General features: G+C 44.4%; 3 protein-coding genes and 1 long non-coding RNA gene across 5 annotated transcripts; all 4 read right to left on the bottom strand.

Annotated features, from left to right (window-relative positions):
* Positions 1–58070: 58070 nt before the first annotated feature.
* C3H11orf96 (chromosome 3 C11orf96 homolog) lies at positions 58071–58981 on the bottom strand. The gene has a single exon (XM_052781924.1). It carries the CDS (start codon positions 58819–58821, stop codon positions 58456–58458), a length of 366 nt encoding a protein of 121 aa, XP_052637884.1. The 5' UTR covers positions 58822–58981; the 3' UTR covers positions 58071–58455.
* A 9565-nt stretch (positions 58982–68546) lies between these two features.
* ALKBH3 (alkB homolog 3, alpha-ketoglutarate dependent dioxygenase) lies at positions 68547–93220 on the bottom strand. 2 transcript variants are annotated; one of them, XM_052781922.1, is made up of 9 exons: positions 93105–93220; positions 92151–92263; positions 90885–90919; positions 89878–89925; positions 88119–88222; positions 86810–86898; positions 83440–83649; positions 74722–74820; positions 68547–74180 (listed from the first exon to the last, which is right to left on the bottom strand). In XM_052781922.1, exons 1-9 carry the CDS (start codon positions 93172–93174, stop codon positions 74088–74090), a joined length of 861 nt encoding a protein of 286 aa, XP_052637882.1. In that variant the 5' UTR covers positions 93175–93220; the 3' UTR covers positions 68547–74087. The 2 variants fall into 2 exon arrangements, with proteins under 2 accessions (XP_052637882.1, XP_052637883.1); XM_052781923.1 differs by lacking the exon at positions 89878–89925.
* A 1235-nt stretch (positions 93221–94455) lies between these two features.
* On the bottom strand, positions 94456–186815 carry HSD17B12 (hydroxysteroid 17-beta dehydrogenase 12). Its single transcript, XM_052781919.1, has 11 exons — positions 186585–186815; positions 153454–153500; positions 148700–148775; positions 131747–131857; positions 127029–127093; positions 125929–125973; positions 114441–114475; positions 108879–108960; positions 103867–103932; positions 96363–96512; positions 94456–96145 (listed from the first exon to the last, which is right to left on the bottom strand). The coding sequence occupies exons 1-11, from the start codon at positions 186760–186762 to the stop codon at positions 96041–96043; spliced, it is 960 nt and encodes a 319-aa protein (XP_052637879.1). The 5' UTR covers positions 186763–186815; the 3' UTR covers positions 94456–96040.
* Positions 186816–188333: 1518 nt separating this feature from the next.
* Positions 188334–254119, bottom strand: LOC128139475 (uncharacterized). The gene is made up of 5 exons (XR_008234402.1): positions 253809–254119; positions 249447–249505; positions 204524–204592; positions 190312–190476; positions 188334–189391 (listed from the first exon to the last, which is right to left on the bottom strand). It is a non-coding gene; the product is annotated as an uncharacterized LOC128139475 (long non-coding RNA).
* Positions 254120–288358: the final 34239 nt, after the last annotated feature.

Raw genomic sequence — 288358 nt, 5'->3', positions numbered from 1 at the left:
TGGCCATTGCTGCTTCTTGGGCTGGCTCTGGTCTGTACTGCGAGTTCTTTGCAAGGAGACATGCAAATGTTTTCTCCCTCTCTGCTGCCAGAAAATGACATGGGTCATTTCAGAACCCACAGACACCGAGCCAAGAATCCCTCAGCCCCTTTTGTGGCCTCCAAACTCACATCTGCAGATCACAAAAATCTCAGCTTGATAAGATAAGGTTACTGTTTTTATCACAGAAAGTTATGCGTTTTGATGATTACCCTTTATCCTGAATGAGATATTAAAACAATAGCTAATACGCTCAGGAACACAGCAACAACCTGCAGGGATATACGTGTTGCTATATTGCTCTACAAAATCAGGACACGTGAACACCAAAATTGCACCATTGGGATAAATACAAGAGATAAAATTCCCCAAGTAATGACACAACAAAACTAGGTATCAACCCATTTCCCTCTCCATGGCTGGCTGGACTGTGCCCTTCAGTTGCCATAAGGTTTTTTGTCCCTCTAGTTTTAACCAAAGTGTATTCAGGATCTGTCACCGTTTGCCTTTGTCCTGGTTTCAGCTGGGATAGAGTTAACTGTCTTCCTAGTAGCTGGTGCAGTGCTATGTTTTGAGTTCAGTATGCAAAGAATGTTGATAACACTGATGTTTTCAGTTGTTGCTCAGTAGTGTTTAGACTAAAGTCAAGGATTTTTCAGCTTCTCATGCCCAGCCAGTGAGAAAGCTGGAGGGGCACAAGAAGTTGGCACAGGACACAGCCAGGGCACCTGACACAAACTGGCCAACGGTGTATTCCATACCATGGGACGTCCCATCTAGTATAGGAACGGGGAAGTGGGGGCGGGGAATCGCTGCTCGGGGACTGGCTGGGTGTCAGTTGGCGGGCGGTGAGCAATTGCACTGCGCATCATTTGTACATTCCAATCCTTTCAGTATTGCTGTTGTCATTTTATTAGTGTTATCATTATCATAATTAGTTTCTTCTTTTCTGTTCTATTAAATCGTTCTTATCTCAACCCGCGGGTTTTGCTTCTTTTTCCGATTTTCTCCCGCATCCCACTGGGTGGGGGGGAGTGAGTGAGCGGCTGCGTGGTGTTTAGTTGCTGGCTGGGGTTAAACCACGACAGCCTTAAAAGAGAAAAGCCAAAGGCAAGGAAAAGAGCAGGCTAACTGTCCCTTATCTGATGCTAAAGATAGACACAGAGACCTCCATGTTTGGCCTGAAACACAAAACAGTCGGGATTCAATTTCTAGATAAAACCATGGGTAAGGATTCTTCTGTATTTTCATTTATAATAGTAAGGAGTTTACACTGCTTCTGCCTGAAATAACTACATGAGCTGAAATTGCAATCTTGTTTCCTGTAGCATGACTAAAAGCCAAGCAAGATACTTCTAATATGCCCCCAGCAAGACCTGTTCATTCACACGGAGTCTTTTCTAACCGGGTGAGCAGGGGGGTGTCAGTGTAGTTTTTTTGCAATTACAGGAGAAATTAAGTATTTACATACGGTGGGAAACCACGTATGCAAAGAAGACTTTCCCACAGAGCTGTAGGGCTGGCTTGCAGCACCCACTGCTACGGCTGTCCTTGGTTTTCACAGGGCTCTGCCAGTGCAACTCAATCCTAACGTGCCAGAGCCCCGCAGGTATTCTGCTCCAGCCTCGCTGCACTGACAGCAGATCGTTGTCCTCATCCTGACCTTCTTTTCTGCTCTGCCAGGCCTGAGAAAAACAAATGATGCTAACATTTACTGGTAGTCTTGTGTCTGAGGCTGAGGCCACAAAACTTATAGCACTGCTTGCCTAGAACAGAGCGCTACAAAGGCAGCATCAGTGTACCTATCTGGCTCAGCTGTGCTCAGCTTCTACTTAGCTGAACCAAGTATAATCTTCAAAAGGGAATGTTACCGTCGCATATTGTCAGTGCTGTCTATCCTTTCTTAGTAACTGCTAATAATTTTTTTTTTTTTTAAGCTTTCCTTTGCAGTCAGTTCATGAGAGCTGGAGACCTTTCTGTTCTCCTTCCTTCATTCTCCCCACCTTGTGCAAGAGCTTGAGCGATACTGCCCTTAAAAAGTCAGTAATTGCTCCCAGGAACACTGATTGTCCTTGTGGAACTACCAGCACACTCAGGAAACAGCCTGAGACTCTGTGGGACAACATCGGTCCGGCTGAACTGCGTAACGCCAGCTGCCTTAGCTGTACAACTCTTTGGTGCCTCATCCAGCTATGCTATGTTTATCTGAACTTGATGTGGCCCGGAGAAGAAATTCCAATTTTTAAATACTATTTTAACGCAAACTTCCTGAGAACAGGCTGGGGAAATCATTGCTGTTTGGCTGTGCAAGGGAGTGAATGACAGGGAGGTTTCTGAGCTGCCTGAAATAAATTTTTAAGTAAGGCTAGCAGAAATTTTATGCTAACATTAAAATTCAAACCACCACATTGGATTGATTGCTGTCTGGAAAGGAGACATAACCAGAAGTTAGAATAGCACAAGGATCTGATACCTTTAAGGAGATATTTGTCAATGCTGCTAAGGGTCTATCTTCTCTTCAGAGTAGTGTATGGATGAAAAACCATTGGTCAGGGAAAGAAACATGGAAGTGGCCGGGATGGAAGTCAGTTCTCCCAAGACTGGAAATCCTTCCAATTTCCCACATGGACCTAGAACCTGAAATCCCTTTAAAGCCAGTGGTCCCCAGATGCTTAAATTGAAGCCAGGGAGAGGATCCTCGTGTCCTGACAGTTGTGCAACCTGTCATTAGTATTTGGAGAATAAAATGAGGCAGAAACAGTCAACAACAGTGTGCAGGTGCTGCTGCTACCTTTGTTTCTAAAAGGGCTGCCAAGCACCTCTTTTCTTCTTTTCTTATTGAGCGATTTCTCCTGCCCCTGCCACTTGTCTGGCACAGACTGGCAGTGACAGTCTCAGGTCTGTCCCACAGCAAGATTACCAACAGCTTGAGACTGGAAGAGAAACTTATTTGCCCAAAGGTTTGTCTAGTTTTCACAGCTATACTGTCTGGGTTCTCTGTTGTTCTCTTCTATTATTTCCATCTCTACCTGTGGCAGCACTATGACGACATAATTCTTGGAAGATGCAAGGTTTTTGAAATCTCCTATAAGACTCCCAGCCTCCCTCAGTAACCTATTCAGTGCTTCACTACATTTGGCATGAGAAGGGCTTCCTAATGCCCAACCCTTATCTCCCCTGCTACAATAAAAGTTGTAAGGGAGATATCTTGTCCTATCTACCACTGACACAGAAAACTGTCTTCTTTCTTTTGCAGCAAGCTGAGAGATTAGCATACAGCTGTCTCTTCTTAAACTCAAAAAAATGTTGAGAATGTCTTCCCTAGACTTCTGATTATTTTTGTTTTTCTTCTCTCAACTCTCTTAAACCAATCTACAGCTTTTGGGAAATCTGGCATCCACAATTAGGCATAACACTTGAGCCAAAACCCCACCAGTGCTAAGCAGAGAACAGAGACTGTTTCAGAGAGAACACTTACGTCTGTTCATCCTAGGATAATGTTGGTCTCTTAACAGTAGCAAAGCATTTGAAACACATTCATTTTGTCATCCCTTATAACTGCTAAAACCTTCCCTACCTGCTGTCCTGCAAGCCATTGCCTACCTTGTATTTGTGCAGCAGATTATTCATTCCTATTTTGTGCCTGTCCGTATTGAATATTTTTCCATTTGGTCCTCCAGCGCCTGAAGACCCCTTTGAATTCTGACCCCATTCTCCCATGTGCTTGCATGCCCCCCGGCATGACATTGCCATCATGTTTGATAAACATTATCTCTGTTGCACCTACGAAGCCATTAACAACAAGACTGACTGGGGAGAGACCCTGCAGCCCCCTCATTGCTCCCTCCCCGTTTGATGCAAAGCTCCAAGGGCTGTTCAGTGAATAAGCTTTTCCATGGGGCTGTGCACCCATATTCCACAAGTTTCGCCTAGGGTGTGTATCCATGGCTGGCTTATGAGTATGATGTGAAGGAGCACGGAAAACCTTACCCAACTTGGAATATAGGACAACTCCTTTTTCTTCCCTGGCTGGTTACTCTGTCAGAAAAAAAGAGAGCAGACTGCTCTGATAGGATTTCCTCTTGACAGGCCTGCATGCCTGCGACTTATCACCTTGTTATCTTCTATGTGCTTACGCACGGCTCACTTGTTCCACTTTTTCCAGGAATTGGAACTGGGGTGACTACTACCCAGTTCTTTTCACCTCTTTCTCTCCTTTCTTCAAAGACCATCATTATCTGCATCTTGTTCCTACATTTTGGGATGTCATCCATTTCACATGATATCTCAGAAATAATTCCTAACACTTCTGCAGCTGTCTTAGCCAGTTCCCTCAACCCTGGACTTCATCAAGTGAACATGAAGACACGTATTTAAGCACAGCCTGAGCAATCCTAGGATTGCACCGTGTGCTGAGCGGTGCTACGCAAAGCCAGCTCCAATCTGTCAGAGGTCCGCTCCCTCTGACACCGGTCCTGAGCCAACCCAGTCCTCAAAGCAGAACAACCACATCCATGCAATGCCAGGTCTGACCTCATTATCTCTGCCAGACCCCACTGTTTCTTCCCACTCCCTGCATCGTGGGGCATTACAGTGGTGCAGACCCATCCAGGAGGCTGCCCCAGAGCCGATTAGATCTGCTGGTCCTGAGCTGGTTTGGTCCAACATGCAGCTCCGCCATCCCAATATCCAGCATATTCTCCCCTACCAGCCAAATAGTGGTGAGCTGACTAACAGTCATCCCACTACGCTGGTCCAGTTCCAAAAAAGTTGGCAGAGGGAAAAAAAACTACTCTTAAAAATATAGCTGTTTGTCATTCCAATCTTGTTTCCTACTGTAGAATAGGCAAATGCCTCACATATGTTTTTGACTGTAACCCTATGACACAGTCATACAGCTTGCTCCCACTTTACATCTGAGAAAGAGAAGCACAGAGCAATTCAGTGACTTGTCACAGGTCAAAAAACCACATGTGTGGAGAAGTACCAAAAAGAGATGCTGTCTGTCCTCTCCAAGTTCAGTGCCCCACAACGACAGCAGCATCATTTATCCAGAACTAGGACACCCAAGAAACAAACTATACCCATTGTCTAAAGCAAACAAAAGTATTTCCCCATACCTTACAGCTGAAACAAAACACAGTTGGAATAAGATACTAATATTTTTTTCTTACCTGTGGACTTTGCTAGCAGAAAAAGAAATGGGCTGGCAGACAGTCAGTCAGATTTTTACCTTATGAGCCTGGACACAGCTGCAGTTATAACTCTGGCAAAAAGGCTGAGGAAGTGCTCTCCTTTGTGTTTGTTTACTTTGTCAGGTGTGTTCATTAGACTCAGATTGCATCAAGGAGCTCCCAGAAAAGCATGTGTGAGAATCACACCCCCCCTTGCAAGGTTTTCCCAATCAGAGGCCGTGTCCTTGTGCCCTTGGCCAGGGTCACGTACCTTCCTTGCAGTATTTAAAGAGCAGCATGTACACTGGTTATCAATCATTGGGTGTGAGCCTTCTGGGGTGGAAGAGAACATTCAGAAATCACAGCTATTGCTAGAAATTTCTGAAAATCCAATTCCTCGGAGGCTGACAGGGGGCTTATTGCATTAAGGAAAAGAACAGAGCCTGTTTTGCAGTTTTTGGCAAACCTTTTCTTTGACAACTCAATCTCAGTTCAGACTGTACTGTGTTCAGTCATTTTAACTGTATGATATTTACTGAGCTGTTGTTAAACAGTGATTCATTCTAGGGAACTTCACAAAAGAAGTGAACATTTAAGACATTAACACTTCAGAACATTTAAGAAAATACTTCTAGATCTTCAGGTGACAGGCTGTTCAGCTACTCACTGGTCCAGATGAAAATAACAATCAGATATGGGTGCCTTGAAGAATGCCAATGCTAACTACATTTTCCAACTCCTAACGTCAGATTTGCAAAGACTAGAGGGTTTCTGCAGAGATCACCTCCTAACCTGAGACTGTCACAGCAAATTTCCATCCCAGAGCCTGAGGGAATACTTGAGACCCCTCTTTCCAAAGCTAATAAATCTCTGGCAAGTTGAGGCCCAGCACCCTTTGCAGGGTCTCTCAAGCCTGCCGAAAGCCAGCCTCTGCTGCTGACGCGTTGACATCATTTTCCAAATATGATACATGGTGGGAGCAAAAGAATCTGCTCTGGTTTTGTAAGTAATTTTTAAAAACAGTAGGTAAGTGTAGTGCCAGTGAACTGAGTCAGGGTACTCATGCCCTGAATACAGCCAGAAGGGGCACATCATGCTCAGTTGACAAAGGAGACTTTCCCCATGTTGCCCTGCTATGGTTGCACAGCTTGAAACTGGTGGGTGACTGCAAGAGATGAAAGAAATTTTTTCAGTTTCTATTTCAGTCTTCAATGCATCTGGCAAGACTACAGAAAGGGAACTGCTTTTGTGCCATGGGAGTTGTGCAGCAGAAACTGCGCGGAGGCCAGTTCCACCCAAACCTCCCACCCAGACTACTGGAACGTGTCCAGGACCATCACCACCCTAGCTGACACAGGAAAGGAAATGGAGATCACTGCTATGAAAGATGGGAGCTGCTTGGCTTGAGCTTGAATCAGGTGTCTATAACCAAGACTGTAGTAGCAGCCTCCATCCTTTGTAAATCAAGGCCAGGTGGGAGAGAGGAAACATGATCCCCCCTGCAGTACTATCAAAGACTTACAAACAAGAGCCTTCACATCACATTCCCAACTTCTCAGCCTTTCCGTCTGTCCCATCATCATCTGACTGTACACTCCGGGAGTATCTTCCCCACCCTTAAGAGACTTTGCTTTAACTAAACCCCAATTTGAGTCTACCCTTAAAAAGTTATCTTACTGGCCAGATTTAGTTCATGTCCCTTCACCCCTTCTCCTCTGCAGTTTTGGATCCATTGCAACCGAACAGGGTAATTATCAAGGAAGACACACATAAACCTCCCCTTTGAAATGTGTGCATTATCACCATCTTTCTGCCCTCTGCTTTCTTGTTTTTCAATTTGACTGAAACTGCTTTGGTTCAGAAGCGACCAAAATTACAGTAACTTTTATGGAGGAAACACATTCAAGCCCCTTATTTAGAAATTATGAATACCTCACAGAAAAAAACATTAAGTCTGTAACTGGCCCAGAGGTCATGGCTGAAGCAGGCTGTTTGTCCCACAAGGAAACCTGCCTCTTTCCAATTGGAAGCAAGAAATATTTTGGCAAGCAGAGGCAGCATACATGGAAGCGTGTTCTGCTTGTGCCCAGGCTGCTTCAGTCTGATGGATAGGATTTCATTCCCTCTACCTCCATGAACTCCTTAAACTTCACTAAATTCAAATATGCAAAAAGAGAGAAATCAGAATATAGTTAGGTTCAGAGAGACAGCACAGCTTTCCAAACCAGCTCTCCTCATTAGCGTACTTCGAACCTCTTTGTCTGCAGACAGAAGGATACCCCTTTCAGAAAGCACCAGAGTCTGTTTAAGCTCATATTAATCTGCTTTAATAATAGTAGCTAGTTTTAAACCACTCCAAATCCCATCTGCATTACCAACCTTTGAGGCAGGGGCTTTGCTAAATAGCAGTGGTTGCTCGGTACCCAGGAGGCAGCGTCGTCTATCACTTACATGTCTCCAGGAGCGGAAGGCGCTGGTGTGGAAGACCTCCTGTGCCAAAGCAGGAGTCACCTCTTAGCCGTGTTGTCTCACCAGGCACCCTCTTGTGCTCCAAAGCATTGGAGGAAGAGTGAGAGATCGTTGCCGTCTCCCTTCCAAACCCAGGTACAAGCCACGTGCCTGTCCCACGTGGAGAACTCGCCAGATGCTCCCAAGTGATGCTGGGGAAAAAGCACAGGTGATCCACTGATTAAGTGGTCAAGGTCTGGCCTCTGGTCCAAAACCAATCGTAGTTATTTACAGAACAATTTGCAAGAAGGGAGGAAGAAAAGAAGTTTTATTTACAGCTTTCATAGCTTTTTCTCTGTCAGCTGCTCAGTTAAACAAAAAATGTGTACATTAATATACACAAATATATGTAATTCCCTGAGGTCTGTGTATCTCCCATTCCAGTTAATAAAACCAGAAATTAAAACCAGCATCTGTTTTCCACCAAAGCTTTTATTTTCAGTATATTGAATTAGATGATAACATTCAAAACCAGTCATCCTGACTTCCCCTTTTCCAGGAGACTTGCCTTAAAGCTCTGATTTTTGAGAAATAATAAGAAATTTCGTGGGTTTTCAGGATGTTTAGACTCACTCCACTTCTAGCTTCATCCTACAAACACAAGAGTTAGGAATGCGTTATTTAAATATGAATAAATAAACACTGATTTCCATGGAGCTGGGGCATTAAGAAAAGTGAAAACAGTCACAAGGTTGATAGAAAAATCCAGACTTTGGCAATGCAGAGCTGGTTCACTTTCTCTCCCATTTGCATTCAGTCAAGCTGTTGGCTTAGCTCTCCTTTCCCTTTCCCTCCCTCTCATCCACTGGGAATATTTATTCGCCTATGACCAGGCTTCAGATGTTTCCCATAAGACCAATGAGCTAACGAGTAAAATGTTGGGACTAGGCTGGTGCAAAGACGTTGTATGCCTGTGTAACTAGTAGCCCTGTTTTAATACTCACTCGTAACCCAGAAACAAACAGAACAGGAGCGCTTGATGTTGCTGAGTGTGTCTTGGGCAGAGGCTGGAAGCAGGCATGCAGTGTTTGTCCTCCCTCTCCCAAACCACTCCAAGGGCTTGTGCCAGCTGACAGGCCACTGATTAAATATGGTGTTGTCCTTACTTGATCAGAGAAGTGTTAAAAACCTTTATGATGGGCAGGAGGCAACTGGAAGATGCAGCATGGTTTAGCCACTAGCAGGCAGGGCAGGTGTATACAAGCAGCCAGCCGGTCTTTGTCTTGTCTCGCTCATCTGGACACGAAGGAGCTTCCATGTGGAGTTACTCCAGCATCACTGAGGATAAATTGGACCTCTTTCTCCAGAATCCCATTTGCTCTCCATTTCCTCTACTGCCATGACATCCAGGGCACGTGGCAATGGAGGAGAAAGAGCCGCTTCCATGGACACGTCCAATCTGAAGGCTTGGAGCTTGATTCATACAAGCGCTAATGTCCAGAAGCTACTCCAAACCTCTGGTACTCTTTTCAGACTTTGCACTCTGGTTCACAGCCTCTGTCGAAGTTAGCTGCAACAGTCTAAGCAAGGCAGACAGTCCTAGCTGTCTGCTTTACTCCTCCGCTGAAGATCATCACTCCTACAGGTTGTGGTAACCTCTGGCAAACTTCTGCATCAAATTCTAAGAGAGGTTTAGAAATCTCTGAAACCTTTGCAGACGGAGTCACCGGTGCCAGATTCAGAACGCATAGCAGTAGGTGACGTTTATCTCAACAAAGATGAGCAGTACGGTGCCTGTGCTCCAAGTGAAGCGTGCTTTGCCATAATTTCTCTCCATGTTCGTAGGAAGTAGTTAAAGATTAAAAGAGGAACAAGAGGAAGAAACACAAAGATGCTGATGTTTGGTGAAAGAAGTTGATCTGTACTAGGAGGGGTCTGGGAAACTACTGGATTGAGAAGTCACCACCACACTGTGATCTTTTGGTGGTCTGGGGTTAGAAGTGAGTCAAGTATGGTGGTACCTTACCACTGATACGAGACTCAAGTGAGGTGCTATGTTGATCACAGTGGCTGATAGTTTAAGGATAGGCCTTTCCCAGTCTGCTCCAAGACTTTGCGTAGAAAAGGTGTGATACATCTTTTTTTGCACATACTAAATAATCTCATTTTATCCTGAGGGCTATTCAGAGCTTTTTGGTGACACAGCTTCATTGCTTTCTCCTAAATATTTAGCTGTGCAAGCTCATGCTGTTCAGGCCTGGAATGTCTCAAGATGGAAGAGGGAAATGAGACTGCCTGGAGCTCGGCCCAGCATTTTGCTGGCAAATGTACATCAAATAAAACAAAACATTTACAGACATAAATAAGAGATGAGAGTTCAGAGGGGAAGAGGAGGGGGGAACCCAAATCTCTTTCCCGCTGTGTCCAGCTTTAACTCAAACACAAATATTAGAGATGGGGAGAAGGGGGTGGAGGAAGAGGAGAAAACGATACACAGAAAAGAATGCGAAAAGGCTGTATGCTCCAGCACGGTCTCAGACCTGCTAGGGAGACAAATGGGAATAAGCAGGTAACAGTGTGCAGCCTTTTATGGGAAATATTCCATTCACAGGAATTCTCTTCATTTCTGCATGACTACATCTCACTGGTCTTTTTTCCCACTGTTGGCTGATTCTGGATTCACAAGTCCTCTCTGCAGTTAACCACAGCAAATGTTTTGAGTAAAAGTCACTTTGCATCTCACACAATATTGGAGAAGAAACCTAACAGAGACCTACCAAGAAAAGTCCCAGAGCTAATAGATTTACTTCAATAATAAAATGATCTCTTTTAAACCAGCATGTTTAAGGCAAGTGGAAAAGGTTGCAATCTTTCATCTACAGATCAGAAGGCAATGAACTCCATGTCTCTTTCAAACTTCACTTTTCTTTCTGATGGGGTCAATGAGATGGAAGCTGTGGTGGTGATTTCTGGGTGGAACAGAACTGCCCCCTGAGACCATGATTAAGATCTGCCACTAAGCACCAGGTGAGAACTTGATTGCTGTGGCCTCAAGAAAGAGTCAAGGAGATGACAGAAGCAAAAGGATCTGCTTTCATTCCAGAGGTGTCCTAAGATAACAGTGTTTTCATGGACTTTGAGTCAATGCGTTACGTTCTTTCAGGGAATTATAGCTCTAACTTACTTTCCATGAAACCAAAATATCACTGTAGCCGTATTCCTTCCAGAAAGCAGAAATGTCTATGAGTTGTGCTCAGAGATGCACAAATAGGTGCTGATTATTTCTTTCAGTTTCCCCATAATTAGGTGATATCGGGATAGGAATGCTCATCCAGATAAATTAAAAATAGCCATTTCAGCAAAAATGCAGCAGGTGGAAATCTGGCATAAGCAGTCATTTTCGGCATAGAAGTATCTGAACTAGGGTTTGCATCATTTACCCCTGACATCAAGAAAAGGCAACTATAAAAGTCTCAGAAGGTCCTAACTTGCAGAGAGAACCAGGCAATGGGAGACTAGGCAAACTGCCTTTACTGGTATTTTAAAAACAAAATTAAACCACTTACTAATGATTCAGTAAAAATATTGCTCAAGTTTCAACAGTGGTCAAAACCAACCAATCTTAAGGCATGCTGAAAAGATCACAAATACTGAAAATATAATAGAATTATAGGAATGATAGTAGACCATCCTCTGAAATAACTGTGTTCAGTTTTCTTTTTCAAAAGAAACAGCCAAAAGAAAATAGAAAATGACAAAGGAGGCACTAGGAGGATTGGAAAATTATCCATATAAAAACAGAGAGAGGGATCCAAAGAAATGGTTCATTTAGAAGAGGAAGAAAGCAGGTGAGCAGGAGTACAAGAGGGCAGACATAGGCATAACTGTGGAAGACATCATTTAGGCACACCTAATGACCTCACTTTAAAATGTAAGGCCCAGAGAGCACCCAGTTAAAGAAGCTCCAAGTGTAAAAATGTCCCACCCACCCACAGAGCTTGCCACTCACTGGTGAAACACATAGAGCTGAAGCAAAGTATTCTGAGTTACGATGTGCAGAGCACAGCTGCACAGATGGCTCCGCAGGAATTTGAAAGACACGGCCCTTGTCTTGAGAACTTGCTTGAGACAAAGTGCTTGCGGGAATGCAAAAAATCCAGCAGAGATTTACGCAAACAGCAGCAGTACTCTCCGTAGTTAAACGTGGTTACTAACACGGTGCTACCCAGTGTCCATTTTAATAGTATTTTATGCCATCCTCTGAAGCAACGAAGGCTGGGCACAGTGATGAGCCCTTGGTCTAAGCCAGAGTGGCAATTCCTGTGCTTGAGTCCTGCTAGACTGACACTGCACTGAGAAGGTGCTGTAGACATTTCGTTTCCTAAACCACTCCCACTAAGCGAAATCCGGTTTTCCTTCCTAGGTCCCAGTGGTTTTCCTTCATCTTTCCCACTGGAAAGTCTCTCAAGAATTCACTGGTATTTTGCTCAGGAAAGTGCCTGCAAGCGGTACCTGCTGCAGCACTGGACAACAGGGCAGCCTCCCGCCCGACTTCCCTGAAGTGGCCGAATTTCTGCTGCTGCAGCCTCATGTTTTTGGGAGAGACAGCCTCACGTGCCAGCTCCATCAGAGGGGCTGCCACTATTCACTGCTGAATTTGAATTAACAAAAGGCTTTTTCTATTCATTGTTATTCAACGACTTTGGAATTTTCAAGAATAGAACAAATTGTAATGACCAAATTTCTGCATTCACAACAAACTAGCACCAACGAAGGGGATAATTAGTCAGATGAATTAGTCTGGGGAGAGGGAGCCAATCTGGGAAGTGTGTGTTTAACAGAGCAATCACAGAGCTCTAGAGATGGGCTCGCGGGTGGGTTTTCCAGGGACCGGGGGAATTATTGAAGCATCCAGACCAGCAAACAGCTGCAGTTACAAAAGCACAAACCAGATGCCAGGCCGTATGAGCTTAGGAGAAAATACAAATGAGGATCCGACGCCGAATGAGGCACGGGGCGCTGACGTCAACAGCGTTGCGCCAGGAATGCTCTTGGCCCCCATGCAAACCCAGCTCCGCCAAAATTCCCTCTGCAACTTCCCCGTGACTCCCATCCAAACCCTCTGCCCTTTGGAGACACCGGGCCCGTCTTGTTGTTTGTCTGTCGACATCACGAGGGGGCAAAAGCCTGTTTTCCACTTTGCATCCCACTGCACGGACTACGGCGTCTGTAGCAATTAAACCCAACTGGTTTAGGCTGCTTTGAACCCAGTAGCTGAGCGAAACCCAGCCTGGAACCAGGCGAGGCACTGCTGCTTTGGGGTTTCATTACGAACTGCAGTGAAGGCCAGGTCTGCTCGAGTTCACAAATGCTTCGTCAAACTGTGTTATGCTTTGATCGAGTCTGACTGGTTTGAGAGGAAAAAAATGTACGGAGCGAAGAGATCCGGAGCCAGGTTTTTTTCTCAGAGGACTTTGTGTGGGAGAACTCAGTGAAAATCCAGGCAGCCAGAGGTGTCGGGAATTTCGCTCCCATTTCCATGGGTGGGCTGGGTCGCGAGGCAGGCTCTGACCTGGAATTTCAGGTCACAGTTCAGACAGGCACCTGAAAGTCCTGATCTCGATAAGAACGAGCAAGGAGGACCTGCCCAAAGCCCCCTTCCAGATACAACTGTGTCAGAGCGATAACAAAGCCAAACAAAGCCCCGGACAAGGGTTTGAGCTTGGCAAGCTCAGCCCCATCTCTGGGACCTGCCTGACCTAAGGCACTCGCTCTGTGAGGGTGTCTCTAAGACTTTAAGCTTTCTATAGCCTGGTAAATATTGTAGAAGGTGGTGCACCATGTACGGTTTCACAGCTCTGTGTCAGACCCCCAAAGATACCAGACACTGAGAAGAACAAACGTTTTTCAGACCTACGGCAACAACAAACCCCTGACCTGAGCTTTTTGCATTTTCAGGGGATGTCTGAGCCCGCGGAGGTTCTGGCAGGAGGCAGCAGCTTTGTGCCCATCCTGTGTAGCCGAGTCACGAGGGACGTTTGCTCTGCGGAGACTCTGTGTTTCGATGGGCGCATTGCACGTATGGCCCCGCGGAGCGTATCACAGTATAAACAGAGAGCAGATGGAGCCCGAGTAGCCCATGGGACTTTTCCAGCTGCGAGTGAGCCTACAGAGAGCCGAAGAGGAGGCAGTGAGAGGTGCTGTCCCCAGGGGACCTGCCAAAGTCCCAGGTACCACCCATAGAGCTGGGAAGGGGAGCTCAGCCGCCTGCGCTCACCCCCCTCGTCATCCCTCGTTCGCTTTGTGCTAAACAGGGTGGGAAAAGTTTTCACTTTTCTAGTCTATTCTTCAGGACCCAGCCTGTCCTCTGTTCAACTCCTGCTCTCCTTCCCTTCTCTGCTCTGGATTTCACTTCTGCGTTGCTACTGCCTCACAGAAAATACCAATCGGTGCTTGTAAGTAGCTGGGGTGATGTGCAAGGGCAATTCTTATTCATCACCCATGTGCCTCAGCTTAACAACCAGGACTCCTTCGAGCTGAAACACAACTCAACAAATAACAATCTGAGAGGTCCTATGGGTTACACAGGCTGCCAGAGAGACTACACACTCAGATTATGCAGTTAGGTAAAGCTAGTGCTTGCAAAGGGAAAAGCTCCTCCAGGCCTTCCAAGTACGCTAGTTTCAGGGGATTCATCCTTACTCCCAAAGGATTAGCTATTATGAGGATTAAAAGCTACAGAAATAGGACATAAGGGAAGTAGAAAGTGAAAAAGTGGGGCAGGCATATTCTTGACCTACTCTATTACCTAATTGCTTTGAAAATTAGAACTTGAAGCCTCTGGTAATCATGTGTTAGGTTTTTTATTATCATATGCTTTCTCAAAATATTTGAATATATGCTATAGTTGTTACCCACACTTTCAGGGGTTACAGGAAAAGAAAGGTCTCCATAGAGAGCGATATCACAGCCAGCATGGAAAAAAATCTCTGCAGCGTGGGAAGATTGAACTGAATTTAAAAAAAAAAAAAAAAGTTACCAACTCAAGAAAAAGGGGCTGAACTGCTTTTGCCGTGAGAAAAGGAACAGAGAAAAAGGGATAAAGGAAGGAAAGGAAGTAGGACAGAGCTCACTGGGGAGCACAGTAGCCAACCTGACTTGCCAGTACTCTGGCGCGAGTGCAGTGGGGGTCCGGGACCCGATTTGCTGTCCCTGGGGGTCTCTTGCCCTAGATCTGGCAGGGTCAAAGCCCTCCTCAACTAATCCTGAAAAAGTCAATTCTGCGGTAGTGGGGGAAGGGATGCTATGCTGCAAAAGATTTTTTAGACAGAATCTGAGAAAATATATCATGTCTTGAAGGAGAGAAGGGACAATCCTTTTGGTTAACATCTGTGGGTGATGTCCTCTGGGATACTCTCACTCAGTTATGGGTAGCACGTTACCAGTAAGACATTGTCGAAGTGGGAATTCAGAGAAGGAAAACAAACGGGAGAGAGAGGACTGAGCTAGGCTGTCAGAGCTGAGCTGTCTCTGCCATTTGGCTGAGAGACAAAACAGATATGCTATTAAGTCTGCAAATACGGCAAAAATAAGCAGAAGATTTTTTTATGCATGCGAGGAGGACTTAACTAGAAAGAAAAAAAAAGACAGACATGACTGAAGAAAAATCATGTAATACAGTAGGTCTGAAAGCTTCAGTACAAGAGTATTTTTCAAGTTAGACTGGCCAAGATACTAAGAAATCCTGCAGAGGGATGGGGTTTGTTTTAGCAGAAGGGACAGGAGGGAAAAGGAATGATTCGTGATTCTGGGAAACATCAGAGATCTGTTTCATGGTGTGTGAGGAAAGGACGTCAGGTCCTTGGGTAATTTCAAAGACCTAAATGCTTTTTCTGGAGTACTCAGCTCTGATGGTCTGCAGAAGTTATTCCTTTTCTTGAGCAAGGATTTTGGGGGAAAGAAAATGTAAAGAACAGCACTGCATCCAACTCCCTGCTCTTCAAAAACCTGCATGTCTCCACAAAAGACTAAGAGACTAAGAATTTCTTAGTTGCCCCCTGAATCCCACCTCTCCACCTCGCTCCATGCCAGCCCGTCTGCTCCAGCCTGGAGCTCACAGAAGTTACTAAACAGCTCAAGTGCTTAACTAACATAAAAGTAAACATGGCAGAGGAAAGGTTGCGTGAAGGCATCTTTCATCACCAACCCTGTTTACCTGCCCACCACTTGTCCTGTACTTCACTCCCCTAATTGAATCCTGACCTAAAACAACCTGTGTTTTTTACAAAAATCTTCCACCCAAGCGACACAAGTAATCCTGCTGATTTCAGCACGCAGGAAGAAACCACTCAGTGTAAGCAACAATAATGAAATCAGGCTCTAAAAGTTTAGATTAAACTATGGAAAATTGCACTAGTGACTCATTCTGCCTGGTGACTCCTCGTTTAGGACACCGAGAAATACAGCTCTGCTCAGAGATGATCTTCGTATGCGAGTGCACTAGGAAGGACGTACAACACCATCTCTCAGGTAAGAAGAGAGAAAACCTGTAATACATGTCCGTGTAATGGGACAGTGAAGCGCAGCACATCTGACTTCTTGCCAGGATCTGTCCAGAATTCTTTCTCTGTGAAATCTTTGAATCGCACCAGACCAGTAACATCCCGAAAGCAGCCTATGTGCATACCCAAACAGCTGAGCGGTTCAGTCCATCTGCTCAGAGTTTAGCACTGGCAGCACAGCATTAGGTGGAAGCGGAGAGCTGGGCAGGCAATTGATTACAGCGTGGGACCTGCAGCTGAGTACTTTAAGTCACAGACATCGAAAGAGAGGATTCATCCAAAAAAAAATTTAAAAAATAACAAAAAGCACGGAAAGGCCTGGGCAGCCCTTCCGAACCCACGAAGCAAACGAACACACTTAAGCCTTTGCAGCACGCCTCAGAGCAGGGCTGCACGCAGGGGTCTCCCAGTGGCAGGGTCCTGTGCCGAGCAGCAGCGATTAGGAAAGCAAGAGGTGCATCATTCATCCGAAGGCAGGCAGGGTGGCAGGTCACCCAGCCCTGCTAGAGCGGCCGGGGACAGGGGGACGCAGTGGGAGCCGCTCCGCAGAGGGGGACAGAGTGCCATAAAGCACTGCAGTAGGGCTGGGAGATGGGAAGAAGCAAAGAGCTTTGCCGGCTTCCACAAGAAGGGAATAAAAATGACAAAATGAGAGCCTTAATTGCAGAGTAGAGACGTATCATCCCCTCTGCTCTACACCCCTGTAGGGATGTGCCATGCAGATGTCTCTGGCTGGGGCGGTTGCCAGCAGGGCTTTGCAGAGGCTTTGTCTCTGGATGGGGACTGTGCACGGGCAAATAAATTACGGCTTTTATGCGCTTGGTAACTGCAATTGCGGCTGCAGCTTTATGTTCCTACGTTGCTAGAAGACAGCTTGTTCCTTCTTCCCCCCAACTAGCCTTCGTGAGGAGGATAGGGGCATTATCACGGGCTGAATAACAGACGAGGAGAGAAAAGACCAACGAGTAAAAGCACAGATTTGACATTGGAGGCGGAGGTGAAGGTATCCCCATAACGCGCAGGCATCATGCCTGCAGGCAGAGTTGCTGGGAGACAAGAGAGCCAGAGGCAGCGGCTGCAGGGGGAGGAAAGTAACCGAGGCCACGGCATCACCGCGTCCCTTAGCAGGACCTGTGATCCTCGATACTGTTCGAGCAAGACAGATAACTCACAAGAAGCAGCACCTCAGCGGCCCCAGGGTGGGTGAACTGAGGCGTTCGGCTGTCAGTGGGTAGAGAGGAAGGTGCCCGAAGGACAGATGGTATTGTGAAATTCACCCCTTTGCCTGAGGACAGCCCTGAACCCATGAACCGCTCACCTCTTGTTTTGCCGGGTGACTTTTTCACTGGGAAGGGGTGACTCACCCTCTCAAACATGAGCGAGCCCTTGGGGTCGGTGGGTGCACTCATATTGCTCCCCCCCAGACACAGTGCTTCCCTCAGCCTGAGCGTATTTCGCATGGCTGGCTGTGCCGAGAAGGGGAGATAGTGCTGATAGTGCTGCCACACTTTCTCCGCCTTGCCTGTAGCATGAGAGGAGGTGGGCTGGGGCACTAATTAATTAATTTTGTTCTGTCATGGAACAGGGAAAAAAAAAAAAAAGTAAAAAGGAAGCATTGTTGCAGGTCCCCCCGAGACTGACATATTTTGGAATATCTGGCAAATTGAAAACATTTGGCTTCAGATTAAGTGAAATGTTTTATTAGGTGGAAAACAAATAATTTCCCTTGGGGGGCATTTTCTACAAAAGCCAAAGGAATCAGACAAAATGGCTGGATTCCCAAGGGAGCAGAGACTGTTCCCTGAGCTGCAGAAGAGAGGTGGTACTGCATGGGCTGCACTAAGCAGCTGGTCATGGAACCACACTTACTCTGACCTCAGGAGTTACTGGAAATGAAGTAGAGCAGCTTCAGCAGAGAGCGTTAGAGGGCCCTACTAATTGGGGCAGAGTAGCCCTGGTACTGGTTGTTCATCATGTAGAAGGAATTCACAAGTTCAAACCTCATGTATGTGAGCCAGAACATGTACTTTTTTTCTGCTTACACCCCTGTTGCCCTTCCCATTAGAGAGTCCCAATCACCAAACCATTGGATATGCTACGTAGGTCTTTCAGGCTTCTCTTTTGAAGCCATCCTGCCATATCTGTCACAACACGTAATGGAGACGGCGTAGTGCAACGGCCCGGTGACTGAAGCAACTGGGCATCAGTCTTTGCACAAGGAGGCTTGAACGTGGGTCTCGCACACCAGAGGGTCTCCTGCGCTAGCAAGTGGGCAGGAAAGCCCGATAGTAACTGGTAGCCAGCACCTCTTAGGATCCCAGCCTGAACAATCTGAAACATCTTGTTACAGACACATCAAAAAATAGGTCAGACTACATTTCAGCCATAGATACCTGAAACAATCTGCTTATTTTTACCTAAACTAATCAGTCATTTTGAGCAATCAGGTACTGCAGTCTTTGGCAAAAAAAGAAAACAAAATCTGCCAAGATGGAGGAAAAAATGCACATATTTCCGGTTTTGCACAGCTTTGCATTAGTTATTCTTTCCTTTGGCCAGTGACCAAGGTGGACATGCATTTTGTTGACCACATGCAACTTTGTCAGTAACCTTTGAACATGGCAAATCAACTGTGTGGCAGAACCCTAAGTTGCACGGTACCAGGCACATGTGCAATGCTCCCAAAGAGATGGGAGCAAAACCTCCTCTGTTCCACCGATATGTGGGATCAGTGAGGGTGCTGCAAATACTAGAGGGAAGGCCAACCAGATCTTGCATAAACAGCATCAAGGTCCTTTTGTGTCAGCAGTCAGCACCTCAGAAAATCATGTCATGACAAGGCTTTCGGGGAGAGAACAGTTCTGCACAGCTTTCTAGCTTCCTTGACGTAAGCGCTTGCAACACACGCTTACTGAACATGCTCTCCTTCAGGGCCAGTTTATGCTTGTTTTAATAGTCTTTCCAAAATATCTTACTGGGGTCATGGGAAGTGCTATGCAGCCAAGTCAAGTGACAAGCATCAGCGTGTTGTCAGTATATGAAAGCAAAAACAAACCTTTTTTGAAGGAATTAAAGAGTCTAATGACTGAGCTAATCTGAAACACTTCCAGAAAAAACTGCAGCTGGTAAAAGGAGAGAAACTAGAGGTTTTTACCTCCAGTTACTCCCCTAGGTGGAACTCCTCAGCACCCCAGATGCAAAGCCAAGCATAGCAAAGACAGCAACACGATGGCCAAAGCAGAGATCTGGCATAAAAACATGTTATTCCCAGACTAGACTGACTAGTCCATCATTTCTAGTACAGCCTCAGACAAAGCCGACTCCCTGTGTTGCCTTTGCCATCTCTATAATCAGGAGAACAGGTGGATTTATTGTACTTCCAAACCAGTAATGACCAAGTGCGTCACAAGCTGTACTGTATTCCCACCCCTGTGAGACAGAAAGGTACTACCGCTTTGAAAATGAGGATCCAAGAATAGGTGAAATAAAACTGTTTGCCCAAATGTGCATGTAAAACTGATGGCAGAGCAGCTGACTCAAACCCAGTTGGCCTGTCCCTAGTCAGGACTTTAATCCTTCACACCTTTCTCCCAGCTTGACCTGAGATTTCATCTAGAAGGTAAATACTGATGGATGTGGGTGAGTTTTGTATTTATCTTGCAGGATTGCAGTTCTTGGAATTCACCTCATTAAGATCTCAGTCTCTGTTTACTTATGGGCAGCAGAATTGCTGCACAGAGAAACGAAGCATCCCATAGCTAGTATAATTTCAATATCCTGTGAAGCCACTTGGAAGTGAAGGTGGTAGGCATGCCATGGCTTTAGACTTGTAATATCTCAGCTTTGATTTCAGGCTGTAATAGGATAAAACTGCACAGAATTGGTCATAGGATCTCTTTAGGCAATAGTCAAACTTTCTTAGAGGTTTCAGTTCTCCGGGCTGGGGTTTTTTTTTAAGCACTAAATGTACCTGTGACCAAATTCCCAAGAAAGCAACACCTCCTGAATACAGAAAATGCTAACATTTCTTTTGTTGCTGTTGAGCTTCAAACTCATTCTATAGAGATAGAACACAGCAATATCTTATCAGAGCCTGTAAAACAATTTTCTTTCTTGCAAAGAGTTTTAGAAATGGCCAAACGTGTTCTGCGCTTAGTCTCCACTGAATGAGCCTCTAGAGCCTGTGTGGAAGTAAACCTCAGTATACATTGTATTTTACACAGCAATAAAAGCAACTGCTATCTAGGAGTACAGTGGTTGTCACAACGTCTCCAGCCACATCCGCTCAAAATCTCAGTAACAGTAAGGTGGAAGTCAGATCTCAGGCTAGCTGAATAATAGGATTCCCCTTCTGTAGAAATTTTCAATAGCTTGAAATGTAATTTCAAACAGGCATAAAAAAGGTTTACAAGTTTCCTATGAAACAGAAATCCTGTATAATTTAATTTCAGGAACAGTGATACATGGTGTTTCCAAAATATTAGACATAGCCCAGGACTTCAGTAGCTGTTGAGTAAAATTACCCCATAGTTGGGTTTTTTTGCAGTATCACTGCTGCTCAACGCTGAACAGGGACAGCAAATTTATTTGGGAGCGAGCAACAACGAAACTGAAGAGTCACATCAGCTTCGCTCAAGAGCCAAGTTTCCAGGTGCTACAGGACAAGAGAAGTCCCATCTCGGCCAGCCAGAGGATGCCAGGACTGTGACTACAGGGCAGTAATTCATAGGCAAACCTTGGAAGCTGTGTTTCTGTGCAGCGCCGAGATCAAACATATGATACAACAGGCGAGTTATCCAACAAAAGACTGACAATTAAAGTTTGTCAAACCACATATGTTTCCATGAAACATTTCTGCTTCAGCACACGCACATTTTCTAACTGCATCGTCTTTGTTGAAACATTCCTAACAAGCTCTGTTCAGTTCCGCTTGCTCCCAAAATTACAATTTCTCTTCATACACCCATACAGGCTACATCAGAGCTGTCATTAAGACCTTATCAACGCAGATCCTTTGAGCATGCAGATGGACAGTCAAATTCTGTCACCAGTAGCATCAGCTGGAGCAAATCGCACACACGTGCTCCCTTAACCAATTTGTTGTGGTACTTAGAAACACACTGGGCCACGCTAAATAGACAACGTTGGCCAGCTCTGCAACTCTTCATTAATTACTGCGGGATCAGAACCTAGCATAGGTAGATGCTTTTCAGAGGGGAGCCACAGAGATCAGCTTTGTTTTGGAAACAGGCACTTGGACTGTCCATAAAAGCACAGGACAGCTAAGAAAGAAAAACACGTTCCAATTAACCACTAATGACTGACTTTCCTTTGTGTTGAACAGACTGTGCTGAACAAAGCAAACCTAGAGCCCCGAGTATTTAAACAAAAACACGAAGCAGTGCGTTGAGAGACTATAAAAGGAAGCCATATATAAGAAATCTCATTTCTGCGTCTTTTTACAGTACCATCTAGGAATGCACAGGACTTGGTACAGCCACAGCATTGGAGCCATTGAGCTCTCACACTGCAGCAGACATCCTGAGAGGCATAAGATGGTCTGCAAATGACTGAATTCTCTATTAACTTATAACAGAGAAAAATGTCACTTTGGTTCCCACAATCAAAGAGGTCACATCAGTGCATGAAGACCATCAGGTCCCCACTGGCACAATAGTCATTGTCAAGTCATTACTGGCAATCAGGGATGCTGGTACCCAGAGTAAAGGCAGAAACAGCAGGACAAAGTGATAGGGCCTCCTAGATACATGGCTACATCTTCACATGTAGTATGAGAGCAGCTACCAGCACGGCCTGCTTGATGACCTGCCCCCTCACAGACAGCCCCCAGCCTGACTGCAGAGTAGCCTGAAAAAACGTGCCCAAGCACGTGACATCCCCAGAGGTGGCCTCCAGACCCACTTTGAGATCACATCAGGGTGCTCGTGAAAGAGTCCTCCAGATGTGGTGGCACTTATGCCTCTGAGTACTCTTTGGAGCAGGGGTTGTTTCTTGCTATTGGCTTCTATCAGGCTTGAAGCCTCTGGATGTTATTGTCACGGAGGTGACTCCTGGACCAAGAAGGCCTCAGTTAGCTGTATTAGATGCATTTAAGGAGATGATGTGTAAATGCACTGAAGCCATTACCATGGCTTATTACTGACCAGGGAACAGCAGACTTTACTGACCTGTGCTTGTCTGTACAATCCCTGTATCAGGCACCACATTTCATCCAGCAGAAGGAAGACAACTGCCATGAGAGATTCTCTCTTCAACAAGCTCAAACTTTGAAGAGTTAAAAGACAAAGGGCCTCTGCCCCAGCTGCATAAATAAGAATATTTCCACGTGGAACAGGACTGAAATGGAGGTTAGATAAGCAAGGCCTTGGCAGCAGGAAAAACAAACAAAGCCAGTCCCTGCTATGCCCACTGAGAAGCAGCTTGTTTTGCCATCAGCAGTTTGTTACCCAAGACCTGCAAAGACTCACGGGCAGGCAAGACCAACGCGACAAGGTTTCTGTGAGCCCAGCTAGGAGAAGAAATGGCTCCTGGCTAGGATTATCTCAAGCTGGATGTTCCCAGTGTTGTGGCAGGAGGGCTGCAGCCGGTCCAGGCAGCTCAGCAGCACAAGAGCAAGGAGATGTTCCTGGCACTGGGCAGAAGGTTCACCTGAAGGTTCCTATACAGCACGTCAGTGGAGAAGAGGGAGCTAGTTTAATCAGACCATGCAAGTTCATGGCAATCCTCGCTCCCCTCAAAGAGGCTTTCCTCTAATAACAGCCCATCTTGGGCTCAGGCAGTGGTGTGAAGCTTAGGGGGGTTCTTCTGCTGAGATGTCAATACTAAGCTGAAAGCAAGAGGTATATGGGACCTAGATGTCAGAGCACTCACCTCCCCATACCTCTGCAAGGGATCCCAAAGGTCTAGGACAGAGGTCTGGGCTCTCCCCAGCACCCTTGCAGAAATGACACTGTTCGCAGCCACGCACGGAGAAGAGGCAGCCGGGCAGCCTTGCGCTGCTGAGAGCGGTAGCGTGGCTGCGCTGAGCCCAGCTGCACCCACCAGCCACCTCTCCTCCCGGGACATGTTGGCCTTTACGCTGTGGGGAGGCTGGCTGATAAATGGCCTCCTGACTGAAGGGATGATTCAGATACAGCTCTGGCAAGAGGAAACTCTCGTGCTACGACAGCGGCACAGAACACAGCGTCGCTGTTTGCTGCTCAAGTCTCCTTTCCCCTCCCGCACCCCCCTCAGCTCTCTCCCTCTAATTTTATTCCCAGAGCCCAAAGATTGCTTTTAACAAAGACAGTTGAGTCATTTCCCAGCCCTGATGTGCCATCTACCAAATGCTTCAGATGACTGATGTCTTAAGAAAGAATCCAGCCTGTTCCCTTGCTGCACTTCTTAGAGCCGCTGAAATGGAGCAATTATACCCAATTTCTGTGACAAAGAACGAGAAGTCCTGTCATTATCACAGCTTCCCCTTGGAAAGGCAGTGGGTGAGAAGAGGAAATACATGAGCAGTGTCACAACAATAACAGGCTGATGCATGCCATGAGCTGCAACCGGCTGTGAGTCTGCACCAGGAAGGTGTCTCTTCGCGCGTGGAAAGAATAAAGCCCGTGAGAGATTCACCTGGGCGTTACAGGAAAGCAGTGCTGCTTGACGGTGGGCCCAAGGGAGCAGGGGTGCCCCTTTAAAGGCCCCCCTACCAGATAGCTGCCACCACCCCCGGGGTCCAACACTGGGCTCTCTGGACAAGACACACTGGATTCCGCACACCATGGAGCCTGGGCTCAGCACAGCATAGCATACCCAGGACCTCCCAGAAAGGCAAGGCAGCTCCATGGGGTGCTGCTTAACAGAGCACTACTCTGCCTTTGGAGTTTCAACCCAACACCTGCCTCTACAGGGACAAAAGGCTATCAGACAGCTGCCAGGTAATGTTCGTATGAGGCTACAGAACAGGCTTCACGTCCACTGCAGGAGAACACACGTGCCTTTGGCTTTTATTCCCTCCCATACACAGTCCCATAAGGGATGCTGAAGGTCGGCAGAGGAATGGCCATGCCTGTGATCCCCAGGCAGCGCTGGCATCTGTGTGGATGTTGGCAAGGCAGTGTAGATAGCAATTTTCTGAGCACTTCCCTGGCTACCTCAAGCAACCAAAGCCACCCAGTGCACCCCTCCATCCCCCCACTCCCGATAACCATCCCCACAACTCTCCCACCCTTTCTTAGTCACCAGCTTCCCATGCACATAACCGATCAGCCGCTGCCTGGATCAGAGGATGCCTGGCGTGCTCCAGCGTGCCTGCGTTCTCAGTGTGCCTCATGGCAACGATGGGTCCTTTCATGGGAACAAGGAGGGGAGGCAGCAGGTAAAGTGGCTGCCAAGCAGCACAGCTCTCCCCCTGCTCTCTACTCTACACGGGACTCATGTACAGCAGTTTGGAAACCTCCAGCTTTGTTCAGCCGTAGCGTGAGGCTGACAGACGACGGAAGGACAAGTAGAAGAGACGAGGGAAGTGGACAAGTGGAAATTCTCAAACCTGAGCTTCCTCGCACGTCCCCTTGCGTCTGAATGCACAACTAATATTTAGAAGAACTTGGATGTTGTCAGAAGTTTCAACAAGTGACACGGGAAATCTTTCACTGACCTGACCTCGCCCTCTGCAGGGGGGCCGTACCACTCCAGCTTTTCCCATCCTACTTTCCCACCCCATTTTCACTGTCCTCATATTCTGCTACTCCGCACCCTCCTCGTCTCTTTTCACAGCCTGTATCTCTTCCAACTCACCACACGGACTTTTGAAATGTAGGGACCCGTTACGCCCGAGTCAAGCACTCTCCATCTCACGGCTAAGGCTCTCCCTGCTCCTCTCTCGTGAATCCAGCAAAGCCCCCTTCCCTGCTGACTGGTGTCTCCAGCCCCCACTCCAGCCAGCGCAGGCATGTTACACACCAGTACAACCACCACCAGTCACTGCTCCTCACCCTTTGCTGTTTTAAGCTCACACTAACACAATATAACCACACAAGTCCCAGGCGTACCCTTCTGCTCCCTTCTCGTTAGCTGCTGTGATTTGCTAAGGCCTGATCCTGTAAGTCAAAGACCAGACAGATCCCAGCTCTCCCAATCGTCTTCCCGCACCCAGCCTTCAAACTGCTGACTGGGTCCAAACGAAACAAACTGATGAGCAACCTCGGGCTTGAGCCTGCCCTTTTACTGACTCCACACTTTACAGCGCTGAAATGAAAGTGTAAACGAGATCAGGATAAAGGTACGGACCCACGCTTGGGTGTCTGGAAAGCTATATGCTATTTGTGCTGTTGATGGGAGACTGACTTTATAAATAAATCAGCACATGCTTATGTTTACGGGTTTGAGCATAGCCTATATCCCTTGGATAAAACCCATGCACACCTTCCCAGCCACAAAGGACAGTCCCAGAGAGCAGCTATTTCAGGCATTTTGTGTCTTTTAGCAATACGAATACCCTTAGACGAAAGCCACCATCGCTCTGTGGCGGAGTCACTGAGCCAGCCTTGCCAAAACCACAGCAAAGTTTTCTTTAAAGATGAGTCCTTCTCTCCCCAGAGCAACTCCCTGCCTCAGACACCAGTGCCTGTCAACTCATTTCTGTGTTGTCATCCGAAAGAAGGAATAACAAGTGAAAACCACAAACCGGGGTGGCCTGGGAAAATTTTGACAGTCTGACAAAGGAAAGCAGAGGAAGTATCTACTTGTTTATACATTTTCAGATCTTCAAATAAAGATTTCCCTGAAAAAATATCGTGACTTCCTCTAACCAGCTGAAGAAAAGGAGATGTCAGCTTGTATCTCATCAGATTTTCTGGTGTAAAAGCTAAACCAGGTATTTAGATGGATTATGCCATTCAATGACAGTAACGTCCCTTTTGCGAAGCACAACCTGCATTGAAACACACAGACTAAACTAACCCCCCCCCAAAAGAACAGAGCGTACAGAAACTACAAGCCACCCACTCAACCTCACAGATGCAAAACAACCGAACCCACAAGTAGGAAAACGAACGGGGAAGGCAGCCAGAGCATGGAGGTGGGTGAAGGGCTGCACAAGCACAGCCGGGGGTGTGCGGTCCCCCGTGCCACCTCAGAGCCCCCTCTGGGAGATGCCAGGGGTCCCAGCTGCCTCCTGCCTCCACCGTGCTTCTCTTCTCTTTAGCAGCAGGGCACATTTCTAAACATGAAGCACGCTTGCGGAGCTGCAGTGCCCTTGCACTCCCCCGAGTCCAGCGAGTACACGCGTGGCCCCTGTTAATTTAGGTAATTCAGGAAGGGCAGCCAGACTGATCTGGGAAATGGAAGGGAAAGCTCGGACAGGAATAGGATAGAAGATCCAAGTAAAGGGTACAGCAACAGGATTACATGCAATGCAGACAGGACAGAGCAAGGGAATTTCCCTTAGGTATTAAACAAAAAAAAAAAACCAACTTATGAGGGTGGTCAAGCGGTGAAACAGGCACCTGGAGAGGCTGTGAAATTGCCATTCATGGAGATATTCAGTAATCGACCAGATGTGGTCCCGAGCGACCCAATATAGCTTTGAAGTTGGTCCTGCTTCGAGCAGATGGAAGGACCAGGTGATCTTCAGAGATCTCTTCCAACCTAAATTAGATTCTGTGTTTGATCGCAAGTTGTCATTAAGCGTTGGAAAAAAACGGGAGCTCGAGAATGGCTATTTACAGTATTTTGGAAGGGAACTGTGATCAGGGTGAAGAAATCAAAAGCAGGAAGATTTGGAAAGATTCCATTATTAAAATAAACATGATCAAAAAGGTTTTATTGAAATCACAGGCCAGACGTATGCCTGACATTCCTAATATTGCTGGATGCATCCAGGATGAGAAAGGCAGACTGGGGAGAAACGGAGCAGCACCTTCTCCACCTTCAAGAGATAACTTTCCTTCCTACCGTCCTGCCGCAGGTCGCAGAGGCGAGGGTAAGGACCAGCTCTGGAAGGAGGCAGCTCCCTGGCTGGTGCTGGCGGGTTTTGGCAGACGGGAGTGACCTCTCCTGGAGATTGCCAGCCCGGTAGTCCTGCTCCAGGGATGGCAGGAGCCCAGCCACAGGCTCCGGTTGCCTCCGTTTGGCCAAAGCAAGAGAGGGGCTCCCAGCAAATCTCTGCAGGCACCCCAGTGCCAGCCGTATCCCCCAAGAAACACACCTCACAGCAGACACCCTCCGTAATGTTGTCAGTGGAGAAAGACGTCTTTTGCAAGCACGCTTGTTTTGTGTTTGGCACGAGTGGGATTACCTGATAGTGAAGTGCTCTCTATTTCATCCAGAGATACAGAGTTCTTTAAGCAGATGTTGGTATAAAAGATATTTAAATCTCTGGGGCCTATTCCAATTAACCCATTATTGGAGCAGGGTAAAATGGAGAAAAGCGACTGTAGAGAGCAGTGATGATTATTAAAAATAGTAGCCTAATTAATCACATAATCATATACTTACAGAAAAATTGGGGTTGGAAGGGACCTCTGGAAATCATCTCATCGAAGCTCCTGCCCAAAACAGGTGTGATTAGGTGGTCAGGTTGCTCAGGGACTTGTCTGGTTCGGTTTTTAGTATCTCCAGAGACGGAGATTCCCCTTTCTCTCTGGGAAGTGTGGATATCTTTTTATGGGAACAGGCCTTATTAAAACATACTTGGTCCCATATTTCATGAGATCACTAGTTTATTTAATGTTGATAACTGTATCATTAAGTTTACATCAGGAGGCATTTTACAGCCTCACTCGGCATTCTCATATAAAAACAGCAACCTGCAAAATGAGTATTGCTCATAGGAAGCAGGTAGCATTAAGAATGATACAAAAACGGTGGGCTTGGAAAGACAAGGAGCATGCTCAGCTGTACAGGCCCACCTAGAAGACTGTCCAGCATGACAAATTAATTTGTGCAATATGGTGGATCATTCATACAATAGCAAAGGATGGTGATAATTACATGTGTACAGTGGAAGACAGTGTCTTGCAAAGTAGCATCTCCATAAAGGATGATTACAAATCTGACTCTACCCAAGAGTCATGGTACCTAGTTGGTTAAACACGATCCCTTAACACGATACTGTTGCTAGGAGAAATGTGGTTCTTGGACATACAAGCAGGAGGGTGTCACGTAATAGCAGAGAGGTGGCATTACCTCAGTACACAGTGCTGTTGAAACAGCAACAGAAACTACTACACTACATCGAAAGAGAAATGTGTGGTTGTATGTCAGTGTTCACAGTTTAAAAACAACACAGAAATTGTCAAGAGTTTGGGAAAGAGCTTCAAGAAAGATTCAGCATCTGGAAAACATACTTCTAGCAAGAAACTTAAGAAGGTCAATCCAAGTTTATCCAACAGAAGGTCAAAAGATGACTTGAGCACTGTCTCTAAATACCAGAACAAGAAGCAATGATTAGTATTAGGGCTCTTTAATCAGGCGGAGAGGAAAAAAAAAAAACCAACAGGAATATGATTTGATGTGGTGGTTGGAAACAGAAACCAAGCAGATTCAGATGAACTATAGGGAGCACTGTTTAACAAAAGCCATTAACCATTAGAACAATTTACATAGGGATGGGGTAAAGCTTCCACAATTTGAGGTCTTGAACTGAAGACTAAACAGCCTTTTTTCAAAGATCCAATGTATCTCAAGAAATGTTGAAGCAGAAATTATTGGGTGAGATTCGTTGTCAGAACAGATAATCGTAAAGTTCCCTCTGGTCTTAAAAATATGAGAAGTGCCCAGGAAGAATGGCAAAGACTGCTGAAAGCACTGAAAGACATCAGAGCAAATTGTGCTGTGTTACGAAAGAGATTTTAATTACTATTAGAAGTTACAAAAGAAAGTGAAATCTTATTTTTAAAAGCCACAATTTCTTTAATAAAGATGAAAAACCCACTGAGAAAATCCTTCACGTAGCTGCCAACAACTGAAGGAAAGGGAAAGGACATTTGTAGAAAACAAAAAAGAGGACACGGAGCGCTATTCCTTTTCTGCACAACTCAAGCCTAAATCCAAAATGAAGCAAATCCAGATTAATATTGTTGCAACTCAGAGCAGCACCTGGCCTCTCCTTTTAAACAAATAAGGCAGAGTTTTGTACTCTCATAAAGTCAAACACAGAAAACAAAGAAAGGTGTAAAAATTACAATCTAGAGATTGCTAAATGTCTTTGGGTATGCTCCACCCAGTTTTTTGAGAGCTGGCCTTGTGTTTTTGCATCCTTGCAGAGGCTTCGTGGGTGCAGAATACCACCAAACCAGCCCCTTTGTGCTGGTGCCAGTGATAACTCACAGTTGCAGGCTGCAAGGGAGAGTCAAGTGGGCTGGCAGAGAAATGGCTGGGAAGCGTGCTGTTTTGATGTGAAACCAGATGGTGTTTCAGTGGTGTTTTGCTTTGAGATTTCTGGGTTTGCACAAATCCAGGAAACTCAGGAGGAGGGAAACCATAAGCAGATGAAAACATACCCAACTAACAAAGGGTTTGCACAAGCCTCCCTGCGCACGGTCTGGAAAGAACCGTACCCTCGCGCTTGCCCGCTGGAGCCGCATTGGGACCTGGAGCGGAGGAGCCATGCCATGAGCGAGGACATGCAGACAGTGGGAGATTTACAAACCCAGCTCCTCAGACAGATGGGAAAGGAAACAGGAACTCAAAACAGAATAATGCTTTACAGAAGATGTTTTTCTCTCAAATAAATCCCAAACAACCACCAGCTGGTTCTCATTTCAGCCTGCAGATGAATAGATTTCGAGCAGAAAAGCAGCAACAGATGCCTCGATGCTGCTCTGCAGGAAGCAGAGAGGCAACTCTCCGCACTGGACTCGTCCCTGGGACTTCTGACCCAGAAGGTTGCACCCTGTCAAGCTGCCCTGGGGCAGGGGAGCTGCACCCTGCCAATGCCTGTCGCTGCTTCTTTCCCAGCCTCTGGGTGCATCCCTCCAAGGAGGCACAGGACATGGGCTGTGGGAGCTGAAAGAAACGGCTGTCCTCTCCTTTGACACCCTCGGAGATGCTCACAAGCCCGGCAAGGGCAGGGGGAGGCACAAGAAGAGAGCTGGCTTGGGACGACCACGGCAGGCAAGCCTTTTGCAGGTCCCCTGCAGAAGGGAAGACAGGGCCGGCGCTGGGCTCTCAGCAGTCTTTCAGCGACAGAAAGCAAAGCTGGTCTGCCAGTTACAGGTTTTACCTACTTGACTCCACGTAGTTTTTCACAACTTACATGTAAGGGAAAACGGCTGAGGGCCCGTAGGCTCTCAGGAAGCACGTTACCTTCCTCCATGTGCTAAAACCTCCCTATTTCAGCAAAGGGAGGGAGTGCCCCCCGACACCAGCCCTGCTATACTCACTCGGAGAGCCTCTCCGCTTGGGCTTCAAAACTTTTTGGACCACGAGGGTTCGAGTTACATCAAGCCACAGTGACATGCAGGAGCCCCCGGACGCGGTCCAGCCAGCCAAAGCCGAGCATCCCTGCCCAGGACTTACCACCTCTCGAGCCACCATCCTCAGCCACGGGGGTCTGCCCAGCAGAGCAGCAGCAGCCTGGGCAGCTTCAGCTGCGAAACCAAGCAAGTAGTGAACCGGCTTTGCCAAATGGCTGCACTTTTCCTGCATATCCAAGGACTGTCCCTGCACCAAAAAGGGGGGCTGGAGCTGCTTTCACAGTTTTTGCAGAGCCTACAAAATCCTCTTTCCAAGGGGGTGTATATAAGGAAGCTGGACCTGGCAATTAGTTGCAGCAGGGCCTTTGTTTCCTTCAGCCCTTGAGGTGGAGGCAACAGGTGGGTTGAAGTTGGGATTGGGCACATGTGTGCGCGCTACAGAGGTAAACTCATCCTTTCTGAAGTCTAGCCCACCATTCCTGCTTCATGGGACTCTTCCCCGGGGGCAGCCGGCTCTAGGGGTGCTGCAGGCTTGTTTGATACCTGCTGGAGCTGGGGTCAAACGAGGAGAGGCAACGCAGGTAGGGATGAGCACAGCGGGTTCATGGCGATCACCGTCTCTCATGACGGCGGGCCCCTGTGTGCTTTCCAGCCATTCCCACCTCTGCCACAGCCAGCATCCTTTAGCGCTAAGCTTAGGTCGCAAGCTTCCTGGGGTGGACATCACGTGAATTTGTATATAAAACAGAGGGAGAGCACATACGTGCTTTATATAAACAGATATCAGAGTGAGGAACTCTACCACGGTTAACATATCCACAGGTCAAGTAGAGTCCTTGTTATAATTGCAAATAGTTTCTCAAGTACAGCTCTTCTCATCAAGGAACATGCATTTTAAATACCTGTAACATATTGTGCACAAATACATCACTATGTAAACAGTACACACACACACACACACGCCTCCATATTCCTGTATGATATGGTTAGATTTACTTCGTGCTCTCTCCTGGTCAACAATCTTCTAAAAGCCTGCATGCTTTTCAGCCATCCTGTTCCAGAGCAGCCTGGACTTGCTAGTTAATGGCACATCAGCTTGTTGTGGCAAATCAAGAGGATTGATTAGCTTTTTATGATTCTCGAAAAGCAAGTTATGGTTTCTTTGAGACTAAACAGTCCCATTTGTCTGACTGTTCCTGCCACCACAAGCTACCTGGCACAGAAAGCTGACAGCCCTGGTGAGGGAGAGGACCATGGAGGACCATGGGAGGAGCAGGCAGTAATCTTTGCACTTGTTTAGAGCTGGACTAAAAATAGAGGTTCTTGAACCTGTTTCACTGTAAAAAGCCTGCATAATTCAGACAAGTTTTACTAGTAAATTGCAGCTATAAAGGAAAAACCCCACAGCCTTAAAAGGTCTCTTGAAGCCCATCCAAACCAGTGTTGTGTCCAAGTGCCCTGTACGAGAGGGCGGAGGAGGAAAGGGTGGGAAAGCAGATGCTAAAGGCAGCTCTGGCCTGGCGGGGAAAGAGCAAAGTTTGCCTCCTGCCTCCGAGCTGTGCCTACTGCTGGGACAGCTTGTTCAAGTGCTCTGGGCTCGGGGCAAAAGGCAGTCCTTTGCTTACTCATTTCTGTACTGCTACCCCAGTACACGCGCACACCGTGTCCTGCCTCTGCCTTGGGAATTGACTTCTACCAAGGGAACTGCCGGAAAGGACAATGAGGAATCTTTGCTTGCCAGACTGCAATGCAAGCCTCTTAAGAGAAGTTCTGCCCCTGGTTTTATGCAAGTGTCCAAAGACAAAACCAAACCTTAAGTGCATTTGCAAAAAACACCAAAACAAATACAACCCCCAGATGCACAGGCATCGCTCCTCTGGTTGCTCAGGTAAGACCTCCCCTTTGTTTCTGCAGCCCTGTGGGTGTAAGGAGTTGACATTTTCCATCAATCTCCTGTCTTCAAGCCTCATTTCTGGTTTTCTCTGCCTTTATTTCTTAAGCCCCTGCTTACCTCCTCCTTCCTTCTCACAGTCTGCTCTCAGCATTTCCTCAACACAACAACAGAGGCAGTGACCTGCAGAAGATGAGGTAGTCAAGGGTGAACTCTGGCAAAGTTCATCCCCTTCTCATTTGGCCTAAAAAGAGTTTCCCCACAAGTACTCAGTTTTAATACATCAACTACCACTTTTAGGCATGCAGGGATGCAAACCTCCTTTAACTCCAAATGTTAGATACACTACATAAATTCAATGTCCTAAATGCCCCCATCACAAGGTGAGGAGCAGCACCTATCCCTGCAAATACAGGTGAGAGAATACAGCTGAGCCAAGAAGAAAAAGATGGGTTTATTCTCCCGTTGAAAGCGCTGCAGTGGTTTTAGTAGTCATGAGGGCACCCCAGCTTTGCTACATAATGCACATATCAAAACTGACCTCCACGGCAAACCTGCATCAGAGTAAATCCATCTCTGCAGTGAGGAGGAATGGCTGTGAGAAGGCAGTTGGCGCTTCAGGCTGTGAATGCAGGAGTGCACGCGTGGAAGGGCATCTCTGTGACCCAAACCTATTGCTAGGACATTAAATGACCCTCCCAGCTTTCCCCGCAACCATTTGGACCGCTCTCTGGCACTCTTGGCACCGGCCCTACCCGAGACGGACACGCTTTCACCTCCATTCGCACTGGGGATATTTATTGAACTAGTAAATCAGCAGCAGCTTCCCCAAAGCTCCAGCTGGCACAACAGGCAAGGCACCGAGGCGGGAAGCAGCCAAGACAGCGGGGCAGTGAGCCAGGAGCGGCCGCCCCCTCCGTGGGACCGCAGGTACCAGCCCCGTTACCCCGCTTGCCCTTGGCAGCCCTGGGCGTGCTGCCATGGTGCAGAGCCTGGAGGGAAGGTGCTGCCAGGGCTTCCCACCCGGGGACCGCAGCATCGTCACGGAGCCACGCGCATTTACGGGAGGCAGATTGGGTTTTTCCATTAAAGATCCACCTAGAAATAATGGGGGAAGCCCCGGCAGGGAAAACAAGTGTGGTTGATGTTCAGCAGACCAAAACTCTTCCACCTTCATGATAAATGACTTAGTCCGGAGGCGGTGAGCAGAAGCATCCCAGCTCCCTGCAGCAGAGTGAGTCATCCTATACTCTTCCCACAGCAACGTTTAAAGACTTCCCCACTCGACAGCCAAACATGTCTGTGGAAGCAGAGAGTGTGAAGGAATTGACAGGAGCTGGTAGGCAAGGGCTGCCTTTTGGTGTTTGCTGGGACCCTTACGCAAACAAGTTAAAGGAGCTGTATTTCATTGGAAAAGCATAACTGCCCTACCGGTGTTGAGAGGATGTCACACAACTGGTAAGTCACGTTTATTGGCATTTTTCAGGCAACAAATGCACAGATCACAAGACCCTGATGGTGCACTGGTGGAGGGCAACAAAAGCAACAAAAGGTCTAGTCAGCCTTTAAATTTGTAATAATTAGAAATGTGTGCTACCTGCTTGCCTCCAGCTGAGTCTCCTTTCTTCTTGCAGAGCCAGTGAAATTATATAGGGAGAATAAGATTGGCTAATATTCCCTAAAGGCTTGTTTCCATCTACATGTTAACATATCCGATCAGTTGTGTTACTACTGGGCTTTACCCTTTTTACAGAAACCAGAACTTAGCAGCTTTATGTCATTTCCCATATCACCCTGAAATGTTTACTGTGACTGGCAAAACACATTAATTTTGCACATCAGAAAATATATAATTGGGTCTCAGGTGGCAGGAGAGAGAGAAAAATGAACGGATACCACTGTATTCTTGGTGAAGTGCAACAATTTCCCTCAGCTTAGCAAAGAATTTATCGTTATTATGCTGTTGTTTGGCCAGGATCATGGGTCCAAAACTGCCTCGGGTATCACACGCTCAACAGGCCTTCTGCATAGTACTTGCTCATGAACTCCTTCTGATCTGCGTTTCAGATGCCTGTTTTTGAAGACAAGAGATATCAATAGATCAAGACCGGATCAAGTGGTCTTCAAAGTCACTCTGACAAATGCTGGAGGAGAGCAAGACATCACGAATGTAGCAGTATTTTCCTCAATTTCTCCTATGCCAACCTCTATCAGGCCCCAAGATCTCTTGTGCTACCCTCCATCCTTCTGTTGGATCTTTCTCCCTTGACTGTCACCCCTTGCCCAGGGAGATCAGGCAGTAGGCCACCACACATATTATTCCTAAGATATTTTAAAATTGATTTACAACTGGTGAAAGATGACAGCCCCAGAGCCCAAGACAGATCACTGAGACAGTGCAGAAGGGCAAGCTGCCCAGATACTGCCCGTTACCAAAATGCCTTCAGGGAAAGGGGGAATTTAATCTTCATGGCCTGCTCCATGTTTGCTTCCCTGGGAATGCCAATTAGCGCTCAACGTGGCATGTTCTAAAATATAACTTTGAACAGACTATGAACTCGATGAAGATCGTGAACTCACCAGAGACCACCGAGTGGCCACGAGATGACTGTCAGCAAGGATTTTTGGACACAATTAGCTGGGGTCACATTCTAAGCAGTGACTCAGAAACAAGCGGTTCTCTAACCTTTTCGCCAACCTTGCTTCTTGCCTCCTAATGACTGCTAAATTGAATCAGAAAACATCCACACTGATGACAGGAACAAGAGCTCTGATTCCTGGGAACAAGTGTTGATGACAGGGGAATTGCTGGTTTTAGCAAAGCACTGCTTCCTGGGCTCTGCTCCATCAGATGAATGTTTCCTTATTATGTTCCCAAAACCCCCTGGGCAGGGGACATGCAGTAGAAGCACACTCAGTTATTTTTCAGAGACTTTCCCCTCTGGGCTGTCAAAGATCTGAAGGAGCTGGCGACCAGCCCACTCTTATTCTGATAAATGCTATTTGCAACTAAAAATGGATTAAAATAGCCTCTGAAAGCTTGTCTGAAGGGGAACAAGCAGTCTTCTTCAGAGATGCCATTAGCAGGAAGATGTGGAGAGGGCTATTCTGAGGGCTGCTTATTTTTGGGTTTCACCCCACTTTGTCATTTGCCTTGACCAAAGCAGAATAAGGAGATTATAATTAGCACTTGGGACACTGTCGATGGGAGCAGCAAAGAGGCCCTGGCCAAAATTCAAACTCAAGGTTCCTCTGGTTCTTCATCCATTCCCCTCCCCATGATACAGACCCAGGGAATCTGGGCTTTGGCCACCGTGTCCATCAGAGAGCATGGATTCTCCGCTGACCACAAAAAGGCAATACATCAGGAGCTAGGCGCTGGCCATCTTTTTGCTCACGTGATCCTGCTCTCAGTCTTTTGGAAATCCAAATCTTCCCTTCACAGCTAGCTGGAAGTGAGGGAGGTGCCAGATTTTTAAGGGTTAACAGAGGGAAAGTGCCAATTTCCCACTACCATCTTTAATCACTGAATAGCCATATGCAATTAAATGGTCGAACCGGGAGGGAGAGGTGAGCTGAGGCTGCTAAGAGCCAGGTGCAGAGTGAAAAAAACCCGGAGCCTGTGGTCTTAGAAGACAAGCTGGGTGGCAGTGGTAGGGCAGGATTTCCAAAAGCTCATCCTGCTGCTGTAAGACAGCAGCTGACAACAGCAGTGGGAGTTTTGCCATGCATTGCACTGGGAGCAGAGAGAGTTTCTGGCCCCAATGTCCATCCCAAATGCAGGAGCTTTCGCTGTCACCGGGGTTAACTGTCACAGCTCAGCTCTCTGAATTAATGCTTCTCATATGGGACAACCCCAATAGATGCCAGATAGGCCTAAAAAGAGGAAGATGGGGATCCTGCCTTCATCTGCTGAGATGGTTGGTCTGTGCCCCTGCCTTGTCACCACCACGAGTCTCCCCAGCCCATAGACCAGGCACTCGTTACAATCTCAACAAACTGCTCATTAACTCTTCCCGACCTCCTGGGGCTTAGGTTAGTGTACCTTGTCAGAGGTCACAGCGTTGTTGCACAGAGCAATATTCGGGCTTCACAGTGAGGTGGGTTACAGTCTGTTTCTTAGAATGATCTCAGAGTTTTGTACTAAGAAATTCCCCACTGCAGCAGGGACCTAGGGCACCAGGGATGCTCTTAATCTCTCACGTCCTGTTCCTGTGGCACCTCAAAGTTTTTGCAGCTTTTGGTCCTCTGTGCTATAGGTCTGAAGCTCGTTTGAAATAAAAGCACTGTGGGCAGAAGGTGCTCTGTGGTCCTTGGTGGGAAGGATGCAGGGTGCAGGTGGGAAATTCTCATGTGCCGTTCAGACGTTAGAGTACCCTACTCAATGGCAAGCCTTCTTTAAGGTGCACCATGACTCAAGAGCTTTGCTGTCTTTCCCAGTTCTTCCACAGTTTCCAGTCTCTTTCTAGGCTACATGGGACTGTTACAAGCCTACATGACAAGCCTTTTCTTCTCCTAGTTGATACTCTGATAATCAGCAAGCCATGAACAGAAATTTCCGTTATTGCTGATACTAATACTGCACCTAAGGTGGCAAGCTTACTACTGCTTCATAGCAGCAGCCTCCTGCCTCCACGTAAACATATTTTTGCATTGTAAGACTTCTGCTTTACACATTCATTGGTTAAAAAGAGATTCATATTACAAATAAGGAATTAACAAATTATACCTGTGTGTGCAATGAATCATAAATGAATGTACAATATTTTCCCTTGAAAGCATAATGAGTTACTGTAAGGAACTTGTAATACATTAGATTTTCATTTCGCACATCATCATAATCCTTACCTTCCTCCTCCAGATATTTGCTGAAGTGATCCTGTGCACAGTCCTCCTTTTGATACAGATTTGCAGCTTGTGGATCTCTGCACCGGAGTTCACGCTCCTCTGCTCCACTGACTGATCTACTAGGATCTTTCCAAACAGGTTTCTGAATTGAAATCTCCTTTCTTTTTTTTTTTTTCTCACAGGCAGGTGAGCAGTAAAATGATATATTGACGTGCATGTATTCAAAGTCCAGGGGATCATGGCCCAGATGAAAAGCAGTTGTAACATCCAGTTTCCCTGCTTAGAAATCCACGTAAACCCCTGCATAAAGAATAAGAAATACAAAATGCCATTAGTTTCCCATTGCCTTTCAGTTAACTGGAATAAACTTACAAAGAGGCATGGTTCGTAGAATGGGTAAGTGTAAAGGGTTCTTTCAAAACCTGCTTGACACCCATTGTCATAAATATTGATGATATGCTGCAATGTGTCTTCCAAAGGGGCCATAATCAAAAGGTTTTCATCTGACAGAAGGTATTTCCTGCCTCAGATGTTTCAAAACCCTGGAGCCTGCTTCAGCATTGGCCTAGAGATTTCTCCCTTGGCACTATTATTGCTGTCATGCTCTTGTATTGCACTAGCATCCACAATTTTTCTGGCTGTGAACAAGCTGCAGCATTTTTAACATTTGCTCTGTGGTACATCATCCTCATTGACGTTTTTGTTGACTCCTAAAGCTGGTGTGTGACTGTGGACCTGGGCAGCTCTCAGAGCAGTCCACAAACTTACTTTCTTAAGGGATGCTGCCATGGCTGTTGCATCTACTGGGGCCGTGTGTTTTCCACATGCATTTTCTTCTGGGGGAGAACACTTGCTGCTGCTTCTCCTTACTGTTTAGCTGAAAAAAAAGTGACATTGAGGTTTCACATCACTGATAATAAACTTTGTTTTGAAGCTGGCACTAAAAATAGCTGAAGTCATGTAAATAAGAACAGCAGTAATAGGCAGACAAACTAAAATTATATTGTGGCACTTGATTTTCATGACGGAGCTTCTAGGAAAAGCTTCCCAAGGACAAGATTATCACGCAAACCCTACAACAAATAACTCTCCCAAGCTGCAACAGACACAGATTAGTTACCCCTCCAGCCTGCAGAATGTCAGCCACCGTGAGAAAAAAGCTATGGTGTTTCTCTTTCAGTGAGGCCTCCGTGTTCCCAAATCAACTCCTTCTGATCTGAAGCTGGTAGAAAGTCATGATTATTTTTTAATAGTTGTTGCATTTCCCCTCTCTTTTCCCAGCCTACCGAGAATACTGGAATCCCATTTTCAAGCTTTTTCTTTCCATAGACAGGAAGTGTGGAAAATGTTACAAAAGCAAAAGCAGAGATTTTTGCCAGACCAGAGGCTTCCAGGAGCCAAGACAGTAATAAAAAAATCCTCAAATAGCAGAAGATTTACAGTCGAATTGCAAGAGCTGGTACTCAGGGCTGAGTTACGGTGACATGAGTTACCATGAGTAACTGGCCACGCGCACAGGATGAGCCAGGGCTATTGCAAGGCAAATGAAATTAAGCTCAGCCTGTGATGAAAGAGGGTGAGATGATCAGCTCATCCCGGGCTGCAGCACGTACACGCAGACAGGTGCCCCAACTCAGCAGCGTCACCGTTAACTTGCAATGGCATGGCAAAGCGATGGAGCACGGGAGCCCTTCGCAACCTGGAGCCCTTCAAAAACAAACTGTCCCTTAGGGATGTCTTTGTCACCGAGGGCCAGAGCAAGCAACAGAAGCAGGAGAGGTGACCGCCTGGCACCGCCGTGCCTTCCCAGAGCAGGCTGGCTGTGCATCCCTCGAACCGGTGCCACGGGGAGCCAGGGGAAAGGGGCCGTGGCAGCAGGCAGGGCATGCAGCCAGGGGAAAGACCTGTGGCTGCAAGAGTGCTCACAGCCCCCAGGATCACTCCCTCTGCCCTCTCACAAGTCCCCTCCATCCCTTTCCCCATGGGACTCACAGCCAAGCCCTCCCTTTTATGCTTATCTACAAAAAGATTGCCTCTCCAGCTTTAGGTCAGCCACCTCCTGTCCCCACGCAGCCAGGTTAAACAGTGACACACCAGCTGTACTGCCAATGCCTCCAAAGGCAGCCTGGTTTCAGGAAGAGGGAAAGCCGATGCAGAAAGCAAATTTCCTGAAATCCCCCTGGTCCGCAGCCCAGAAGCAGCACTTCATTCGTTACTGCCGTGATGGCTCTCAGAAAATGTTTGAGGCATGACAGGAGCCATCATGCAGCACCAAACACATCACGTACTGACACGAGACAAATGAGCTGCTCTTTCCCTGTACTCCCCAACCCTACCAGCTATAAGAGAAAGCAAAGCTCAGCCCTAGAGAGGACAAAACTATATCTAACCGGTACTGCAGGAGAGGTTTAGGGTGGTGGGACAAGTGTCCCACAGTGCCCAACTCATCCCGACGCTCCTTGCCTGCACCCTCAGCTGGCTCCGATACAGGTGAGCTGCTGGGCTTTTATTTTACAGGGCGGTTGACTCTGAATGCTAAAAATTTTCCTGGAGACTTCCTCACCTGAAATGTCAAAGGGAGGTTTTAGCAGAAGTGGTTGTGGCAGGGCCTGGTGCTGGGGATGTCCCATAGCACTGTTTTCTCCCCAGTCCCCCCATTCTGATCCTGGGGCACACAGACCTCACTCACCTCACGGGGCTTTTTGCAGCAAGGAGACAGGACTGGAAAGCGGTGGCAAGAAATGCATAGCAAGGGAAATATTTTGAGATAGATAGGCTAAAAATAGAGCTCTGACCCTGCTCATTTATATATAGCGAGGTCTATACGTGCGCTTGCTGGCAGTAAAGTCAGCGTAGGGGCAAAGATGTCCCTGCGACGCGCGCAGAGAGGGGAAAGCTGAAAGAGCAAAATTTCTGGGTGCAGCTGCCAGGCAGCCTCGAAGCAGCGGCTCCCAAGGGCAGAGGGGCAGCAAGCACGGCCACCCCACAGGCAGAAGCGGCAACCCCTGGCACGGAGCACAAAGTCACGGCACACACAGCTCCCACCTCAACAGCCCTGCAAGTACCTTCTTCTCCAGGACATCAGATGGAGCCGCGTTAAGGTGCACGTCAGGATGAATCCACAATGCGGGGGAGCGATACCAGCTCAGGGCTGCAGCTGGAGGGGTGACTTCTGCCAGGACTTGGGGCATCCTCAGGGATCCCTTGGGAGCAGCTGCGGAGTGGGAAAGAAGGCATGGTGCTGCGCAGCAAAAAATGTGGAAGCTATAGGCCTTGCAACAGGGGTGTAAACTCATGGCTAACAGCTGGGCTGCACAAGAGCAAATACTTTCCTTTCACCCCACTGCCCCCAAACACTCACACTCCAGTCTGGCACTTCATCCAAGCCTCTGTTGCTTGGGATTTTATCATGATCACTCGAGACATATTTATCGCTATCTTTAAACCCCAGCCTTTGGCTTTGCACAAGATACTCGGTCTCTGCTCGGGAAATAAAACACATTTCTAGTCCTCTTGTGTACAGAAAAGCACTCTTGAGACTATTGACTTAGTTGTACCCAACAGGATACAAGCTGTATCTGGAAACAAGGAAAAGGAACCAAAATGCATCCTCTGTTTAGTCTCAAAACTTTTTCTGCACATAATTCATGTTTTTCACAGTCTGGAGTCATTGCTGAGCAGGCAGGGGTGAGTGGGGCAGATTGCCTCCAAGTCCTGTATACAGAAGTGAACCAGGTGTCTGATCCTGTTACATCAGGATACCGTCCTGCCAAGCCCATCTATAAAAAGAGTAATCCTCACTCTTGCCTTAGGCCTCTTGCGAGCTCCATGTGCCCACGGTATTAAACGCACCAGAATTCCTTTAAAAACCAACAGGATGACAAATCTCAATTGCCCATAAGGTGTGTGCCATAGACCTCTGTTGGCTGAGACCAGCCCTGGTCTCAGAAGCACCTCCTGAGATGCTTGTGAGCTCCGGGTTCTGGAGCTGGTTTTGAAATCGTCTCCGTCCTCTGCGATGCTTTGAGCAGCCATGAAAGGCTTAAATAGTTACAAACCGTGCTGCCTCACCACCAGCTCCCCACATGCTGCTGCTGCTGCGCTAAGACGCGGTTGCAGTTAGCAGCAAACAGAGCTACACTCACAAGCAGCCCAGTTGCATGGCAATGCCGAGCTCTTCGGTGTCTTCCCACCCACAGACAGGCATAGCCTAAAATTAGGTTCCCAGGGCTTACTTTACAAGATGGGGAGGTTGTTAAGGTTGCAGAAGAACAAGCTGGAAGTCAGCTAAAGGAGCTAGCAGGAGTAGCCAAGGAGAAGGGCTTAGGTGACAGCCTCCGGGCTAAGAGCTGCAAGTCTCTCTCCTCGGGACCATGAAGCTTGAGACCTAGCCTAGGGTGACAAAACCAGCCACAGAGCTTCAGGCAGGGGTTTCGCAGTCGCCTCTGGCTACGCTGCCCTCCGGGACGTGGGGGAATCAGGTTTCTTCCCCCAGAGCCACATCAGGCAGAGTAAGGACTAAACACAAATCTTCATTTCTGTCCCTCCAAAGGTTAATGCTCTACCTGGCAGATACAATAACATACGAATACCATTGTTTGTTGACGTTTATCTGAGGTCTATTCTAGGAGACCTGGTCTGAGGACAGTTATGGGTTCAGGCCAGTTCTCTCGGAGACCTCAGCCAGCGCTGTTGGGCAGACAACCAGAAACTTGATTGCCATGAATAGCTGAGCATCTCTAGGTTTAAGCTGCAGTGATTGTGACACTTATATGTTAGGTACAGATTCCTAAAGACATGGTGGGTCCTGCTTTGGATTTTGGCCTTCAGGACTAGGACGCGCTGACTTTGGGGTGGATGTTCAGCCTTAGCTTTGCCCTCTGAACTCTGGCAGTACAACAGATTCAATATCTGGTATTGACATGACTAACTAACTCCACTGGCCCCACTAAGCAGACACCTGAATGTAAAACGCATAAATAAAATAAAAAGGAAAATGTATTAAAAAAGAAATACATAAATAGAATTCATATACATCTATAATAAATAATGAATTAAATTACTAAATAAGAGCTCCTGGACCCAGCTGGTTCTGAGATCCTGTTTTCCGAGGCTATGCCCTAAATAATAAACCTGCCCAGAGCTGAGCAAGCTGGAGCTGAGCAGCGTGGCTCTGGCACATCCCTGCCAGTCAGTCCAGGAGAAGCAAGAGCCACTCTGCTTTGACCGCAGTAGCCCCAAGAGGTCTGTGGAGGCCCCAGGGCCACATTGAAAGCTTCTGCCACTCTGCACAGCTGTGCACGCAACTGCTGCACCCTCATGTACCACAGGTTCACGCATAGGGGAGCTTGCCAGGATAATACAGAATACATCCCTAATGCACAGTACAATTCCCCTTTGTTGGTTATACAGGCGAGGTCCACTGATCCAGACAGATGACTTTCTTACCTGAAGGTTGTACTGGTCCACGGATGGATCCGTCCTGTCTGGGCTTGGACGCCCTGTCACACCAGTCCAGAGCAAAGCTCTTCTGTTGCAAGCTGGTCTCCCATGGAAGGTGCGAGGTGCTTCAAACCACATCGCCTCCTTGCTAAATATCAGCACCTCCTGGGAGTTGCTTCCCATGATTGGCTTCCTACCCAGGAGAAAAGCCCTGGATCAGACTTTTGGAAGAAGAATTACGTCCAGCCCCAGCCTGCTCCCCCAGGTTCATGCCCTGCAGACAGGACACCGAGGTGCATCAAGCACGCACAGTGCTGCGGTCAGGCACGAGGCTCTTGGGAAAGAAAGCTTGCAGGCAGAGGCGGAGCTGCGCTTCCCACTCACGCAGAGACTCTGGCAGAATTAAGAAAAAAACATTAACCACATGCCTGATCTCATCACAAAATCCTCTCTGCTGACCCCTTGTTAGAAGCTGATGTCAGAAGCAAGTCCCTCATGAGAAGCAGCAGCAGCAGCCGCCTTAGGTCTGCCATGCAGTGCCCTGGCTGTACTTCGCACTTCAGAAGCCAGTATTTGGTTTTATTGCTAAAGATACAAAAAGATATGCGGGTTCCCACTGCATGAAGAGCATTTTGTTCTTTGCACCAGTCGATAATCGGTGAGTGAGCAGAAATCCCTCTTCTAAAAGCCTTTTTGGATCCCCGTCTGCTGGAACCTGATATGTGAGGAGCTGAGGGTTTATGCGTTTGGTCTCCAGGGAACATTGCACAGAGGGAGAGCTGCCAGCCGTTAAACAACAAAGCCAGGTCGCTGGGACACACAGAAAGGATTAACAGGCACCATTTATCTTTTGGATTTTATTTGCCGTCTCCTTGTCCCAGGACAGCTAACTGCAAAGGAAGCCTGACCTCAGCTCAGATATGGCCCTGCAGAAAGCGTGGGGAGCACAAAAGGGGGCTTGAAGCAGGCTCAGCGGTGTGACCGAGGGCGAAACAGATAACAGAGGACACTTTTGTATGTGTATTACCACCAAGTCTGCCAAGACTGTCTGCCACTCTCTGTATTACCACCAAGTACCGAGTCTGCACAGCAAGACTCCCAGGGCCCAGCCTGCCCTTCCTAGTTCTTCCACAGCCTGAGGCTATCAGGCATCACCTTTTTTCACAGTGTCACCTGTGGCTTCCCTAGGATCCAGAGCGGTACCAGCTTCCACAGCTTGTCACAGGCTCAGCATTGCTGGGTATCAAGCGTCAACAAATATTCCCACAGTGTCCAAGTCTTTGTAACGTTTCACCCCTGTTTTCCTCTAATCTTACACTATTTTTTCTGGCTCACTTAGCCTTCCTGATGGGAGACAGAAAGGAAAAGACAGCTCTGATGCCTTCATGTTGCCTCTGGCAAGAATCCTTCTCAAAGTGCTCACCTTTTGGGGGAACAAATAGCACTTACTTCACCTGATCCTTCCAACCTTAAATATTTGAGCACCAACAGTCAGTACCCCAAAATACCGTAAAGGTAATTCTGCTCTGGTTTTGTTTTATGGGAGAGGAGCAGAGCCGTTCCCCCGCTCCGGCGCGTACATGAAGTATGAGAAGCCAGGGGTGAAACCTTGGCTCGCAGGCGTGCTGTGACGGTGGCTCCGGGAGCCAAGAGGAGCCCTAATCTCCTGCATCAGCCTCGTTGGGCATAACCATGATAGCAGCTGAGCTAGCAGGAGCCCAGCCTGCTTGGGACCCTGCACCTCAGCAAAACCCACTTGAATCCCTCGGTTTCTTACATGCTCACTGCAAACTCCTGGGGCAAGAGGAGAGCCCAGAAACCCCCTTCTTCCTCAGCCTGGAGAGGTATTAAACCAAAGCCTTAGGTTAAGTCCTTGTGAGACTGCAGCTGAAACATGGTGAGCGCAATCCAAGAACAAGCAGTCACAATCTGAGGGCTATTTGTGCTCTTTTTATGGCTTTCAGTTTTAAGGACGACAAGCGCTTGTGTTGTGTGTTATTCATAAGCCCCTTCTCAGCAAGCCAAGGGCTGGTTTTGACTGGTCAGAAGTGCCACTGCCATTAATGGCAACCAGCTTTTCCCTCTGGTTGTCACTTCACCACTGCTGGCCAGCTAATATTCTATACCAATTTTCACTTAACTAGCGGATGCATACACAGTATTCAGATACCGAGAACCCAGAGGCTATTTTCCACACACTTGTTAGCCACCAAAGCATCATAAAGTCCCACCTCAAAAATCCTGGTGGCATTTCAGTTTGAGGGCTGCCTTCTATACACTGGCCATCCCTACTCGCCTTGCCCTCTCCCGCGTTTCAGCCACTGCCAGAGACCGCGGTTTCCTCTGCAGAGAAAGGTTTTCAATGTGATTTGTAGTGCGGGCACACGGGTGTGCGCGGCACATTGGAGTTCGCACGTGGCTTTATGTATGCTGCACGGGGCACGCGTGCTCTTACGGATTGACATACAGAAACGCATGGAAATCCGTGCGCGGGGCATACGCTAAGCGCACACGTTTCTGGACAGCATGTGGAGCTGTGCGTGTGGTTCGGGTAAATATTGACGCAACAGTTTTCTCCGCAGTTCAGGCTGGCCACAGCCGCCCCAGACTACAAGGAGTCTTTGTGTTCAGCTGGCAGCTCTCGCTGCGGCGGGGGCCAGCTGAATCGGCTCCAGCAGCACAACCACCCAGCAGCAAAGCTGGGCTGGAGGCAGCTCTCGGCCTCTGCGACTTCTCTCGTGGAGTCTCTTGTCCAGCTTGTCTTTTACTGCGCACACATAGGACAGTTGTGTTCTTTGAAAGACAAACCCCACGCCGTGAAGACGCATGTTGCGTTTGGGATACGCGTGTAGTGCCAGGGTAAGCAAAGCTGTGGGGTTTTGTGTTTGGCGCGCTCGAGCAGGAGGTGCGCTGGGTTCGTGTTGAGCGCACGCATCTGTAAAGCGTGGATAAACCGAGAGCACTTTGTGTAACCACGGGTAGGTTGTATCCCGTGTTTTACAAGGTGTGTGTTTGTGTGGGTGTTTGCAGGTGGCTGGAGGATCTCCAAGGAGCTGTAATGCAGCGAGAGCAGCTGGGGCTGGGACTGTATTAACCATGCTAGATGAGCAACACAAAAAGGTCAGAGCTCTTCCTGAGTTTTAATCAGGTTAAAGCGTCCCCAAAGGCAGACAGGGCTGAGGCACACCGGGCTGAGATGTCTGCGCTGGAAGACTTTAACCAGAGCTGTGGCCCCACAGCTCCGTGCTCGCACACAGCCTCCCACAAGAAGTCAGGTCCTCCTCCTGCCTTTTCCCAACAATGAGGGAGCCCTAACGCTTTCCTATTCTAGCAGCGTTAAATAAAAAGCCTTAATGCTTTTTTTTTTAAAGTCTGAAGACTCTGACAGAGGCGCTTGAACCGTTTTTACGGGAGCAATTGAAAAGGTTACCTCAGTCCGCTGCCTTGTGGGTGTGCGGCGGCACGTGTTTTCTTCCAGCCCTCAGCCTTTGCACCTGGCTCTGTTCGCTGGGCCTGAAATCAGCAGCAAAAGTCTTTGAGTTAGGCAGACAAAGAGGCAGAAGCAATCCCCTCGCGAAAGTGGCTCGCTCTCTGGTGAAAGAAACAAAAGCAGCACATTTCGAAAATTTGACTTGCTTGGGCATCTCCCACTGCCCTTCCACCCGGATCCCCCCAAAGTGGTCCGCTGCCCTCCCCGCCTCGCCAGCACCCTTCCCGGCAGCGTTGCCTCATAAGGATTGCACAGCCCCGGGGTGCCCTCAGCCCCAACCCCAGCCGAGAGAAGGGCAGCGTCGGGCTGCTGCGCTGTGCCTCCCACGAGGCATTGCTGCAGGACGGGCAAAATTAGATTTTTCCAGTTTTAATCAAAAGCAAGTAATTAAGCTAGGCAAAGAAAAATCAAAGCAGCAGAAAAAAAAAACCCAAGCAATTTCCTGGCCAAAAAAACCCAAACCCACAACATTTTGACAGGAAATATTTACTTATTAATATTTTTAATTAATCCTTCTATGTGTTGTGGCAGTCGGAGATAGAAGGAGAAATCTCCGTAATGCATCGAGCACGAGGCGGATGTTTTTGCAGGCACGCACAAGGCGAAGCACATGGAAGGCCTGATCCTGCGTCAGGGGAACCACGAAATGAGGCTGGGGATGGGAAGAGATGCCTCGCCCCTCTGCAGAGCACAGGCATCCCTCCCCCAGGCCGCCTACACGATGCTCCCACCTCGTTAGGTGCGATGGAAGATGTTGGCCAAAGCGCGTGGTGGCCGAGAAGGCAGCTGCGAGAGCTGCTTTCAGATGGGTGCCACCAACAAGCGGAGGGAGACGGTAAAAATAACACTCGGTTTGAGAACCGTGATGTACTTACAAGCTGCTAAGAAGGAGGCCGAGTCTGATGTGCTGTCCCACTTGAGCACGCGTCAGGCCGAGAGAGATAGCAAACTGGAAAATGTGAATCTGCTGGGGTTACAGAGACAAGCGGTTGCTGGGCTGTAAATCAGAGTTGCGAGCACAGGGAAGACTAGGGAGAAGCAGGCAGGCGGCGCAAACATTAAGTAGAGTTACGGCTTTCTGTCAGGTTTTTTCGCTTCAGGATGATGGCAAGAAAGAGCAGAACGTTCTGTGATGGATGGGGTGTGTGGCAGTGGGAAGAGCTGCTCTGCTCCGCGGGATCAGCGCTGCTTCCTCGGGGCAGGTTTTATTCGGCTGGGAACACTAACAAACCAGAGCTTTGCAAAACAAAATGTACTTGGGGAAGGCTGAGCTAAACATTATGTCAACCATATTTATATTTTGAGGAAAACGGCCGAAAGAGGTAGCTTTCTGTGGGCTGGACGGCATATACTCCTTTAATGACCCCAAACTGGTGTTTCACAGGGACACAACAGCAGGAGGTGTGAGAAAATAGTCCCCAAAGGTCCCGAGTCCTGCCCTCTTTTCCACATAGCCCTGCTGATGTGCAGGGAATGAAGCAGAGCAGCCCAGGAGGAGTTTGGCACGTAGCTCCCGGTCCGCAGCGAGCCCCGCAAAGCCCAGAGGAGCCAGCTCGCTGCAGTCTGGCCTGGTGGGTTTTCCTTATGCCCCTCAGGTCCAGCACGGTCTTAAGATGTTCACAGAGGACGTGGCAACATGTTGTGGGCTTCAGGGCACAGAAGCCTTAAGGATGGGCAGGATCCAGAAGGTTCCCGAGAGCCAGTGGATGGGCAAGGGAGCCCTGACACTTCCTTGCCTTAACAGCATTTGGGGTTTTTTTTAAACCTGAACGGTTTTGGTTTTTTTTTTTCAAAAAAAAAAAAAAAAAAGCAGCCTGTCAGAGGAGCACAAACAGTTCTTGCAGGAAAGCCAACGAGACCTCCCGGCCCCAGTGTTTTCCGTAGGAAATCCTGCCCCTGCCCGTGGTGTGCCGAGGACCACTGCAATTGCAGCAGCAGCCTTCCTCTTCGACCTGCCTCCTCCTCAGGTCTCCCGGAGGAGCCAAGCAAGGAGGGGACTTGGAAAGCTCCGAGAAAGAGGGTCCAATAGATTCAGCAACACCAGGACCCTCTCCCAAGTTTCACGGGCCTGGTCAAGCCCAGCAGATAAGCAGCAGGAAAAACGTCAAGCTGAGCTTACAAGGATCAGCCAAGATCTTGCACACGTGTGTGAGTTAGTTTGCGTGGGAAGCGGGGGGCATCGCACGGTGACGAGAGCTTTCAGCCCATCGTACGTGAGCTAGGAACGCGCTCGATAAAAATAGGCACTGCGCATTTGGTAACAGCAGGGAAAAGCACAATCCCGGCTTTTCACATACAATCCCAGTCTACCTGTTATTATTGTCTGGGCTCCAGCAACGAACCCTGAGCCAAATTCTGGGGTGATTTATTCCTCGCTCAGTATAATTCCATTTATTGAGTGGAGTTACTTAGTCATTGCAAAACTTGGCCCAATTTTTTTTATTTGGACATTTATTTTGTTTTTCTAATCATGCCCCCTGAAATGTTAACCCTACAGACTTCGAAAAATAACCATTTTCTCTAGCAGGACCAACACAGCATTTGGAAAGGAACCATATGCTGGCACTCGACTTCTGCTTTATTTAGATACGTTCTGGAGGTGGTGCTGATGCTCACTTTAGGATCAGTCTCCAAGTGACTACGCAGGAATTAAGCACGGGGTAGGAGATAAAGCTCACATCCACGGGGACACGGACATGGGAGGACAAGGACAGAAATCTTCGCCTTCTGCTTCTAAAGCTGAATTTCCAATCGCTTGAAAGCAACCAAACCAGTCAGCACACCCACAAACGCACGCACTGGTGCAGGGAAGCACCAGTACATCGCCTGGGAGCGTCTGCCCACCTTCTGGACACCAGTGGTTTGGGGACCCTCTGTACCCTGTCCCCATGCAATCGTCACTGGCTCTGCATAAACCTGTCTCCTAGGAATTTGCCTAATTGCATTTTGAGCGGGCCAGTCCTTTTGGCATCCACAACATCCTTTGACAGTGAATTGTGTGATTCTGTTATTCGTTGCGCAAGAAAAATATTTCCTTTTGCTTGTCCTAAACCTGCTGTCCAATAACTTAGACGCTGCTCCGGCTCTTGTATTGTCGGAAATAATGAAGAAGGTCCTCACTGATCTTCACAAGCTATTCATGAATTCCTGCATCTCCCTCCTATCCTCCTTTTTTTTTTTTTTTTCTCAAACTGAAAGGTCCTACTCTACTAAGTTTCTGTTCAACAGCAGGAAATATAGATACCTTTTTTGAACTTTTTTTTGTTTAAACAAATAGACCTAAACAGAATATTCAAGATGCCAGGGCACTGTCATTTTAGTTGCCAGATTAGGATTTTTGTTTGGCTCTTGATTTCTTTCCTAGTAATTGTCAACATTCTTATCACTTAATTGTTGCTGAGTAGCAAGTTGCCTTAAGACTATCACTGATAACTCCAGCATCTCTTTCACCATCAATAATTGCTGCTTTAGAGTACTTCATATTGAATACATAGTCAAGTGTATGTAGTTTACAGTGTTGCAGGGAATAGACTTAGCTTTTCTGGTATTGCCTGATGCTCCTTGAGTGTTCACTTTAGTCTCTGTTCAGCCAGAGGGCCAAAGACTTTCTAGCCAGCTTCCTTCTTTCAATGTGTTTGCAAAAGTTTATAGCAGAAGCTTCTAGCTTTTTACAAGCCATTCTTCAAAAATCTTTTTTTAAGCATGTCTTATTATGATTTCACATTTAACATCCCAGTATTTATGATCCTTTCTGTTTTTCCCCTTTGGACATGACTTATGCTTTTTGCAGGATATCTTTTTACTTCTAATAATATTCTTTAATCTACTATTTAACTCTGCTAGCTATTTTTATTCTTTTTGAAAAGTCTTTCTGGTAGTGAAATTTATCATGGACTCCTAATATCCAGAGCCTAGATATCTGCAAGCCTTTTTTACTCTTTTGACTTCTTTTAATTTTCATCCTTGAAGCTAAGGCTTTACTGTAGAGGATAGGGGGGGAAGAAGGTTTACCCTACAGAGCCATGAAATTTGAATGCTTGACTATCTCTACCGCAAAGTGCCTTGTCATTGCATCTGTATACTCCCTGAGCTAAATCAAGAGCTCCCCGAGGCTTGTAGGTGCTCAGACTTGTTGCTCTAGGAAGCACTGCTTATAGTACCAAAACACAGCGTCACCATCACGCCCTCTTGTAATATTTACCTGGTCTGTACGAGGTTAGGTGAAATTTCTTGTTATTGCTTTCTTGGCTACCTTTGTACACTCTCTTTCTCTCAGAATAGCTCATCCGTTGCAGCATCCCCTCCGGGTGCTGTTTCACCACCCTAGTCCCGTACCGATCTGATGGAGGCATGACAACTCTGCCCATAAGGACTCTGCGGTACTTGCTGGCACTGTTTACTTAGCTACGTTGTTTAGCTCAGGTTTTCTTTCACATAAAGCATTGCTCCTCTCCTCGTTGACCTACTCAGTCATCATGTACTTTGATGTCCTACTGGTCAGCTCCTTTCCGCTAAGCTCCTGAAGCGACCACGTTTCGGCTCCAACACGATGCCAGCCTCTTCTCTCAGATGCTCACATGAAGCCCTCCTTCCTCCCTGATCCAGACTCACATTCATGCTGACAAGATAAGCCCTTTTCTAATGTAGAAACACTGTGGGATCCCTGCATAGCAGCAGCAGAAAAGCCATCAGGCTCAGGTGCCCGAGCAAGGGGATGGGACACCTGAGAAGGCCACATACAAGCCCAGTAATGTGTAAATACCATTCATCACCTTTCTCAGCCTGAAATCCTACCACAGTTCACCAGCAAGCAGCAGGACACTTTTTTCTCCCCACTTCCCAAAAGTATCTGCTGAGCAGCAGAAAGTGTGAGTGTGTGTCCCCAAAGGGCAGGAGCCAGGGGCTGCACGCAGCCTCCGACAGGTGACACGGGGACTCTGGACCGGAGAGGTTTGGGCTCTGTGTGGGGCTCTCCAGCAAAGCAAAGCCTCCTTCTTTGGGACAGGTGATCTCACCACACAGCTGTGTGTTTTATAAACCATGACACTGCATTGCTGGGCATTTGCCCTCTGAATAAATCCGAGTCCTCTCCATTTGCCAACCAAATGCATCTCCCGTGGCTGCAAAGCAACAGACCTCCATCTGCAGGGATTAACGAACAAGCCTCATCAATTCCCAGCTCTCCTGCAGGGAAACTGAGGTCCAGAGAGAAGCAGCTTGCTCAGGGCCACGCCGTGCACCAACGGGAGGATGGGGACCAGCACTCTCTCCTCTAACTCTCCATCTCTCCCTGTGAGCACAAGACCATTTTCTGTCCCCGAACAAGCAGTAAACCCTGGGAGCCCCACCTGCCAGCACCCCTGCTCTGAGCCCCGGAGCACCTTTGTGTCTAAAGCTAAGTAGAAATCTCAGCGATCCTGCCACCTCCCCTGCTTTGCTTCCTTCATTGGTATGGTAAAAATACAGACGCTTTATCCAGGAGTAAACACACACATAGACACAATCATAAAATTAATAACTAAACTCTTAAAGCTAGTGGATTGATAATTTGGGGTTGATTTTCTGGGAAAAGGAGGAGTCGGTTGATAACTCTCACATTTATTTTGGGAAGCAAACAAAAATGTCACATAAAAATGCCAATATGCTTCAGAACTAAAAAAAGCAGGCAAAACTTAATTTCATTTTGTTGGATCCCAAGGGTGCGTAAACTCAGGGGTGCTACTAATGGAAGTTGATTAAAAACAGGCTCTCTTGTTTGCCTTCTTAGGCAGGCGGGCCACATCCAATTTCGTTCTGAGGTTGGGTATTTTTGTCTTCTTTCTTTCTTTCCTTCCTGCCTCTCCCCTCTCCTCGCACCATTTGGTTCTGCTCCAGCATCTCCATATCCAAACAACTCTGCTTTAGCTGCCTCTCTGCAAAGCGACAGAGCTGTGTCCTTCCAGGTTTCGACGCTTCTGCATCTTTTCAACCCTTCCAACCCTAACCATCCAGCCTGCCTCCAAAGCACAGAGTACCTTGGAGCTGTGCAGGTCACCACGATACCACATCCGTGCCTCCGTGAAAGCCCCTTGCATGTATTCCCAGCTGATAAATGCCAGCCACATACGCTTGAAATCCATCCAACTCAGCTTAACAGCAAATGTTTAACAGTAAGCATGAGCGATAACCTATGTTTCCGATGCTGCTTTCCTTCTGTTTGCTTTTACATAAGGAACAGTGGAAAAACCATGTTACTTTGCTGAATTTCCTCTGAAAGATTCAAGGCAGCAGAGTGCAGGCTCCCTCAGACATTAGAAGTTGTTGTGAAAAGAGACTAAAATGGATCTTTAATGATCACGGTCAGGACCTCCAAATACTTCTCAAAGGGAAAACACTGACTTGCCAGAACCCGAGATTAAAAGTAACAAGCACATAAACATCCTTCACATGGTTTTGTATTAGCCAAGAGCCGTTTCACAAGCGAGCTGTGTTCTCTCCCTCCCTCTCTCCCTTCTCGCCAGTCCCCTTCCCTCCTGCCCAAGAAAGGTCATTTTCTTCACAGGGAAGGAAAAAAAAAAAAAAAATCTTCCACAACAACAGGGTTTTAAATCAAGCCAAGGAAGAAAACTTCCCTTTCACCAGTTCCTAATAAATAACTTCAACCTCTTCAATGCAAATATTTCCAAACAAAGAATCTCTGTTCAAGACAGAGTCATAAATTATCATGGTACCTCTTGTTTTGTTTGAAATTGGACCCAGGCGAACCTCAGTTTGGTTTCAAAGAAAGTCTTCTGCAGTCTCATATCAGTGGAGACTCATGGAGGAGCCGAAGGAAAGTCCCCTCCCCTCTCGCTCCAGCTCCCCCAGCTTCTCCCCATCGCCGCCACCGGCTCCCGCTCCGTCTGGGAGCAGGGAACAGACATCCCACCCAGGCGGGCACGTATCATCCGTGCTGCTCCCAAAGCACAAGGACGATTAAACTTGTGTAAGGTTGTGTGATGCCTCAGAGTATCCCAGGTGTGACGGAGCAGAGGAGCAATGGCTCGGACATTTCAAGCCAGTTCATAAACGTGCTCAGCAACAGCGGCAAATAGCATGAATGCTCAAGAAGCAAATCCAGATCAACTCCAGAGTACAGCTGGACCAAAGCCAGCCTGACACCAGTGCAGCCAAAATCAGGATCTGACCCTATGCTATTTATAACATACCATGACATTTGCTAACACAGTAGTCATAAGTGCATAATTACCAAGTTTGCACATTTAATAGCGTTAAAGCTGATGCTCCAGGACGAGAAATGGTCACATGACTCTGACACCGCAGTTATTGGTTATGCAGGAAGTATTTCCTTCTCTCCTGGTACCAGTTAAACTAATTGTACTGTCAATTAAAAATCTGGAGGTGCTTTGCTCTACAGCCAAGAGCTGGGCTGCTCTGTTAGCAGCACTCACTCTAGACTAGACAGACCAGGCACCGGGACACGCACGCGCGTACGTGTGATGAGATGCTGTTTGGGAATTAAGTCATTCCCACAATTAATTAATTAATTCAGCTGCCTGACTTCAGGTAGCTACTCAAGTGGAAGTGAAAGACCACATACTACTTCTTGCTGAAGCCTGCAGGGTTGAGCTGGCAACCTCCCCATACTGTTCAACGGCCTCCTACTTCAGAAGGTGAGCTCCCCTTGCTCGTGTTATTACTGGACACCAGATTATTTTCTGCTCAGGGTATAATCTGGCATCTTTACACCTTAAAAAATACCCCTAAAGTTAGGAGCCAGGCTTGCTGAAGCACTGCGCACAGCTTGCACGCTCTATTTAAAGATGGCTGTGAGAAGCTAAACCGCAAATCCAGGGCGCCGGTGCATCCCTGCACAGGCAGCCTGAGCTCTGCTCAGGGATTTCGGGCTATCTCCACCTCCCCAAGGTTCCCCCCCCCCCCGCAGAAATGCAAGTCCCATGTACAAGAGACAGCTCAAACTGAGCCATGCCACGGGAGCTGAGGTTCAAACAAGGCTAGATGCGGCCTGGAGAACCGTGCTGATCTCTCTGGCGGTGGCTTCAAAAGCCCGCACCCGAGACGAGGGGCCGTGGAGGTTGAGGTCCACACATGCTGCCGGGGAGCTACAACCCCACGGAGGGCAGCCAGCAAACCGCCAGCACTGCTAACGTTTGAAAAACCAGATTTGCTAGAGCTCGCCTGTCGGCCCCTGTTACACGGCAATTTGTTTGCTGTCAGCCTGACAATTAAATGGACGCCTCCGTTTGTGTTTTGTCCTACGGCTTCGCTGTTACTTTGGAGGTTAGATAAGGACGGTCGTGTGGTGTTCTTACCCAGGGCAGCGTCCTGCAGTCTGTCCACCGCGCTTCTGCAGGATCAGACCCACAGCACTGGTAAGGGTCAGGAGATAGGTCATCGTTAACCAGCTCGTAAAGCAAACACATTCTCAGGATCCCGGCACAGAAACCTGCAGGAATTACAAGCACCTTCTCTTATTTGTTCCTGATAACAACAACTCCACTCTGAAGTGTCCCCGGTGAGTCACCAGAAACTCAGAGATGAGAGAAGTCATCCAACAGCAGAAATGGTGCACATCCAGCGAGGAGAGGAGACCATCCTCAGCCCCTTGGGGCGGACACTAAATTGCAATCAGAAATCCTCCATGAATTACTAAGTCAAATTTAATTAAAATATTTTGGAAAAAAAGCAGAAAAAGCTTGTCCATGAGATATACAGAGAGGGTTTGTTTTTTCTTCTGATGCCAGGAGAGTGATGATACTGCACCATTCAGATCCCTCTATGCTTGTCAGACGAGCATAAGGCACGGAGGTACAAATCCACCACACCAGCACGAGTAGCTTTACATTAACCCAGCGTTTCAACATGAGGACAGGCGAAAAATACTGACGAGCTTGAAGGGGACTGGACACAAAACAGGAATAGAATAAAAGAATTGCTTGCAAGTTCAAGCCTTTACTCACCTCACCGTGCGCTCCTCTCGCCACAGAGGACAGGACGATTTACACATGAAGTGATACGAGAATAAAACGCAGGTCCCATTGAAGACAAATTCTGCTGTGTGATTTCCTGTCATTTGAAGAAATAGGGCTGAAGGCACCCCTGGGGTGCTCAGTCTCCCCTTCGCCCCGAGACCCATCCTGCTGCACCGTGAGCGTTTGGCTCCCAGCTCCTTCCTGTGCAGACATGGAATGCTCGTGCCTACTCACTGCCATGCTGAGCATCACCGTAAGTGGCATCTGCTGGATGATTTTAAGCTGTGAATTGGTGAAGGGAAACGTACAACCCACATCTCAAGCCTGGGTAGTGGGTAACGGACTCAAAACCCTTTAATATAGTCATTACCCTCAGTAAAGTGAATTGAATAGGTCTTCCTGCAATCCTTACGGGACAGGTATCCATGATGCTAAAAGAGATCCACTGCAAGAGAAACCTTCAAAATTAGCAGCACAGGAAGACTGGAAGGGAGGTTTACTTTTCTAGCAGCATTCAGGAGGGCCTCTCCAGGACAGAGCTAAAACACCCTGGCTTTTCACCCTTCTGCCTCGATCATAACTGTTTGGAAGATAAATGCTAGCCTATCTTTAGCACTGGCATCTCCCACGTTATTCACTTTGAGATGGAGCAGAAAAATGTTAACAAAGAACAGTTGAAGGGAAACTTATTTATTCAGCCTAACCACTGGAATATGGCTTTTCCTCAAATATTATGCTACAACAGATTCTCAAACCCTCTTTGTCCTCTGTGTTAACATCCATATTTGTCTCTTGAAACAGAAAAGGGAACGTGGCTATTTTCCCCCTTCCAGGAAGCAAGGACCCGATGCTCTGCTGCTGGCTGGCTCAGCACAGCCTCCTGCGCGCCGACAGCACAGCTGCACACTAAAGCAGGGATGGGAAAGGCAACAGTAAATGGCCTGCTATTAATCCCAGCTGCTAAAGAGAAACGAGCGGGGAAGAAGATCATGCGCTCACAGCCTCTTGAAGCTGTCACACACTTTGTGTATCACAGGGATTTGTACCAGAGCTGAAAGCAAAGCAAGACTGAAAAGGAGTCTGAAACCTGCAGCATGGGGAGGATGCCGTGCAACCTCCGGAAATCCTACGGAGCTCAATTAGCCTGCTGTGTACATTACGTGACATTTAGGCACACGGCTATAGAGTTCCCATAGATGTTTCCAGCCCAAAACTCCCAGAATTGTAACAGCATTAGGAATTTGTTGAGGACAATTAGCCCAGCTGCTGATTATTTCTTAACCGAGTCTGGTTGGCCTGGCTGAAAGCTGTTCTGGAGGTTGAGTTGCTTTGCTTTGTACGTAGATCTTGTGTACGTATGTACTGTGTCTACCCAGAAAGCAGCCATCAGGGTCTAACAGCAAAGGGAGACAAGATGTTTCACAGACTGCATGCAGGGGGATAAGTGGGGGGTGTGGTTTAAATGTTGTTTTGGTTTTTGGTTGGGTTTTTGTTTGTTTGTTTGTTTTTTTTACAAGGAGGTCAGGTCAGAGCCCTGACCTGTTTCCTTACCTGCCGAATTGCGTGCACAACCCTCCCCTGGTGCTGGAGGTCAGCTGGCTCTCCTACCGCAAGGAAGTTTTTAAATCTCTTCACCAACTTTTGTAAGTACAGGAAGGACCTGTCCAAAAACAACCCCTCCCCTCCTGATTTTCCTCAGGTTTAAGCTAGAGAGAGACAGGCTTCAGCTGTGCCCAGAGTCAGGAGCCACCACTGGGCTCCTCACTCAGGTCATCTGCTGAACTTCAGTGCCCAGAGGGTACAAGTACCCTGTTCTCCATCTGCATCGTGTTCATCTTCTTCCTCTGCCCCAGCCCTTACCTCCCCCAAAAAAGCTCACAGCATGCTGTTTATCCCTATTGATCAGTACGATTGCACTTCAAGCCAGGACATCAGAAAAGCTGTAACTCCCCAGAAAAATCTTACCACAGAAATGTTAAGTTAGAGGCTACAGCTCGCTATCATCTAATACCTAATAACTGGGAAGTTTCAACTGCTGGAGGCTTGCCTTGAAGGAAGATGCTCCCATGGGATTACACTATTAGCACAGGAATATTTCAGGAGAATGGAGAAAATACAGAGAGAAGATTCCCGGTCCAGGAATTTGCTTTCCACTCCATGGAGAGCTTCGGGTGCTCCTCGGCACATACACCGTAGACAGAGAAAATCTTACACGCGCTTGCACACACACATACGCACAGAAGCCCCACATAACTTCACTCCTATACCACACCAAAATACCCTTGCTTTTCAACCCCAGGAAAAGCACGTCCACATAGTACCACTCACTCTAGTAAATAAAACTGCATTACATCCAATTACCAAACCCGTCTGCAGCACTAAACAATTTATGGGTCAGGAGGGGAAGGGGAGAAGAGACAAAACCGACTTGGACGAGAACAGAAAGTATACATGCACTTTTGTGAACGCATGAGGCTTGCCCAGTTGCATTAAGGTTCTGGGACACAACCAGTTACAAACGCTCCTTAAACACCAGTTCAGGTTAACACAAAGATCTCAAAGAAGCAAAAAAAAAAAGTTACGCAAGATGAGTCTAACTCGGCTCTCGTCTCATTAGCTCGTACCTGACAGTACAGACCGCAAAACCTCTGAGCGGCATCCCCGAGGAAAGCATTGCTGCTTCTGCACTGGCTACCGGCAGCCTTTAAATCCCTTTAGCTGGCCAAGGGGTAACGGAAGCTGGAAGAGGACGGTTAGATCCCTAAAATAAGGACAGTCCAATAGGTACTGTGCAAATATATCAGATTTTATTACTCTTTTATGGAAATAATAACAGACATTCAGGTAGAAACATATTAAATTAATGCAGTCAACAGTTTAAATGCAAAAATAAATATAAAGTCCAGCAGCTCGATGCATCTAAGCCAGCTCATTTCTCCTAACGAATAGAAAAGATTTTTTTTTTTTTTTTCGCGCGCGTTCGTCTTTTAAACGGGAGAGTTTCATACAATCAAATAGAAACGAAGGTACAAGCGCTTTCTTAGAAAACATCCCGACCCCGACCCGGCTGCCCGCCCCGGGGCGATCCCCGGCCGGCGGGCGGGGCCGGTTCCCTGCAGCGGAGCCCAGTCCGTGCCGCTGCCGCCGGGTCGGACCGGGTCCCGCCGCCCTCAGAGGGCCGAGTCCGAGTCGCTGGAGTCGAGGCTGTTGCGGAGCCGGCAGCTGCCGAGGCGGTCCCGCTGGAGGCTGAGGTTCTGGGTGCTCCGCCGCAGGCACTCCAGCGACTGCAGGAAGGATTTTTTGGCCTTCTCCTCCTCCATGGGGGACACCCCCTCCTCCTCCACCTCCTGGATCTCGTCGAAAGTCACCGGCTGCGTCTTGAAGCGCGACTGCCGCGGCCGCCGCAGCTTGCCTTTGGGGGTCTTGGCGGGGCGGGCGGGCGGCGGGGGGAACTCCTCAGCCACGCACACGAAGTGGGGCATCACCGCTTGGTAGCTGGAGCAGACGCCCAGCAGCTCGGCCGGTTTAGCGGCCATCCTACCGCCCGCGGGACCGCCCGCCGCGGGGGCCGGGGCCGGAGCCGGCGGAGCGGGTTGCGCTGCTTCGGCCGTGCCGGTCACCGAAGCTCCGACGGCTTACCGAGGCCGGGCGAGGACGGACGGCGCCGAGAAGTGCGGTACGGTCCCGTCCGGAGAGACGCGGTACTGGGCGCACAGCGGAGCCGCTGCTGCTGCTTCTGCCGCTGGCGGCTCCTCGCCGCCGTTATATAGGCCGGCCGTGCCCCCGCGGGAGCATGCTCAGACAGCAGCGGAGCCCACTCGCGGCGTGTCGGGCGCTTCCCTTCCGCCTGACGTCTACCCCGGTACCGCCGCCCCCGGTTCCCCGTCGTCCCCCCCCCCTCCCCGCCCCGGTCCCCTCTCCCCCGGGGCATCCCTGAGGGTTGCTGAGCCGCAGCGGCAGTTCGGCTTTCCACATCTCGCCTGGCAGCTTTTGGTTTGGTTGGTTGGTGTTGGTTTTGGGGGGTTATTTTTTACCAATACCATCGTTTCTGTGGCTGTAAAAGAATACTAACAGACCGGGCGGCTTTCAGCAGGGATGGGTACCGTCAGAATAACTTACACGCTGTTCAAGGAAACCCCGAGGCAAGCCCAAAGCGGAATACCCTAATGCTACAATGAATGACCCACGTTGAAAGTACCGACATCACGCAGGATGCTCCCAGGCAAGAAACCATCAGCAATAAGGGGTTAAGCAGGACTCAAGACACGGGGATCTCATTCCCAATTCTGCCACCTCTCATGTAGTTTAAACGCCTGCCTCAGCGTGACTCCTTTTTTTTTCCTTTTAGAAGGATTCCTAAAATTTTCCGTTCCCCTGTGGGCTCTGTAATACTTCTTTGACGCGATGCAGAATCGCATCCTCAGACAAAAAAAAAAAAACAAACCCGGCATACGACTATTACTGAGCTGAAACAAAAGCTTGCAAATTAATGACGGCTGGGACCACGCTTTAAAGCTGTGCGTGCCAAGGAGTCTCAGTGATGGAAAAACCCAACAGCGTAAGAAAAACATATGATAGGAATAGGAAAGGAGCTAGAAGGAAGCGGAGTAGAAGAGCACGAGGGAGGAAGAGCCTGAAATGGTTAGTCTGTCCCCTCTTCAGGGCTAATGTTAGACTATTCCCATAAAGACATTCTCTGGTATAGCTTCACCCACTCGAGGATATTTTTGAAGCTTGGTTAGGAACTGGGAAGGAAGCAGAGGCTTAGCAACGGCATCGGGAATCCCGGTCTGTGCCGGCAAGGGGACAGCGTGCTCAGGGCCCCGAGGTTTGCCAAGCAGTCGGTGCCCCCGTGCTTGGTGTGCACACCCGGCACAGCAGCGCGGTGTAGAGGTACCCGGGGCACCTCCAGCACCAGCCGGTAAATTAGCTCACAGAGAGATCTGCGCTTCTTTCCCCAGCAGCCCTGAGTCCTGCGCCCAAGCTAGCACGTCTGCAGCTAGCTTGAGTTTATTGCGTTTTGCCATAAACCATGTTCTTTCTGCAGAGGTAGACAAGTGCTCTGAAAAAAACCCCAGCTTACATCCAGCACACACGTCCTGTGCCGTAGTCCAGCACACAGAAAGGGACTTGATTTTGAGACCTCACCATCAGAAAGTCTCAGCTTTGTCTTTGGGTAAAACTCGGGACTAGTCCCTCCTCTGCCTTAGCAGTGGCGACGTTTCAGGACTTGCCCTGGAAACAAACCCTTGTAATGACAGCCCTCTCTCAAACGGGATAAAACAAAACAAGAATACAGCTTTGGGAGAGAGGGGACCGGTGGCACTCGCTAGCATGTTTCCAGAAGGCTGGCTGCTTTGCCTCTTGCCAGCGTAAAAGAAACATGAAGAGCCTTTGCTTTATGAAGCACCTGGCTGCAATCTCTCGGCTCCTTGGCTCCCCAAGGCAGCTTTAGGGCCAGGTTCAGTTTGAAGCCTTTTTACTGGGAGATACAATTAGCTTAATAAGGGAACAATTTTCTGTTTGGTCAAATTGAATCATTCCAGCTTGGAGAAGGCTGTGGTTTTTTACTGTTGATTTTAATGGCTAAATTTAGCCCATACAGCCCTTACTGCAGTACGACGACTTTCTCTCCAAGAGCCCTATTTACAACAGGTTTTATTCCCGAAGACTTGATTCTGCAGCGCGGCAAGAGCTGAACTGTGTTTCCTCGGCACGGTCCTCTAAGAAGACGAGCCTGCAGAACAGCGTGGAGGACTCCTGGGGCTGAGCTTGTCTATCCTGCAGAAAGAAGCTGTGGGATGACATAGGAGCCTTGTTCTGGTGATGGAGAAAAGCACCTCACATTCCTATGATGCAAGGTAAATTTAATCTGCTCTAGTGTAAGGGGATCCATGGTTCTGCCGAAAAAAGGCCAGCTGACCTGGTATCTGAAATTCAACACATGCATCCCCAGTCCAAACTGCCCGTCTGGTTTCATACAGAAAGTTCAGCACGAGGGCAAACCGGTTTCACTTCAGGTAGAACCAACATTTAATTCCCTCACAATTCTGATTATAAAGTGCTCTGGGGAATTTCAATGCTGAGTTGGAGGAACATCACCATGGTAATAACCAGAAGGCCTTAAGATTTTATTTGAGACAATTCAGAAAAAATATCCTGTGACATAATCCCCCAAGTTAGGTCTGCAATGCGCTAATGTAAAAACTATATTTACTCCAGTGGTTTAAATCATGACTTCAGTCTCGGTTGCTCCCGCTATTGAAATGTGACCTCATGGTATAGATTACAGAAACTCTCTGCCACATGGGTCATCAGAGCGGATTCAGTCCTGCATAGTACAGGGCTGAAGTCATGTTGTACAGAGGCTGGAGAGAACCTTTACCCAGGGTTAGGAACGTTTCAAATGCTGCCTGTTTTACAGAAAATACCCACTCGACAGCTGTGGGGCCCTGGGAAGTTAAAATGCCAGGAGAAATGACTAACGCTGCTGAAGCAGCACCACGGGCATTAGTTTATGGCATTGGGTCACTCGCTTAACAATCCGACTATAGGGAATACACATATAGCCCATTAATTATTATTCCTCTTGCTGGCTACCAGATTGAATGCCACAGAAGGGAAACGAAAGAGCAAGAAGAGGAGGGGGACAGAGAGAGAGATCCACCTCTTCCTGTAGAAAAAGAAACTTTTGAAAGGCCAGGGCTTTCACAGAAACCAACCGTAGTTAGGCAATCCCAGCGCGGATACCCTGAACACTGCGGTTCGTGCCCCCGAAACGGAGCAGTGCGGGATGAGCTGCTTCCCAGCAGGATGCCTTAACCCATCCCCAGCAGGTGGGTTTCAAATCTCCTCCAAGAACATACTTGAGAGCAAAACCTGCCTCTTGCTGTCCTGCCCGGCGGCATTTCCCATCACGCTTCTGTACGGACAGGCACCACGCAGCGCCTCGTGCTGCACATCTCGACTTGGCATTCTGCTCTATGAATTAATTTCCATGAGGAAACGGGACGGAGTTGCAGTTCCTTCTCCGCTCTAGTTCACACCCTGAAACAAGCCTTTCTAAAATAATAATAAAAAAATTCAGCTAAGTGCAACCTAACAGATACCAGCTTACGAGTAGGAAAGGACAAAATAAATGAACAGGCAGTCGATACGAACTACTTTTGAAAGCAGAAGGTAAGTCTTCTCATCTTTTTCTCTGCACGCACACATGCATGTTTGATTTAAACCTGAAATTGTACCTTTCTGGTGGGGGAACCCAAGTTACTCAACGAGGCCCAACCGAAACCCACTCCGAGTCTGCTGCCTGGAAAAAAGCAAACTGTTGTTTCTTTCTAGCTATCATAACAAAATGGCAGCACCACCAGGTGCCGCTTAACTCAGCAGCCAGGCCTCTCTCAAGCACACACGAATGCATTTACACCAGGGAACTGTTTGCCTAATTACTTGCAAGGGCTATGCACTCAAGGTTGCCATATCCCTTCCCTTATGTATTTGGTTGGACATCCTTTATCTTCCTTCGCAGTGTTTCTAGCTGGGACTTCAGCAGCCTTTGAACTTTTTTTCCTTTTAAAAAAAAAATAAAGAAAAGCAAAGCCAGCCCCAGGAGCTGACTGCCTGAGGGTGATCCTACAGCAAGGATCACACACCCGCACGCTCACAGTCGGGAAGCCGACAGAGCAACACGCAGCCAGCATTTTAAATGCTTGACGTGTCGCTTGAAATATTTTCCTAAAAGCAGATCCGTCACGTTCCCCAGGCCACGCCGAGGGGCATCCTAACCCGTCAGCACTTGGGGGCAGCCGCAGAGAGCCCGGCAGCCGGCGGCGCAGGTGAAGAAGAAGCACTTCTCCCCTCTGCAGCAGGCAGGTATTGAGAAGGATTTAGCCACAGGATTGGAAATCTCTGTAGGCAAGAGAAGATCAGGCTTGTTCTGCAGCACACCCTGACTCCAGCCTCCTGCAGGCCGGGGCTCTCCTTCACACCCCGAGCACCGGGATTTTTGTCTCCTGCAGCGCGAGACGAGGGAGAAGCCCTAGGCGATGAGGATGGAGGGAACTTCCCTACAGCACTTAGCGTGTCTCGGAGGGCAGATACGTTCAGCAAGGCACCCGTGAGCGGCACCGGGAGGCTCAGGTCCCTGCCGGGCTGTTTGCAGGCAGCCTAGGAAAAATTACTTCCACGAGGAAGCTATTGCTGACATACCAGGGAGTTGCTAAGATGGGCAAGTTCTCTGAGGGATGCTTCAAACTGGATGTGTTCAATGCATGAATTACGGGTGCATGGAAGAATTTTTTACATCTCCCCAGGCAGTCTGCCACAGAAATGGTGCCACCTTGCCACTTACCAAGGTTTTAAGAGACTTCTCTAGACAAAATAACTTTTTAAGAGAAAAAGGTTGTCTCATTTTTATACATAACTCGGCCATTTTAGCTGAAAAATTTACTTCCAAGCCAACCTAAAGTAGCAAGTATGGGAAATTCAGCTGAGTTGTTGACTCCCAATGTCTTCTTTTTACAGATGGCTTCTCCGCACAATCTTTCCTTCCTCAGCCCATCCCTGAAACCTGGCTCCTCGTCTTTCCCGTCCTCCAGCTGCGGCTCCTGCTCCCTCTTCCTCAGTCACAGCCACTAGAGTTTTAGCGAGACCCACGTGAGCCCAGGCCCACCAGCCCAGCGATGCTCGCTGGCACAGCGATGCCATCCCCGATGGCACCGCTCTCTGTGTGGGAACTGACCTGGAAGAGAAGGTATTCCGTAAGGCACTGTTAGCCATACAAAGTCCGAGCATTGCTGTTTCCATTAACTATATAATCTATACATATATTTATAAAATATAAATCAATGCAATGCTGAATCATTTCAGGGGTGAGGTCACAGGTCTAGGACACTGGAGATGTAAACCTGCCACGGATTTTTGCTGCGACGTTAACTCACCGAAACCCACATTTCAGCTTCCCAGCGAGGCGTGCGAGAAGAGTGCTGTTGTAACTTGGCCAAGGGTGGTCAGCTCAGGCTTGGGCTGCTTTGAAATGAAGACCACAAAGATCAAAGTCAGGTTTGGTAGGAAGGATGGGTAGAAATGAGGAACCCTCAGAAGCAGAGGAGCCAGCCAAAGGCAGGAGCGTGGTGAGGGCTGAGACAGGAGGGAGCAGGAGGAGCAGCGGGGCCATGTGGGGCCGGTCGAGAGCAGAACCAAGGCTGGAGTAACAAGAGCAAGGGACAGAATCTGGGGTCGATGGCGGGGATGGAAAACTCAGCCGTGGGCCGTACGGCACGCTGCCTACAGGGTACGTGGCATTCGCTCTCTTCAAATCTCACTTCTCCCTGCCAGCCCGTGACGAGATCCGGGAGCAGGACCGTTTCCTTCAAGCGCTCCAAGGCGAGGATGTACCCACTGCGTGACCGTAGGTCGTGACAAACTCTCGTTAATACTTGTCAGGAGCTCATGATACAACACGGTTAATGCAAAGTATTCAAAGCTCCTACCCCCTCAAATATCTCACTTTTCAGTCTCGCCTGACTTCTTATGAGCTGTGGTAAATCCCGTAAAGCTTCTGCCCACTGCCATTAGGACAAAGCACTGACTAAAATGTTTGAACGTATTAATGCTCCTCACAGAAATACATTATTTTATTCTCTATATTGCATTGTTTTAATCGTAAAGTGATAGCTGAAGTGAGAAGTCAGTGCTTCAGTAGCACATCACAAGATAACAGCATTTGGCTGTCATCAGACCACTAACAATAAATGTAGCAATAAACCTCTTTGTTTTCAAAAGAGCTGCAAAATGTTCCCTGACGAAAACTGCTACATTAAATTTTCCGTGTTTGGCCTGACGGGCGTCAGAAGGGATGGCAGCTTTTCCCGGCGCTGTTGCTGACGTATCAGGACACAGTGATACAAGGATACAAGATAAAAGTGTGGTTTAGACAGTTGGAAACCAGTGATTGCAGAAAACTCAGCTGTTTAAAGAATGAAACTGTACTTTCATCAAATTAAGAGACTGACTCCTTTGAATAATCCTGCTGGTACAAGTTGCTGTCACTTGGAGTAAAATCAACCTCTAACCTCCCACGGCTTTAACTGTCAAGGTATTACTATGTCTAGTTGTTACTGTGATCCTCTCAATTAAGCAGCACAGAAATTAGGATTTCTAGTTCAAGAATACCTTTTGCAATTAATAAAACACATCCTGTCCCAGGTTCAAAAGCTTGAAAAAATGTTTTGCCCCACAAAATAAATGAAAAAAAAAAAGTTTTGGGAAAAAAAAACCCAACTTTTGCATGTGCAGGGGAGAATTTTGCTATGAATCCCGGGAGCTTGTGTCCCTCCATGTGGTCCATGCCGAGCTGGTGGCTGGGATGGTGCTGATGCCCACGCGTGCTGCGTCCCAGGCAATGTGTCAGGTGCAAGAGCAGAAATGCTATCAGCAAGGGAACGAGGAGAGGAAGATTCCCCTGGTCCTTGTCCAGGAGGCTCAGCGTAACCCATAGCTATCTGAGCACAGGATGCTTGTCTTGGTTTCTCTTCTGTACCCAACTGCTGATTTTTGCAAGAGCTGAAGAAATTGAATTATTTTTGAGACTTTTCCTATCCTTTCTCAGATTTGGACAAAACTGACCATGAACCTCAAAACTAGCAAGGGAGGGCTGACCAGCAGACAGCACGGCCACAAAGGCTCTGGCTGCTTTGGAGGTCGGGCAAAAGGGAAACCTTTCCTATGTGAGTCAAGATTAAAAATCTTATGTTGGTGCCACAAATAGGATCTTAGCACCTCTGAAGGATTTTATCTTCTACTTCCTTCTGCAGCTAAAAACACTGCAGAGCATCCAGGCATTTCAGCAGAATAAATTTCATTTTTTCCTCTTTTTAAGCCTATTGGTAAGTAATCAAGAAAAAAATCAACAGTAGTCTAGCGATTAAACCAGAAGTTTCTTGACAATGAACCATCAGCCTTCAAGAACCCAAATCCTGCAGACTGCTTTTTACTCAGTCTCTAAAACTTTTTGGGCACTTTAGACAAAAATTACTACAACCACATCAGTAAATAGGTGAGTGACACCGGTTCCAACAGCTGAAGCCCTGCCTTGCAGAGGGCATCTAGTGTGGTGCTCATGCTGACAAGCAGAAAGAAAAAAAGCATAACCCCATCCCTGTTAGATCAAAGCCCGTAGCACCCAACGCTGAGGAATGATCTTTGTAACACTGGGAAGAAGCTTTCCTAAGATAAAACAGAGCCACTTTGGTCTCTGCAAGGGAAGTGAAGCCAGGAGTTAACTGATGAGGTGACCAAAGACTCATTGGTGCAAAATACAGGGATTTTACAGAGAAGCAGCCAATGCTCAGGCCGTTTTATTCTACCTGTGGCTGCTGCAGCACCAAGATGCTGCATCCTGCGTCCAGCCTGCAGTGCCTCGCTCCATCGCTCTCCTTGTCCTGAGGCCTGGGAGGATTTCTTCATGCCGGCTTATAAGCCTGTCCCAGGGAAGCAAGCTCTTCTCTGGCACGAGCCGTGACGGCTTCATCGCCGCTGGGGAAGCACAGGTATCGGCAAATTTTGCCTTACGCGCAGTTTGCCAGATACACCTTCCTACCGACGTGCCCCCTGCCTCCCCATCCCCGTGCAGGGGCGGGCACCAGTGCCACATCCCGGCCAGGTAACCCAGGGAGCCTGCAGCCACCCTCCGCTTCCCAACAGAAAACACCCCTGGGCAATTTTAAATCCCTCTTCCATCACTCCCACTTGCTTTTCCCGAAGAATTGAGGGGGCCTGCATCTTGTGGTCCTCCTCCTTTCCAAGCCCCCCCCCCCCCAGCTATTTCAAGCTAAAGGCATGCCATGCCAGTCGGGCAGGCTGTCTCCTCCTTGGCACAGTGCAGAAACCCAGCACGGAAGGACGTGGGGAGCAGGGGGATACTGGGAACCATGTAAATTCTGCAGCCTAACAAACCAGGCACCAAGCTGGGACTGCGGGTTGTATGTCTAGGCCAGTACAGCCTCTGGCAAGTCACGTCTCTGTTCACTCCCGCTTCATCTTTTGCTCTCTGCATCAAAAGCTCTTCAGGGCAGAAGTCCTCCCGCAGCCCTCCCTCATGATGACGAGGACCCGAAGGCCAGTGACAAGTCACAGCCACAACTCCCCTGTGCCACCCAACGCTGGGGCTCCTTCTAGCCTGTGGGTTTTTCCAAGTGGCCTGTTTTCTGCTCTTTATTGCTTTAAAGGATTGTGCTCGGCCAGCTTGCCTCCCAGGGTCAGCCACTGCAGGGTTGCGTGGCAGCCTGCTGGCACAAGGGCATTGCTGGAAACACATGCCCGGGGCAGAGGACTGACACCGGTAACTCGGAGATCAGCTGTAATGTCAACCCACCCTTCGGCGTGGATCTATGCGGTGTCTCCACCATGGGAGACAGAGTTAGTAACTGTATTGGGTTTGCGTGGCAAGGTTTTGGTAGCAGGGGCGCTACAGGGGTGGCTTCTGTGAGAAGCTGCTAGAAGCTTCCCCTATGTCCGACAGAGCCAATGCCAGCCGGCTCCAAGACGGACCCACCACCAGCCAAGGCTGAGCCCATCAGCGATAGTGGTAGTGCCTCTGATAACATATTTAAGAAGGGAAGAAAGTTGCAGCGGGTACAGAAACGGCAGCTGGAGACAGACGTGAGAATATGTGAGAGAAAGAACCCTGCAGACGCCCAGGTCAGTGCAGAAGGAGGGGGAGGAGATGCTCCAGGCACCGGAGCAGAGATTCCCCTGCAGCCCGTGGGGAAGACCACAGTGAGGCAGGCTGTCCCCCTGCAGCCCAGGGAGGTCCACGGTGGAGCAGATCTCCACCTGCAGCCCGGGGAGGACCCCACGCCGGAGCAGGTGGGTTCCCGAAGGAGGCTGTGACCCCGTGGGAACCCCGCGCTGGAGCAGGCTCCTGGCAGGACCTGCGGATCTGTGGAGAGAGGAGCCCACGCTGGAGCAGGTTTTCTGGCAGGACTTGTGACCCCGTGGGGGACCCACGCTGGAGCAGTGTGCTCCTGAAGGACTGCACGCCATGGAAAGGACCCACGCTGGAGCAGTTTGTGAAGAACTGCAGCCCGTGGGAAGGACCCACATTGGAGAAGTTCGTGGAGGACTGTCTCCCATGGGAGGGACCCCACGATGGAGCAGGGGAAGAGTGTGATGAGTCCTCCCCCTGTGCCGCTGGGAGGGGGTAGGTAGAGAATCCAGGTGTGAAGCTGTGCTCGGGAAGAAGGGAGAGGTGGAGGGAAGGTGTTTTGAGATTTGATTTTATTTCTCATTATGCTACTCTGGTTGATTGGCAATAAATTAAGTTAATTTTCCCCAAGTTGAGTCTGTTTTGCCCGTGACGGTAATTGGTGAGTGATCTCTCCCTGTCCTTATCTCGACCCACAAGCCCTTTGTTATATTTTCTCTCCCCTGTCCAGCTGAGGGGGGCAGCGAGTGACAGAACAGCTTTGGTGGGCACCTGGCATCCAGCCAGGGTCAACCCACCACAGTAGCACCCTCCTGTGAACAGCAAAGCAGCTGCACACGTAGCTATAGGCAGAAACAACTTTTCAGTTGAGCATCATTCTGGATCCAGTGAGCACTGTCTGTCTGGATGATCCCCTGTGGTGTGTAAGACTCTGCTCTAAGTCTTGCTCAGCCAGCAAAACCTCCTGAGTGAATAGAACAAAGTTTTTATTTCTGTCGGGAAACCTAAATCAAACAATGGGGGCCATGCAGCAGACCTCCTCGCTCCTTATTCTGATTAAAATTCTTCAATACAGTCCCTACTTTCTTTACTTAAAACAAGACCTCCTAGCTCTCCCAAGACGTGCCTTCCCAGCGTGAGCCACCAAAGACCAGCCAGCTAACCTGTTCTTCAAGGGAGCTTGTAGTAACTCCGCAAAGCCGTACTGAACATTACATGGAAGAAGAATGAGGTAAATCAAACAGGGCAACAGGGGAGAAAGCACCCATCTGTCATCTTGCTGAGTGACTGGCCCTCTAGGAAGGGCCAAGCACTGCTGAGCCCCTCTCTAACCCTTACCAGTCACTCTCGGACGTGCCAAGAAGAGGAGATACCACCTGCAAGATCTCAGCAGAAGTTAGGTGCAGGGAGGACAGGCCAGTGAGCTCCAATTTAAACAAACGGCCCAGGTTGCTATGGAAACCGCAAGGATGGAGGAGAAGCACTTTGAAAACAAAACACAGCGAGGCAGATTTCATATCCACTCTGAAAAGGTTTATGACCAGAAAAGGCAAAGTGGGTGTTAAATGCTTTTTAGCTAAGTCAATAGCAGCAGCACTTTTGAGAAGGAGGCATTATGGATTCGCAGCACCCATCATACGTCTTCTATCCCAAACCCCAGGAGAACAGTCTTCTGTAATTTGCCAATACTATGGCATGAAAATTCTGGTTTCTTAACCCCTTCCTGGCACCCTGTCTCCTTCTACATTATTATTGTAGCTATAAATTACTATATGTAACTATACTAAGCCCATCAGTCATGACAAATGGAAAATATATAGCTAGAAATAATCTGACACAGGAGGAATAGAATTATCTAAGGCTTTACATCTAATCAAAATTGAAAGTCCTAAAGAGGTTTGGGTTTTTTTTCCCTGGAAAAAAGAAAAAAAGAAATACAGCAGAGAAATGGCAGAACTTTGCTATTGATTTTAAATGGCGTGTGCTCAGATCAACCTGGTGTGGCCCAAAAGCATAGTATTCAATCAGATATACTCTAACCTCATCAAGAGTTTGTGCTTGAATATTCAAATATTCTGTCATTAAATGATTATTGCAAGTAGCATGGAGACAGAGAGATTCCTGACGCCAGTATGGTTAATTAATACTGTTACTGTTTATATAGGTGTTAAATAAATGAATGGTTACATACTGTTGATGGAACCAGTCACCCTTTTTTTCAGAACAGCTCCATCCTGCACGTTCCCTTGGGGTGACAGGTCACTATCCGTCCTTACCAAAGACAGCTTCCATTCGTCTGCTCCTTATCATCAAGCCTGAGGGCCACCATATTTCAGAAAAGGTGATGGCTATTTTGGAAAAGGGAACCTTAACTGGGGCAACTAGTAGACTCTATCTGTTTGAAAGCCACAGACAATGAACAGTTTTGAGGAATGCAATTTTTCAGCTTTTCTTGGAAGAGACACACATACTCTGCTGAAAAATAACATTTCAGCATGAAGAAACAGGGAAAAAGTAAACCCACAGTTTATATCTTCTGCATGAAGTAATATTGTCACACCTGCAGCAGGGAGCATACGAGACCTAACTAGAGATAAATATCAACAAATGACAATGGGAGTGAGAGGGGAGAGGAAAAGGCTAGCAGAGGCAGTTTGGGAGACACAGGAAGAATACAGGGAATATGGAAAATAAAATGCAGAGGTGCTCTGTAGGCAAAGCAGCTCTTAGCACCTGCTCCACTACCTCACAGGGACAGACTACTCCATGCTTAGATTAGTGTGTCTGGTGATAATGGCAAAATCAAAAAACCTCTGCAACCCCCTTGCCCCTGAATCCTCTGTGTACGTATATACCTTTGTTTTCAGATAAACAATAAATTTTACTTTAAATTAATGTAACGTATTCTGAGTTTAAATCTTTTTTCAAAAAGCTTTTGTCTGGCAATACTGTACTGTCAAACCAGTCCTGGGACAGAAGAGAGCCTTATAACTGGCAAGTAAATCTTTCCGGTAGCATTTTTAGAAATATTGTTTTCAAATCCATGTAACTAGGAAAAAGTTCCTCCAGCTATCTTTAAGTTAAAGAATGGAACCTAACTACATATTTACAATTCTAAATACATTATCCTCTGCACTTGACTCCAACAGCAGAAACAGCTGAATAGCAGCACTAGAAATTTTCAAGTTGCCCTGGTCTCTAGTGAAAAATCTTTAGGTGCCATGAGAACACCACCAGGCTCAAGACTTCTGAAATCTCAGTTTTGTGCACATCCGTTTTGAGAACTCTAAGAGCGCTTGCAGCATTCAGGAACAAATTTCGACCTACAGGAAAAATGTCCCTGCAGAAACATCTCCTGAGATGTGGGCTGGAATCTCCTCTGCTCTAAGCCATTTCCTGCTGTCCCAGCAGGCAGGAGGTTGCTATCCACTGCCACCTGGCTAGGTGACTTTTTTTGGGAGGAGGTGGGGGAGGAAGGAAGGACCCACAAGCTCCCAGCTGACAAAGAAACTTGACCTCTATGCCAACTGTTCCCCTCGCAGCCAGGGCACTCAGGACAGGGGGAGGAACAATGCCATGTGCCTTCTCCCCACTGTCAACCAGATTTGGATATAAGCAGCAGCCGTAGACACACGAGAGCAAGCAGAACATAGTAGACACCAGCAACAAAAGGGTACTGCCCCAAGAGAGCTCTGTGGGATACAGCATTTCTCTTATAAATAATTTTATTGCTGGGGAGGAAACCATGGTCTTCTCCCAGATCAAAGGAAGTAAAGAAACCAAACCACAATTTGCTAACATTATAAATTGAAACCAAGAAAGTAAGTGAAAAACTGTTCTTCAGGAACAGTATCAGCCTCCAGGGCCCTACCATCAGTTATGTGCCATAGCTTCATTGAATTCAAATGCGTTGCAATTTCCACAACAGGCTGAGGTTCGGGGGTTTAAAAGTTTCCATCTCGTCCCCATCTCCTACTCTCTCTTGCAGCATGACTGCTCTTAACACAGTGTAAACAAATGTAGCTTGTATGAACTGATAAAGGCTAAAGCGTTGCCTTGTCAGAATACCTGGAGAAATTTGCACTGCCCCTTGGTCATGGAAAACCACTCTCTGTCAGGACTGCCAAACCTGGGCACATACAGGGATGTGCACAGAGCTCTAGTTACCTAAAGAAAGTAAACATGAAAGTAAGCATCTGCCTCCTTCAACACTAATTCTCAGGAGATACATCACAGAGCCCAGATCTTAGATTCAAATGCAAGCAATTAACATTAAATATACTCCAAAAGTGTATTTCTATACAAACTGGGATGAAGGTGAAGATGTTATTAGATAACAAAGTAAGTTTTCCAATAACATTCATTCATTTTAGAAGAATAAGCCATTTCAAAAGCTATATGGTGCTTCAGGTAGAGAAGCTGCTTCTAGAGTTGTTTGATATACAAAGAAAATGATTCTAGCCAATTTCAGAGCACAGGGATTGAAATGGCTCAACAGTCTGTCCTTTAAGTTATCCATAATGTTAAAACATAGGCATAATTGAGTATTAATAACTTGACTGCTCTCATCAAACAAGAAAGTTAAACTACTACTGGCTAAGAAAAGATAGACATTTTCTACACGCCAACTTATTCTTGCACTGAAGAGGGATGCTAGCTTGCTTAACAATGTTAACATGTTACAAGGCAAAGAGTATTTATCCATGCTTAGATCCTACTTCAGGCAGAAAGTGAAGACATACCAAACCTATGTTTTGCTCCAGTACAGTAGATGCCATGTAGCTGCAGTGAGAACTTAACCACGTAAGCAGCATACCTGACCTAACATCCAGACAGCAGTCATCTGGTTCCTACCCACAGGTGAGATGTACCCAGGGCAGGCAAACTTGAAGAATTCCAGCAAGTCAACCTAGAATCAGGTCTGAGCTGCTGACTGCTCCTCTGTAACAGCAGAGGTTCAAGAGACAACCCTCCAAGTAATACTCTTGTAATGCAATATGCATTGACCTAGGAGCGGTAGCACCAGAGAAAGTGCTGCACCTGGTGCTACTACACTCCTCTTAGTGTAGCTTTGCAACTGACTTACGTTGTGATTATAATAATTTGGGTCCAAATCTTCTGGGTATGAAATATGGCAGCACAAGCCTAATTTTTAGAGATGCTGACATTTCCTGTCCCACCTGAAATCACTGGAAGCCACAATTTAGTTGTTCTAAAAAGAAAAACTAAAAAGAAACTAAGAATTTAGCAAATTCTGAAAGTAATGTTTTCCATCTCTTTGTGTCTATTTTCCTGCCTATGACACAGAGGCAACAGTTTTAAGCCAGCAGGGATGGAGGACTGTTAACACTCAAGCAATGGGAAGCTTCGACCTGGCTGATAAGGCTTGTGGCTACAGTGTCTCTGTTGCGTGCCTTTGTCTGTCTTGTCTACATGGATAAACGGTTAGGATAAAGCCTGACCACAGAGTGCAGAGCAGAAGGGAGCCTTGACCCTCTGTTCTACTAGACACTACTGTAATTCAAGTAGTTATATAAATAACGAAACTGATTGCTTCATTGGAAGAGACTTTGCAACCTACAAATGAAAAGCAACACACTACCCCTTGGTGAAATGAGCAATACTCAGAGATGATCACGAAGTGCAGCTTTCTCATTTCTGTACACACAGCACATCCAGCTGGCTTTACATAAAAGAATCCTGTCTTGTTGTTACTTAGAACATAGATCACTACCTGGGGGAGCAAAGGGGAGACGAAAAGGTGCAAAAATAACTGCCCACCGAATCTTTCTGCTCCAGTCAGTATCTCTCAGATCTTTGATGTGCTTTGTGTTCTTTTAAGAACGATAGTTTTTTCACAAACTTAAAGCCTGTGATTTAGTATCATCTAATAGCGTATCATTTCTGAAAACAAAACAGCACTGTCCACATAACACAGGCAGCTTCTGATTGTCAAAGATCTTCATAATACTGTTTCTTTTCCCCCACCAGGTATTTCATAGGACTCTGTTCCTGTACGGCTTCCTTTAAAACTGTAGCAATCTGAGGCTCTGGATCTGCTGTGGGTTTATATCCAACAATGCCCAAAGTGCCTCTTCACTTCCAAACTCCATCAGGTTCTGGATAAATGATCCTAAAGGTCAAGTTTATCCGTGCATCTCTAGAATGATATTCCTTAGGCACTCGATGCTGTAAGTGGCATTAGAAAAAAAAAAACAAAAACAAAAACAAACAAAACCCAAAAGCATGAGCTTGTGTATTTAAAATACAGGTTACCAAGCAATGTAAAAAAACTTATTTCCTATGCTGGCTTTTTATTAACATTTCTAAACATTTAGGTAAGGGAAAAAATTCATGTTCTGACTGCTCAGGGCCACTGAAAACAAAAGGTCTTTGTAGATTACTGTAGATGTGTTAATTTAAGTTGCGACTTATATTCCAAGCTCCTAAATTGATTTTGCTCTTTCAGCTGCAGGCTGCAAGCTTCATTGCTGAACTTTAATGCCGGCACATCTGAGCTGATTCTTATTACATCACTTAGCACTTGGGAAGAAAACCCATTGTTTCTGCGTGTGCTTTGAAACTCTGAGGCAGAAAGCAATATTAATGCGCTGGGAAACAACTGTGTCACTGGAAGAAGAATGTCCCATACCTTTATGGGAGTGCCTCGTGCATATTTAGAAAACTGCACTGCAAGTAAAGCACACAAACAGTGTGGAGGAGTTCTTACCTGCCAATCCTCCTGGGTAGCTCCTTCCATCATCAGCAGAGTCCCGTGATCAAGTGGGATTCTTAGTCTTTCTACGTAAGTATAGTCTCCATTCTCTTCCTAAAAAGAAACATTAGACACTGAAGAAGCAGGCATGTGCATTTGGTAGAAAGCCAGTTCCTAATAGCAGAGCTTAAAAGGCTGTGAGGGGAGAGGAGGAAAGGAAGCTCTTACAAGATCAAGAAGTCTGACTAAACCTCTCTGTTACCATATTTCATAAAGAGTTCAGGAGCTGAGCATTTTAAGGATGAAAGAAGCCACTGCGTCTCACTGCCTGTACAACACAGGTAAAGTTCAACAACAAATTCCTCCATCTAGTGCAAAATTCTGGAGCAAGGCTGCAAACCTTTTGGAAACATCCACTCTTGAAATAAACAGTTCTGCGTGGAGACATTCTGCAACAGCCACTCCGATTCCAACAGTTAACTACTTCATCAAAAATACACATCTTCTTTCTATTCTGAATTTGTCCTGTTTTGGACATTACATGTTGGTATAGTATTATCTGCTAGATGAAGAACCTTTCCTATCCAAAAAAAAATCTCCTTTTCCTATAGTACCTTGTAAAACACGTTGTCTTAAACTTTATCATCACTAAGCAAAACAGACTGCTAAACTAGAAGACAAATAATTTGCAAACTTTTGTTAAGCCTTCAGATTATGTACAACTTTTTTAAGCACAAATACAACAACCGGACATAGTAACACTGCAGAGTTAGTCTCACACGTGCCACATCAGTGGGAACAGCAACTCTCTATTGCTTTGCAGTATCCCTTCCAATTTTAAATCAGACTAATACACTGCTAAGTCAAGTTGCTCAGGGAAGTCCATTACGCCAACATGGTTCTCTTTGTCAATCACAACAGTAACCTCTTCATGAAATCATACTATGCGTGACATGAACTATCTTCCAGAATCCCCATGGGCAGGTATTACAATGCTCTGTGTATTCCTTTAATATTTTCTGATTTTAGCCTTCAACAGCTGCAGAAAAATTTGCTGCAAACATTGAACAACTTCCATTTAACATCTTGCCTACTTAATGTTGGCACTTTCATTATTTCATTAATATTGAAATGTGAATAGGAAAACCAGGATGTCCCCCAAATACAGAATGGCAGTATATATTTTGCCTTTTCTAGATCTCTATTGCCAACTTTGCAAGCTGTCTAGGAAGAGCTGAAAGCAACTCTCTGAAATGAGGAATTCAGGGAAGTTTCAGATAGGAAATCCTGCAAAATACGGGGACTATTTTAGAGAGAGGGGGAGTTAGAGAAATATTTTAATTAGTGTTGAAAGGGAGGGGACTCAAGAGGCCTTTTATTTTTAAGTTATAGAAAGCCATAGATAGCTTGAAAGTATAAAGTGGATAATAAATGTCCTCCACTGAAAAAAGAGTATGTATGACAGGTTCTCAGCCTCTACATTGTAAAACTACAGGGTTAACTTTGTTCTGAGTATACTGCATATAGCAAACAGATAGCCTGAATGCCTATTTGTTACTGTATCACTGCCTCTAGAAGCAGAGATACTGGCTTTTTTCCAGAGAGATCACCAAATCAGTTATTTGTTCTTGAAAGAAAAGCCAGAAATACACAGTTACTACAAACAGATGAGAAAAAAATAATTAGGCCAGGTCTGAGCTTCTAAAGCATGACGGTGCATTTCTGTAAGGGACCATACATCTTAGACAGTTGCTGCACAAATGCTTCAGATTTTTTATTTTTTAATTAGTTAGGCAGTATGTTCTCTTCCAGTTTCTTATAATGGTTGGTGGACTCCTAAAATCACACTTGCTGAGTGTTTAGGAGGAGGCAATGTTCAATTATTTCAGACCCAGCTGAAGGCAGCAATTACTCCAGACTCAACAAAACCTGTTACTACCAGCGTGGCATTTGTTCACATTTGTCATGTAAAATGAAACTGTACTTTGGAGGGGCAGGGGGGAAAAAAAAAAAAAAAAAAAAAAAAGAGATGCGAGGTCACTACTTATGTCACTTGTAACAGAAGCAGATTGCAAAGAAGCTGGAAACAATACAGGACAACTGAGACTGGGAAAATGGAATTATCACAGTAAGATTTAACCCAGCTTGAGGTGCAGGTATAGTTACTTCACACTGACAGAAGTCCCACATTCCTGAAACAGAAACAAATGTTACAAGATCTCCAGGCTTCAGCTGTATGTTGAGTTATTCAGGATAATTAACAGGGTTCTGCACAGAACCGACAGCTAGAAGAAAACATCAGCGGGTCATAAAAAGGCAGACTTAGTCTTTTGAGAGCCATTAAAAAGACCCAACAGCTCTCTTCCAACACATTTTACTGCTTTTACAAAACCTCACATTTTCAAAAATCTTAACTAACTTCCTTGAAGCTTAATTGTGCAGTGGCCCAACTTGATGCACGTTTGTCTTTTTTGTTCATGGCTTGCTGAAAAGCTCAAAATAATGAGGTAAAGTATCAACTACTGGGAAAATTATGTCCTGGACTTAAAACAAAGTTTGATTTTCAAAAGAACAACTGGGAGTGTGTGTGTGTATAAAAGAGATGCAGATAGAAAGATGACTGCAAATCCTCTAAAATGCAAAAGAGCTTGGTTGGAACCAAATCAATTCCCAATAATAAAAAGCATCACTTGATGTAATTGACTATTTATTCGCACCACTGCCACTTTCTGCTCATGTCTGGGACTAGAAGTCACAGTGTGACAGAACAAGGCTATTCAATACTGCTGGTGCAACTGGCAGCGCTGGCTGGCAATTCTGGATTTGTGCATTTTTTGGGAATACCTAAGGGCCCAAGGCTGCGCCAGTGATTAATTAAGCTCACTAAACCGCTGGAATCAGGGAGTACTGAAGGCATTCAGAATCACTTGTAATATGCATTCTTTGTAAAGACAATGCAAAACATATTTTTAAGCTTCTAGAATTATTAGCCATTTATCTTGCTCTATTTTTAGTAAGGTGTAATGCCAAAAACGTTTTCTTAAACTTCAGAGGAAACAAGGAAAACATTTCAAAAATAGGTATTGTAAACATGACTGCTGATGAAAAGCAGAGAAATACCATTGCATGGCTCTTTTCTATTTCACAGGATTACATCATTTCACTTTGTGGATGGACAACAGTGGACTTATTTTTATCTCTTGCTCATCTTGATTAAAAAGGAATTCTTCTAAGATAAATGATTTAGGAGAAAGCATCCTTTTGGCTTAGAAAAGTCAGTATGTAAAAGCAACAGTTACTTTCTGTTTTAAATGGGACATCTCTGAGCTTAGTTTTACTTAGAAAAAGAGATTTTTATGTCAATTGGTTTCACAGAACTGGCAAAGTTAGACAAAAAATTTTTACTGTCTTACATGTTGTTACTAACACTGTCCACCAAATTTCATTTCAGAACTTTTATCTCTAGAGCTGGTGTTAGACGTACAGAAAACTCAGCTGAGTTTCAGAGGTCAAGAAGTTTATGAAGATAATTTATTCTTGACATCTAGGGATGAAAAGATTTTTTTAAAAGTACTGATAACAAACATGGAAAGAAATGCATCAGGTAACTTTTATATGGTCACTTTGTAACTCCATAGATGTATTACAAAACCAGCTGCTTCCAAGAACAGGTCTAGTAAAGCAACAGTTCTGCTAATATACTAAGGTATATTAGGATTTTCATAATGTTGAGTTGCACGTTTAATACAACCCAAGCTTTACGCTGTCCAAGTACAGTGGCTAAAACTTTTTTTTATCCTTAATTTAAGTAACTACAGCTAATAAGTGAGGAAAGCTCAGCATGAGTTAATGGGAAGCTGTGAACATAAAATCTGTAAGTATTCCTGGACTCCATCAAGCTTTTTTTCTTAAAATGGTATCAGAATCAAAAAGGTAAGAAAGAGAAAAGATCTAGTATAAATCTATATAAATCACCTAAGTTTGTTTCTCTAAGTCTCAGGCAAGTTTATTGAGATAGTAGTAGGAAATGGGTTCTGGATAGTGTGGAAGCATCTTCTATTATAAGGAAAATTAAATGGAAACTTCTTGTAGAATAATGTATATATAGTGCAGTTATACATGCAAATGATGCAACTATTTTCAAAGGCTAAAGTCAGCAGCCTTCATGGAGAATGCTGGCTTCTAGTCTTCTGCTTTACCTATTTACCTATTACCAAGAGAATTCTCTTTATGAAACTTCTGATCTTGACTTGCTTCTATCCCCGTTTTCCAGTTTACTCCTCTACCACCAGCTGTGGAAACACCCTCCTCCACAACAAAGTGGTCTCATCTATCGATACTTCTGCATTTTTACCTGTTCATTCTCACTATCTCTGATGAAATCCTCACTGCAGCTCTTTTCTTTATGGACTCAGTAAGAATGAATATTGTTGTATTGCCCTTTCCTCATGTCATCCACTTGCCTGCCTGCATAGGACTATCTTTAAACCCCCTCAGTCTGCAGCTGACCTAGCAGACTGCAACTGAGGTAGCTCTAAAGCACTCGCATCTTCCTCTCTGCTTGTCTACAGCTGCTCAAGTCCTGCCAATACTGGTGGACACCACCTACGCCTCTGCAGCCACTGCTGCCTGCAAGTCTCCTTCGTGCCAATCTAAAAGTTCAATCCTCCTCGTCCTGATCAAAGCGTCTGTTTCTACCGTGCTCCATATATTCCCACGTTTGTCTTCAGTTAGGCCTGTTGGGACACAAAGGGTTATTTTTCTGCTGTTTTCAAAAGTACTAGGAGATCTTTAACTTCTGCTAGAACAGCTACTCAAGGACAGGACGACTATGTTTTAGTGTTTCATTTGAAGGACAGACCCATCTGAAGGCTGATTCTGAGAACACCACGAACATCCTATTATCTAACACACGCGTGAAGCTCCCCCCTTCCCCAGCACCCATTGGTTTCCTTGGTTACAGATGGAAGAAAAGCAACCTGACAGCTGGCTTTCTAACTCCTTCCACAGTTCACATGGCAGTTCATTGGACAACGACACCCAACTGGTCCTTACAGCACCCAGAGCACCTCTCAGTGGGACCTGGGAACTCAGTGGGACATTAAATATCACCCTTCACCCTGGAACTAATATTTCACACTCAGCTTCCAGAAAGACCTAATCAGAGAACCTGGCACTGTCTCACAAAGTTGAGCAGTGATAAGCAATAGTCAAAATGGTAGTGAGGCTGTATCAGAAAGACCCATCTAACACGGCGAAAACAATTCCTCTGGAGTAGGACGGTGAAGTCACATATGAGTGGGACAGGGGCCTTGAAGCAGCATGGAGAACAGGAGGGGGTCACGGTGGTGCAGTGGGGACAGTTATGCTGCGGGCAAGCACGAGAGGACATGTTGACAAAACCAATAGATTGCATGTGAATTGTGTATGAATCACAGCTCTATGACAAAGCATTCATCTCTTGGTTTCAGTGTAGGCAGGAGCTACAATGACGAGGAGGGAACAAGGAGGCAAGAAAAAGTTTAAGTGATTTACTGGAACTAGAAGTAGAAAATAAAAGAAACCAGATCACTTCACTGTAGACTTTGAAGTACCAAGTAGGCATCCAAAAAAACGTAGAAACCTTTTAAAGCAAAGGCAAAATATCGGCTATGATGACACAACTGGTCCAATAAACAGAAAAGGCAGTATTTAGAAGAAAGAATGCTTAAAAAGAAAAACTCCAGTGGAAAAAGTAAAACAGTTTCTGGCGTCATGTTAATTTCCACAAAAAGTCTCCTTAATTCCAGCAGGGAATTTACCCTGAAATGTATTTGTAGCTTTTTTACATGCACTGGGCTGAAATCTGAGTAAGAATTATTTCTGCTTATACACAAGGGATGCTTGTTGATGCAGATTCAAATAGGCTATGTGTGTCTCTACGCTCCTTTACCATCTATTATATGATGAACACTTACTCATCCAGTACAGCACTCACCCAAAAGAAAAACAGAGGACCGAACCTTTCCTTCCCCTCACCCTCGAACAATTTGCAGGAAAAAAAATACCACTTGCACCTAAATAACTTTTTTTAAATTTTATTTTTTGCGAAGGAAAAATGCAGAGAAAGGATAAAAAGATTTCCTTCTGTGACAGTTTCAGAGTGGCCTATATAAACACCACCAAATTTCTACCAGACAAATGCCAAAATTCACACAAACATGCACAAAAAAACCAACCCACCAACATTACTGGTTGTCTTTGCTGTTAAGAGAAATAGGATTTTATTATCTAATAAATTCATCCACATTTCAAGATATAACAGGAAAATACCTGTACAGATACTAACATGAACTGAATTCTCTGAAGGTTCTGATCTAGCATTCTTCAACAGCACCAGAAGATGTTACCTGACTTGTGGTACGTACTGTTTTGTACCCAGTACATGATCACACACAGGCAACCGCTTTAGTTTTTTTTTTTCCATTACCACTTATCCACAGTGAGCTTCTAGCACAGGATTTCTCATCTTGTATTTTCATTCCATCTTTCCATCTTTCATCTCAAAATACTTAAAAGCACTTACAAGAACAGAGGCAAATGAAGGCCTTTGAAACTCTACAATCTGAAATACTAGAATGTAGGCCCTCAAAGAGGTTTAATTTTGGCAGGAAAAGGATTTACTTTCTCTTGCTGTCCTCACTGAAGACTAACCCTGGAAAACCCAATGTACCGATACTGGCAGATTATAAACCAGGGAGAGCCTGCATGCCTGTTAATCTGAATCCCTTTTCCCTAGGCTACATTCCTCTTCCTGTAACTCGCTTTTGAACAAAAGTAATGATCAAACTTCAAATATCTACAATCAACTTTAACTTCCTCTTAATGAAAGAGAGAATGCTACATTACAATAGAGTATGAAAATTACTTCTTTGGTGGTACAGCCTGAAAGGTTGTAATTTCCATCAGAGCCTCTTGTAACTCCCACTTGGCAAAGCATCTAGTGTCACAGGATGCTCTCAGAAAATTGCAGGCTTTGGGAATGTGCAAAGAATACGTAATGTGTGCCATATAATTATTAAGTACGAGTTCCCTTAGGCACAGGATGCAGTTAATAGCAACTTATTCAAAGATCACTCTGCACATGAGGATCATACCTTAGAAACAGGTACGTCACACTTGCAGAAGGAATATACTTCGTAGGTAGCAAGACTCAGCTAGTCAGAAATATCAGGTCAGAGGCACTGAAGAAAAAAATGAGGAGAGCTTGAGGGATACATCTATAGAAAACCATCCATCTCAGGAAGAAAAGGGAAGAAATCGTCCAGTACAGATCAAAGGTGGCGGCCAATTATGAATGGCACACACTGAATTTCCCCTCTTTGCTCATAATGGACATCTTTTCAGAAAATAGAGAACAGAACAAAAAGACATCTTGCTCACGAACTGGGTTTGATTTTTAAGAGGAAAACTGCAAAGTTTATACTGAAACCTAAGTGGCTTTGATTCTGATCCATCGAAGGGGAACACATGCACTTCTAGAAAAGAATCCAAGCACCATTTACCTCAGTTTCCCAGAGGAATGAACTTTCGAGCTGACATTTTGTTATCATCCCAGCGTCAAAGATACTTACTCGTCATATGCCCACTGATATAATGCACTGGTTATATGATCTCATGCTCAGGGACCAGGATTAAATTAACTTCAGACAACAAAGAATTTACAAATTAAAGAACTGGTGAGAAATACAGATTATTTATTTGTTTTCTGGTTCAAATTCTGACCTTTGCTGTTCACGACTAGGTGACCCAAGGTGACTCTTGATGGGCAGACTTTAGTACGTCAGCATACAGTTTTCTAATAGGCTGATAATCATCACCTTTGCTTTCTGCATTACTTATTCAGAATAAATAGCAACATAAGCAGACAGCAAACTTCTTCCCAAAGGTCTCAAAGACTACACATGCAGAAAAGACATCTGAAGTAGGATACCCTAAAAAGAGGCCTGTATTCTCAACACAGGAATATGTGATTCCTTTACTTGGATAAATATGAATTGCAAAATTTAAGTTTTAAGTTGGCATGAGAACCCAACATACCCAAGCACAGCATTTTATCCAGAAAGAGTATTCACTATATCACCAACTTATTCCTGAAAGGATGTTCCACACATGCCTCCTTATCAAAGTAAAGATCTCCATTTAGGCTGCAAAGTATGACACGACAGTTTGGTATTTTAAGGAAAGGAAATGAGCTCCTTCCCTCCCTTCACTGTCCCTCAATCGGAACACGAGTCAAAATGCAAACATTTTTAAGAAGACTTTTACTTGCAAGAGCAGTCAGAGCTACTCATCATCCCACATACACTATGCATTACACAATGTTTGCCCGAGTTTAAGAAAATGGTATCAACTCTTTGGTTCATTCATACAGCAGAAGTCCCCTTCCACCACTACTGATTTCATTTTAAGTAACGGGAAAGGCCCTTATTTGGGCAGAAGAGTGCCCAGGTTGCAATTTCACTGCAGCACTATACTGCTGCACATTATTAGAGTGGTCCCATTCCCATCCTCAAGATGTCACATTCCATGCAACAGATTTCTTGATCCCTATGCTTATTTCACAGAACTTTACGAATTGTGCTTCCATTAACTACTATTAAATGCTTTTAGAAATTAAGTTCTCTAAACAGAGGAAAAATACGAAGCATATTAGTAACTACAGGACTCTCTCAATGTGGTATGAACACTCACAGGGGAGGGTTTCTTCCTCATCTCAAAGGTCCGGGTAGCACCAAAGCTGAGTGAGGCAATGACAGGATTTTTTCCCAGTGATGGTTCATCATCACTGTGCCAGTCTACGCTATCCTTCTCATTTCGGTAGAGGTTGCACAGAAGAGAGTTGAAGGTATAGCCAGTGAACTCTTCAATGCGCTCCTTTAGCATGGTCAGCAGAGGATGCCACTGTAATCAGCACAGGAGGAGTAGGGTAAATACAATGAAAGCAGGCCACCAGCAGCGGGAAACCGCTAAGAAACAAAATATACTGCACTTTAATCACAATAAACTTGAAATCAAGCAAATGCCTCTGAACAATTCTGATTATGTTTGTAGTAAAGCTGAGGAATGGGCTTTCTGCAAAATATGCATATGTTACCTATCGCTCAATACTAAATCATCTCTTAAAACTATGAAGCTAGTCTGCCTTTCATACTGATGTAGCCAGCCACCCCAATTAACTCAAAGGTGAGAAAGTACACAGAGTAAAATCTGCTTGAGCTGACCACGGATCAACATCGGGAATTCTTAACTAAGACGAGAAGTCTGCAACTTCTCTCATGCATATCTGTTTTTTTTAACCTCCTAGCCAAGCTAGAGGAGTTTAACACAGGGGTCTGATAACATCCGAGTTTCTTGGGCATTGCTGGTGGGCGTAGCGCATCTGAAAGTTGCAATCAGTGACTAAATGACACACTGTCAATTGCCTGCAACTGTTGACACAGAACAAGAGACAACACTATCATAACGTGGCCCTCTGTCCCCGCTTGGTTAGTACAGATTGTTGAGCCCAACTCATCAGCTCTTGGGGTTTTGACTTTGACATTGTAACTTTTCAGTGGTTCACAAAACCAGTGTCACAGGCCCTGAATTTCATCCTTCCCTTTGCTAACATCTTGCTGAGCCCATAGCCCACAGCAGCTCTGCACATTCCATTACAACTCAGTTCAGTGAATCGTTATTTAATGTTATAAACTTACATCACGACTTTCATCTGTCAGAGTGCTTTTAAGTACTACATAAGTACATATATTAAAAAAAAAAAAAGCCAAAGCAATGTAGGCCAGAATTTTTGCCCATTATATAAGCAGAAACACAGATCAAGAGAGGATGAAGAACTGATTCCAAATCTCCCAGTGCATCACTGGCAGAAGAAGGAACAGACAGCTGGAATTATTTCTTAGTATCCATCTCTAATAATGGAGTCTGCACCACCTTCCTTCCATGCTAACCCATGTTTACGGGTTTTTCACCTACTGGCTACACTGCAGGAGCCTCAACATACCATCTTTCTCTGTTAGGGGTATTTCTAGCTAAGTCACCCCTTCAATGACTAAGCATCACGTGAATAATTAATTATATATAAATATAGCTTACAGCTATGGGACATGTAGGGAAATCAGTAATACCACTGAAAAAAAGCTATAGCTTGTAATTGGGCTGCCTGAATGTGCAGTATGTGCAGGACATACAAGGCAATGACAGAAGTCCAACAAGAATTACTGAAAGCACTTTTCAGTGACCAACCAGGACTGGATTCCTTCAATCCCATCACAAAAGTATTTATTACTAAAAATGTTACCATATGGTGAATTTTACAATTCAGTGGAAACCCCACTACAAACCTGCAGCAGCAAAAGTAATTTTGTTGAAACATTACTGTGTCACCAACTACACCACAGCTTACAAAGAAACATTTTTCTAACACCAAAATTCATTTAGGCATGAGCACTGGATTATACCTAGCAGTGCTGCAATCACACCCAGTCTTACCAAACAAAAAAGGAGGGGCACAAAGCTAATTACTCCTACAGATCAAGCGTTCAAGGCAGGTAATTGGTTTTGGCCAAGCTGTGCACTAAATTATATTTTATTCAGGATATTTTTGTGATATAAGCCCTATACTACAGACAAGGGCTGTGCTCTTTACACCATCCGCTGCTGCTTCTAGGCTGCAAGAACTCCCACCTACAAAGTGAGTGAAATGTCGGAGTGTCTGTGTGCAGTCTACCCATATGTCTGCCTATGGGCAGTTTCCAGCCAGTGGCAGGGCTGGCTCCCAGCTATCCAAGTTTGCCAGTGCATCTCACTTTCTGCTGGCATTTCTTTCTCTCAGTAAAAAGGAGAATTATTCACGGATAAAAGACAGGATCAGCATGCGTGACTGATTTAGGCCTTGTACCTCTTGGATGACAAAAACAAGCCAGTGGCCCAATGGGTAGTAACTCTGAACTTTATGCAAACAGAACTGAAACCGTGAATTCAGGGTATACAGGCTCTATCCAACCTCCGAGCAGCAACAGCTTCCACAACAGACAATTCTGAACTGGATTTAAATCACCAGCGTACAGCAGAATGATTTTGTGAGGGCACTTCCAATCCCTAAAGCCATTCAGCTTCCAGAAAAGTCCATTTTAAATGGTCCACAAATAAGTACCAAAAAAATGCCTGTTTTTCTACCACAAATTCCATAGGTTACGGAATTTTTGAACTATGGTATTTTTGAGACTACAAAATCATCACAACTCGTCTTGTTAAATAATGTCTTTCCACTTTTCCCAAACCGAGCTTTGCTCAGAAGCACCCGCCTTTGGCAGCAGTTCTGGGGCTCAGACACTTCTCTCTCGTGCTATCCAGCCTTCAACAGTCACTTTTAATTTATGGTTCAGAACACTGCAGCCTACTGCCATGGAAATTTCAAACAAAGCAATACCAAGAGACAGCCCAATGGGGCAACAGGCTGGAAGACAGAGAGAGAGAGTGAACATGAACAAAATGTCAGCGAACCACTCAGAAGGTTTTCAACCCTTCCAAAATAGCGTGGGAAATTACATCATACAATCTGGAGTTGCTGAGCAGGCAGGTTGTGATTTCATAGCGTTCACACAGGAATCCACAACATGCCTAAATTCTCATTTAAGCAGTACTGAATCTAAGTGCTTCTGAAAGTAACTATTTCAGTAATTGATATTACTGTATCTTTACAACAAAAAACTCAGTATGACTCTACACTACAATCTCCCGTACAAAGATGCATAGAGTAAGTCACACAGAACAATTCAGAGTTTTGTCCAAAGCTACAGTGACCCAAAAGCAGAACTTTAAACTATGGAGTGATAATTTCCTTTTACCAACATTAAGCAACTAAATCATGCTCCTCTCAGTCAATCCACTCATAATGTTTGTTTTATGAAGTTGTCCACATTCCACTAGAATCTGTTGCTGATCGCAAATGAAATGCTGATAGATACTCTACATAGAGGATAGAGGGAATTTTTGTCTCTCAATCTCTGCAAAGGATTTCTCTGTAGACAACAATAAAAGAAAACTGTAAATATATACATACATTTGGGTTTGGCTGCATTGTTATCCTGGAGTACGTGTAAGGAAGTTCCCCATACCAGGAGGTAAGCCTTGGTTCCTCAAAAGATACTTCTAAAAAAAAGAACAGGAAGACTTTCTCAGTTGCCTTATCAAAGGGCTTGAAAATGGAACAATGATGCAATTCTGCCAAGAAATTTGATCAAAAAAGGACTGTCCACTCACCTAAAGTTAAAAAGCAGCCCCTTAAAATCCTTAGCCTTACCTAATGAAGTCAAGTGAAGGAACAAGATTATTCAAAAGCAGGCCTGTCTCTGCAAGAAGAATTACCTTGCCAAAATCTTGGAACCACATCAATTTTCTCATCCCTATGCCAGACAGGGAAGGGACTGGACAAGATAAAGATAACAAAATGAAAATGAAATTTTATTTATAATTCTCGATTGTTTTATATTCTCCTGGTTCCACTGCCCAATAGGCTGGCATAAGTTGCAAGACGTATCCATTGGAAAGGATGACATGGAAAGGACTGCAGCATCAATGGGACATTACAGAATCAGATGTAGCAAGGCTGGACAAGTAATATTTTGTCAAATATGTGTACACCCTGTGGTGTAATACAAACATCAAGTTAAAAGTACTTTCAACTTCTGAAAAGACTATCCTGGTAGCTGCTTCTCATGCTTGACAGGTAACACTCTCCATTATACGGTACCTTTATTGCAAGCCAGTAAGCACAGATGTTGAAGATATTTTCCAGCCCTGTCCAGTAACTACTCTGATGTATTATCTTACATCCATTGCTGACTGAAAGAGAAATTTAGCTAGAACAGGTGCCCCTTAGTGAACAAATCCAGAATAGCAGTCTCTTCATTTACTGCATACTAGAACAAATAAGCAAACACAAGGGAAAAGAAACAGGCTTTGCTGGGATTTTAAGTGAGAGAGGCAAAAAATAATCCTGGTGACAGAAACCTCAAAGAACACAGGTTTTGCAGCATCACTGGGAGACAGTATGAAGGGATGGAGCACAGACTTAATCTAAAAAAAGAGTGGGGAAAAAGGACTGGAGATGACAGAGGAGGCAGTAAAATTCAAAGATTTTTAACACAGGCAATTTTAATTTGTAAAGATCTCATTTAATTGGCAGTAGGAACATGGTGATAAAGATAGAAAAATAAGCAGCAGTACTCTTCAGCTATGCATGGAAAACCTGGAAGGAAATGTGAAGGAGTGGTAATATGTAAAATGAAAAACAATGATAAACAATGCACAGATTTTGGTATGGAAATGACCTCAGAATGACCTGAAAAGCTGGTCTACACACTCCTTACCATGTCTGATGTGAGTTCGCTGACCCCAAGGTATATCTTGCAGGAGTTGTTCAAACATCCAGTCTGCTTGTTCCGAGTCAATAAAGCCAGGAATCAAATGAATCCTAAGGAAGAAAAAGAGAAAGAAAAGATGGAACGAGTATACACTTCTGTATATGCTTTGATAAAATATTCTAATTTCCAGGATACCCAAAGGAGCTAGGAATGGCTATAATGCATCAGACCAAAAGGCAAAGCCCAGTATCCTATTTCTGACCACAGCCAAAAGCAGGTGTGAAGGAAAGAACAGAAGGCAGCAGGAGCTCCTGATGAGTCTTCCCCTCACCAAACACGTCTAATTGCTTTTTAAAACCTATAAAAACGTATGACACCAACAATATCCTACGAGTCCCGCAATCAGCCATATACTGTGTGAAAAATGGCATCCTTCTGCTTGTTATTAACTTCACATCTGATAAATTAGATAGCCCTGATTACGGGTCTACAATCAACATAAGGAAATAATTGCCCTTTATTCACCATCTCCACACCACTCAGAATTTGATAGCCCTTTATCACTACTGCCATCCTATCCTCTCTTTTCCAAGCAGAAGAACCCTAGAGTATGTAACCTCTCCTATTTTTACATTTTCTTATGTACATTTTATATTTTGACTGTATTAACAGCAACATTCAAAAATTCCAGCCACTATGATGGAAGTCCAACAAGAATTACTGAAACCACTTTTCAGTGACCAACCAGGACTGGATTCCTTCAATCCTATCACAAAACTGTGATGGGTTGCAGAGTAGGAATGCTGTTCACGAGAGTTTACTCTCACAAGTATTCAATGCTCCAAAAACATCACAACAAGAATATATAGTAAAGGTGCTAACAGAGATGCAAAATCTCATTATTCACTTTCCAGAAATGTATATATTCCAGCAACATATTATGAAAACAAACTCCAGAAAATGACAGAATAACCCAGCTGGCTGTGTATCTTTCCTACTTCCAGCTGGTCAAAGTTTTTACTTTTCAAACTGGTATAAAAATTTATTTGTAGCTTTAGAAGAAACCACGGTGAAAGCTTTGAAATAAATGCACAAAAAGTTACTACGTCCTTGGCATTTTTTCCACTACTAATAAAATCTATCAAATTCAGAAGAAAAGGATTAATACCGATATTACACCTAAGCCAGCAAGGTAAAATAAAATGCATTTCAGTCAGTAGGAATCAAAGAACAAGTAGGTTTTGCTCTGAAGTGTCCTGAAGCTGAAATAATTAAGGCATAGCATGTAAGCAAAAGGGACAACCCTAAAGTTACCAAACCTGCCTAAAGTTAAATGCTTTTATTAGATTAATTTAAAACAAGTCCAATTTACAGCTAAAAGTTTTTGGTAGCTCTTAACTATACAACACAGACATCACACAGTCACTAACACAGGAATACCGATCCAAATTTCAAGCAGCAACTTACTCTGGATCGTGAAACAAATGGACATAGCCCCTTCTCCTTATTCCGGACAGGAACACGAGATGCAATATGCACTAAATGTTAAGAGATTAATTTTTCTTCTCTTCAGTGCTGCTCAGAACTGCATAACCCTCTGCTACCTGATACTCAAAGTAATTCCAGAAGTACTCTAAGCAGAAGATACACAGGAAGGGCAACGTGCACCTGCTATAGTCAAAACACTCTACAGAGACTAGACTTCAGAAAGCTGAGTATCACCGCACCATTCTGCAATAGCAAATAAGAAGCTTCATCCACTTACCTAGCAATGCCACTTGGTACTTTGCTGAGCTCATACACACCAGGCTTGCTGAGGATGTAGAAAGGAAAGAGTCATCAGATGGACAAACAACAAGAAATTATCTTACAGTGAGCAGCAAGGACTAGAATTGCTGTAAGCCTGGACTAGGGAAAGTTTTCTTTAAAAAAGAAAAAAGAAAAAAAGGGAAGCAATAATGTTCTGCAGACAGTCAGAGGTCAGAGTAAGGCAGCAAGGGGTATTGCAGAAGCAAATAAGTTTGTGTGTACTTCCTGCCTCTCGCTCTCATTTCACCAAAGGCTCAATACACAGTTTTAGGGCTCTAGAGATAGATAAACGAGGGACATCATGGGGAATCTAAAGACGACAACCATACAAGACTGCACCCTGACCACTATGTTTGCATTTATAGGCACACTGAGTAAGAAAATTCTACCAAGATAACCAAACTGAAGCAAATTTAATTTTCAAAATCTGTAACTTCACCACACACCACCACACCCTGTCACATTTCATGTCAAAGTTATTCTGAGAAGAACCCTATTTTAACACAAAGGGTAAGCAATCTACAAATACCTAGCTTCACTATAACGGTTACTAGCAGGTACTTTTCTGAACCTTCAAAGGAAGTGCTGCTTGAGTTGCCATACCAGCTATATTCCTGGGTAACAGTAAGTAATTTTGAGTAATTTTGAGAGACTGTTCTAGGAAAATGTACATTGCTAACCAAAAGGAGACATATTTGCAGTTCTGTCGATGCAGAATGTCCAACTGTTTGTTCTTCCTGGCTTATACAGCCACACCAAAGTTATAAAAACTGGTTAACAGACTTGGACTCTCCCGATTATAAATTCAGCCTTTTAAGGACTGAAAGACCATATTTTCTACTGAAATTTCTTCCAAAGGCATGTCAGTTGTAAGTGGAGAAGGAACTCTTTTTCAGCAGATTCCCACTGACCAACAAGACAGAAAAACTGCACAAAGGACAGTTAAGTCGGCAGTATACTCACTCTATCACACCTGTCTCAGGAACTTTGCGCTCCACCTGAAAGGTAACAAGACGATACACGGTGAATATTAAACATTTAAGTACCTGGCATGCTCTAGTTGAACAGAACTAATTGCCTGTGACTCTTTATAGCCACACACTGGTATGTCAGTGAGAAAAACATAACCTCTGGACAATCGGTAAGCAGTAACAACCCACCCACTCTCTCCATGCCCCAGAAACTCTCACAGGCAGCTACCACTGCAGGCGGTTTTTAACAATCAACTGCCCCCTAAAGGACATTCATTACTAAATTATCTGAATCATTACAATACTTGTTATTTATCAACTGCAACCAAAAAGACTCTTACGCTTACATTTGGAAGTAAAAATCTAGAGCAACTATAGGAGGGACAAACAAATCCCAGGACCCAGACAATGAGCAAAACACAAGACAGACCAGACATACCAGGAGCTGACACTAAAACTGTCTGCGCAGCTCGAGATAGCTGTTTTTTGTTAAAACAAAAAAAAACAAAAAAACCCCCAAACACAGTAGTTTAATCCAGCCTGGTCCAGCCTGGATTATCATTCTGTTTGTCTCAGGGATTTATGCTTCTCTTCTCTGAGCTCATTGGAGTGCTGAGGTGCAAGGTGGTACTGAGTTGAGCAAGCAAGAAGGTCAAAATATCGTACTCTATAGATACCAGGGCTCTGCCACAGAGAAAAGAGAATCTTCCCAGACCATCTCCAATCCTTCTGAGCCAAGAAGACAGCCTTTCAGACACTTCTGGCTTAGAAAGGAGTGTTCAACATTTTTTTTCCCCAAGCAAGGAACTGCCCTCCCACTGCACAGAGCACAATATCCTTCATCTGCTGATGGGACATACAGCAAAGTCTGTAAAACAAATCCCACACTCTTCCCCTGTAACAAATAAGACAGATATCCCAACTGAAAGAAAAAACAGAGCTCAAATCATGCTTAGGATACTGCATCATTCTGAATATTTAGGAGAATGTATGCTTCTGGCTCTCCAAAAAAAAAGTAGTTATGAACAGGTACATAATGAATACTCAAAGTCTGAGGCTAAACAGAGGGACCGTAACTTTCTGTTTGCCATATATGCAAGACAGTTGCAAACTCTGATTGGTAAAAGCCCAAAGTTCAGCTCAGCCGAGTTTTTAATTTGTTTTTGAACATGAGACTATAATCTCAAAGTCTGATAATTTTTATCATTTGAGGTTTAATAAAAAAATTAGATTCTGCTAGTTACCATCTAATTTTTACCTCGGATGGCTTTTCAAAGACAAATTGCTTTTGAGTGTGAGGCTGATCTTTCCTCATCCATGCCGGTCTGGCAGCTGCAGGGGCAAGGCTGCTGGCCACAGCCGCCTTAGGAGCTAAAGCAAAGAGAAAAAAAACCAAAGGATCACACGAAATAGAATTTCACCATACAAAAAAATATGGTTTGGAAGAACTTATGGAATCATTCTTTGAAGTATTCTCCTCTGCTTGGCAGAGACTTCAGGGAAGAGCCAAACCTATGTTACACTGCACAGAAACTGGAATTTTTTTATACATGTTATTCATAGAGGAACAAAAATGAAAACATCCTTTTATCAGGAGGGACGATATCTAGAACCTTTCAGTTCTACCGCAAACACCTATTGCATGCCAGCAGAAATTTTCCCAAGCAGCTGAACTGCCTCCCTCTACAATTTTTTTTAGGAAACAAAAAGACATTTCTCTGAGAAAAATACTTTTACTAAAACAAGATTTTGAAACTAGGGAGAAAGTATGGAAGAGCAACTCAGGCATACCACTTCATGCGTTTTATTTACACATGCAAGCAGTCTTAAAAACGGCCCTGAAACAAAGTCTTCACCCTGCATAATCTGAAAGATGGGAAAAATAATTTTTAAAAACCCCCAACCGCCCTCCCGCCTCGGCACTCTTTGGTTTAAACGTCTGACCCCAACCAGCGCTCTCCGTTCTGCCGTGTTTTCAGGGTGAAAAAGCTAAAGGAAGACCCGCAGTTAAGTTTTCCGAACGCGCCTGTTCCTGCGGCGGGGGGCAGCCGGGGACTGGGCCCGCCACCACCGGCCTCTCCGCAAGGCCGCGGCCCGGACAGGAGGGCCCCGACAAGCCCCGGGGCACCCACCCCGCGGTCCTGCCGGTGGGGCCGGGCCGGCTACCTGCACGACATAGCCCGGGGGCCGCCGCCTCGCCGCCGGTCCTCACCTGAGAGCCGTCCCGCCGGGGCGCCGGCCCAGCCGCCCTGCACACGGGCTCGCTGCCGCCTCTCCGTCATGGCGGCGGCGCCACCGCTCCCGCCCGCCCGCCGCCGCAGCCCGCCCCGGGCGTTCCGCTCCCGTTCCGTGCCGTTCCCGTTCCGTTCCACCGAGGTCCCCAGAGACCTGCCTGCCGCGCCGAGCCCGCCTTTCGTCCCCGGGTGCAGGCTTTGGGCCGCCGCCCTGAGGGGCGGAGGCGGTACCGGCCCGCACGCAGGTGCCAGCGAGCAGTTGGAACGAAAGGTTTCCTGTCAAAACGCGGCTACTCTCAGGAAGAGGCTGCTCTTCACTAGCTGTGTAAATTACATACCTACTTCCCCACGTGTGGAAAGGAGCAGGAGAGCTTTGTAAAGTTACAATTAGTGAGGGGAACCAGAAGCGGCTCCCCACACAGCGCTCAGGGCCGGGTCATGGCAGCCGCCGTTCCGTTCCCCACAGCCCCCGAACCGAGCTGCTTCTCCTGCCTTCCATCCTTGTGCCGATCCCGGGGGAGGCAGGCGGCTGTCCCAGGCCTTGTCCCCCTCCATGAGCCGCGGTTACCTTCGCCGGGGAGCAGGCCTGCTTCGGGGAAGGGGTCTGTGCCCCCCGGTGCATGGGGCAGTGGACACAGGCCGCTCGACTCCCACCCTCTTCTTTCCCTTCAAACAAGGGAGTGAAAACTCACTCCAGGTTTTGCATCGGTGACAAAAACGCCCTTCGGAGCGGAGCTGCAGAGAGATGGTACCACACGGACACCCCTCCTGTTCTCCATCCCCTGCCCAGGCTATTTCAAAGCACACGGGAAGCTACCGAATACACATTTTTACCTCAAGTTGCTGAGGCGAGTGGACATTCAAAAATCAAACTCAAGGCAATTTAGGTTACAAAGCGACTCCCTGCTGCAGTTTGGAAAATGGAAGACCTCGGAGGAGAGCAGGAACCCAAACGGCAGCCTGCTAGCACCACACACAGGGCAGCGGGGCAAAATGACCCCAGGCTCCAACTCCGCTGCTCCAGTGCCAGGTGGATAAGCATGCTCTTCCCCTCAGACGTATCTTTCCACCTTCAAGAGCTAGAAAACTGTTACTTGGAAATAACTATGTCTTATTAATAGCTTCATTAATAGTTCTAATTAACAGTTCATTTTGTCTTCCAGTGGTTTTAAAGTATCGGCACTGTAAAATAGGTAACAGCCAGGAAAACGTGGTTTTGGCATGTCGCGGTTCAGTAATTTTCACTGCATTATTATATACAATAAAGGACAATCAGGCATTTGAATGTACACACAAATGTTTTCACGAAAAAACCCAACACGTTAAAGATTCAGAGTAAATTCCATTTTATTTGTTTTACAAAGTCAAAAACATACAGATTGTTTAGTCCAATGCTTCCACATCAGATCCAGAGCAAACCAATTCATGTGCTCTTACAGAACTAATACCACTGACTTCACCATCCCTGTTCCAAAAAATTAAGAAAACTATGGGATAGAATCTGCGTCTCAGATTTGATCAGCACCATTGCATCGGTATTCAGGTTTTTTCAATGTACAGAAATGTTAGCCCCAAATCACGTCTCAGTACAACATATTTTACTTCAAAATCAGAGCTTGAAATTATTCGTTCAAGGACAGAAAACAACCTCCACTCTTCAACCATAGGAAGTCACCACAGAAAACATGGGTAGCTGCTTGCAATTTGATTTGCCTTGTAAGTTTCAGTACACTTTATGGTTTATAAAAAGGAATGTTCGAGACCAGAATCTTTATTTAAAGAGTAGGTAAATACAGACAACAGCAGTGCAGACTTCTCATGTACTCTGATCCCTGTCTCCTAGAGCTGGGTAACTTCAGCCTCACTGGAGCACTCCATTTTGGAATAGAACCATGAAACAAATCAGTTAAACACAATTAAATTAAAGTTGTTCTACATTTAAAGACGTTTACTGGTTCTCGTTTTTAAAGCTGTCTCAAATATTCAGGATTCACATTTCAAAGGGCCTCACCAAAAAGACAGACTGATACATACTTCAAAAAGAATTTAACCATCATTGCTAACAAGGAAAGTAACTCATTTCAAGCTCTGCATTTAAAGTGCCCATAATCTTTTACATAGCAACCAGCACATAACACATAACTTGTGACATTTATCTACATTGTGTTATCACCACCTATTACAAAGAGCAGGCACCGAACTTTTAAAAATGTTATTACAAATCGTAAAGATTACATATTACTGAAAAGTTAGAATCCATGTTCAAGAACCAAAAATTTAAATACTTTCTGCAATGTTATTTTATGTATATATTTATAGATGAGCAAATACATGTATTTGGGGGTTTGGCCCATTTCCCTCAAGTTCATAACCGAAAATCATACTGGACCATGTAAGCAGGGGAGCGCTCATGAGCTGGCTGACAATGCAGAATCCTTGCAAGTACCTAAAACCTGAGCTGGGAAAAAGTTATACTCTATCAATAGTGCTAGATTAGCTTTTTAAATAAATATGCTCCCTTCCCACTCCTGCCCACCTGTCCAGGAATATGAGATAACTACTGTTGCCTTGCCCTTCACCCACATGCACAATACACAGATGAGAGAGACACTACATATCCTCAACAGCGCAATATCTGATCAAGTCCACGTTAAGTATTTCTTAAAGCACAGTGCAATTTTAGTCTGAAGCACTTCCCCCCTCATAATATCTATAAACAAATAAAGCCTATTTTAAAATCAATATTAGAAGTCAACAGTCTTGTTTCACCTGCATCCTCAAAACAAGACTGTTTTGCTTGTTAGGAAGTACCCCTACGATTGAAGATACTTAAAACATTAGGTCTACTTGGTGCTGCAGCGTGGGTATGGAACCTGCAGGACTCCCAGGCTTCCAAGATCAAGTTGCCTCCAACTTACTTCTCCTTCATTTTTTTCAAATAACGAGCCCGTATTTGTTTGTTTGTTTTCATGAGTAAATTAATGGCAGCAGGCGTAGGTAGAACAGAGAAGATCCATCCCTAGAAAAAGAAAAAGGGAGCGGGTGTGTGTCTCAGCTTTTTATAGCCTGTACCAAGTGAAATCTAACAGTTACCAGCACGTGCAAAAAATCACCAAGTTATGATTAGAAGTTAAAGAACAAAAACATCTAATATTCAAAATTATTCTTTACTCTTCTTCCATAATAAACACATACAGAGGACATTCCAGATCCTTAGGTTTTCCAAGGAGACTTACCATGAGTGCATGAGGTAGGCATCCGTTGGTCTGGGACTGCAGGCCTACCGTGCCTAAGGCAGCTCTGACATACGTTTCAGGACTGGGCTTATCGAAGGTCGGCTTGCGGATTTTGGACATTTTTGTTGCCACATAATATGGTAGAACACTCTGCACGTAGGAAAGATCATGTTAAGCAGAAAATGCTTTCAGATTAGCTTACAGATCCATCAAGGAGCTAAAATCATTGGAAATTAGATAACCTGTATACTGAATTCTAGCTTAAGGTAGCCTTCTTTTCAATTCTAAGATCACAATGTACAATATCAAAAACATTTTTAATCAGATATCTTGTGGGCCATATTTGGAACGTGAAGGATAGTTCAGCTATCTGTTGACAACCCACATCCCCAGCTGGGGCCCTAGAACCACCACTCTTGCAAGCGTATGGTAGAAAAGCCTTTCTTACAATTTGCCTTGTAAGTACAAAACTTCGTTCCATTTGTTTAATAGAAAACGCTGTGGTGTTGCTTCTCTGTAGTAAACCCCCAACGTCTGCTTGGGAAGAAGGTGCAGAACCCAAGACAGGGATTTTATACCTGAGTAACAGCTCTTCGGTTTGGCACCTGTACAGAAACACAAAGGCAGGAGGAAGAAGGAGAAAGGGGAACACCAGGAGACTTGGAACATTGAGCTTGTAACTCCACAGGAGGGCTCAGAGGAAGGAGATTATTGGTACCAGAGTGGAAGACCTCAAGGACAGAAGGAAGGATCAAGAAACAGAGCACAGTTAATGGGCTTTTACAGCAATATTTGGAAGAAACAGGAAAAGTGACGGTGGGTCTCAGAACTACCTGGCCCTGGCATAATGGGAAAGCAAGAGGAAGCGGCATGGGTTCATCGTTGACAGAGGGACACTGGTACCACAAAGGCATGTCAGTGGTGGGGCAAGACAGGCCTGGAGGATCCAAAACCACATTCCACCTATCCCCACCTCATGCTACTGGAGAAGGAAAGGGAAATGCATGTATACTCATACACTAGGAAGCGACCCTCCTTCCTCACAGAATCATAGTCATGGTTTTGGCATTGCTTTTAACTTGTCCTCAATCTAGGCCTCTAAAAAAAGTAATCAAAAGAGCTCTGGTCTATAGCCACTTAATCAGATATTAAACATACCAGATCTCACAATCTTAGAAAGGTTGGAAGCTTACCAGGACTTTGAAAAGGACCTCCTAAGACACTGTCTGTGGCTGTACTAGCGATTCAATACATAGAGTCACTACTGCCCCTCACAGTCGTGAGCGCTATGATTTATGTACCTTTACAACAGATATCCGAGAAGCATGTGTCCACTTCTGCTACGCTAATGGATCTCAAAATGAGAATACCATCTCAAAACTCAGTATATTTGGGCAAGTTACAGTTCAGAAACCTGCTTCCCCATGCTTGACCTCAGAAACATTTACTATCACACTCTCAGAAGCACAGCACAGGGGGCAAAGGACCACTTGAACTTTCATTGCCTGTTTATCCATCCCATAGCTGTGCACATTTCAACAGGAATTTAACCACCACAAACAGGAAGCATTGGTGTCTCTGCTCATTCCTTCACCTTAGAACATTAAAACGGTGCACTTCTCTCTATAAATAGGACTTTCAATAATATATTGCATAAGTCCACTTTCAAATGGAAGAGGAAAAACATGGAGACCTGAGTTTCAGAAGCGTAAGCCATTACCATTGCCTTTAAGGTCGCCAAAAGCTACAAATGCTTGGTAAGAAAACTACTCATTCTGTTACCATAACAGCATAGGTACCTAGTTTCAACTCCAGAATGGGAACCTCATCCATTTTTCAGATTACATTTCTAACCTGAATCTCTAGTTTGGTGTTTTAAAAAAAGAAAATAATTCTGAGCTTCTTATTCACCACCAAATTACATCTGCAACATCCCCACACAGAGTGGCAGAATAGTTATAGTTAAGATTTATTTTCTGTCTTCCTCTGCTTAAAACGGACTTTGTAAGTGAACTGCACTACCCAGTTAAGCCACTGGATAGCATGAAGGGGCAAACAATTGTGCATGAGGATACTTGAAAAAGCAAGCATATAGTAGCACTACTAGTTAGCTATTGATCCACAGACTTCAAGGCACATAGAAGCATAGGATTACACTCGGACATTTTTTTTCCTCCCAAATGCTCTCCAGAAAACAGAGACAGGTATTTCATTTCAGAGACACTAGATTTACCATCTTCCTATCAACTGTGCCATATTTTAACAGCTATGAAGAGACCTGTTAAATCCATTATGTTAGTTTTCCCCCCTTCTTCCTCCCCACAAGGAGCTCAGACATTCATGAACTATATCTAAAAGTGGCATGACAGATTAAAAAAGAAATAGATAAATTTCACTGCCTAAAGTCTTTTAGCATTTTGCATTCAGACAGATATAACCCACACTACCTGGACAAGTAACTGTATAGAAAATTACTTGTCTTTATCCAGGGAAAGCCTAGCCTGCTCTCCAGTTTCAAAAAATGCCTTAAAAGTAGTTTATGTCAATACAATGTCTCTTGCTCACTTAAAACATTTGCTACTGCTTACAGCTCTGATGCTTATTAAAATTGGCTAACACTCAGAACTGGGGTCTTCAATGTTGTATGGATGCAAGAAGTCAGACCTCAAGTCCTGAACAGAAGCCTCTACTAATTATGCTACAGACACATGAAAATAAGCCCCCAAAAGTCTGATTGCAGGTTTACACAATTTTACCACCTATTTTACCTTACTTTTTTAAAAGACCTGAACTGTCAGGTGTTTCCAAAGAAGTTTCTTTCCATTTCTTTGTGGGGAAAAGGAGGGTGGGGGACATAAAGGGGAAATGAAAGAACTGCAGCAACCAAAGCTGACCTGTAGAGAAAGCTAAAAAGCTTTGAGGAAGGCAGGCAATGCCATTAGTCTGGTGACAGCACACTTCTGGGAATACCTGGAGAGAGAGCTGGGCCTGTTCAGTGTGGTGAAAAGGAGGCTGGTGGTGACCCAATACCTGCCTAAAGTTACTTCAAGGTCAGTTATGAAAATGAAAGCCAAACTCTTCTTGGTAATGCCAGACAGAATAACAAGAGGCAAACCTGTCAATTTTGGCTGTGGACTGTCAGACTGGACACTAGGGAGAAAGCCTTTTGCTAGGAGAGCAGTACAACACTCAAACAGGCTGTCCAGAGAGGTCACAGCATCCCCACCCTTGAAGGTTTTCAAGATTTGGCTGGATAAAGCCATGTCTAGCCCATGACCCAGGGTTAGCAGCAATCCCACTGCTAACTGCTGGTCAATCCTACTGCTCTAGACAACTGTCTAGAGATCCCTTCAAAGAAACACTTCCAGGATTTTGTGATCTGATATTTTATATAGTGGACATGGTAGAAGAAAACAGGTAGTGAAAGTTTTTACTGTTACACTTTTGCTATGCATAGTAATGAAGTATAGAGGGAAAATGCCAATTACTAACTGAAGTTTAAAAAAAGGGAGTAAAAGAAAGGGGTAAAAAAAAACAAGCAATATTTTTTAGACTGTCATGGTTTAACCCCAGCCAGCAACTAAACACCATGCAGCCGCTCACTCACTCCCCCCCACCCAGTGGGATGGGGGAGAAAATCGGGAAAAGAAGCAAAACCCGTGGGTTGAGATAAGAACGGTTTAATAGAACAGAAAAGAAGAAACTAATAATCATAATGATAACACTAATAAAATGACAACAGTAATAATGAAAGGATTGGAATGTACAAATGATGCGCAGTGCAATTGCTCACCACCCGCCGACCGACACCCCCCGATTCCCCGCCCCCCCACTTCCCCATTCCTATACTAGATGGGACGTCCCATGGTATGGAATACACCGTTGGCCAGTTTGGGTCAGGTGCCCTGGCTGTGTCCTGTGCCAACTTCTTGTACCCCTCCAGCTTTCTCGCTGGCTGGGCATGAGAAGCTGAAAAATCCTTGACTTTAGTCTAAACACTACTGAGCAACAACTGAAAACATCAGTGTTATCAACATTCTTCACATACTGAACTCAAAACATAGCACTGTACCAGCTACTAGGAAGACAGTTAACTCTATCCCAGCTGAAACCAGGACATAGACATATTCAAAGAACAAAAGTTTCAGAAGAGTCTGCAGAAATCTTTCAGGGAGAGATTTTTCCAAAAGAGTGTTGAGAGAAGTCCTTGTCATCTTCTTCCTCATTCCTTTTCTTTTTGCCTATCTCTTTCCATATAAACACACACAGAATTTTAACCTATGCTACTACTGTGCTGCCTCTGTAAAATTAAGTAGGCCTGTCAGCCAGAAAGAATATATTTTTAATCTAAAGATGGCTACATTGCAATAAAACCACTATATACTATCAAAACTAAGCTTCCACAGAGAAGGCAATCCACTTGAGCAAAACTGATATACTTCAGGCTGAACTTCAGAAACTTGTAAAACCTCACCTGCACTTTGTTTCTGCTTTTCACACAGTGGTACTCTGCAGGTATTGGCATGGTAAAAGTTAACTGTTTTAAATGGTGATCTCAGCTGGAACTGCAAGTCTGGAATTAAAAGCTCTATATTGTTGAAGGTCAGAGAGATGAACTGCAAAGAATTTAAGGGGGATGCAGTCTTCCTAAGGGCCTGAAGGAGATAACATCAGCTAGTCTTCACAGGAAGGTACTTGTAATATTCATTAGTGGTTTATACTGACTTAGGCTGGAACAAGATGACAAGGACATGGACTGCAATAAAATTAGCATAACAAATTGAAGCTGTGACAGCTATTGGTCATCAGGCCCTCATAACTCAGAATGGCAATTCACTGTCTACATTTAGGGGCAAAAAAGCAGTGCTGTCAGGAATTCAGTACCCTTAGCCAACATGAGAGTTAGAAAAAGACAGCTTACCACAACCTATGAAGTTTTGTACAGGAAAACATAACTGTTGATATAGAAAGCCAGGTGTAATTTTTCATCTGTTTACAATGTTAGAAATGTAACACACTGAAAACTTTTTTTCTAGCTCTTCCATACCCAAAAGCTAGAAAATCTTTCCCATACTATGTACATTCATACCGTGCTTAATGCCTTTAGCCAAGCATGAGTTACTGGGTTATTTACCTTTCCAGTTTCAATAGCTACTCCATAGTCATAAACGAACAGTAGTTGCTCCTTCTTTGTTCTCCTCTCAAACTGACAGAGTACTATTCAGACAAAATTTGGGAAGAGACAAATGCACATAGGAACAACACATCTCAGAGATGTAACACTTCTTTCTCCTGCAAGCATCTGTCTCTAAATACTCTCATACTGAGGTAACTATCAGTAGCTTTACCTGAGAAAACACAGGAAGAGCTTAGATATTGTACTGCACACCCCCCTGCAAGAGAAAAAAAAAACCCAAACCCACCCCCCCCAAAAAACCCACACCCAGCTATATTGCCAGTGAAGCTGTGTCTTGAAGGAGCCTGTGCCTCACAGTTTGTAGGTAGGCTTGAGCAAGAAAGAAATCCTACCAGAAGACTTCATATTATTGATGTAGAAAAGAGAAATATCTACCAGTTCCTTCAGTCTCATTTGGAGACTGTGACCACAGATTAAAAAGAGGGCCACATCGCATGTAGATGAAACAGATCAGAAGAACAGCTGTCTGATAATGAAGCTAACTCTGCAAGAAATACAGTTGGAACCACACCTGGGAGACAGAAGTAATATAGAAGGGTAAAAGTGAAGGGAAAGCTGTAAGGAACTTGCAGTATGGTAAAAATTGACCCACTGCAGGACAGTTTGGGGCTGAAGCCAGGGAAAGACTTGCAAAGCCTTGTGAGAAGAGACAGTAACAAGATATTAAACACCAAAAGTTGCTCCAGCTTAATCCACTTCAAGAACTGAGACCACACACAAACCACACTGTGTACTGAACCTGTACCTGTTCAGAGTGCTACCTTTTTATGCATCCTTCATCGCTGCACATTGGTTTAGCTGAAGGTGCATCCCAGGGTGCTAGGGCACAGCATCAAGCACTGTGAGGAGAAGTTATGCTTTGGGACTTCTACAGCAAGTTATAATCTGTTACTAGCATAAAACTAATGTCATCTAGTCTGTCCTCGAGAAGGTCTGTAACAACAGTAGTTAGAATGCTTTCAGGTACCACCTTTGCTAGCTTCCTCTCCACTGCCAACAGACCCGAAAATAAACAGCATCCCTTAGGATGTTTAGTATAAGGTTTAAATCTAGGTTTAAATGAGGTTCCCACTAAAGGGCCAGTGACTGCATGGGATTACCTCACCCAACAATTCTCTTTTTTCTTAACACAATCCTCTCTCAGGAACTGGGACAGGACATTATACTAAACATCTGGGACTAAACATCTGGATACTAAACTGCAGGACATTTCCTGGTGGTAAGTTCTTGTTTTGCTAAGTAAGCTTAAAGGGAAAAAAAATCTAGCATGTCAAAAAGGTGACATAGCCTTAAGTTGGTAACAACTTCTCTATGGTTTTAGCCAGTAACAAAAGCTGTGCTCTCATGCTTAATGATTACACAAATAAGGCAGACAACTCTGTGCCTTACTCCTCATAGGGCCTTTGGAATTCAGATAGTTTTGAGAACCACCATACAGAACAGGGGAATGACAGGCAAGGACATAGGCTAGTCCTGTTCGTAAGATCCCTAACTGAATTTAAAAAAGATACACCACTGTCTTCACAGTACAGGTAAGATCTTACACCACCTTTATCAAACTAACTATTGCTGTGGAGAGCAACAGGTATAATAAGTAAAGAAAAACTCAAGTGTTTGTGACCAACGCTGGAAATTCCAGCTACATTTTGGAAGCAAACACCAAGAGTATGTGAAGTGATATTAAAGCAAAATCCCATAAAGCTGTGAGAGACTGGCTTGGTTTGCTTTTATGCTCTGTCAAAAATAATTAAAACCATGGAAGGTAAAAAAATGGGGGGGGGGGAAAGCAAGACTCATTAGTAATGTGGAAACCCAGTACTAAAGAAAGTTAAATCAGTCCATTACATACAAAGGGTCTTCAAGGCTTTTGTTTGTTCTTGCTACTATGCTTACACTAGCAATTGATTCACTAACACGCAAGGACTGCTACATTCTAGTCTTTTGAGCAGTTACCCATTGAATCTTTGTAGAAATGCATTCCAAAAGTGCATTCCAGTAGATGAAGTTGTATAAAGATGTATTCTACAGAGTTACACACAGTTTTATGGAATATTTTATATTTAAAGGTTCAATTACCACCATCAGTTTAAAAAAAAAACCAAACAAAACACAAACCCAAGTTTTTTGTTGCTTCAAGATGCATTGTTTCAGAGTAACTTAAGAAAGCTGCTAATGGGATAAAAGGAAATCCTTATCCTTAATCTGTGTCATATATTCATGAATAACAGAACATGCTGATTCCCTTTTGTTACCAAGACACCAATGTTGCTGTGGTAACCACACTTACATGAAACAAACGCTACTCACCTGCACAATGATGCCCTTGCTTTTGTATTCTGCATGAAGGCCTCGGGAGAAGTAATCCACGAAAGCCTAGAGAGAAAAGAAGGGAAACATGCAGCATGCTACACATTAAAATGGAAACTATAGTTTGCAGGGTTTTGTAAGCATATTTGAATTACTATTTAGAGTTTACTGTTTTCAAAGTAAAAAACCCTCAGGTTTTCAAAGGACCTTTGCATATTAGAGCAATGGCATCTGAATAGAAACCCTGTGCTTACACAGTATTTTTACAGAAGTGAGGCTCAATCTAAACAAATAAAACCCTTTTTAATTTAGAAGGAAAAGGAACTAGATTTGTTACTTAAAACCCAGTTAAAAAAGGAAAATAAGACTTTGTATGTTCACATTGTTCACTACTTATATCATCTCCTTAGACTTGTTTTTTTGTTTTGTTCTTTTTAAGAGTGATTTAAGTAGGTTTCTCTTGTGTATGGTTTTTAAAACACAGTGTTTAAAATACTTGTCTTCTGCCTTTACACTTTTAAGAAACGCCACCCTATGGTGACACCTCTTCCTAGTCCTGAAGTCCAACTCCACAGATTCTCTTCCAAAGTTCTGGAAGTTTTAGAACTCACAAGCCTAGAAGTTTAAAGAAGTGAAAAAGGTGGATGCTAGTACCTGCCTTCAAGATGCCCTCACATCTGATACAGCCGCCTCCATAACCATGCCGAGAAAGTATTGTCCTAATAACCCAAGGCTACTTAGCAGTTCAAACCAGTGTAGATTCTCCCTTCCCGCGTTCTTCTAAACCACCTTTCCACTTTTCCCTCCTGCAGTCCAGCGAGACAAAATATCAGGTTCTGCTAGGGCTTCTTGTTTTAGTGAAACAATACAGCCAAATAGGATGAATGGAGTACCTTCAATTGAAGGAACTAAACTATCTTATCCATGTTGAAACTAAAATAAATACTAAATAAATTAATTCAAGTATTTAAGAAGCAGTTGCTTCAGACCAGTTTCAAAACAAACAGCAAAACTCTAGTATTGCACCTGCTTTACAGTCTTCCTTTGGTCACCATGTCACCAGTAGATTAACACAAGTCCTAACTGAAACCAGCACTTAAAGTTTGCAGTGCCCAGTGTTTTTCCTATCAAGGTCATCCCACTGAGCTCAGCCTACACAAGAAGCAACAGAAACACTTCCACACTACTGGACTATTTCTATAGACACTCTTTTGAGCATACACAAGACCTGAAAGAAAACTAGATTTTGCTGCATAGCAGGTAGGTCCTTTTACTGTTTGTCTTCAAGTTGCATGTACAAGCTAGAAGGAGGCTCATTAAACCAAAAAAGCTTATCTTCTGTTCAACTGTTCTTTCCTTCTCCCTTTCCTCCGAGCATAAGTTCTTAATGAAATTCAGTACTCAACATGAACGAGACTCTGAAAGTCTGGTCTAGCAGCAATGATTCAAGTGAGCTAGCCATCCTATTGCAACAATAAGGCACTTGCATAGACATGCAAATAGTTTGGTGCAATCCCTGAACACAGTTGCCAGATGTATGGGTGATAAGTGCACAGAGTGTATCAATAATCTATTAAAGATACATTAAAAAAAGAAAAACCTATATTGTGTTAATCAAAGTACTTTGATCATTCAAATTTCTAACTATTTCCACATGACGAGTCCTGAAATCAGTTACTGCTCCAAATATGGAGAAACAGTATAAAGACTGTCATTTCTACTGGTTGCAAAGAGCTTGCAATAAAGAAAATGCTAATTTTACATGAGAAGAAAAAGCAACTTCCAGTATCCAAATAAGCTTTGAAGTTTTTCTTCTTGAAGAATTTCTTTCAAGACAAGTTGGGTTTTTCCACCTCCAAATGCTCAAGCACCCCAACAACCTTTAACTTAAAACAGTCTTAAGAAAGCTCTCTAAGTAAACATCCTCTGAATAAGCAGATAAGCATTGCATGCAAGAAAATTTCTTCTCCTTGGATATCCAGTAACAAACCCAAATACTAAAAGGTGGGGCAGGGGGACAGACTCGTATTTCACTTCTCATTAGTATGAGCACAGGTAGATAGGTAAACCTGTCAAAAAATAGGACTATGATTCCTTTAAAAGTGTCTCGTTTCATTGTAAAGTAGGGAATTCTCCATGGGAAGGTTAAAGAGTTAGACTGCGTCTGTTCCTGCTAATTAGCCAAAGCCATTGACTTAGACCTGAAGGGTACTATGCTTTAAACCCTCTCTATACAGATGAGGAAAAAACCCTAGAAATTGCAGATACAGTCTTTCTATAGCTACTTAGGGGAGTCACTTTCATGCTTACTAATCTTGCTGTGGTAGAAGATGAGCAGTGCTGAGAATAGGCAGACTACTTAACCTGTAATTGAGTTTCTTGGGAGGAGGGGAAGAAATATTTGAGATTCTTATTGAAAAAAGACTAACCAACACAGTGTAAGGCATATTATCACTAAAATCAGAAGCTCAATTCATTCCATAAAGCTGAAGGCAATGCCACAACGAAAGTGACCTTTCATATTAAAACAAAGAACTGTGCTCTCAGGAAACAGCTATTTCAAGAGCAAATTTTATCAGCTAAAACTAATTCAGTCTTTCATGATTTCTAAACTTAAATATCCCTGTCTTTAGTATGAATAAAATAGTGTGCATCAATTCCTTTCTGGAAATACAAAGACGTCACTGAGAGTCTAGAGGAAACGTAGGTCTGTTCTCACATGAATGACACTACTGAAGGTTTCTTCATCCTGTCAAGGTTCTGCTTAGACTCTGAAATCCTTGAAGTATTTAAGGTAATTACCAGGTGCACCTTAAAAAGCTGTAGTGCCATACTGCTTTAATACCCGTGTAAATGTCTCTTGCATTTAGTTTTATCACATGTACTTCAGTTCCATACTGTGTACCCGTATTCTGTCTCTATGGCATTAACTAGAGATCTTTCAGGGGAACATTTTAAAAGCCCCTGTAAGTACCTTTGGAAAAAAAATAAGACCAGCTCCAGAAAGTCAAAACTGTCCCAGTGACACAGAGAAACCAGAGCAGATAAATTTAACATGAAATGTAGATCTAGAGTAGTAACTTATGAACTGGTAAAATAAACCAGCCTATTATGGAGGAAGACTGGAAATTTCAGTAAAAGGAATGTTTGGCTAAGTGGAGAGCTTCTTGATGAACAAAAAATGAGCATGTGAGAGACAGAAACAAGGAGAAGTAAACAAAAGAGAAACATAAAACATTATTGGGTACTTAGGAATAAAATCCAAGGTAGGAAAAGACTAGCAAAGGACATTAAGGGTAGCAGTGAAGGATCCTACAGGTACACTAGTTTCAGAAGGAATTTCAGAGAAATGGGCATCTGTTGATGGATGAGGGAGACAACCTAGAGATAAAGGATAGAAAAATGTTAAGTTATTCAACACTTCTCTTGCCTTTGCACAGCCAAAGTCTGCTCATATGCCTCTCTCAATGCACCGGTTTTGTTTAATGAAAAGGATAGGCAGAGGCAGCAACAATTTAGGGACTACTCAGAGAAGCTGGATGTATTCAAATCCATGGAGCCACCCTCGATTCACTCAAGAGTGCTGAAAGAACTAGTCCATATGTACACAAGTCTGCTGCCTACAATATCTGAAAAGCTATGGAAACTAGGGGAGGTCTTTAACAACTGGAAGAGGGCTAACATATCCCTCCTTGAAAAGGCAAGAATGATCCCATCAGCTTTAACTCAGTTTGTGGAAAGATCATGGAGCCCTCCTCTTGGAATTAATTTCCAAGCACATAAAGAACAAGAAGATATATCAGAAACAGTCAACAGATTTATCAACAGCAAATCTTGTTTGACCAACTAAATTACTTTCTACAACGGAATGGACTAGCTTTGTAGAGGAGGGAAACAGATTTTTTTAATATATATAAACTCTATGCATGAGATGTATTTTCACTTCAGTAAAGCTTTTAACACCATGTTCTGCAGCATTATCATTTAGAAGTCAAGCAGATATGTGCTGAAAGGACAAACTGCTGGCCAGACTGAAAATTGGCTGGACCACCAGGCTCGAAGGGCCATGATTAATAGCTTGACATCTGGCTGATAACAAGCAGAGAGCCCTACAGATCAATACTGAAGCCCATATTCTTCAGTATCTCCTATCAGCAACCTAGATGATGACACAGAGCACACCCTCAGCAAATTTGCAGACGACAACATTAGATGGAACGGCTGACACGACAGAGCTTCAGTCCAGAGAGACCCTGATAAACTTGATTATTGTTAAACATTGTGAGATTTCTTGACTGGCACAGAGTGAAGTGCAAAGTTCTGCATACAGAGTGGGATAACGCCATGCCTTAATTTTGGTCAAATAGCAGCCCTGCTGAAAAGATCCTGGAATATATGGTGGCTGCCAGGGAGAAGATAAGCCAATAATCCACTCACTGCAAGAACAGCAAATGACATACTAGGCTACGTTAGCAGGATGTATGGTCAGCAGACCAAGGGAAGTTGACTATTTGGTAATGGCAAGGCCCTAGAGCTCTATACTTTCTTTTACCTGAAGTGCTAAACTTAAGGCAACTAATAAAAAAGGAGGACAAATGTTTGCTTCCAGCAAGCACCAGAAGAGACCTACTTAAATAAATATATATACATATATATTGAAGATACACATCTTCAGTAAGATCAGAGAAAAAAGCTTCAAAGTCAAAATAAAAAAGTGTGTTAAACTCAATGTCCTTTCTCAACCTCACACTAAGCTTGCTTGGTACACTAGCATCCTTTTCCATGTAAAAGTAGAATGCATGATGAAATACATAAAATAGTTGTTTCTGTGCCAGTAAACCCTTGTACTGATTTTTCTCTTGACCCTCCAGCTTCCACTATTGGAAAAATTTAAGCTAGAAACTCTGTACTTTTAGTTCATGAAAGCACCACTAGATGGACACCAAAACATTTATTCCTGTAGTGTTGGCTTACGTTTGACACTTGATTTCAGTGTGGAAAAGAACACTTACCTTGGTTGCAGAGTAAAGAGTCAGCAGTGGAGTTGGATACATCCCAGCAGCTGAGGAGATATTCAGGACTACCCCTTTTGATCTGAAAGGCAGCGAAGATACATTATCATGAAATAAAGGAAACATCTTTCACATTTCAGAAAATTACTGCAAGCCAAAAGAAAACCTTTAGAATGCAACTGAGATTAAGGTCTGTTTAAAAATCCCAACCAAATCCTAAATTGAAACTTACTAATATGACTTTAAGCACAATATAAGTACTCAAGCAGCTGGTATAAATCAGGAACAACTCCAAGGTCAATACAGCAAGAGAATCAAACTCCATACATATACACACACACACTGGGCTAAACTATGCGAAACCGATTGAGTGAAGCCAGCATAAGTCCAACAGGCAACTTCTAAATCTTGGGCTAAGGTGTCAGAAATGGCAACACAAGTTTGTTGTATAGTTTACACTTTGATAATCCCTTTCATCTTCTAAATGTTACTTTATGATGGATCTTCAAGATAGGAAGTATCCGACTCTACTGCTCAAATACAGAAGTGTTTTAATACAGTATGGAAGATATTCAGTGGATGACTACAGAAGATAAGAATTGTTTTACAGCTGTATTACAGTAACAGTGAAGGTATTCCACAATAATATTTCAGTAAGGGTACCAGTCTGAAATTAGCTACCACCTGCTCTGCCAAGCACTTCTAAAGCATGTGCAGGTAGGACAGAAAGTAAGACTCCTGGATTTCCCAAACCACTGACTGATTTTAAGCGTGTCTATTCCTGAGACTAGTTTTACATACAAACCCAGTCATATTATTTAGTGCTAGGTAGAAAGAAGAATTAGTTTTAAAAGCTTCAGGCAAGTTAGGGCAAGTATGCTGTTAGAAGGTGCTACCAGACAGTCCAACACAGTGAAAGAAGCATCTCTGCTTCTTCTTACCCTGTAGTAACTTCAAGCCAGTTTACCTGAACATACTAAATATGCCATGTTTAGTGCAGAGTGAGAACATTCATGCAAGTAGGCATCATGCAGCTCAACTCCTGCGGATTCACATATGAGTTTCTCATCATGTTTATTCATCTAGGTATACCCTATCCCACTGCTGCCACAATGATTTAAGTAATCATCTTAAAAACAAACAATTGAGTTTAAGTGACCATTAAAAACTAAAACAATGTAGCTCTTTGAAAATCATGACAATAGATTCAAACCAACATGGCTGCTGCCATGATACAAGTGTGAATTAAATCTGTGATTGATTCGCCTCTAGAAATGAGATGGCTAACATGACAGAAAAGAATCATTTCAGTCATTCAGGATTTCAAACACCTTTGCCAAAGTTTGTTCTATTTTTCAGGAGTTATCTGCAAGGCCTGGTTAGTGAAGTAAAGTAGAATTGTGGATCAAAATATGTAGTATGGAGAAAATAAGACCACAAATTAGTAATGAATTTTCACAACAGCAAAAGGTTAACAGTGGATGCCAGAAGTTTTTCATATCAAGACAGGTGGTGCTTGTGATATTTATTCATGAGCTCAAATGGGGATTAGCAGTGAAATGAGTATTCGTGTAGTTTTTAAGAGATTACCAGATTGGAGAATACTATAAGGAACTTTTTAAAGAGCTCAGACTGCTATGTGAACAGACTACAGAATGGCAGATGAAAAATCAGTATTAACAAAACCAACAATGCATACTAAAGAAAATAACGTGACTTAATCACAAACCTTGCAGGACTATAAATCAACTATCAGCTCCCTGGAAAACCTGAACAAAGTCCACAAGGAGTTCTCTTTTGTGCAGCCATCACCAAAACCAACCAAAGAACAGGATGGTGGGAATGGCAGCGACAGATCCACCACCACTGAAATCTTGTATTACAGTCTATGGAACACTTTAATCCCTCCAAATATAGGACAAATATTAAGAACCTGATGATTTAAGAGAGGGGAAAAAAGAAAAAAACCTGATACATTGATGAGGTGAAAAGATTCGTTGAATTTAGCTATTTAAGAGACTATTAAGAGCAGGCATGATAAGAGTATACAGACTAATGAATGACAAAGATCGAGATCTTGATTTATCCTCTTAGAATACAAAAGAAAGATGACATTTATTTAAATGAAAGACTGAAATTTAGATCCGATAAAAGGAAGTGCTCTTCCCATATTCAGACTATGGGAGTACTTGCCACAAAACTTAATTGAGGACAAAAGCTTAACAGGATTCAAAAAAGGGTAAGCATTTATATGGATAAACATGAGCCTCATGCTTATGAAACAAGCTGAAGCTTTAGAAGAGAGGCTGGCATTCAGGCTGTAAAGCGTAGGTCTTGCAGCATCTAGTTAGACTGCAACTTCCCAGCAGGAGTAGTGACCATCATCTAGGTGCAGTAAATTAATGGTCTGACGCAGTGAAGAAAACCCTCTTGGAAACACAACAAATTAATAGCAGCCCCTTGCAGAAGCTCCATGCATTGGTCTCTTTGAAGCAGTCAATGTCACTGTGGGTTTTGTGGTTTGTGTTTTTTCTTTATAAAGAAAACAGTCCTGGCCTTAAAAACTTGTAACTTAAAACCACCAGATAAAAGGAAACTGAGAAGCATGCGTGTAGGGGGAACACTTCCAATGACTCCAATTACAATTTTGTTTCTTAGACGAATTGCAGAAGAAATGTTTTTAGTGAGGGAGCTGAAGAACTACATGAGCATCCATGCAGCAAAAAGAAATTTTGGCTCCATCCAACTCAACTGTGCAGTTAAAGGGGAGAAAAAAAAAGAAAGAAAAAAAAAAAAGTTGGTTAAGATGAAGAGAGCCAGGCCCACACCCTCACACCTCCCCATCATTCTACCTTAAGTGGTCCAGCACCGGGGAGGCTATATTTAGCCATCTCCCTGTTGCTGTGGCAACCAGCGCCTGCTCCAGCTGCACGCCAAGTGGAAAGAGCAAGCTTCCTCTGTAATGTAATTATGCACTTGCTACTTCCCTGGCAATAAATACCATAGTTTGATATTTGTCTAGAAACAGTCAACTGATTTTTGTTGTTGTTGGGTTTTTTTGTTTCCAAAGACATTCAAGCCTTGATTTTCAGTTCCATGAGTCTCCCACCTTAGACGGGAGCCTGAAAATTTACAGAGGAACTGCTCATTTAAGTGTAATAGGAAGCTGCGGATTATAAATTGTCATTTTAAGTGTTCAGAGTACAGGAGAGGAGCCACAGCAGAGAAACTAAACGCCATTACCAGAAGTGGCATTCATTTAATGCTGCTATGTTTATTATCAATTAAAAGTAACAGACACACCAAGATGCAGTTGTGTTTTCTCCTCATGGACCTGGATGCAAAGCATGTAAAGTCTGCTCTATTTCTTTATTTGTCTTGTAACATATTGCCATAAAACCACATTCAAATATGTAAAAGCATGCACTATAGCTAGTTGCAAGATGCTCTAGCGTGCTCCGCCACATCTATATATTCAACATGCTATCCTCCTTGAACAAGTGAGGAATAACGATGGGATTCCTAGTCTAGTTTTATTCTTAGAGCCTGGAGCCCTTTTTCCTAACCCATGGTCCCATGTGAGAAATTTATGGTTGGCCCAAAGAGCAGCTGAGTATAGCTACCATTCATTCATGCCCTTGGATTCGCTGGACAGCCACGTTCTCCTGTGGTTACAGACTCTTTAGTGGTGTTAATGGCCTGTGAGCTATGACTATGCAGGAGTTGGCAGCTGCAGACATTGCTGCTGTGCACTGCAAACCCAACTGACTTCACAAAACCAAACAGAAAATGGAAGCTTTGTCAAATATTTTTCCCTGGGACAGAAACCAAGGCCTTCATTCAAATGGAGCAATCATTTAAAGTGGCTCCTCACACACAGTAAAAAGTTCGAGATGTGTACTTTACTCTTTTTTTTTTTTTTTTTTTAAACCACTGTTAACCTTTTCTTTCCAAGCCTCTTACTGATCCTTGAGATTCCTGAGGTAATCATGTAGTTAGGAAAAGCGAGAAGAAACATGACATGGTGTGCTCAAGGGTAGTCAGAACCAGAAGTCAGCAGGATCCTGGTTTGCTGCCTTTCAAATCATCTTACCCATGTTAATATGTAACAGAAAAACATACACAGGATATTTTATAAGTAGAGTATACATCATTCTGTCCTGAGAAGCTGAAGAGATCAACTCTGCCAAAGGGATAACTACGACATTTCTTCAAAGAAGAAACTGAGGCAAGAAATTGTTAGAGCTTCAAAGTTCCAAAAATTATAACAAAACAACATTAAATCCTTCAAAAGCAGAGTGGCTTTGGTCATGTTGGCATCTTCAGAGGGCAATAGTTTCACAAAGGCAGGTCCCTTTACCTGTCAATAATAGTACATGGGCAAGGAGTAACTTTTGACTTAGAAGCCCTAAGTAGCTACCACCACTGTACTATAATCCTCATCCTCTACTCCAGCTGTATTGGGAAATATTACACCTCTGCCCCAGAGCTCTGTCTTGGGTCTTCCTTTCTAATTCACGTTCCTTTACATGAAATAAATTCATTCTTATCTCCTGATTGTTTAACTAAAAATCTAAGCTCACCATCACCCCGATGTGCTAGACACCAACTCCCATACTGACCGCTAGCTCTGACAGTTCGTACCCATGAAGAAACTTTGTTTTAGATGTGAAACATTTGCTCTGCGTCGGTGCAACACTTGAATAACTGAATCCCAATCTGCAATGAAGACTCACAGATAGTGGGATGATACAAGTAGCAGCAATTTTTTTTTCTTAATCTTCATCAGATTTGGAGGTTTGCCCCATATATATGCTCCTCCTACAGTATTCATTTGGAGGCAATACCGTGGTGACTGTCACGCATGGTTCTACACAGCTTTCCTCAGTATTGACAGCATAGCTCAGACCTGACCTAGGGCAACCCCCAGCAAGCCGGGGTTAGCACCGCAACAGAGATGGCGAACGGCCTGGGACAGTCGACATCAGCCAGAAAACAGCCTGGAGGGACTACATGGAAACTGTGCACCTTTTAGTTTTACCTGGGAGCTAGCTAGGAAGTCAGTACACGTCTTCCACAGCGACAGTGGTGTGCATTAACTCTTATTTTAAAGAGCTGGTCTCCAATTCTACTTTTCCAAATGATCACAGCCTTTCCTCAATATACCTCCTACTGTATAATGAAAACATATTCTTTGCATCCATTTTACTTACAATGACTTAGAGAAATAGCCTTAAGAAGGTTATTCCCAGGAACTGTAACCACCCCCTCAGAATAGCAGGTTGTTGAGTTAGTGCTGATGAGTCAGACAGGCTTTTTAATTCTGTTCTAAAAGGAATCACCACAACAGTGGAGAAGGGAGAGGAAAAATAAAAAGGGAATCGAGTGGAAAAGGCTTCCACCGTCTGATGATTCATGCACCATCAGCGTGACTCACCCAGCATTACTCTGCCATTAAAACATGGAGACTAGGCTGATTAGTCACAGTAATGAATTTTTCAAGAAAGGATTCTCCCCTATAAATAATGATGACTTTGTCTGGATAGTGTTAGCGTGACTCACCTTTCCAGCATGCCGGGCAGCACCAATCGTGTCATCTGCAAAAAGAAAACATTCGTGATGGCTGAGAATGCAGACACCAGACAGCCAGAGACCGAGGGAAGCCTCCCTTCCTCCCAGAAGCAGCTGCCATCCCCTCCACCCCAACCAAGGCTTGGGGAAGCAGAGACCATACTTTGCGTAGGCAGTTTATTTTTATTCTACCTGGATAACTTGGCTCTGTCAAGTAGTGTGTGCGCTGAATCTGGTGAACCCATCCAGCTAGTAGCATAAGTACAACAAGAGTAAATAAAAAGATGTCTTTACTGCTCTGCAGCATCCGTGGCCTCTAAAGAACATTAAAACACCAGAGTACTATGGTACATGGATGATCTTTCTCTCCCCACAATAAAGCATCTGTCTTCCTCAAGACTGACTAAATTTACCACCTATGCCAAGACTCGAGACAACATCCAATGCATTTTAGCTAGGCTTACTGAACTGCTGATTTTAAGTTAAAAATAACTTGTGGAGCAGCGAGAGCACTGGAGCGAACTAGTGAAGGTAAGTTTCCTACATTATGTTACCTACAGAAAACATTTAAGACCCCAAAACATTTTTTGCTGATTACACAGATGTTTTCACACTGAAGAACCTACAGCCCCACGAGGAAAGTAGCCTGGCAAACCTCCTCACTGCTCTGGAAGCTCCTGCCTTCATTATGACTCTGAGCAATCTGGCTGAAAGATTCTCCAGAGCAGTAATCCTAAAACAAGCTTCCCAGTTACAGACAAAGCAGGTCTGACAAGGGAAACAAATCAAGCATTGATCCAAACTTTGGCAAATTTTTAATTAGTGTGAAATAGTTAGTTTTTCTACTACTAATTACTACCATCCTAAAATACAATTTAAATCCAAAATTTCTGCCTTTAAGAAATAATGTCATCAAAGTTCAGCTTGTGCCAAATACTACCCTGCCCCCAACCAACTGTGTTAATGTCACTGATGCCAAAGACAGATCAGACACGAAATATAAATTGTTACCACTTTTCACATCTTTAAAAGGTGTTCCAACAAAGTTCTTGAGAACACAGTGAGGAGGGGGTAATAAAATACTAATAGCACCAAAACGTAAGGGTCCTTCCACTGATACCAAATTACCTTGATAGCTTAAAACATGAAACATTTGAGTAGCATGAGAGGAAAAACACACACACACAAAAAAAAAGAAATCAACGTATACAGGAGCACAAAACACCTGTAAGCACTTTTATTACAAAGAAACAAATCTTATTGTAGCAAGCTATTCATATTACTATCACCACTGCATTAGCCCTTACATATGACTGAATCTGGGTTTGGGTTTTTTTGTTTGGTTTTATTTTTAAATTATAAAACATACCCTTTCAGCAATAAAGGAGAAAAATCACAAAAGAAAACAAAATTTCAGTTCACTCCAGTTGACACGCAAAGAAGATGCTAGAGAAGGGCTGTGTTTTTGTATTTTATTGGCATTTCTCACTTAGAATAGATTCTGCCATCAGCCATGCTGCATGACAGCTTCGATAAGGGACTGTACAGGCAGGAGTTGAACGGACCTTACTTTCATGAAGTCTGCTGTTGATATATTTAACTCTCAGCACTGCCCCAGAAATCAAACTAAGTATTTAGAGTTGGTAAACATCACCAAGCCAAACAGATCTGATGCAACTTCAGAAAAGCCTCTAACATTAAGTATACATGAGCTTCTTCATACACTAATGCTTTAAAAAAAAAAAAAAAAAAAAAAAAAGATGTGGAAACAATTATTTATTTCAATGTTAAAGGATAAAGAATGATTTAGGCTGATTTTAAGACTAGTTCAAGACGGGCAGATCTTTTATCTGGTGCAAGCTTTACAATCTCTCCCCTAGATCCCTTGGCCAAAAGCAGCATACTGTTTCTTGCCTCAGAGCAGTATAATGCTGCATATCATCTCCATAGATTGACATATGGACGTGGACTGAAATTGCCTTTCCTTAGGCAAACCATAAATGGTCTGAAAAAACAGTACCAGACCTCCCATTGTAACGCAGAGAGGACCCCACATTTGAAACTGTCATAAATCCACACAAATGCATTCATGGTCTAAATCCAAACTGCAACCCACCAAGCACCTCGAACAGCATATCATGAACCTGCTGGTTACTATTGATATCCCAACAAGACCACAGAAAAAACATGCTACAATAATTGTTTGACTTGTATAAATTAGAAAACTATGAAGCCATTGACAGTTGAGATATAACAATAGGTACACAGTTCAGGTAGAAATCAAGAAGTCTCTCACCACCCGCTGTGTTAAATAGTCTGTTTCTAAAGTTCAGCTGTGGTTCTAATACGACAGGTTTTTTTCCCTCCACAGAAAAACACTGATGGCAAAACCGAATTTCATACTCAACATCACTTCCATTTGTTTCCATTAAAATTAATATTTTGAGGGAATTTCAAAAATCTGTGAAATAGGGCAAAACTGTTTTTCCTATCTGGATTTTTACATCTTGTGATGTATGAAAAGAGATATATGAGTATTCAGTATCTTTATGTACATAAAAAATACCGGTTTTTGAAAGAATAAAATAACAGAAGGCAGCTCTCTGAGTCAGTCTCACCTCACCCAGCCAAGTCCACACTCAGACTGTTCCAGCAGTGCAAGAATACTATTGGAAAAATGCTGGCAGGGCATTCTGCAGCCATATTCAGGTCTAGCAAATTTAGACATTGTACACACACATAAAATATTCCCAGGATTAATTCAAATAAAATAATCTAACAGAAATGTGGTTTTGCCACTAATAACAGTGTCCATACGTGCTTGCATGATCTTTATCCATAATAGCTGAACTGGTTAACACTCCTGTCTTCAGTAGCTATAATCTCAGACTGCCATCATGAAATAGGCAGTTCAACAACAAACATCTAGAATTGAATAAACATCTTCCAGGTAAAGAATCCAAATTTTAGCTAGGTCTTATTTAGAGAGAGCCAGTTCTGTAATGGGGTGTATTTTCTAAGTGCCAAAGCATTGCAAGTCTGAGTCTATAGGAATTAGCATGTAGGATGCCAGAGCACTCTATGGTAGCTTGTTTCTCTGAAGGCAATCTAATAAAGCAAGAAGAAAGTGGCAGGAAACATGAGAGATTGGGAACTGCTCTAAGAAGAGTGCCTTCAATTGGTGGTTACTGAACTCACTTAGGCTTCTTTCACATAACCATTTTTCTGAGCAAATACTACTTTCCCCAGAAATACCAGTGCTGCAGTTGAAAACATGAATGTTCCCGGACTCTGAAGGCTCAGGTAATTTCAGACAAGTAGCCAGACACTAGGCTGTGTCAAAACTGCCAGCTTATCCAAAGCAAACTGTTTTTTCTTTCTAAGAGTTTGCACTAGAGCAGAGTGAGAATGTGCGTGTGCATCCAAGAAATTTTCTGAGGACAGTCTCCTCGACATCAGAAGTTGTTAATTTTTTGTATTTTATATAGTCTGGCAAAAAGTTATGTTTAGCACACAACCATGAACCAGTAGCTGTTGAGGTTTTTCTGCTTGTTTGTTTTTTAGTGATTTCACATATACACATAAAGATACCATAGAGTTTGGGGTATAGTTCCTTTGGTTTGGAGGGCTGCATTATTTTTAAGTCACCTTCTTTCACACCTAACCCTCCAGCTCCTAAGTTCCAGGAGGCTCACAGCAAATGGCTAACTTAAGGCAGAGATTCATTACAGACCATTTCATTAATCTTTTACAGGCAGCTATCATTTCTTGATGTCCATTTATCTGCAACTGCATTTATTACATGCCTGGCAAGCACTGGTTGTATTGTCCACTCTTCCTCACCAGACGTGTCTTCTACCTTCTAATTTTGGAAAAAGGAACACCACTTTTAGTCTAAAGCAGCTGAGATTCCTACTTGCAGATACAAAAATGCACTGCCATATGGCTAGATTTATGTTCTAAAACAGGTGCTATACTTAAAAGCTCCTATTAGAGGACTAACAAATAATAGTTATAAGTTATAACCATGTATTTCCAGTGTTTTTTCCTCAGAAGAAAAATCTCCCATTCTTAGTGATCACCAAGTTGTAGTCTTCTCTCACTCTGATCCAAGCAATAGCTCAGGAGCAGAGCTTAGGGAAAGAATAATAATTTGTAAAGTTTTGAATACCTTTCAAGTGATATTCGCTCAGACTTCTAAAATACAGTAAGAAAAGCTGAGGTAAATATTCAAAGTCATCCTTCACATCTTATAGGCCACACAATTGTTATACAAAGCCAGAAGTCTAATACCACTGTTGTACATTTAGAGACAAATCATTCTATGGTACGACGTTATGACTGCAAGTCACTCTTTCCACTTCCAAAAGGTATAACGATCTGTAATTAAGCCTATGCAAGTACAACAAAGGATGAAGCTAGAGAACTTGGACAAATTTTCTACTTTGTCATGCAGCTAAGAAGCTTCCTTCAGATCTCATTCACGCATCTAGGGTAAAATTATAACAACTCAAAGCAACATCATTTTTAAAGATCAGCAACTCCCCGTGGTGCACCCACTGATGTACAAAAACATCATTGCTACTGTAAGATAATTTGTAGTGCCTGGGCAGAGGATTCACACAAGTTCACAAATGCACTAGCTGTTTAACAAATAGTTAACTGACACCATGCCTATGCAACACTCACCCACAGACCTTACAATGAAAGAACTAAGGAACTGTACTCATGCGCTGGTAGTTAAATTGATCATGAAACCTATTCTCAGCATCCACTGTTAAGTTTTTTTAACATCTCTTTTGAAATAGTAACTTCTTAATGCAGCTCATACCCCAACCTGAACAAGAATTATTTATATTTGTGAAAAATGGCAAGTAAACCTGATGTCAATTCAACAGAAAATCACAGTAACCCCTGTGGCAAGGTAAGTAACCAGAAAGGGGCACTGGACATACAAAGGGAACTACGAACATAACATACTACAAGCCCTGTTCATTGTCAGGGACTTTCCTTTGAGCAACAGTATTAGGAGAGAAAGTTTTCCCTATTTAGAGCCACAAACTTTCAGGGTCCAATTTACAAAGGAAAGCTCTCAAAATAACTATCCCTACCCCAAGGCTGAACTTTCTCTTTTCAAGATGTGGAATACCTATTTGTCTCAACCCCAAATCTACAAAAAGCCAGAGAACTCCAGGATTTCCTAAATTTCCCCAAGTTACTTGTACTTTGAAGAAAAATCCCCAGTGCTTCCCTGACTATTGCTGAAAAGTATTTATCACAGTTACATTTCCCTTGTTCCAGCTTCCTGCGTATCATGCTCTCAGGTTCAAAGTCAGCAAGGTGGGAAACTGCAGCATTTGATTTCTCCCTCTGGACCATCTGAATGATATTCATGACCACCTTCACAGAACACTCGCTCCTCTTCCAAGCATTGGCAACTGTCCCTCTCTGTTATAAACTTATATTATATACTTGGCTAAATCATCATCCTCCTTTTGATTACGACTTTGAATATAAATGTAAAGAAACCTCTTGACTAGACTGGAATACACACACACACACACACAGAGTGATCTCTTGTCACAACTGAGTGTTGCCACTTCCCTCAGAATTACGTTCCACTTACGGTGATCCTCTCCTATACACAGCAAATACAAAAATTGACATAGGGTTCTAGCAGGGCATAAGCAACTATCATCTGATTTCTGGTAAGGTTCCTTTACAGATGTGGTATTAGGCTACACTAGCCCATCTGAACACTCATGGGAGAGAGAGAGAGGTCATTTCCTACCGTCTTTCAGGATTATTGCTCCCCAGGCTTTTCTTCTTTCTGCACACAGGTCTGCAAAAGAATATTTCCCCTCCTTCTCAAATACACTAGCTTCTTCTCCCCCTTTCAATTTTATATTGATTGTGGGGTTTTGTTGTCGGGTTAGGTTTTTTTTCCCTAAACTCACAGTTTCAGACTTTGTAGGTAGAGTTGTTCCCTTGTCCTGTCTGGGATTCAAAACCTGGTATAATTTACCTCTCACTCCTCTTCCATTAAGAGGGCAGCTGACACTAGATCTCTCAGTTCAACACAAAGTATTTATGCATTTTGAAGTCTTAAGCAAATTATAAGCTTCTCAAATACGGTGATGATAAAAATCCTCGATCTTGTAGGCCTGTTATCCCTTTGTACTTGACACTCAGTGTAAAACATTAGTACAGTGATCAAGGCGAAGATTAGCACAGACACCAAGGCATGTACATATATGTAATTTACTCTCCCCCTTCCTCTGTTAATGCCAATTTCCAACCGAAGCCTGGCCTGCAAGCCTAAAATTTACATTCCCCCACAACATAATAGCTTGCAAACCAATTCAGCTCCTTGCTTAATCAACCGCTAAGCCAGCACTCCCTCAACTATTTAGTCCTACTCATTTTTCAAGAGAACACAAGTTTATGCCTCACTCCCAATGCAATTAGCATATTGCGATGCTGCAAACAGAAATAACATACTTGCTGTTCCTTACATACAAAGTACCTCTTGCGGCTTTCAAAGGAGAAAGAAGGGCTCCCTGAAGTATGTGAAACTGGTCTCTATGCTCATTACCTACCCATTTTTTCCACTGGACAGCAAGTCTAGCATCCTTGGCTTTCAGGACATTAATCCAAGAGCCAAATCAAGTTTAATTGTTTTTCCAGGTGAAATCAAAGGCTGTAGCATACAATGGCGAATTGACACAAGAAAATGCAGTTGATACAGATGAACTATAGATGAAAACTGTACAGAGCAACCATAATTTTGGCTCTTCAACACTTGATGGTTAGTGAAAAACCCCAAGGCTTTTGACCTGATATTTTATTCAGTGCCAGAAATATGTTTGGTTTGTGTCTCAAAATGCGCTATCAAAAAATTATAATACAAACCCATGTTGCCTGAACTGCCACCAACAAACACTAAAGAAAAGTTCCACTTTTTAAATCCCTCCAGAAGCCTGAGAGGAGGTTATGACAGGAACCATGAAACTTTGCAGACTACCCCACCTTCTTCCTCATTTACCTGTCAACTCAATCCTTGTATAAGGCTGTATTAAGTCTCAAGCTTTCCTGAGAAAATACCACAAACAAAAATACTTCATTCTATTTATGTGTTGTGGTTTAACTCCAGCCAGCAACTAAGCACCATGCAGCCACTCTATCACTCCCCCCCCGAGCAAAAACATAACAAAAGGCTTGTGGATCTAGATAAGGACAGGGAAAGATCACTCAACCAATTACCATCACGGGCAAAACAGACTCAACTTGGGGAAAATTAACTTAATTTATTGCCAATCAAATCAGAGTCGGGTAATGAGAAATAAAAACTAAATCTTAAAACACCTTCCCCCCACCCTGCCCTTCTTCCCAGGCTTCACTTTACTCCCAATTTTTTCTACCTCCTCCCCCCAGCAGCGCAGGGGGACAGGGAATAGGGGTTACGATCAGTTCATCACACATTGTCTCTGCTGCTTCCTCCTCTTCAGGGGGAGGACTCATCACACTCTTCCCCTGCTCCAGCATGGGTCCCTTCCACGGGCTGCAGTCCTTCAGGAGCACACTGCTCCAGCGTGGGTCCCCCACGGGGTCACACGTCCTGCCAGAAAACCTGCTCCAGCGTGGGCTCCTCTCTCCACAGATCCGCGGGTCCTGCCAGGAGCCTGCTCCAGCGTGGGCTTCCCACGGGGTCACAGCCTCCTTCGGGCATCCTCCTGCTCCGGCGTGGGGTCCTCCCCGGGCTGCAGGTGGATATCTGCTCCACTGTGGACCTCCCTGGGCTGCAGGGGGACAGCCTGCCTCACCGTGGTCTTCCCCACGGGCTGCAGGGGAATCTCTGCTCCGGCACCTGGAGCACCTCCTCCCCCTCCTTCTGCACTGACCTGGGGGTCTGCAGGGTTCTTTCTCTCACATATTCTCACTCCTCTCTCCAGCTGCCGTTTCTGTGCCTGCTGCAACTTTCTTCCCTTCTTAAATACGTTCTCCCAGAGGCGCTGCCACCATCACTGATGGGTTCGGCCTTGGCCAGTGGTGGGTCCGTCTTGGAGCCGGCTGGCATTGGCTCTGTCAGACATGGGGGAAGCTTCTAGCAGCCTTGTAGCCCCCCTGCTACCAAAACCTTGTCATGCAAACCCAATGCATTATGGCATCACCAAGACCCAAAGCACTTCTTGTTTTGTATATCATATGAAGAACAGAGTAATTTCTGCACTGCACATCACCATAAAAATGCAACATTTCCCGGAGAGCTTAAAAAGAATCTACTGTAGTTGAGGGGGGGCAGGCAGGGCAGCGTTCAGTCACATTTTTTAACCAGTATTTTACAAGATGTGAGATTTCCAACGTGTTTTACATAGTTTTACGTAGCTTGTCTTCAGTGGTATACAGGGTGCTTTGAAGGCAGATCACAGTAATCACAACACTTCATGCCAGACTGATTGAGCCCCAAAATTGCACCACTGTGGGTGGGGTTCATGGGTGACCTAACCCAACAGTGCTCTTAGGACAGGATGGGGGCAGGCAGCATGGAATGGGATTTGGAAAGACACATGCTTAAAAGCTCTGACGGGAAACAAGTTCTCAAACATTATGGAGAATTTCATAGCATTAGATCCTTTACAGCTGGAAAAAGTATTAAACAGCAGGACCAACTAGGCTGATTATTTATCCTGTGAGGTGAACATGGGGTCTTATCTCTCAGTGCACCCCTTCTTACATGCTGCATATCCCCATGGAAATCCAGTGAGCTACCCAACAAAGAAAAAGATGGGTCAAAATGTAAGGGATGAATGTTACCCTTCAAAAATGCCTACACTTGTGGCAAAAAAACAGACCTTAACTTTCTGCAGAATCAAACTTTGCCAAATACCTTGACCATCCCACTTCAAGCCTCAGGAGCGTTTCAGCCAGAACTGAAGTGGAGATATTTGACGTGCGCCAGAAGAGTTAGGCTGTCCAACAGAGGTGTTGCTGATGGCACATGGTGGAGGTTACTGAGAAGACAGGGGGTATCATTACCTTTTAAGCACTGAGGAAGTCTGGTCCAAAAGGCAAGGAAGTGGACGGCAATGCTCCAGAGTACGACAGTAGGCAGTTTATGTGACAACTCTGAGGAGGATCTGGAGACACTGTGAGCAGAGCCTGAATGGGTACTAGCAAAACCTGCTCTGCCTCTCCTGTACCCTCACCTTTTCAGCAGACCTTCATCTCCTTGCTTAATAACTCGGTGCTCTCTTCCATCTCAAATTTCATGTTTTTAATCAGGCCAGAAGAGAGAATATTATTGTTTTTTTTAAACACACTTATACCCCTGGATAAGAGATGATATCAACCTAAAATACTGAACTAAATATTCACAGGATTACATCCCAAAAATCTAAGTGAAAGGACATACAGACTTTTCCTAAAATTATTTTTTCCTACCATGAGTCTCTGATTCTATGGGTTCTCCTGAAAAAAATGACTTACAGATGGTACATATCTCTAATGTGCTCCTCTCCCCCAAAACAGTAAGCATCTGGCATGCCTACTGTTTAATTACACAACAGGCTCATGCAGGAGGAAACATTTTCAAGCCTGGAAGCTTATGCTCAAATTCTGATTATGCCCAGTAGCAGGAGCTGTTCACGGTCAAGAAAAAAAAAGTTTTCAAACAGAAGGAAAAACTCTATTAACACACAGCAAGTAGATCTTCAGTAAGTTTTTATACGTGTGAAGACAACCACGATAGAATGTGAAGAGGCTGACAGGATGCAAATTTTTAAAAGAAACTGTATGACAACTTCGTTAAATTGTTGACCACCACTGATTATAAACATGATGACTCAAGCCACAAAATAGCGCTAGTTTATTCTGGAAGCCAATATAATCTGACTGCATCTCTGGAATTTTAGGTGTATACTGAGTTAAAGTAGACCTCAACAATTGTTCTACCCACCATCTTCTGAAATAGATTTTAAAGTAGTTCATCTGTAACTTTTCTATTTTAACAAAATGCTTCCAGGAAGACTGACACCCCAAATTCTTTAATCACTGAATACTGTACTCCCTCTGCTGGCATAGCACAGATGTCACACCTTAGCAGAGGCATTCTGCTGATTACACTCAACTCCAACTAAGAGGTCTATGCATGACAAAATTTCTTCAGATTTATACCTGGTGTAGCTCTGTTAACATTAAAAAAAGTCTGCTAAATGACTTCCATAAGAGAAAACTTTCAAAGGTGCCATTAATAACTGATTTCTGTGATGAAATCTTGCAGGAGTGCAACAAGACACCATGGGCCACAATCCTACTCGGTCAACTAAAAATCTGTACTCGTCAGGCTAGCAGTCATTTTCTAGGTGAAAAGTTTCTAAAGACTCACTGTTGTAGTACTTCTAACTTTGCAACAAGTAGTTCTAAGATGTCAAATAAAACACACACAAAAGTGAGAGTTAGCAGCAGCAAGCTCACATTAACAATCCCATTCAGTCACGCAACAGCTGCATCTTCATATTTTACCTATGTTTTAATAAGGTGTGAAAATCTTACAGAAGCACTGTTTTAAGAGGTCCTCTGCCTCCTCACATGGAAACAAAACACTTACAGTTTAGATTCCCCGAGAGCACCGTACTAGATGAATTTAGTACTTGACCTAATCAGACCAGCTGCAAGGAAGTAAAAATCTTTCAAGCCAGCTTTGAAACATCTAGTATTTTAGTTTTGAGGCAAAAGGTTAAGCCTCAGCTAATGGAGATTCAAGTTTTGTTATGCATAAGAAGAGAAAGTTAAGGTTTAGCAGTGAATAATCACAAGGGGTTTCTTCAGCACTCACTGGAAATAGACTAACTGACTCCCTATGTCACATAAGCAGCTGCTATTCCCTCTGCCCCTTTTAAGTTTTGAAACACTAGGATGAAAATCTGATTTTTGAATGGGCCTCATGTTAACAAACAAGGGAAGAGCCATATGTTTTAGCCTTAAATCAGGTTGATTTCTTCTCAACAAAAACTTCAGTTTAAGTATCAAAAAGGGAAGGTAACCTTACTTCAAAAGTTAATGCACCCTTCCGTGAACTTGGTTTTCTTTCTTGCTCACCTATTTTGCAGAAAATATTAAAGTACCTTCTCACTACAGTGTACCAAAACCTTAGGTGTGCAGAGATAATGGTTGCCCACCCCAAGAAACACAGATACACAGGGAGAAGAATGAACGATTTACAAGAAGGACTAGAACAACAAGCACGAAGAAGCATTAAGTGTTGCTTTGTGTGCATATGTTGCTCTTCCAAATAGCTAATCGGTATCTTTGCAACAAAATTATATTTCATACAACAATCATAACCTCTGGGTTACTCCAAGATGAAAAATGAACCTGTGGTCCAACAGCTGAAAGTAATTGCTTCAGGCAACTCAATTTTAATTGTTTACCAGTTTTGAATTAAGACATCAAGAACAAGTGTTGGTTACGGGGCACTTACCTTACAAACAGCCATGACATTAATGTTGACCATTTTGTCAATTGTCTGCAAGAAAACAAAGTTTTGCGGGTTGTTCCATTTTAAGTTATTTGATCAATATTTACACACCTTCTGGGTTTAAGTGCCAGGATAAATTAAACCTTACAGTTATACATCGACCTTACTCCTTGCCTTCCTGCTTAAGTATCAGGAACAGCAACAGACTTTCAAAGCAAAGCCTGTGAATTGCTCTTGGTCAAGTTTTATCTCTGATTAGGGACTCATACTAATAAAGAACACCATAGATGTATCACATTGACACTATTTCCTAAGACTATTTGCAATATTTATGAACTTTAATAAATTCTGATATTCTAGACATGTTCATAAAATTAATGTCTGTATTTTGCTCTTCACCATTTCATAACAGTGTCCTAGTGACTTAAAGTTTATTTGTCAGGTAAAAAAAAAATGGGATTTTATTGCTAAATATTATGAAGCTTATTTGAAAGTGAACCAAGAACCAGACACATTTATCAATACTTAAGCAGAAAACACAAAACCACAGTGGATACAGTGAGCTACATGGGGTTTTGGAAACAAAATCATACACCAGCAAAATTGTTCATAATCAGAATTTTCAATGTACCCAATGCAACCAAGATTGTCCCTACATTACGAACTGTCTGAAATGGTCGTAGTTGAGTTTTGTAACAGTGTTATAGAATATGCAGCTTCCATTCATGAAGTTGCTTGCTTCCCTTCCCTTCAGTCACTTAAGAACCCCCCTCAAGCTAAAACAGCTCATGAACAACAGCCAGATGAGACCATGGACAGGAGTGGAATTCAGATATTGAGCCCAGAGCATCTGTCTGAAATAGAAATATAAAATGAAGCAGCAGGGAAGAGTATGTAAAAAACACAACACAAAAAACTGAGACTGCCATCACCTGAATTGTGCTGTGTTGCTTATGTAAATCTCTCAGCTTTTTGAACCCTTAATTCTAATCAGAAAACCTTGTTACGTGGGTACCTTAACCAAACCTAAACATATTTGCCATATCCGTTAAGCATTTCGTGCTAAGGACTAGAACACTAGAAGGTGCCACAAAAGCACTTACCTTCTCCAGGTCTGGAATATCAAGAAAATATTCAGGATAAACATAGGAAAGTCCCACATTGTTGACTGAAACGAAAGCATGAAGTTTTAATTAGATCGCTTGGGTGCCACCTGATTTCTCACGCTCTGATTAACGGCATTTTTCAGGCAATACTCTTAAAACGTTGCATTTAAAACATTCTAAGCCCTCTAGCCAAGTTTCCTGAACTCTTAAGTCTACTTGTGCACGCAAAGTGGAATGTCAGAGCGAATCCGCCAGCCATTTTCAGTGTGTAAACGTTTAATTCTCCAACTGTTTGAAAGCTGGCCCATTTAGCACTTCGTGCCCATCTTCCACCGCTTTTCACCGTGCGGGGAAAGAACCTTTCCTCTTTCAGAAACGCCAGCACGCGCCGTGCAAGCGTACGAGCGACATCGCCGCGGCACGGAGTTCTGAAACACAAGCGAAATAAGATACAAAAAAAACCCCAAACCAAACCAAAACAAACAAAAACACCTCCTGGCAAGTCTCCCCAGTACTTCTCCAGCCAGTCACTCCCTCCCCGGGGGGCTGCGATCAGCCATCGCTTTCGGGACACGCACCACGAACCCACCCCCCCTCAGCGCGGGCTTCCCGCCGAGGAATGCGACAGGCAAGCCCGGTGCTGCGGCCACGCCAGGCCTCGGCTCGGCCCGGCCTAACGAGGAGAAGGGACCGGCCCAGCCCGGCCCGGCGAAGGGAAAGGACCGTCCCAGCGGGGCCCAGCCCGCCCTGGCGAGGCCTGTCCCGGCGGTAGGTGGCAGCAGGAGCCCGCAGCGCTCCGGCGGCTGGTAGCGGAGGTGGAGGGGGGTCGGAAAGGCAAGGCGTCCCCGGGCAGGCGATCCCCCCCCGCCCCGGCACCGAGCAGCCCGTGTTTCGGAGGGAGGTGATCTGCCCTCGGAAAGGGTTTGTGGTCCGCTCTCGCTGCGCGGTCAGGGAGTCCCGAGATGGAGGAGCGCCGCAGCAGAGCGTTCTCCCCGTCACACCTGCGAAGTCTTCCCCCCCCTTCCCCGTGGCAGCATTTAAAATTAACCCAGAGGACGTATTAATTACTTAAACCTCTTTCCCCACCCCCCAACGCTTCAGACTGGCAAGGTTTTATTCTCAGACACGAAACTGATACCCGTTCTGTAATCCCAACACAAGTAGGGGAAAACTTCTCATACCGTCGGAAAACAACGCTGCTCTGCAGCCTCAAACTTAATAAAGCATATTGATATGGAAACAAAAAAAGCAAGCAAATGGGATCTCCGTTCCCTAAGTAGCCGTTCTTCATCTTACGCAAGTGAATCGTGTGACATTTGGTTGCTGTGGCAACATTTTACATTTATATAGTGTCTTACACCCCAGAGAATCCCAAAGCGATACGGATACTCAACAGCACCGGGCACCTCCAGGGCAGGAGTCTACACAGGGTAAGAAACACCATCAAAAGGTACTGACACCTTTTTTTTTAAAAAAAAAAAAAAAAAAAAAAAAAAAAGCCCCTACACCTGTGCCAAAAGCTATTATTTTAACACCCAACCTGAAAGATACTGAGGTTATCAATAGGGATAACACACAGGAGAGGTTCTGGCCAAGTGCATGAACTTTATTCAGAGACTTCCCTCAGATGACAGCTATTTTAGTCCAGACTTTTGTGTATTTATGGGAACCCTTAGTTCATTAGTGCGTTTCAAATTTTTAACTTTTAGGTAACCTTTAAAAATACAGGAATTGAGGGGAAAAGGGAGTTGGCAAATTCCCAGCAGACATTTGCTATATTTAGAAAGAGACAAAAGTTTTGAAAAGGAAGAAGGTCCAATCTTGCTATTGCCAGAGTGAGCCAGATTTTTTCCTTTTCTTCATCCTAAAATAAACTATTTTTCAGTCCATCTCTCTGGAAAGGATTTTGGCTATGAACTGTGGCAGGGTTTGGGGACTAGCCTTGGTTATTCTCTCCAAATTTAGAGTATTTATATGATTCATGATACAGAGACAGCCACACAAAATTCATACCCTTTACTGCAGGCTGGGTCCCAGATACATACCCTTCCACTTTCAGCAATCATTTTGTACCACATCATATTTTGCCGCAGTTTGGAACAGAGTATTAAAAAAATTCGTTTTCAGTTTGTACAGGCATATTTTTACCTAGAGAAATCTGGATAACAAGAGGGTAAGATACTGTCCAGCTCAAACGCCTTTCCAGAATCACTGCAATTTAAGAACACCAAAAGGAAGATTTCCCACCTCTGCTTAACATATTGCTGTAGCTAGCACATGTTCGAAGTCACTGACAGACGCTGTTTTGAACACACAGCAAAACATTATGTAAACTCTTTTAGCCTTCGTACGTGGGTGAGAAGCTTCCAAATAAGAAGTTTACAAGGATTTCAATCTGTAAGTACTTTAGTTAGACTCTGTGCAACTGTATAATCAGAAGCTCGATCTTGAGCAGTATACGTGGAGACTCCTGTGTCTCTTAAGTATAAGGCTAAAAAATAGTCAGCATCGATCACTGGCAACTATGCTGTGCTACCAGTGCTTCTCATACCTACTGTTCCAGGTGAGACCTAAAGAAGAAAATATACTGGAACCTGAGAACTCATCTCTTACGGCTGTTCTCATTCAAACCCATGTTTTCCCTCACAAACATGAAAAACACAGATCAGCAAAAGCTGTGTTTCAGATTGCAACAAAAGCTACAGAATTTAAAATACAAGGCACTAAAGCATGAAATTAATTGCCATAAAAAAAATTAAGATACAGTCTTTCTGGAGTAGCCATCATCTGTGTTGAAAAATTACATTGGCAAGTGGTTTCTATTAATACAGCTATATCTGGGGGAAAAAAAAAAACCCTACGTATCACATAATCTGATGATCTCAAGCATGAGATCGACTAAAACTGCTAGTGATTAGTTAGAAGAGAGATTTCTGTAAACCTGCACTGGCAATGGCTGCAAGAAAAAAAAGCGGAGGAACTCAGCTAGAGAATACACAACTCTAAAGCATTCAGTTGCTATTTTTACCATGTTTTTAGTCAAGGTGCTCACGCAAATAAAAGCAAGAACCAGGATCTGTTTGAGGAACATGCTTGTTTTCCTGTAATAAGCTTACACAAAATTTGAGACACGTTCATCACTGTTTTAGTGCCCACTTTGAGCAAGACTACAAAGAGTCAGACTTCCATGATTTTGTGCATCACCATGACCTTATCACAGCCGAAGAAATAATAAACTCTTCCATTGTGGATATGTACCTCACAGTAGAAGGTTTGCTGGTGTTTCGAGACTTTTAAGTGATACGCTATTCTGCAGCAATTGCTACATGACAGGCAGCTTGCAAGCCTTACATTCCCTGAGTTGATTTTGACAGGACAGATTAGAACAGACATTAATTTTAATCTTCAAAGTTTCTTTGGAACTTATTTCCTTCAGAAACCAGAAACGAGGCATCCGGAGCTTTGTCAAAACTACTCTTTACACAAAACACATTGTTGGCAGTTGTAGTTACTCCAATGGATTTGAATTTTTATAGCAGTTAAATACTGGATGTCACGAGTTGTACATACTCAAATCTCAAGTCCGAAGTACTAGGGAACTTTTTGGGCTTTATCCTTTAACGTTATTTTTTAAATGAATTTTTATATACACTATTTTCTTGGGCATTATTTGCAGGCATCATACAACAAGATTCATCTATTAATAACAAAGTTCATATAGTATATCACCACGTGTATAATGAATTCATTTTGAAATATGCTTTTTAAAAAAACAGTTCTAGCTCCAATTACTGCACGGCAGGTTAGTAAAATGAGTTTTGTAGTAAGAAGTACTTCATCAGATGAAATATACCAGTAGACGTCTGAGCCATGCGACTTTATAAAGGTCCATGCCTCATGTTTAACCATCACAGGTTCTCATCCCCATGTTGAGTAACTGTAGAAATATAGGATACGCACAGGCATACGTGCTTCCAAGAAAAGAACCAGAAAACTGATAAGCAACTGCCTTTACCCCACTGTTCTGAAAAGATTCAGGTAAGCTGCTGTTATGTTTAAACTCTTCTTAGCTTGTGATAAACACCTTCTTGAAATCACCTCAGTTCTACATTCGACAAAGTATCTGGATGGATCACCTTGTCTTTTCAAGGACTACCACACCACCTACACTCCTGCACTATCACAAACCATACTTGGGCATATCGCGTTGCTACCAGCAAAAGAACTGCAGCTTACCAACATGACCAGAACACGCTTAAAACTTTTGAAGCAGGAACCAGTTACTTGATGCTATAGTGTAATGATTAAATTTCAACAGCTCTATAATTAAAAGTTAATGGTTCTCCCACAGGGCTCTACTGCTTAGCTGAATCTAAGTATCTGGAGCTTGCTCAGGTTCTAAGGTGGCATTAGGTCAAGTCACTGTGCACGCAGCCATAAGCTAAAGAGCCTTTAGCAATCACAGAATAGCACATTGAAAACATTCAATAAGCATCACAATTCCTAGAACGTAGGCACTCGTGCAAGCACCATCTCATGTAGCATATCAACGGGAAGCTAAAAAAAAACGCATCAAGCATGCAGCAACATGGTTTTAGTCAGGCAAACATTAGCTTCTGTGAATTGGTTTCAATAAACTTCAATATGGGAAAAAGTTAGTAGGCATGTCAAGACGAAACACTACTATGAAAGATTTAGAAAGATCAGATACAAACCTAAAACACCAATCTCCAGGCCTTCCAATCCCGCTTTGATTCTACTGTAAATATCTTCTCTCTCTCCAAAGTCTGCCACAATGACTTTTGTTTCCACTTTGTACTTCTCCTCTAGGAAAAAAAAAAAAAAAGGTTTTAGAAGTTTAACTTTGAAATAGTTGAATTATCATTCAGATATTAAGAATATATCAGTTATTACGATGTTACAAAATATTAAGTAGCTAATATTACACATTAACATTTTCACCTCTGCAATAGGAATCCTTGAATCTCAATATAACCTGCACAAGAAGTTTGCGACATTAAGCTACTTCTGGTGAGAACATACATTCTCAAATGATTCAGCACATTTTTGTAAGGGACAACGAAGATGGCAAGAAAACAAATTATACAGGTTTGCACAGAATAAAAAAAAAAATGCAGAAATCAGAAAATGCAGGTAAAAAACAGTGTTCAAGTACAACTTGACAAGAACACTTTTTTCCAACTTAAGCCAGATGAATGCTGAATGCTTCAGACCAAGCAAAACAATGCATTATTGCCTTCTGTTTCCATTCTCACTTCTGGTGCCATAGAACTGTTTGAGTATTTAGTATTTTGAATATAAATTAAAAAGGGAACACATGGGTGAACAAGAAGACCAGAACTTCAAGTTTAATCATTCCAAAACCAGTCTGATATGCTGTCATCTCCAACCTTAACAGAACAGGAAAAATACACGTAGCCGGCTACATTCTGAAATAGAAGCAAGCAAGTATTGAAAATACTTCGCATAAAAAGCAATTCTGCTTCCATCAAGCTACATTAATTACACTGAATTAAAATCAGTACAATGTCCTCTCAGACTTCAAAAGAGCAGAACAGTGGCTTAACATTGCAGCATCTCTGCTTTGCTGCACCTGACTCCCACCCCAGCATTCCTTAAGGAACCTGTATACAGCTTGAGAAGGATTTTGCAGCACTTTGCCCCCAGAGCCATTCATAAAAGCAGTACCATGTTAAAGGAAAAGAATCATTCACAAAAAGATTAGAACCAGCCAGATTCCCATGATGCTCCTTCTCATTCAAGGGAAAGCCGCAACTCCCATGATCCTGCTGTCCATTCATGCAGAATCATGAATCTACTGAACTCGCTGGTTTGCTGGCTGCCTCCCCCCCGCCCCCTCCCAATATCCCTAATGGCAGATGAAATTATTTCTCCTCCTTTTCCCCTCTCCCCACCCTCAACCTCTTCATCTCTCCTGAACAGCTGCATTGTTTAAAAATCCCCTGAGAGATGTTGCTATGTCAAATGACAACGTAAATAGCATTAAGCCCCTACTGCAGTAGCAGTCTTGTGATCACGTCAGAAGAAAATCAAGTTCAACATTGGGGGGGGGGGGGATAGAAATGGTCTATTTTTGAACACAGCTGTTCTAATATTTAGCACACGCATTTGAGTTCTTACAGGACGCTGAATTAAAAGCAGCATTAGAGGCACACCTAATATGTGCGAGTGCACTGGGCGGGCAAAGCCCAAGTCGCACACTTCTACAGACATGCCATTTTTAACTGTTTTGTGGGATCTGCAGCTGTCTTCACTGCCACTCAGATGCCTCATGAAATGGGAGCTGTTTAAAGGACCCAAACACCATCCTCACAAATTTGCTCAATTGCTACTGGCCCTTTGATACTAAACACTCTTCATTAGGATTGTTACCCATCTACCTTTGAAGCCTTCTGAAATCACTACAGGGATACTGAGAGGATAAGGTAAAGGAAAAAAAAAAATTAGAAGACTTATTACTATAAATAGAAAAAAAATTAAAAGTCCTCACACCACTGTTCACACAGGACCCTTCTGCGAGCCTTTAGAAAGTTAGCAAAGAGCCATTACATTTAAGGTAGCTAAGCAATATACCTATAAAAAGATGCAGCACCCTTTGTGGACAGAGGGTGGGTAGTACAGTGTAGAAAAACATACGAAAAGTAGAAGACTGCCTACTGGTATGGCCAGAGGACACAGGCTTTGTGCGGTCACTCGTTGCAAACATGCAAGAGTGTCTTGCCCCGGCAGATGCCACCCACTGACCAAACCCTCCCTCCCCATTTCCACACCAGCGTTCAGGTATCCTGTAACTTCTGTGTACCCCATGCTCTGTCCCAGAACCTGCGATAGGTGGGATGATCTGCTACATCAGAGAAAAGACTAGTAGATACACCTAATAAAGTGGTTCCACGTCAAACGGCGATGCAAATAGCATTAAGTCACTTCTGTGTAAGCTTGTCCTAGTAGTCAGAGCACAAGGTGCAGAGAACAGATGTGCTCCGCTTTGTATGAACAATCGAAAAGGGAATTTCCTTAATCTTAAGAAGGATTAAGATGTTCTCGAACAGATGGACTAGAAGAGAGTAGCGCACATCCTTGTTTTATCTGCCAAAAAGACTCTGAGATGTAGTGTAACAGAGAAAGAAGCAAGCAGGCTATGTCCTAATCCAGGGTATCTAGCAGTGACCGGGGTCTTACCGTCCAAGAAAAGAAAACCTGAAACTCCTTAATGAAACTCCTTCAGCTTGAAGACCATGAGGTATTCGGAAGCCACAGGGAGGGAAAGAAGGGTATCAAGCCAGTTTTTGCAGTCAGCAGCTAAAGGATCCGAAAGAGCTGATATTATCTGCCAGCGTGTCCAGCATTCCTGATGATACATTGAAAAGTGAACCTTACGTTTCATCTTTGGAACTGGTACTTCAAATGCTTCTTAGCAGGGAACTGAATATTCCACCACCACGCTATCAACAGCTGTGCAGCAGTCAGTCATCACCTACCTGTAAGGTCTCAAGGATGGGAAAGGAAGTTCAGCAGACCTCCTTCACATTTCTTAACTCTGACACACCAGTGTTTTAATCACTTCATTTACTAAAAATCTCAGGTGAGATCAGTATTGACCCTACAAATAAGTTTTAACCTAAAGTTGCACAGGTCCAGTTAATTTACAGGGTCTGTATGACCTGAGCCAAGACTTCTGGTAACTTAGCAAGAGACCAACTATGCACAACAGTATCCTGGTAATCTAATAAAAGCAGACATGATCTTCTGCAACCACACCATCATTTGAAAAATAAGTTGTTGACCACAAAAAGCCTTGACAAAACATCTTCACAGCTGTGGGAAGGCTGAACGAACCAATAATCATAATGGTGATAAGAGCAGGATGGTACAAATGTTGTACAAAACAAAAAGGCAAAGTGAACTTTTGTAGAAGATGCTGGGATGGATTCTTTCAAAGATCCAGATAGCAACCCAAGAACACAGTCAGAACGTCCCAGACCAATACCGATAGAAAAACAGTTCTCATGCAAAGGCAGTATAAAAACTACCCATGAGAAGGGGAACATAATATAACTGAAAAGTATGCCACTTTTTGCACAGGTGGTAAAGAACTGACCTCCCGAGGCATGTTCCCATTCTACACCTTCCTGCACAATACAGGATGAGACGGTCTGGAAACAAATAGGCTATTTAACCACGTTCTTCAGATGCACACCATCAGAAATACAAACACTTTTATGGATAATCCCTTGAAGAAAACACTGCCTTTGGTATCCTCAGAACAGTACTCCAAATAGTGTCTCAAACTTGGTTAAGGTGCCACTACTCAAAATAAGTATAAAGACATTGAAGCAGTCATTCCAGGTCTGTCCAGAGGTCCATCTATACAAGTATTTGGTATTCTGTAGCAGATGAAAGAGGAAAATGGTATAAAAAAAAATAAGGAAAGTACACAGTAATGTTTCCTCAATTTATTATCCCAAGCTCCAAGAGTTTGTTGCTCTGAAACTTCCAGAGCTGGGTCTGTCTACCCTGATGGCCTTCAGCCAATTCTTCCTACAGCTGTTTGCCCAATCACTATAAATCCTTAAACACTTTCAGCACCCACACCACCCACTGCTGCCACGTTTTTTGCTTTTGAACCTGCCAAGAGCAGAACTGACTAAATTTCAAATTGGTGTGCCTGGATCCATTCTGATTGCTCCATCTGAGAGTAGGTTTTTGAGCTGCCATCTCCTCTTCCTCAGTCATACCTCGTAACAGTAATTTTTTCTTTCCCATTCCTGTCACTATGCATTGGTTGATACTGCACTGACATTTGGTTGCTAACATTGAAGAGGTAACTAACTTCCCTTACTTCTCAATTTTGAGCTGGAAGACACTAAGATGTTAACATTTACTTGTTTTCATGTCCATCTTTTCAGTTCCCTATGCATTTCAGACTTCTCCTATGCATCTTCTAGATTTTTCATGATTTGAACCTGCCCCTTTCAGCTTTTACAAATCCTACCTTATTGAATTTCACAAGCACAAGGAAGGTGGAATGGAGACAGCAAAATCAAAAGCCACATCTATCCTACACCTTCCTTCTAAGGGATCTCCACTATGATAAACTTTTAAATACACTCACACTTTGAAAAGAAATGATGCGTCACATTATATGTCCAGATCTCAACAGTCTTCCTACACTCTGGGTTTTCATTTTTATACAGACATTGTCTAATGTTCATGGAAGTTCTTGCAAACAAGAGTTCGACATTTTAAAATCAGAAACGAAACGGTCAAGTTCAGGATGTTTATTAAAAGTATACCCGTGTATTCATACATGATTTAAGTCATCAACAGTTCACAGGAAAAGAATATCTACTCTTACACATATGTGACATTAGCATTTACATACAAATGCAAGAGCATTACATACAATGCTAAAGAGCAGATTAAGCCTAAGAGGTCCAGAGGAGACCCCCAGTTCTACCTTACATTGGAAACAGTACCTCCAGATGCCAAGTGAAATTAAGTTTGTAGCCAGAAAGATCATAAGTGAAAGATGCTGCATGATGGGGGCCGGGAGGATGCGGGGCGAGTAATACTCAAGGAAGACCGGTAGAGATGGAAACCACGCACTTCAGCAAGCAGGCACAACTGAAGCAGCAGAGAACTGAAGACAGAAAAGTAGAGAAAGGACAATTCAGCGGCAGAAAGCACACCAGCGCCATCCCGAGCAACAGCTGAAAAGAAACAACACTCACCTTATTTCTCATCTGTAAGATGGTTAGTTACAACCTCACTCGGTGAAGCAAAAGCTTAATTAACTCCAAAGGCCAGAGAGATGTCTGTCTGACTTAGAGGAAATGTATCCAGCATCTTGCTATGCAAGGAAAACACTAATCCAAATGATCAGGCAAACTAGGGCACACCTTTGCTACAAAAAAGGGTCAGGTGCAAAATAGCACTGCATTACCTAGAACACCAGAGAAAAGGTTCACACTGGAATTAAAAAAAAAAAAAAAAAAAGTGGAAAGTTAAAAACTACAGTGAGCTACATCCTACATAAAGACTAATAAAGAATTGTAAAGGGGCTAGGAAGTAAGCATCTTCAAATTTATTTTTTTGGAAGCTTGCAAATAATTTGAAGCAGCAGCCCCCCCTAAACTGAAATCTTGGTTGACAGGCTAAGAAAATGCTAAGGAAATGAAGTTTTCAGACACAGATAAACTGGGCTTGAAAGAAGGTTCCCCCAGAGGAGTAAACTTGTGTACTCAAATGCGAAAGCAAACAGACACTAGCCCAGTGGTCAGAAGCAGCTCAGTTTACCTGACAGAAGCAGTGTCAGTGCTAAAGGGCTCTGTGGTACAAAGTCTTGCTGAGAAACGGGAAAACTAGAAGATAGCCATCCCTGATGAAATAACATTCTTACTTGCGCCACCTGTTTCAAAGCAGTTGGCTACAGCAGCTTGAATTTGCACTGAGTATGTTGAAACAAATCCAGTCAACTTTGCAACAGAGAGGTTCAGGATACGAGGCCCACATTGTAAGCAGGTAGTGGGAACAGTTATTTCAAGCTCAGGGAAAGTATATTAAAAACCTTTTGCTAGAACTGAAGCATCTCATCGCTTTACATTCAAAGCCTCATATAAATATTGCCATCAGAGTGATGTGGTATAAAGCAACAAAAACATAAAAGAAGTCTCACTTGGTCTTTAGCTTCAGGACGGCCAGAGATGCAAGCAAAGCAGTAGAAAAATAGCTCTCCATTCTTCATCATTGTATTGGTTTTGTGTGGCAAGGTTTTGGTAGCGGGGGGGGGTTACAGGGGTGGCTTCTGTAAGAAGCTGCTGGAAGGTTCCCCTGTGTTCGAGAAAAGCCCATACCAGTCGGCTCCAAGACGGACCTGCCGCCGGCCAAGGCCGAGCCAATCAGCGATAGTGGTACCGCCTCTGTGATAACATTTTTAAGAAGGAAAAAAAGTTGGGACGGCGGTATTTGGCAGCCGGAGAGAGGAGTGAGAACATGTAAGAGAAACAACCCTGCGGACACCAAGGTCAGTGAAGAAGGAGGGGAGGAGATGCTCCAGGCGCCGGAGCAGAGATTCCCCTGCAGCCCATGGTGAAGACCATGGTGAGGCAGGCTGTCCCCCTGCAGTCCATGGAGGTCCACAGTGGAGCAGGTGGGTTCCCGAAGGAGGCTGTGACCCCGTGGGAATCCCGCGCTGGAGCAGGCTCCTGGCAGGACCTGCGGATCTGTGGAGAGAGGAGCCCACGGAGCAGGTTTTCTGGCAGGACTTGTGACCCCATGGGGGGCCCACGCTGGAGCAGTCTGTGCCTGAAGGACTGCACACCGTGGAAAGGACCCACGCTGGAGCAGTTCGTGAAGAACTGCAGCCCGTGGGAAGGACCCACGTTGGAGAAGTTCGTGGAGGACTGTCTCCCGTGGGTGGGACCCCACGCTGGAGCAGGGGAAGAGTGTGATGAGTCCTCCCCCTGAGGAGGATGAAGCGACAGAAAATAACGTGTGATGAACTGACCGTAAACCCCATCCCCGTCCCCCTGTGCCGCTGGGGGGTTGGTAGAGAATCCGGGAGTGAAGTTGTGCCCGGGAAGAAGGGAGGGGTGGAGGGAAGGTGTTCTGAGATTTGGTTTTATTTCTCATTACCCTACTCCGGTTGATTTGTAATAAATCAAGTTAATTTTCCCCAAACTGAGTCTGTTTTGCCCGTGACGGTAACTGGTGAGTGATCTCTCCTATCCTTATCTCAACCTACGAGCCTTTTGTTATATTTTCTCTCCCCTGTCCAGCTGAGAAGGAGGGGGAGTGATAGAACGGCTCTGGTGGGCACCTGGCGTCCAGCCAGGGTTAACCCATCACAATCATACAGGAGGGGAAAAATTTAAGTAAGGAGATTCAACTACATCCACAAATAAAGATGTCACCTTTCCAGTATCACTGCAGTGGCAAAACTCACTGTAATCCAGTACCCAGTCTCCAGAAAGAGAGTTTGTAACCTTTCAATAAAGGTTAAGAAGCTGAAAGATTAAAGCAAAACGTGAAAACCTCCTGCTTTTTAGTACTGTATCCATGCAGGGCAGAGATGAAGAAAAATTTAAGACTACAGAATGGCTGCAGATAGCTCTACAAAGTCTTTGTTTTGGGGTTTTGGTTTGGTTTTTTTTAAGGGAGAGCCATCCATTTTGGGAATGTATCCAATTTGGGAATGTATCCAATTTGGGACTTTCAGAGTTCACAGAAGTAGCACCCTGAGTGTCATGTATGGAATCTGTTTTCCAGAAGGACAAAATACTTTCAGACTGGTGACAGCAGATTGTTATTACACACTGACATTATTCACCATATAGAAGCATATTCAAATCAGCTGGGTATAACAAGAGCTAGTTTTTTTCTGATGATTTTGTAGGGCCTTAAGAATGCAAGGAATGAGCTTTGCCTTTCAGCAGAATAGAGACCAGCTGTTAATTACAGTTCCAAGTTACTCAGTGAAGTCCCAGATATTGAGAAAGACATGTAAAATGAAATACAAACCTCCTCCTCCCCCACCCATATCAGTCACAGTGAAATACAGAATTACTAGAGGAGCGTTTGGATACTTATGAGCAAAAAGAGCAGAAACCCTGGAGAACCTGCAATATTCTTCAGGAATCAGATCCCAGTAGCACAGGTAACAGATGGAGAAAAGGCGATCTAGAGCAAAACCTCTGGGCTCTTTTGCCACATGCATTTTATTTATGTTTCAACTACAGAGTCCATAGGCAAACCGAATATCTAAAAGACTAGCCTTTCTGAAGGGATGAGAGTTCCCGTTTGTGTAGCCATATTGGGTCCTTGTCCCAAATGACAGATCATGCTTCTCGTTTCTGCAAAAGAGGAAACGAGAGAGACCGGGGCCTGGAGAGCAGCACAGAAGATACGGGAGGGTCAGCGCTGAACCCTCACCCAGGGGGATGCTGCACAGCAGAGACCCCTTGCAAAAGACGTGAGCGTTCACAAGGGGAGCAGATACGCAGCAACAGATACAGTAGGATTTTTATTACGATACGTAAGTTATAGCCAAAAGAAAGCTCTGTTTGCACCTGGTTTGCAAAAGAAGTCTCCAGGTAGGAACGCAGCGGTTTCTGCATAGCATGAGATGCCTGCCTACAATTTAACAGAATTTGCTATGTTTCAACACATTTTTAAAAGCATGTGTGTATGCACATTTGGTCAAGCACTAACAAATAGGTTCAGATTCCTTTCATTCAATTACACATGCAACACTGCCAGGGAATATATATATATATATATATTTTTTTTTTTTTTTTTTTTTACATACTGCACTAGTTGCACATGTAATTTCAGAGATACAGCTTCCTTAAAAATAGTGGATATTTAAAAAATCTAATCACACAGAAGTATAGAATGGGTAAAAAATGCCAGACCTTATTTAAAATGTTACAATTCCGTTAAACAGCCTTAAGTTTCAATATACACACACATACACAAGTCAATTCCTCACTTCTCAGCTTTCAGAGATGACACAGCAGAAGATGGATCTCTAAGCCAAAGTCCACAAACCCTTGAGCCACAGGGGACATTTAAGTTTTTAATGTGTATAAGCAGGGCTGTTACTACAAAACATAAGAAGAAAACACACTTTATTAATGCTTTCCTCCATTTGCTCCTCTCTGACTCCCATTACATCAAAATATATTACAGCAGCTAAGATACACTTGCCAAGTCAGAAAAAACACTTTTAGCAACACACAGGACCAATCAATAAGCCCACTCACCCAAATATTACGCTCAACATTGTAAGCCTTCCCAAATCAAGCTTGTCCTAATTACAAAGCTAACTAAAAACCACAAAATCAAGCAGCCTGGGGGGCTGCACAGTCAAGCCACCACAACGTTTCCAAATGTCGACGTTATTTCGGGTGGTAAGGCCAGCACAGCCTTGATGCTGACCATGCACACCCCCTCAACTCCAGGACAGGGCTACGGGCACCAGAGACCCCAAGGTGTTTCAGAGATAAGTGTAATGTGAGGTGTGGGAAGGTTAGTATTGTGTGACAGGCTGCATCTCAAATTCCCCTTCCTTCTCTCCTCTTTCCCTGACACTATTTTCAATCCCCTCCAAGGCTTTATTTTTTATATTCATTGGTGGTACTGGTTTTTACACAGCATGAAGAAAGCTATTTTTAATTTACTAACTCATTTTAGGAAGGGCATATGGACTATTTCCAAATCTTCCTGTAATATTTTGTTTCCCTTAATGTCATTATTATTGCCTGACTGTGACAATGTGTACACATGATATGTATACACATGTAAACATGAATTTTTCATCAATTTTTGCAAATAAAAGTCTAAATTCTCCAGCTCTATAATTATTAGAACAGATTTTAAAAAAAACCACACCACTTTTTTTTCAGATTTAAGTTCAACAGAGTGAATTCCAGAATGACCAGGAGAATTACTTAGTAAGAAGAATTTAAGAGTCACTTACAGAGACTGAAAGGTATCATAGTATGGATTAACAAAAAAATTGTGCCCCTACTCTCAAGTCAATTTCAAGATATTTAAATCAGTCACTCTACATGAATTAAAACAAATTTAAAAAGTGAAACAAGCTTCTACGCTAATTCGGCATTATTTTTTATGTCCTGATAGTTTCATCTGCATTCAGCATCCACAAAAAAGCGTTTACTGTAGTCAAAAGACAGACACTTAAAAAGCACAGTTTTCAGGGTTCTCCAAAGTGTTATTTGTAAGGGAAAATATATTGTGCATTAGATGTGGACTAATTAACAAAGTAGTATAGTACCCAGTTCAGCACTGGAAGTGTTGCCCATGCTTAAAGAGTTACACGGCAAGCATATTTGTATCCATTAGTTACACCATTTTTTAAATTGGTTTCTTTTTTTCATATTCATGGAATTTTTTTTCTGAAGAATTTGTTGTGAAAAAGAGATCAACTGAGTTTTCTTTCTCTATGAAGAGCTACTAACTAGCATTAATTATTTTCCTCACCACAACATATTCCTGAAAAAACATAAACGCAATTATCACCATTTCCTCAGCAGAGAAGTCTATCGGGGATTTTTACAGCTTTGACAGATAAAAAGGGCTTGGTGTAATGGAACTCAACCTTCTAAAAAAGTGACAAGAGACTAAACTATACATGCATAGAATGAAGTTGTAGAAGGAGGACAGCACTGTTTGCATCATCCAGTCCCTTCCTTGTGCCAGAGACTGTTCCCAGTAGAGCCTCTTAAAAGGTCTAATTTTAAGTCTCTTGGCAATAGAGCTTCCACCAATTGCCTTAAACCAGGTTCGCAAAACAGACTTTCAACTCAGTGAAAACAATCCAATACTCATTTTTCATGTAATTTTCAGTTTATTTTACACTGAAAGTGATAAGCAATATATTGCAGCTTTTGTGTTAACAGAAGGTGTTTAACGGCCCAGAGACTAGCACAAGGGCTCTTGGTTTTGGCATCCACAAAAACTTATGTTACAAGTAGGTTGTTAGCAGAGACAGACATTAAGTCTCTGTGTATTAAAGAAAATGCAACCTATTCCCCCACCCAACTACTGCCAGGTGGAAGCAGCAGTGACCCTGAATGTTTGCAGCCATCACTAATTCCTGGTTCTTCAGTCCAGGTTTCAAAAGTACCGAGTAAGTCATCCCCTGCATTGATCCACCTACCTAGCGTGTAAAACATTAAGACTCAAGACACCATTAGGTCCCAGAGTTAGTCCTGAACCTATAGACACAATATACAGAGTATCTGAGGTGTAGAAGAGGCTACTTCTGCGGCAGTTTATATTCAGAAAAGGAAACCCAAAGCACCTAATTCACATCTAAACAACCTTTACAAATTTCTTCCAGGTTTACAAAATATCGGCACAACAAATACTGCATAGAAGCACTCTGGCAGCGAAGTTCACAGCAAGCACACTTCCAATCCTTCTTTCCAGAAGAGGCTAACTCAGTCTTGCCAGGTGTGAAAAAGCACCATCTGCTAGAACTTGCCAGATCACTTACTGCTATGCGTAACCCGTGACACCGACTGCTAAACTTTCTTAAACTGGTTTTCATCCTTAAAAGCAACTATGACAATGTGGTCTTACTCTGTATGCTGACAGCTGGTATGTAAACAAAGTTCATTCTTTTGCAAGGATGTCACCAGTCACCTGCAGAACGTTTTGCTCATGGCTCGTCTGACCCTGTTGCTGCTTCAAAATTCTACTAAAGGGTGAAGCAGTCCTAGGACTGCACCTTGTAGCTTGCAGGAACATCTTGTCAAGTGTTTCTCTCTAAGCATTCTGCTCAGTTTCTTCAAATTAATCTGGGCAAAATCTCACTGAGAAAATGCAAGAGAAGATGATAAAAAAGAGGGACTAAGAGGGGGAAAAAACCCAAACCACAGAAGCAGGATGCTTCTTAAAGGAAAAAAAAAAAAAATCTTAAAATAAGCTCCCTTCCCAATTGCTCTATGTCTTTTACATGCTCTGTTGATTGTATTAGGGGTTCATATATTTCATTTGTTGACAAATCAATAAAAATTAATTCGGCTTGAATCCTCTGTCCACTCTTCACACTGCCTGACAACTGCTGCTTTAGTAAGCGGCTGATACCATTCAAGGCAGAACCATGGGAATTTTCTTCACTTCATCCAAGGGAAACTTTCTTCAGAGATGAAAGCCGAGAGCTCATTTTGCATCAAAGATCCTTATGCTACAACTTTATGTGAAAGGTGACTTCAGTGCATCAAAACAAATCGAAAAAATTTGAAGCCATTTTGTCAAGTCCAAGAAATATAGGGGGATTTCAAATACGTCAAGCTGAACCTGGCTCAGATGATGGAAGGCTGCAAACACATTAATTTACCTTGAAATAGATCACAAAAGGTCAAAATAACTGCCGGATTCAGTTAGTCTTCAAGTTAAGCTCAGGAAAGTGAACCTTGTCATTTCTGTGCAAGAAAAGTAAGAAGATGATGTCCCCTTCCTCACTGAGTTTGTCTGCCTTTCAACCTCCTCTATTAAATGCAGATAGTCTTACCTGCCAACTCCAAGATGCAAGGAGGATTAACCAGAGCATGAGGGGGAGGAAATGCAAATAACAGGGGAGAGATTAAGGGGCAATGTGCTCCAAGGTAGGTGCAGCGGAGCATCTGCAGGGGACAGATTTGCCATGGGAGGGCACTGGCCATTTGTAGCAGTAGGGTCATGGTAACAGCTGAGGCACAAGCACAGTGGTCAGCATCAGGTGTGCTTCAGAATGCTCCCCACTATCTTGTTACCAAGAAAGCAGAAGAAAGCTGTAAAACCCACCTGCCTAGGAAACGGAGAAGGAACATTTCTGGTTTTGGCACCACATCCCATTCCTTTCTTGTACTCACAAATCATGCCAGAGTAGTGAGAACACGATAGATCCCAAGTCTAAACACCACAGCTGTCAGTTTACAGTGTACCTGAAATCTCAGGGTTAGAGTAGCAGCTCAAGATGAAACTACCACGACCAAGCAACTTCAGGAACACTACACACTGAGCTCAGGCAACTTACTGGAAGTAAATAATCAGCTACACAGATTCTAATTGCAAAAACCTGTATTTTATTAAAGAGAGACATGTAGCAGAATCAAATTAAAGTTTTGGACACTAGTTCTTAAAAAGTATTAAAGGCTTAAAAGACAATGTACTCCAGTTAAACGATGATTTGTGAAAATACATTGGAAAAAAAATTTTTTTTATCAGTCCAAACAATTTCTTAGGAGCTAATATTATCACCTGGGTATATGTAACACCAACAACCACCACCCTTAAAGCTGCAAATGGGAATTTACTTTAAAAAAAGCTTTGAATTAAATAGTAACTGATGACAAACTCAAAATCTCCCGTGTTGTGTTTATAAGCACTTAACTACAAGTAAGTAGATACTTACACTTGCAAGTAGGAACACTGCTTAGCTACAACTGTTTTTTCTTGGCTCCCACAGCTCACGCACAACTCCACCACCTGTCCTGTGAAGCCACCAGCTAATAACATACACCAATACCAAATTCTTCTTTTGACAATTTCCCTACAGACAAGTTCTCTTTAAAGTGTTTTCCCTGCTTGACTGGTTTTCACTACATTCTTCATATTGCAGCTCCTGGGTAATGAGTTTCTACAGCAAAGTTCTTCTCAAGTCTGCTCAGAACATACCTATCAGCAGCAGTGCAATAACTAAAGCTTTTCTGCTTGCAAATCCATGGCTCCTGAACCAGCTGCTGGCACAGAGCTCCTGAGATGTCTTGCACCATACTCATTATTGAATACAGCAAATCAGAGAACAGCCTCATTACATGGCATTCAAATAGTTGCCTCCATTCACAGAGAAGTTTTCTTTCTGATCCTCCCTGAACCTTTCAAAGCGTCTAATGATGTAAGACAACAGACACTTTAAAAAAGGTGCTGAAACAGTGATGTAGCATGAACTAAAGTAGACCAAGCATTTTGTATAGTGACCCTAGTAGTCAGTGTTTGTGCATGAAAACTTGATTAGAAGATCAAATATGTTTCCATAAAACCTATATAATTCCATGCAAAGGTGGTCCATGACCACTGAAGAGGAAATTCAGAATTTTTTCTTCTTCAGTCTGTGGCCTATGCCTTACTTCTTAGGGAACACAAAGCAGAATTTCCCTTTCATGGCAAATCCTACAACACCTAAGTATTCCACAAATAAATTCAGCTTTACAACATGCTTGAAGACAGATTGGAAAGTCTTCTAAAGTCTTAACTACTTGTAATTAATCCACTGTTTTTTGTTGCTCAAACTGAGACGCAAGTTCAGAACATCTGGCCTTCCTGTAACGTCAGTACAGCCAGTTTAATGTGCATACACACGCAAAAATATCAGATCCAGGTCAGCTGGCATTTAACATTCAGAAAGACCTATCAGTACTTCCCTTATGATGGTGGTTATGCAACTTGCATTTTGTACATAGCTATCACTCCTAATATAAGTATATCCTAAGAGCACAAAAAAGGATTCTTCTGAAATAGAATGAACATACCTGACCCTCAAAAGCCCTCTCATTATTTGTGGCAGAGGGCATCTATCCATTCACTAGGATGAGCAGGACTCTGATTAGTGAAAATGAGGAAGGAACCAAAAACATGCATGGCTCACACAATTTAAAGAACTGGAATTAGTCAAACAGCCATTCTTCCTTAAAGTGATTAAAGGTCATTACTCAACGGGAGCAAGCTCACGTTAACTTGAAGAACAATTGCGGGACCACCATAAAGAAGTTTAAAGCTACCTTAAAAGCCTGCAAGGGAAACACCCAAGTAGTTACAGCCTTAGCTCTAAAAGAGTCACCCACCTTATATATGACAACATCTGAACAGACTGCAGAGACCACACGAGCCTGAATACAAGAAAATTCTGTCCAGTTAAAACCTAGCAGGATCCGAAAGTGCCACTCAGGCTCGCTTGATTATGCAGACTATCCTAATCCTTCAGCATATGCCACAATGAACGAAGTACACATTTCAGTAGCTCAGTGTTGTCAAAAGAAATGTTCCAAAAACCCAACATGAGTCATCTCATTTCAGAATGGTTTAGGAAAGAAAGCAGAAAAATGTTTGGGTGAGGCCTAATAGTAATTATGTATTACAGGCTGCTCTACATAGGTACACGTACCTAGTTCTTAATCTGAAAAGCTCCCCCAGCAGCTATCATGTAAGTGCCAAAAGCTCAAAGAAGTAGATTTATCTGTCTTGTCAGCATCATGCTTAATTCCCAAGGAGGAAGAGATTTTCAGACTGTTACAGAAAGGGTTATGACCACTTTCAGGAAGCTTGTCGCTTCATGTTTAAGTGTTTGATTCCAGAACAAGATATTTGTAGATACTTGTATCAGTTACACTTTTACTTAGCAAGACTTTATACAGCGTTTTAAGAAACGTGACTGCATACACACACGTATGCAGCAAACTACCATCCAGCTCCTGCAGTGAACCACCAAAAAGACCACCTTGTTGCAACTTACGTATTTGGAGTAAGCTTCAGTACTCATGCAGGTTACCCGAGCAGTGACACCTATACTGTTGCATTTACACTGTGACTGTATTGACTTGAGTATCACAGTTATGTCCAGACACTGCAGTGACATCCTTAAATGCAGGATACCAATGAACAACGCCAATTACTTCCAAACTAGCAGAAGATAGAACTTGATGACATCTTCGCTCTAAGGAGGAATGCTCTCTACCACCTAAACATACACATAGAAAGGAAGACTTTTCTGTCTAGAAAACAGTTTCACATGCCATCTTACATTGGACACTAAAAATCAGAGACAGCGGCATTTATATCAACAGAATTGTATGCCCTCTGTCTTTCAGTAAGCTAGTAAAACAGTTACCATTAAGCAAGCTGAAGTCCTTGAGTCTTTTAGTCATCCTTACATTCACTAAGCAGCCCCTTACAACTTAGTATAGAACAGTTAGTTGAGGTTTGACTTGCAGATTATGTTTTACAGTAAAGCAGTACCACTAACAATTTTATTAAAAGTTTTAACAAACTCAAGCCAAAATAATACATTTATGACCTCTGAAAGAGAGCAGCTCTTACAATTATCTGCATTATGTACACAAACCATTTTAGGAAAGTCTAAGCAAGACAAGGGAGGGTAGCACAGAAGCATAATCTTAAAGGTTTGTTTACCCAACATCATCATGCTGAGAAACCTGCTTTATAGTACACAACTCCCACTCCTGCTTATCAAAAACCTCTACACACAGGCTACATTTCTCACTTTATCTTGACATACTCTGCATAAACTAATAACCTTGCACGAAATCTGCCTTAATAAAAGAGATATAGATTACAAGAGGAATTCTTGTGTGTTACAGTTATACTTTGCTCTGATTGGAAAATCATTTGTCAGCATGAGGCCTGAGGAAGCTTTCTCCTAACTGATCCTGTACAAATATCCATTTTACGTTTGTGAGTGGAATACTTAAGTTGCTCCCTTATTTTTGCATTACAGCCATTTACTACACACTTACTGAAGAAACAATTGTTAATACAGGTTCTTAAACACATTAACTTATTCCCTATATTCCTATGACTATGCACACTCATCACCCCAAAAGAGCTTACAGGTCTCTAATCTGATCTTTGTTTATCCAAACAAAACAAAAAAAGGGGGAGGAGGGGGAAGCTACCCACAGTAAATTTGTATACTTGGTAATACAACAACTAACATAAGGAACATGTTTTCAACAACTTTGAGTTACAAAGAAACAACCCTTATGGCTGAAGCCCATGAAATCAAACTTGCTTCAAGCTGACAGAATATTCAGATGAAGTAATGGCTGCATGTTTTTCACCTTATTATGATTGTAGACAGCTTCTATGGGGATACGTTGTATTTTGGTCTGACCTGGTGAGCTGTTCTTACAGGAGACTAATAGTTTTAGAAGTACTTATTCCAGAATTAAGCCCTATTGTTCTCAGAAGTTAAATATTTAACACCTGTAAAATTAATCTGCAAGGCATTTACCACTTATATCTGTAACATTTGCACTGTGCACAAGAGCATTTATTTATAAGCTTGACTGTGAAGGTTAGGGAAGAAGTTTTCAACTCACTTATTTCGCTAGCAACCTGGTCCAGTTTTTCTTTTGACCTACTGATTAGAGCCACCTTCATTCCACGTCTTGCTAGCTGCAACAAAACAAAACGGGAGACATAAGAGCAGTCATAAATTACTTCCAAGTTAGTATCCTAATTAAAGGAATTGCACAATTTGTCAAACATTGCAACAGTATATGACCAGCGAGTTCGAAAAAATTACAATTTTAAATAGAAACATGACAGGGAAAACCAGGACAAATACTTCCATGTAACTTTTTACTTGAGTCCCTTCACGCCAAATTTATTACCTTCTCTGTCATCCAATATAGGTGTAGAGGCACATTTATAAAATAGAAAACCAAGAGCAGATATTCTACAGAACTTTTACAACACCTCTGCAAGTCAGAGCAAAGAAGTTATCGACCATAATTAAGTTTAACATGCCAAATTAAGATATCCGTGGTCACTTGAACACCCGTGTTGCAAAATGACCCCAGCACTCAATACTTCCTTCCTTTAGTCAGGCTCCCCTCTTACTTTGTACTAATCACAGGTATAAAGGTTAATTTACTCAGGCAGTTCTTTTAAGGAAGCTATCTGTGTAACTTAAGCTGTGGCCAGCGCATATCCTGGTCATCAAATCAGACCTACTGCTGCAAGTTTGAAATGCAATCTAACAACTCAGTTTAAAAGTGTCTGCAGAAAGACAGCTACCTCTCTGAATTACTCAGCAATGAAAACAATGTTTGTGAGTAGTGTAAGTCCCTGTTCTAGTGAAAAGTAAAACCAATATATCCACAATTCATAGTGACACTGCCTTTCAGACACCTAACACCTACATATAAAAAACAGGTAAGTTCTCATTGCTCCAATAAAACTCCTTCACTGCCTTAGGAAGCAGGTGAGAATGGGTCTTAAAGGAAATAAAAAAAAAAATAAAAAAAAACAAACAAAAAAACCCACAAAACACAACAAACCACCCACAAAACCCAACACCGCAGCACAGTACAGCAGCAACCTAAAGTGACTTAATCTCATCTACCTTTCTAGCAGAAGTATGCAAACCAAGAAAGCCTCTGAAAGAGAGAAGTATGACAAAGTTTGTCAGCGAACTCTGTACTTCACTCCCATGTGTGATCTCTAAGCGTAAGAAATCTCATACTAGATCTCTCATGACTGTAGAGCGAGGTGTGTTGAAACCAAAGACACTCACACTAGGAACTGCTAACACACCGCTGCCAAGTTCAGGCTTATGGGTAACTTAAGCTTTCCGCTCAAGGAAACGCTCTGGTGTTAAGAGAACAATTGTCTAAAAGGGATGAATACATTCACCTCCAGATAAGCACCTGGCTCACTGAAATAAACTTTTTATAAAACCAACAGTAGGCTTGGAAGGCAGGGAGGAGAAGGGAATAACGTAGCATTCTCTCATTCCACAGGACCAAGGCGGTAAAGGCAAATACTTTACCTAAAAGTATCTCAGCCTGTGACACTGAGGACAACCTGACGGTAATCTACTCAGAGTCTGAAATAGCTGTGGTCCCATGGGGCAAAAAAGCCCCAGAGATGTTCCTCATGGGTGCAAGCTCCAGACTGTTGACACACAGTTTGCTTTCTTTCAGCAGTCGTGACCTCTGGGCTCTCAGATTGCTTAAGTAGTTACCTGAGCTTTATGAAAAAGTATCCAGCTGTACTTGTCTCAAAAGCCAAGGAAGTAAAGCCATGCCAGTGCACCCAGTTAGTGGAATCTCGGCACATTTAGAGAACTTCCACCACAAGAGCAAGCTTGAGGGAAACTGCTGCTGTGTTCACACTAAAGGGACACGCTCCGAGAAGCGCATCTGAAATCTGGAAATGGAAACCCATTTGCAAGAGGAGTTCTCTGAGTTCAGAGCACATAAAATGGCCAAGGAAAGAGCCTGTAACTAGGAATGAATACCACTAACAGCAGAAGTAATCAAACTTGGAAAAGATACAGTGTTCAACAGCAAGTTCAGTTTGACTTTGATGCAACCAGATCAGTCTCCGCTGAGCGCTCTGACTTCACTGGTAGAGGCCTAGTGGGTTGAAAGGAACCACAATAGCCCAAAGAGCAACAATGATCCTCTGAGATCCCAGTAACTAATTACATTTTACTAATTACATTTTCATATAAGAAACAACGATGACCCACTTGCTTCGCAGATAACCTGCCATTATACTCAGATATTTGACCAATGTCCCCAGGGTCATGAAAAGGCTGAATGAGACGACCTTAAAACTAATCCCAAAAACTCACCCAGAATAGCAAACATTGGGAAGATGCTCTTGCAGCCTAAGGATTCACGCAAGCAAGAATCACCATTCTAACAGAGTTGGTGGATGTAGGTGTCCAGTTTCCCTAAATTCCATGTTAGTAACTGCCACATTTTCCACTTTGGTAGCAAAACACAACTGCTGTTAAAGCCCTTTCTCTCCAGGACAGAAAGGAATGTCATTAAGAGCCCACCAAAGCAGAATTAAAACTCTTGTTAGAGTAGGTATATCAAGAGGATCTGAAAAAGCAATACTAAGCAGATGTGCATAGCAGAGTACTGCAGAGTACGCAATGGGATCACAATCTCTAGTTTATCACTAGCATACAAATACATCTAAGATTAAATTTAAACTCATGATTCACAAAAGCAAACAGCAGACAGCAAGAGAGGGGCAACAAACAGCAACTCCTGACCATATCCTTTAAAAAAAAAAAAAAAAAGAAAGAAAAAAAAAAAGAAAAAAGCGTGCTGCTTTGGAATCAAAGACTGGGCGAGCACTACCTGGACAGAAAAGAAAACTTGTATTTACCATGGCACTACCTTTCATGAAGCATTGGTCTACTGATGAAAACTATATCAGTGCTGAGCAAAGAATAAAGATCTTAATACTGCAAGAGTGAAAAGTGTAAAAACAGCTCTTTGCTTGGAAAAGAAGGAAAGTAACCAGCAGAGCAGAGTATAACCAGAGAATCCACAAACTTGTAACATTTTTCCATCACTTACTGGTGACCACATTGAACTTTCTAAGAGGAGATTCTCAACACACCATTGCATTTCTCACAAATTCCTCCAAGGAGAAGGAATTAATCTGCATGATTATAATCACAGCCATCAGTGCCCAAGCAGCTGTATGCCAGTGGCATTTATAGTAATCTGAAGGGAATTTCTAGTAGAAAGTCAAGCCTCTGCTGGCAGTCTTATGAAGACATCTCTGGAGTTAATTGAAAGATTGAGAAGTCTTTTCAGGTATTCCACATTTCACCCTGCAGCCACACTTGACTTCACCAAGTATTCTTCATCCACCTAAACTGTCAAAGGGTAGATTTGTGTTTTATGCTAAATAAATACATAAGTAACAATAATAAATACAACTCATGAAAAATGTGTTTTATTCTATAGCCCAAGAATTAATATTTGTACCTGGAGCGCTTTTGGAGTGCTCTCTGCCTACAGCAACTCTAGCAAAGAAGCTGAAACAGTCATTGTTTCCCAGCAGGATCTCATACTTGTGATCAGCTTTCCTAATGGTGGTTCAAATACAGGGGTCTGCCAGCAGCACACATTGGTGTTCAAAGGCAGCCTGGTTCTTAGAGACACCAGCAGAACATAAAGCAAGCTGTAGTTTCATTCACCCGATAACCTAACATATAGATCCTGAAACTCATCTCCCATGCTGTTCAGGGGGTGTCTCCCATATCAGAGGACTTCCTCCAGATAGTGCTACACCCTGGGCACAGTGACCTCCTCCCACTTGCTCTAGGCAGTTAAATTTAAGCGTTGCATTATTTGCTTCAGTGCCATGTAACTGGGATATTTGGCATGTATGACCTGTCAGCTCTACGCCAGAATCAGGTGCTGTTGGCACCAGGCTTCAATTCCTTCTGCAGCCAACTCCCTGTTCTTGACCCAGCAGGACAAGGTGCTACTTTCTGCAAAGTAGAAAGGAATTTGGGGGCCGTGGGTGCAGATGGCAGGGCACACAGGGCTGAAGAGAAACCTGAAGGACGAGGACTACCTGTGAAGAGGAATGGTACTTTTCCTGTGGGCTCTGCAGAACAAAAAAGTCAAGAAAAAGGGAATCCCTCACAGCTGATCTCCTCACACAAAGTCATGCTGGTGTTTCAGAGAACACAAAAATGAGTAGAGACAGGCTTGCTTTGATACCAATGCTGGAGTTGAAAGTTATTTTTGCTATAAATTGTTGTAGTCAGCACTATTTGTCATGATGTTCTCCGGGCTTATAGGCTAAATTGCCCCATACTAACGGGCACTTTCTGTCTTAAGCAATACATTTCAGTACCATATTTGGAGCCCACATATCCATCAAGAGCAAAAGCTCAGTAAAAGAGATAGAGGTAAAAGCCAGCTTCAGAGACTTCATGAACTATAGGGAATAATTGGAACATACTGCAGGCAGCTAGAAATGCCATTTAGTCAGTGCCTGGAAATACCAGAAGAAAATACCAAGGGTTGAGAAAGTTAAAATAATTGTAACAACTAAAAACAGTTAAAAATAAAAACTGAAGGACAAGGTAAGGGCTGAAAACAGAATTCACAAATAAAGGAAATTAACAAAAAGGGATACAACTTTTGGCTGGTCACCAGAGGGAGGCAAGGCAGGAGACTTCTTTCTCCACAGATATCTACGTTAAGATAAGGTGAGGAGATATGATCTGCTGTTTGACAGAGTTGAGATAGCATGACATCTTGCCAAGGATCGAGATACACTTCTAAGCGATAAGAATTCTTACCTCTTCTGCATAGGCTTTTCCAATCCCATCAGTAGCTCCTGTGACCACTGGGGGGGGGGGGGGGGGAAGAGACAGATATACATTAGTTACTTCACAGAAATAACTGCAATGGGTGTTCATTAGCAGGATATTAAAGTACTCACTCCAGCCAAGAGACACATCAAAGTCTCTGGAATAGGCATACAACTTTTATTAAATCTCTTCAAGAACTCGCACTAAAACCTTCCCATGTGTAAGAAAGGAGAGGAAGAGATGGACTTAGGAGCCTAACAGTTGTTTCAAGAATCAGGTTCAGCACCCCTTCTCATGCCAGTCCTCTGGCCCACCACACTTCTTCAGAAGCTTTGCAGACTGAGAGAGATTTCCAAGTCATTTAACTAAAAAAAGCTCAATTATGACTATTAAACCAGCTCTCAACTTGGTTTTAAGTATGTAGTAAAATATAAAGTATCTTAAAGCCTATAAACATCCAACAAAACAAACATTTTAGGACACAGGCAACAGGTCTCTGTTAGTGACTCTCCAGTAGATATCAGATCCCTGTGACCATTGTGCTTACTAGCAGCAAGTATGGGTGACTGATGCAGCTATCAGTTGCAAGCTGGGCTTCTAGAGCTTAAACTTTTTCACCTGTGGGTGACTGGGATCTTTGTCAATCCTCAAGCCTTTCTAGGATTCTTTTCCACACGCTGAGAAACTCCGACTCAACATGCCATTAGTTTGACAGATTATTCCAGGGCTCCCGCCACACCAGTTTGCTCCAGATCACCAGATCATCTCAGTTTGCTCACTAAATAGCAATTCCTCCATCCAGAATCTGCTTTTCCAACTGCTTTTTAAGCAAGCACATTCAGCACCACTTCCTCCTTCGCATCAAACCCAATGCCTACACCTCAACATCCTTACACATTTAGCTCTCCACTCGTTCATCTGTCTCTGCTCTCGCTCTCCAAGTGGCTACAGAATATACCGGATTTTTCTGTTTGTCCTCATGTCAGATCAGAACAGCTTGGTTTGTGCTTCCACTGCTTATCCCTGAACATAGGCATGCCCAAATAATTGGGCTTGTTTAATGTTGCAGAAAACTGAACTGAGAGCATTGGTTCAACTCTCGGGTCAACCTCTACCTGAGTGAAACTCACAGCAGACGAAGGTGTTGAGCGGCACTGGGATTCAGCAATAACTTCCCTTCAGGGCACCAGAAGGAGACATGTTTGCAGATGATTTGATTAGTCACTGCTTGCAGATCACCTATAACAGTTGGCATGCAAACAGCAGCCAGAATATTTCTGTTTGAGTAATAACAGCTAGGAAATGCTGTAACCATTTCAGTTTCTGTGCCTGCTAGCTATAAATAAGTGGACATAACAACAAGTGATGAAGCCGCCAGCAAAGGTCCTATTTGAGCTTGAATGGCCAGCCAACAGTGCAATAACAGGCTAAGAATGAAAGATCCAGTCATGCCCCTGACTCGAGCTAGATTTACAGATGACCATAGATGAAAGTACATACACATACGTTTATCCCTCCTCTGGTTCCAAGGTTTATTTGCAAGATGCCATAGCTCCAGTGTGATAAGGATAGGCAGGACTGTACTGTTAGCATACTAACACATACTGCACACACAGGATGCTCTGGCTAGTAAATGGTGTTCTAGCTGCTGCGCTATCAGCCCCAGTGAATTTTATTGGGAAAACCAAGTGTCTGTGTCACACCATTTTGCCACTTTCTATCCAGCCACAATTGGGGAAGTGTGAGTAACAGTTTTGTTACAGAAACAAATCTGCATATAGAAAGGTCAAGCAAGGGTCCAAACGATGGAAAAAGCAGACCTTGGGGAAGAAATCAAGAATACGTTCCCAGGAGTCTACTTTCCTGCAACCAAACTTGTACCAATACTGTTACCCAGTTAGCTAGACAGCGTTACAGTCCTGCAGGATGGCACCATCCCTTTAGTTCAAGGACTAACAAGCTTCAGTTTCAGCCTTGCTGGGTTTCACATTATGCATTATCACACTATTCATTATTGCTTCAGCAAAACAGTGAAACAAACAGGGGCACAGTGAAAACCTGTACCAGTACAACTCCCTATTAGACTTACAACAGTAGTTGGAAATGTTCTAAGTTGACCCAGTCTGGAAAACATGCAACTTTAGTGATCTGGTGAAAGGGGTTGTTTCCTTCATTATGGTTAGTGAGGTACCTAAAGGAACAGCCATTCCCCATAACACTTACACAGATCATTTCTCCTCCTTCCAACTCAAAATTCACGGACTTAATGGTTTTATTCCCAGATAACAAGCTCAGCATTTTAAAATACTGTTTTCTGACACCGTGAGTTGTTCAGCTTCTAGCAACTACAGCTGAGAGTATGTGCTCCGTAAGGCAGGGACTCCAAAAAGCACTTTAAAGGCTTAGTAAAGTGCAAGTACAATTTCAGTCAAGGATATTTACCTCATTTATTGAATCCATTGCTTAGGTAAATTGTAATAGAATCAGCTGGAGCATGAGACTTAAGAAGCTGAAGATCAGGAATTTCTAACTGAACTACGAGTAACAGGATGGTTCCTCCCTTTTCAGGCCCTACCTCAAATTAAAATAACCTGTAGTCCAGAGGTTGAAGTACCCTCCAGAACAGAACTTGAGAAATTTAAACAAATCTGATACAGATAAATGATGAAAAACACTACAAAATCCCACCAGGAAAAAAAAAAAAGCGCTTGAGCCATCACCTATATAAACAGGCACCTAGCTGATGCACATTATTGTTTTGCTTTTGTCACAGGTGAAGGCATAGGCATCAGAATAAAGTACGGAGCTAGTTTTTCTTAGCAATAAGGGAAATCCTCTTCTCACAAGAAGGCACTAATACCATCATTTTATTAGTGGCTCCGCTTTGAGAAGGATAACTTTGTCTCCTGCTCCGCGCTTCCACACTACCTTGAAGAACACACAAAGTACAAGGACTGCTTTCCAACATATAACCTAAACCCTACCTTTTTTCAGGCCAAACTTCTCTTCCTAAGGCCCTTCAAGAGCCTGGCTCAGCTCTCACCCATTCTAAGCAAATGGATTTCCCACCACCAGCTGCACTGGGAACCATGCACCAACACAGACCTGTCCTGCTGCTGACCAGTAGCACCCAGTTCAGCCAGGGAGCTGCAGTTACTGCCCATTTATGGGATCCTAGTGAGCAGTTTGGTGGGTCAGAAAGGCTGCCCAGCCAGACACCTGCCAGAGCAGAGCGCAATACTTAGACCCTATGTTGTAAAAGTGAGGAAACTGGTGGGGTAAAGGCAACTGGTTGAACCAACACCACAAAAGTCAAGATTCAGCCACCTTATCTTCTTTCACGTTTTGGATTACCTAAAGCGTATGGGGAAGGGGAGAGCAATAAAAAAAGAGGCTTTGGTACAACTTGTGCATTAGCAAGGCACAACTTTCATATTGATTATGTTCATCTCTCATTTCCACTCCGGAGCCAAGTGTTGCAGTTTTAACCACTCCAAAGCTGTGCCAGCTTAACTAAATTTCTACTATCAACTTGATGTGCCGAAGCTAGTTTAACTCCAAGTGTGGATTAAGCTTTTAAATTCTGTTTCTTCTACAGACTGCCTTCCAACAAAAGTTACAAACCGAGTGCAGTTGGCAGAGCTTAAAGAAGGCAAAGCAAGTAGGGTAGGAATAAGTTATTGTCTGTACAAGAAAGCTGCACCAGCTCATAAGTGTGGTTATACACATTTACTCAGTAGTCAGACTAACTGTAGTAGCTTCCCACTTCAGCCATCTGCCGTCTCCAGAAGAGAAGCGAGAAGAGTGCCCAGGCAGCTTGTGTGTGAGCCCACCAAATAAAAGTTTGCCTGAATGGAAGCCTGTATTGAAGCACCAGCTGATTTTAGGCAAAGAAGTCAACACTCATCTTCCCCTGACTTTTGGGGCTGTGGAGGAAAACGGGAAGAAAAATAAGGAAAGGTATCCAGTAACACGACATACTCTGAAAACAGCTCACTCATAATAAAGCGATACACGTACTCGCAGTGGGCTGGAGATGTTCTACCCCGGGAAGCTAGCACTAGCCAGAGTTCAGCAGCTCTGAACACAAGGTATTTCACAAAGTAATTAGACTGCATCCAGATCAGATTCCCATCTGAAGACATGCTTTTTCAAAACTAGCATATGTATAAGTACAGAGCTGACACGTGCAAGACTACATCATCTTTTCTCAGTTCTAAAAAACCTGCCCAAAGGCTCCTGTTCTGAGTCACAGAGTCCACACAGCCTGGCCCTAGCGAGTCCAGCACAATGAAAGGAACAACTCTTGCTCTTCTCTGTAATGACGCTTTCTTGACTGGGTAAGACTGGCATAATCATTGTTATAATGGGTTACAGATGTATGCATGGGTTTTATTCTCTAGTCCCAGCTTTCATTTCAGTTGTGCATCAACAGTCTTACACTCCAACTGACCTTATCCTGTTCAAAATGGTAGACAAGAAGTGGGAAAGCTGGTAAAACACTTAAAATCACGATTCATGCTAGCCACTGGTGTACACCACACAGTGTAAGTGACTTTGAACCCACCAATGCTTTAGATACAGCCTTACTGAAGTGTAAGTGTGCAAAGAAAAACTTCTAATGTAGTATCAAGGTCTCTGAACAAAGAAAGCAGTATGGGGCATCATCTGCTCACACCACTGGAAGAGGTTATGCCGTATGTAGGCTGTAGATCTTTCAACTACCATTGCATATGTACAAGCCATCTGCACAAGAACTCAGATCAGCAGTTAAATTTTTAATTACAGTGTTATTATCCTTAACACATCATAAATCACCAAAATCTCCACCTTAGGACAGTATAGCGTCTTTGGCCTAAAGACTGTGCCAGAATTTTGCTTCCTATATGGTGTGAGTAGGGAAGAAAAAAAAAAACAACAAACACCAAACCAAAAAACCCACAACCTTTTCAACTCCTGCTTTGAGTTTACTTATACATCTTTGACCTCTTACAATGATCTCTTCAATTTAAGATACAGCTACACAGGAATCCACCACAGCAGGTACACAGGAATCCACCATAGCCTCTACTGCTGGACTAGTTATCGATAGATGCAACTCACTAATTATCTAAACCTTGATACCGCCTAGCCACTTCACTGCCTAATGTTTCACATTGTGTGTTTCATAGCTTTTGTCACATATACAACAGATATGATGCAGTTCATAGGCATTGGCATCGTTTCCTGTCCAGTACCAAACTCGAGGCAACCCTTGACAAACACAGGGCAAAGTTAAATGAACTCAGTCAGCAAGATGCGTGGTCTTGCACTAAAAGGGAACAGCTTTCCTGTTATTAAAAAAGCCATAGACCAAGCCTACGAAACACGCTGTGTAACCGGGCAGTGACTTTTGAAGATTAACATGCCCAGTGGTACATGACTTTAGGGGCTAAAAACGTAGACTCTTCTCCAGAAGGCGTATAGAGGGGAGAATACGCAAATGCTTCCAATAGCACCTGCATCCTTCAGAAATCCCACAGCCCATGGCTAAACATGCACACGATGTACCACCAACGGCGTGGGGAGCTCATGTGTTCTTTCTGCTTGTAAGAAATAACAGCGGCTGCCTTCTCACATAAGAGGTCACCTAGAAAACATCCACCACCTCCTAAGAGGTATACCAGCTAAAAATTCCCTGCTGTTAAAAAGGGGACTACCATCATTCTACAGCCAGGCAAAAGCAGCACCCAGCAGACCATGGCAGTCTGTTTTGTGACTGAAGAGAATATTCAAGGCCCAGAAAGAACATTTTTATCTGCTTCTTATGCAGCCAGGACATCTTAAAACAAAAACAAAAAATAGTGCAGTAAAGCATGAAGCAGGCATGTAGAAATCATCTCGTCTCACGAAGGGAGCAAGGACCAGCATTGACACAGCGAGAGGGAGCAAGAGCAAGCATAGAAAATTCTACTGCAGTTCTGCAGAGCAATCACGCTGAAACAAGATTATAGATTCGTGACTCCCCAATTCAAGGTTAGACTACAGTGAAGACAAAGCTTAAAGAGATCAAGCCTGCCTTCAGATACAAACACACATTTTCCATGGCAAAATAAGCTTTTGAGATGCCTGACGGAGATAAAGCAAGGAATACTTTTATCCATGTTGCTGCTTTGACTGCTTGCACAATGAAGCTAACAACTATTATGCATGTTCTCTACTAGCCTCTTCAACCTACAAATTCATTTCAGTTCAGCCATTTTCCTGTTTTCATTAAGAAAAGTGTAAGTTTTTAGGCAATCTTTCAAAGTACTGCAGATGCACTCATGCACGTTATTACCTAGGAAGGAGAACTCAAGCCACGAACAACGTTATTCCCCCTAGAAAGTTGAGGGTCCAGCAATTTGGGAATACGCTAACAAGCGTATCTCAAGGAGGGCAGCTCAGCTACATTTCCGATCCCCTGAGAGGTATTGAAATTTGTTGTCAAAATGGCCACTGCAGAGCTAGTCTCTCAGCTACATCCCCCATTCACACAGAAGAGCCATCCCTGTCCTGCAAGACTGAATCCAGATGCGAGCAAGGGTCTGTCACGGCACGGTACCCAGCTGTAGCAGACATCAACATAAAGAATAAACTAGGAACCTAGTGTGCCTTGTTAAAGCAATACAGTTGAGAGAAACTTCATAGCACAGCTAACCTTAGCATAGGTTTAAAGTACAACACATAAATAACTGAAGACTCGAGATTCTTCTGCTACGAAACACAGAGGCTATATTAAGAATATGACAGCTCCTGGGGAAAACAAAAGCTGGCAAGGGGAGAAAAGACTATCCCTGCTTGGCATCAAGCAGTGCTTCATTTATTACAGATTTATAAAAATCATTGGCATTTGACCAATACCAAGCTTCTAGATTATCTCCAGCCAACAAAAGTACTTTAGTCTGTGCTGGTTAAAAGTATTCTACTTTTTGTCCTCAGCTTGCTAGGAATGGCTATTTTTAGTAAGAGCCCAATCAACCTTATCAAAATCAAGCATCAAAAATAGACTGGAGAAACACTGGAAGCAAATACTATTTTTAGCTGCTCTATCCCTGCTGTTACCCACAAATTCTGACTGCACAGACCATGCACGAGTGCTTAGTTATTCTAGGCAGATCCTTGTCGTGACCCTTTTTTTCCCTGAACACCTGAATGCAGAAAACACTCGATTGATTAAAGATTAATACAGCCGCAAACTGTGACAGCTGCCTTTCGTCTGAGTGCTTTTGGGGAGGGGAGAATATGGGATGACAGAGAGCTTGCATCAGTATTCCTCTTGGGGATCTATTACATGGAAAAAAATTGCTATTTCAATTCCCTTTTGTTGCTAAAAATAGCAGCCCCAATTGATTCAAGCAAACAGGGCACCGGCTTAGCAATGCCAAATTTAGAAACCACTGAAGTCCCAAAGAGTGAACGCTAACGCAGTCTAACACATGCCAGCTCATATTTAACAAAGAACAAAGAAGATAAGCATGCCGGCTGCAAGTTAATAAGACAGCAGTAACTCCCTGCATTTTTATTAAATAAAACAGAAAACTTGGTGCAAAAATAAGACAAACTTCACTTCTATTTTCAATTTAACTTGCTGAAATAGGAAGCCTCATCAGAAAGATCATCTATACCCGAGCTGAAATCCTAGAAATTCTGGCGTGTTTTGTGGTTTGGTTTGTTTTTTTTTTTTTCATATGAAGGGTTTTTTCTGCACAAAGGAGCTAACACCTAATGGTCAGGCTTTGAAAAGACAGGCTACAGAAAAAGGTTCAATTCCCAGAACCAAACACTTACTTGGTAACAGCTTGTGTCTAGGAGCTAGGATTGTGGGTAGAAAAATATCTATAAATATCACAGCACTGACAAGTTCCCATTTCATCCAGAACTACAGCAAGAAAGGGGTTTGGGCAGTGCACTCTCAAGATTTCTTTAGACTTGAAAGCTAGAAGCAATCTAGAAATCCCAACAAGAAAACCAGACGGAAGAGTTCACAAAAGTCACAGGCAATGCTTATGCCGTATCAGTTCCAATTGCCTCTATGTGAGCTCTCCGAATTCCAGGGCAGCCTTCCTTCATGTGCTCACACTCACATCTTTGCCATGAGGTCTTTTTCTCCTGTTAGTCATGGGCTGCTGCGTTATGGATATGGGAGTCTGGGAGGAGAGGGGGAACTTTGTCGTCCTGTCTCCTGCGTTCAGAAGCCCCCATCCCATCCTGTTACAAATTTAAGAACTTTGCTGCTTTCAAAGCTTTTGATCCAGGAAACGTCAGATGAACCCAAAAGTGCCCTGAACTTAACTTCTGCAACAGCGAGGAAGTTGTTCAGATCATCTGCTCAAGTCCGTTTAAATTCAGTTAAGCATAGGCAAAAGCTATAGCTGCCTTGTGCTCAGTAAGACTCTACCATAAGAGTTACTGCATAGTATTAATATTCAGCAAAACAAGCTCTTATTTGTTCGTCATTGTTTAATACGTGACAGATGCTGACAGTCACTGCAAGCACGACTAGGCCAAGAAAGCACATACACGGAGGTCATTCAAACTACTGTTTCTGGTTCTTTCTGCCTCTAGGAGAGGGTGAATACAACAGAAAAATTTTGAAGATGAGATAGCTGGGAACTGACACCATCTGAAGGGTTTCCGTGTGTTAGCCACTGGAAATGTGCATAGGTAAGTTGCTTTTCTGAGGAGCTAAGCAGCCAGCAGAAGGGCCTCTGGATTTGAAGCCTGCAAAGCTGAAAGAAGGCTCTACATAAGAAGGCTCTAGAAGAAATTTGAGATTTTTTTTTTTTCCTCTTTCACTATGTATTTGTAACAGGCAGAAAGATAAATTCAAGTCAGTGACATGGCAACAAAAAACCAACACCTGCGAATAGAAGAGGAGAACAAGTGATCTTGGCAACCTATGGGCTTATTCATTTCAAGTCAAAGCTATGCAAGGTGTCAGAATAATCACAAGCATACAAAAAGGTGGAGATTGAGATAAAATGCAGTGCTAGATCTACTTTTAATCAAAAGGCAAACTGTGCCAAACTTTTAAAAAGTGTGATCAGTTTAGACAAGAATAATGGTCTAGACCTGTGAAGCAAAAGAAAATCGTTTTATATGATGACCATAAGAAACTATGACTGTGAAGGTGACTGGGACCAAACATTAAAGAGTATCGTCAAGAGCTACCTGGGAAGGTGTCTACAACGGTTCAGACAAGAAAAAAAAAAAAAAAAAAAAAGGAACTTTATGAGGATAAAAACAAATTACTAGTTATACTCCTCAGAGACCGATATCAGCACAAATCCTGTTCAGCACTGTTACTAGCGACCATCACGCAAAGAAGGGAATGCTTTGTGAACTTCACAGACAACCTAGCTACTGAAAAGGATCACAGCGTCACACCACAAAGAATTAGATGGTTTTATAGACCAGAGTTAATAAAAGCAATATTGCCAGATATTACACAATAACCTGGAGGTACCCGATGTCAAGACACACACTTGAGCCTAACTTTGCTTGGAGTTGAGGTGAGGTGACCATTGTAAGCAATGGAAGAAAGGTACCTGGGGTGCAGTGGCTGAATATAAAATGGACTATAAACTGCCATTCTGATGCAGCTATAAAGACAACTTATATAACCTGATTGCATCCACTGAGATGTCTCCCATAGTAATAGAAAGCAATAATACATTAAGTAATTTAAATGGGAACAGCTGCAAAAAAAAAGGGCTGCTAAGATGATTAAGAATTACCTGTTCTGGCAGATGAGGTTAAAAGGGTTTTGTTTGTTCTTCATAAGCACATGTAGTACAACCACCAGAAAAGGAAAAGCTTAGGTTAACATTGGGAAGAAAGTATAAGTTGGTCACAATTGAAACTGGAAATCAGGATATCTCAAAGGAGAAAAAAATTTGCTTCTGACTCTGAAGAGCACAGTAAGGGTAAGGAACCTGACCTGCTGGAGGAGCTCTAAGATGCAAGACAGCAGTGCAGGACAAGACAGATGTAACTCTGGAAACAGAACTACAAACTTGCAACAAGAATCTGTTCATTACTATCCATTAAATGGGTCAGAAGGAAAATGGGAAACAAAATAAGCTTGACTAATTTGTTGATTGTTTTTGATACATCCTATTAATCACATGTGTCTAGGCTTCCTCAGGTTGCCAGAGGACATCAGAGAAATTCTCCTTTTTTCCCCTCCCCATCTCAACACACAATTTGACTTCCAGAGTGTCTGCTCATCTCTTCATGAAAGAGAAGCTAGTTGCAGCTAGAGATGAGACACAAATGATACGAGAGACAAATGTACAGTGGTCCTAACAGAACAGCAACTGGATTCGTGAAGAGGATCTGAACCGGGAAATATTGTGCTGGCAATAACTCAAACCATCTTACTCAAGCACACCCATATTCACAGTGAGGACACCAGTCTCCAAAAATGCTTGGGTCCTGAAAAGAAGCAACAGGACCTTGTTACAGCTTTTTAAGATCAGACTGTGGGCATGAAATTCCATAATTTTTTGCTGTACTTGTCGAGAGACCCCAGAATGCAGTGCTAAATACAACCTTTTCTGTACACCTTTGAAACATTGTTTGACCTTTCACAGTTTCATGACTAGGACCTGAACTATTTAGAATTATACAAAACACAAAGTCTTGAAGAAATCTTCAAATAAAGGTTTGGGTACATTTCAAGTATAATGCCTCATTCAGTATGGGCACGGCACATCCCGACGCATCAGGTCGTTAGAAAAAAAAAAAAACCAAAACCATGTAACTCAATAAAAGCATCCTGTCATCGTTCACCTGTTCCCTCCATTTGCACATAACCTACTATCTACATTGGAAGCGAGGGAAAAAAACATAGTATAACCTCTCCAGCATACTCCTCCTGTCTTCAACTTGCAGCTCTGCGATTTGGTGGACTACAGCTGGTGACCTTGGACAAATTCACAGGAGAAAAAGCTATCAAGATCTTTTACAGTAATTTTCTTTAATCCATGTAAATCTTTAGCATCTAATACAGACTGTAACAGGAAGCTACACAGCTGAACTACATCCTGCATGGGACCTCCTTCTGTTCTTTTTGAAACTCATCTGCTAGTTTGGGATTTGGTGCTCTCTCCATCACCTCCTGGTCGTGGTAAGCAACAACGCCAATCGCTTTGCTTAACTTTCTCTCTGTCTTTTAAATTGAAGTCGTGGATTTTCAAGTTATTCTACATATTTATTAAACAGGTAAATCTAATGGATAGAACAAAATTTGAAAGATTAGACATTCGGGCAACCCTTTGGTGGGAGCCTCTGTCAGAATCTCTTTGGACTACAGATTTGCAGATAGCAAATGAATCAAAAAATTAAGTACATTTAAAATACCAAAATGATCTAAATATATTCCCTCTATTAGAAAAATCATGCTTCTTCCCCATCTCCAGAATTAAAACGTTCATTTCGAATGCAAGTTACAGAGTTGAATTTCAGTGCGTCAACAATACACCAAAAATAGGCAAACTGGGAAGCACAGAAAGACTAAGAAAACTGACACTGTAGAAACTGATTTTTCTTCTTAACTCCCAGCTCCAATGAACCCCAAGCCGCAGAACTGCTTGGACATTTCTTCACCCTCATCAGCACCCTGCCTTGTGCCAAAGATAATAAACATTTGCAGCATTTAAGCCTGCAACAAGGATCAATGTGCCCAAGATAAAACATTCTCCGGGAAAGACAGGGAGGTGGTCTCTGAGAAGAAAGAGAGCTACAGGTACTCTCAGGGGTATATTCTCACATAACACACCCTGCCAGCTTCCAGCTGATGAGCCCATCCAGACCCAAGTCATCTCTCACAGAATCACTGGGTGCCTTTATCTGGAGCCTCTCAGCCTCCTGGAGAGCTGAGGAATGCCTTGGACTCAGGCATTCACACTCAGCACCGCACCTAAGCAACAAACCTCCTTGCCCTGGGAACAACAAAGCTCCCGACAACCCTGGGAAGGAAAGTAGAGAGCCAACACAGTCCCAGAGGGGTGCCAGGCTGGGTTCACCCTACTCCTGCCAGATCAGTACCAATACCCCAGCTAGGCGTTGGAACCACATACCCGCGCTGCGCTCCTGGGCTTACTAGCTAACCTAGGTCTGCACGGATGAACTTGGCCACCGTTGCATCTTCGTGCTGAAGGCACACACGAGGCTGCGCTGGAGCAGCCTCACGTGTGAGCGAGCCTTTTCTCTCTGGCTCAGACCAGCCACGCCAGGCCTGTGCTCGCTTCGTGCAGTCACTAGCACGTTTCTGCCTTACCCGCTTTCTCCTGTAACGTTTATCCAACCTGAATATCATTACCCTTCACGACAGTAAACCATTTTAGGTCCAGCGTCCAACCCTTAACCTCTTATTTACAACATGATTTCAAACTCATCACAGTCAAAACAGATCAAAAAAATGAAATACACGGGTTACTTAATTTCTTCTGGAGTATCACCTACCACTATACTTTTTTTCCACAAGGCCACTTTCCTAGGGTTTGCAAACCCTAATACGCAAAAATGAAAGAGTTCCATTTTTAGGAATGAATGTTATTAATCAGGACAGCTACCTACCTGTGTAGAAGGAAAAACAAGTTTTAACCCTGAGAAAGGCATAGTGTTACATTATCTCATGTGGCAGAAATACAACTGATAGAGTGTATCTTCGATAAGCTACTGTTTAATTATACACACTTAAGGAGGTTACTAGTTAAGTCACACCACATGCTCAGTATATTATATTCCCATACTCAGAAGGTGCACGATTGTACCGGAGAACCCTCCTTAGGAAGGTCTCAATCTACAGTGCCTCTCCAAATAAGATCAAAATCTAATCCATTTTTTCCCCCCTTAAAGAAAGCTTAACAGGTGTGTATATACAGTCTAAGCATACTGAATCTCCACTTCTAACCCAAAAAGTATCAGTAACCAACCATCCTGATAATTTTATTGCTCTTACATTTGTGAATACCTACCATTACTTATAACACTTAAGTTTGGCCCTACACCAACAAGCCATCTTGAGTACTAGCGCTCCCAAGACTTCAAAAGTTTTTAAAATTCTGAAGAAATCAAAACTAATCAGGACAGAGTTGACTCAGACCTTTAACTAGTGAGAGTCTTTGCACTATTTTCACTTGTTTCTCTCAGTCCCCTCTCAGCATTTCAGATGCTATGTCTCCCATCATTTGGATAAAACCTAAATATGCAGCTAGACCATGATGCGATCCACTGCCCTCCTAGGTGGGTCCCCCTCGGGCCATGAGCTAACTCAGCTCCAGCAGCAAGCTACTCCTGGTTGCCACCTCCCACAAGCAACAACTCTCCCCCAACACCAGGAAAAGCAGCTAAGAGTCAATCAAAAGCAAGCTTCTATCACTCCTACAGCAAGATCCTCATGTTTGGGTTCAGGGGAAAGACATGGACTCAAGGAGCAACCCTTCGAGCAGCCCTGCGGAGGAGGACTTGGGGGTATTAGCGGATGAAAAACTGAATATGAGCTGGCAATGTGCGCTTGCAGCCCAGAAAGCCAGTTGTATCCTGGGCTGCATCAAAAGCAGCGTGGCCAGCAGGTCGAGGGAGGGGATTCTCCCCCTCCACTCCGCTCTGGTGAGACCCCACCTGCAGTACTGCATTCAGCTCTGGCGTCCTCAGCAGGGGAAAGACATGGACCTGTTGGAGTGGGTCCAGAGGAGGGGCACGAAGAAGATCAGGGGGCTGGAGCACCTCTCCTATGAAGACAGGCTGAGAGAGTTGGGGTTGTTCAGCCTGGAGAAGAGAAGGATCCAGGGAGACCTTATAGCAGCCTTCCAGTACCTAAAGGGGGCCTGCAGGAAAGATGGGAAGGGACTCTATCAGGGACTGTAGTGTAGGATGAGGGGTAACATCTTTAAACTGAAAGAGGGTAGATTTAGATTAGATGTAAGGAAGAAGTTCTTCACTGTGGGGGTGGTGAGGTACTGGAACAGGTTGCCCAGAGAAGCTGTGGATGCCCCATCCCTGGCAGTGTTCAAGGCCAGGTCGGATGGGGCTTTGAGCAACCTGGTCGAGTGGAAGGTGTCCCTGCCCATGGCAGGGGGGTTGGAACTAGATGATCTTTAAGGTCCCTTCCAACCCAAACCATTCTATGATTCATTCTAATCTGTATTTTTTATGAAAGCCTCAGGCTTTCCACACATATAAAGGGCAGCTGCACTATGGAGGTTCAGAAGTCCAGCACCCTAGAAAGCAACTGTAACATGTGGCACTCCTGCCACGAAGAGAAATTTGTGCGATAAACTCACGCTTAGTGAGAGTTACTGCCTCACTATCCTAAAACCGGCTTGCTTGGAGCCCCTGCTGCCATGCACTAGCCGCTTCTCAATGTCCCAGACCAGAAGAGATCTCCCCACTTCTAAAAATAGAAGTCAGCTGACCTATATAAATTTATTGCAAAGAGATCTTCAAGAGCTTCTCCAGGAACTAATTTTATACCTGACGAGTACCCCGAAACCATACACGAAGGTATTTCTCAATAGCACTGCCACATCAGGGTATTTTGGGGGCGAGCACAGAGAGGGCAGCTGAGGCAATCGGTCCAGCAGCAAACCCGTTTCGCCCCTTCCCATCCCTTCAGCTCTATGCACCAGAACAGTTCACCCATTGCAGACAATAAGCAAAGCTGCGTAAGCAGCCGAGTGCAGAAGATGAATGAACCGCGTGACGCTAAAGATCTGTGAACTGAAAAATCTAATGCATGAATTAAAACCCGCCCCCTCGTTCCCCCTCTCCCTTTCCCCCAAAAAAGAAATGTATACAGCAGGACATAAAAGGAGAAGTAGAGAGAGAGGTGGAAAAAACGTGGTCTGACACATTTATAAAAACTGATGGCCTGTCACCCAGACACTGATGAATATTTTTTACAGGATAAAAATGGCAACCTAGAGTCTAAAAATAAAATGCTGTGCTGCAGACCTGTCTGGTTCAGCAACACCACTGGAATACAAACACACTCCCTTGCTGGTACATCTTGACTAAGATTTCAGAATAAGTGAAGGAAAAAACCACTGTAGAACACACCTTCTATTTTCAAGGGAAGGGATTTGGGGTTTATGTTTTGTTTTTTTTTTTTTAATAAGAATTTAGATTAGCATTATACTTCGCTTGCATTGTATAACTGCAATTTAAAAAAAAAAAAAAAAACACTCCTAAATTTTAAGTGATTGATGAGAATAGCAGACTACCTCATTCTGCACAAAGCAATTTTTTTTCTTCCCTTCCCCAGACAATTACAATATAAGAACATATTTATCAGTGTCTTTAAATTGTAATTTCAGTAAGCTTAAAAATGTATTTTTAGAATCATGCTGCAGACAGAACTGTGGACACTGCTATTTTCAAACTCACCCCACCCCCAGAGATAGAAAATAAAACCTTTTACTTCATTCCGCCTCAAAATTTAGACTAAAAACCTGCTTAGCTGAGAAGCAAAAATGACTGAACATCATTCACAAGAAGCACTAAGCACTAATTTCTCAAGCCTATCCACACTGCAGACAGGCTGCCTTATGCAGTAAAGATGCTATTTTTGGCAAGTGATGCAATAGCTGCAAGGGCTCTCCCAGAACCTTTCATTTAAGGGCCCAAGCCATATTAAAACGTGTTACAAGATACCCAATAACCCTGCATTGACACCTTCCTGTTCTCTGCACCAGCATATTACCCACAGGTCACCCTTTTTAAAGTTGTATCTTCCAAGAAAGAGGTAGATTTTACACATGAAGAGAAAAAGCGTATATATACACCCATCAGCAAATACACCTGCCCTGCATTGTACATGACAAGAAAGTTACACAACATTGTATAGGGATTTTCTGAGCTCTTGATTTTCTATTGGAATATGAAGCAGCTTGGTTTCCTTGCTGAATTTTTTGCAAAGACTTCGAAAAGCCCACAAAGCTAATACAACATTTAATCGTTCCCAAAGCTATTTCCATTCTTGGAGATCTTTTAAAAAGTTCTCGTGTCTAACTGACAACTGTTAAGACACATTTCTGCTATATGACTGTTTCAATAGCTAAAAATTCTAAAAACGAGAAGAGTTCCAGAAATGCTAGGGCTTTTTAAAATTATTTTTTAAATGGGGATTTTTTTCAGCCCTTTGGATCTGTGGATCCTTTGGGTTTTGCAATAGCCATGTGGACCTCCATGTAGCAGGTTCAAGCTTACTGGTAAGTTTTCCACTGACCCCTTATAAACTCAAATTCCACCTGTCCCCTCCCCCAAAATAACAGATGTATTCCCAAAGTCAGAACTACCCAAGAAACTACTTTTGTTTGACTTCTGATCTCCAGGGGCCTATGGGGGAAGAAGACATGCAAGGGCCATAAAAAAACAGAAGTACCCTTACTGTATTGAATGTGTGGTCATGGACACAGTGTATTAATAAATGCATGAGCCCAATCTGCTGCCATGCAGAGTTTGATTCCTTTGCTTAACACATGCAGGGTATATATAGCAGCTCTTACCTACTATTTCAGACCATCCATTTATCAGTCATGGCCAGCATTTAGGGCTCAGGAGGAATTCCCCTGCATGTTATCACGTACGTATAACAACTCAACATTTGGCTTGGGTTTTGTTGTTTTTGTATTTCCAAACCTTTGCCCTTGTGATCTATTTAAACTCTACATTAACATCCTGATTACATTGCAGGGTTAGATTTTTTTTTTTTTTAAGCAGCCGTAAAACAAAAACCAACTTGAGCACGAGTCAATTTGCATCTTGTTTCACAGGCCAGTTTGCACAGCCTGCAGTTAGCATGAGTAGCATTAACATTCGTTTCAAGTTTTACACCTCAGCTCCTACAGTGCGTAACAGATCAGGAGAGAGCAGGTGTAAAGATGGATCTGAGCACAGCAAAAGCATTTGCTTTGTTTTAGGATATTTCTCAGATCCTCCCCTCTTCATGAGTTCTCATGACGTCATGTACCACGCAAGACAGACAGAAGTAGAAAAGCTTGACAACTTTTTACTACTTGTTTGGAGCAGTCAAGTTCTGCCTCCCCACCACCCACACAACGTATTTACTTCCTCCCCCTCCAACAAAAGCGTGGGGAAGCCGATGTAGGCAGAATTTGTAACATCCGCAGGCTATCTGGGGAAAAAGGAATCCGGCTGCAAAGCAGCAAGACTTGGACAGATTTCATTCAGAAGCTATATACAGAACAGGGAATTAAACTCTCTTAGAGATCCTGACTGCTTCAGAAGTAGAACAGAAATTGAGGCAGGAAGACACCCAGCGATATTTTATTCATTTTGGCTAGAAGCAACGTTAAAACAAGTTGTACACTGAGAAGTTAGCATTCGCTCTAGGGACACAGAGGTATGAAAATAAGGATTCTGCAGAACAGCTGAAGTGGCAACAAGACTCATGCCCAAACCGTGTAACCTGCTCCAAAGTAGGGAAGCTGAAGCACAGAGACTTCCATACCTGAAGCCCCAGAACAGCAGTATGGGGAGCATCACATGGGGAATTTTACAAGGCCTTGTGAAGGTGGCAGGAGGATGACGACTGTGGAAAGCAAGCTCAGGCCCTTTAATGTATATACAGCAGGAAGCGAGAGTACAAGCATGCATATGTCTGCTTCACTCCTGCGCCACAGGAGCAATAACAAGCCAAGAGACCAGGCCAGTTCCTAGTGGCTTTCCTGAGATGAAGGAAGAGCAGAGCAGCAATGTAAGATGTGTCGTCTTAGACACAGAGGTAAGAAACTGTCACCGGTGTCACGAGAGCCTGAAAGAGCTGCTCCCATTCACCCAGCCCACCGCTCCTCACGTGAGGCTGCAGAACTGTGGGACTGCAGGACATTCGCAATTTTAAGTGAGCAGGTGAATCTATCATATCTTTATTACATCTGTGTGCAGCTCGTCTAGGATAAATGAGGACTGAAACTTATGTGACCACTACAGGTAAAAGTCTCCAGCACTTAAATTAGCTAATAAAATAGAAGGGTTTAGAACACTAATTAGCCTAGATGGCTTCTTGAAGTAGTATACAGTAAGTGAGAAGCAATATCTTCTTGTTTAGAGATATTATTATATCTTCTAGTTAAAGGTTATGCTTCTGCTCCTGCCGCATGGAAAGATCCAGAATTTCAGGTCACCCAAATCTTCAGTTCCCAAGTACAAAAAAAGGTGAACTAGACCATTTAAGCTGCCTGTTGCTACCCAAGACACAAAACAACATCCAATGTGACTCCTCCTCCCTTTCCCCTCGCTAGTTTGAGATGAACTATCTGTGCAATCATGCTTGAACCAACTGCTAACGTAGCACTTCTGGGGAGAGAAGAAAACACCCCTCAGGGGTGTCCCCTCTCACAGGCTCAAGCATGATCGCGTGCACTCCAAGATCCTCGAGAAGCTGGTGCACACGTTTATGCTATGCTAGGAATGGCTCTAAACCTTTTCTAACCTCTCACTCTAAATAAGACCGTTATTTCTGTTAAAAGCGGAGCCCTCTCAGTCGTACTGGAAATACCTTCTCGTGCATTGTCAGAGACAAAGATGGCTTTAAGAGTATGTTTAGTAGATAATGTGCTGTTAAAAAGATGCAAAGACAAGCACAGAGAAAAGCTGATGTAGCTGGGAAGTCTTTATTCAGCTGCTGAGATGTTATAAAGGCAACCCTTAAAAAGGTAGAGAAGAAGGATTTAAATTTCTAGAGTCTTCAGGAGTTACCTAATTATGATGAGAGGCAATCTATTCAAATAGATGGTTCATACAAAAAAAAGACAAAGTCTAAAGTTCCTGAAAAGCTGTTAAACTTATCTTCAAAAGATACCCTGCGTACAAGTGTGAGGTACTATTTTGTTTAAAGTCCGCATTTTACATTCTAGCCTACGCACTAGAAACCGATACACAAGTGCAATTTTGTTTAAGTTAGAAGTCATCTGATTATCTTGCTTTTGTGCACTGCAGTTCTCGAACAAAAGCTTAAACAAGCTCAAACCACACCTTTCTAAAAAGTCTTTCTTCTCCGCATTGTCAGGAGGATTCCTCAAGTGCTCAGCAGCACCCTCTAGCCCACAGACTTTAAGAAGGAACAGAGGACAGACTAGTCTTCAATTGAGCAAAACCTACCATTCATAAAAGGGGGTCGCTTAGAGCCGAAAGACAAACGTGCAGTGCTAGAAACAGATCAGATCTGAAGACTAATCTGAATTTTTTGGCCCTAAAAGTACATATATATATAGTTTTAGCTAAAATGAGAATATTTGGTAGTTATTGTTCTATAGAGGTCCCTTCCATCCCATGCTCTTAATTACATTTGCTCTAATTGAGTATTTCTATCCTGGGGGGGGGGGGGGGTGATGAATGATATTAACACGCCCAAGTTAATCAATTTGGAAGGTAACAGCTGTCTCATGAGAAATGCCCTCGATAAATTACCATCAAGCATTAGGGAGACTCTTACGTTAAAGCGCTTTAGAAATCCTCGACTGTTTTAATGTGCATCAGCACTGTTTTGCAATAGGTGTTTGCATTAAAGATTGAAGGAAAAGCTCAGGCAACACTGCCTCTCCCTTCCCACTTCTAAATAAAGAAACAGCCACCGATGCCTTCTATATTTCACTCCGAGCCCTTGAAAACTTGCAGTATTTTCCCTGGCGGAAAACTCCCCGGCTTTTCCTCTGGAAACGAGGCTCACATCAAGCCTCCGCGAATATTTCGGCTACAATTGATTCGATGCACTTTCTTCTCCCTGGTGGAGCAGGGAGGCAGAGGAAGGGCCCGTGGGCACCGCACAGGCTGGCGCAGGCTGCGTTCGGCGGCCCCCAGCTCCCCCCCACCCCCCGCGGCCGCACGTGGACCAGTGTACCCGTCACGCGAGGCGGCTGCGGACCCCCCTCCCAGGCTCCGCGTGGGTTCCCCCCCCCGCGGTTCCGTCACACCCGGGCGCGGCTCGGGCTGCCGGGTCCGGCGGATGAATGGCGCCCCTTCCGATTCATAACGGCGGGCGCCGTCCATTCACAACCCGCACGGCCGGCTCGCTGCAAACTGTTAATGAAACTTGGGGAGAACTCCCTCCTCCTCCTCCTCCTTCGCCCGGCTTATGGACGGGGCGGCCCGCAGCCCCTCGGGCCGGGTGGGCTGGGAGTCAGGGCATCCCGCACCCCGGGAATAACGGGGATCCCGGGAGGAGGAAGCCAGTCGCACCCCGGCCGGGCTCCAAAAGGGCCCCGCCACCTCCCCGCAGGGTCTGTGAACCCGCCCCAGTGCTGGCCCCGGGCGTTTCGTAAGCGGAGCGGAGGGAGCGCGTTATGTCACCGGTTAGGTAACGGGCGCGGGAGCCGCCGCAGTGACGGCACTCCTCCCTCCCTCCCTCCCCCCCTCCCTCCCGGGGCGGCTGAGGTAAGGCGGCGTTAACCCTTCTCGGGGGCGGCCTTCGCCCGCCGCCCACCGGAGCCCCCGGGCAGCCGGGCCGGCTCCCGCCGAGAGGCGCGGCGCGGCGGGGCGGCGGCACCGGCTCCGACCGACGGCGCCGAACCGCCGCCGCCGCCGGGCGGGGCCGGCAGGGGGCGCCGCAGTGCCGCGGCGCGGCGGGCCGGGGGCGCGCCGTCAGAGGCCGGCAGCCCGCCGAACCGCCGCCCCGCGGCCATTTCCCCGCGCCCGATGCCTCCCGCCCCGGCAACACGCCCGCGTCACGGCACGCAAGGTGACCGATAATCTGGACGCTAAAAACGCGCTCCGGGCCGGCAACCGGCATTTCCAGAGAGCCTGGTTTCCAGCAGGACCAGCCCGGGGCTACCGGCGCGTTCTCCGCAGCCCCGGCGGCGGGCAGCAGCAGCGGCGCGGCTGGGAGCGCTCCCCGCACCCCTCGCTGCCCCGTGCGGCTCCCACAGAGCGCTCGCCTTTCGCTTGATGCCAACAGCCCTGCGTGCTCCCCTCTCCCATAGCCGAGGCAGAGGGGAGCACCCCCGGGCCAGCCCTCACCCCAGGTGAATTTCAGGTCCCACGGAGCCCTGGCTCCATCGGGGAGCACCGGCACGGATGCAGCGATATTCACCATGTCCTCCTCAACGTGTACCCTGCTCCTGGCAAGGGGGAGACTTCTATGGATACTTACACCAAGAATGCAGCACGCACACACCCCCCGCCATCAAGATCCACCACAATTTCCTTCCAAGGGTTTCACTGCAATCTCCCCTAGGCCCTTTTCATTTAGAGAGTCTTCCACTCAAGTAAGTGGTGACAGGACTCTTCAGCTTGTCCCAAGCAAGCTGACCGGCCATGGCTCAGGAAAAAAAAGGAAGCTCAGACAAATTTCCAGCAACACCCTTTGTCCAAAGATGTAACACTACAGAGGGAGAACAGCATCCGCCAACTGCCTGGATGCTCTGGAAAGCAGCACCCGCAATAGGTTGCACCCCTCTGGCTCCCTGTTTGACTTTATGAACATCCTGCCCCATCCCTCTTTTTCTATTTGATGCTTTCCTCCCTTTTTGACATCCCATCCTCGCAGCTCTCCTATCCCAACTTCTCAAGGACTTTTTGATTTAGAAAGGTTTACAGCTTCCACTAGAGGAACAAACAACAGAAAAGGTTTCCAGTAGTGCTCCCCCCACTCCTCCCTGAGTGGGACAGGGGGACGGCTATTGGACTTCTCTCTCTGGTCCAAGAGAAAACCCTCCTTTAGAAGTCAGACACTAGGAAGGAGCAAAGGAGGTTGCTCTTACCACCTCTGCATAGACCGATCTTGGTACCTTTAGTCCACTGACCAGAACCAGCCTGCCAAAACAGCTTTATTATCCTCAGGTCCTTCTAGCCTGTCTTTCAAGAGACCCCTCAAAATAGCACAAAGCTCCCCCCCTGCCAACAGGAACTGTTCCACCAACTCTGCAGCTCTCCTTTGGATCCCGTAAACCTTTCTTACAACACGGTCAGCCAACCAGTGCCACCTCGACAAGGTCCCACAAGCACCAGGACACATACATGGACATCAGCACTCTGAATATGGGCCAGCTGGGGCACAGCACAGTCTGGTTGGGTCACTGTCAGAGGCACAACAGCCCACCTCACCTGCAAACTAATGCACTACTGAACTTCGGAACATCATTCATGCTAAAAATGGCCATTGTGGCTAGAGGAAGTAGCTTGCATCAAAACTACTATGACACCTTAAGGAGGAAAAAAAAAAAAACACAAGTTGTTTTAAAACATGATCACTGCTCCAAGATTTAGGAATAAGGACAAAACTTGAGACTGCAGAAGATCCACAGCTAGTAAGACTATAGGCAGGACAGGACTGAGCATTAGAAGTTATGATTACCATCCCTTGCTTATACACGTCATACTACTAATTCCCCCCAAAATAAGGCTTTAAAAATGAAAATATAAACCAACTTCTACAGTAAAGGCTATTTTAAAACAATATGCACTTATAAAGTAAGATATATTCTTACTCAGATCTACTTCCTCCATTTGTACAGAATTTGTGCTGAAAGTAAGCTTAAGCAAGCAAAAAAAAAAAAAAAGCAAAGCTGCAAGGAGACAAATTCTAGGTTAGTTCATAGGAGATGTGGTTTCAATCCAAAGCTTACTAACAGTGACTGAAACAATTGAAACAAGCTAGTCTATACTGGTAGGTCACACTAACATTTCTCTGAACAAATGCATTATTTTCGTATGTTGGCAAGGCAATGTTTCATATCAGAACTTCTACACTTTGATTTTAACCACAACCAACAACAGCATAGAAGTGACAAATCCAGCTGTGATGAGATCCTGCCACAATTCTGCATAGCTGGCAGCTTGAAAATTCACCTCTTTCTTTGTAAGCCAAGAAATTTTAGTCAAAATGACTTCCGGATAAACAGATTTCCGCTCCCCCCTCCCCCCCATTTTCAAACACTGTAAAACATCAAGATTTTAGTTACCAGAGTTAGAGTTTTAGATATAGCCAAATATAACTGGTCTGTCCCCAAGCATAAGGCCACAGAAAGAATAGGGTACTAAAACTACTGTGTAAGGAGCAGCAAAAAGTTTTACTTCTTAAAATTAATTCCCTAACTAGCAAATCAATACAAGATCATTATCTTAGCCTTCAAAAAGGAAAGCAGCTTGTTAAAACTTGTTAGCAAGGGCCTCCAAAACTGTTCTCTGCAGCTCACAAACAAGCCTTTCAACATACCCACAAGAGGACCGCGTACATGCCGCCCACCTTGACCCACGTAGAACCAAGCAAAACAAGACTTTGGAATAGCCCGTCAAGACGAGGCCAAACGGAACTGGCAACAGGCTCCTCCTGCAGTTTTAGGCTCAGTTTAAGCCAGCGTAGCTGCAGGATGTCACCCAACCATCCATTCCTACCTGCTTCCTCAGCATCTGTTCACTAATTGCTTTTCAGGCAAATCAGCAAGCTGATCCAGCTAACCCCGCAGCTGGTCTTTCTTGCAGAGTTAGCCATCAGCCATGCTAGCAAGAAGCTCACTCACACCACCACCACTTATCGACTAGAGGCAACACAGTGAGAGCTCACAGCCAGTGACTAAAGCAGAAGCAATTCTTTTGGCAGCTCCTGGTCTTGGAGCAACTCAAGCTGACCACTGGGCTTAACTGTATCCTCAACATCGAGTTTCATGATACTGCTGAGCTTCCCTTCTGTTGCACCAGCGCTGGAACTCATCTGACCCACGGCAAAGGAGTCTAGGGAGCATAAACAGCCAAAAGTGACCGATTTTCTGCGGGGCAGACTTCTTAACGAGATCGCTGCAGAAAAAGACAAACAGCAGTGCCAGCACAAGGAGGAAAAATGCAGAAGAGCTCTCCACCTACCTTCTTGACTCCCCACACCAAACAATTCGATCAGAAAGCCATGATGTAAAGCTACACGCTCACCCTTCTTGTGACCAATGGCATCTCATTTATAAACTGACATCACGTGAGAGAGGCAGTAAAGCGATTCCAGTGCAAAGGAACAGGAACAAGGCCCTGTAGGTTAAACACCCAGAGCATGACTAGAGTTGGCAAAAAATAGCAAAGGTGAAGAGCCAGTCCAGCAAATGGAGGATCTTAGATCTGAATCTAGGAACAAACACAAAGCTGCGGAGCCCCTGAAGTTTTGACATAGATCTGAAGACAGAATTGGGACTACCAGGACAAAGAGACTGAGGTAAAGAGTTTGTATTAGGACAGGTAACTTGCCTTTAAGTACAACTTTAAGTTCACACACCCCCTTCTGTCACACCAGACATGCAGGACGTCTGAGGGCTGGAACAAACACCAAGACACCCTAACTCTAATCCCTTGTTCAGCTACTGGCAGGGTAGCAGCTTCTTCCAGCAGTGCAGCAATCCTTTACTGCCCTATCCTTCCCCTGGTTGCTGCTTCTCCCTCCTGTTAGAGATCTGACTCCTGAGCTGTGCTGAATCACCTCTTCTGCTCGGTCACGCTCTGGAGAGGGAAAGCTCCTGTGGCAGATGAGACCCAGACACCAGGAATACTGGGCATATGCATCACTTGAAGAAAAAAATATTTGTGAAAACTATTACTGAATAACGACTTTATAGATCAAACGCCTTTGCTGGCAGGATAAGAATCCTGGGGAAAGCAGCAGAGGGGCTGAAGCCCATGCGAAACAGGTCAACTGGAGGCTTCAGAAGAGATACAAGGGAGGAGTTTTGGAGGAACAGATTGGCTGGACACAGACGAGGAACACGAAACTGGGACTTGTTGGAACAAGGATCCAGTGGGGAACTAGAGCATGGAGAAGAGCAGCGTGCAAGCATAAGCAAGTGCTGGCTGGGTAGCCGCAGTCACACTATAGATAGAGTTCTCTGCCTTCTGCTTTCCATACCTACACACACCCTTGCACACCTCTGCAAACCTCTGCATCTAAAAGTAGGGACTAGAGACTCTGGAAGGAGACCGGACTCTCTAGTCTCTGCACAACAGTTTCTTCCCCTCAACAACAAAAACCTTTGCCTCATTGAGCTTATCCCACACCCATTCTCTCATTACAATTTTCTCCCTTTCTGCTTCAGTGGTAGTCTTCTAACATACACGAAAATCCTTTGGAAAAATCTTTGTGATTAACATCCCTAGAGCTGAGCTCCTCACCCCTGCTCTTCCTTGTCCAGTAAGTATAGAGCTCCTCAAGAAGTGGAAGTGCCGCTGTCCCGCGGGTACTGGCATGACTGATGTAATACACCCTCCTAGGACACCCTGGCTCACAATTACTTAAGAGGTGAAAATAGGAAGGAGGTAGAAAGAAGAAAAAAAAACCCAAGCAACCAAAACCAAATCCTGTACAGTCAACTAGACAGCAAGTACTGCACATACACAGACCGTGCCTCAACCTGAGCCACACAGCTGTTTCCCATCCTCTTTGGGACAAGCAACTGAGTCATGAGAGAAACAGGCAGGGTGATATAAAAATGGAAAAATAAGTAAAGAAACAAAGGGACAGGCACCGTTTTCCCCGAGGCTCAGCTTCTGGACATCTCATCTCCAGTTTTAAAAACTGCTACACAAGAGGTTTCTTTTCTTTCAAAACGTACAACCAAACACCAGGATTTTAGGTGTTACCATCTGTGGCTGAGGGCAAGGGAGTAAATTAAAAGCTCAGTAGGAAATTTTGCATATAGCTCTTTTCCAGTGTTAGCTGGAGAAGCTTATATTGTGGATCAGGATTTCAGCTCTGCTAATGACTCACCCAGTGGGTGATGGTGTACTGCTCGAGACTTCAACTCCAGGAATCTAGGAAGTTGCATAGTTTTGGAAAAAAAAATACTACATTAAGGTTAAATAATCGGGAGTCAAAAAATAGCAGATTTAAAGTAGAATCCTTTTGTGCAATTAAATGTACTACAGGGGAAGGAAGTCAAATAGTCCCAATTCTAGCATTTTCAGATATTATGTACTCAATCTGAAGTGTTTTGCTGTACTCTAGGAACCTAGGTTTCCTAAAGCCTATCAGTAAGTGAGCAATAGAAGTCATCTGAAGTTACAAGCAGCAACCCTAAATCTAATTAGCAAGTGATTAAAACATGCAAGCCCAGCAACATGAGATTCTTTACTCACTAGCCTCGCTGCTTATCTCACATTTGTGTTCATATACAAGCCTAAAGAATCACATTCAGCATTTCTGTTAGAATAATGAGGAAAGGTATTTTCTTACTATCATCCCTTCTGCAGCACAGATGGTCATCCCAACCCTATAGATTAGGAATGAAAATATTCACAAGACCAAGAATAGCAACATGTTTCACCCCCCTAGCAAAAAAATAATTCCCAGGTGGTAAACTACTGCAGTTTTCCCCAAACCCCACTCTCAGCTCTGCCCTCACCCCCTCAGGACCTCCTGCTAGCTCACTTGTTGCTTACAACACAGGAGTGCATTTAACCAGCAGGCTCTAACACCCAGCACAGTTCCAGTTGGACTTCTTTGCCGGAGATGCTTCTGTGCCCCTCACCCCAACACAAGGCCTTTCCTTGCTTTCGCCAGGGCGCTTCACAGGTAACCTTCCCAAGGGGGAGGGAAGTACACTGGCCAAAAAGGCAATATAAAGGAACTGGAGCAAGATACTACTCTAGATTACATCCTTGCATAAATTCCCTAGTTTTAAGCAACTGGTTTCCATTACAAGTATTCCTACTTTAAAATACACAGAAGGTTGAGAGAACAAGCTAGCTTAAAATAACACAGCTATTCATCCCCCAGGCTAATAAATTTTCAAGCATTTCCCTCTCAGGCTGTTTATCAGAGATGGGTATTCATTTCACCTTAATGAAAACAGCATCTGTCCTCCACTCACCACTAGCTTTTTCTTTTGGAGACGGAGAGAGCATACTACAGCATTCAACTCTCCTTCACATGCATCTCTCTTGCTGCAGTTAAACATGGCAAAGCCTGTTCATATTCTCATTCAAGTTCCCCAGTGGCATTAGCTCTGCATTACTGAACACTTCCAGCCAGAATTTCACTTGAAAAATGAAAAGCATCTCTCAAAAAAAACCAGGAGAATGGAAGTGTTCACACCAAATCAAACTCCAGAGCTAGAGATTAGGAACCTGATCGATGGGGAGGTTGGCGGTGCCCGCACGAACATGTTTTGTCTCAATAGGTGCTGACACAAGCCAGAAGTGAAGTGCTGAAGCCCATCAGCAGGGATGCAGCAGAACTGGAGATGGGACTCTGGACTTCTGGGCTCTTAAGCATTTGCTCTCCCTCTCCTCGTCTGACCAGAGAGTGCAAGAAGGAGCACTTAACGCAACAAGTGTTGAGCAATCCTACTAAAAGGCATTTTAAACAGTCAGTAACATCCCATGCGAAGGTAAACACCACCTAAAAGAAGCAATCAAGAAGGAGAAAGACAGCAAAATTGTAGAAAACAGTATGGTTCACTCCTTTATATTGTCCAGGAAGCAAAACTGATTTTAGGATATGTTAGTAGCAGTAGGCTACATAAAAAAAATACTAGAGAACCTCCCTGACTCGCTAAGAGCTGCAAGGTCTCAAAAGGAGTTGCAGCCCACTGAAGTGCCATGCGGTGCGAGCTGCTGAGCCTAGAGCAACAGGGTCAGAGATCCCACCTCTCCTGGGTTGCTCTGCAAAAGCAGCGCTTGCGTAGTCCAACAAAGAGCAGGCTGGAGGCAGTCACCGACAGAAGTCTTCTAAACTACGAGCTATGAGTAGGATTGATGACCAAAGGAAGAGAGCTAGGTTTTTTACCAGACAAAATTTAGGATGGATACTGGGAAACAATCCATGGTAAATGGGAGAAGAAAAAGCCATAAGCACTGGAGCACAGCACTTCTGGGAAGTTCAGACAGGATTAGGACACTTGCACCTGATCGTTCCAGAGCCACATTTCAGTGCAGTAACCCTTCAGAAGCACTTTGCAAATAGCCGTACAAAAAAAAAAATACAGGCTCCAAGCTCAGGCTGCAAGTTTGACTTTAGCTGTCATGATCAAGAGCTGTAAGCAAGCTGGCATATTTTCACATGTTCTTAACCTTACTTTTGGGGCTGACGAGCACCATGCTTTATTTCATCCAAGGGTAGAAGTGTTTGTGTAGCGCCCAGAATTGAGAACAAAACCACGCAGAATTGACAAAACCCTCCCCACAGATCCGAAGTGTTGAAGACGATAAATCCCTGAATAAGTGATTCTGCTACAGAACGAGAAAGAACCAAAAGCTCTCCCCAAAGCTCCGCACACACCAGCCAAGCACTCAGGTGCAGGGAAAACGGGGAGTTGCGCAGAGCCGCTCTTCTCGCATCCTGGGGAGAGAGCGGTGCTAAGAGAGGTTGCAACTCCCCGTTTCCCCACTAACTATACCCTCGCCACACATTGCACTAGGTTGGCTGTTTTAATCTGCAAGGGTGATTTGTGACATGGTCTGTCAACTATCATTGCACACTGCCAAACACCTGCAAAGCAAGATTGCGCTCATTTGTGCGGCAGGGATTGAAACCTACTTGCAGAAAACAACAAAGCCTTCAGGTAACAATTATTTCATTTGATGCTAAGGAGCTTGAAAAACAGTGTTGCTTGTGAAAGCTGCTCAAAGTTATCAACAAGTTACCACCTCATCAGCACTAAAGGGAATGTCCGTTGTATGGAGTTCTTCAATTGTCGTTAAAATAATTTCTCATCTGACTTATTTCATTAAGGTTGTCCCAAGAACTTCATAAGGATCAGGGTCTGGTTTATAAGACACTGTTTCCAGGGTCCATAGGAAGCATATTCTTATAGATGGAATCTAACTCAAACCATTTACAAGCACAAAATCCAGCCTGTCACTTCTTCCTCTTCACATACGCGTCCCATCTTATACATCCACTAAGATTACTGTTAAGGTCTGATTTAGAGCTTGTTATTACCCCAACTTCCTAGTCAATAAGAGTTTGGGAATCAGCCTGCATATTCTTAGTTTTTAAAAGAGCTGACCTGAAAGACAGAAATAAGTATCTACTCTACTGCTCATGTACCCAATTACATACATTTTTCATGCCTCCCTTAGTGGCCCTGGTATACAAATGGCTATTTTTAGATGCTGGACTGTGCATAGTCAAATGTAGCCCATGTTAGGTAAAAGAAGCCAACAAGAACACGCAGAGAGTTCACCCAGCTTTGCTGCTGCTGAAAGAACTTGTTAAACATTTACACAGGAAAAGAATGGTTTAAGACCGAATAAGGGGGTTTTGTCTAAAACCAAATTACAGAAAGTTAGAGGCAGTTGAGAGCACCATCCTGATTAATGACCTCTTACAGATTCTTTTTTAAGAAATCTAGAGCAAATTGCCCACATTTAGTTATTTTTGCATGCTAGTGAATAAACTCCAAGAAGCTTAATTAAAGCAAGCTCATCTTTGCAAACATTTGTTGGCCCCAATACAACTGTACAGCTGTATTCACCACATGAGAAAGCGTCATCACTATCAGACATTTTGTAATCACTAAATGTACAATTATTCAACCATGCCTGTATCAAAGGCACTGGGGGAAGAAGTGGATGCTTTTCTAAGCCACTGTGAGGCTTGAAAGAAAACAGGATTTTTCTTTGAGTGTCATATGGCCAATTACACAGTCAAAATAAACTTTGCTTCCAGTTAACACCTCACTTCAGTTACAGCAAATTGGGGGGAGAAAAAAAACCAAACCCTCTCATTAAAATATTTGCAATTTTGAGCCAGGAAAAAAAGAAAAAAAAGTTTAAGTATCTGACATGACCAAGATGTTAGAAGTTTTAGAGCATCAGATCGCTCCAACTTGCAGTGCCGCTGTATTCTGAATATACAAAGCTGATTATTTGCATATACTGAACCGGTCCGATCCCACAGCTGATCCTGCTCTGAGCAGGAGGTTGGACTAGAGGCCTCCAGAGGTCCCTCCCAGTCTGAATTACCATAGGATTTTGACTTCATTTCAGCAAGTTACTGGAGGGAAGGGGCAAAAAAACGATTTCATGTTTTCCAGAAAAAGAGGCGGCTTCCTAAAATAGGAGATACGGCAACTCTCCAAACGGGAGCTATGACAGCAGCAGACGGTTCCCTGCTCCAGACACTCTGCACTCCAGAATACACCCAACTGTCAATGGCAGAGAAGCAAGGTGGCTGCCTGCCACCACCATCAATGGGAGAAGAATAGGACACTCTCATCTGACCCAAGGAAATACCATTACGGATCACAACTACCAGCGCTGCCAACAGATCTGCTTGCCTAGAGGGAGGCAGCGGAACAGCCACATCTTTGCTGCATTCTTGTTGATTTCAGAATGACTCCTTGGCACTCTGCTCCTGTTGAGTCTATGGTTTATGTAGCTAAACTGTTTTCCAAGCAAGGGAGCTGTTACTCTTATCTTCTGTTACCAATTTATGAAGCACGTTAAAGGTACAGAGCACTCGACCCAGAAGTTTTCGCCGTATTCTCTCAAGACGCACCCAGAAATCCCACATCGAAACAACACCCACCCAACCCCCATCACTGTACAGTAGCCAAAACCAAGCCAGATGTGAGTTACAGGGAGAGAAAACCAGAAAACCTGCATACAGGCCTTCACACCTAAGTGTGACCGTAGAAAAATTAACTTTTTTGTCAAAACAGCTGCTATTTAAAGCAGTACAAACCTAATTTTCTCAGAGTACATTACGGGTTCACATAGTTCCTCCTCCTCACCGCCCCCTCCTTCTAAATACCAGCAAATCAGACAGAGCACAGACAGAGGCAATTGCATATACGCAACCAAAAACCCCGCTAAGAAAACAAGGAAAGAATTTGCAACTCAATTTCAGACGGGCAGAAGAGTTAAAGGGCAGTAAGGAGCCCTTACAAAAGAGCTTGTAAGGGCTTTCCAGTTTTTGTAAAGTTGCTTTCTAGCCGGGCACTAGAAAGAATGCATTGTCACAGTAATCACAGCAGCTAATTAGCATCAAACCCATTGGTTTTAAAAAGACCAGGAGAGGAGGAAACGCACTTCTTCCTTCAGTATGACTTAGTAATTTGCCAGTTCTCAAGGTGACCCAATGTATCTGCAGCTGTGCCTTCATCCTCCTTTCCAGGAGAGAAAACAGAGAGCCTCCCCAGCCTATTGCCGGTGCCGCAACGCACTTCAGGGCAAACCACCCCAGCGCTTATTCAGACTGAGAAAATCTCTCCTCATTCCAGCTGGAGACTACAGCAGCTACCCCAGTAAAGCAGCCTCTCGCCTGCATCAGTAGCATGCAGAGGACATATAACAGCTAGCTGATGACGGCCGCGTGTCTTTCTACAGTGACTGCTCAGGTCCAAGTTAGCAGGCACCATCATCCTACTTCTCCATCCTCCTTGACGTAGCAGCAGCGCTCCCACTTCAGAGCAGGAGTAATAAACACAGGGGATCTAGCTGTACTGCCAGCGCTCCTCTTCCTCCATGCCTTGAAGATCATGAATCGTGGCAAAAAGAAAATATAATTTTTGTGAGCAGCCATTGGCCACATACAACGGCCTGCTGCTGCCTGCGCTTGTACAACACAGTGACAGAGGACATTCGCATCGCAGTTCTCTGTTCACGGGGTGTTTGAGGATGCGACTGAGGGAAGATCTGCCGCCTACAGTTTGTGGTTCCAGCAGATAAGCTGGCGTTCGGCTCAAGCACTGCAAACTTCCAAGTTTGAAAGAACACAGAACAAGCTAAAGTGGCCACTGAAACTTGTGTGATGCGCTGCCACAGGTCAGCAGGCAACGGATAAAATGCAGTAACATAATCAAAGCCAACATTAGAAAGTCAAAGAGGCTTTGGGTCTCCTGGGCCAACCATATCTTTAACAGGCATACCATTTCTCTAGCTGGAAGGAAGATGTGGGCCTTAATCGCTTGTATGTAGTGCCTCAACTTGTCCAAAGAATTGCTGCTGTATTTCAAACCTGTGCACGCAGGACCCACGACACGCTCTGAGATTACGTATGCTGCGCCAGTAGCATCACTGGTTTACTGGTGTCTCACGCAAGCAGAGGTTCAGTTACCCAACCACGTGTTCACACACGAGTTCTGTGTTGGCTGTTGCAGAGGTTATGGGGAACCACATTTATTAGCCCTACAGCCTACCAGCGTGTTTTGGGGCTGCCGTACCTACGGGTCCGCCACCTAAAAGCAGCTGCAGGGTCCAAGCCCTTGATGTCCTCCTACTCCTCCCGAGGGAAGGAATTACCTTTCGCAGCCTTTTAAAAACTATCATCTCATCTCAAACTCACAGCTCTTACAGTCTGCAATTGTTTTTAGGGCCCACCTTACCAACTCCCAACCGGGCACAGGATCTTCCCTTCCCTCTGCCTTTGGCGGGAACGGATTTGAAAATTCTCTTGGCCTGATCTGTTCCGCCGGCAGAGAAGCCCTTTCCAGCTCCTCTTCGTCACTTAAAAGCCACTGTAGCAGCGTCAAACCAAGACGGGAGAAACGGTCTCCCCCCAGCGCGACTAGGAATCGGAGAATTAAGAAAAGCGAGCGCAACGCAGCCCTGACAGCGTGTGTGGGTGTCCCCCCCGCAACGCTTCCACACCGCTCCTGCGTTTCGGGGGTGCCAAGTTAAACGCTGTGGCCCACCCCGTCCCGGCCACGGCTACTGTTCGGTACCGAGGTCACCTCAACCCCCCCCCCCGCCGCCGTTCTCCTGCCCTTCTCCGGGCCGGCAGAGGGAAAAGAGCCCGCTCCTCCGGGGGCGGGAATGGCGGGGGGGGGGGGGGGGCTGACGTGACGTCAGCGATGAGGTGCCAGGGCCGGCGCGCGCGCGCAGCGGAGACACCCGCCGGCGCCGGCAAACGGAGCCGGAGGGGCGGGGGGGGACACGGAGAGGGGGGGGCGACCGGCCGCAGCCCCGCTCCCCAATTCAAAGAAACCGTGCCCGCCCGCCCCGACAAAGCGCGTTCCACTCAGGACCGGCGCTCCACGGCCCCACGCGTTACCTGCGGGGAGCCTGAGCCCGGCTCCACAGCGGCAGCAGCACCCGCCGGCCCCAGGCCGGCCCGCCCGCCCGTTGTCCCCGTGAGGAGCTCAGCCCCCGTCCCGTCCCCCCCCCCCCCCGTCTGGTCCGAGGCAGAGCCGTCGCGACCGACCGGGACTCGCACTCACCTGCCCAGGCGCCCAGCGCCGGCCCCACGGCGGCGGCGCCGCTGCCCAGCACCCAGAGGCGGATTCCGGCCAGCAGGCGGTAGGAGGCCAGAGCCGCCGCGTAGAGGGCGCCCAGCGCGCCCACCCAGTAGAGGAGGCCGGCGGCCGGCAACGCTGCGGCGGCGGCGGCGACCACCATGCTGCGGAGGCGGCGGCCGCGGCCGGACTGAGCCCTCCCGGCCACCGCCGACCCGCGGCCGTCACGGCGCCCGCCCCCGCTTCGCCGCGATTGGCCGAGGGGCCGCTCAACCAGCGGGGTAACCCGGCAACGCGGCCGGCCCCGCCCGCCCTGGGGCCGCGCGGCCCCGCCACGCTCCTGCCGCGCCGGAAAGGAGGGGGGGGAGGGAGGGAGGGGGGGGGCAGGGAGCGAGCGGCCACACGCCCCCGTACTACTTGCCGCCTAGCGCCCCACGTGGTCGGCACGGCTCTCTTGCCGCCATTGGCCGGCGAGGACGGCCGTCAGCCGGAGGCCGTCCTCCGATTGGCTCCGCCGGCCGGGGGTCTCGCGGGATTGGTGGGAGCCGGGGCCTCTCTTCCCGCCCCTACTAACGTCATATGAGCCCATTCATAAAATGGCTCAGGCTCCGCCTCGCACCTGACTACGTCCCTGGGTTCCCCCCCCCCGCCAGCCCCGCACCGCGCTCCCCCACGGAGCCCTTTATACGCTTTATTGGACAGTGACCTCACTACAAGCAGTAAGGAACCCTCTCTACACGAGGGGTTTTTTGAGATCCACATCCATCCGAGTCGTTAATAACAGGCAGCACAGAGGGTCGTTGTCTTACGTCGCCTTTCCTTTCTCCCCCTGCCTTGGGAAACAGCTCATGCCCACATCCAGCCCCCCCCCCTCCACTGAAGATCTCCAAGCTGTACCAAAGCACCACTCTGCTTCAGATTTCCTCCTCTTCCCGTGCCGCTCTGGCACCTCGACAGCCTACTTCGGCCTTCCCGAACGCCCACCGACAATCCCTGCTGAACCCGAAACAGTCACCGCGTTGATCTTCCTCGCCCACTCGCTGGCTCTCCAGCTGCTGCCACAGCCACGCCGGCTCACGTTTGCACGTAGCTTGGCCACCAGCCGGGTTTCGGGGACCCTCTGGCTTTCCGTGCCCTCCTTGCCTCTGCTACGGCACTGCTGCCGGGCGGCAGCCGTTCGCCGGTTCCCCTCATCCGCTCCCTCGCGTTCCTTTCCACGCTGCTTGTTGATGCTGGATGTGGCCTCCGGGAGGTCGCCTGCCAAAGCCCGGCACGCTTCAGATCCAGCTTCCTTCTCCAGATCCCACTCCTAAAGACTGCTTACTGTAAGCTGAATGGATTTGAAAGCTCTATTTAATTTCTCTTTCCTTGTCCCGTTCCATGTTCCCTAACCTTTGCCTCCTTGTCTATCATAAGGCATGAGCTCCTTAATGCAGGGATGATATTTTTCGGAGTTTGGGAAGATCTTGTATGAGGTGCTACCCTAAATGCAACAGGTAAGTCGTACCCCGAGCACTGCACCCTGAGGTCCCCATCAGATTACGGTGACATGTGGACACAGTGTTAAAAAGGCTATCACAACCCCAAAGCTCTTATTTAGAAACAAGATGCTTTTGTACGAGAGCAACTACCTGATGCAATGAACTGTGCGTCCTGAGATACATGAGCTTGCACTGAATGATCTTTCATTTGTACTAATGGAAACAAGACCAAAGAAACAAAATGAAAACATGCTTTGATAGGTTTATCTCTTTTATTAATTTAATAAAAATAAATGTTTGTTACATTTCCTGTTATTAAAGATATATATATATACACACACACAAGCTTTTCACTGAGATATATAATTAATAGAAATCAAAGGTTTCTGTTCATAATCTACTTGCGGAAAACAAATTCATGGTGGGATTCAAACTTCACTGGATTCAACAACACACCATCTGCAGCAATGCAGATTAAAGGCATGAAACTATCACACAGCTTGCAATGAAAAATTTGTCAAGTCACTGTCTTACTGGCTGACCTATAGGTTTACACTTGATTTTTAGAAATTAATCTTTATCATACAGCAGTTGTATCAGATCTAGTGGGAGGGAGCACATCACTGGATTTCATTCTGTTACACAAAAGGAGGTGTCCATCCTCACAGTGATCTAGCTCCCCTTTTCTTTTGTTTGTCAGTCAGTCGGTTGTGAAAGGTGACACTGCAGAGGATCAAGCTCTCACCAAGGTTTCTTCCTGCTCTTCCCCAAGAGAGCCCACCTATTGCTTACTGGCCACCATTTTTACAAGCGTGTGATTTGCTAGGGCTAACTCCTGCTGTCTTGACACAAGGAAAATTCTCACAGGCCTCACCAAGTGTGTATCCTACATAACACCTTCCAAAGACAGGACTTTGATTACAAGGAAGTGCAAAATTGCTAGGATAATTTAATTTTCCTTTTGCTCCACACCAGCCTTTCCTTAATTTGTAAACCTACTTTAATCTGCATGGAGAATTTTGGCATTTTTGCATGAACGCTTGTGTGTTGGAAAGAAACAATATTGTTACAGTATGAGAAAAGAACACATAATCAGAGGGAGGTTTGAGCATCGCTCCTCATTAGGATCATAGTGCAACTGTAAACTGTTAGAAAGAGCATGCGCTTGCGGTGGCCACATCACATTATCTTCTTCTATCGGCTGTCAAAGCAGTTCTCAAACTGTTCGCAGGATAACGACACACCCCTGATTCTCACTCTTTTGTCTTCCAGAGGACCAGGCAATAAAGAGACGGGATACGGCAAAAGCATCTGAAAAGAGAAAAGGAACCAGTTTGGCTCTAGTAAGAGATTTGCTACAAGTCAAAGACAAGAGCTGAAGTGAGGGATGGAAGGTGACAGTGTGGTCACCAGGGTCACCAAGTCTCGAGAACAGAAGTGGACTGGGCAGCCGGACGCCATCTGTAGAGGCCGGAGGAAAGGAGACGGGTGTTGGGCAACCTGCCGAAGGGAGCAGGCAACTTCTGACTGGATGTCCATGCAAGCCACGCTGCAGTTGCCGCAGGGATGCTGCCAGTTACAAATGGGTCAGAAACATGGAAGTAAGTATGTGGGTGCTACGAAAGATTCGCTGGCCTTCGTCAGAGCCTACCTATCCTTTATTATAAACGTCTGCGGCCCACTGTACTGCAGTTGTGCTACTCCTGAGACCTCTTGTCTGAACAACCTTCTTGTTGCGGGTCAGGACAGAACCTGCTTCGCTGTCCTCTCGGGAAACTGCTAAATCCCTTGACAGAGAAGCACAGATACAGCGAGGCAGTCCTCAGGTTTTTTGTGTTAAAAAATCATACTGGTTATTCACCAGCGTTGCTATTTTTTATGCTACTCTGCTCAGAGAGAAAGGCAGTCCTCTGAGAGGCTTACAGTCTACATTTAGAAGAAGATGAGTCACCAGCAGGGAAAGGGACTCACTGGAAGGGAAAGAATTATACAAAGGTCAAGTGAGGGGTTTTGGATCTCTTGCTTACGGTCATCACACATTCCTGGGCAACGGGCATATCCCCCTCCTTAGGGTTAATCCCACTCTTCCCACGAGCTTTCCAGGTCTGTTCCCATTTCCCTTAAGCTGCTGCGAAGCTCAAAGGAGCACCCAGTCAGCTGAGCTGATGGAACAGACAGGCATTTTGAAGGTACTCGCACATCAACGTGCACACACATGTATGTGAGGATACCTTGCCGAGGCCCCGGAGATCCACGTTTCCACAGCATCTTTCATCAGTTCAGGCATGTAGTCAGTTCCAGATGACTGCAGATGCAATCTGCTTCAGGGCGGTGATGCAAGCCTAAGTCAACCCACCACTCAGCTACAGTGCTCCATCGCATGGAAGGTGGCCAAACTGTATGGCAGAGATGGACAAGAGAGACAAAAGAGAAAGTATTTAGGAAAGCTGAAGGAATAAAGACATGCATGAGTAAAAAAGCAACAGTAAATAAAAATGGACAAAAAATAAGGATGTGGAACTACAGAGAGGAAGACATCAAAAGGAGACATGAAGAAAGCAAAAAAATAGCAGAGAGGAGAAATAAAATACAACGAATAGGGGATAAAAGAGCATCCAATAAGAAGAGACATTCGATTTTTATTATTAACTTTTCCTGTGACTTTGCTGCCACAAGTACCTTGTGAGCAATCACATGTCTCAGAGAGACCGTGTTCCCGTGTCTCACATGTACATCCTCCCTCCTGCCCAGCTCTCCCGGTACCTGAGGAAGAATTACACCTCTTCCTACAAGCCCACCGACGAGAACCAAAGTCAGTCACTTGCTGTACATACAGCGAGGCGTGTGGCACGGGGGTCTCAGCACTGGGATCCACTCCTCACCCCAGCCTGGCCAGCCCAGCCGGCGGTGCCGTCTACTCTGCAGCACCCCCGAGAGTAGGATGGGGGACAGCTGATTATCTGTGATGTGTCACTTTTTTCCTGCCACTGAGAAGAGGTGTAGTCATTTGTTTCATTAAATGGCATTCTTGTACCCAGCGCTAATTTTATCCCTTTACAAATATGTTTTTCATTCTAGCAAGTCAAGTGCAGCCCTCCCTCCTGTACAGTCATTCTGCTCTCATGCCTCTCTTACCATTACTCACACTTATTGCAGTGAGGCCAGATTCAATATAAAGGGCCTGGCTGTTGTGCTGCTGAGCACTGCAGTGTGTCTTTGCCTAAATCCACAGCCCCAAATTAAGACACCCTGCCACTTGAAGGCAAAAAGTAGAATACCTAAGAATGGGATCTACGCCGTCCATCCTGTTAAGTGAAGAACTCCAGGAACCTGTTGGACACGCCGATAAGTCTCTCAAGACATCTCAAACAGCAGTGGACCCTAACGCTGGGGTGAGGCAAGATACCTTGCACGGAATTCCCAATCCTGAGCCTTTTGTTAGGTGCCTACTCCATCCCCTTGCAGGGGTTGTGGTACCCCTCCAAGCCCACATGCTATTTGGCACTCACTCAGGAACTCGGTTTTCCCTCCTCCGCGTGAAAGGACTTGCGCCAGCGAAGTGTCTTAACAGCATGGCACAGATGTGTGCTGGGTGAGGTGCTCTCCGTTGAAGCTGTTGCACAGCACAGAGTAACCGGTTTTCCATCAGCTGCAACGTTGGGAGGGAAAACCAGCAGGACTGGAGGGGCTGGGGCAGACATTCTCAGACCAATCCCACGCATAAATCTTAAGCGTGTGTTAAAGCAGTGTGTTCGGGCAACTCTGGAAGCAGGTATTTACGTAACCCTCCTTGCTCCCGGCATGCTCCCCAGTAAGCAGTGGCTTGGGGGGGTCTCTGTTTTAGACTCAAGCCTTGACAGCAGCAGCTAGCTGCCTCTCACTCTCAGCCCCTCCTAACACAAGGCACCTCAGCACTCGTGAGGAAGGGGCATCCAAGTCACCCAGGCACTGAACAACCACAGAAGAGCCAATCGTCCCTGCTCTGCAGAGCTTACAGGTGCAAGCGAGCCAGACAGCAGCAGGTTGAGAGAAAGGGATGGAACTGGTACCATTAAGTGCCACAATAAATAAGCACAAATTTTGATTTGCGTGTCTCTCATCCTGCAATTGCACACTTTTGACTACAGTTTCTATGAGAAGGACAGGAACCTGCAAACACAAGTCAGCTTTGAAACACAAGTCCTAGCTTTGAAACTGAGTCATCCAGGCATTTTAGGTCACCACACTGTGTAACAGCTATACACTCCTTCTTGTTTCTTAAATAAACCATGGGCGTCAGCAACCTGTCCTTCTGCTTCAGGGATTAAAGTCCCAAATTTCTCAACAACAAATCACTCCAGACAAGTGTAGCAATGGAAGCTAAACAGAACCTAAAGCAAGACAGTAGTTGGCATATTAACTAGTTGAGTCTACAGATTGTAAAATTAACATGCCACACAGACGCATGCTGCTCTTTATGAGAAGGTCCGTTCAATTCCCCTTAGGAAGAATAAGAAACAAGGAAAATGGCATTACAAACTTCTAGTACCTTATACAGGGATTTTTCACTTTTACCTAATATGGATTAACAGGCAAGTCTCTTGTTAAAATCTCAAAATGCCTCTTTTTGTTGCCATTCCCCATTTAGAGTTCTCAGAAGCGATTACTATGGGGAGCTCCAGATCCTCTCATCATGCAAACCAAGGAAAGGCTTGAGTAGGACACACGTATGAAGTTGGGGTTTTTTTAATCACCAGCAATGCTGGAAATCAAGTACTTCTCCAAAAAAAATCTATTAGCTGTGCACGCTGCAAATCCAAGTGCAGCATGTGTTTAGTGGAGAGACGTAATATGGGCTGCGGCAACAGAAGATAAACCTTCTTCAATCCTACAGCCCACTGAAATGTATTGATTTTGAGCTGAAAATATCATCCATAGAAACAAAATACTGTGTTTTCATTGTTTAATCCTTGATTTCTCTGCTACCTAGTTTCGTAACTGTAGATAAGCAATACAGATACCTGTCCACATAAAATGAACAAAGTTCAGGAACGCGTGTCCCTCACGCCACTGCCAACACTCGGTGTCACCTTGCACAATGCGTTCACTTTCAGACCCAGATGATGGACTACGTTTGATAATAAACCTTTGTCTCCTCAGCTATAACCTATTGTTCATCCACTGCACTGTATTATATACACTCAACCCTCTTTCACTGCGTCCTTTTGTGGAGTATATTGAATGGGAGATGGTGTCTATAGCCCTCCCTCCACCCCCCTCCAATGCATCTGTTGTCCCCGAGACAGCCCGCTTAGCCCAAGCTGGTTCATATCCATGGGACAGGAATCATGCAACATTTCCTCTCTTCCACATAACTACATCATCTCTTCCATATCCCAGTGGACTAGCTTTGCCATCATATCCTTTTAAAAGAAAATCCTTCTTCCTTGAGCGTCTCTTTAAGGATCCACTTGCCAAACAGTTCTGGTGCCGCTGCCATAACCTGGTACTTCTAAAAGATTTTGGCTTGGCCACTCCCAGTATTTCACAAACATGAATTATGCTTTGAAGAATGCCTGTTAAGTACGATGTATCGCTCCTAGTTTGCACGTGAGGAAATGTGAGGGCAGAGAGTTCAACTAGGACCCTGCCAGGGTGTATTGGGTTTGCATGGCAAAGTTTTGGTAGCAGGGGGACTACACGCGTGGCTTCTTCCCCCATGTCCGACAGAGCCAATGCCAGCCGCCTCCAAGACGGACCCGCTGCTGGCCAAGGCCGAGCCCATCAGCAATAGTGGTAGCGCCTCTGGGAGAACAGATTTAAGAAGGGAAGCAAGTTGCAGCAGGCACAGAAACGGCAGCTGGAGACAGATGTGAGAACATGTGAGAGAAAGAACCCTGCAGACCCCCAGGTCAGTGCAGAAGGAGGGGGAGGAGATGCTCCAGGCGCCGGAGCAGAGATTCCCCTGCAGCCCATGGTGAAGACCATGGTGAGGCAGGCTGTCCCCCTGCAGTCCATGGAGGTCCATGGTGGAGCAGATCTCCACCTGCAGCCCAGGGAGGACCCCACGCTGGAGCAGGAGGATGCCCGAAGGAGGCTGTGACCCCGTGGGAAGCCCACGCTGGAGCAGGCTCCTGGCAGGACTTGTGACCCCGCAGGGGACCCACGCTGGAGCAGTTTGTGAAGAGCTGTAGCCCGTGGGAAGGACCCACGCTGGAGAAGTTCATGAAGGACTGTGTCCCATGGGAGGGACCCCACGCTGGAGCAGGGGAAGAGTGAGAAGTCCTCCCCCTGAGGAGGAAGGAGCAGCAGAGACAACGTGTGATGAACCAACCCCCAACCCCCATTCCCCGTCCCCCTGAGCCACTGGCGGGAGGAGGGAGAGAAAATTTGTAGTAAAGTTAAGCCTGGGAAGAAGGGAGGGGTGTGGGGAAGGTGTTCTAAGATTTGGTTTTACTTCTCATTATCCTGCTCTGATTTGATTGGTAACAAATTAAACAGATTTTGTTTTTTTCACCCAAGTCGAGTCTGTTTTGCCCATGACGGTAATTGGCGAGTGATCTCTCCCTGTCCTTATCTCGACCCACGAGCCTTTCGTTATGTTTTCTCTCCCCTGTCCAGCTGAGGGGAGGGAGTAGTAGATCAGCTGTGGTGGGCACCTGGCATCCAGCCAGGGTCAACCCACCACATCAGGGGCATAAATTGAGAGAAAAAATCTCAAGTTTCCTACCTTTAAGACCCAATTATGCTTCTGTATTTTTTTTTCTTTAAATTCTCCGTAATTCTTTAAAATGTCCAGCTTCCAGACTTCCTGAAGAGTTCTACCATTAAAGTTTAAACCATTAAAGCTGGCATTTTAAAAACGCCCTGGGAAATTCAGTCATTCCCAGGATTGTATATCACTCCCCATTACAAGAAGGATATGGATCCCAAGTACCCACCATTGCAGATGGTTGCCCTAACCATCGGCTTCAGAGATGTGGCACTGCACTCTCTCCTGCCCGAACAGTAACAGTTCCTCCAACACGCACACTCATCCTGTACCTGTCTTCTCTAAATACCTCAGAGTTCCTGGGGGGAATGAAGCATCAGCTCTGAGGAGATATATCTGCTGAGGTAGGCATGGGATTTGAAGTTCAGGCTTCCGCGTCTCACACCCTTGAACTGGCAGACCGCTGATGCACAGTGTGTATCACTTCGTGACGCCCAACCGCAGCTGACCCGCTTTAGGAGACCTGGCAGGACGGACCCCCCCAAACACTGGGGGCGGGAGTGCCGTGCTGGTACAGCCCAGTGCAAATGCATCGCTCACCAGTGTGAAGGTCACTGCGACCCTGGCAGGCAGAGGAGTCTAGGGGCAGGAACTGAGGTCTTCTCACAGTTAGATGGCACCCGAGCAGGTGATTTGGGGCGGGGGTAAGCTTTATCTTTAGATGCCAAGAAGGCAACTACTTGTTCTGGATGGTAATAGGAAAAGAAGTATTAAAGGTCGATATCATGTTGGGGAATTTATGGTAGTAGAATATTGCCTTGCTCCAACAGGTGGGGTCTGGCTTCTCTAACTCGATGCTTCTTCGTGCTCAATGGCGGGATAGCAAAACTCATTTCACCTTAGTAATTTAAACCAAGTTGTCATCTACCTGAATACCACAGTAAGAATAGCAGCAATCATTTGGACTCTCTTTCCACAGAAACACTTGAGACAGAAATGACCACCGCCACTCTGAAACAAGTACAAACAATAGTTTTATCCTACTTACTTATTATTCCACTTTGATTAAACTTTGAGAGAAGTCTCTGTATGTGAAGGCACTGCAGAAAACAAAATAAGTAGCTCCAAAAGATGGCATTTCCTTCCATCCCAGGATTTTCACAAGTTGGAGAGAGACGAGGTGAATGCCAAAATTCATTTTCCTCCTCTTGCTATTTCTTTTCCTATAGATGCTGCTATAACAACAACATCCAACAGCTTTTGTGCCAACTGTACAACCATTTTAGAGGTACTGACCTTTTTTTCTTCTCCTATGGGAGGGGCTTATTGAGGAGCTTATCGTTACCTCTCCTTTGACTTTTTTTTCTTTCTGGGAGTAAGAAGAAGTAAACGATGTAAGACCAAAGACACTGTAATAATGTCCCCACCCAGAAGGCCATCTATTCAGGGGGTGTAAATCACTATCCCTCTGGAGACATCAATGAAAATCTGAAGATTTACAGCAACCATGACCCGGCTCCAAAGCATTCCTACAAATAATCATTAAAAACAAACAAACGACAACAATAAAAAAAAAAAACCAACCCCCAAAATACTGCTGCAGGCTGCAGTGAACCATCCCTTTCCCAGGCTACTGCTACCAAACCAAGCTCTGGCATACTTTGATTTTGTTCAGTGTGTAAGTTCCCAATACTTGTATATATTGATCCGCTGCTATTTTTACTCACCAGCCAGCATATGCAGCAAAGCAGGTGTATGTGTATATATACGTGTGTGTATACATGCGTACACATTCCTCCCAGACTTGTTTACATAAAACCAGCAAAAGAATGGATTTGACCTACTCTTAATAACAGCGCCAACACCTTATTTTTGTTTAATATTAATATATTAGCTGTTTTGCTTTTGTTATTGAATCATGCCAATGTAATTATCAACCTTATCACATGAATGCATCTCACTTCCATAAAATCACTCCTCCAATAAGTAGTATTTCAAGAGCTGTAATTAATACAGCACAAGAGAACGAAAAACTGGCGACACTAGTGGAAGCGCCTCTTTTTGTGTCAGAAAGTCTTGTAGGATGACACGGGCAAGTCAGGCCAGAAAAATTTTCCTTTGCTGTAGTCCTAACACTGTATTCCCACCATTTCAGTGGGTAAGTCCATGACTTCCTTCCAATTCAAAAAGGTGATGAAAAGACCAAGAGAAAGCACCTGCTATGAATAGGAATAATTTTCTTTAAAGAATCAGACTTATGATGGAAGAGAAAAATATTTTTCAGGAATCCAGGTTAAATAACAACCAAGCGTGTTTCATTCCATACTCATAAAATCACTTTACAGTCACATTTCTGCCCTGTAAGCTTCGAGATTCTGTCTGTAGCTCACATCCCACCATTATAGAAAAAATGTGCAAGAAACCATTTAGAGATAATATATATTTCTTTTTTTGTCTTCCAAGTCTTTCATACTGTCTCCTACCAAATGAGCCTTCCATTTTCACATGACTTGTTCACCTCTAGGGGGATGAAGGAAGTTTAATCCTTATAATCCATTCACTCCTCTGCTTCAGCAACTAGTGAAAGTGCCACTGGTAGCACTTAACGCATACATTGATGATTAGATTGAGTCCATCACTTAATTTTCTATTGACCACTGAATGGGAAGTTACTTCCTTAAAACAAATTCTTTCTCTTTGAATAACCTGCGACAGTTGTGGACTGAAAAATAAAATTAAAATGGATGGCTGAGCACTGATTGCTTAACTCCCTGCTTTGTGGAGACTTCCCAAATAGCAAAAATGCCAAGTAAAACCTAAAATGTCTGCCTAGAGTATCGTAGCCTTGCTGAAAAGCAATGTTCTTTAATTTTAAGGTTCTTCTGTTAATTCTTCAGTGCTGCACTAAGTGCTGCATGTAAAAACTACACAGTCTAAAAGGCAGAAAAAAAGATACAAGGTCTCAGGTAACGTCCCAAGGGAGCTGATTATACATACATTTCAGAATGCAATATCGTCTTGCCCTAGATGACTTTCAGTTTTTCATTTAAATACTTTCCTAAAAATTGTTCCATGAAGGCTTCTACAAATAGCCCATCCAGGGACAAGAAGTCAGGCAGCGCTGTGTGAGTACACCTTCAACCACAGTGTCCAAACCATACAATTTGTCTACACCCAACGTTAAAGCCAGTGAGGTAAAGAACACCGCTTCTCTTCTGCCGGCATAATTCAGAGTGTGCAGGTGACAAGCAGTTGATAGCAAATATAACCAAACTGCTCTGCTTCTAGCAAGGAGTCCTAAGAAAAGAACTTGACTAATGGAAAAGGAAATTAAGATGACAAAAATCAGCAGCAGTTTCAAAATGGGCCCACTGTAAGCGTACATATCCATCTCAGAATCCATTTTACTAATCCATAAGAATGCAGAATTAAGGGAGGGGATATCCAGGATTCCCAAGTTGAATTCCCCACTACTACGCAGAACCAAACATTGATGTTCTTTTCTGGATTTATTAAACTTCATTCTAAAAGAAATTTAAACTTGTTTCTCATTTGAAACCACTCCAGGATATTGGTGGTCTGATAATTAGAACTCTTCCTGTAACTTCCAGCAAACTGTGCTCATTATCCCCTTTATACGCATTTGTTTTGCTTGTTTACTCTAATCTTGAGCTCACATAATTATTTTCCTCCCCTACATAAAGACTGTGTAATTGTCACGTTTGTGCCTTTCTGTTAAGTCTCTCTATTCCTCTTAACATCCATGTGGTCCTTTTGTGCATCTGTTCCATCCATCTGTTTGAATCCATTTATCTGAATGTGGATGACAGTTGGGCTCCAGATAAGGTCTCACTAATGCTATATACTTTGACATCAATATTTTCTATACATACAGGAAATCCCTCCCCTAATACTTTCTAGGACACCATCTTTTTTTTATTTTCTCAGCCACATCACATAGCAGTACGCTATCATTCTGCTGCCAACTACTACACTGACTACCGATTCACCACTAAAGTGATGAGCTCTTCTAGAATAAATTGTGATAAGCCTCTATTTGCACCACTAAATCTCATCTAATTCTATTAATCTCAGTTTTGATTCATCTTGTTGGTACATGGATATTCCAACCCTCTCTATCAATACAGTCCACCAGTTTTGTGTCGCAAAATTTTATCACCACAGTTCTACTTTTTCACTAGCATCACTAAGGAAAAAAAATTAAATAATTTCCAATATAGTCTTTGAAAAATCTAGTTCGTAGCCTCCTTTCCATCAGTACATTCTCTCGCCACCTATTATCTGTCAGTGTATTCCCAAGTCACCTTACAATGTAATTAATCCAAATTTTCTCCATTTTACATGATTTCCTCACACGGTACAACTATCAAATACTTTCCTGACAATGAAACATATTAGATCTACTGTATTTCCCCCGTCTACAAAATCCTAGCATAAGGTAACAAGTTCGCCTGGCACAGTCTGTTTTTGCTAAAACTATGTTGCATTTCATCCCACCTTTCACTTTTCTCTGTCTCTTTTATTTTGCCCCTCCAAAAACTGTTCTACAGCTAAGTCGTACTATGGCTATCAGATTAGATCATCTGTATTACAACTCTTGTCTTTCCATTGGGCACCCTCAACTATTTGGGCCCCTTTACATGTAGCTTTCACTGCTTATCTAGTATTTACAGTTAGAGTGTACATCTTTGGCAGGGGGATATATTGTATTTATTGTGCTAATGCACTTCCATTACCACTGAAATCAGAACACAGAATCCAGTAAAATTAGTTTCCTATTGTGGAACTGGAAAAGCAATGGTTCTTTTCAGATGGGAATAGAGCGGGCCACACCCTACTAAGTTTAAAACAGGTTACAATACATTATTCGCATTTTCCTTGTCTTGAACCTTTATATTTTATTTTGTTCTGGACTTGCTGATTTTGTATCTCAAGCCATGCTCAACAGCTTAACTCTGCAAGCCCAAACCACCAGGAGTTATAAAGCAGGCACTTAGACACTTATGCCTTTTTTATGTCTACCCAGCAATTTCTTTTACAAGCAAAACAACTTTTTTTCCTCCACTAGAATAATACTTTCCCTAAAAAAAAGTCATTTCTTTCCTATCTTTCTTCCAAGAATTACACCCATCTGCGTATACTTTATGGACTGTATTTCAGGTGACGATCATTGGCAAAATCTGGTGTGCTTTCTGACACAAATACAAAAATGTTTGCAGAGCTCCTCACATACCCCCTCTCAGAACCAAACTGTAATGTGCAATAGAAAATGAACCTATTACAGCATATTTCCCTTTTTTGTTTGATCTCAACAGTGTTATTTTCTTTGCACATCTTCATTTATTGGTTAACAAGTAAATGATGTTTTCTTCTGCATTTCAAGAGGATTACTATTACCAAGAAAAAGAACTACCTAACAAGAATCTTTCCCGTTCTGTTCCTGTGAGAAGTTTAAGCATGCTCAGCCCCAAGTTCAGCTAACTGCTGATGCATGGCACCACTGCCTTTCAAGGTTTGCCTTCAAAAAGTAAGGAGAGAAAAAAAAAACACCACAACAAGCGAAATTTACCAGATTCAGACCGATTTATTTCACATACTATTATTTGTCATTCCTTTCATACATAAAATAAGATGCCTCCAGCTAATTAACAAATTCCCTTAGAACATCAGAACGTTTAACAAGAAGCTGATTTTGCACTTTGGGCCCGCTCTCAGCATAAACTAGATTAACATGCAATATTTTTCCTCCTTTTTCTTCCCTCCCCGCTTCGCCCTAGCAAGAACACCTCGCTAGCAGGTAGACCACCGAGTCCCGTTTGTCCCTCCGTAACTTCAACACACTTCAGCACCTCCACGCGTCTTAATTCTTCCCTTCCGCGTGAAAAAAACAAAACCCAAGACAAGAGAAATCGTAGATAAAGACCGAGACGCACGCACACACCCCACCACCACCACCACCTGCCAGCGTTTGCCACCCGAGCGACCGGACTCCCGCAGGAGGCCACAGCTCTTCGTTCTGCCGCAGAGCTCACCAGAAAGTGGAAGCCAAACCCCGGGCACACCGACCCTGCGAGCCGGGACCCCCGAGCGGCCGCGGCGGGAGCCCACGGGGCAGGCAACAGCCCCGAGCGGGAGCCGGGCGAACGAAGCCGCCTCGTCCTTCTTTAGAAAAACCAAACTCCGGTTTGGCAGGGAGAGAGGCAGGCTCTGGGCGAGCCCGCAGGGAGACGGCCCCGCCGGGCCGCGCCGGCGCCGATCCTCACGGAACGGGGGGTAAAGCCAACGCCGGCCGGCCACGGGCCGCCCCGGCGCGGCGGGCCGAGGGCAGGCGGCCCCGGTCCGGCCCGTTCTCCCGCCCGCCGGGTGAAAGCCAGCCCGCCATGCCGGCGCTCGCCGCGTTTACGACAGCTCCCGGCATGCCGCGGCGCCTACAACTCCCAGCCTGCCCGGCACCGCCGCCGTTAACCCTCTGCGGCGCCCAGGCGCCTCCGCAGCCGCCGGCCCCTCGCAGCCCGCCCGGCCGACTTCTTCCCCCCCCCCCCCCCCCCCCCCCGCCTCCGCCGGCAGCGCTTCCCCGCGGCGGGCCCTCCGGAGCCCCGGCCGGGCTTCCCCGCGGAGGAAGAGCCGCCCCCGGCCCGGCCCGGTCCGGCCGGTGGTTGCTCCGAGCGGCCCGGCCCAGCGGCGGCCCGCTGCCGCTGTGGCAGGTTTCTGTACCGGCGCGGTGTGGCTTCTGGTCCCAACTTACTGCTGTTTGTTACTGGCGGCGGTGGTATTAATTGCCCGCTGCCTGCCAGTTCATAAAAAGCAGGTGAAATATCTCCTTCCAGCTCTTTGGGGTTGGGGTTTGTGTTGTGGGGGTTTGTTTTGGTTTGGTTTTTTTTATTTTTGTTTCAAAAGACAAACTGTAAGAAGTAAATGAACTCAAAAAATAGCTTTACGACCCCCAGGAAACTTTGGGACAAAGTTACTGGGAAATGCTGGGTTATCCTGCAGTGGAAGTAATGTGAAAACTCAGTTATGCTAGCATGTTTTGCCCTCCTTCCCATACACCCTTCATATAGGTGCTCAGTATACACACAACTAACACATCCAGCCCTTTTTCAGCTTCCCCTCTCAAAATAAGTAGCCAAAGATGTGCATGCAACTAACCCGCTGCGTGCTAAAAAATAACCCGGAGAGCCAGAATCCATTTTTGAAGCCGGGGAGGGACGGGGGCAGATAGCTCAAGTTCATGCAGAAGCAGCACCTCAGAGTAAAATCCACTGGGTCTCACCCGACCCCCCTCCGCAGCTCAGCATCCGCACCCTGAGCCGCAGAGCTCATCCCCTACACCTCTATTTTATTGGCAATATTTTTTATGAAAGCCTTGTGCAGCAAATACAAGTCAAATGGCTCTAATTTGTAGTGCTACAAACTGTAACATGCTCAGACGTGTAACTGCCTGACAGACTACACAGAAATCTGGCTTATGCTCCAACCTCTGAAACAAATGCAAATATCCAGAAACATTCTGCTATTTCACCACAATTAAAATGCAAGTAAAACAAACCTACTGCCAGATTTTTCATACAAATACTTCTTTTTAAAAAATAAATCACTACAAATTTATTATTTATTTCAGACCATAAACAACACAGAGGAAAGAAACACATATACGTTTTCCTTTCTTAAAAAAAAAAAAGTATCGGTAAGAAAAGCACATACACTGCTCTTTTTTTTAACTTTATTTTTTAATACCTTGTCCCTTAAATCAGCCTACAAACCAATATCTTTAGCTAGAGAAAACACAATTGGAAAGCCTTTTTATGTTGTACTGTTTTCCAGACACTTACAGGAGGTTTTTAAAGACAATTCACAGCCACGTTATTCCAAACGGCACAAACACAATTATTTAGGATTTATTCCTTACTGTGGCAATTTTTACTTTGGTACATTTTTCAAAATTTCCTTGGAAAACACTATCAATTCCCATCTAGCTTAGCGCACCTACACTGTGACCTCTTTCTCTACATTTTCTCTTTACAAATCAACCACAAACATCTTAGAAGTATTTTACATATATATAATAAAGTCTCAAAAAGGACAATACCACAAGAGAAATGCTCAAAACCAAACTGAAGGTGTAAATGACCTCCTCTCATGTTCCAGACGTACCTACAAAATCCCTACTCAGTGGTACAGGATTATACATTCCATTATGAGTTCGGCCTTTTTATATTTTGTACTATTTTAACACCCCAAATTTATAGATTTTTAAAATTGGCATGTTAAAAGGGCTTTATTTAAGGATTTCAATGAAAATAGTGTTATGTTTTGTCACATTACCATAATCCTTCTTTTTAAATCACTTAGAATTTCAGTATAACCTAATTAAGTAATTTTAAGTAAGTCTTAACCCAAATACATAGATCTAATAAAAATGTATTTTGCAAACAGGGAAAATGGACTTCTAAAATGGATTCCTCAGGTATGAACAAAGATGCTGAAACATTTTCTCCCCAGAAACTTTTGAGATCTGAACTGTTTCACAGCACTTAGATTTAAAAACCAAAATACTGGCAAGTAAACAAATTTCACCAAATATCAAGCATAATGTTTCATTCCAATTGTATTTGTTTATTCCTTTTATATTTAACAGAAATCTTGCAATTTTCCTTGCCAAAAAGGAGGGAGACTAGGGGAAGAAAAATACTGCAAAATCGTAACTAAATATCTTCACGTATTGTTTATTTCAAAGCTCTTCTAACAGCAGTTTATACTGGTTTTAGATATTGTATATTATTTTGCCAGTGGAAATATTACTGGTTTTAGATTTTTGCCTTTTAAAAGGCTACAGAACAACATTATAGATTTTACAGACTTCTAACCATTTTTAACCTCTCTCTTTTTTAAATGCTACAAACATCCCATTTGGTAAATGAAATTTACATTTCTCTCCTGTCTAAATTATCAGAGTTGAATCAACAATTCAAAACAGAAAGAACAAGTGATGTACCGTAATACAACAGCAAGTCCAACACTTTAACACAGCTCCTCTCTCTATTGGTGTATAATAAGCTTACACAAAGTATAAAATATCTCAGAAATATAGCCTCCTTCCTGATCAGAAAATTTTACTTATTGACTAATTTGACCTCAAGGAACTGCATTTTCTCAAAAAGCATCCTATCTATAGCTTTATGCCATTTACTGACTCTTGCTTAATTAACCAGCATGCTTTAAAAACAAGTATCACTCCTTCAACTTAATCAAAAGAGACTATTTTTAATTGCTACCACATCAAATATATTTGTCAATACAACAAAGCCACGTTCAATTCGAAAGAACTAATTTTTTTAGCCCTGTCTTGGACCAACCACAAATTACAGCATCCACTTCCAATTTATTTGCTATTCTAATATGAGGTGAACTGAAACACACACCACAGCTCACAAATACATTTATCTTTCTATGAAATCCTATCATTTGCATCTTTTAATGGGAAAATCCAGTATACCACTGTCAGCACTACTCTTCTCCTGCAACTGACCAGACTTCAGAAGGACTTGGCATTAACTTCCCTCCCTCACAACACTTTGCCTCCTCACCTCTCTCAAAATAAAACAAAAATATTTGGGTTTGTCTGAAATGTCAATAAACTCCCAAACCGAAAAGGCCAAAAGGTCAGGTATTATTTCATCCGAACAGAAAAGTTATTTTCTCTCTCTGTCGAAAGCCGTCAGTAACGTTACCTGAGAGGTGATGCTTGCTTCCCTTGGACGGCCGTCCTTCTGTCCAGAACAGGGGCTATGCCGCACTCCCTATAACATAAGAGAGAATAGATTAAAATTATTATATGCTTAGACCCCTTTCTGCCCATTCGAATTATCTGGCCCTCACAAGGCTTTGTATCTCTTGGTCTGAAAAGCATTTTAAAAACTCCTATTACATTCTAATTAGAGCCCTCAAAATTGTTTTTGATAAGTCAGGTACACATGTCAAAAATTAGCTCCATATGTGGTCAGTCGAAGTACCAGATGCTCCAGACCTGGTTTTCAGTTCTGACAGGCCTGTATACTGCTGCATGCTCCATCTCATTAGCAACATTTAATCTGCAAATGGCATGATCTTATATGAAAAGAGAAAAAAATAATTTATTTTACATATATTGAAATCTAATTTTTTTTTAAAAGCCATTTACATGAGGGACAGAGTCCTGAGAGATCCCTTCCCATGGCAACTTTTCCCTCCCGTTTTAAAAGCTGAATGCCTTCTCAGATAAATAGGGTGTTTGCTTTACCCGTTTTTCTGTGATTTGTGTTATTGTGTACTTATTTGTGATGCTGCAGAATTTACACAGGCCTGTAGTTTTGACACTTCTATCTCCTCCCTTCACCTGCGAGGAAGATACCAGCTAAAATCACTGTCTATACACCATTTTTAGGCCCTTTTTCCCTCTACACTTTTTCAAACACGTGAGAGGAAAAAAAGTTAAGGTAATGAGCACAAATTCAGAGTGTACTACATTTCCAAAAAAACCCTTGTTTCAGTTTGTCATTTAATAAGCATTATCAATGTAAGTCATGGTCAGAAAGCCTCAGCACTGTGGAGTGTAGTATTTATGACTAAACTGCCTTTTTTTCCCCCCTCCCCCCCCCCAAAGAAAAAAAAAAGGATCTGCCTGTGTTGAAATCTTTTCCTCCATCTTTTACCCTTCTCCTTCCACATATTTTACCCTCCTCATACTGCTTAGATCCTAGCAGACTGTTGCCGCACATGTATTTTTCCACCTAATTTCCTAGACATTTACAAATGTGAACCAAGGAAGAATTTTGCACAATGTTAACTTACCTAAACCATTTCTTTCCTCCATTCTCTCTTTTTCTCCGTGGCACCCTATGCTTTTTTTTACCCTCTGCTGTTGCTCTGTTTGCTCTTTGCCCACTTTTCTGTACTTTTGTCTCCTGCTGATCCTATTAGACCGGGCAGGAAGAACTGAATGTCTCTCTCCCATTTGCTGCACTGTCTCTCAATTTTTAGTGTTTTACAGATTAAACATTTTCTACCATCATTTTAATATATTTTTAAAGATACTTTTTTTCTCCTTCTCTAGGAACTTGCTGATTACAGTCACCCATACTTTTGCAAAGCAAGGTGAGCCCTGTCCTGCTCCTGTACATGCTGCTGTCAGCATACTAAGTGTAAATGTAAGTGTAAAGCCTCTGATGCAAAGCATGAAAAAGCAAAAGGGGGTAACATGTAGAGATGCCCCTTAACATCATAAAGAAAAAAATAGACATTTTTAACTGATTCTGAATTTTTAAAGAGATACCATCAAGAGAAAACACTTAAGGGAAATCTTTATCCAGATCACTAGCAATACTTTTCTACACTAATAATAGTAAAGAAAATTTTAAAATTCAATTTTACTGTTCAGCATCACCTGTTTAGGATTTACTTTTCTGCATTTCACTCAGTCTGGGGAGTGAAAGTCGCCTGTTGGTTTCACTTTTGTTCTCAGCCAGTTTCACTTTCATGCGCTGGCAGAATCGTTTATATTTTTGGTTCAGCAATGTTAAAGAAGACATTTACATTTTTAAACAATCCTCATTACACTTGTAATAGGAACAAGTCATGTCCATCTCTTTCCCAGGACACTAAGAAAAAATAATTTGGGGGCCTAAATGTAATGGGCAGCATCCTTCTAAAGGAGCAGCTTTCACCTGTCTCATGTTAGGTTGTGGTCTGCTCCTTCTTTCCCTGAAATCAATAAGAAATGTGCCATTAACTTCACTGGCAGCAGGATCAGGCCTCTGGGTCTGTAATCTGCCACAAAAGAATGCCATATGCAGACCAATATATTCCTCATAACATACAATGCTTGCCTTCAATTATTTTCCTATGCAAACTCAAGGGAAAAAAACAGCCCCTGCATTTACCTTTCGGTATGCTTTTAAATTAGTGATAAATACCCTTCTTGACATAGGCTGCAGGAAATTAGAGGGCATCTAACCACTTTGGTTTGCCTGGGGAGGGAAACACTGTATCTCCCTGCTACCAAGTGCAAATAACCATTTCTCCTCCTTGAGCCCAGCACAAGCTACGTGAAACACTCCCACCCATACAGAACTGTTACTGTCTTCCACCAGGACAGTGTTTAATCAAAGTTTCCAAAGCGTATACTTGCATAACCCTCTTTTTTTTTTTCCAGGATAAACCACGATGCTTTCAGAAACTAGAACTAACAGCAGAAAAAAAATGGCTTCCATTTACATTTTCAAAACCTGTTATCTTCCCTTCTATATTACCTTCCCCTCTCTATGGCACAGACTCCAAAACGCAGCCGTGAACTCACACGTATGTGTGGGCAGGCGCATATACATACAATGAAATCTTCCTCTAGCTACCAAGGCACTGCAGTTTCTGTCTTTGTAGACATAACGGTTTCTGAGACATTGAGACTTAATGGAAAGACCTGAGGGTTTATAGGGGCCGCGCAACATTCACTTTTTCAACTTCTTTCCTAGAAATTCTGTGTCCCACGAGCACACACAGAAACTGCCACTAGCTGCTTACAGAAATTGTCCTGTTTACATGCCAAAAGTTGAATCTTAAAAGCTTACGTATGCAACTCCTGTGAGAATACTTAGATCTCAGTTTTATTTACCCTACTGCTTTATTTCACCCTATGAAACGTGAGTAAGAACGGGGAATTGCACTGTGATCGTGCACCCATCCGCCTCACTGACATACACTTCTCTATCCGAGCAGACTGTGGTACCATATATTTGACTTATGTTATCATGTCATGCATCTAGACACGAGCAGCTTCCACAGCACCATGTAGCACAAGTTCCCGTTTTCTCTTTTCCTGGATGCCAATACACAGAAGAGGAGTAACCACTCTCTCAAAGAATCTCTCCGCCTTCCTTCTCTACCTCCACCTCTCCTCTCCTTTCCCCAGAAGACATCTTTTGTGTTTCCAAGGCCAATTCAACATGAGACTTACACATCCACTTAATTTCAAGCGTACAAATGCACCCCCTGTGTTCAGTGGGGTTATTCACTCGCCTAGGTCCACCGCACCTTGAAGCGGTTCAGTGCCATACAAAGACAGACCACTAATCACCTGGGTCACAGAAAACTCTGTTTACCGGAGAGCACGATCACAACGCTGACTTTCACAGACTCACAACACGCTACCTCTACGTCCCAGTGTAGCCACATTCCTCCTAAGTGCCGAAATTCACTCTTTCCTAACTGCAATGTCTAAGACTTGTTTGTTCCTAATTTCCTAATTTGCAAGGGAGCTGCTGATACAGTGTTTTGGTGGGAGTTAGCTATCACACAGATTTTGCAACAGGCTTTCACCCAGGACTGCATCTCCCCCAGTGATAAAGCGTCCCGGGAGAAAGACTTTGCTACTGCTAGCTATCACCGCGTTAGCTTCTGGGGCAAAGACCCTGAGTTGTATCAATTTCTTTAAGATACGACAAAGCTTAACTTAAGTGGACACTTGTGAAATCAGTAAATATCCATCGATTAATATTGGTGGATCATCACCAATGAGAGAAATAATTACAGGCAAGTACAATGGTCTGTTTCAAAATGGTTCCTTTAAAGGACGTAACTTAGCCTTGCTTTTAAATGCTGCTCTTGGTGCACTCGTAGAAATGATTTCCTTTTGGAAGGTGTTTTACCTGGCTTTTATATAATTATTTACTACACATTTTTGTGTTAGTTAAACTAACCAGATAATTTTAGCTGTGTGGTTGCTCTTTATCTTTTGTCTTCTGTTATTAAGGATATTAAGGCCTCTCAGCAAGTATTATCAACGAACCCTTTGAAATATTATGAGTGTGGCAGAGAGGCAGAAGACAGTGACGTGGGAAAGACAACGGAAAGAGGGTTGGTGTTCTTTCAAAAGATACTTAATGTTATACTAATTCCTGAAGTGCAAAGAAGGGAACTCCCCACGAGGTGCCTTCCCTAGCCACGCCAGCAGTCTCGAAGGGCTCTGCAGTCTCTCCTTGGGGTCCCTAATGGTGTGCAGCCCTCTCCTGACAGGTCCTGCTGCAGCACAAGAGGTTATCACAGGGGCTGCCTGTTCCCCTCTCCTTTTCCCATCTGGAAACAAGGAGCAGAGCAACTATTAACAAATAGTCGTTGATGTATTTGTTTTGGAAGGCATCAGGCATAACCCCTGGTGCTATCTAATAGTCACATTATTAATAATAATTGTAGCGGAGAGTAACTGTCATGACAGGTAGGTTAAACTGAGGAACAGAGATGTGAACAGGTCAAACAGCGTCTATGACAGGTGTAGAGAGCACAGCCTAGGATCGCTGACTTTTCACCTCTTTTTCACTCTAGTTCGGTCTCAAATACACCGGACTGTAGCTGTCTTTACTTTTTCCCGATCTCTTAAGCAGTGCCCTGATCCTAACTCAACGGGGCTTTCGCACAGGAGAGACCAAGACGAGCACAGCAACAGCCAGGCTAGCTGCTGGGGATGGGGATCCGTGGAGAGCCTCCCAGTCACGTTGAGGACCCCTGCTTGTGCCTGTGAGCCAACAGCATCTCACAGTTTGCACAAGGGGGTTGACAGCGATACAGTGAATATTACAACGCAGGTATTATAAATGTCATCCAGCCTTATTTTAAGCAACCAAAGTAATGAAACCCCATAGATTTCCAGTACAAACTTTTCCAACTTCTAACTAAAGACCAACCAATCAAGAGATCTAAAACAGTATACACACAACATAGGGAAAAAAATACTTTCATTTTTCCCTTAAATTTAAGGCAAATATACCAACATGAAAATCTCTGTCACCCATACCCCTTCCAAAGAATAATTTTGTTTGAAGAGGAGCATGAGAGAAAGAGCTGTAACTCAGATGATCATATGGACTTTGCACTGTCATGGAATTATGTAGGTCCTCTGCCACTATCAACAGACCTTCACTGCATCCAGGTTCAACAAACCTGGTTTCTGCCACTTTCTAAAACTGTGCTGCTGGGGAATTCATTGCTAGACAGGAACTCCACCTCTGGTAAAGAAGCATTTCTCAAACTATGGGTTGCAAAAGGACATAACGATATTCAGAGTGTTCAAAAAAACCAAAGTTTGTCAGCAGTAGCTCAGTTTTTGACAGCAGGCGACTGAGACGTTCCTGCAAGTATCTAGGGTAGCCACCAGGGTGGTGACTACCTTGGCTTGCTGGCAGCAAGTCCAGTCTCCCCGGAAAAGTGAACTTTCAGACAGCAGTTACAGAGTCTTAGTCTCTATCGTCGAAAAAGGGAGAAAGTCAAGAAAATAACAGCGAGAGAGGTGAATCAAAAGGAGGTCACAGATTCAGAAAGTTTGATAAATACTGCACTAATGGACGTATTGACATTGCATATAGTAGATCGCAAAAAAGGAAGTACACGTACTGCCTGCTAGCGGGAAAAGGAACCGCACCACAGGTACTGAGCACTAGATCCCTATGAGATTAAAAAAACCAACAAACACAAAACTTTTCCTAGTGACAGGCTGACTGATAGAAGATTTATCAGACTTGATCAATTAACAGCACTTCATTTAGTGACTACCTTTTTGTCACATATTCAGTATCCTTCTACAATCCAAAAAGCAGGGCATGATCCTCATAGTCCAAAAGCATTAGTCCTCCTGAATGAGTTATTAGTGGAAGAATGGGAAGAAACTACACACCACTCATCTCAGTTTGAAGAAATGCTCTGCATGTCTAAAAATCCTGCAGACTCTGATTGTCTCAAAATGTATCATGACCTTGGTACCTGTCATTTATTTTGGCTTGTAAGGAGACAGCTGATGAGCTTGCTCTATTTCCCCCTGCCTTTTTGAAGGGCTTCAGCTATGAAAACAACTTATTGCCAAACAGCCTTTCTATTTTCTTGTGCTTAGACCAGTTTTGTATTTTCCCAAGGTCCTTCCCCAACTGTAGCTTGGGGAAGATGGTATGCCATTTCTCCTACAGCAAATCTGACAATATTGTATTTTACTTATTTCTACATTTCATGTAACATTCCAGGGCAGCTAGGCAAATGGCATACATTCGACCCACCGTATCAAATTAAACTGCTTGCAAAAGATAAAATACCCCTTATTTCTCCTGCTCTCTTAACAAGCTAGCATAATAAATAACACCCTCTGGTCAAAAAAGGTTGACTAGAAATTTTTGCTTCGTATCATAACGAAGGTCAGAAACCATCTACTAACAGGGGATGACCAGAACATCCATTTTTATCCTCAGGAGGACCATCCTAAAACATACTGTATCTAGTCCTCAAGAATGCATATTCATGGGTTGTAAACCTAGCTGTGTCCAACTAAACTTGGACATACGGTACAGACATCCCTTTCCTGGACACCAAGTCTAGCCATTCCCAAAGAGCAAAGCACACTTGTTACCACCAAACAAGTGAGGGGCTTTCCAATAGTGCAGTGCTGAGCATGACATGACATAACAATTTAAATGAAATTAAACAAAATCCAACAGACTTCCATAAAAAGAAAATGAAGTGTTCTGGTTTCAGATATATTTTGGGGGTGCGACTGATCTCTTCCCACCAAAAGAAAAAAAAAAAAAGATGCTTTCTAAAAATTACACCAACAATCCTACAGATTTTTATGAAAAATGAGGCCCTGTCAGTCTTTCCCATGGATGTTGTTTACTGTCCTATATGATTTTACAGCCCCTCAATATTAATGGTTGAACATTTCTTAAAAAGGTTTACATTATTTGTCTAAATACTGTAGGACTTCCAGTCATGTCTACCAGCAGCCTAGTCTTCTCCAGCTGCCCAAATATAGTTAAAATAATCAGGAATCAGGCAAGGGCACAGAAGAAAAAAATTCGGGCCTGATATTTATCCACACATTGTCAATTAATTACAGACCAATCTGTATATGTGGTTGTGAGCCCAAGTACTTATTCCTGATCAAAGCAGCATGAAGTGGCCACTTCATATAGGTTAAGGTAAGATATTTCTGCTCAGGTTTTGTGTCTCTCACAATAATGGCACTGAAGCTGGTCTTACTGTGTTTTGTGAAGGGACCCAGCTAGCTGCCAAAGTCAAACAAAAGAGAAGGTTCAAGCAGATTAATTCAAACTTCACTCTGTAACTCTTCTCAAATAAAACTAAACACGGGGAGAACACTGCTAATTGACACAACCTAGCTAAGATTTTTTTCCCCTTTTGAACCTTCAGAGCTTATATACCACTTACACACCATGCAGCTGAAGAATATGACCCACACGGCACTATTGTTGCACATCTGTGTGCAACTAGTGAACTCTGAAATTCCAGAGAATGACCTTCATATATGGGAAAAATTCTTAATTTTAATTAAATTTGGAAAATGAGGCACATGTGGAGCCCCCACAGATGGCAAGTGAATCTATCAGCAGCCACCTGATTTTTACCAGTGGTTAGTTTAAGGCAGCCATTCATACCTTCTAGCTTCATGTTACTTTCCATCTCATAGGGGTAAGGAATAAATGCACCAGCAGCTAGGTGACTTATCATCTATTTTACATGGAGTCCATTCTACGTAACAATATTTTTTTTCTTTGGAAAAAAAAAAACCAGTAGCTCTCTATTCCTAAAGCTTCAGTTTCATTTAAGCAAGCAGACAGAATAATCACGAAGTCCAACCCATAAACATAGAATATTGTACACAGAAATACTCTGCTAAACACAACCCGATTAAAACCAACTGCACTGTGCGCTAGAATGTAGCCAAATAATTTTTACCAAAACAGGCCTGACCCAAAACTTCTGGAGGACTGAGCAAATGCAGTGGGGTACCGCAGACGTGGAACGGTCCCCATCCCAGAGCTGGGCAGCTCTGAGAGTAGGCAGGCCCGTCTCCCAGCTACGAAGCTTAGCCGGTACCTCCAACTCATCCGCATCTCAACTCCAAACTCCATTTCAGTGTGGAGTCGGGCTGCACTACAACTAGTCACTGCTATCACACGAGCCCGATGATCACTGACAAGCTTTTGGCTGGATTTATATAGATCAGACAGTCTATATAATTTCACATCTTCACACCTATGATTTTACATGAATTGAAATTTTCTATCTTCAGTTCAGCAATTTACAAAGAAGTTTGGTGTTAACCCACTTAAATCTCGACATCCTTGTATTCTGACTGCTTTCCTTTTGCCTCCCATTAGATGCCCTCGTGCACATAGTGCCATCTCATCTTATATCCCTGTGCCATGGAATACAGATTTGCTGCATTATTATAACAGAGCAGTGGTGAAGATGATTTGAACGGTTGCTTTAAATCTTAAAAGCATGAGGCCTGGTTGTTTAAATAGCATTCTATACCGTTAAGTATAATGACCATTAAAACTAAGAGTTAGTAACTAAAACCACAATTTGCAACCTCTGATAAACATTGAGGCCAATTAAATGGATTTGTTTTTCAGTGAAATAAATTTAATTAATGGTATATTTTAGTTTAAAAAATGCATACTAGTAGCAGCATGTCACTATTAACCCATGAATTTGTCTGATAGAAACACAGGATTTGATGTGAGTTGGGATGTTATACTAATCTGAGTCCTACTTTTCCCCTCTCCCAGATTAACCAGCAAGAAAAAGGGGAAGGGAAAACTTAAAGTTAATTAAAGCTATATTAATTAATTCTCATCCTGACAGGATGGATTTTTAGAGACCAGAGACCAAGCAATTGGGTCTTCTTATTTGAAATACATTAACAATGAAAACTGTGGCAAAAGTACAGGTATTAGTAAATAGAATAGAATAGAAATCTAGATAGCTGCAGTAGAAAAAAATATTAAAATTTGAACCTCTAATATAGATATTCCTCTGGTTATAAAATTACAGCCACAAATGAGGATACTGCACTCCAAATCCTACAGTATCTGCCTTGCCTAATCTTATACTATCATCAGCAGGAGTTTTGACTGCAGGACTTTGTCTTATATTTATGGTGTCCTACAGAAGAAATTCCTATCAAATTACATAATAATGGTTTACTGCAATAATAATTTATAGCTGAATCTTCATCACTGGGAATTTTTAAATTAATGTATTACAGTGAATCATCTTCCACATCTGCCTTATTTTAATGAGAAATATAAAAATCTTGGAAAACTTTTTTGGGGACTTAAAACAAACTGGTAATATGTTTGACCCTTTCAGCAACTTGGGCATTACTTCTAGAGCTCAAAAAGAATACATAATTTCTGTGACAGGAGAACAAAACATTTTCAAAAAAAGTAACAGAGGTATGCATTTGTGAATTTATTCTGGAGAATTTACTATTCACCTCTAAAACTGTTCATTAATAAATAAAGAATGAAGCATATTACTAATACATCAGTTCTGTTTTCCATATTGGGCTTACACTATGGCTTACAGAGCTCGCTTTCTAATTAATGAAATATTTAATAACATAATCATATTTAAGCTTATTAATATGTCTTTTAAAAGCACATGATTTCATTGAAGTACATACAATTAGCAAACTCAAATTTAAGGTAGTATTTCAGTGGAAATCTTAGTCTAAGAAGTTGGATTTTGTTCCTGACATTTATATTTACGTGCTGCCACTACAGTGAGCCGACTCTGAGCTTGCTCCCACTTCAGATCATACTGTACCTGCCTTCCATTTAGTTTGTAAAGCCCAGCTTATTGTACTGATTATAGCACTGATATGGCCATAAACAGATCTCCGTTGATTCAAAAGTTATGTGGAAATAATTCTTTTCCTTGAAAAAAATCACTTCTGTGGTGTTCATGTCTCCATCAATCAGATATATGCAGTTACTCTTTTCTAAGGTAAACATTTAGGTTTACTTAGTACATGTAAATATCTTTTCTTTCATGTAGTTTCAATTACATTTAAGGACCTGACCGGTCTTTTGAAAAGCTAAGTTCTGTGGTAGAACTCTCATCATGAGTTTTAATGGCATTCTTTGAATTTGAATACATTACCAAAGCGAGAAAGCTGTCTTCCCCTCTTAAAAAAACTGCAGCAGACATTTTAAAACATTTTAATTCAAATATGGGGGGCTTTTTTGTTTGCTTTTGTTCTTTTAAACTCCTTCCCTTACTTCAGGACTTTAAAACTTCAATTGCATAAAGTTACTTGTACAAAATTGCTGTGTATCTCCTTCTGTCAGTAATTTTTTTCATTGTCAAAACAAAATCAGTATTTATTCTTTATTATAAATTTCAAAAACAACAGAGATACCGTGTTCATTCTTCTGGAAGCCATAAAAGGAAAAAACTCCAAGAATATTAAGTAAAAACTTAAAAGATAGCTTCCAGACACATGATCAATATGGGACTGTTGACATACATTAATTATTACAAATGCTTTTATTTGGATAAAACTTCATGTAGAATATTTATATAGCTCATTGTTCTATTAAATAAGTCTCAGTTAAACTTACAAACAAGTATGATGTAACCCTGTCTGCTCAGTTGGTTTAATGAGATATGAACTATCTATAAATAGAAATCTTTTATCGTAAGAAGATTTATTAATAACCTATACATAATAGGCAAAAATATATCAAACCACACCTAAAGGTTTAAAAACATTTTTAAGGTTTTTAAGGAAGATTTGAAACAGATTTTTTTAATCTCAATTATTTTCATTGCTAACTGCTTAAAAGCCTTAAGAAAAAACAAACCCCCCACTAAGATTCAACAATGCAAATTAATGTTCCTAATAATTGTAACTGTATCTACATCCACATGTTTTGTTAATTATTATGTACAGTATTCAATTTGAAAAGGGGCTGTATTCCAGCTGCAGTCAGTTATAAGTAAGATAATATTATAACTTTCAAAAAGCTTCTTACATAAATTAACTAACTTTAAAAAACTGTTCAAATAATTTCCTATTAGTAATTTCAAAGTAAAAAATCTGCTTCAAGAGAAGGAGCATTTGTGAATTATGATCGAATTTACTGACTTTTTTTTCTGCTCCTCTGTAGAAAAGTCAATAGCAATTTTTGCAAAAGAGGAAAAAACATAACTTTTTAATATAAATATATTCAGTAAGGATGAGTAATGATTCTGATATTTTAGTCTTTAACTCATATGAATTAGTATGAACTACAGGAATCCATAGGATAGCAATGAACCCCAAACTGACTTCTGTTTATTGTTTGCCCTTATCAAAGTATTTTCTCTTTGTACAAATTGTAAGTTTTAATCCTACCAATTATCCCTCTTTGAAGGTTGTCTCTGCCTGCTATTTAAACAATGTATTTAGTAAACTACAAATTTAAACTTACAAATACAAATAGATTTTTTTAATGTCTGAAAGACCAGATTTGTATATTTTATTAAAAGAAGTTCTTTCTTGATGCAAAGATCTCTCTGCTTTACTTTCTACTGCTAATGTTAAAATGTCAATACTTAAGTAACCACGTTTTAGATTCAGCAGCTAGATCTAATTGTTCTAATTGCCAAAACATATTTCTGCCTTTATTCTGCAAGGGCAGGGCTTTATTTGTTTTGGATCCTATATATGTTAATGGAGAATATAAAATATCTAAGTCTACAAACCACTGAAAAACAGTAGATAAATAAGACTGAATTCTTTTTTATCAAATTATCAGCTGATAGGCTAATAATAGCAACCACCTCAAAGCATTTTTTATGGTATTTGCTACTCCTGTTTGCTTAGATTTTAATCTAAAATTTTTTGTTACTTCGATTTTAAAGAAACAGTGAAGTTTTATTCTTTAGCAGAATACTGAAGAGTTAATAAAGTCTATTTTAAAAGCTGACATGAAATTCAGCTCCCTTTGAAGCCAAAGGGAATTTTACCACTGATTTCAGGAGAGCAGGATCAGTCCACAGGAATTAAAAATCCAATTGTCTCCCAAATTTTACCATATGAATTTGCTAACAATTAGGTATGCTTACTTTTTGGACATATTTGGTAATTTAAACCTTTTTTATTACTGCTAGGAAATAAATCCAGCAAAAGGAAAAAAAATATTTAGCTGGTATTTTGGCTAAAGTATATAGTATTCCCACTTCAGATTTTTCCTTTGTATATTAAGGTACAAAACACCCCACCCTTGCTCTAAATAGATTTCACAAATACTTGTATTTACATCTATATTAGATAACTGAGCTTACTTTGTTTTATATTTAGCTGCATACTGCGTAGTACTTTGGCTATTATGAGTCTAACTTCCCAGAATATAATATAAGAAAATATCTTCCCTGAAAATGATTTTTCAACTGGATGCCATTTAGTATAAATATTCACTCAAAAAAAAGCTGCCCACTAAAATTATCTGCTGATGGCTGTAGTTCTATAGTGTTTTTCCTAAAATTTATTCTATTCTAATTTTTAAATTCCTTCAAGTCTGAATTCTAGATAATTAAGAGAACCTGTCCCTGTATGTCAATCTTTCACAATATGTAATATATACAAACAAAGGCTATATAAAGCTCAATCCCCCCCCCCCTTTTTTTTTCCCAGACAAAAGTAATTCCAGGCAGTACATTTAAAGGCAGTAGGTATTTTGCCTAAGTTAACTATGGAGGTCAAAAGACCTGTATGAAATTTCTCTTGATGTCGAAAATATGGTTTTTGTGATTATATGAAAATAATGTTTGTGGTAGACAGTATGTTATCAAAGCAGCTTTGAAAGCTTATATAGTTACCTTTTCTGAATGTTCTGGCTACTTCTGGTTCTCCCTCATCTGGAAGAAAAAGCTGATTTCCAAGTTAAATTTGCAAATTATTGTTACAAATCCAATCACCAATTTCTTTCCTTTAAAAACTCTAGTACTTTGCAACATTTTTTTTATTTAGTTAAAGATTCAAGCTGCTTGTCCTGGAGATTTTAATTTTTGTAGAACTGATTATAGCAGATCCCAAATGTCCAAGAAAAAAAACCCAAACAGAACTACAGCTAAAGGCCTTTTTTGATTACTTGTTTTTTAATTCATTTGAAATACTTAATGTTGTTTGACGTATACTGCATTTGGAAACACGCAGTTAAAAGTTTTAACTTTTACTTTTGATTTACTGCTTTCAAAACTTAGCTCTAAAAGCCAGGTAGTAGGAGAGGAAGCACTGCAGCATGATCAGCTGGAGGTTCTACCAGGGCCGTATTATGCTAACCTGCACTCCTAGGAATAATCCCAATCCACAGAAATGTTCCTCTTGAGTTCCTTGAGATTATTTTCCTGACTATGCATGAATATTCACTACAGGCTGTAAGATTTAGCCTCCGAATAGCCAGCAGAGATTCCTTACTTTTTCAGTAAAGAGCAGAAAGCATCTGCAGTTCTGATGTTTATAGAAGCTATTTAACAGGACAACATAATTTTGGAAATCATTGTTTAGATTTAGCCCCCAGGATTTATAAACTCCTTCAGTAAGCAGTGCAGTTTAGCCTCACATAAAAAAATGACTCTGAACCCAAGAAGGAGAGTATGGTGCAGAGACAGAGCAGGACACTCGGGAACCCCCCAACCCTGCGTGGTCCCAGGCACCCAGGTCCCTGCAGGCTCAGGACCCGGGGCACTACCGAAAGCAGGGCTGAAAGTCGGCTTCCAATCCACAAACCTGCAGGTGTCAAACAGAGAGGGCAACAGAAAGGCACGGAAGGTTAGTCAGGATCGGGCCTTTGTGGTGCACGCTCTTGGTAGTATATAGTTGTGAAAAATTAGTAGTTCCATCTCTTTTACCAGTGACCTTGATGCCTCTGGTCTACGTGCTGTTAAGCCACAGGCTCCCCCTCTCCCCCTAAAAAAGAAGCAAACTGGCAAGAAATTTTCCCAGCAAATACAGAAAGTGTTGAACTGGGAGGGAAGAGGTAGAATTGGTGAAAACTCCTTTACTTTCTCCAAAAAAAGGAGTTCAGTCAGGATGGTCCGGTAAAGACTAACTGAACCAAGCAGCAACGCTTTCCACTGCTGGTTCTTCCAATTGCTGGAATCGAAGCAAGTCTTTGAGAATGTGCCAGGCAGCAAAGGGTTAACGAGGTTTTTGTTATGGAGAGACTCTGATGGCTTCATCTGAGGTGACAAAGATAGTTATGGGCCTGATCCAAGGAAATCGGGAGCACTTTCAGCAGAGCGGGAGCTTGAAACTACACAAGGTGTAGGAGACTACACCTTGTGTCATTTTATAAAGCTGTTGCCAAAAATAAAGCTTTGATAACATTTCCGTTGAGAATTACTCTTCTTTGAGCCAAAACTGTCTCACTAAATTAAAACAGGACAGCTAAAATTTCAGTCTAGATATGTAACAAACTTTTATTTAAACTAGATGTGTAACAAACTTCTATTTAAATGAGACGTGAAACTTATTTAAAATGTAATTCGTAAGTTGTCCTATTTTTAACTTCTAAAAAATCAAAAAATGCATTAGTAATAAATAGAAATTAGTGCTATTCAGGTGATCTTGAGTATTTCTGTAATTGCAAACAAAGCAAGTTTAAGTTCTGAGCCCATTAATCATTAATAAAGACAATTATTTAAACTAGAAAAGGTACTTTTAGGTAACTATTACAAGGTATGAAAATAGTTAGTCTGCCTTAAAAGAGTACCTGCTCCACAGGTATTATGACCCATGGAGTTGCTGATTTTACCCTTTATTAGCCCCTTCATGGTGGATCATGATACATTAGTGCTTTCCTAAACAAACTACCCTCCCTTTTAGAATTCCCCACTTCCAAAGGGTTAACCAAACACCTTGATCCCAGATTTTATTTTTTAAAAGGTCTATAACTTAACTGGAATCTAACAGTCACAGTTTGGTCTGTTGCCAGTTGCAGGGCTCTTTTGTGTAGCTCTCCCACTGACTGCACAGTCTCAGGTATGTCGTCTTTGCTGTGCTCCTGCGTCCTCAGCTGCAAAAAAGCCTAGCATGAAAGTGGCCAGCCCAGAGGACCAGACAGATAAGAGAGGAGTAAGAACTACCTTCTGAAAAGTTAAAACATTCTGCAGTAAGCAGCGAATATCCTTTTTATTACGCTTTTCCCACTGAAGTCAACAGCCATTAACTAGTTTTTAAAAAAACACAACTGAACCCCCAATGCACGACTTCTGCAACGTCCTCTTGGGATTTGATCACAAAAGCCTCTTGGGGTCTGATCTGCTGAAATCCACTGAGGTCAGCGACTGTTCTGTGGCTAGCCCCCAGTACTGTTAACTCTTTGCTGCAGGTTTATGGCACGTGTCTTCCAGAAAAGTGACTGCAAAAACCTACCCATTCCTAGCACATGCATTCAGTTCCCTACATATAAATGCAATCTGCTAAAATAGAGTTACGTGGTACACAGCACTGACCCGTGGCAGAAAACCTCCAAACATTTTAAGAGCAAAGATCTCCACATTTTACTGACAAACTAAAGCCAAAGTTACTGATGTGAACATCTGCAGCTGCAATGATTTTAGCAAGTTCTCTCATGTATGCCAGTAAGGATTCAGGTCCATTGCATGTACTTTTATCACTCGAACACTGCCAGACTACCTGTATGAGATACAGAGAGCGGGACTTCAGCCTGCCTGGTAAAGCATCGTGACCTCTTACAACTGGAGCACAGAGATCTGCAATAAACATTATGAGAGGCAGTAAGATGTACCTTGATTTTCAGACTTTGGGGGCTGAAATGGGAGTAATAACCTGTTTTAAAAAGTTACCACCTAACTCTGTGAAATCACTTTCTGTGCTGAGGGCCAAGGTGTCACCTAAAGAGAGCCCCAGCCCAAACCTGCAGAATGCTGTCTGTCTGTCTGCACTCTGCAGAACAGTTTCTCCCTGGTTACAATGAACTACAGATGTATGCAAAATCTCGTACAGTCATTTTTTTGACCATTACTACATTCAGACATCTTTTTCTTAGCTCACATAGTTTTCTTCATACATACCCTTTCCTTCAGAAAAGAAAAAACATTTTGCCTGTACGTTACAATATATTTTCTCCCATTTTTTTTATATTAGGAAAGAGAAGATTTTACTAATGAAATTTTTTCATATTATTTACTGTTTAGCCAGCATCTTGATGCTAGTGTTTAAGGAAATGCTTAGCTGCCAAATCACGCATAATTTAGGTATTTATCTACAAAAGCTGTCACAGAACCTGCACTTTTCCCCTTTCTAGCAGAATTCTGCCAGAGCCAGCCCCTCTGAACCCACCCAGAACTCCAACAACTTCACTGGTTGGAGGTGTATCACCCCTTGCATCTGCTGGGGAGCCGGGGGGGGGGCAGGGAGGGGGGGACAGGATGACGACACCTTGTCATTAAAGTTATAAAGAGAAGACCTGCTTACCTTTATGTCAGTCCCCACTGATGAAACTTTCTCCCCATCTAGTACCTGGTTTCCTCTCTCACAGCAGAACAGAAGCAATCTTTTAAAATGGATTTGACAAGTACTTTTATATTGCTTTTTTCAAAAGCAACGTTAAGGTAAATGTTTTAGTTAAAGTATATGTTTTAAATAGCTTCCTTACCTTTGTTACCAATAGCACACTGAACTGCTAAAGAGAGCAATTTTTACAAGTTCACTTGCATTTCACAGCTTGTAGTATCTGTTTGTCAGTGCACTTTGGTCATGTTGAACGGTGAAGCTGGACTGGCCAGCTTACTCCTCCACCTCCTCAAGTTCCTAGGCTCTACGCAGCCCAGGGCAGCAAGCACCAAGTGGCTAAAATGGCCTGGTGATACTATTTTTTACAAATCATGTAAACATTTCCAACTAATCTTCATTACGAATGTAAGAAACAAATCAGTTTTAAGCTAGATAGTCAGATCTATTTTTAAACATTCTGTTGTTGTTTATCATAAACTATTTCACCCTGGCTGTTCTTAGGCAAATGTCCGTCTCCATATTAACAACAGTGTGCTAGGACTACAATGTGATGTGGCCCTATGGATTTTAATGCGCATATTGGAAACACTGCAAACAAGGCTTGTAAGTTCAAAAAGAAAAAAATGTTCTTCTTTGACAGAGGCTATGTCAAGTGAGCTAAACACCAAAATACTGTTCAGTTTGAAAGAAAACCATATTTCCTACTGCAATTAGGAGATACATGTTGAGGCTGTGTTATTCCAACCGGGATAAAAAAAGGATGCAATGAGGAAGACATTGCTTCCTCTTTTCTGTCGGTTTAAGTCTTGAATGACTCCAGTGAAGTGACTGAGGTTACTTAAGACTTTATATCTCTGTAACTGAAGGTCGCTTACCAATACATCTCCTGGATAGTTTAATTGACAGACATGTCTTCTACTATTTGGTTCAAAGTTTCTGTACCTCTGCTGTAGCCAAAAATATATTAATTGGGAACAAAACACCTCCAAATTGGTCAAAGTCCTTCTGCCCCCAAAAGCAACAAATAGATACATCAATGATTTACCACGCCCTTCCACAGTGTATTGATAAGTATCTCCTCTGCAGCTCCCCAGATAGATACTGTGGAACTTACAGTGGATGGGATCTCCTATGCTGATGAGTAAAGCCCTCTTATTTTGGACAACCTTGTTATATAATCCCTTTCATTAGTTAATCAAAGTCCATAGCTAATTTGCTTGTCTGTTTCCACTGCTCCTGTAAGAAAGCTGTTCCAGAACTCTACACCTGTGTTGGGTAAAGCCATTCCCTAATTTTGAGCTTATATTTTAGGGTCATAAATTGGAAGTACAAATTAGGACAAATCAATAAAATCTCCAAAATAAAGCAGTGCCCATCTGTCTCAGGACATTATTAATGGGTGACTAAGTAGAATTATGTCGTGAAGAACGACTGCAGAAATGCCCCTTGCTCCAGCATATATTTCCTACTTTGATGTTTTCCAAGCCACATTGACGTCATCTACCTGGAGTCCTGCCTAGATCGACGCATGCAGTTTCTACTGTCGTCAGTGAGAATTCCCATCGTGTACCAGGGCCCCTATACAGTCCTTTAGTTTGAATGCTGCCAGCATGGTGCAGTCAGTATACTGCTGGAAGGATGAGTACACTTCTCCTGGCCCAGTATATGTTAGAGCTCTTCTTACCTAGAACTGTGATATTTGGGGATGGGATTCAAGATGGGAAAAAACCCCAAACGCCTGTACTGTAGATGACATGTTGATACCACTGCAGAGTTAATCATCTCAGAAGAGCAGGAGAAAATCTGGTATTGAACAAACAGAACAAATGTATTGGGGTGCTCCAAAACAACTGCTATCATGGAAACTTGCTCCAAGTAATAGTTATCTATCACATAGTCAGTAATGTTCTGTTCTTATCATATTCCTTAGACAAATCCAGTCCTCACAGTGGAAATTCAAAGGTATTGATTAGTATGGACACCAGGATGAAAAAAGGGGAGAAAAAAATCCTCGTGTGGCCTTGCACTATATTGTTTTCTGCACACAGAGAAGTAGTATGGCTCTTTGAAGTGCTGGTAGGAAATGTATAAGCCTCGATCCATTTCAATCATTAGATAAATTCATCTATCTCTTGCCATATCCACCAGAATATATAAACCTTTCTGACATACATCAATGACATCAGCGACTAGGAACAAGTCATACCATTCAGAAATCAGATATTTAATGGCCACTAATCCCATCATAATAATTACAAAATAATGTAATGATGAGCCAGAGTAAACAAAATATATGAACAAAAATGGCAACGAAAAATGCAATTAGAGTCTTGGGCTTGATCCAACTCCCTTTTGCTTCAGTGGGAGTTCTGATAGACTATTACCCCTATGTAATTAGAGATTTAGGCTTAATCCAGCTCCCATTTGCTTCAGGGGAATTGGGATAGGCCCCTATGCCCTAATTTTCTGCTGTCTTGCCCCTTGTATACTCAGTTCTGCATAAGCAAAGTGGACCTGTTTCACCACGCTGGTACTCTGTGTCATATTAGGGCATCATGTTTCACGACTCAGATAAGAAAAGTAAGCGCAAAACAGAGCATCTACACGTGTTTTGCACTCACTTTGCATGGGCCTGAATTATTAGATGAAGCAGTGAAAAGTCAGCTCTTTTTTTTTATTCAAGGTGCTGGAGACTGAAATACTTTTTTTTCTGTAACCATAAAAAAAATAATTCCTGGTTCTTTAGCAAACTGTATGAAATGCTCCCAAGGAGATCTTCAGGAAGGTTGCTTCACCTAACAAACTAGACAGAACAACAGTTGGATACAGCCCTTCGCTTTGGCTCACCCAACAGCTACAAATAGCCTGTAAACCATTTACTAGGGATGCAATTTCCAACCTGGGATCAGAAATCTAAAGATTTGTATTTCTAAGCATGATGCAAAAATTGAAAAAAACTATTAAAACCAGTCTTGGCCATATTCTGCATTCCCTTAAAAAACAAAGGTCACCTCTCTCACAGTGTTGTAATTCTGATTTTTTTTTTTGGTGGCTGAGAGAAAATAGGGTCAGTTTTGTGCAAGAATATGGACATTATTGACTTGATAAATTAAAATATCTTTAACATTAGCAATTATTACTGACCCCGATGTTGTCATAAGCACTCAGTGGTCAGCATTCTATATACTGAGAATATGTTAAATGTCTGCAAACTACACAAACACACTTCCCTTGCACACACACTACTGCACAGAGATACACTGGCTCTCCATATCAGACAAAAACAGGTTAACCATGTCTACATGAGTGCATGCATACATACATTATGGACGAGCACAGGTCCTGACTGGTACATGTAGTATGAACTCAAGTATGTGCATCCTTTCATTACAGCATTGACAGACACAGCTAAATGGATGTACTTATGCCTTATACTCACTTGGAAGAACCTTTAAAATGGATAGTATGTATGTCAAGACAGACACACATAAAAATAAATACAAAAATATGTAATCAGCTATGTGACATAAACACATACTAATATTAAAAAGCTAAGTGCACATGCGCAGACACACACACAGAGAACACGTGCACGGTTACACTCAGACAGCATACGCATTACGTAGGCATTTGCATCCTGTGTACACATTCTCATATTACTGTCTGTCTGCCCAAATCAGTCTGGAATTTTATTTGAGCTTGAACCATCTTTTTTCTTCCTTTTTTTTTCCTGGCATAGAGAGACTGTGTACACATAATGTTTCAAAGACACCAATTACAATAAATGCAGGCACACTTTAGTGTGTACATACCACCACTTAGATACATTCCAGAGAGAAGTCCCTATTTTTCAGAAAAAAAATTAGCTATTTTTCCCCATCTAGCTCTTTCTCTTTATGAGCTGCTTGTGTCCTTCAGCAGTAAGTGGAATGAGAGAAGCAAAAATATCAGCTATTAAATAATAACTGCTTGGATTACATTTATAAAGATCTTTTACCTCCACTTCACTCTACTTCTTCAAGTTTTATTCCAAAGTATGGCTTTCCACCTGCAGCCTTGTCATGAATGATCTGGCTTGAAAATCAAAGCATGGAGGAGCAGAAATAATGAATTCCTGGTTAGTGCGCACAAATCTGAGCTAAAGGAACTGTGCTGATGCCTTTCCTGTTGTTACTGATATGGTGCCATACACACATATATCCCAGCACAGGCAAAAATATTAAAAAAATCTGTTGCTGAGAAGCTAATGTTTTAAATTAGACTAATCCAAAACATACTTTAAGGGGCATGAGGAAAAGGGAGAAATAGAGTGGGGATGCTTGAGCAGTGAAAAGGTTTTCTGCAGAAGACAGCCAGTGGTTGCTGTTTGGTTCCACATATTCCTTGCCATTTTGTTTTATCATCCTTTTCAACCTGTTATAATTGATATTTCACTGGTAGATCTCCCCTGAATGGGCTTGCAGAAGAAATCTGTCCTGAGGAATCTGCAGAAAAAGACAGTATCTGAATAGTAAAATTAACTGAAAGTTGGTGTAATCATTTTGAGAACAGAGGCAACCTGGGAGTCAGTGTGGAGATGGGGAGAATGAAAGGAGAAAAGAAAGCAAGGGAAACACCTTAGAGAAGCTAAGTTAAATTATCTAGAAAGCAAGAACTATGGTGAAGAGGAAGGTTGACAATGCCCCTTCTCCTCATGCCAGTGCGAAGGTCAAGGTAGTAGTCAACATATTTTTCTCCCTGAGACACTGGAGCATTTACTGAAGGTCTCCTATGAAAAGACTTTGTAACAGAAGACTCTGGTACCACTGGAGTGGTTATGAGCATTGCTGTCCTTCTCATCATTACTAGCCAACACTAAAGCTGCCATGGGTGCTATGGGACAATCACATTTAGTCTCACTGTGGTAGGGTTGTACAGTCCCACAACAACTGGCTGCCTCTACAACAAAAGCAATCTGAAGGATAAGCCCAGCCAGAGAAAGAGCTTGGCAGGTGTAGTAATGGCACTCCGTTTTGACAGTAAGTATTAACCCATGGCTCACCATGCATTATTGGTAAAGCCATATCATATAACTGTTTGATGGTTTCTCATTCGTTAAATGGGGAAAAAAGCTTTAGGTTTTTGTTGGAGTTTTTTTTCCTTCCCCTTTTTTTTTTTTCATTTAAATGAGATTATTCCTCAATTAATCTTGGTAAAATGTTTGGGGATCTCCAAGCTGGCAGCACTATTTAAGTGACAAGAACCAGGCAGTAGGTGCTGTAGTATTTAAAAAATAAATGCACACACGCATTTCACTGTCTAGCTCACAGGTTATACTAGACAGTCTGTACACGGGCTGGTACCTTGAGCTGTAAGTCAGTATCATTAGTCAATACAGAAGTATATTGTCCTCTCAGATGGGTAAGTCAAGTTTCTTCTAATTCCCTTTATCATCAGTTATTAAAACCTGGTGCTTAAAGGAAATTACTTGTCAAAACAGACAAGTTTTAGGGATGCCAATGATAAATCAACAACTTTAATTGTATGCATGTGAATTAAAAAATACATATGTAAGTAAAAACTTGATGGATCATATTGACTGTCAATGAACAATGTTGGTGGTGGGTTTTTATTTTTAATATAGCTTTTAAATATTAGTCTTTTCCAGCAGGATGCACTGGTGAGATGTACTGTCTGATATGCCCTTGGCCAGAATTATCCTTACACACATTGTGCCATTCACACACATTATGCAGTGTGCTATAAGCTGATTATTTTCTTGGCTGCAGCCCACCCTCTAAGCCTGGGCATTTCAGTGTGGAAGGAATTCCTGTACATATGTCATTTGTAAAGCACTGCGAGATCCTTTGGGTTGAATATGCACTGTTAGCTGTACACAAAAGGAGAAAGAAATAATAGACGTGCTATATTTCTGTAGCATTCGATTGGTTAAAAAGTGCTAGTCTCAGAGCTGGACTTGAGGCTTCTTGAACTGTAAAATAATTGCACGCATGTATGTCTGTGGTAGCACATGTTACAACTCTTCCATAGCGTAAGTTTTGCTGTTTGAACTCCCCCACAAAATTTCCAGGTAAAATCATACAGAAGATATATGGTGGAATAGACTGTAAAGTGTAATTCTCATAGTGCTTGGTTTGGGCAGCCTTTGAGATCATCTGGATAAAATGGGGAGAAGTCTGCTGCAGGATGGTGTTCTCGGGAAGGTTTCAACACAATCCTGCTGAATCACTAAGGAAGCAAAGAGCTTTTCAGTCTTGGTCATGGCATTTAAAAAACAGACTTGAACTAAGCAAGTCAAGGAATCACATTTCTGTTAAAACTGAAATCTTTCTAAGGTCCCTAAATTGTAGTTATGTATTTTTGATGCTTCTTGAAGATATGTACATGCTCCTAATTTCAATCTTATTATCTTAGCAGTTAGGAAATTTGCATCAACATCTTCCTGTCTGGGTAATTTAATTCCCCTTTTTAAAATAAATTCAAATTAGCAACAATAAAAGAAAATACAAAAACACCGTTGAACTCAAGTAGTTACCATAAACAACCCACCCAAACCAATCAGGCATTGTGCAAAGTTACTGTTTTGTTGAGGAGAGAAATCCTGAGAAAGAGGGCCATCCCCTGTTCTCACAAAAACCTATACTGTGGTTCCCATTGACTGAAAGAAGAATGGGGCCAGAACGAGAGGGACACTTGATGACAGGGCTAGGTGTACTAATGCATGCCATGCAGGGACAAGGGCTGGGACAAAAGGTTGGGTATTTCAGGCCAGCAACACCAACCAGTTACCAGAGTTGCTGGGAATGGTTAATTCAGTCTCATCACTGAACGCCTTAAAAACAAAACAAAACAAAACAAAACAACCCAAACAGTTGAATCGAATCATGACAGGCTTAAAGGCACATGGCTGCCTCAGAACACAGACTCCTTAGCAATTTCAGTAATCATTTTGTAATAAACTTTGTCACTCTTTTCAGTCTCTCTGACTTTCAGGTCATCATCTGCGTTCTGCACTGCAGTACAGGTCACCAATCTACAATGAACAAGATTCATTTTCTAGTTCTTGTTAGTTTTCTTTTTTTAATTACTGTGTACTAGAAAAGCCCTGTTTTAGCTTTGGATAGCAAGACATTCAGAGGAAAGCTGAAATCCAAAAATATAAACAAAAGCATTGTATATTTCAGGAAAAAGTTCAATGAAGTATCTCTACCCATCTTCAGTTGTTTTATTTCTGAACAAAATCTAAAACTAGAAACAACTTCACTCATTTGCCCCTTTTAACTGTTATTTCCATGGCAAGACAGATGCAACTGACAGACAAACAAATTATTTGTGAGGTACCTATTGCAGAATGTGGTTTTTGCTGTATTTTCATCTAACTGGCCTTGAATGCGAAGGGTTTCAAAATTCTCCATACTTTTTAACTGTATAAAATATAAAAACAAAATTTGTTAACATCACAAATTGCTTTTGGAATATTTTGATAGATGGGCAGACAACACAAAGTCATTTTAATGCTGATATACCATCGAATTATAATGGAAGGATATTGGTTTGACTATGCTAGGGTAGTCATTGCATACTTGAGAACCAGAAGAAATTTTAATAAAGTATGAAATTATTTTAGTAATATGAATGCTTTAGGAACTGGATTTTAATTAGAAAATTGTAAAAAATAAACAACTGTGTCAGCAAACTATATTAAAAAACCAGAAACGGAATATATGAAGGGCTCCATGTCTATGGGAGCTGTTGTCCAGTCACTACTGAGCTGCAGCTGATATGGTACAAATAACCTCGAAAAACAGAAATTGGAATTAGCTATGCCAGCTAAGCTACCAATCTGAAATCAGTGCAGGCACATACGGACCACAAGTTGCAAGCACTATTCACGTACCCTGCATGAAATGAATATGTCAGTCTCAATTCACGTCCCATGTCCGCGTCACAAAAACACACCCTTAAAAATGACCTTCCTTGTTGGGAGTTTCAGCAAAGACATAAAAGAAAGAAGGAGCCACAGAAAATCAACCTCCTTTGAACCTCTAAAGCATGTCACAGAGGAGCAGCGTGGGAGAACTGATATTCCTGACGGCCCATGAGAAGGCAATGATGCAGGAATGGGCCTTCGTAATTGTTATAGCTGCAGCAGATCACAGATCATGAGCTATAAACTGTTCTGGATCTACCTCCACGCCTTATGTGGTCAGCAGAGGTGTTTCAACTAACGACTGCCAATAACTGCTTTTTCAAATACATACTAGGATCCCTAAGGCACGTGCATAACAGTCTTTAGAAGTTAATTTTGTTTCAAAGCTCAAATCACAATCCATTTTTTCAACATATCCAAGTGTAAGAATTTGAAATTTTATTTAAGAAAACCAGCCAGCTGCAAATTTCAGACTGGGACCAAGCCACCCATATAGGTTTGAGTTTCTCTCAAATTGTGTTGCAACTCTGGGGTTACATTTCTGCTGTTCAGGGAACTGGTGGGGTCTGTACATCCAGACTGACCTCTTCCGATAAGTAGTATCAGAAGTTCAGAAGGTTAAATATTTGTAAGTGGAGTCATGTGTTTTGCGTTGTTAGCTGGCAAGATATTTCCCGCAATGCATTTATGAGATTTATCTTTTTTTTTTCAAAATGTCAATGAGCAGACATATTTTTCACAAATTATTGAATGAGTAATTGCCAACATATTTCTGCCCATGAGATTGCTCACAAGCTATTCACTAAAATGACTGCTTTGTGTATTTTAGGAATGCACCACTCATAGATTAGTATTTATAAGGGGTCGTTGGCCACCCAAATCACCTGACATGATTTTTTTACCCTTGGCTGGTAAGTTTGCAACCCATCAAAGGCTTCCCTAAGAGCTGCATGCAGACTTCCAGTTCAGGCATTCATATGGATACAGAAATGCATCACTGCATGTGACAGTTTTTCTACAGAATATCACTCTAATGAATGTTTGTGGAAAGTGAAGGAATTGCCTCAATTACCATCAAAACAAACAGTTATATTCAAACAAAAGTTCACATTTTTTTTCAACAGTCATCAGTCTTTATGTACTAACCTCCATTGACAGAATACATTTCCAGATTTTACAGATGAATAGAACATTTGTTAAAACTACTCTAAAATTCTTAGTTTAGAACATAATAATTCCAGTGCTATATATGCGTGACTCCTTCTATCCACAGAAGCCCCATATATACAACACAGGGTAAGAAATAGCCATGGATATTACTTAATGCCATTTGGAGCGTATTGGACTTTGGTTCCATCTGCCCCATGCACGACCCCCCTCCAAGGATTTGTTTGTAAATCCTAAAACACTGCAAACTCAGTGCCATACCTTCTGACTTTCCCACAGGTTTCTAATTGATTTAAGCATATAGTGGTATACACATTAGCGGGGGATCCTCAGTAAAAATAGAGTGCAGCTTTCTGAATAGTTTCCAAACAACAAAATCCAGTTTGCTTTGCTAACTCATTGAAATAAGCACACTAGCTCCCATGAGTTAAGCAAACAGCACTTGGCCCACAGAATATTTCACCCGACTATCAGTCTAACAGGATACCCCAGAACAGCAAAAATACCGAAGACACTTTATTTACTTATCCAGCGTAGCTCTAGGAATAGAAACACCAGTTTGAGAATGTAAGCACAACCTTAATAGACTACCATGAATCTACATGGCACTGTATCATCACTAATTTGTCCCAAGACATATCAGCATCTGATTAGAAGATTTTCTTTTAATTTATATTTTTACCTGTAGAATTGTAAACTATTACTAATGAGAAATTTAAAGTCTTTGCAGTTAACCAAATAATCAGCAAAAGGAAACCACTTCTCCCTGGCTGACAGTACGCGTGCCAGACCACTGCCAACAAATGGTCCAACTTGGTGAGCAGAAGCCCTATCAACACGCCTGGCCAAATTCAACCAGGGCTTACATCAGGCTACAGAGGACATTTCAGAAAGAAGATGTGACTTGGAAGATTATACTGACACAAAATAATCACCATCTTCTTCTGCTGAAGGGCCTACAAGGGATCAGAAGAATCTGAATGTCCAAATCAAGAAAAATGGGTTGACCAAGTGCATCCTTTCAGTAGGATCTGCACTATGGGGTTTCTATGAATCGTGGCAGCAAACTATGAGTTACAAAAAATACCTGAGAAGGTATAGGTATTAAGTGATTTGTTATCTGCCTTAGTTACCTTTGGGCTTTAGCAAATGTTTTTATAACAGATAATGTCCTTTGCAGTGGCATTAAAGTTTCTGGCAACAGTGGCACAGGGACTATGGTGAAGGTGGCACAGGAATAAAACCAGAAGTGCCTTTCTGTCCTTACCGGTCATTCTCCCAGTGCACATCCTCACTCCCCTACTACATTACAAAAGAAGCTGACATTTATTAATTAAATCAAACAATATTTATAGAATCCCTTTCCCTATCCTTGGGGAGATAGAAATTCAAACACAATCAAATACAACCACAACAGCAAACTATTAAACAGCCAAAAATAGTAAGCCATTCCAGCATTAATCAGATTAAAATCTCAGGTTTGAGAGAGAAGACAAAGGGATTGACGAAGAGAGGGAACCATGGCCCTTGTAAAAAGGATCAACCCTTCCATCTTGTCGCTTTGGCAAAGGCTCAGTCACCTGTGAGACTGCTGGCTACACCTCCTCTGAAACATTAAATGGTGCCAGGGACACTACCGCTGGCACCTCATCTCCAGCTTCTAGAAGATCCCTGGCATGGCCGAGGCCGGGGCCAAACAGCACTTTCCCAAACATCTCCTGGGTGTGGGCTGGGAGTCACCACGAGCCAGGGACTGTTCTCAATAGCCATTTTTCATATGGCTGTCCTGTCTTGGAGTTCAAGAGAGCTTAACAGTATGGATACCGGCTACTTTGTGCCAGTTGACCTCAGTGCCGGAGAATGGTCCGGGATGCGTTTAATTTACTAGCATGGACACAGCCAGTGACGTGAACCTTCAAGATACATGGTGCCAGCTCTGAGATATCTCTTAGTGAGCTGCCAGATCCTTTTCTTTAAGGATTTTAAAGCTATGTGCCCAGGATTTGAGAGACATGCAGGGGGACAGGCGCAGACTCTGAGGCAACTTTAATCTCCTAGACAGCTCTTGAAAATAACTGCATTCTAGTAGTTCCTTTCTCTGCTGATACGATAACATCAGCCAGAACACCAGTATAGCTCCCAGACTACAAATGTTTCATGGCTCAGCACCAGGAACAGCCCAAACTGTGTGTATGCAACCAGTAAAGACAGCGATAGGGAAGCTGGGGACGGGGTGGTGAAAGAGAGTTTCAGATAATAGGTTTTCTGTGCCCTTGGTGGCCAGAAATACTCCAAGTTTTACAATTTCCCACCATTACTCTAGCAGGCTCCCCACTCCCCAATAAACCCTTGCTGCCGAGAAGAGCTTTTGTCCCCAGAAGGCCCAACAAAACTGAGGTGGTTAAGAGGCCGCTGCTGAGTGACTTCAGGTACTCTGTCTCTGCAGCACTGACAAACCCAAGAAGAGAAGATGTAGAAATGCAGATAGGATCTGGGTGACCTATGCGCCACTGGGATTTACTAATCATCACTAGGTCAAAAGGCCATCCAATCCAAGTAGGGAGTTGGAAGGCAAAGGAATCACTAATAAACAATGTGTACAGTTAAGATATAATTTCCATCCACTGAAGTGAAAGACCATCCAGGCAGGACAAGAGGGAATACTTTCCAAGGCTGAAATTCCTCTGATTTTACCCAAGAACAGAACTTCTATAAGAGCAAGTATGGGTGAAAGTGTGGAAAATCACAAGCAAGGAACAAGCCTACCCTGGCCACGGGGACAGGCAGTCATAACCAAGTAGATCTACAGTTTCTGAATTTCTAAAACAGTTATAAAAGGCAAACAAGAAGTTGGATTTATTCTTACATGATAAATGTATGTCCAAATAACTGTGCCCATTTGTAGGCACCTTAATTTAAGGTTTACATGAGACAGATAGAGGGATATCAACTACGCTTTATCACCAATTAAGCTGTTTTGCACATTCATACCCAGATGAATTCCTGCTCCTTATAGTTTGTACTGTATTTTCTAGAAGAAGGTGGAGGAGAATGCAACAATTCATGCCAAAAAGACAAATAAGTCTCCACAAGTAACCACGTTGGTCGAAAGAGCAGACATTTGGGCTGCTGTACTAGGGGGGCCAAAGAAAGAAGGGTTATACATGAACAGCTACCAAAAGTATGGCTTTCATGTCCCCCATGGAAAGAAGTTCTTCAAATTTTGCAGCTCCCTGACTCTGTTTTCACTAACCTCACACTCCTCTGGTCACAGTCACCCCACCCTTGCAAGAACTTAAACATACCCACCTGTATATGAAAGACCAGAGAGGTAATCAATGTCTGCAGATAAGGGGCCCCTGGTATCCTCTGATCTCCTGCTCAGGGTTAGTTCTGCAGCCTACAATACCCTCAAAGGTAGAGAAAGTGGTCCACGGTGAGGAAAGGGAGGGTTTGCTAGCTGGTGGCACTTCCAGCAGCTGGTCAAACTGATAGCAGAGACTGCTTCTCCATCTGTCACCAACACGTCAGTTTGGAGGGGTGGCTGGCCATCACCTCGGTCACAGGATGAATGTGGCTCACATCCACAAATGCTAGGCAGCATAAGCACCTCTGTATTATAAACGTTTAGCCATAATGCACTATACATATTTATGCTAAAGCAAAGATGGTAGTGGTTGAGTTACTCCTAACCAGACTAGAGATTTCCTTACTATTTAACGACTGATGACCCTGCTTTGGGCTTTTATGCAAACAGTGCAGTCCACTGAAATCCATCCGAGAACATCCCTTGTTCCTGTGATGCTGCTACTTTTTTCAAGGTGGGCAACGCTATGCAGCAAGATCGAAGTGATTATGGGAGATATTCTCAAAAATAAGCAGGGGAACAGGAAGGAAACCTGCAAGCCAAAGCAGCAAGTGTGACTACCAAATCAAGTAGAGAATGACTAGGGAATGAGCTAAGGCCTGACAAAGACGGCAACCGGACAAACTCCACGATGGACACCACAGTGCCAAGCAGAACAGAGCCTAGCACGCAGCAAGTATGATTTCCATTACCTAGCATCCAAGAACATATCTGATCTAATGAATAAAAAAAAGCCTGTGCTAGCGGTTTTAAAAAGGAGCTGGAAAGGAAAAACAATGAGCTCGTACCTTCTGACCTTGCTTGTTTTTAGCCTGGTTTCCTATGGCAACAAGGCTTGTGATCATGCTGTGTGTATGCATGTGTATGTGCGCATACATGTACGTATAAAAGACACACAGAAAGTGACCATCAGGGTGTTCAATAACTGTTGAATGCATTGCTAGTTTGTAGTCAGACCTGGTAGTCAGATACAGGTCTCAGTGATAATTAAGTTCCTACAAGTTTTGTGGAAGCAAGTGGCTACCAAGACTACAGAGACCTGTAAGTTTCCCAGGTTGGAGGGAAAGGCTGCACGGTGAGTGCATGCCCTATTAGGCACTGGAGAATCCACGCAGAAGAGGCAAGTTATGAATGTCCCAAATGCAGGAGAAGCATCCATCAAAACTTGCAGCAAAGCGTGAAACAACCCTAGGAAATCAGCTTTGTCAGTTCTGGTGCTATGGTATGTAAGACATTCAAGCGACGTACCTCCCCCTATTTTTCCTAGTGAAAGTTAACAGGGACGTCCCCATTGCTGGTCTTCAGGAAGCTGATCCTGATCGACAGCAAGGAGACAAGAACCTTCGATTTGGATTTTTTTTAAGGCTGTTGTATATGTCAATAGCCACATAAATAAAATGCTTTGCGAGACAAATGAGAATCAAAGATTTGATGACCGCCTTCTTCAACAAAGGGCCGAGAAACATCATAGGCAGCTTAGCTGAGAAAAACTAAAACTAGAGTGTTGACATTGCTGAGGTCTGCCAGATAAAAAAGGACAGTTAATTTCTGGTCAGTGTGGCTTGGGAAGACCCATCGAAACCTTTCTACCTATCTTTGTACATAGCCTTCTGACACAGCAGGCTGCCTTCTTTCTTCTTCTCAGTAATTTTTAACAACAGAGAGGGAGCAAATGACCATTCCAGACAGGAACGTTCAGAAACTATCAGCAACCAGGCCATTCAGATGGGATCACCAAGCTACACTTGTAAGAGAAGTGAACAAAGTAGAATAAATGAGTGTACGCCAATCTCCACAATTCAGTAACCAACTGCCTAGGATCAGTCTACCCAAAACTGTGTCTGCTTGTTGAAGCCTCCACTCTGCTGAAACATGTTTCATGTAAATACTACCTACCATTTGAAAAACAGATGTCTGTCCACGGTTATACTGAAAAGCTGGTGGAGCCTGGAGGAGGACCTGGAAGTCCTGCTTATTAGTGCTCTATTTGAATCACAGAACCTTGCAATTCATTTGGGCTAGTCATATTCACAGGATGGAGGAGCAAGCCATTATGAAGTAGTTTGAAGAGGGAACGATGGCCAGTATTGCTGTCACTCCTCCTAGCAGAGACAGTCATCTGTAGTATGAAGTTCTACGTATGAGTAAATTCCCTCTTTCCTGTAAATGCCAAAATTGCCATTTGTCATTGCTTTGTACAGTTAAATAGCTATCATGTTTGACTCCAAAGAGACGGCTCTCACTGCCTGATGAAATCATATTTCTATACATTGGCAGATCAATTTGGGATCCTCTGATCCAGAAGTCACTCCAGAGTCATCTGAAAATAGTCTTTTTGTTTTGGTTCCAAGTCAGATGTGAAATGCTAAAATCTTCCCTCTCAATGTCAACAGGCAATATATGAGTATATCTAAGAGCAGAATTTAACCCTCATAGTTTTCCTTAATTTTCACTACTGTGAAAACAATATTGTTTAAAAACTGTCATTGCCCAGGTAGATGTATTTGTCACACTTACAAACATGGCTTCTAAAACTGATTTTTCTGGCCTCCGTATTTACCATTTACTATGTCCTCAGATCCCTTTTCTCTCATTGCACAAGGTTCTGACTACGTTATAAATATTCTCTGAGTTGTGAAATACTCTTTTTACGTACCTCTGTCCTTCTGCTTTTACACCATACCCCTCATCTCTAAAACTGATACTGATCCCATTAAATTCAGTAGAAGCAGTATCAAGAACTAAGCATGTAGCTTTTTCTTAGCTGGTTTTTAATTTGTGGCTACAGTTTGGAAGGGATGGGGTGAAGGGGAAAAAAAAAGCCTAACCAACCCAAACAAAATTCTTAGTGAAAAAAGTGAAAAAACACAGCAACTATAACAACTTACACATATAAAATAAAAAGCTGTTGATCTAATAGCATCTTTAATAAGCCTTTTGACCCCCTACAAATTTTAGAGACCGATTCCTGTTTTTGCAAATTTTTCAACCAGGTACCATCGGATGGGAAGATTTCTAGATGTTAGAATGTTATCTATAAATTTAACTAAATCAGGACCAAAGTTTTCAACAATCACAATGATTAGATTTGATTAAGATATCAGGTATTTGAGTTAACTTTACCTTACGGTACCAAATTAAGCAAGCAGTTTAATTTATGTGTTTGTTACATGTCCCAAACAATCCAGCCAATTTCATGAAATATACTGTCATATTTCCTGATCATCCTGGCAGGCATATGTACTTAAAAATAAAACTTACTATCTGTAGCCCTTCCCTGCCTTCTCCTCCATCCAAATATCTGCAGGTCCCAAGCCTGCAAACACGTACTTGTTTGAGGAGCCCTGCTGGCTTAGACTACTCACAAAATTAGACTTACTCATACATACAGAAGTGTTTATAGCCTCAAACCTGAATCCCCAAGCTTGCAAGAAAGACTATCCCAAACAGCGACTGCTCAAAATAAGAAAACTTCAGTATAGAGTATTTAGTGTTTTGAAATATAAATGTAAAGTTACAGAGGGGAAATTCTCATTTGAAAGACAAGATATTTCTAAGGAAAATATTAGTAATATACGTAGAAATAGAGGATTAGAATCATACAGAAATTAAAACCTGCTGCATATACCACCCAGAAAGAAACATCAAGTAAAATATCAAATAAAAAAGCAATGACCAGGATGGTCAACAATAAGTGACAAGTAAAAAAATTGGTAATCAGTAGTTTAAATGGAGGAAAAAAAAAAATTTTCCGGCTTTTGTTTTGAACAGCAAAAATTGTTTATATTTTTAATGTCAAAATTAAAAAAAAGAAGGAAAATATGACTGTTCCTATGGAGTAAATAGGAAAAGAGGATTAACATTTATTTTTAATATTCATATTTATTTAATAACATTTATATTAACAGATGACAGAGTGATAAAATGGCAGTATGCTGCTCTGACAATTTTTTTTTTCTGATCCAAGCTTGTTTAACATTTAGCTTCCACTACTACCTCAATGGAATTCTTTTTCCTTCCTACTTTGGGTTACATTCATATAAAAAATTCATCCTAAACCTGCTTTGTTGGTTGTAAATGTGCAGGAGACTTTTGTTTGCATATGACTGAGCCAAAACATGCTTGCTTTATGTATCTGAATTGCCCTTATGAAGCCAATGAGCTAGATCCTGCTTATGTGTAGTAAGACTAGATTCATGGGACAGAGCAATACAGATTTGACTGTTATCTAAACATGCAATTAGTTTTTGTTTTATTAGCTGTAGCAGTCAATATGCACTTTATATCAATAACCCCCGACTAGCTATAGCAAGAACGACAAAGTTTTAAATTTTTTTCTTTCTTCTCTGCTTCATTATAAATTTGGATTTTTTTTTTTTTTCCAAAGGATGCAAAGGAATAATACTCATGGCTAATTTTTAATGCCAGTTTCTGCTCTGGCCACTCAGATAAATACTTTCATTTACTGGAAACAAGACTATGGTAAATAATGTACGGAAAGTGAGCTGTATTTGGCCTTTACACGCATGGGCTTGGAATCTGTATCATGCCTAGCAGACACACTTATCTTTTTTTTTTTTTTTTTTTTTTTCTCCTACAAAACATTCTCTTACTCACATACCGGACCCTTGAATAAGCATATACAAAGTAAAACTTTCATTAAGGCTTACTTCTACTAGGCAAATGTGCTTCTTAAGCAACTGTTTTAAAACATCCTCAAGGTCTCCATTACAACACTGCCTAGCTTTAGAATAAATAAAACAAAGCTATTACAAATATTCCTTCAAATAAGAGGCCAAGCCTGCATTCATCATACATCCAGAACTTCTAATTTCAAAAAGAGCCCCCAAGAATTTCCGGCATCTTTTTGATGTTCCAAGTTTCCGTCTTATATTTTTAGCATTCGGTTTGCTTCATTTTTGCTCCTCCTCAATAGACAGATTAGCTCGAGCCTTGACACTGCAGGCACTGAGGCAGGCTGCTGGCTCAGCTACCTGGTATCAGCCACCGCAACTCCAAGGGACATCACACACGTTACATGCCTACCAGTTTACGAGACTAAAGCGTGCTGAAGTTAAAACCTATTTGGGACTAAAGGTCAGGACCAGTTACGTTCCATTTTTATTTTCGCCCAGGTGTTCTAACAGGCTGAGCTAGCGTTGGCAGGGCGGTGGGTAGACCTGGTGCCACAGCTACAGCGGGGCTCGCACAGCGAGGAGGTGGGCTCGGCGCAATGGTGCACATCCCCTCTCCTGCCCACTCACCCGGTCGGACACGCTGCCGTGCCGTATGCATCTGCTGGCCTGAGAGGGTGCACGGATCAGTTTCACCCGAGGCTGGTGCCTAGATGACCAAATGGGCATGTTTTATCGTGCTCTTGTTAGCACAAATTGCGCCTTTCAGGATTCCCTTAGGTCCAAGATCTTCTATTTGCTCCCCTGAAATTCTGTTATTCAAATTCCATACTGTTCAGGGCTGCTAGAAATGACAGAGAGCAAGTTGACTGGTTTCCTTCTTGACATCTTTTCCCGAAACTCCATTAGACCTAACTGTGGTTACCTTTCGGATACCAGAAAGTATCCATAATTGTTAGATTCTATATACATTTATTCTTAAAGCTGACTGATAGAGAAATAAGTGCTCTATAGTCTGGGGACTATCCATAATGTTATAAAACAATGGCCTAAAATTTCAAATTCGCTTGTCTGAGGTTAGGCTCCTAAACTAGGTGGCAGGGAAAGGCAAGCCAATAAATAAAAGCATTTTAAATCAAGGAACAACTATTTGATGTAATGTCTATGATACATGCAGATGCAAAAGTCCACCTATGAAAGCAACCAGTATTTTTAGCTCTGTAATTAAGAAAGTGGACTTTGTTAGGAAAATTTGGATAATAAAGTAAGCAGGGTTTAGCCCACAGTTGCTTTATCACTACAGAGAAAAAAAAACCAAAAACCTCCTTTGGTGTGTTAGACACTTCAGATACGTGTTCATGACTTCTCAGTCCCTGTGCCAGAGACATTACAGTCTGTTTCCAAATAAAAATCGTGACATAAAGTGATCACCAAAATAATTTTGACCTCAAGGACAAATTAAAATGGAAAAAAGCAGCAAAAATTAATCTGCTTTTTTTCCCACTGAAGTCTAGATGATGCCTATTCCCCTAGATATAAAAAAAAATATACTTGTGCATAAAGAGAAGACCACTGTTACACAATTCTTCTCATGTACAAGTGTCTACCTAATGTGCATGCATAAAGCCACAGTAAGAACTACACAAAACGTATGGGTTTTGTATATGGACAGGTAGATGGATAAAATATACACGGCTACACGTGCACAAATACACACACACAGAAATCATGACAGCTGTTTCCCTCAAATAAACGAGGCTACTGAACGGGCCGATACAATTCCTATTCAGTGAAAAAAAATAGCCCTTGATTTCAGTGGGGTTCGGATCAGATTCCATTAAACTAGGTGAGCAGTATGCACCTTATAGGCATGTATGTTCAAACACATTTTCAAAGCAACTATTGGAACAGCAATAAATTTATGAAATCCCTCTCCAGCATAACTGTTTCACTACTGTAGGAGAACTATACCACAGGTTCAAGAACAACTTAAAATTCTATTAACCTACCCAAATGCCTTATAAACAAATTAACTGAGGACAGATTCATTTGATTCCATTTATTATTTTCAGTTACTATACTTTTCCTGGTTTTTTAATGCACATATGCCTACATGTATGCACATATACCCAGTCCCCCACATACAGAGTCCTACTATACTAGTTCAAATTTATACAAGACATTCCTCTAGGAGGAATGAATCAAGAGACTGATTTAGTTTAGTAAGAGTGAAAAGCAATGACCATTACTTAATTAGGACAGTGTTAGCTAAAATTTCACATACGGAGTGTGGGGAATACGAGGGGAGCATGCTTATGTGGTACCAATGAGTTCAGTAGTGTTTAATGGGTGTTACATGATTGGGGGGGGGCGGGGGGGCAGATGGACTGTGGTCTTTTGTAGATCAGAACACCCAAATTAATCTGAAAAGAAAAAATAAAGATGAAATGCAATAAATGTTATTTTATGCAGAAGAATGTTTTCTTCCATTTCAATCTCATCAGATTTTCCTGATTTTTTTCTAAGATTGCTTTTCTTGCATGTAATATCTGCTTAAATTTGGGCAGCAAATAAAATAGCTAAATTGTGATGTTTCTACTGTATATAAATATATATCAACTGAACAAAATAAATGAAAGGGATGAATATGCCTCAAAAGAAGAGGTCAAATAACAACTTCAGAATAAAAAATTATCACTCTTGAACCAGTACTTTTTGTATACAAGTCTAAAGGATTTTCGCTAATGGCCTCACTGTAAGAACAGAACTGACTCCATAATCTCATGAACCATACAGGAGACTAAATGAAGGTCTTATGCAAAAAGATACAGTACAGCAAGTTACAAGGGTTTCAGCACTCACGTTCATTTGGGAATCTTTAAACCTATTGGCATGGAAGTACTTGGTCACATTTTGTTTACTGAGTGCTAAACTGCTGGATCTCCATTCTCAGTTTGGCAGCTGCATTATACATGTATTTTTAAAACCCATTACATTGAGAAAGGCCTAGTTTGACTACAAATAATCAGAGAATGAAACAAGCAAGCAAACTAACAAACAAGGTACCAATGGTTTGTGTGATTCAAGTTTGGAAGGTCTCTGTTCAGTTGCCAGGCAATAATTGTTAGTGTTCAAAAAAAAAAAAAAATACCCCCATTCTCATCTTTTGACAACCTGAGCAGAGAGGTCCCGGAAAACCAAATATTCCTCTCAGGCTTTGAATAGTCCCTCTGCCCTGAAGTAGATGTAGCATGGGGCAGTGAATTAATAAAGCCAGAATATCTGTTGCTAATGGGTTTACTAAGCATGTGAACAGAGAACCAGTCACACAGTGCCAGAACTACATCCTATGGAAACTGTTCAAAATAACAACAAATAGAAATTCACTGAAACCAGGATCCTTCAGGCAGGGCTGTAAGGTGTTTATCCCACTTCTGCGACTGGACAATTAAAAGTAAAGAAAAATTCAGCAAGAGCTTGATTTTCAACACAATCAAGGTATTTTTACCCAATTGTGAAAATGAAGGGAAAAAATCTCAGATGCAGTAGTGCAAGACAAAAGGCCTTTCCCTGCAAGCATCTGCTTCTCTGAGCAGCGCTTACTGCTGTGAGAAGCCCTATTGTGGTCAGGCTAAGTCCTGTTAGAAGACTGCTTGGAAGAGGAAAGCCCTTGCTGGATCAGGATATAGGTACTTTACTCAAGAAATAGCTGCTGGGTTTGCAAATAACATACAAAGCTTTGTATCACAACAGACTGCTGGTGAATACAGCCAGCCATAAAATATTTTCCTGACTATGTGATCAAAATTGGGGTTAAAAAACTGAATGGAAGTTGCAGAAATGCAGGTAATCACAGGTCAATAAACATTTTTTTTTTTAGATGTCCTCAACTCCATAAACTGTGATATAATAGTCTGCCCTGTACTTCAGGATAATTAATACTGAATAGGCCTTTAAAAAGTTAGTAAATATTTATGAAATTAACTATAATTTTCTTAGTGTACAATAAAACCTGTGAATCAGTAAACCATCTTTACATTTTTTTAAAACTTAAACATATCAAGAAAAGGATCACATTTTGCCTTTACTACTTCTACTATGGATTTGCATGCACATGGATTTGCAGATATGTTCACATGTGCACATACACATCCGTCCATGCACCCATAAAATAGTCTGCACGCACTATTTTAGTAATCTGGGTAAGAAAAATGAAAGAAGAACTAAAAAATGCACCTTGTATAATTGTTATACGAAGTTAAAACTACTGCGTAGATTTAAAATTATTCTGTAAACAATGTCATGGTTTCTGATACTAATTTTATTTTAAAGATCAAAACCAGAAAGCACTTGGAGAAACTAAAAAAAAAAAGAAAAAGGGCAATGCTGATTTCCCATTTTACAAGCTCTTTATTGTTGTATTTCATTCAGTTTGGCCAGTAAAAAAACCCAAACTAAAAAACCAATTATTTTCCTATCCTAGCCATTTTACCTCCTTGCTGTCATGTACCAACACAAATCAGTTGCATTTGGCTTTTTGACATTAAATATAAAATAAAGTCTTTTAATTTAATTTAAGAACAAAAGACAATTGTTTTTTCTGTTCCATCTCACAAACATACTTTTTTTTTTTTTTTTTTTTTTTTTTAAGAAAAACATGGGGCTTTAAGAAGTCGTTGCCATAGGTCCTTCAAGATGACTTTTAGGGTCACACTTCAACATAACATCCCTTATACTGCAAGCCTGCTTGAGCAGAGCTCCCAAATGTTTCAGCTTAGCGACCTGGCACTCTGTTCTTGAATGTCACACTATACCCAAGTACTTCAACCTCTCAATAAAGCCTAGAGACGAAGGTGTGGGTGACCTGCTGGTATATGGACTAGAACAGTTCAGCATACAAATCAGTATCATAAAGTTGGGATTTTTTTCTTGCTCCTGTTTTTCTTAATCGGTTCAGTCAGGTTGACCTTTTGCTACAACTGCGTGATAAAAACGCATGCCTATGAACATACACACAAACAATTATTTACAAAACTCTCTATAAAAATGTGGAATACATGTTAACAAATCCTATTTTTGTGTAGTAGAGTCTTCCTTCCCACCCACACTTGCCTCAACTTATCATAAAGCAGGGAGCACGTGCTCCCCTCTATGCCTTGTAACTTCCATCGTCGTCTGCAACACACTGCAGATGGGTAATCCATTTCTCATCTAGCCACACTGCCCGCAAAGTCCACGTCAGCCCTGTGCAACAGGCACAGCAGCACACATCACTCTAATTTACCTACGGAGCAATTAAGGTGAGGAACCTTAACACCAAACTCGGCAGCCAAGGGGGAGATTTCTCACACTTACGTTGACAGGCCCTGACATCTGCTTCCTCTGCTCAGTGACGAACTTTGTGATCGTCCAAGTGCCAGAAGACAGTGGCCAACCCAGCTAGCCACCACGCCTGCTGAACTGGCTGCTCAGACTCAGGCTCACTCCTCTGCCTTCTGCCCTGCCTCCCAGTTTTCGCCTCCTGTGTTCACCAGGAGCGCTCATCTTGTGCCACCATAGGAAACAAAGGCTGGGGGAACAGTGTAGCAGGGGAATCAGCTGAGGGCCCTTTCCAGGGACAGATGTCCACAGAGGTGGGTGAAAATCTGGGAGACACAACGGAAGGAAAAGAGAGAGAGTGCACGCGTGCCTGAATCAGGACAGAGGAGAAGGAGGAACAATGAAACAGAAATAAGGAGAAAAGAAGGAAATTTCAAAAAATAAAAAAGGAGGGGGGATTGAAAGAGGAGAAGTAGGAACTGTCTTGCCACGTTCACATCATGAGTTGCATTTAGTCATTTCTCTACCTGTGCCGTATCATACTTCCCCAGCAGATGTTCCCGTGAGGGTAAGGAGGGTGACTGAGAAGCGTTGCTTTGATGAGGGCGAGTCTGGGAACCAACAGTGGACACATTTTTTTTTTTAAAGCCTATGTGTCACTCTGCTAATTCATTTCTTGTTTTGGCTTCTTAAGTCCTGATTTGGAAGGAAGAGAAAGTTACCAAATATACTGCCAAAAAGCAACGCTCCCCAAAGCCACGTCATCTCTCCCCGTACTTTAGGACGTCCCTCTCTTTCTACCTCCTTGAGAGGAAATTCAGCTCCTCTTCCAACCAGGAATTCTGCCTGGCCCTGTGTTTGGGACGCATGGGCTGAAGGCTCTGAGGAGCAAGAGGCCACGCGAGCAGATCTATGGCAAGGGCTGAGAACTGGGCCCGGGCAGGGAACCCCTCACTGCACCATCCCCGCGCTGGAGATGTACCAACAAACAGCAAATTAGCAACGAGTATCTGTTTGCATCAAAATTGGCAAAGGTATTGGCACAGCCAGGAACTTCTAACAGGTATGTCAGGATTTTTCACATTCTCTTAACAGATAAATAGCTTATGTACATTCCCTCTCTTCCCCCCTACTGCTCCTACTGGTTTTCTCTTCTCTTAAATCACTGGCCATTTCTAATGTGACAAAACAGAGCACAGGAACATGTGCTGAAAATTAACTAAAATACAACAACATAATTAAAGAGATTTAGAAAGGAAACCAGAAAGTGATAGAGACCTGGCATCAGCTTGCCACTAAGGACACGGGCAGCTACGCCAGACACGCAGAATTTTAGCAAGTCACCCAGCCAGGCTTTCCAGACAGAGAAAGGCAAGGGCATTGAGACGTTTCTGTGTTGGCTTTTGTGTCTTTTCTTTGGCTGCTCACAGCTCACGGTACTTATGTTAAATTAATACTGCTGACTATATATTCTGTATATTGAGGTTAAATAGCTGATAGTGTCATGGCTGCTGGCCACTTCTCCCCAACCCTTCTCCTAATTAGCCGGCCTTTTTCGTCTTTACTACTCTCCTGGGAAATGCTGACATTTTTTCCGGAGTGGACACTATGTGCCATTCACTCAGCGCAAGATCAAATGCACTCTCTTCTAGGCCGCTTCCTCCTTTCCCTCCTTTTGCTTGTACTGAGGGTGGACACCAACGTGGGCACTGACTTACATCCGTACAGTTGGGACTGTAAGGCGACGAGCTGCACAACAGCACGTTTTTTCAGTGCTTGTCCCCGATTCCTCTGTTGGAAAATAACCTTATTTGCTCCAGTAAAGCTATAAACTCAAGGGTGCGGTGGGCCCCGATTCAGCAGTGCTTTCTGCCTCCCACACCGATCCAGTAGAACTGTTCACGTGAAGGCATATAATTCAAGGAGGAAAAATGGAAGAATCGCGTCCTTTAAAAACTAGATGTAATTTCTCCATGGTAGTTTGCCACTGCTTTCCATTTTTTTCCTTCAACCATGCACTCATTTTGAAAATGCATCATTTAAAACAAACAAATTCTCAGAAGAAATTTTTCTTGCAATTCCCTTTTTCAGAAAGGTTTGCATGCAAACTGAAAATGTTCAGGTTTCCCAGGCAGTTAAACCTTGTCCACTCGGGCAGAAGCCCATGATAGCTTCCGTTATTTAGCATGGCATTATCCCATACTGTTTACTTACAGCTCGCTGAAAATAAGGGATGATGGAACATATTTTCCTGGGCACACCCTGACTTTATTCTTAGTAAATTGTTTACTATATTCTCGGCCTAGAAACTCACATTACTCCAAGCCCTTTTTAAAAAACTACGTGCCCAACTGCAGCAGACACTTTCAGCTGTGGGGAGTACCTCCACTGGCTAGCAAAGGGGGCAACTTCGGAAGATAGCCTGGCCACCTCCTGGGAGACACAGCTGCTGCAATGGGAGAGTAAGGAGAACAGGAGGAAAACAGGGATTTGCCAAATTCAGAGAATGAGCTTTGGGGATGGGGGAACCCTCTAGTAAAAAAAAACGGAAAATTAAATTAAAAAATTTAAATTTAAATTTTCCCTTCTCCTCCCGCGTCTCCCATCTATGCCTGCTTGGGAGAGAACAACACCTGGACGTTAGGACTAACAATGCCACAACTCAGCAACGCTGCACAAACACAGGGGTCACATTTCGCCTCTGGCTAGACTCAAGGGAATCGTCCCTTTTCTCCTGAGGAGGCTAATGCTGCATCCTGGTGACCAGCACGGGTACCATCAGTACCCGAACGCATGTCCTTGTCACCACACTAATAGCTCAGCAGGTGGCTACCTGCACAGGGACAGGAACACCGGTCACAAGAAGCACCTGAGCTGTGCCTGGAGGCCGTACTCTGACCATGCAGAGCGGACGGTGTGTACCAACCCCCAGGAGGTTCTACAGAGGCTAAAGCTGTATTAGAAATGAGACATGTCATGCTGCTACCATGACGCATTTCTCCATGTGCAAATATAATGATTAATAAAGCATCTTCTATCATCCTTCCAAACCCATCCAAACTACAGCATCAAATACGATATAAAACACACGTGTCGCTTCTTATTTTGAAGTGAAAACCTTGAGTTTCACAGGGACAAGTTTTGTAACTCTCTTCTACAAATTAGGAAGCTTGACTATCCAGAATTAAAACAAAATGCTAGCCAAAAAATCCATTTTATATTCACATACATATGTATTTTGCGTGCACGTGTGCACGCACGCGCACAGACAACCCTGTGCCTCAGTGTATTGTTCTAAACGATACTAGGTCACTTACTTATACAGAAAATTGCCTGTATTTAAATAAGGTGCAACTTCTTCTCCCTGCTCCAAACAACGTCCATGGACACTGCTGCAGGTCCAAATGCATCTCCTTCCTGGTTATATTTACAAATAGAAATGGATTGTATTTATAAACAGAAATTAAAGTGAAACAGCATAGTCTCATTTCAGACCAAGTTTGGCTGCTGTAGTGCTCCTCTCAGAAGTTTGATAAGTCTACACCCTACATTTCCCCCCCGCCCCCTCCCCGGACTGCTTATCACGTCTGCAGTACCATAAATCTGCTAACCTTTCCTACCACTTCTACTGCTAATTAGGCATTAGGCTTCACCAGGGTTTTCACTCTTACGCTCCCTACGTTAGATAAATGCAGTGGCAGCTAAGCATGCTCTAAGAACTGCTAACTGCATTACTGGTTATCAGAGCAGTTCCAGCAGACATGCTAAACAGGTGATAATAACAGTGGGAATATTTTGGCAAAACAGTGAGTGAACAAACCTTACTTGGCATTCCCTAAGTAGTCCCATAAAATATTTCAGAGAGAGAAAGAGAAATAATAACTTTTTGTCCTTTTTTGGGGGGGGGGGGGGCAGGGTGTGCAACATGACACCAACCAAATTAACCTGCCCCCACTGAGCCTGGGGTGTATCTAGCAGTATAAAAGTATAAAAGCCAAAAGGTATTTATTTCAATTTCTAGAAAAAGCCCCTCCAAAAGTATCTTTAAAAACTACTAGCATTTCAGCAAGAGTTGACAGTTATTGAAAGCTACATAAACAACAACCACCACAAAACTTGCCTGAAAATATAATAATAAAAATAAAAGTTAATTTACGTGTGTCCTTTATTAGAGCGATCTCTATAGCCAGAAATGAGATGGCAGCATACCACAGCTAATGCAAATATTATAGCCAAATGTATTTGTGGTAACAGAGTTAAAAGAGAAAGAATGAGAACTGATGTGCAGATGATCTGCAAAAGATTCGAATACTAATAAAAATTGGGGGGGAGGGAGGGTAGAAGGAGGGGAGGGTAAGAGTGTTAATCATTATTTCATGAGGCCCGTATTCACAAAGCAATTTTTTACAGATGGTTGGAGGTATTTCTCAGCCCTTAACTGACAGGAATACAGGAGGCTCAGAGGCCTTAAGCAGCAATTCTAGTCATAGGCCCTTAGCCTTTATATAATTGTATTAAGTGCAGTAACTGACGTAAATTAACATGCACTGACCCCATGCTCCTAGCAATGTATGCCTTGACCTTTTAAAAAACCTCAAGAGTAGTACTAGTTCAATATTTGATACATCCTCTTTTGGGGGAGATTAAATGCTGGTCTAGGAGGTGTATGTACTTGAGGCTCTAACAGGCCTTTTCCATCTTTGGCTACGAGGATCTGCTTTTCCTTCCTATCTTTAAATAAGCAGAGTTTGTCTATTTTGGTGGGGAACTAGCTCATACCAGTAAAGCACTGCTAAGCTTTAGGGGTCCTAATGAAGTGTTTGACCTACGTCAGGTGGCAATGGAGCCCCTAACCTCTGAAGACATCTGCCCACGCTGGCAGCTTTCTGAAGGAAGACATTTTTGTTGTTTTACAGCAAATCGTACGTCGCAATTTACGGGCAGATAACGGCCGTCGAGAAATTAGATGCCGAAATGAAAGGACAAAAATGGACTTCTTGCAGAAAGCCTTCCTATGTATTTTATTTACTCGTAAATTGAATTTAAAATTCAAAATACAGTAAACGTAAAGAGACTTCGCTGTAGTTACTCATCTAGAAACTTTTAATTTTGTAACTGGAATGTATTTCCTCTTTCTCCAAAACTGCCAGGTCTGGAAACAGAGCGGGGGACGATCACTAAAAGTGACCAAAAACAACAATACGTTTCGCTGTTTTACTGGGAGGGGGTCCTTTTGCTTTCAAAACACGTGCTATTAATTAATTTGCCTCTCAGTTTTCTACCTCACGATTACAGTGGTAGGCAGAAAATTGTACTAGCTGTCTCGAGGATTAAAAAAAAAAAAAAAAGCAGAAACCTACAAGACAAAAACTAGGAGAACTGCAAATGTCAGACAATGCATTTAACTATGGAGTGGAAGAGAGCGTTAACTAGTGAAGAAGGAAGGAAAGATGCGGTGAAGGAGGAGATTTTTAGGCAAAGCCCGCCAACTTTTTTCCGCCCCCCGCCTTCTTACGACGGCAGGGCTTCACTCGGAATCGATTCTGTCCAATTTATACAAACTCGAAGCGGGTTTTTCCCGCCTTTTTCAATGCCCTGGGCTGCCTGTACTCGGGGCGGGGGCAGGTCTGGGCGGGGGGGCGGCTCGGGCCTGCTCTGGCCTAGCGCTGCGTTAGGCCGGGCCTGGCTGTAACCACCGCTGGGGTCAAAGGGAAAGGCGGGAAAGCGAGAAGCCGGGCCGGGGGCTGCGGTCCTCCCCTTCGTGCCCGGGGAAGGGGAGGACCGCAGCCCCCGGCCCATGCGAGGGCCCCGAGCTTACCCCCCCCCCCCCCCCCCGCCTCTGAGGGAAGCCCCGGGTTTGTGAGGGAAAACCCCGCGGCGTGGCTGCTCTCACCTGCGGGCCTCCCTCGCTGCTTCCCGCGGCGCCTCCGGCCTCCGACGGCGTGGCCGCCCCTGAGGGGGAAAAGGCAGAGGGAGAGGAGGGTTAACCGGGTCGGGGCTGCCGGGGGTCGGGGCTGCCGGGGGCCGGGGGGGGGGTGTCTCCGCTTCTCCCCTGGCTACGGCTTGCCCTGACGCCTAGGGGAGGGACTGGGGGGCCCACCCGGGCGTCCCTGTCACCCGTGGGGACACACACCCCGAGACCCTCCAGCTGCCCCAGGCCCGCAGCAGAGCAACGAGAGCAGCCTGGCCCCTGCCCGGCCCCTGCCCAGCCCCTCGGGGAAAGGCGAGGCCAGGCCCGACGGGAGGAGGAGGAGAGCTGCCGGAGGCGGGGGGGGGGTGGCTGGGTGTCGGGTCGGCAGGGACAAGGGACCCCGGTTCGCCCGACGTGTCCTAACATCCCTGCTGCGGGTAGAAACCTTGGAGGAGCGAGGGGAGGGAGAAGGGCAGGGAGAGGTGCCCCGTGGAGCGGCGGAGACCGGCTGGGGGTAGCTGCCCCCCCCCCCTACACTCCGTCCCCCGGGCAGAGAGGAGCGGTTCCCGTTCCCGTTCCCAGCAGCAGCAGCCCTTAGCATGGCAGCAACAGTTGGCTGGCAAGGTAAAGAGACGTGGAGCTGCACCGCCGTGGCTCGGATTTTCCACTCGTGCCTGAGCTGTCGTGTGTGTGTGTGTGTGTGTGTGTCCCCTTCCCCAAATCACTCCTGGTTTCAATCCTCTTGAGGGACGACGGTAGGCAGGGAAGAAAGAGGATGCTTTTTTAGCCTGAGCTTGGCTGATCCCTCTTATCACTTCTCTTTTCTTTTTTTCCAAGTTCCCTCTAGTACCTTGTCTCTCCCTTTAAAATATGCTCACATGAATAAAACCCACGTAAAGAGGTTTGCTGGCGACCGGAAAGGACAAACGCCTTTTTTTCTCTCTAAATAGAAGAGGATAAATAATTATGAAAATGCGAATCTACTTGAAAGATGGTGTGACCCTTCCACCTTTGTTTTCATCAAGCCCGCTAGTGCTCAAGCTACGTGTCCTGAGCAAGAAGAAAAGGAGGGAGGGGAGCCACGAGGTGCTTTTCCTTCCCCTTCTTTCCTGGCTTATCCCTTAGCCGGCCTTTTACTCTTTTCTAAAGTGCAGGCAGGTCTTCAAAATCTCTTTTATCTCTCGAGAAATATTAACTCTTAGCCTCGACCGTGGTCCTCGCCCGATCTCTCCAATGCAGGCTTCCCTGAAATGCAAGATCAGCCCTTTCTCAGCCGGATCTCCCTCCGTGCCGCTGTCGGGGGAGCAGAGGGGAGAGCCCTTCTAGTTTCTAACAGTTGAGACATGAGATCGCCCCCCCCTCCTTTTTATTTCACAGCCGGGCGAACCATAGGCCCCTGTGTTGCGTCAAGCGGCCACTCCGCTACCAACTTGCTGCTCAGATCTTGTCTCTTTCACGAGGCTGATCTGCACGGACAGATCTGCTCTTAATCGCTCCTTCTTTTGGGGGGCGGCAAGCGGGGAGGATTTCTCTTTGCTATTTATTTCTTGCCCACGGAATCCGGGCTGGTAATTACTGCAAAGAGAGGGAAAATGCAGCTTCCCCAACTCCTGCCTGAGATGCTCTCAGTGCTGTGTGCATGCACAAGGCAGTTTCAGAACCAGAGAGCTGGTGCTGATGCTGCTTTGCTCGCTTGCGATCACCTCGTCCAAAAGCATCGCCTCGGCTGGGTTTTCCCCCGGATTCTGCCTTTTTTACCCTTTTCGGGGGCACTAGCTTTTGGGGAAAGAGTCATCGGAGAGATCGCCGGACTGCAAGTTGCTTAAAATCAGGTTGGAAGTGGGCAGGGGGGAGGGAGGCGCCTTTGGCAAGCGCTTCCATGGTGCATCTCCTGCTAACTGGGGTCTCCCCCAAACCGCGGCGGATCCGTGCGCCTCCCCCTCCTCCTCCCTCCCTATTATTTATGGGGTGATCCCAGTAAATCCCACCCTCCCCACCTCGAAATAAGCCGAGGCTCCCGATTACAGAGCATTTAATGAATCGCTCCGAAGATTTTTTTTTTTTTTTAATGAATTAATCTCGATCAACTAGGACACCCGTATTTTTTAAACACGGCTATGCCCTGGAAGGAGGGGAGGGGGAGAAAGGTGAGGGTAGGAGAACTTTTAGGAAGTTTTATTCTATTTTTATTTTTCCATTAATGAAATAAAAAACCACCATACAGTTATCCGAATAAACGTGTGGTCTGCTCCGTTAGGCAAAAGTCGATTAAAAAGTTAGGTTAGGAGGCGACGGTGAATATTTGAACGTCTGGGGGACCAAGCGGAGTAGGAAAGGGGGAAAGGGGTGTTTATTTATCTCACTACATATATATCTAGAGACACACATATATACACTCACAGCGGGGGGCGGGGGGGGGGCCTGGACGGGGGAAAGGGAAAGGTGCCAGGAATTAATAATAGAAGCCCACAGAGTCTAGATAAGTCCAAGGCTCGGCGATCGCAGCTGCTGCTCCTTCGGCGAATGCGCCCTCCGCGAATGCTTTTTGGGGTAAGGGCTTCCCGGGTAGGTAGTTATGTACAGCAAGCCCAGACCGCAAAAAGATTCGCGAAGGACAAAGTCTCCCGCGGCTTCCTACATCCATCCATCCATCCGGCTGCCACCACAACATCCACAGGACCCACCGGCGATCGGCTCCGCCATCCCCCGCCACGCCGGGTCCCCACCCCCCATCCCCACCAAGTCCCGCTCCGAAAACCCGGGATCCCGCCAGGGCGGTGAGGCGGGGGCGGGGAGGGGGGGGGGGGGTCTCGCCGCCGCCCCCCCCCGTCCCTCCCTCCCACCCCCCCCCACCCCCGGCGGGGCCGGGGCCGCGGGAGCGTGGCGGAGCGCGGCGTGTCCGCGGCCCCGCTCCGCGCAGAGGCTCCGGCACCGGGCACGGGCGCTGCGTAAAGAGAAAACTCTCCCCCCTGAGCGCTAAATAAATAGAGAGCAGGCGGGCAGCTCATTGGTGCGGGCTAAAATCGTCACCCACCAATCAGGCGGCGCCTCACATTGCCTAGTTCGGCTTTTTTTTTTTTGCTTTTTTTTTTTTTTTCTTTCCCCCGAAGGGGGAGAGGAGAGGAGAGGAGAGGAGAGGAGAGGAGAGGAGAGGAGAGGAGAGGAGAGGAGAGGAGAGGAGAGGAGAGGAGAGGAGAGGAGAGGAGAGGAGAGGAGAGGAGAGGAGAGGAGAAACGAAGGAAGGAAGGAAGGAAGGAAGGAAGGAAGGAAGGAAGGAAGGAAGGAAGGAAGGAAGGAAGGAAGGAAGGAAGGAAAGAAAAGGGGAAAGAAAAAAAAAAGTAAAAAAAAAAGGAAAAAAAAAAAGCCCACTCCATGTTTAATTAGTCACCGAATCCCCGACCAGAGCACGTCTGAGAGCGCGGCCAGGCCAGCCCAGACCCCTCCTCGTCCCTGCCGCCCCCCCCCCCAAGCCCCTCTCCGAGAAGCCGCTGCCGAAGGGGTGCCGTTAAGCTAAGGACCAGCCCCGCCGCCGGGGGGGCCCCGGGCGCGGAGCCGCTGTTCCCCCCGGCGGGGGCGCCCCGGGCCGTCCGCCACCTCCCGGCGGGCAGCCGGGGACATGGGGGACCCGCCGCTGCCTCCCCGCCCTCCCGCCTCGGCGCGGGGGGAACCGGCCGGCCGGCGCCGACGGGCGACCCTCCCGAGAGCGGCGGGGGACGCGGGACGGCCCCCCTCCCCTCCGTTCCTTAGCGCCGTGACACCGTCCTGGGCGCTGAGGCACCCGGCCACCGCCGGCGGCGGGGACACCCGCTTGGTAAAAGTTTCCAGGACGTGTCACTGAACTCCAGAGGTCTTCCACGGAAAGCTCTGCGGGGAACCGCCGGCCCCGCCAGCGCCCGGCGGCGGCAGGAGCAAGGCAAAACACGCGTCTGCGTCCACGTCCCGCCCGCCGGGCTCCCGCACGAGTTGGGGGCAGAGACCCGCGGGGGGGGGACACGGACGGACGGGGACCGGCGGGGCCTCGCCCCTCTGCCCAAACTCCGCAACTCGCAAATCCACCGCTGCCCCGCGGCGGCCAAAGGGTCCCGCCCGCGCCAGCGGCGCGGGAAACCCACGCGAGACACCTCCGCGCCAGTCCCAGCCCGCAACCGCCGCGGTTCCCTCCCTCCCACCCCTCGCTCGTACCGACGCTCCCGCCCCGCCGGGCGGCACGACGCCCCGCGTCTCCCAAGCCCCCGGCGAGCCCAGCGGCGGAGCGGAGCGGAGCGGAGCGCAGCGCGGGCAGGGCGCGGGCAGGGCGGCCGGGGCAGCGCAGGCAGCAGAAGTTTGAAAACCCCCAGCACTTACCTGGCGGGGCGCGTCCCTGGCCGCTCCGGGGAGTCCCGCGCGGGGTGCAACCGCCACCAACAGTGTTTTGGGTTGGGTTTGGGGTTTGGGGGGTTTTGGGGGTTTTTTTTTGGTTGTTTGTTTTTTTTTTTTAAAGAAAGCCCAAAAGCAAAGCCTCCCTTCCTCCAGGTATGTATATAAGTTACTGTACTGTGTGGGAGGGTCACGATCTCACTAGGTGCAGAAGATTCCCCAGGATTAACCCCTCCTCTCCCTTCCCCTTCTGCAACTTGTTGAGGATTTTATCCACACACACGCGCGCAGGCACGCACACGCGCGCGCACACACACACACAGGCACACACGGGCACACGCACGGACACACACACGGACGGGAGAGCAAGGAGAAAGCGAGCTCCGCGGAGTCCGGCTGCCCCCCGACGCCGTTGTGATTGGATGGTCTTTTCATGGAGAGGGGACGTCTCAAGTCGAAGTCACGATTTCTCCTCAGTTTGGAACCATCTGTGACTGGAGCCATGACGCAGCCAGAGCACATTACTCACTTTTACAGTCACGACTTGGAAATCCGTGCAGTTTCCAACCAAAATTACACCGCCACCATTGAATTATTTAATAGGATCCAGTTAAGGGTAATCTTATGCATTGTGCCAAGAGAGGCAACGATCTAGGAGGGGAGGGCTGGGAAGGCGAGGGAGGGGGCGAGGAAGGAGGGCATTTCTTGTTTCTAATGACTGTTTTATAGAGATATATTAAGAGTTGCAATGATTGGCTACACGTGTTGTAAGGGGATTTTTTTTCTTCTTCTTCTTCTTTAAAAAAACCAACCAAACAAACTACATGTCGGGTCCGCTTGTAAATACGACCACGCAAGCTCGGGGAAGGGACGGTTTAGACATGAAGGGCAGCCGTGGGTGGAGTACCGTGCTGTGAATTCAGGCGCTGGTGTTCGATTAATTGCAAGAAATGATGTCTTTTGTATGCCTAGATTAGAGCCGTTGCATGCGGTCTTGGCCAGGAGGTGCTCTCACCCCCCAGCCCAATGTGCTGTGCTATACCGATGTTCATGGCTGCACCATGCCATTGTCTGCGGGATCTGCAATTGTTGCTGGGCTTTGTGTGGTAGGTGCACCATTTTCTAAGCTTGCTTTTACTGCGAGGCTACGGCTAAACGTGCTCAGGGGAAAGCTGCTTCCTCGGCTATTGTCTGCCTTCTGCCTTTTCCACCCCTCGCGGGTCTGAGCCTGCGGCTAAGCCCCCCTCTCCACGGCCGTTTGGGAGGGCTACCACTGCGCGGGGTAGAACGGGGTGGTGCGTGCCAGCGCCGGACGGTGGTTCCGCGTCTCTTCTAGTGCAATCTGATGACATGTCTTTGCTAGCCGGAATGCCTGTGAACCTGCATGCTCGCAGCCTGGCGAGAACTTACTCGGCTCCCGGGAGCCGTGAGGGGGTGACGGGCGTTCGCAGCGCCGAGGTAACCCTGCGTTCTCTGCTCCGTACACACCACAACAATCCCCCGCTACTTCGCCACTAATTCAGTCATTCCACCAACTCATCTGGTGAGGATATGACTAAGGACGCGAAGCACGGGCAATAATAAAAACAGACACTCGCGCACACACGATCCGCAGAAGGTGTGGGCACTCAGAGGGGGGAAACGAGGTGGGAGGAGAAGGGGTGAGTCCAAATAAAGCAACCTATAGCCTCTTATTTTGCCGAGCACCATCATCAGGTACAGGCTCTTTCAAACGCACGGGCGGGAAGGGCAGGCGGAGGCGCGGCGGCGGGGAAGCCTCCGCGGGGGGAAGCTGCGCGGCAGCGGCGGCGGCGGCGGCGGCGGGTTCAGCACCGGGGCGCGGACAGCTCCCGGCGGCCGCCCGGCGGGGAGCGCCCGGCCCCCCCCCGGTCCTGCCTCGTCCCTCTCCTCCGCTCCCCCCACAACTCCCCCCACAACCCCCCCATCACCTCGGAGAGGCGAAATTAGGGAGGGGGGCGAGTGGGGAGAGGGGCTCAACAGCGCCGACAGAGAGAGAGAGAGAGTTGCAGCTCGCTATTGATTCAGAGATTTACCGACAGGGTGATTCCCCTTTCTGCAAGAATTCCCTCTCTCTGGGCTCCGTGCATGCACCAAATTCATTATGTAGACCAGTATACCCCTCTCGCTTTAGAAGAAAAGTAGAAAGGAAGGGAAAAAAATTAATCCAGGCATGCATAAAACAAAGACAAGACTCTCTGCACCATGCACAGGAAAGATCACTACTTACCCAAACGGGAACTCCTCGGCTAGGGGAGGGAGGGGGGAGAGGGGGGGGCGAGGAAGGTTGGGGGGGGGGGGGGAATCCAACAATTAATTTCCAGACAGGAGTTGGAAAAAAATACTGCGGTGATGTCCAGGTTTTCTTCCACCCGCGCTCGCTTTTTATACAAGTGCAACCCTCTGTCTATTTCTGGAACGCGATCAAAACCCTGATGCTATTTTTAGCAGGTACTGGGGAAAAAAATCCACACACAAAGGCATTTCGCTGGAACGCTACGTCCAAAACATTAAATGTGCATTAAGTCTGCCCCCCTACAACACAACCACCCCCAACCACGCACCCCCCTACCCCAGCTTCTTTCTGCACCACCGTCCACAGTTGCTTTAGGTGCATCATTGCAGAGAATTAAAAAAAAAAAAAAAACAACCCACAACACAACAACACACACGCACCCCACACCAAACGACCCAAACTGACCGCCTTCCGTGCTGTCCTATTGCACAAACCCCTAATCCACAGTTGTATTGAGTCTGTCTCTGTGCCTCTCTGCCTGTTGCCTTGCAAGCATTATTGTGTCTGTCTTCTTGCAGTGTCTTTATAAAGTGGGCTTTGGAAAAAACACAACCACCACCATGCACCAGTTTGCCATCATGCACAAATGTGGATTTCAGGCTTGCTTTGCCGAGAGGCAGAGATGGTTTCATATAGTGAATTGCACCCAGCACAAAGAAGGGTTGTTTTTTTTTTTTAAAAATTCTCTCCTCCCCGCCCAGTGCCATTCCCCCCTTAAAAAAATCCTTTGTTTGGAGAATAAAGGATCTATAAATATATATATGAAAAAAAAAAGGGTGTGTGTGTGTTTGCGTTCTAGTAATTTACTACGAGGGGGGACTGGGGAAAAAATAGAATCATTAGGGCTTGCAGGCTGCAAGGAGCCAGCCTGAGACTCCTTTGCAAGGCTGCGTCAGTTATCAGCTATTGACGTCACGTTCAGATTCTCCTCTTCAGAGGCTCTAGTTCATCATAAAAGATGTCTGTGCTTGGAGCTTTGTGCTTGCAGTAAGGCACTTCAATTCGAGGAAAAGAGTTAATTAGCAAGCCCCATATATTGTGTTGTGCAGCTCTCTGCACAGTTGCACAAAAATCCTGAGGGGTGTGCATATGTGTGTTTGGGGGGGGGGGAATGCGCTGGGGACAAGGAGATATTTCTTAAAAAACACACACATATCCCATGCAGAAGCACAGGCAGGGAGAGCAATCTGCATAGCCAGACCTTGCAAGAACATCTCCCCCCCCGCGTCCCCGCCACCCCCCCATCCCCTTCTCTTGGTTAGCAATTTTAACAAAAAGCAATTTGGATTAAAATTTCAGGTTTTTGAATATTTGTAAGGCAAACAGCATGGGGGGAGCTGAACATATTTTAGCATCCTTTCTTTCTCTCTCCCCCTCTCGCCCCCCCCTTACCCCCCCCCAATACGACCAACAACAGCAGCAGCAGCAGCAGCTAGTCCCCCTACCACCTTACACTTGTATTTGGCTACTGTAGCAAAAGACAGATATTGATAAAACCAGGATTAATTCTGTATATTTGTCAGGCAAACAGCCCCGTCTCCTAGAATGACGCAAATAACAGATTCTATGGCTCTGGCTTTCTATATTCTGCACCCACGCACTCTGCTTGGTCTCCCACGGAATCAGCTACAGAGAGCAATGATCCAGATTATACAGAGAGAGGGGTGGGGGAAAGGGAGAGAATAACAAATGAAATTGCAATTAAAAATTATAATGCTGCTATAGTCTGTACGCAAATGGCTAAACCTGAGCTTGCACAGTGGCACACACACACACACACTCGCTCCCCCCCCCGAGCCCCCTGCCCCAAACCCAGGCATCACTAGCAACCAGACAAAAGAGAATTGTCTTTGCTGACAAATGCGGGCTTTATCTGGCCGAGAGAGGTATTTCCTTTATGCACCACACCTTTCCCAGCTCCCATTAAGCAAAACACATCTCTGTAAGGACCTCGCTTGCCATTAAGGGTGTGAAGAGGGGACAATTAACACGTGCAGCCGGGGAGGGGGGGCCACCAGGAGCCCTTCCACGGTCCCAGAGGAGCTAATGAGGACCTTGAAGAAGAAGAGCAGGTCGTCTTCCCCATCTCCCAGACAAAGGGACGCAGCTCTTTCTTAAAATGCCTAAAAAAAGGCAAGCGCAAAGGGCTGGTGCTATTTTTAAACGCGTCTCTCATTTGTTGGAAAATGGCACTAAAAGCATTAAACAACCTCCGTGCCCCCGGGGACAGGCTCAGACACACTCGCCTGCACCCGAGGGAAAGCCAAGATTCATGGGACCCTCTCTTCCCCAGGTGAGTATGGAGAATCCCCTACCATGCTCTGCCCACCGTCAGCCCACTTCACACCTTCTACGAAGAGAGAAGCAAAATGCCAGGGCAATCAAGAAGCCAGTAAGTTATTTACTGTCTAATCTGTACACACACACATTCTTTATTTATTAACTCACTTAATTATTACCAACTTCTATCGCAGACAATGAATTTCCTAATGTTAATAAACTGCAATCAATGAGGTAAGGCTGTTTCTCCCTCTCTCTCTCTCTCTCTCTCTTTGAGCCAGACAACGCCATTGCCAACTCCTGCTACCGATACAGCAGCACTCAGGGAGGGGGGCATTACACACCTATATGAGATCACGTCGTAGGCACTGCCAGGCTTGGGGAGATAGATTAGGCATTTATAATGACTACACGCACTCGCCGGTAGAAGCGAGCAGATGCATTGTCATTCACACATCTCCGCACATGCCAGCCTCAAACCCATCTTCCCAGGACTGGGAGAGATGTTGCTCTTCAGATCTGGAAGAAAAACCCAGCTTAAACTGTGTTTTCACCACATACACCTGGAAAGATGGCCTTTACAGCAGTAGCAGCCCAGAAGCCAGAAGGACACAAAGAAATACCACAGTAGGGAAAGATCTTATACCAAGGACAGACCTTGTCACCTCAAGACCCCAGACAAAAGAGCCAGCCACAAAACATACCTTCTCCGAGGAGCCGTGACGAAGCTCATCCTGGATGAGTAAAAACGAGAGGCCGCGCAGGAGTTTAGGGATGGAGGTGTGCGCACATAAACTATCTTCTGCCACTCAGACCCAAGAGCATTGGGACAACCCACGGCCTACTGCGGAGGGAGGGGATGGTCATCTTCTCTCTTCCCTCCCGCGCATACCCTAAGAGCTTTGCATTTCTTTGTAGTGTTCACCTCTGTGCATGCCAACAGAGGAAAGCTGTTTAGCTTTAGCTTTTCTCTATTGCAAAGAAAAGGTATCAGCGTGGTCGTGTACAAAGGATGATCTCGGTGGCAGGTCACGAGCAGGCATGCTGGCAAGCCCTGCAGCTCCTGGAGCTCAGGCCCTCCCCAGCCGGGCAGACGCCTGGAATTCCCTCCCTGCTTCCCATCCTGAGCAGCTCCTTGCAGTCACACACGTGGTTTTTTTTCCTAAACTCTCCAATCTTAGTGAAAGAACTACATCTTTCTACCAAAGGGTTTGATGTGTTCTTCTGGAAGCTGTAGCACCATCTTGCAGCCTCAATTTCACAAAAGCAGCCTGCCTCCTCCTTTGCTCTCCTCTGCTTCTCCACCCAAATGTGTCGTCTCCATCTCAGCAGAACCATCTCCTCTCTTGCCTGTCTGCTGCTAAAGGCTGGGTCGAAGCAAAGTCCAGTGCCCAGGGAATCTCTGGCTTAAAAAAAAAAAAAAAAAATGGAAACCACCCAAACTGGAAAGAATGTTTGGCAGGCGATTGTGTACCAAACAGCAGTTCCCACTTCTGATCATTAGAAACGCTAAAACGAAAATTTATCTTCTATCTCGATATTTTAGTTATCAGCAACCTTCTTGTTTCTAAACAATTAAACCTCCCTACCAATGAAGTGTTAATGAAAGCAATGGTTCTGGTACTTTTTCCTCCACTGAAAAGTAATATCGCTGATGCTGGCTGAAGCAGCAGGGTGCCCATCAGCTGCAGGTATGTGGCCTTTCACTTAGAGCTACTGGAGATGCCAAAGCAGGTAGCCCAGTCTCTAACACAGATGATCTGCATATCGGACTGTCCTCACCCTTGCATATTTCCCTTCCAAACTCTGCCCTAGTGGACAATGGCACACACTGGGATACCACTATTATTGTTGTTAGTAGTAAAATATTAGCCTGCACAAAATTGCTGCTCAAAACAACTATGACCTGTCACTTCCAAAGTAGTTTAGTTTGCAAGTAAAGCTATTTTAGCCGTATTCATTACTTGTTTGGGTTTTTGATCTGGCAAGTTCAAGGCTCCATCTCGTTCTCATTTTGGCCCCAAAGACGGTTTTCACCTTCGCTCTTCAAGACAAGGATCTGCCAGAGGGAGCACTGCAAAATGAGGGGAAAACAGCCTAGCAACTTTTTGCTGTAGTTCAAGTGTTGCCTCCTCAGAGCCTTGGAGTTCTGCCGACCTGTGAGCCAGGGACTGATTCATTAATGTAATGGCTATAAAATATTCTCCTAAGCCAGTCTTACTCCCACAAACAGAGCCTGCTCTTGGCCTAGTTCACCTGGGCAGCTGAACGACATGTGATACGTTCCAAACAAGGAGAGCGGAAGATGACCAGAAACAGTGAAGTGCCACCGAGATATACCAGGAGCTCACAAAACCCCCTCAGCTTTTTGAATATAATTCACCTTGTATCAGGGTAATCAATAACTTATACTAGTTAATTCTCAGCACAGGAAAATATGGTACCCAGAGGAAAGAGCAGTCACACTGAAATGGAAATAAATTAGAGCAACATCTATTCAACAATCTACTGGCTATTATAGGTGGCAAAGTATAAGCTAGCAAAAGGACCTGAAGATGAGTAATTGCTAGTTAAAGCAGGGGATTAGGATCTAGATATTCCTCTTCTAATCACAAATTTGCTGCAACAAGTGTTGATCTGAAATTTCTCATGGAAAGGGGTTTTCCTTGAATATTTTTGAAGTTCTCCTCAAATTTCAGGTAAAGTGCCCATCACCTTATGCTTGGTTTATCCACCCATGAAATGAAGAGAAGATTATACCTACTTACCTAACCAGGATGTTCTTGAAGATATCTATAGCATTGAGATAATCAATAAAAGTCATCAGTAAGAAGACAGCAATATAAATAATCAGAGAGATCAGAACATACAAGGAAGCACAAAGAGGAAAAGAGTGCTTTTCCTCCAACGCGAGAATGAGAGGCTGTGCAGTATGTTAGTAAAGAAAATCTCACCTGTGTCAGAAGATCAAGGGCTTATTAAGACTTGTGACTTCGATTTATGGAATTTTTGGAGAATCTGGATGCATAGACCAGGAAACCAACAAAACAGACAACTCACGTGCTAATGTCATCTCACACAGATAGCATTAATAAACACTTTGAACAGTTTTGGGCTGAAATGCCAGTGTACCTGGGTCACTTTGTTATCTTTAGCTTTCCTGTTTACATTATAGAGATGTATCGTGGCTATAGCATGTAAAAGGATAGAAACTGGATCTTCCTCCAATGGTTGCAAAATCAGACCCTAGAGACATCCTTCTGTGTAACAGGGATGAAAAGAAGAAAACCATTAGCATAACGAAGCTGGTGGAAAAGAGTCCTAAGGTCTCAATATTGAGGATGATATCAAAAGAAAATCATACCACTTTTTAATAAAAGTTGAACCTATGGAAGAAATACAGTGAATAGGCATCATACTTCAGATACATGGAGCACAACCTTTGAGGAATCTGCTATGAATGTGATGAGCCTTTACACTAAGATTGGATTTTCATTAGCCTTTAAAATGGAACTTTTCACGAGTAAGGCCCATGACCTTTAACATAATGTGCACACATATCTGGCAACCACCTTAAAGAAAGAGTTATAAACAAGAACAAAAGGATAAGACAACACTTTGAGGTGCATTATACAGGACCTTGTGCTGGCAGAAAAAAGAGGAGGCAGTGATGAAGAAATGCCAAAAATCTGTGTCAGCCTTTACCTCAAGCTAGCCAGTATCATAGCCAGTGGGAGAGAATGGGATATGGAGTGGGGTGATATTAAAATAATTTAGGAAGAATTTATTTACTGAGAAAATAGAACATGAAGTCAAAGGATCCAGTCAAAGAAAAAAAATCAAGGTCTCTCACGGAAGACGACAGTGGGGTGAAAAAAAGAACAGACATTCATTTAGCTGCATTTCATAGATGGTGAGGTGAAAGACAAGGTGAGATGCCTAGGGTTATGAAGACACAGCCTAGTGAGCTCTTATCCTGTGATGCTCCTGTAACACTGTTCTTTCCTAATTTGTTGCCTCTGACGTGTTCCTCCTTATAATGTAGTTCAGTCTGGCTATCAAAAATTAAAACATAGAACTGCTACGCAGCCAGAAAATCCAATGGATATTCAAACCAGGACAGGAGGGCAATTTTATCAGTCACTTCTCTACTTACCTTTTGGGGTAAGAAAAATCTCAGATTCACACCATTCAGTAGTTCTGGCATGCCTATCTAGCTAGAGCCCAAACTTCCAGAAATCCACATTCGGTAGGGCAGAAACATCTGGCAAAGTGGGTTCCAATAACACCAGGGGAAATTAAAACATGAATGGAGCACAAGATCTAGATCACATATGACTTTTTGTCTGAACATCTATTTTTATCACCAGTTAACATTTATGCACTGCGTGCTAATAGCAAGTTCGACCCTATAAATGGCACCAGGATCCAAGCTGTTTCTGCTTGGATCCAAGCTGTCTTTTCTATGCAGAGTGTACAAATTAAGCCACTGGTTCCCTGACTGTGACTGGCAAACCATCAGTGTGTACAGAACTTGTGGAAGTCCCAGGAGGACCAGCTGGCCAAGCAGCAATGGCTTTTATTTGCCCAGCTGCTGAATCTTCTCTATAGAAACTTACAGTACTTCTCTTCCTTCTACTTCGCCAGATAAATGACTACGGCTCTTGGTAGGTACATGGTGTACATTGATCATGGATCGGAAGGAGGTAATTCATGGGAGTAGGCACGGGAGTGGAAACATCTACAAGTTTTTACTGTTAAGACATGCTTCAGCTCCCCTAGGGAAAACCGTGGCAGACGCTGGACTAACAGCTATCACTGAGAAGACAAGACGTGTTGTGAAATTAACAGGAAGAAGGACACACTTCAATACTCGGAAGAGTATAGGTCCTTAAGATAGTCTTCAGAACCCCCACTGCGTTGCACACACCTGATCACACCACCACCATCACGCAACGGATGGCCAAATGCGTGAAGCGGAACCACAGCGGTTTTCTCCATTTTGTCCCCCCGTCAGCGAGCCCACCAAAGCAAAGGATGGGTAGCAGCTGCGTCTCTGTTCCTTGCCGTGGCTACATTTATGTTCTCTTAATGTCAGGAGATGTGTATTAATACTTACCCAGCTCATGATGTGAACTGGATGGGGAAGTGAGTATCATACAGAACTTACTGAGTATTAGTAGAATATCTGGAGATCCTTGGATGAGCAACAGAGAAGTGCGAGCTATTATCATATTGCTATAAATGCCTGGTGCAGAGCCAGCTGATGAAACACATATACTTCTGCAAATCCCTCACAGATCATCGTTTTGGTGCTGCTTTTGCAGTAACTGCAATTATTGTAGGACTATATGAACAGAGATACAAAGTCTGAATTATATTCCATGTAATGATTTTCTGAGTAGTTCAAGGTTTGCATATAAAAGCTACCCTGAGTTGTTGTTCAAGACTGACAATGAGTACTTAGCTAAATTTAGAAATGTGTTAATTCTTTTTTACTTTAATATTGTATCAGTTGATTGCTCCTTACATTAGCAACACATGTCACAAGTTAAATTTTCAAATGCAACCCTTATTATTATATATTGGCAATCACAGATTAAGCTCCCATTCTATTGGATGCTGTGCAGACACAGAGTCAAAAAGTAACGATGTGGAACATTCTAGCCAGGAGCCAACACTTGAACACAGAGGTTGGGGCATTAAAATAAAGCTGATCCTTATTTGGGGGGAAGCAAAAGAAAAATAATGACAGATTATGTCATTGTTACCTAACCACGAGGTGGTGGGTATTGTACAAAATAACGAACAAGACACAGTACCTGCCCCATGAGGTTACAATCCAAACAGAAGGGCACAGAACAAAGACAGAGTCCCATGCAGAACAGAGGAAAATGACTTGTGTCCTGGCATGGTTTTGTATTTGGGAAGAGACATGGAAAAATTAAATTTTGCAGAGAGGTAGTCCAGCTATGCAGATCATTTTGGTAAGATCACAGTAAAAGACAGACACAAGTTGATAGGAAGGAGATCTTGGGTAGAACAAAGAGGAGCGGAAAGTCACAAGTGGCAAGAGCAAGATGCGTGGCCTCACGCTCACAGTGGGAGTCAGCGGGAAGCTGGTGACTAAACTCGAAAAGTGGAAGAAACTGAAGCTTCTATACAGGAAGAATTTGCAAGAATGCATTGCGATAAGGCAAATATCAGGGGTGAGACAATCTTACGATCTTATTTGCAATCCTGGTGTTCCGAGGGGAAAAAATGCAATGGAGTATCGAAAATACTCCATGGAGTATGCGGATAAGTGGAGCCACTCATCTTGGCTCGATACTAGTTTTTCAAATGAGAAAGTAGAGGTGAACTAACCTGGCAGTGAGAGCGCACATGGGTGTCAATGAAGCTTGGATTGTCTTTCAGAGAGGTCTGCAATGAAATTGAGAGAGGGCAATACTTCTGCCAGACAGTTTGTGGACTCGTGCCCTCTTCTTCATTTTTCTATAAACTAAAGGTGAGTCCCAGCAATAAACTGTTTTGTTCATCCATTTATCCACTCATAAAGTACAATATTTAGCACAATTGAAGCCTGACTGATCAATGGTCATAAAATAGCATAAGATGTCTGACGAAAGAACAAAATATAGTTCTACCTCACCAGCACTGACTTTTTGTCCAGTCCTTCTACTGCATACCTAGTTGAGTAGAAGAGAGTCTTGCTTCTCATTGCTAGAGTATATAAGGTAGCGTGGGGTTGCCTCTCTGAAGGTTTTTCATAAGCAAGTGCTGGTTTAGCTGCCCATTAACTATGAAGAAGACTGTATCTAGATCGCTAATAGTACTAAGCAATTATTGTTAAGACAATCTGGAGAGGTACTGTGAGAAGAAATGCAGGATTTTCGTCTACACAGCTGTCCATCTGACACTCAATATGTGGTATGGTGGCATATGCTACCACTAACTTGAATAAAAACTTCATTTTAGAATTAGCTTATGCGGCCTCCTTGAGATAAGTGCCATCACAGGACATAGTTTGACATGAGAAAATCAAGAGCAGCAGAAGAACATACAAAGCAGGAGGAGCCTTAATAAGCAATATCGTTCATCACAAGCATCTCAGCCTAGATAAGCACTTTCAGGGTAAGGTCTGTGTTGATGCAGTCCTGTTCACTGTTGGACTAGGAGGAGATGGAAGTAGAGAGAAAGGACAGGGCAGAAAAGGAGGTGGTGGTTAGCTCTTTGAACACAGAGAATCCTTCTAAAGCTGACATGAAAAGACACAGCATCTGGAATGTTGCAGGAAGGTAGGAGCTGTGGGCAAGCTGGAGAATTCCCTCTATTGCACAAGCTATGCAAATGTAATTGTAGGCTAGAAAGTGCAGTGACTCATAGGTGAAGTGGATGTGAGAATATCTGGGTTAAAGAGCGTTTGTACTGAGAAGACCATGTGTAGGACCTCAGAAGTTCCCAGAGAAGGGGAAGTGAAAGGAGTTATTGAAAACTCCTTCCAAGGAGTCATCCTGTCACCGCCTGCTTCCTTGAAGTGGTGAGAGAGTTGCTCCTGAAGCTGTTTAAACCTGGTGGCATTTCAAAACACTCAGATACCCAGCTCAGTGAAAGATTTGGGTGTGGGGGTGAGGAGCAGAGAAAAGAAAACAGATGAGGCCCAAACACCAGAAAATGAGGGTTGGTAACAACTTGTTTTTTCAGCAGATGACGACACAGGTCATTGAACCAGAAATCAGAGGCATGAATGCATATTATGAGGGCACAGGCTGGACCTAAACCAGGTTGGACTCCAGCTGTTGTAACGCTACGCAGAGGAAAGAAGAGCATGGCACCACCCCATGGTGTTTCACCTCCTGTGGTTCTCACTAATCAGATGACCCCGATGACGTACACATCAAGATTCACCGTGATAAACCACAGGATTTCCACCTTTTCTCAGCTGGATGGGCAAATGACAGATGAGGGGTGAACAGATGGCAGTGGAGGTGATTCAAGGCCAAGCTAACTTAAGATCTCCATGTTTCTGCAGGGGAGGTGGACCGATGGTGCGATAAGCAGGAGAATTAAGAGATGAGGGCTTCGTAACCCCCGGCCCGTTCCTGACAGGTCTGCACTTCATGACAATGGGTGAAAACCATGCATAAGCAAGCGAGAAGGGAAAATGTTGTCTCCAAACCACCTCGCTTTTGACTTTCTGCACCACCTGCCACAGCTTTGACTTCCAGTGCCACCTCACACTTGTGAGGCATTTGGCCATCACCCTGCGGTTGCATGTTGGGTCCCCTCTGAGGTCAGGCTGCTTCATTGCTCCACTGAGTGCCCTGGGGTTCCACAGAAGAAAAGGCACTGCCCAAGGTGCGGCACGTTACTCGCATCGTGCCCCGTGTCAGGTATCACACAGGGTTAGTTATTTCTCTTTTGGGTAACACGGCTGTTGAGCAGGGTTCTCTGAGGGAAAAGGCTTCCCACTGGTTAGAGCAGTCAGTCCTTGCAGCTACTTTGGCACCCTTCCCCTCAGACAGTGAAGCCCATCCAACTTTTTCCCTGATTAAGAAACCCACTTGAAATTAGCAATAAACCAAACCCACTCTTCTCAGGCAAGACATCTGTTGATAACCACGTTGAGTGCAGCAGCATTAAAGAAAACCAGGACATGCACCACAGATGGCTGCAGCCAAGGTGGAGACTAAGACTCCGTAGCTGCTAAACCCTAGTTTCTCCTGAGCTAACAGGCTCTGCACTTTGCAAGCCCCCAAGAATTAACCGAGCAGCTTGGCATCTCGGCTTGCACATTGCAGAGCAGCAAAGTTTGGAGCATGTAATTCTCTTTAGTTTCTCTATAGATCAGCTATCGGAAATTACTATGTATAAAGATTTCCCTCTACAGGTGGTTAGAGCTTGTAACAGCCTCTCACTTCCCTGCATCACTTTAATTAGTATTTTGTCTCATCGTTTTCTTTCTTATTATTTTGCTTATCCTCCCCACCCAGGGCTTTCAGTCTATTCCCAGTGGTAGCAAATTCTCTATGCAAGAAATGTCAACTCCCTTCCATCCTCCTTAAGCTTTAACGCTGCTGACTTTGACTCTTTTTGCAATTAAAATTTAATTTGCGAGCTTCTTAGCCGAGTGAGTCGATGCCTTCCTTCTCCCCCCACCCCAAAATGTGACAAAGTGAAAGTTGCAGCCTCTGCAAAAAGTAGGGGGGGGGGGTGTCTTAAATACATAGCTCCCTGGCTGCAGTTTGAGCTCGCAAACTAGCATGCTTTCCTGCAGGAACATCAAATACACAGGACACACGACACGACAGCCTAGAGAACTCTTTGCAAGGAGGGGGAATGCAATGTTGTCCAGTCTTTTCAAAGGCAGGCAGCAGAACAGATCAGAAAAGTCTACTTCTTGTAAAAGCATCTCACAACTGAAATCAGAAAACTTTGCAAAAAGCAAAACACCTGCACACACATACACACGCACGCACACACACACACACACAGAGAAACCTACCTTGCAAAATCTTCTTCACTTATTTTTCTATGCAAAGAAAAAAAAAAACCAACAAAAAAACCAAAAAAACCCCAAACCCCAAACCAAAACAAGCCCCAAACAAACCAAAAATAAATAATTCCCTCCCTTCCAAAACCGCTTTCCCCTCTTCCCCACGCCTTAGCTGGATTTCTAGGGAATTTGGGGACGGGTGGGAAGAGCCGAGGGTGGAGGGGGGCTATATAAATAAACTAGAGCGTTTCGAGCTGTGTATCGCGAAAGGCTGTGGGTTTCGCGTAATGTGTGCCTGCACTCTGCCAGGAGAAAGGCAAAAAAAAAAAAAAAAAAGGAGGCAAAAAAAAAAAGGCAAAAAAAAAAAAAGCCAGTTCGTGTTCAGAGCCTGACTTGGAGACAGGGAGAAGCAGCAGCAACCCCCTCCCTCTCCTTCTCCCTCCCTCCCTCCCTCTCCTTCTCCCTCTCCCCCCCCCCCGCTCCGAGCCCCGCCGCCCACGCACCACCCCCGCACCGCCGAGCCCGGCACCTCCGGAGTGAGGGACGGACGGACAGACAGACGGACAGACGGACAGACGGACAGACGGACAGACGGACAGACGGACAGACGGACAGACGGACAGACGGACGGACTGACTGAGCGGGGCGGAACGGCACGGCTCGCCCCCCCCCACCCCCCCCGCCGCTATTTATAGCCCGGCGGCTCCCGGCCGGGCACACGCGTGTGTGTGTGTGTGCGTGTCCCCGCTTGCCTCCGTGGGCGTGCACCGCCACCATTAGCGCTGCCTTGGACAGGTAGCGAGGGTGGTGTGGGGTTTGTGGGGGTTTGGTTTTTTTTTTTGCACTGCACTGCGTCTCGTCACATTTTTTTTTTTTTTAGTGGGTTTGGGGTTTTTTTGGGGGGGGGGCTTGCAAACGGCCCGCGGGGTGCGTGGGAGTGGGTGGGGGGAGGCAGGGTGTTGGAGCGGGCTCCCAGCCGTTGGCTCCCGGTAGCACAGTCAGTTCCTCCAGTGTGTGCTATTGACCTGCATTGACGTCATTGCGTCATTAGGTCTCCCTTAGAAACACTGACTTTCAAAAATAGTATCAAATTAATTCAACTGGCAGAGAGAAGCCACTAGCTGGAATGAGCCATAAAACTCCAGAATCTTCAGCCTGGCTTTGCTGTGCCGGCCCCCCCCCCTCCGCCCCCCCCCCCCCCCCCCCCCGGCCAAGCGTGCAGAAATCAGATTGTATGGAAAATACCACCGACGGAATAAAAAAAGAGAGAAAGAAAGAAAGGAGGGGGGGGAGAGAGAGAGAGACCAAATTAGATTGCAAACCCTAGACCAGCCTCTCTCCCTCTCTTTCCTTTCTCTCTCTCTCTCCCCGCTCCTTTCCCTTTTCTGATCTAAAAATATCCCCCTTGCTTGAGCTGACTGCGGTATCTTTTGTGTTGCATCTTTCTGTTTTTAGCTTTTGCATGAGCCATTGAAGGGTGGCCTGCAAGAGATCAGAAGCACAAGATATTGATCTATCGATACCCTCCGGGGCCAAGAATTAATTTTAAATGAAAGAACTGCACCTTGATTTTGGCAGAGGGTGGGTGGGTGGGCAGATGACAGGGGTTATTTTAGGATACCATTCACATTCTATGAAGCCGCAGCTTCCACTTTCTCCCTCTAGATTCATTTTAAAAATATCCTTCCTTCCTCACCCCACCTCTCTCACGTGGACCTGTGGGCAAGCACATGTCACCCCCCATTCATACAAACACAATGCAACGGAGCAGTGGTAATTTGCAGAGATGGTACATTCACAAACAGCAACCCAGTCCCTTTAATGCAGGTTGATTTCACAGAAAGGACACCGCAGCCCAGAGGAATTTGATTAGACTGGTGATTTAAATTTGCAAGCTGCTTATTGGGTCCCTTATTGTCTTCACCCTAACTTAGCAAAACTGATTTAATCTCTCTCTCTTTCTTTCTTTAAAAAGAAATAGGAGAAAAATTCCATTTACGCTGTAGATGCAAGACCTAAATCTTAGAACCAGTGGTAAAGGACAGTAAAAAACATCGACGGCGATCGGCTTCCGAGTGCTTTGCATCAGAGCCTTAAGCAGGCACACACCCGTGGCAAGATACAGCTATATCTATCCATGACCTACGCTATGCAGAGCTGTGCATACATACCATACAGCAGATCTAATCCTGCAACGTTCACAATTCAGGGGAGCGTTTGAGGCTTTTTTTTTTTTTCCTCCATCAGTGAAACTATTCAGGAACAGAAGCACAGTGCTAGACAGTAATAATTTGCAAGATCAGGCCATAAATAGGGCTCTCGCCCTGCAAACATTTATTCACGTGCCAAGTGTTAAGACTGTGACTAATCTAATTTGAAATCAAGGGGATTACTCATAGTAGTAACATTAAACTCATGCATGTTTGCAGGATCAGGGCCTAAATGATTAATCACCACTGCAGCTAGGCACTATTGGGTACACCATTTATTACTTACAATACTTCAGCACTGTATAGGCGCAGATCCATCCTGGAGAGTGTGCGTTGCTCTGCTGTAGTGAAAAATGAGCATCCTATTCTGCTTAACGAGGAAGTACACAACACACCTCGATACTCGTGTGCTCGATCTGATTTTTGTGATGCTGATGAGCCTCCCAGAAGCCCTGGCTAATACCGCTTGGGGCAAATTTGGAGTCATTTGAGCAAGAAGTTGTGGACGTGCAGCCTGCCCGAGATGGGCATCTCACGTGTTGCTTTTTTTCATGTAATGGCAACACATGTACTATGGCTGCAACTGTTACCTGCAGACTGCTGATTACTCCAGGTTTAGCAACGGTGTGCGCAGAGGCTCCTCCCTTAGTTATGAGAGGAAAATCAGGGGAAAGAGCAAAAGCACGGCCATTATGTGAATCATTCATTCATGCATTCATTCACCTTTGTATTACTGTTGGTGGTGTTATTATTTTGCGAAAGATTGGTCCTGTTCTGGCTCGTCTGTTCTTTGGTAGTCATTTCTGCTGGTGCTCAGCACCCAGCGATGACACTGCTGCAAAAGTGACTGACCTTTGAGCTCGAGTCCCCACATCAGCTTGCAGCAAACTATCGAGTCAAAGAAAGCGAAGTGCACATGGGCAGTAAGACATGTGCTAAGGAGAGAAGGTTTCCAGGCAGCTGGCTGGTAAAATACCTGGGTGATTCCAGGTGACACAGGGTGTTGGCTGAACGTGAGCTGCACCCGTGTGCTGCAAGGGTGACGACTTCTCTTGACAGCTTTTGGGAACGGAGCGATGTACACGCTTCTCGCATTTTACAAGGGCGCCTTTTGTCCAAACCCTACTATCTCTGGTTTAAAAACAACATTTGTCAGTTCTCGAAAATAAACAGTTCAATGTTGGTTTAGAAACATAAGTAGTCAGGAAAAATCAGTAATGACTAACTGAGGGAAGATAGAAGACAGTTAAAAAACAGGATTAGGTTACCTGGAGCAAGGAAAGTGAATGCAGTCAAAGAAAAACAAGCAACGTGGTCATCTGCCCCATTAAGTCACTGATACAAAATCCCTTTAGCACAAACCGTTCAGGAGTTTCTGAATTTCTTACATTTTGAGGGGGGGTGTGTGGTAAACAGAGGGAAGGCTTTGGGGCACGTGCACTGACTGAACAGGAGCAGGGTGGGTTGGTTGGATGCAGAGCGAAGGGTCTGGAGGAGATGCTGGGGCTCTGGAGAGGCGAAAGGGATTAGAGGGAGAGGGTTAAAAGGTGGCAGGAAACAAAGGCAAGGGAGTAGAGCTGAGGCCCTGGCCCAGAAATGTGATGGAAGCCTTGGTAGAGGATGAAGGACAGGTAGGCAGTGAAGAGAGCGAGTTAGAAACTCTCTCCCTTCCCACCGCGTGAGCAGAATATGTTAGTCAGGGAGAAATCTGCATCCATCTCGCTGCCCTTCTGCTGGGCACTGAGCCCGTCTCCGGCCGGAGCCACTCGGAGCTGTGCAGACAGCGTTTTCCTTCGCGTGGAACTTCTGTTCAACCAAGAAGGAATCTCTGAATTTCCAGGGCTGCCAACTGCTTCCCCACGCATCAGGAGCAGCCTGGGGCTGGACCGTGGCTCTCGTTCCCTGTCCTGCCATCCCGTGCCTGGTACCATCATGCTTCGCAGTGCTGCCATGCTCCTGCTTGCCCGTGGGTCTCTCAAACTACCTCTGAGTGTGGGGTGGGAAGGAGAAGGGTAAAGCTGAGACGGACACGTGGGAGGAGATGAGGGAGGAGAGCTGCAAACAGTGCATGCGTGGAGAGGAAGAGGAGGGTGTCAGAAGACATGGAGGTACAGAGTATGGGTGTAATGGAGGGGATTTCAAAGGAGCTGGAGCACCGTAGGGGAGTAAAGAGCCAGAAGGAATATGGTGGATGAAAGCAGTGAAGAGGAGCGGGAAAAGCTGAGCGGTTGGGCTTCACAAACTTCACAACCAAGAACGCGTACCTCACGGGGCTTTGGAGTGCTTTGTTTCAGGTCTCCTGCTCATTGTATATGCTCCCTTCACGTTTGTCCTCTCCACCTTTCAAAGTGTGCTCAGTCGCTCCAAGCTACTCCCCAGGTCCTTCCCCAGCTCCTCTCCAGGGCTCCACGCTGGTACCTGCAAACACAGGAGGATAAAGGAGAGGGAAGCAGTATGCAATACGGTGCACCAAATGCAGTGTGGGGATCTGGGCTCTGGATGTGGAAAAGTTCGCTGTTTTGCCTGTGAAGGGGTGTGAACTGAAGAAGATTGGAAGTTCCAAGTTCCAAAGAAGTTCCAAAACTTTGCTTAGAGGGAATTAAATTTCCCTAATTTCCTCTCAGGAAGTAGAGAAGCAGAGAGTGGCTGAAAGCAAGCACGGAAACCCTGGAGATGACAGAACTGTGTTGCACACGCTGTTTGCAATGCGACTTCAACTCTGCCCTCTGGGCATGGTGCTGCAGCAGGGCCCTCACCCGCACACCGGGACCCTCACCCGCACACCGGGACCCCCCCTCACCCACCATTGTGGAAGCACGGAGGACTCCTGGACAAAGTCTATCATCTCGCTTGCTGTGGCAAACCTCAGGGAAAGGTCACGCACAGCAAACAGGCGCAAGCTAGGCTTGGCCTACGTTCAAGTGCTGAGCCTACACGCATCACCCTAAAAGTTTTTGTGACTTTTCCCTTTCTATACAGAGTCCTTCTGCCAGATGGCCTTGCTTACCTCTCCCAACGACCAGGAGATCACACTGATGTACACCACCAGGCTGTGGACAATTCCTGCAGCAAAAGATTACTACTGGCACATCGGCCAAACCTCTGTTGGCAAACCAAATAACCTACACTCCATCTCTCAACATAGACCTTGCACTGTATCATGATATCAGCTTTTCCAAGCTGCTCCAGCAGATAATCAATACAGCTACAGTCAACACAGTTAATACACTCAGAATAGATGCAGATAAATGCTGGATTTCCAATTTGTTGTCTGTGATTCTAATAATAGCACACCCAAAGAGAGTGTCTCAGGTCTATTTATTAGGGTCCTCATTTTCTGCTGTGCCATTCCCAGGAGCTAATGCCAGCAGGACGCAGTCAAGATTGTGGTGGGGAGGGATATTTCTTTTAGCGTTTTGTTGCTGACTTCTCAGACATTGCAGTCCTGTGAATATCAGAGTTTTCTAGAAGAGCAAGGAGTCACCACACTACTTGTGCAGCAACAAATGTTCCGAGCGCTAAGTAGTGGTGAAAGAAGACAGTTCAGTGCACGCAGTGCTTTACAGTCAAGTACAGGAGAGCATGCTGTACACAAGGAGATTACAGTCTGAATGAGGGACCATACAAAGAAGAACAATTAGAAAAGGGGAGGGTGGATGGACAAGGTAAGTTACCAAATTTAACTGTAGGTGGAACAGACACATCTTGCTATTTTCAGCTTTTAAAATCAAATTGGCATCCTGCATTTAAAGACTACTGGGAATTACTGCAGAAGGTTCAGTCCTGGAAGAAGAACCGGGAGATTTTCAGTCTGGATAGGCTGCATGACACATGGGTTTAGGGTTATTAGAGGCTACACAGGCATCAGAGCGCACAAGCAAGTGGCTGTGTCTCGCCCCAGGTAAAGGAGGATATCTTTTTTCCCATGCGAGGGAGGGCTACCCTCACAACTTGAAGTCCAAAGGGAAATTTCTGGTCTGCACAGAGTGCAAGGAGTCTGAGGGATGGGGGATTTATCTGGAATTTAACAGAAGCAAAATCATGATCAGCGATGGCACTACCAAAGCCCTGGCAAACTGGTAACACAGTGAAAGGCGTCAGTCCTGCATCCTACCTAACCAAACATGTCCCAGGGCTGAACCGGACTTCCCAAAGCTTTGTCTATGCCACACACAAAATGTTGAATGGTGTGGTGTAGCTGTCAGCATCATGAAATATTCACACAGTTTCTGATGGGAGACCCCTATGCAGCAGTCTTGGATATTATGTCCCAGGCTTTAGCGTACTTCAGGCTGGGTTTGCTTCTGCCGACATCCCCAACAATTTTATCGTACACGCACATCACTGTTGCATCGGAGCATCATCTAGGATAGAAAGCCCTTTGCAGTTTTACTTCTACCTCCACTGCATTGTAGCTCAAAATCTCAGAGAGGCCATTTTGGGCAAACTCAACCAAGAGCTAAATCTGTTTCATACCACAGGTAAATCCAGCCTGCTTCCCCTCTTTCTTTTTGCATAAAACCTTGCAGCACCGATGCCCTGCTCGTACCTGTGCAGGGACAGAGATGGAGACAGAGGACAAAGTTACCTTCTGGCCAACGTGACAGGGGCTTTCTGCCTTTTATAAGTGAGATGAAGGGGCTTGAAGGCTGAATCGTTGAAGCTGAGTAACTGGCTGTAGGCCTGGTCCTCCCCTGCGTGGTTACTGGAGGAGGTGCTCCCTGTGACACAGCGCTGGTACTTTTTCTTTCTGCCTGGCTTTTTTTCCCTCCCCCTTGCCATCAAAGAGAGGAAAGGGAGGCAGGAAATAATTCAGGGAGCAGGATCAGATTTGCCCTCCGCAACCCTGCCCCTTATCGCAGCGCAGTCTGTAACGACTGATGGAATTGCCCTTGACTGCGTACACGGGCGGTCCCAGCCCGCGGCGGGTGAAGGTCTGACTGCGATGCCCTGACAGTTGGAGGGGAAGGGTTGTGGCAGACGGGTATGGGCTCACAGGGCAGGCAGAAGTGAGGATTTTTTACCCGTACTTGATGTCGCTTAGGACCATCCTGACCACTTTGCCAAATTTGTCCTTGGCTGAACTCCACTGCAGTCACTGGAGTTACAGGCAGTGAGCTGCACATTTTGACTCATACCCTGTGAAGTTATAAACTGACTCCCAGCCCATTTGGCTCCATTTTGGACTGAGAAGATAGGACTCTAAAAAGCTAATAAAACAACTATTTACTGTGAGATGCCCAGCCAGAAAAGCTTCTGCTCGTCTCATATTTTCTTTTATCCATTGTATTGGGAAATCTGTTTGAAAGCAAGACTTCGCAGTGGTCATTAGCAGTTCCTAGTCCTTTAATTCATCAGAGCACTCGCAGGCACCTGAGGAGACCATAGCAGAGCTGGGCTAAAGCATCCTCAGGGGTCCAGGCTCCCTGTTCAGTTCTCAGGCCGCCTCTCTTCCCTCTACCCTGATTGCCCTTTGGCGCAACCCCCCCAAACCCCGACAAGGTGCTGTGGGGCAGGAAGAGACAGCAGAAGCTGGGGAACTTACCGCGGTGAGGACGGGTTCAGTCACACCAGGCTAGAAGATGGAGGTGGATGTCGAGTTGGCTTAGAAATAAATATTCTGCGTGTAAATATTCTTCATAGCCGTTAGCCTCCTCTCCCATCTCGCCTAGCAGAGGAATTAAAAACGTTTGGCAGCTGAGCGCATTTGCTACAAACCCTTAAAAAAAACCCAACAAAGCATCCCCAGAGCCAGCTAAGGCTGGAGCCTGTGACTATCACTAACACCCCTCTGGCTTTAGCGTTGCTGCTGTAGCTTTCAGTGGAGTTTGGGAGCAGAATTAGGCTCCCCGACTCTCCTCCCACCAAAGCTGCCCCACTTCAAGCAGCAGAGAACCCCAAAGAAGCCACAGGTGCATTTTTCAGGCCCCCATCTCTCCCCGCCTCCTCTCTATTTCCCTGTAGACAAGCCCCATGGCCAAGCTCCCCGTGTGTTCTCCAGCAGCATTAACTTATGCACACACCATTCACCAATCGTGCGGCATTTTTTGTCAATGAAGGCACATTTTATGAATTAGAAGAGCACATGCCCCCTTGTGGCATGACTCCGCTCCCTGCTCCGAGCCGCCAGCCCCCTCCGCACCCCCGGGGGGCTGGGGAAAGGTTGGGGGGGGCACTCCGGCGAGGAGAGGCTTCGTGGAAACCTGCACATGGGTTAAAAATAGCCCACAGCACCCGGAGAGAGATGGTCGGAGTAGGTGAATGATGAGCTGAAAGGACAGTGTGCGAGGGGAAAAGAAAAAAGAAGAAGGAAAAAAAAGCAGTTGCTTGAGGAGTAAAGGGATATTTATTTCTGTGGGGTTTTAAAAAGGATTTAGCTAATTGAATTGAACTGTAAAGCGAGGCGGCTGACACAAGTGCAGAATGCAGCCCCCTCTTCATCCATGGAGCAGGTACAGCACAGCAAATGGCTTCTGCCTGACCTATATGGCTCAGACACTCGCTGGAGAAAAATGAGCGGAGCTGATTCTTCGCACTTTTCTCTCCTCACCCCTCCCAGTCCCTAACACAGGATTTTCTGGGGTCAGCTACGGTAGCAGTTTAATTATGAGAACCAGTTTTTACTGAGAACCGAAATGAACCCTATGACCTAATCCACAGAGAGACTTCTGAGAGGAGCCGGGTATAACACTTTGATTTGGGAAGTACAAGACCAAAGCACACCCACCAGAGAAGAAGAGGCAAGACTGATTGTGCAGAACCCGCCCGTGGACCCCATTTACAATCAGGGTCACCTCCTGCAGTTGTTACTCAGGCAAAACCCAAGGAGACAGAAGCCAGAACAAACCTCCCAAAGCCAGCAACAGCCCTGGCGTCACAGGTTATGGGATTGCTGTCCCCAAAATTATGGCTGGGGTTAAGAACCGGGAATGCCGGGGCTCCGATCCCAGCTATCACATCACTCCTCTCCTAGGCAAGTCTCTGCAAAATGAGTAGTTAGTTCTCCACCTCCTGGGGGCTATGTGGCTGAATTATTGATGGTAGAAGGTGAAAAGCAATAAACAAGAAATCAACCAAATTGCTAGCATGAGGGAAGAACAGGTATTAATATAATTACGAAAAATAAAATCTTTGCTCCTGCAAATGTGGGAAGGAGCACAGTCTCATGGTTACCGGAGACAGGGAGAGGCAGGACTCGTGGGCTGCAACACCAGCGTGTGCATGGCAGCTTGTTAGGCTCAGACTAAATGCTCAGGTCGGTTTGGTCTTTACTTGCGGTTGCATGTTCTTTGGTCGGGGATTTCCTCGTTACTTTGGGGGGAGTGTCTAGCACTGTGGGGCCCATGGGCAATATTGTGAAGAGATAGGATGCTAGACATAAAATACATGCACACACACTTGTGCATAGCTATATTTGCGACCCCTTCCTGCATAACTATCTGTCTACATCGTTAGAAACATTTTGGGGTTGGCACCTTACCTTCATGTCTGTACACACAAGGACCTCGATCATGATTAGGGCCTCTGAGAACGGACATAATAAGAGTTTAAAAATAGACACGGTAGTGGGTGTTATGAGTGACCTTTGTTTCTTCTGCCTTAGACAGAAAGCCTTGTTTTTCAGCAAGCCTTACACAGTCTTATATAGCTTGTGGGATTTTTTTACTTCATGTGGCTGTCAGTTTAAAATGCTCAGGTGGAATATTTAACTTGAATGCTTTCCTCCTTCTCCTCTAGCTCTTTGCATGAACCAACACAGGTTTCTTCTGAGTGAGCAGACTGTCTCTGATAAAAACTATGGCAGCTAAATCTGGGATTGCTGTGCATGCTCCTTCACAGGTCTTGGTTCAAAATATTCAGTCTTGCAGAGAAAGCCCCTTCACATACGGGGAAATCTAGAGCAGCCAGTAAACTAGATCATCACCCTTTCCTCCTCAGGAATGCAGAAGAAGCAAGCAGCTTACTAAGATGTCTTTCTTGGGGCCAGGGGCCAGCTCCCCTGGCTCCCCAAAAGAGAAGGGAGTCAGCACTTAGAGAAAAAATTGTAACTGCCGCCTGTTCACAGGAGAAAATTACCAGGACTGCAACCCAAATTTCTCCTCTATGCTTTTCAAAGGTACAACACACAAGATGCTATCGAGGAGAAGGCAAAGATGCTTTTGCTCTGCTGGATTTGGAGCTCCTGTTAGAGACGTCTGGAGGGTTACTCCAGTTAGCAAAAGCGTCCTAAGGATCCAGTATAGCCCAACATGTCTTTGGTGCTCTGTGCTACAGAAAAATCTACTCCGCTAAGTCCCTTGTCTCATGCCCACTAAATTAATGAGATTAATACAAAGATGCCTCTGCTGAGATACAATTCTTCCCCATGTTTCTGGTACCTCTCCCTGCCTCGTTTGCCAACAGAAATGGGTGCGTAGGAGAGAGGTCTAGGGATTTTTCCCCTCTCTTGCCCAGAGGACAATAACCTGCCCCTTTGAAGGAAAGAGCATCTTTTCACCTGGATTTCCTTCTGTCCAGGCCTGAGCCCCTATCAGACTGACCTGCTGCAACGGGAGCTGAGGGGGCTCAAGGCTAATCCCAAAGGGTGCTGGAAGCCCCCATCAGCGCTGGTTGTTTGCTGGGGAGAGGTCTAGCCCTGCCGCTGCTGCCCAGTGCCACTTCCAGTTCAGAGGGTTGCTCGTTCTTGCTCCCCACATTCGCTCCAGTGTGGACCAGGGACATGGTCCCCTCTTTGGCTCCCCCGGGATGGCTGAGATGAAAGTCCTTGCCCACCCATGCTGGGGCAAAGGTGCTCTGAAGAGGAAGTTTGCTTTCCCCTGCCCACGTCCCTGGCACACCTGGTAGTGCCCGAGGGGGTGAAGCTCTCTGGGTCTTTGCATTGATGCAGCCTTAAACCAGGGGTGGGAGGAAGCTGGCTGGCGACGGGCTGCAGAGCTCTTTGTAGTGGCGTTGTTTCCGCACGCTAGAAATGATGAATCCAGGTGGTTCATTCATTTTGGACCCAGTGTTAGAAGAGCGGATGGTAAGAAAGTGCCGCATAAACTGGCCAAAGGTACGAGTACGGGAGGATAAAACCATACTATCCATTACCCTGGTGTAAACCCCAGCGGGGTTGGAGCAGTAGTATTGCCACAGCTACGCCAGCCCACTGCCAGCCAGAGCTGTACTGTGGATTTTTCCTCCCCTCCTTTTCGGCTCCATGTCACAGTGGGGATGTGACTGTCAGAGTCAGGTGGGGCAGGCAGCCTGTCGTGGCTTGGGAATGGAGGCAGGCAGGGGCACCGAGCGCTGGGGAGGTGGGCTGCAGTGAGGTGGGGGTCTGCAGCGCGTAAGCGTTTCCTACCCCACTGCCAGATAACTCCATTTACCTTGGGGATCTCCGGGATTTGTAACGGGGTTGTTTGGAGCTTATTCACCCCCACAGCCCCCTAGCACGTAGGGCTTATGTGCCTGTGTTTAAATATAGAGTCAAGCTCGCCAAGTCCCCAGTTTTAGGGAGGAGGGTGGCTTGGCAGAGCGCAGCTCACTCTGCCCCAGCCCGTGGGGTGCCGCAGGGACGCGGAGGGGACCGTGCTGCTGATGTGACCCCGTGTCCCAAGGAAAGGGTGGGATGTGTGCTGGCACCGTGCTGGTTTGGTGTGTGTGTGGGGGGGGGCTCACGTGGAGCCGATCCCACAAGGTGGTGGTGTGTGGGTGTGTGGGGGCATGAGGAGGCGAGGGGGGCTACCGGTGAGGCCTCCCCCCAGGCTCCGGCCACCCGGAGGGAGTGCGGGGCTGGGGTACAGCTAAGCTGCGCTGAATCCCCTTTAAAAATCTGCAGTTTGGTATCTTACTGGGTTTTATTTCTCTCTCCTGTTCCTCTCTCGCCCTGGAGTTCTGTAGTAGCCCTGAATTAGCATGTCACGTGTATGGCATGTGGAAATGAATCAGGGGCATGTGAGGAGGAGGAGGACGCCTGTGTCTGTGTTTGCATCCAAGGATCTCCTCTCACTCTGTGTTTGCGTAGGTGTCTAGCTCCCTTCTCCCCCCCTCCCATCCCTGCCTGCCTCTCTCTCCCTGCCTCCCTCTCATCCCTCCATCTGGCCAGCCCAGCTCTCCCTGCCAGCTCAAGCAATACCTCAAGCAGAAACTGCAGCTTTTTCCCTGCACCCCGTTAGGAAAATAGAGGGGGGGTCCCTACACGCTGGACACGTACCCAGGGGAGAGCACGCACACACCCTCCCAAATGCAAGCTCCCTTTCCCACTCCCCCCCTTCCCCAGATTTTTGCTCCTTAGTCAGCACCACAAGCCCTGCAGACTGCACCAAGGGCAAGCTTATTAACGCTAACAACAACAAAACACAGCCGCCAACCAAGCCCCAGAGCCTGCCTCTGTTATCGGGTGGGTTGCCCTCACTCCGTTTTAGGCAACTGCCACCAGCACACGTCTGCACATAAAGCCAGGAATGAATCAAACCCACCCACGGGCAGGGAGGGGAAATGTCCCCGGTGGGTTGTGGGGAGCAGGCAGGACCCCCGGGGGAGAGGGGCCAGGCACGGCAGGGGGGAGCGAAGTCTCAGCTTGGCGAGAGCTGAAGGGGCTGGGGAGGAGGCACCGAGACCCTCTTGGGGGGGTTACCGCACACGTACCATGGCTCTGCTCCAGCCAAGGTCAGAGCCTGGCACCCCGAAACAGGGATGATGCCGGGGAAGGGGTGGGGAGCACACCCTGCACCCAGTCCCCTGGGGCAATGGGCTGCACAAGCCCAGAGCCCCCCCAGTCCCAGTTACAAGTCCCACTGGACCAGCCGCCCCCTCCCCACGGGACAATCTCCAGTATTGCTCTTTTTTTTTAAACTCTCCCCCTGTACTGGGTGAGATGGGATGTTTCTGCATCCCCCAAACCCACTTCCCAAGAGGCAGCTCTCAAGCACTCCCAGATCCCAGGCAAGGGTTGCTTGCCCCCAAACGGTTTCATTCAAAGCCCCCGTCCTAACCAGGGAATAGCTGCCTGCCATCTCCCTGCTCGAATCTCTCCCCAAACAATTTTTTGACGCTTCCAGCTTCTGTCCACTGCCAAGCATCCGAGAGGGCTCCCCTCGTCCGCCTGCCCTCCGCTCTTTCCCACCTTGCACGCCGTGCCCCCCCCCCAGCTTCTCATACCTCCTCTGCTCCGCTCCCCTTCCCTCCTTGCTTTCCGGGCTTTCCCCTGCCCTCCTCTCCTTGCCCCGGGGACCCTGAGGTCTGCCCTGCCCCATGGCCTGCCCTGTCCCGTCCCCCCCCCCCCCGGGGGCTTCTGCTGCTGCTGCTGCTGCTGCTGGCAAGGTGCAGCCTAGTGTGGCGAGAGGCTATAAATAGCTCTGTAAGCTCCGCTCTCATTGACACCGTTTGGACAGAGGACGGAAAAATAAACAAAGGAAACTCCGTTCGAGCCGGGCTCCAAGCGGCAGCCACATTCCTCATGCTAAATAATAACAGATTTTCCACCAAGTGTGTGGGTAATATACGGATTGGCATAGGGGGGGAGAGCGAGCGAGCGAGCAGGAATCAAAACAAATTATACACACCCAGTGCGTGTCAATATTTTGGTCCTTATTCTGCCCTGTAGTAGTTAAGCATACGCAGATTGCCTATATTTAGAAAAGGGTATATTTTTAAGTACTCCGAGATGGAGATTGTTTCCATTAATAATGGTGGAGCACATTGGAGGAGGCAGACCTGGCGAGGAGCTGTCAAATGTTGCTTTAGTGACATATAGAGGCCTGAGAGATAAAGGACAGGGCAGGAGCAGAACAAATATTTTGAAATCAAGCAGTGATTACCCTGAAGTTTGCAGTTGTGTTGCTATTTTTACACAGGGGGCTGTTTGCACTGGGAGATTATTCACAGTTCCCTGGTGCAGAGACTCAGGCAGTGGGAGAAGAATTATATTATCGGGGGGTTATTTTATTTTGTGTTTTTTCCTTTTTTTAATTGAGGACAGAACATACACTGCAGCAGAAAGGTTCAGCTCGGAATGGCTGAAAGCAGGGATGGCCACACAAAAAAGTAGCATTTGTTACCCGATTCTGGGACGCTAACTCAGCTTGGCTTAGGAAGGGCAGTGCCTGCATTTTAACACACCCAACACCCCCCCCCCCCCCCCCCGCCTTTCTCCCATCCTGTCCTTCCCAGAATAACCTCTCCCAATCTCAGGATTCCTACAGGGATTTTAATAGTGAATTTTCATCTATGTTATGGGAGGGGGTAAACAACCAAAATAAGATCTGCACCATAACATGCTAGGAGCTATACGTGCCTGGTATTGACTGCCCAAGAAGCTTAATATGCGAAAAAAAGAGAAAGAGAAGGAAAAGTAAATAATAAAGACAAAAGGAAAAAAAAAACTTTACACTTACTTTATAGCTGGGTAAATGAAAGTTGGGTGACTCACCCAAGGCCATAGAGGGAGTCTGTGGCATTGCCAGAACGCAAAGCCGGCTTTTCCATCTTAGTGCAACACCCTTCATATGATCAAGAAGATGCTTCAATTTGTTTTCTCCTGGGTGTTTCTGCTTAGCTATTTCACAGGCAGGATGGTTTACGGAAGCCGAAATCCCAGTAATTTTCCTATTACTCTCCCGGGGAGGGACACATACCAGTTGGAGCTGCCCTCCCCAGCCGAGGCCCAGCATGGTGGGGGGGGGGGGTATCACACCCCAAGCGGTGTTCCAGCCCCCCTGGGTGCCCCTGGGGAGCGGGCAGGAGCACCCAGGGTTCTGCTGAGCCAAGTCAGCCCTGGCCCAAAGGTCTCTCGCCCCTGGGGAGGTGAAGGCAGAGGAGGCTCCAGCCTCCAGACACCTGGTGGTGTCCTGGTGATGTGGGGGAAATCCACTGCTGAATGGCCACGACCTGTCCCCCATCCCCACCTCCTGGTCAGGGCTCAGCCCCGCTCCCCGGCCACACCGGGTGGGGACGGTCATCTTCCTCTGTGGCCTCCTAGGAGGGAGCTAGCCTTCACCAGCTATGGCGGTTACTTAATTATCAGATCTGCACATGCAAATACACCCCTACCTCCTGGAAAAAAAAACCATTCAGGCACCAAGTTTTGCCCACACTCGCATGCAGAGAGAACAGACATGGCCTGACAGGTAGGAAAGCGCTGGGAGCAGATGCTCCTCAGGCTTTCTCTTTCTTCTGCCGTGGTCTGACCTGGGTAAGCCGTGCTACTTTACCTCACAGGATAGAGCAGGAGTAGCTGGGGAAGCCATGGGGTGAGATTAATCAGTGAATTGTAAATGGTTCTGAACTCTAAGTAAATGAAAGTTAGTTGACGGAGGATGCTGAAAAGTTTGGGAATGTGAGGGAGCTCCCAACTGCAGGCTTTCTTAAGCTGCCCTGCACACACACACGCCACGCCACCAGGAAAGGACAGAGCCCTTCCCCTTCCTCAACTGGTCTTCACCAACATCAGGGCGAACCTCAAGCTGTCAGCTCACTTGTAAGGATCTCGGTGGTTTTTTGGGTTTGTTATTTTTTATCTTGGAGTGCTCAGCCCACATATTTGAGCTTTTCCCTCACAACTTTCTTACAAACAGATATAGTGAGAGGCAACAGAACCGAGCTGCCTCCTTTCCCCAGAGGGAGAGGGGTGGATAGAGGTGGGCATTTCAGGCTAAGCCTACTACACTTGCTGAAAAAACTTCCCTTTAAATATACGCGTGGAGTTCAAATCTATCTTCAGCTAAACCTTTGAATGAAAAATAAGTTGACAGCCTCATTCCACCCGTCTGATGCACAGGCGGCACACCCCACACGCACGAGCTAGGGATTTGGGGGAGAAGCAGCGGAGGGATTCCCATTAAGGAAACCCCACTCACTGTCTGCTCGGGTAAGACGCGGGGGAGGGCTCCTCTCCTTCCCAGCACTATGAACATGAGATCAGTTGCCTCATGGTTGCATAAATTCCCTCGCTCATTTGGGAATTCACGCGTTACTCCCATTTAGAGCCACCAAGAAGACACCCCATCTTTTGGGGATTAAGGGCTGAGGAGTGCAGCTCGAGTGATGGAATTGGGCACGTGCTCCCACTGTCTGTCCGGCACCTCCTGCAAACTCTTCCCTTTTCCAGGCTTTCCTCCTGAAGGGAAACGGCTGCTTCGCCTGGGGCTGGAGGTGGGGGTGAGTTTGCATGTGTGCTGTGGGAACCCCCCCCGGGACTGGAGCCACAACCCAGGAACCGAATGGATTTGACCTTTTAGCACAACATGGCTGCCACGTCAACGCGCTGGTAAAGACCAGCGTAGAGTAGAAGACCAGCTATTTCTGGAAAACTAATCTTGCCCTCGCAACCTCCCTCTAGTCTGCTCCTTGGCAGCAGAGGGTGGGATGAGGTGGACCCTGGTCTCAATTATGGCAGGGTACCAACTTTTGCATTTGTGATATAACTGTATCTACACAATCAGAGGTTTGGAAGTACACTAATTGACTACAAGCTCTCTTCCCAATGAAGGCTCATCAAGCTAATGGTGGTGGAAACTGCTCTAAGGGGGTTGTCACAGAGCAGCAGAGCTGCAGGGCACCTGTATTGCTTATGTAATCCATCCCGCTAGCTGGAGCAGCATCAACCATAACCGACATCATTCCTGATAGATGTCAGTTCAACCTTTTTAAAGCCTTCACCGATATCCATTACACCCCAATCTCCGTTTCACAGGGGACCTCTCTATGCTGCAGAGAGCAGGTGCAATGGTTCAGCTTTGGCCACGCTCATGTCCCCAGATGGAGAACCTGGATGGGCCTGGCCAAGGTCTGTGGTCACACCACGTAAAAGGGACTTCGAGGCCGTGCATTGGATTGTTAGTCCTGGCAGGTGGCAACCAGCTTCCCCATTAGCCCAGAAACATTAAGGCAAGCGTAGGTTGAACCTGCACTGCAGAGCCGTTAGAGTTGTGCGCAGTACAACTACGAGAGGCAGAGACCCGGGTACCTACTTGCTACTTCTTTTGAAAACACTCTTGGGATCATGAAAATCAAATGAGGGTGTAAAGGCAACGAAGAGGAATACAGCTATGGAAGACAGCTCTAAGGAAGACTTGCACTAGGAGGCTGAGGTGTAGGGTGACTCTTACCCGAGCACGAGGACTAAGATTTCTATTGGCCTTGATGACAATAAGCCTCTAGCTGACAACGCAGGCTGCTGTTATGCTCTGATATATCTACAGGGACAGTGGCACCATGCCAGCTGGGTGCTTTATTCATACTTTGCTACTCTTATAAAGATAGGCTCAAGTGACTCATATGTCACTGGCCACACACCATACATTTAAACTTATTGTCATGGATTTGATTTCTGGGGGTTAGGCTGTCGTTGTTTTTTGTTTTTTTAATATTAATTCCTTTCCCTCTGCTCTCCTCAATTTAATTATGGCTGTGTAATCTGGAGATCTGTAAGGCTCTAGCATGAGGTCTCTGGCTATCAAGTTTTCATGTTCACAATTAGCAAATGGAGACAAGAAGAGCAGCCCTGGAAGAAAGGGGTTTTAACTTAAGATCCTTAAGAGGATCTGTGGTGCTGTGGTCTTATCACGAACAGGAGAGCCACGGATGAGGAAGGTTTTAGGTTTCGAGCCCAAGTTTCAGGACACTTAAACCAATATGAAAACCAGTATTTGTTAGACTTTCTAGAGGTAGATAAATGTTAGGCAATTAGGAGCACTAAAGGGGTTTTAAGCCTTCCTCTGTAGCATTCAAGAAACGTTGAACCACACTGATGTCTGCTTGATCTTAGCTGAGAAGTTCTCATTTCTGGTCAAATGCCCCTGAACAGTGGCCTTTGAGCAAGATGAGCCTGAAATTAGTGGGTTTTTTCACTTTCTGATTGTCAGCTGCTGCTTTCTCCCCCTCTTTTCTCCCCCGTCCCATGCCACAATACCCTCAGGGACTTCTCTCTCAAACCTTTGCACTTGCTCCTGGCTTGATCCTCGTGGAGGGCAAGGGCCTTAGGCACAGTCAAGAGGAAGACAAGGGGCTCGGAAAAGTCCACGATGTCACCTATGGCGCTTCTCCCAACACTTCTACGTTGCGCTGACATGTGGAGAGCACAAACACGTTAAACGCAAGGCAAACTGATTAGCAAGACCAACCAGAAACTTGCTGGCATGCTTTTGAATTCAATATCGGTCCACCATAATTTTCATACCATGTAAACACCTGAACGTCTTGTACCACATCCCTGCAACGCTAGCAAGGCATCTTCAACCTCGTGTTATCTCATTTTAGGATGAACTCAAAATATAGATTCAGAATGGTACCATCCCAGAATTAAGGAAAGTAGAGGTGGCGTTTGGGGAAAAGATATCGATCAAGTGATTGGATACAGCTCGTGAACATTTTCCATTTCTAGAACAGACATCCAGACATGAGGAATTCCCTACCATAATTCCCTCCTTCCCAAGAAGCCATTTTCCCCCTTTCTTTTGAGGAAGAAATTTCAATTTCTTTTTTTCAATTTTCTTTAAGTGCAGCAGAGTGAAAACTAGTAAATATTTTACACTTGGCTTTCTCAAGGAAAACGTCATACCTGTTATGACCTACTTGCCTCCAGGGATGTCCCCTCTGTCACGAGAATTCCACCGCCATCTCAGATGCTATGGAGCCTCTTGCTCAGGTCCTGTGCTGTACCATGGTAACTGGTTATCAGGGAAAGAGAGAGCCGACAACTACACATCTCCCGTGCAGATACCAGTCAGGCACGCCAAGATGCTAGTTGTGTCCAGTCAGACCCAAAAGTAAAAAAAAAGAGAACTCAAAATTTGTGGATTATAGTGAGAAGGACAAGCTCATTTAGGCAATGCTATGCCTTAATTGTCATGGCAATGGAAAAATTCTTCTACACTGTTCCCAATTTTTCTTGCTGCAGCCACAGCTGAGACCGGCTACGGGCTGTATCCCTGTGCAGGTGGTCCCGTGGCGAGACTTTGAATTGCCCACAGATGCAGGGGAAAAAAAAATGGAATAGGAGTATGTGGTACATTGGGGAAAACATCAGACCTTCTCACTATGTTGAAACATGGGACAGATGCAGTGACACAGTACCTGAAGCAAGTCATTTCTGTGTAATTCCCTCCTCAGCGATGATGCTCCATTATAGAAATGAAGGATAATGCAGATATCCAAAAGCGTGAATCTCCTAGCCCAGCTTTCTAAATGGCAGTCTCCTACAAAGGCAGGCAAGGGTCTGGAGGCTTGCAGGCTACGCACCCCTCCACCCCAACGTGGTACCAAGGATGGCAAGAAGATGGAGGATGCTGTTGCACGTTTGATACTGCAGTGGTCTGGCACTGCAGGTTTGGGAAAAGGAGGAAACCTGACTCGAAGGTTAAAGTCAATACTGAGAATCCTACCTCCTAATTTCTGTTCCAGGTACTGCCTGTAAGGTGGCTTTAAACAAGCCCCCCCTGTGGCTCACTGCCCCTCTTTGTATAAGGGGGTTAATAACACTGGCTATCTCCTAGATAGGGGTACCTGAGACTGAATGAAGCAGTGGCTGCAAAGGGCTTCAGGAACCTCAGTTAAGGGATGAGGGTAGCAAAATATTAACTGGTTGGTCATAGACACGCAATAGCCTCCCTTCTGCATATTTACTACAGGAAAGCAAAGGGGAAAATGACTCCAAGAGCTTCTCCTTTTCGTTTTGCCTTAGACTTCTGCTGCCTATTTCTTGTGTCTGCTTCACAAGGGAAAATTCTTTGGATCTGTCATATAGGCAGAAAAAGCCTGGACCAGGGTCGTGGGGTTTTTGGGGGGGCAGAGGCAACCGCAGATATGTACTAAGCCTGTACCTTTTAATCTCCCTATCTGGCTAGATTAAATACAGTTATAGCACACAAAATGTGCTGCAAAGTAGAAGCTAGAAGGCTGGCTTTGTTGGGCAGGAGAGAGTTAATCCCTATGGGGTGCTCATGTACGTCAGAGCAGGTTCCTGTCTGTGCAGTGCTCAGCTAGGATTGAGAGCTTTTGTTCCTTGTTGTTTTTCATGATTTCTTTGCATTTAATAGTGTTTGGATTTAAAAAAAAAAAATACATTTTAAAGAGCATTTCGAGCTGGCAAATGGGGGGCAGGTGGAGAACCCTGTAGCCTGCAGTTCCCTACGCACCCTAAGATATTAAAGAACATCACGGACACAGGGCAGGACAAGTCGCCACCATGGCCATTGGCATGTGTGCTTCAGCCTTTAGCGCCTGTGCCACACCCTGCAGGGGCAAAATCCCAGTCCAT

Source organism: Harpia harpyja, chromosome 3 (genome assembly GCF_026419915.1).
Source record: "Harpia harpyja isolate bHarHar1 chromosome 3, bHarHar1 primary haplotype, whole genome shotgun sequence".
In the NCBI taxonomy this organism is placed as follows: domain Eukaryota; kingdom Metazoa; phylum Chordata; class Aves; order Accipitriformes; family Accipitridae; genus Harpia; species Harpia harpyja.
The sequence above is the reverse complement of the archived record's forward strand: the minus strand, read 5'-3'. Positions and strand labels throughout refer to the sequence as shown.

Coding starts and splice junctions, on each gene's coding strand:
- C3H11orf96 (XM_052781924.1), bottom strand. CDS start 58,821: ATGGCCGCTAAACCGGCCGAGCTGCTGGGCGTCTGCTCCAGCTACCAA.
- ALKBH3 (XM_052781922.1), bottom strand. CDS start 93,174: ATGACGGAGAGGCGGCAGCGAGCCCGTGTGCAGGGCGGCTGGGCCGGC. Junction 88,223..89,877: donor GTACCAAGTGGCATTGCTAG/GTAAGTGGATGA, acceptor TTTCTTCCTTAG/GATTCATTTGATTCCTGGCT. Junction 74,181..74,721: donor CTACCCAGGAGGATTGGCAG/GTAAGAACTCCT, acceptor TGCCACTTACAG/CATCGAGTGCCTAAGGAATA.
- HSD17B12 (XM_052781919.1), bottom strand. CDS start 186,762: ATGGTGGTCGCCGCCGCCGCCGCAGCGTTGCCGGCCGCCGGCCTCCTC. Junction 153,501..186,584: donor GGCGCTGGGCGCCTGGGCAG/GTGAGTGCGAGT, acceptor CCCCCCCCCCAG/TGGTCACAGGAGCTACTGAT. Junction 148,776..153,453: donor GAAAAGCCTATGCAGAAGAG/GTAAGAATTCTT, acceptor GTTTTGTTGCAG/CTAGCAAGACGTGGAATGAA.